The sequence below is a fragment of the Equus quagga genome, chromosome 8 (assembly GCF_021613505.1).
Source record: "Equus quagga isolate Etosha38 chromosome 8, UCLA_HA_Equagga_1.0, whole genome shotgun sequence".
Lineage (NCBI taxonomy): Eukaryota > Metazoa > Chordata > Mammalia > Perissodactyla > Equidae > Equus > Equus quagga.
The window spans coordinates 1,647,178-1,914,280 of record NC_060274.1 but is presented as its reverse complement, the minus strand read 5'-3'; the positions used below and the strand labels follow the sequence as shown (position 1 = coordinate 1,914,280).

Genomic DNA, 267,103 nt, shown 5'->3' with positions numbered 1-267,103 from the left:
GTGGAGGTGAGCAGGTGGTGGTGACCACGTGGAGTTGAGCAGGTGGAGGTGAGCAGATGGAGGTGTCCAGGTGGAGGTGAGCAGGTGGTGAGTGCATTTAGGGGCAGGGTGGGGGCGGAGAGCAGTGCAAGTTGCCTCTGTGCAGTGGACGGTGGGCTCACTTACACTGGGGATGTGAGTGAGTGTGGTCCCACCGTGCGTGTATGCCCACCTCATGCCCTGCGGGCCTGCCTCAGCCTTGAATTTTGAGCTGGGCTGGTTGCAGCTGCCTGTTCTCCCAAAATGGGGTCTCTGGGGATCAAACTTTGAGATGGTAGAAAACGCACGATCCACCCAACTTTCCTTTTCAGTCCTGGTCATAAAACATATTACTGCATTTCCTGATCTTCTCAGAAAACGGCTTTCCCCTTTCCCGAGACTGAAGGCTGTGATTCACGATCTTTGGGTCAAAAAGAGAAAGGAGAAGAGATGCCAGAGGAGCCCGGGGTGTCAGCAGAGACGACCGACGGAGGACGGTGGTGGAGGGCACAGGGGGCGCGGCCGGCCCCACTGGGGGTGGCCAGGTTAATCATCCACCTGGGACGAGAGCCATGATTTCCCGGGGCATGATTTCTGCGTCTCTCTATTTTAGATACTACTCCTGATTCTACCTGAAAGTTCTCTTTTAGATCCAGAAACTATGAAACACTGCACGATTCACTGAGAAGTAGTGAACCGTAATTACGGAATGAATCAGATGCAATTTAATAAAGATTTAACTCAAATATTCATAAGGGAAACTAAAAATATGCTGGTAGCTGTAGTGCGGTTCTGAGATTTTGCCAGGAGGGCGAACAGAGAAATCTCCCTGTGGCCTCGCTGTGCTCCATGTCAGCCTGACCTGCACGTCTGTGTCTCCTGGGGCCAGAAGCGCAGGGAGGGACCACAGGCATCCCTCTGACCCTCTGCGCTGTTCCTGCTCAGATCTGGAAGCGTGTGCGCACGGGGTCGGTGAGCTCTCCAGATGTCGTTTGTGGAGTTCAGGCCAAGAGGAGGCTGTGATAGCTCAGACGGCATTTCTCCATCTTCAGTTATTTTGGTCTGTGTATGTGTTTCTCTGTACGAAATCTCTGTTTCAAATGCCTTCGGATACGCGTGTGCAGGGAGATTAGGTTTTATGATATTCCTGGATTTGGACAGAAAGAGGGCATCTTCCCAGATATTCGAGCCTTAAAACAGCCTCTCTTCTTCTTTAGAGTCAAATAGTTGATCATGTTGTCAGTAATGATTTGGAAATCTCTGGATGTGAAGGGCAATTCATATAAAAACTGAGGCACAAGCACAGACTGTCTGGGTAAGGAGAGGGCAGCCTGGCCGTCGTTACCCAGCGTCCCCCCAGGGGATGGAAATTGAGCTTGACAGTCCTGTTCTGGTTTCAGCCTCCCCAAATGTCGACAAAAAGCCTTGTTAAAAAGTTCATGGCCAGGGCACAAATTCTGGACCATGTAGGGTGCACCACGATGGGAGCATCTCCAGGGCTAGATCTGAGCCAGGGCCTGGACAGTGTGGCACACGGTGGTCGGATAGCAACCTGAGCTTTCTGTATCTCAGCTCATCATGGTCACCTGTCTGCTCAGAGGGGAGCATGGCCTTCTTAGTGAGCTTGGACCACCATAATAGAATCCCATAGACGTGGCGGCTTAAACAACATGTTTGTTCTCTCCCGGTTCTGAGGCTGGAAGTCCAAGATCAAGGGGCCTGTGGGGTTGGTTGCTGGTGAGTTCTCTCTTCCTGGCTTGCAGATGGCTGCCTTCTCGCTGTGTCCTCACGTGGCCTTTCCTGGGTGTGTGCTGGGAGAGAGAGGGCATGTGCCAGCTCTGGTGTCTCTTCCTCTTCTTAGAGGGACACCAGTCCTATAGGACCGGGGCCCCACCATCATGACCTCATTTGATGTTATTCGCCTGCGTAAGGTCCCATCTCCAAACACAGTGCGGGTCAGGGCTTCATGGCGTGAATTTTAGGAGACACGATTCAGTCCCTAACAAGGGCTTTAGGCTGAAATGATGTCCTCATTTGTGCCAGATGGGAAAGCAAGTGGCCAAGTGAAGCCACATGGAAATGAGGCTGGGCAGCTCAGTGGACAGTGTGGGGAACGACCACCCACGAGCAGAAGACATGCTGTGAGGGGGGCCTCTCCCCAGGTGGACATCTCCCAGGGCTCCCCTCTCCTCCCCTGGGTCCTCCCCTCTCCTCCTTCCTGACTGGCCCTGGTCAGGGTGCAGAGTAAGCATCGGGAACTCTAGAGAACTCGGAAATGGAAAGTCACTGTTAGGAGATCTTACTCTCCGAATAACTTTAGTCACCCTTACATGCGACTGACAGTTTGCCTAAGTCTACACTTCTGGGTTGGAAATTCTTTTCCAGGGGCTGTTTGAAGCCATTTTCCTTTCCTTACTGTGGACATGGCTGTGGCTCCTCTTTCTAATCCAAAGGCCTTTAAACTTCAAGGTGGCGGGCCTCCGTGGGAGTGACCTGGGCAGAACCTTGAGGGCCCTTGCAACTGGGTGAATTTGATTCTGGGACATTCTCTTGACAATGGTGAGCTTTTCTGCTGCATGCTGGGTTTTCGTTAGTTCCTGGGCGACCCCAGGTGCCAGGGTCTTCAGGTCTCTCCCCTAGGCTGGCCAGGGTCTGGGGAAGGGCTCCCTGCCAAACTGGGAGAGAGACAAGGCCTCTGCCTGAAGCTGACAGTGTCACCTAATCTCTGGTCCTCAGCATGTCCCCCCCACCCCCTTGTGGCTGGGGTCCCAGCCCAGGGACCCCCTGGTTTAGCATCTGCATAGAATTCAATGCCACTGAGGGGGAAGAGCCATGCCCCAGGGTGACGAGCGTGGGGTCTACACACTGACAGCCCCACACAGCCTCTGACCTCGCTTCTCAGCCTAGCCTCTCCTCCACCCCTCTCCAGAGGTGCCTGAAGCCTTCTTCTTCATTTTTTTTTTTTTTGTGAGGAAGATTCGCCCTGAGCTAACATCCTTGTGAATCCTCTTTTTTTTTTTTTTTTGCTTGAGGAAGATTAGCCCTGAGCTAACATTTGTGCCAGTCTTCCTCGACTTTGTATGTGGAATGCTGCCGCAGCATGGCTGATGAGTGGAGTGGGTTCGTGCCCAGGATCCGAACCCGTGAAACCCAGGCCCCTGAAGCAGAGCATGCAGAACTTTAACCACTCAGCCGCAGGGCCAGCCCCTAGGGAGAGGACCCCATTTTTTGACCTTTTAAGGCTTCTGTGGCGTAAATCAGACGGACTCTCAAATATTTCCCCTAGCTCGCTTCCTGCCTCCATCCACCTTTTGGAAATTTGTTGCTGCTGTTTCTCTTTCTTGCGGATAAATCTTCTTCCTCGTGGATAAACACCTTTAAAAAGTCTCTTTGCTTTCACGACTTTTTGAGAGAGGAAATTCAGATTTAGGCTTAATCCACAATCTGTGCCTTCTAGTTTCTTTGGATATTTTTATGCTTATTTCCTGGGTTCCAACACCAACGATCCAGTTATTGGTACAACGTAACAGTTTATTGAGCATCTTAACAGGAGATAACATATTATCCGGTGAAAGCTGTGGGCTTCTGTAAAACTGCTGGCTCCTTCCTGAAGGAGGAGCAGCTCCTGAGCCCCTGGTTTCCTGGGCACGTGGCTCGGTTTCTCGCATTTTGGGGGCGCCCATCGTGTGTGCACAGGTGTGGTGGGGCTGCAGGGGAGAGAAGAGCAGGTCTCTGCCTGAGGGAAATTATTGCTCTCTTAGGAAAATGGACCCGACATGCAAAAAAGGACGGGAGCCAAGTTCTGTTAGGGCACATTCGTAAGGGCAGGATGGCGAGCGAGGCGGCGAGATCTCAAGACGACTTAGTTATCAGGCTGTGAAGACCTGAGCCAGCTGCAGGAGGGGAGATGAACTCGGCTCCCTCAGGAGGAGGAGAGAGGTGCTCCCAGTGGGAGGACCAGGTTTGGGGCTTGGGCGCATTCTCCTTTCCTTTTTTATTTTTAATTGTGGTAAAAAACACAGAACATAAAATTTACCAACTCGACCCTTTCTAGGTGTCCAGTTCAGCGGTGGTAACATATTCACTTTGTTGAGCAAGATTTTCCTTTTCTAAACACAAGAGGTCTGTAGGGAGCTGTTGCTATGGCAGCTTGTTTGTGAGGTTCTTAACCACGGTCCTGGAGTGAGAAGCCCCCCATGTGGGTCCCGGCCCCCAACTGGGGGGAATTGGCTGTGTAGGACAACCACGCCAGACGCCCTTCTCAGCTGTCTCCTCGTCCAGGGGTCCAACTACCCTCTTCTCTTTCAGAGATGCTGAGAGATGTAGTTATGTCCCAGAGGGACAAGCACCTGCACTGGAAACCATCAGTCATCGGACGCGTGCCGGGGACTCTGGTCCGAGACGCTGTGGTTCTTTACGTGGGTAACACTCCCCCTGGTCTCCCCACTTCCTCCCTCGCTGTCTGTTCTCTGTGTGCTTGTTCGGGAGGAGAACAAGGCATGGATACCTTCTGTCCAGCCTGCAGAAACCTTCTGCGATGCTTCAGGTGGTCCACGTGCCTGTCCTCTGTTCCCGGTGTGGACAGAGGATGCTGTGCTCAGAGAAAGGCCTGGCTGACTGGACAGTAGAAACAAGACCCTCGGGCCCGCTGGTTCAGCTCTCACTTCTGCATCATGAGGCGTCTCCCCCGTGTAAGATCCAGCAGGCTTTGACACTCGAGGAACGTTGTCACTGTTTTGGGGAGAGAAATGACAGGTCTGTAGCCCTTTGGCGGATATAAAAAAAACCCGTGTCCACAAATAAACTCAGCCAGTCGCCGGACTAGCTCAGACGTTCCTCAGAACCATGTGAAATCTGAATAACTTGGCTCGACCACTTTGAAATCACGTTGGAGAGCAAAGAAGAGTGTTTTTTAAAAATACTCTCTCCCATGACTTGAAAATAAAACACAATTTTGTTCAGTCCTAAACATTCACACAAAAATCGCCTCTTTGGGGTCGGGGGGAAAAAAACCAAGACTAAATAGTTTCAGCCAAAAAGTTTTCAGAACGTTCTGAGTCACTGAGTGTAGGATTATAATGAGAGTCTGTGAGTAAACTTCACCAAAGTGGCGTATTCTGTTCGTTGTGTTCTGTATGTGGGGAGTCACACACACACACAGGGAACGAAGACACTGAGCACCCGCTGTGCACAGTCGTATTTATCTTGGCTGGTTGTGCATTATGCTCCCGGCTCTGCCAGTTCACGTCTGTTGTTGAAGACCCAGCTCGACGTTCAGATTCTCCAAAAGCCTTCCCGGGTTAATCGACCTCACCCAATCCATCCACACCCCACGCATCCTAAGTCATCAGTCGGTTTTTTGTTCTCTGTCATTTTGCAGCCGCCGACGTATTGTGGTGTAAATATTTTCTCGTGTGTCCGCGGGAGTTGAACTGAAATCGCTCTCTGGCTTGTCTTTGTGTCTTTCCCACAGAGCCAACAACATTGCTCTCCTGCAGTCAGTACAGGAGGTGCCAGATTAACCAACAGACGCGGCGAAATGGAGATCCGGGGGACTCCACGGCCGCAGAAGCAGCCCAGGTGTACCACCCCCAGGCCTCCGGCTGCACAGACGTGCTGCATGGTGCTTGCCAGACCAGGAAGGGAGAGGGCGCCAATGGCCCCCTGGCTGTTTGGGAACAAGGAGCAGTGTGACAATGTCTGCAGCCAAAGAGGGAAAATGCAACCTTTCCAGAGCATTCCCCAGTGAGCCAAGTGGACCATGTGTTGGAACCGAGGTTGCTTCTCCTGGGGAGGGCAGAGATGACCTGGTTGGGTTGAGAGCCAGTGGGTCACGCCGAGTGACCCCCAGAGAGGGGTCCTGGGGGGAGGGTGATAGTCCCCAAGGGAAGGCCAGGAAACCCTGGGACTGGCCATCCGCCCTTCTGTATGTGGGGTTTTGAAAGCCTAATAGTCAACTACAGTCAGAAACGGGAGGTCTAGCTCCTGCTCCTGCCAGACTGTGCTCCTCGTCTTTTCCTGGGAGTCATGGTGCGTCAACACACGTGGCTCAGACTTGCCATCTCCTCGGGTTCTGTGATTGGTAGCCTGCAAGCTTTGCTACAAGGAGACGCTGCCAGGGAGCAACGGACGAGAGGGTGGTGACCCCAGAGCCAGACACAGCCTCTCTAAGGGAAAGGTTCTGACTCTGAGGGAACGGTGTGCTCATCAGGGAAGGAAGAACGTAGCGAGCACCTGCTCTGTGCAGGGACCACCTTTCATTCTCACAAGGACGCTTCAGGTGGGTGCAGTATCCTTATTTTATCCAGGGGGAAACTGAGCCTCAGTGGGCCTGGTATCATAACTGGGTCACAAGCAAGCATCACGCCTGGAGGAAACGTTGCTGGGCTTCAAAGTGCTGCACCAAGCTGCCTGAGAGACCAGGCTCGCCCCTCACGGAGGCTTCCCCACTCACCCCAGCTCTGCCTTCATTCTCAGGCTTTGAGATCTGCTCTCCCCGGTGTCCCTGAATGGAAAGATGGAGTCTCTGTGAAGATGTGGTTCAGACGCACACGCTGCTGTCCTCCGCCAGTCAGCAGTCTCGGAACAGCAACTCCGCGGACATCGTCCTGCCTCTCCCCTCCTGGCTCCCCGCCTCTCCTCCCTGTGCTGACGGAGAGTCCAACCCAGACGTCCTCGCTCGCATTTGGACCAGTGCCTGGCCCCCCAGCTGTTTTTGGCAGACCCCCAGACATCTATGCATCACACGTTCAGAAACCCTGGCTTGGAGTTCCATTACGAGCTCCTGGCGAAGAAGAAATCCATCTTTATGATAAAAATACAAATGGTCTTTTGGCACATGAACTCTTCATTAGATATTTATCAGATATTTTAACAGTTGGCTTGAAGCAATGCCTGATTCACCTCGAAGCTTCTTTATAGCCAGATGAAGGAAAGACTGTCAGAGGTAGAGTCTGAGACGACTTGGCCCAATTTCTCATGTTGCAGGCGAGTAGCCCCCTTCGAATCACAGACATGCCCATGCACGGCTCACTCCACGATCTCCAGTCGGCTTCTGACATGCAAGGACCTCTGCACGCTGCTGTGGAGACACAGCGATCCTTGGGCCTGGCCAAGTGTGTCAAGAAGGAAACTTGGCTGGAAGGAATGAGGGGCAGCGTTTTCTCTGAGTGTGGGGAGCTGTCTAGCTAATGGGGGGAAATGAAATGTCATCATGCCAAATAACTCAACAAAAATGAAAACTAAGTGCTGATGTGAATGGAACATATTAAAATGCAGTGCTATCATTTGAGTAGATTTCTCCGTTTCTTCTTTTTCTTTCTTTTCACACACACACAGACGCACACATATTTCTGTCTATCTTTAGAGAAAGAGAGATGTGACTTCAATGCTGAGGATTAATTCAACATTTATTTTTAAAAAGGACAACGAAAACAGGGGGACTGGTTGTTGCCAAGATGCAAAGCAAATTTTCTTTGAGGCCAATCTTGGAATTTCAGGCAGCTGGGGGCATCATGGCCCTTGTCTTCCCAGGGTGCAGGAACAGAGGGTAGTGTCAGAGCATTCTAGAATCCTAGTGCACATGTGGAGGCGGCTGCGGTGTAGACAGCAGGCCCAGCATGGCAGAGGGCCAGTGCTCTGTGACTCCAGCCTCCTGAGTTCAGCTGTGTGGACATGGAGAGCTCCCAGTGTACAGCTTGCTCTCATGAATTCTGTCTTTCTCCTCCTAAATTCCCATCAATTTCACAAAGCAAACTTTCTTTAAGACATGTGAAAAGCTGTACACGTCCCAGGTGGGTCAAAGAAGTGGTAAAATTGGTGTAAGACGAGCCAAGAATGTTCACTTGTTGATGAAAGGCGAAATTACGCACCTGGCACCCGCCCGCGCGGCTGCGCCGGTGAAGAGATGGTTTTCTCTGGCCTTTTCCTAAATGCATTTGCTCTGCTGGGCTGAAACAGAAATGCTATTCACATCTGGCTGAGCAGACCTTAATTCCACTTTCCTTGGATTCGCTTACTCTGAGCTGGGCTGAAGGCGATGGAGTCTCCAGAGCCCACGCTCCGACTCTGACGAGATTGCTAATATTTCAGAAGAGAGTAAACATCTCCTGAAGTCTTCTGTTGTCTCCAGCCAAGAAATGCACTTGAGCCGCCTGAAGGGGATGCAGGAGAGAAAGGGAAGGAAGCCGAGACTGAAGGCCAGCCGCACGGAATCGGCTGCAGGAAGCACAAAGGCCTCGCCACCGAAAGCTGGGTTCGCAGGGAAGGTGCCATGCATTTTCAAAGGCATCTCCCTCTCCTGGGCCACGGAGAGCTCTGCTGTGGCCGAGTTAGATGCTGATGGTTCCATGGGGCTTGGAACCGGGTGAAAACTCTCTCTCCTTTCTGTCTAACCCGGCTCATGAAATTCCTGGAAACTGAACCCTCAGCTCCCGCAAGCTTGCACAGTTCTTTTGGCATCTGAACCACCAAATGTGCTCCTCTTCGAGGTGGACGCAACAGAAAATTCTCAACAGGGCCCCTACAGGCATTGGCAAGTAAATTCCACGCGGTGGGTGGCATTCTAACATAGATGCAAAATGGAGGTTTTAAGACAAAAGAGTGGAGTGAGACTGATAAAAATCAGTGTGGTTTTGTTCTATCTTCTCCCCTTCACAACGAATGCCCCGTGGGGAAGACACGTGGATGGAAGCCGTGCAGAGCGGCAGACCCGGGACAACGGACAAGGTAGACCTCCTCTCCTTGTCATCAGGCCGGGACTCTGATTTTGCAAGAAATGGGGCTGTCTTAGTCTGTTCAGGTGGCTAAAATGAAAATATCACAGACTGGCGACTTCCGCAACAGACACTTACGTCTCACAGTTCAGGAGGTTGGAGTGTGAGATCAAGCTGCCTACAGATTTGGTGTCTGGTGGGTATCCACTTCCTACTTCATAGACGCCATCTTTCCCTGTGTCCTCACATGGTGGAATCAGGGAGGGAGCTTTCTGGCGTCCCTGTTATAAGGGCACTGATCTCCTTCATGGGGGCACCACCCTCATGACCTACTCACCTCTCAGAATCCCACCTCCTAATACCATCACATTGGGGGTTAAGATTTAACATATTGATTTTGGGGGACACAGACCTTCAGTCTGTAACAAAGGCCAGAGTGATAGTCACAGCAGCACACATTTCTCACGTGGTCTTTGGGGAATTGAATCCTTGGAATGACGTAGTGTGCTTGATTTCATAATTTAAACCACCAATGACCTAAAGTGGAAGTCCCATCACCTCCCTCCCAGCCTCCAGCCCACATCATGAGTCAGAGGGATCCTTCCTGTCCTGTGGCCAGAGTGACTGAAAGCCCATAAATAAGGACATGAAATCAACAATGCAAAGAGGCTTATGCATCCCACGTTCATGGCAGCATTATTCACAATAGCCAAGACGTGGAAGCAACCCAAGTGCCCATCAATGGATGAATGGATGAAGAAGATGTGGTATATATACACAATGGAATACTAGTTAGCCACAAAAAAGACAAAATCGACCCATTCACGACAACATGGGTGGACCTTGGGGGTATTATGCTAAGCGAAACAAGCCAGACAGAAAAAGACAAACACTGCATGATTTCGCTCGTCATATGCGGAAGATAAACAAACACATGGGTAAAGAGAATAGTTCAGTGGTTACCAGAGGGGAAGTATGTTAGGGAGTGGGAGAAAGGGGTACAGGGGCACATATGTATGGTGTAGGATAAAAACTAGACTATTGGTGGTGAGCACAATGCATCTATACAGAAAGTGATCTATAATAATGTACACCTGAAATTACACAATGTTATAAACCGACATAACCTCAATAAAATAACTAAAAATAAAAAAAGAAAGCCCAGAAAACCCCGAGGCAATAGGGTTTCCAAATATGGAATGGGCAGAAGATGAGGCTTGGTTACTGCGTGGATGGGGGGGGGGGGGGGCCTGCATCTTTAAGGTCCTAAAGGTACAGGGCTGGGTGGGAGGAGAAGTGACAAGTAGATAATTCTGAGGCTCCAGTGGGATGGGCGTGAAGCCAGGACCCCAGGCCCCGCCTCGCTGTGCGGCTCAGGTGTGAGTTCAGTTCACAGAGGGCCCATACCCAGTCTGCCTGCCTTTCTTCCCCGACACCCTGGCTCTGCATGACTTCATGACAACCACATGGACACGTCTGTAAAGAACCTGCTGAGGCCTCGTGGGAAGCACGTGCATTCTGCTTTGAGAGGATGGGTCTGGCATCACCCTGGAGCTCTGGCACCTTGTGGGGATCTCATCAGGCCACCTGGGAGGTAGATTCCTGAAGATCCCATTCTGGAAGGGGCACAGTGGCTCCTGCATTATTGGGCAGATGCCCCATTAGGTGTGTGTGACTTTATCACAATAGTCACTCTATTTGTGGACAACCAGTCCACCTGTTGTCCTCCGCCTGCACTGTCCTTCCTCACTTTGCCCACCTGGAAACTCCTGCTTAACCATAAGCATCAGCACCAAAGTCACCTCATGTCACCGTTCACCCTGACACCTGTAGGGGTTCAGGGCCTTCTTGTCTGCACTGCACAGAAATTTAGAGGGTCGTCTACTATAGCATACAAACTGGAAGTTTTCCATCCTGGGACTCCTAATGCTTGGAGGTTGAGACTTTGCATCTTTGCGTAGTGATGCATTTCTACTTTATTAATCCATCCTACAATGATTTTGAGTGTCCACGGCATGCTGTCCCAGGTGCCAGGGCCATTGGTGACCCACACAGGCCGAAATGCCTGCTGGCATGGAGCTGGCATCGCTGTGTGTCTCCCTCCTACTCATGGTGACTCTGGGATCTGTGATGCCAGCAGCTGTGACCCCAGCTTCCCAGAGCATGATCTGCACTGAAGTCCCTTCGGGAGTGTTCGTCCCGGATGAAGATGCCTCGCTCAGCCCAGATCTGCTGAATCAGAGCCGTCTCCGTGCATAGCTCCAGAAGGTTGGAATTTTAGCCAGCCAGCCAGATGGCCCTCACACAGATTAGAAGGTAAGAGGCACTAGTTTAAGGACTCAGAGAAAGAAGGACGACTATCAACGGAAACACATATTTTTACAAAAATACCTTCTCCCAGTAGTGGCAATGGAATAGTGATCGTATCTGAGAACTGTGAGGGCCTCCAGGAAAAGTAGACAACAGTGCGAACAGAGAGGGAGAAATGCCCCATGGGAAGGAATGCTATGAACGAAGTTGAGTCAACAAGTCTTTAGTCCACAGGAAACACTTGAGCAGAGAGATCGCTGATTCCTACTTCACAGTTTGATGTAAAGTTAATTTATTTTTGAATAAATCACAGACACACGTAGTTTAACTATTAAAGAACCCCAAAAGGGAGAGAGTGGAAGTCAGTCTTTCCTCCCAGTTAACTCCTGCACTGATGTCATATAGTTAGTGGTGCCGCGAGGGCTCCCCGACACGGGGAGCACTGGAAAGCATTTGGTTTGGCTTCAGCAGAGGAAGGTGTTGCCTAATTCAGAGAAAGAAGCACCAGGTGGAGGGCATGACGTCACCAGTGGTCCAGAGAGAGAAGTTGCATAGACAATCTGGGGCACAGCAAGTTAGCTAGAGCGGCTGAGCATGGGGTGTTGGTGTGGGGTGCCAGTAGCTGACCCTAAAGAGAAATAAGCCAGGGAAAACACGGAGGAGGAAGTGAGTTTGTGGCCTCATGGGGCCTGTCGAGCATCCAGGAGAAGAAGTCTGGTGTTGAGTTGAGTTTGTGGCTCTTGAGCATCAAAGGCATCAGCAGGAGAGAGAACGAAGGACATTTCAAAACGGTTAGGAGACAGGAATTCCAGATCTGACCCAGGGCCCTGCGGAGTCCACGTGAGGAAGTAGGGGGAGGAGAATTGGACACTGTCTTCATCTTTATCCATTCTCACAGTCCGCTGACGGCTCCCGGTGATTTTAATCGGCATTTCCCTGGTGGCAGATGACGACGGGTGTCTTTCCATGGGCTTACTTGTGTTGGTCCATCCTCTTTGCTGAAATGTCTGCTCATGGCTTTTGCCCATTTCTTAATTGGATTTTTTTTTTTACTGTTGAGTTTCGAGAGTTCCATGCTCGTCCTGGTTACAAGTTTTTTCCTTCGTCAGATTTGTGATTTCTAAGCATTTTGGGGGGATCAAATAAATTTTATTACACTCCAGGATGAACTGCCACCAGTGCAACATCCTCTTCACTATACACTTCAAAAAAATTTACATATTAAACAAAATTTCAGTGGATGAATGGAAATTAGTGATTAAAAGTCTTCACGAATCTCATCATACAATACGTGGCTATCTAAAATTGCCCATCATGTGGCGTTTGGATATAAAAAGCCTCATGCTGGTTGTTAAAAGGCCCTCAGACAACCATTTAGTTGGGGTCTATCTGAGAGGTGTTCAGACGATGCAAAAACCTGGAGGGAAATTTAAATGATAAGGCAGTATTAGATTATGAGCATATACGAACAGTTGAATGCATGATAAAAATGACCATGTATGTAACCAATACCCAGATGAAGAAATACAGCACCCCAGCACCCAGAGAGCCACCTCCCGTCCTCCACCTTCCTCTCCCTGGGAGCGGACGTTATTCTCATGTCTCTGGTTAACATTGCCTTGTTTTCCCCTAAATGTGTCCTTCTACAATGCATTATTCCTTATACTTATATTAATCCTTATACGACAGCCTTCATTTCTATACACTTAAAACAATGCTGTTAGTTTTAGATTTAGCTTTAGCTTTACTGAGCTTTGCTATGATGGCCAGACTTACGTAGGAGTTACAAAATAACACAGGAGTGACCGGAAGCCGGAGCTAGAATTAACAGTGAATTAGTTGAAACTTCGGTTCTGTCTTTCTCATCTGATCAAGGCTTCATTGAGTGTGCTCGAGCACCGACGGTGAAGCCAGCTTGATGAAGGCCTTTCATTCTCCGTCCTCCCACTCTCGAAGCCATTAAGGAGCAGGAAACATCAAAAGGAGGAAAAAGGAGAGGATGCAGATGATTCAGGAAGTGAGCTGTCCTCTCTGACTTAGATCGACTGTATTTTCTTATCTGCTTTGTCTTTTCTTTGAAGGCAGCATCTCCCTTACAGCAAGGACCTAATATGGTGCCAAAAATATAGTGGTCGTCTCCTAGTGTTTGTTTATGATGCTGTTGATAAAACTCTACCTCCGGAGAGCTCTCCCTACAGGACCACTTTCATTATGCTCCAGCTCTAAAATTTTACTGCTGGTGTGACTCCCATCTCAAGAACATATAACTACGGGGTGGTCAATTTTACGGGTCACCTTGGCCAGGCCATGGTGCCAAGCTGTTTGGTCAAACACCAGTCTACAGGTTGCTGGGAAGCTGTTTCTAGATGCGATTGACATTTAAATCAGTTGACTCTGGGTAAAGCAGATGACCCTCCATAATGTGGGTGGACCTCACCCAAGCAGTTGAAGATGCTAAGAGAAAAGACTGAGGTCCCCCAAGGAGGAGGAATTCTGCCTCTGGACAGCCTTCAGACTCGTGACTGCAGCATCTTCTCTTCCTGGGTCTCCAACCTGCTGACCCGCCCTGTGGATTTCAGAGGCACCATCACCCACAGTCATGTGAGCCAGCTCCTTAAAATCAATCTCGCTCTCTCTCTCTTCATACACACACATGCACACAAACACATACATATAGCATGTACAGCTTCTGTTTTCCTGGAGAACGCTACTAATACAGTGACTGTCTATGGCTTGCCATAAAGATCAGAATTCTTTTCTGAAGTCTGAGGCTCACCATGGGTGCATCTGACCATACACATGTAACCCTATTGACTATCAACCTTGTGTACACACTTCTATTCTGGTCATGCGTGTCTTCCGTTCCATGAGCTGTTATCCTGCTGACGGCGTACATCTATCCTCCTTTATGCATCTAAATCCTACGCTTCCCTCAAGAGTTAGCTCAAGTCGCACGTCCCTATGATTATACCTAACTTAATCCACAATGACATCCACCTTCCACTCCTCCATCTGTGATTCAATAAACGCTCCCATAGAAACCTCTTGTGTGCCCCATGCCCAGTGCTGGGGGCACAGAGACACAGTGTCTGTCACAGCATCTCACAGCGCAGGAGGGAGCTCTCTGTGACAGGGGTGACAGAGCAGTGGGTGGAGGAGCGAATACCATGTGCTGCTCTGGAGGACCACACTCGGTCTGTGCCCATCGACGCACAGGATCGGCACGAGGCTCCAGATCAGAGAGCCAAATTCTTGAAAATCCAGCTGGGTCTCAAGTTTGATGACTGCACGCATGGCTCAAAAAGAAACAAACAGTGTGGTCTTCAAACTGGGAGGCCAAAGACCCTTTTCCCAGAGACCTGGACGCATGGGGAGTTGAGTCCAGGCCAATGGAGAAAGTGCAGACCCACAAGAACTGACTCCCTGAGTTGGGATGAGGACAAGAAATTGAGGACAAACCCTGGAGGGAAATCTAAATTCTAGACATGTGCCAAACGGCCATCCAGGTTTTGTTGGTGATTTATCTCAGCCATCAATCATTTGCACTGCAGCTCTGACGCTGCATGAAAATTGTGCGTTGCAGACAACCGTGCGCTGAGCCACAGGGAGCAGGCACGGGACGCAGTGCCGGGACACCGCTGGTTCATGGCCAACACCTTGCAGAGCAGTAACGGTCGCTTCACAAGATTCAAACTTCTTGGGGTGCAGACGGCGCCTTGTTCTCTGGTCCTCACCCTCAAGGACTGGGGGTGCGCTACATTTTCAGACAGGAGCAGATGCATTAAAAAACGTGCAGTCCCTGAGGATGTGAGGAGCAACATAGCAGGTCATGGAAAGGGAGAGGACAGTGCTGACATTCCGGCTGAGCTGGCCTTTCTGCAAGGGAAGGCATTTCAGGCAGAGAAGGGGGAGAGATGCGAAGGATGAAAGTGCGAAATCTTGAGGAGTGCACAGGCCCCTTCGGCTTCCCAAAGACACGAGGAAGCCTGGGTTAAGCGCAGAACCCAGGTCCTCTGTGCCAGCCCACTCAGCACAGGTCACTGTCATGGGTGACCAGGAGCCTCAGGAGTCCTGTCCTTCTCTCCTGCAGAGACCGACGGCTCGCGGTGTTCACTCCTCACCGTGTCTCCACCAATCTCTCTTTTTCCCCCAGGTGCTTTTCCTTGTGCCCCTGACTCTGTGAGACATGACTTAAAATTCTTTTTTTTTCCTGAAAATTGTGGCCAGCAAGATCGAGCCCTCTCTCACGTTTTCTTTTCTTTCTCCTTTGCAGTTGGCATCTCTGACGGGGGAGCCCATGGCGTGGGGACAGTCCCCGGTCAGGGACAGAGGGACAGCCACCCTGGGATCAAGCCCAGAATGCTGACCACGTGGCTTTCTCAGGTGACTGAGTTGAAAGCAATTTGGTGGATGTGTGTGTGCGTGTGTATGTATGTGTTTCTGTGCATGTGTCCAGACGTGTGTCTACGTGTCTGTGTACCCATGTGTGTGTGCGTGTGTACCTACTGTCTCTGGTTTCCACTGCTGAGGAGACAGGCCAGCCTGACTCTCGCTTCGGGCATAAAATCTCCCCTTTTCCTGACGGGGTTTGAAGAGCTACGTCTGTTCCCCTGCTCTGCGGCTTCTGATGGTGGGCCTGGATTTCAGACTGTTTTCCTGCATTTCTCTGAGCACTTAGAGGCCCTTTCAATCCCGGAATATGTTTCCACATCTGCAAAATGTTCGGGAGCTCTTTCTTCCTTGGTTGCCACCATGGCAGGCAGCCTCCAGGATAATCCCCCACAACAGCCATGTCTCGATATCAGGCCTGCAGGCCCGTCCCCTGCAGTGGGGCTGGCCCTCCAGACGGGCTCTTGGTGGATGGAATGCCGTGGAAGGGATGGGACTTTGTGTTTGCGATCAGGTGACAGAGACAATGCTCCATCTTCAGGGATCTTCCTTCTCTCCTCCTGGGGAGCCGGCCGGTCGTGGGGCAGCCCCGTGGGAGCAGGCAGGGTGGGAACTGGGAGCCACACGGCCGCTGAGGCGCCTCCTGGTGACCGTGTAAGTGCCTTCAACACGATGCTCCTGGGGTTTCGGACTTTGAGGAGGCTGCAGGTGAAATGTTATTAAAAGGTGGAGAAAGGGGGGCCTCGCTAATGGGTGGCAGAGAGTTTAGCGGCACTGTGGCTGCCGTTACGTGGAAATAGAAAAGAGACGAATCGCCCAGAAGACTGGGTGCCCCGTGGGCAGACTGACAGGCTGAAGGTGCCTGCTGTGCTAACTGTCTGGGTCTTTATTCTCTCTGGTTCTTGGAGGGGGTGTTCGGTACCAAGGGGTGGGGATGGGAGCACACAGCCATGCTCCCCCTCTGGCTTATGTGTTTGACATCTATTTCCATTTCTTTAAAAGCCTTTGAGGGATCCTCTGAGCAGCCCCATCCCAGGATCCATGTTCTGGAGGAATCTGCAGAAAGCCTAGTCATGCCTCCCACCCCCACCCCATTCCTTCTCTGTACCAGTCACAGCGTTGACCCCGAGGGCCTCCTCCCCCCTTTTCACCCCAGACCTCCCCCTAAATAGGTTGGGAGGGGCGGGGGGCAGCTGCAGAGAGAACAGGAAGGACGTTCCTCTCTGTTACTGTTATAAAGTAAGCCTGGTGAGGACCACATTCTTGTTCCCATCTGTGTTAGTGACATAATTTATATCTGTGAATATGTTAGCAAGCAAGACAGACTCAGATGTATCAGTTATTGTTGACATTTAAACACCAGCACACCCGCTGTGAACGCCTTAAAGGGACTTACAGGACAGAAGAGTGAGGGCAGTCAAGGGAGGCGGCCCCCGGGTTGGCTTGCCCACGAAGACACTCCCATTACAGTCTAGGGCTTACTCTTGAGGGTGTAGGCGGCTGGAGGATGAGGGTCCTGATTCTGCCGCCTTCTCTGCCCTGGTTTGAGGGTTGGGGAAACAAGAGCATCTCCTCAGCTTTTTGCCTCAGAGTTCCTGCTTTTCCCCAAATCTTGATGGGGGCGGGTGTGGCAGGAAGTCTCCTTCCCAGAGACTGACCCTTCCTTGAAAGGTGACGGAGTCTGCAGACGGTCCCTCCCAGGACGTGACGACAGGCATGCTCCCCATCGCAGCCACACCCAGCAGAGGATGAAGAAAGGTTTGACCTCCTGCCTGGTTCACCTCTTGAACCTGGAGATGGAGGGACCAGGGTTCATCTAAGGACAAGATAAGGAGCCTGGGTGCACCCTCGGCCTGTCACTGATGAGTATGAAAGTCCCAGGGGGTTCCTGCTCTTGCTGCTGTTTCTTTGCACAACCCCCTCAAGACCAGGCAGGAATTGTGCCCCCAGGGCGGTCAGATCCCTCCCTCAAGGCCAGGAACGACCAGAGCGGGAGAAGGTGCTCTTCTCAGACTTGCTTCCTCTTCCCCTTCCCAACAGTCTCACCCAGGGGTCCGAGGTTGGAGCAGCCACATTCCCAGTGGGAGCAGGGCGGTGGGTGGGCAGGAAGTGGCCCTGTCCTCTCTCAGTAAAACCTTCTCTGGACCTCTCTCGGGTCCTCTCATTATCCCAGGTTCTCGCTCCCGTCTTCCGGTTCTGTGAATTTTTGCTTGGTTTTCAGGGAGATTTCTTCACCTTTATCTTCCATCCATTGCACTGCATTTTCCATTTCGCCTATGTTAAGAGGTTATTATCATTTATTTTTCCTATTTGAAATTGTGTTAAGAAAATACTCCCAAAGTGTCTGGCTTTGTTTCTTGGATGCATAGATTCTGCTATGACTCTGAGGGCAGGAGTGGGAACACCTCCTGTCCCCAAGGCCCCCACACTGGTGTCCCCTCCAGGGCTTGTCCCTTTGGTTGATTTTGGGCTCAGCTCCTCCCAGGAGAGGGGAGAATTTCCTGCACTACCCAGTGGTTCCTTGTCCACTCAGATTGAGGAGCAGACGCTAGTAGTACTTTGGTGGTGATGCGTGTGTGGGTGAAGCCTGCCAGTTCTGGTTCTGGCTGGAGAGGGACCGGCTCCCCCTTTTCCCCTGGGAAACCCTGGGCTCAGTGTCTTCACGTCTTCCCTTTGTGCCATTGGCTTTCCTGGAGAACTTCTTCCAGGTCTCCTCCCTGGAGGGTACACGGCTGACTTCATCTTTCAGGGAGCCTAGTGGGGGAGAAGCAGAAGTTCCCTGACATTTATTACGAGAACCTGCACTCCAGCCCCACGTGCACGACCAGAGCCCCCGCCTCCAGAGTCTCAGGCGTCCAGGAGTCCAGAGCCTCTGCTTTGGCCTCTCGGAGGAATAAGCTTCACTCCTCTGCTCTCGTGGGAGATGGACGGGGTTGTCTTTGGGCCTGCTTTCCTTCATCCCTGTTTCCAATACTGATTTCTCAGCCTTCTGAAGGTTCCATGGTACAAGTCAGGTTTTGCCTTGCATTTCCTCCTTTTTACGTCGTTTTCCACCAGTCTGTCTGCTTTCCAGCTTCTGGGGTTTTCTTGCACATTGTCTTCTGTTCTGTTCTCTTTTTCCTTGTAGATTTATGGCTTTAAGAGCTCCACTACCCCAGCTTTGGGGGCATTTTTGCAGACAGCAAGGAAGAATGCCTTTGTCCCAACTGAGGTCATTAGTTGGAGGATGCGAGAGTTGTTAGGATTCTTTTTCTGTTTCTTTTTTTTCCTTTTTGTTCCAGCGGGTATGTATTTCTCTCATTTTGAACAAAAATAATAAGCCAAAACAGAAAACAAGCCCAACATTAGCTATCGCCATTGTTCCAACAGCACAGAGCAGACATATAGGATTTTGTATATGAACATAGGCTCGTTCCCCACATTTTAGCATCTCCAAGGGGATGGATGGAACACCACTTGTAGACAGTACTGTGTTATGAGGTAATTGGAAGTGATTTTTCCTTTGATAGTGGTAGATAAAATAATGGCATGCTTCCTATTGATAGCATTTTCTATATCCAATATTTTATAGTCATAAAACAACCTGATAAACTCTTAAAATGACAAAATAACGCTAAGAATAAATAAAAAGCTGAAAATTGCCTGTGATGATCTCGATCACCAATAGAAAATAAGAAACACAGATCAAATTCGAGAATATTCTTTTCTGGCTAAATAGTTTCAACTACACTTTCTTGCTGACCAGCGTTCCAAATTACGTTCTGTCGGGGGCTCTGAGCACTTACAAACTCCGCTCTCATTAAACATTATGCTGATCTTTAATAAATTGCAAAGTTAGTGTTTTGTCTCATTCAAGCAGATTTCTTTGGTCTCCTTGAACCAAGCTGCCTCCTTCTAGATGACAGAAGCAGTCCAAATAGTCACAAAGTCATTCTGTCCTAGCAGATCAAGTTACGTTTCCACGGAAATTCTTTTTTGGCTAAAATATACAGCTCTCTGTATGTCCTGTGGAATGGAATGATGCATATTTTGCTAAGTTGAACATATATAATGATACAATTATATATAAGGATATAGTGATATAATGATTAGAATTGATTTTCTTGTTCAAAACAGTACATGAAAATGACCAAGCATCTAAAAGAATGAATAATTACTCAGGATATGGAAGAAAGAGGCTCCTTTTGCTTGAACAAGCAAGGGACTCACTGAGGACCGTGAGGCCAGAGAGCAGGGCAGGTGCTGTGTCATTTCCCACCTGCTCCTGTCCCTGGCCCCCAGGGCTCAGATGTGCCGATGCACTGGCAGAATTCCATGTGTCTCTGCTGTCCATTATTTAGTTACTTTACAGGTACTATAGAAAAAATCTGGTTTCCTTAGGCAAGCATCCAGACATACAGAACTATGAATTAAATGGTCCAAAATCATGTAACTAGATCTCAACCTTATGGTACTGTTTTCTAGGACAGACAGAATCAAGGAATTTACCCAGGATTGGGGCAGAAGTAGTATCAAGCCCAAGAAGACCATGACTTCCTGCCCTGAAGTCAGAGAGACTCTTGGGTAGGAAGATGGAGCAAAGCCTGTTGGATGATGAGGACAAAATTCTGCTACCCAACAATAGACTCTTCCCAAAAGACGTGAAAGCCAATTGGTGGTGTAAGGCCAGGGGGCAAACACTATTTACATCATGGTTTCCATTACTGTGGAGTTTGTCTGAACTATGCAAGGATGCATTTTAATATTGAGCTCAGAGCCAGGGGAGAGGAGAGAGTTTGATGGAAAGCCAGCCCAGAGTGGGCTGGGCTAGAGAAGGGGGAGGGCTTGCTGAGGTGGTTGAAAGTTTTCTTTACTGGGGTATCTCCTTACCCTGCTTTCTGTCTGGATAACTAGCATCTGTGTGGTCCACGAGCTTCAGAGAATTCCTGGCAAGCAGCATTTCTGTTACCATTCTAAACATTTTTTTCCCCTCCCCCAAAGGCAGATCTTGTATGAAGAAAGGAGAAAGGGACTTCTAGACTGTGGTTAATGAGGAGGGAGAATCCAAAGGTAGTTTAGGTCATCCGAGATAGGAATAGTTTGGCTGCTATACATTTATTTAGCTCTGAGTTTCTCCAAGCACGCACCTCCCATCATTAGTCTTGGTAGTGATGGGCTTTTAAAATTATTATTATATTTAGCTCTGTAACTGATACAGTCTGTAAGTTTCATATACTAATCAACATAGTTTCGTGAATAGAAAGGCAACAACAGCTTCGGAGTATTACAGAAACAAATGGATTTCAGTAAACCTGTGCTGGTCTCCCGACCATAGTGGCATGTGTTGACCTGATATAAGATTGGTTAGATTGAGTATCTCTGGCACCAGAAATACATCCTTTCAGGATAGCGCAGGTGTCTCCCGTCAATGTTAGAGGAAAGGTTCTTGCTGCAAAAGTAGCAATTTTGTATTTGGCTGTGTGAAATGGAACTTTCTTTGGAAACTAAACCTTAATTTGGAAAACACTGTAGCATGATTGAAGTGTCACGAATAAATCAAAAACAACTCCAAAATACTTCTTTTACTTGTTTGCTGGTAGATCTTAAACAAGATGAAACAGTGTGAATCAGTGATAATGTGTCTGTGCTCGTGCCCTCACAGATGCAGACTGTTGTGGAGGAAAGATGTGGACCCTGGGATGAAACCTGAGTTAAGATTCTGCTCCCACCACTTACTGGTTGTGTAGATCTGGGCAGGTTCTGTAATCTCCTTGGGCCTTATTATCATCATCTGTAAAACAACTACTTTGCAGCGTTTCTACGAGAGTTCATTAGATAACGTGTATGAAACACCCAGCACATTCCAGTTTATTAAAAACTTCCAGAAAGCACCTAAAAGTGTTGTCATAAAGCATCTTGAGAAGGAAGAAGAAACTTGTCTACACAGTTTCAGTGAGAACAAAGACAAATTCAAATGATCTGTTACTTAAATGTCTAAAAAGATGGAAGAGAGCTACTGTGTTAGGCTAAGGGATAAATACATATTTCCACCTGGTCTGCTCTTTAACATGACATCCTTGTTGACCTCGTCTTGTGGTCACAGTGAAGGGCCAGCTCACCCGCAGCGTCTAATTTTGTCAGACCACGGTCACTCCATCTCTCTGTGACTCTTCTTTGGCACGTGGGTTTCCAGAGCTGGGGGCTCGGGCTAAAAGCCCAGGACTGACGTGAGGGTCATGTATCCTTTACGCTTGGACCGAAGGGAACAAATTACAAGGAAGATACAGATGACCCAATGAATAGGAAAAGGAGAAGATGGAGACTCCAGAAACTACAGGAAACTGACAATTCTCTCATCCAGAGTGAAGTCTGGAGTAATTCCATGAGTTGAGAGAAGTGTGACTACCAGACAGGAGAGGACAATTATCCAGAACTGACCTAAGGGGACTAAGGGGACTATGAAGATTCTTCTTGCCAGGGTCAAGCAGAAACTAGGAGAAAATATTCATAAAATAAGTGATTGCCAGGTGACTGGTGAAGCGGGGTAATGTCCAGGGTATACACAGTTGTCAGCTCTTGGTCACTGGGATCGAGCCGACACTCAGGACAATGACTCTGAGGATGGAAGACACTGAATCAGCAATGAGACATTTGGTTCAAGGTCTCATGCTTTGCATGCTAAGGTGTCAAAGTAGGCTGACAAAATGTTTTCTGGCCAAACATGAATTAGCCAGAACTAATAATTAAATTATATCGGGTCTACAACAATAATAAAATCCTTTTGCAGTTTTAGCATAGTGAAATAAATGAAAATGTGAGCCAGAAAGCCTGATAAAGCATTTTGCTAACGGCCTAACAGGCAAAGTGGGTTTAGAAATGGCTAGTGTAATGGGTTATTAGTTTCTCCGGCTCCTCGTTATTGTAACTTTCACCAGTGAGAGAAATTTAAATTCTGGGCCCACAATCCGTATTTTAGAATGGGACTTTATCACTCGCTAATTAAAAAAAAAAATCCACATTTCTAAGAGAAGGGAACTTCTTCTATGAGCCTGTCTTGTCCTACAGGAACTGTTTGGAAAATATTGAGCCAGTTATTTCCTGTCTTAATTTTGCACTAAATGAATTTACTTATATGACCTTCCTAACAGAGCACTTATCTGTTATTCACAGCAGTAATAATTTTTTTTGGAGACTTACGAATGACAGACAGATGTAACTATATCCTAGTGTTTTTCATAAATGCACTGTTTTTCTCTATAAAACCAGAAACTGATTATGTCTCCAAACCCCACTTCTAGTATCTCTAAGAAATTAAAGTTTGATGTTCGGGACCTGTGGCCTCTTCTAGTGATGAAAGTGCTTTTGAAGGATCCCATCCTGCCTCATCTCACTTTGTCAGAGTCTGAGACAAATACATTGCATTTATCTTTCTGGAGTTGACATGCGTATGATACGTTGAGATTCTTGAATACAAGCCTATGAGGGCCAAGAAGTTTCCCTCACAATATGGCTTCTCTATACAACCTCCAAAGGAGCAAAGTGGAACTGCCAGTATTGCAGGTTTTGGCATCTGGAGTCTGGTCCTCGTTTTGCTGTTGATCAGATCCGGTAAAGACATTTGACTTTGCTTTTTTCCTCATCTGTAAAATGGGAATCATTAAGTCTACTCCTTTTTGGCCATCCTTGAAGCTGATGAGGGTGAGCAATGAACACGTTCGATCTTTTAAGTTCTACAGCAAAGTGCACAAGATCAAATGAATTTATCAGCTATGGGCTTACAATCCTTTCAATAAAGTAGGAAGTAGAACCAAAATTTTTAGTAGCGAATTCTTTTTAAAGGATTTATGTCAGCTTTGAACGTAAATTTTCTTCTTTGGATGATGGTAGAATAAGCAGTATGCAGTGTTTACTTTTTTATTTTTACCTTAATTTTTATGAGCATTTCCTAATAGCATTCCTTATTTACTTAATCATTTGCAGCTGCTCTGCTCACTTGTGTCTTGGGACCCAAGAACAGTCCCCAAAGAGTTTTATTATAATTTCCTTCTGAGCCCTCAAGCCAGGAGGAATGTGTTTAAGTACTTAACAGATTCCCTGGGCTCCGGAATTTGAAGGAGCATTCTTAGAGTGGCCGTCTTTCCGGAAGACACACTTCCTTCCACGGCCCTAAGTCCATCCTTTTGCTGAGAATATGGGAAGACTTCTCCCTCCGCTGTGTGGGACCCACTGGTTAGAACAGCATAGCCTCTGACTCAGCAGTCAGTCCCGGGAATTTGGTGATACAGGGGCCCCCCCGCCCAACTCATAACCAAAGTTTCAGATTAAACATGGCATTAAAAATCAAATTTGGGTTTTCTACCTTTAGGTCTTTTTCCCAGTGCCCCTGACAAGTCAACTGAGGCATTGTTCTTGAAAATCTTCCCTCCTTTAGCTCTCTGTGTGAGCCAGAATTGTTTTTTTTTTTTCCCCTGTAAAGTTGTAAGCCAAGGGTAAACTATTTCAGCGATGTTGTCTGCAATGAACACTATCCAGCGTCTGGGTGTGCGGAATTCTCTTGGTTTCCAACCAGTGTCCACGGAGGCGTCTGCAGCTTCTGCAGCCCCTGGGCTCGCGGCATAAACACCTGAAAGGCTTTCACCGAACCCCTGGAAAGCAGCCTCATCCGCCACGTTTGCCGCGGATCATGGCTAAATGGAAGTCAGAACCCGGATCTCTGGGTCCAAAACACTCCCCGGAGGGGGTTGACCTTCAGAAAGATGCCAAAGGCTCGCGGCCCTCTGCGAAGTTTCTGGACGGTGTTGTGTTGAGAGCCGCCCTTGCCGGAGAGCCAGCTAATCAATCAGCAAGTTAAAGGCGGCCTTCTGGGCTGGACCAGGTGGCATTAGAGTCTAGGAGAACCAAGGCAGGGCAGGGGAGGCGGTGGTGGTGGAGGGGGAGCTGGGGGCTGAACTGGGCTTCGCGTTGACCCTCGTGGGTGAACCAGACTCGCGGGGCTGATGGTGCGTGGATTGACTCGGCGCCCTGGGACTGGAGGAGGGCGCAGCGCATCTTGTGGTTGCGCCAGGGAGCTCTCCCAGGTCGCGCGCGCGTGTCTGTGTGTGCACGCGTGTGCGCGCGCGCGCAGGGAAGGAGGCATGCACACTGCGCCCACAGGCAAGGCACAGCCCTCGTGGCCCCCTCTCCACCTCTCGCTCCCGCAGACCCGCGCCCGGGGCGGCCTCTGGGCCCGAGAGCGGGCAACCATGCCGAGCAGGGCGCGGCGGCGGGCGCGGGAGGTGGGGCTGGGGGAGGAGAGGGGAGGGAGGGAGGAGGGAAGGAGGAGGATCCGGGAAGTTCTGCAGTTATTTGACAGGAGCCGGGGAAGCGGCAAAGGACGCGAGGACCGCTCGGTGCCAGGAGGGCAGCTGGTCGAGTCCGGGCCGCCTGGAGCGGTGGGGAGAGGACCGCGAGACGCCGCTCCGCCCGCGCGCTCTGCCGCGCTCGCCCACCCGGCTCCCCCGCCGCCTTGCCAGCGCGCAGGGCGCGGCCGCTGCTCAGAGCGTCGTCCGCGCCCTCCGGGGCCGAGAGCCCCCGTCGTCCCCGTGCGCGTCACCATGCTGCTCCCTCAGCTCTGCTGGCTGCCGCTGCTCGCGGGGCTGCTCCCGCCCGCGCGCGCGCAGAAGTTCTCGGCGCTCACGGTGAGTCCCGCGCGCGGGGACCTGGCGAGCTCGCCTGCCGCCTCCTGCAGCCGGCCCGGCTCGTGTCCCCGCGCTCCCCTCCGGCCGAGGCGCCCAGGCGCGGGGAGCAGGTGACCCTCGGAGGGTGGCGCCTCCTCTCAGCTGCCCACCTGCGGGGCCTGGGCAGGTGGGGCCCTGGCCGGTCTGTGGCCTGAGCGCGGAGGCTGGACGGCCACTGGCTGCAGGGGATTCCCAGCGTCCTACTGCCGCGGGTCGGGGGGTGAGTGGGAGTTACGGGTGCGCTCAGTGTGTCCTGCGCTCCCCCACTCACAGGTGGGCAGGGCCCCGCGCGGAAACAAGGTCTGGGAAAGCCGGCGCCGCCCCGCGGACTGTCCGAGGGCGGATCCACCCAAGACTCGGTCGCCAGCTCGCCGCTGACCCACCGCCTGGAGCGCGTTTGTCCGCTGGCGTCTTGGCTCTCGGCGTGTGCGCCTCGCGGACCGGTGACCGCTAGCTGGGTGAAGGGGCTGCAAGTGATGGGCCCGGCTCCTGGACCCCACAAGGTTCGCCTGACTCTCCCGGAGATTCTCCCTAAGAGAATTTAGAAGGAGCAGATGACATTAAAAATAAAGATGATTTGTCACTAGTCTGGGAAGGCAGAAATCGGAGGGGCGAGGCGGGGTCCACGTCCTGCGGTACCTTTGCCCCTCCGTTTCCTCCCCCAGGGCGGGGTGCTGCGCGCAGGCCGGCGCTCCTGGCCGCGCGTGGATCACTGCGGTGACCGCCATGTGTTTTTCTTTCTTAGCCGCGACTTCTACCCGATGGCCTTGGCCGCCCCGCGCGCGGTGCCAAGCGCGGAGCCGTGCCCACGGGGCTGAGCCAAGCCACCGCGGCTGGCCCAGGCCGGGCGCGCCTGCAGCCCCCAGCTCGGGCAGACCGCGTGGGCTCGCGGGGTTTGCAAACCCATAATTAATGCAATCTGCAGAAACGAAAACATTCCACTTAAATGTGTTTTTGAACAAGTGTTTGAGAAAACACGAAGGTAGAGGGAACACCTCTGGTGGGCAGACGCTTTTAAGTGGCGGGGGACTCGTCCTGAAGGCGTTTATTGTATCGAAAATACCGACGATTGAAACGAGCTGTGGTCCGGTTCTGCTTTTCAGCAAATTTGAAGCAGTCCTGTGAGCCTTATTTTCTTTTTAAAAAGCAGTATGACAGGGGAAGGAGTTAGTGAGTTCATTGTTCATACCTAAAATTCTTCTGGAGCCGTCCTCGGGTCCCTGCCTTGTGTCTCACCAGTGACTTGTAGATTAGAAACTGCTCGCTGGAAGCTGGAATAGGGTTTTCACATGCCAGGCTTTTCCTATAGAGCTTTTACCTCCCCAGAGGGGACGTCAAATCATATTTACTGTGTGTGTTTACGTGTCTGTACATCTACGCATACATATGTGCACAGGCACACACACACACACACACACACACACAAAAAGAAATCCCCCTCTTAGTGCTTTAAAGGCCCTAGAGAAACAGACCGATTCTGGAAATGAGACCCTAGTGTTTTCTTCCAGGGCTTAGCAGCAGGTTAACTACAGTTGCACAGATTTTTGGAAAGTGCAAAAAGTAGACTGTTACCTGCCTGCTGTCCCTGGGGAGCCTCGGGCTGCGGAAAAGCAGAAGCAAGGTGCTTAGTTCCTGGAACAATTTCGGTAGAGCTTCTTCCCTCTCTCCCCACCACTCCTCTTACTTATCCATTTGCTTTAACCTCCCCGTCTTTTGCCTTCCTGAGATTGCCCCAAGGATTTCATGGGGTTCGGGGTGCCAGCCCCGTGTGGACTTCCTGTGCCGAAGGGGACTGTGCATACGATGTGAGTCGAGCCCCTTTGACTGCACGTCCCCAGAAAACTTTGTGCCTTCAAACCACATTTGCAAATAAAATGCTGGGTTGCTTTTGCATCTGGGAGAAAAGTTGAAAGGCATAAAATGTTTTGGCGTCCTCCTTGCCATCCCACACCCGAGTCTAGGAAACCGAGACGTCGGGTTGATGGGTCATGAGGGAATGTTAGCTGTGCTAGATCTTTCTGTGGTGCTAACCTCTTTTCAGATCACTCTTTAGTATTTGAGGATCTCTTTTGTTTCCAGAGGAATGGCTTTCTCTCTACAAGATTTACATCTGATCTTGAATAAGTTGGAGAGGCAGCTTGAGTCCATGGGAGCTGTTGGGGAGAGGTGGGGGGGACAGCTAGGTGTGTTCTGGATGTGTGACCCTAGGCAAATTACTTCACTCTCCTAATCTTCAGTGTCTTTATCTGTAAAGTGGGGATAAAATAGTAGTATCTTTTTAGCATGTTGTGAGAATGAAAGATAAGGCTTTTAAATATACCCAGTACACATTACTTCTCCAATTAACATTGTTTTTGATGGCACCCCATGCCATTGGCCCCTATGAGATAGTTTTGAAGGCCATAATTATCAACTCATGTTGCTGCGTGATTCGGATGTGCGTGGGTTTTTGCCCATCACAGATTCCTGGAGCACACCTTGCTGTGTGTATGAGCTTAGTAAGGCGTGTAAGACTAGACCGGCAAATGAAAACAACGCAATTCTGATTCTCTGCCTCCTTCTCTTCCATCCATTTCTAGAAAGAGGAAGACCTCACGGCCTCTTTGGGGTTTAGAAGTTTATCACTGGACTTGATCACCTCTGCTACGCTGTGTTCAAGACTAAGAGAATCTGCTTTGCTGGAAAAGTTTCTTTTCTTTTTTTTCCATTGAGGTCATTCTTTAGACATGGCACCATAAGGCCCTTTGTGTTTTTTCTCAGCACTCTCTGATGGCTTTGGATAATCTCCCAGTCGTTGATCAGACCACAGTGTTATTTCTAATCAACAGATGTTGTTAAGTGTGTCTAATCTACCCTAATCTGAATCCACATCTATTTATTCCCTGAAGAAGTGGGTACATTCTAAGGCCAGACCATATCTGTTTCTCATGTGAAGCGTTCACTTTTTCCCTTTTTATTGCCAATGGCTGAGACTAGGGCATAATTTCTGGTATAAATTGTTTCGATTACATATAATTATATTCTTCAAACAGTGAACAGACATGATCACAATTCCTATCCTTTGTCCTAGGTGCCATTCTATGGGTTTTCATAGACCAGCCAGTAAACCCATACCGGGGTGCTTCCTTTAGGAGCACTGAGGAACGCTATTATCCATGCCTGCTCCCGAGAAGCATTTGAGATGGGACCAGTTGATTCCATTTGGAGCTGACTAAGTGGCATATTGCCCATACTCAGAACATAGAAGTTAGGTTACCTCCCTTCTCATACTGTTTCTCGTTGCCGATGGGTGATGCTCCCCCGAGTTCATATCCAGGACTTCGTCGTGAGCTCTTACTGAATGTTTCTGTGTCCCAGGCACTCTCTTAAGGGCACTTGTATGTGATTTTTCACTTAGCCCTCACAACAAACTAACCAGAAAGGTTCTGTTGTAGCCACGTTCAAGAGATGAGTAACCGCTGGACACTCAGCTGGTGTAGATGCGTCCAAAATTCAACCTGAAATTGTCTTCCTTTGGGGGAGTTCCCTGAACTATTTTCCAAGTCACCTTTGGGGACTTTATAATCCCACAGTGCCTTTCGCCTCTTAGACTGGGTGACCTTCAGTGCCTTTTTCCTGGGGTTCGGCACATGGTGGGTGCTCAGGACCTACTGATCTGGGGGACTGTGTAATGAGAGAGTTGAAATGGCTGTTTTCCACCCTACATGTATTTATTTGCTTTGAAAGGGAAGGAAGGAGATGGAAAAACATGACTTGCTCACATATAAATTTTAAAATGTTTCGTTATTAGCAAGTCCACGAGGGGATCTAATATTAATGTTGCTGAAACAGCAAAACCAAAGATGCTCCTCCACTTCCGGGGCAGTTATCATATGTCATGTATCCATCACCCTGTTCTGATGCTGTTTCGCTCAATGTTGAATATTATAGGGAGTGATTATGGTTTTCTTCTTCTCCCGTTGCAAATGCTCTGAGCACTTTTGATGCCCTGGGAAGGCTGCATTTCATTCATCAGCAGAACACGGACCACGGAGGTAGTTAAGGAGAGGGAAACTAAGCACAATCAAAATTTTCCAGCCTAGAAACCCATTTACATGGCGACGAAAAACCCAAACATCTGGAGGTCTCGCTTTAATTTTGATTTGAAATCAAGACGATAAATAAAACTATAAGCAACATCAGGCCCTAGCAAGATTGTGCAGTAAACGGGCATTGATGTAACATAGGTTGCAATGGCCCAGAACAGAACAGATTTCTAAGCAATCCTATATCAAAATAAACCTTCAGGACAATCTAGGATTTTAGGACGAGGACTGTTATTAAGATTGGCAGTGGGATGGAGGTCAAGGGTAATATTTATGTGTTTTTGAGTTAGAAGATACACTGTTCCACTCACACACTTAGAATGATGGATTTCCAGTAGGATTTTGAAATTAGAGAAGAAAATTTAAGAAATATTTTCTGAGCTCATTTGTAGAAGAGTAGAATTGTCACTTTCATGTTTCCCCAATTGATGGGACAAGATTCCACCGTTAATAATTGTACATCTTTAGAATTTGAATTACACTTAATATATTGAATATTTAACTGAAGCGCATAAGGAGAAAAGATTTCAGAAAATGAGATCCTAAAATTTCGTATGGGCTAAGAAGAAACTATTCTAAAAGTGAAAATAACAGACATTCTTACGGTTTTATAGGCTGAAAAATCAAAGAGCAAAGATCTGTAATATGACACAAATAGGTAGAAGCAAGTAAAATGTTCACATTTATATTGTCACGATTAAAAAAAGGAAATTATAAATGGAAACTTGTATACTGCATATCTGGCCAAATTTAATTTGGATTTTCAGCATGGAGGCAGTCTCAGAGTGAGTACAAAAACCATAATTATATTCAAATTTTTATTGTGTATGACATAATGTGGCGTATTAACCAATTAAGCTGGCATTTAAGAGAAGGTGAAGAAATGTAAATATAGTAAATGAACTCCTTCTTCCTTCAATATAGATCTTCCTTCTTTTTCCTTTCTTCTTCTCCTTGGTCATCATTTTTCTGTGTCTTGCCCAAATTCCAGTTAATCCTCTTTGCTTCTCTTGTCTCCAATGCACTGACCATTAATGCTACTATTTCTATTTTAGTGTTAGCTGAAATGCCATAAGAGGTTGTTGAGTTTCTCCTCCTCATCTTCTTTTCTCTAAAAGCATTTGTCAGTTCCCCTCTGTGGAGCTCTGTCCTGGTGGCCAGCTGGCTGTGGTGGGTGGGCTACAATAGTCATCTATCCCCAGCATCATGTTACTGACCCCATCCATTAGCAAGCCTCATGCCTATGGCAGATTTTTTTCTGGGTAAGCCAATTCTTAACATTTGAGGTTGCTGGCAAAGCGTCTTCCAATAATAATGAAGTTTCAGAAAGCATGAAGAGTTTTAGGTAAACACAATAATCTGTGGTACCTTTGATCACTGGTTCAGAATACTTCAGTATGGCATAATCTATTAGGCTCATTTCATTTGGATGTTTCTCAAATTTGTTGGATTTTAGTCATTTCTTAAAGAACAAATTAATCAGTTTGTTGGCAAAAAAAATACTGTGGCGAATAAGTTGACCTTACCCGAGTTGGGTTGTTTTGTTTATTTATCTTCTATACTCTTCAGTAATCAAGGCACTAGAAACAGATGAATCCATCCGACCTATTAGAGAAGTGCAATCACAGACGATTGGTTTCCTTTTGGGGATGAGGAAAATCTGGCTGACTTCCCGTGGCTTTGCCTGCCCTGCTCAGGTCCATCCCATACCAGCCCACAACGGACCAAAGAAGGTGGTAGGCATTTCTCTAGACCATGCCAAGACATTCCTGTATTGTGAATAAGGAGATGATGTTGAGGCGAGGTCGTGAAGGATGAAAACAGCCCCTGGAAGGGACTCTTTGGGACTCTGCCCCATGAATACCGCGTTGAGATGACCTTGGGAACCCCTGACGGTGGTGACCTGGGAGTGGGGCCCTTCTCTTCTCTCTCAACGGCTCTCAGGAGCAGCAGAAGAGAAGTCACCGTGCCACCCTGTGGAGCTAGGAGACTTCCACTGGCTCTTCTTGTGTAACTGAGACAGTGAGCGCTTCTGATGAGCGGTGGACGTATTTCTCCCTCCGAATGAGCTACATTTTTATGTTTTAATGAAAAGTTGACTAAGAAATGTTTTTATAGCGCTCTGAAGAGTGATGGAAAAGTACATTCCTGAGTGGGTAGACCCGATGATTTTAATTTCTCAGGGACCTTTGCAGTTGTAGGCTGGTAGGCTTTGTAATTACCTTAATTGCCTCTGTGGTTTGGCAGACACGTTTCGCCGAATCTTTTCCAATTTCATTATAACTCTGACTGCCTTAGGTGTTGTCGATCTAAAGTGTCATTCAAAATCTAACCCCCATGTTCAAGTTTTTACATATAATTACCTTTTTTCCCCTTTCTTTGCTCACCTCTAGCCACTTTTTTGGCCCATCTTCAGAAGAGCTGAACATAGACTTGCCTTTTCTTCATTGTATCTTGTTAATGTTTCCTGATTGCTAACATAACTAATTTATGCACAGATGAATCTCACTTCACATGGAGTTCATCCCCATACTTGCCCTTTTCTTACTCTACCATATATTTTTTTATAACATTGAGAAAAATATACAAATCAGAAGAAATATCACAGAACACTCTGCATAACTTTGACAGTTGTAAAGGTCACTATTGTATTTTTCCTTCCATAAGAAATCAAATTCAAGTAAAAAGACTCCCAAGATATGTAGGTAAGAGCCAATCACTTTTAAATACAAATTAGAAATTACAAAATAAAAAATAAATTCCATGTCTGCTGCTCATTTTTAAAACAATTCATCAGATTTGAATGAAAGTGTTAGAGCAGAATTTAGTGCATTGTTTGTTTTCAGTCGTATATTAATTCATTCCTCCTCGGACTTGGATCTGTGTAATGAAGGCATTTTTTAAAAAACCAGTACATTTAAATGTAATTTTTAAAAATCCCCTTTGAAAAAAATTTAGTGTTCTGCCATATTGCGGTGACGAGTTGGGTCAAGACTGTCAAATGACTGGAATTTTGAAAGTTCTTGGCCAATTTTGGGGATGAAGGGTCCAGGCAGGGTGTCGCTCCCTGGGTGGAAAAAGCCCTCACTCGCACCCTTTCTGTGAAGTGCCGTGGACTTCAACACAGTGTAAAGTGTGCGTCAAGCTTTCCCATCACACTTTCATCTCAGAAAGCAGCCACGTTACACATGCCTGTTTTAAGAGGCACTGTTATGTTCTTCACAGTGGAATGGCCGAGTCAAAGAACTGACAAACTGGCAAGTGCCGTCTCCAGCACTGGCCAGGACTCAACTCTCCAGGCAAATCCCCTACTTCCCACTAGAGACGGGAGAGTTGCAGTCAACACACTGTTGTAGCTTCTTTCATTCAAGGTGTTTGTCTATAAGGAGAAAGAGGAGAAAAGAAGAGAGGAGCAGGAGAGGGCGAGAGGGAGGCCCCGTCTCCCGTGGAGCCAAATGGGATGCTGTGACATCATAGCTCTGGCCAAGGAAGGCCAAGGCCAGGGAATCCTCTGTCTTTGGAAAACCCATGCACAGAGTTTCAAATGTTAAAGAGAGAGAGAGAATATGAACATTCTGGTGACTGCTCTAATGCCATTCCTTGTGGAATAAAATTTGTCACATGGAAGATTCATCTTGGACCCTCTGTAAGAAGTTGTTGCATAGGAAGGCGGGCAAGACTCTAGTTTGAATGCAGGTGGAGAAATCACGCAATCTTCAGAAAGTCATCTGTGGATGAATCAGCAAGAACTAACATTGTGTTTTCTGTAGGCCCTTTATTTAGATATTTAAGGATTACTAGCTCTTCTGAAGGCCTGACCCCCTTCTCAATGCGTCCATATCTTCCCGTCCCTGAGCCCTTTTTTCTCAAGCCTCAGAGAAAGGTTCTCTCTTCCAGTGTTTGGAGGGCTCTGTGAAGATTAAATGAGTTCCCCACACCAGGCGTCTACACAGCCTTGCTCCCAGGCCCTCTCATCGTCCCATCTAAGGGATCATCACAAGCCCCAAGGCTCCACTTCCCTTTCTGAACTTTCCACTCTCCCTGTTGAGACCTGGTTGATAAATAGACTTTGATGAACGTGGCCCCAATACCAGTCGCAGTATCTGGAAGGCAGTTGGTCATTCAGCCGCAGAGCATCACCTCCCCAGATGGCTCAGGTGCGTGGTTGGCTCCCATTGCTAAGTACTTTCTAAATGTGAGATTCTGTAAAGCCAGTCTCTCTTGGTAGTTGGCTTTTTGAGGTTTTTGAATCCATAAGTGGTACTTTATAGATGCTCCTGTTAACACTAAGTTTGCGTCCTGATCCCGTTATCCCAGGTTGGCACTGTCCCCTCTGGTGTATGCAGGTTTGTTAACCCTTGGTCTGTCTTCCTGTAAAAGGCACCTGGTGCTTTCAAGACACCTGAGGGATATGCTAGGCCTCAGTCCCAGGAGGTGAGACACAGACCCATTTCCATCTCTGCTTGTAGTCACTGCCCCAGGGAAAAAGCCCCAGCTGATATGTCTACCCCCCTCCTTCCACCATCCCCCCCGGGATCAGCGACCTAAAAATCATCAATAAAACACTAAATTGGACTCTGAAGTACAGGTTACTGTACATCTCACTCTAAAAAGCTTCCGCTAATCCAGTAATTGACCCTTTGTCCATAAGGTCGTGAATCCTCATCACTTCTGTTCTGCAGCCTGTTCCAGCACCTTGTGCACAGGCCCTCTCCTGGAATCACGGACCCGTTCCTCCAAGTAACAGGATGATGGCATCTGGTCCCTGGGATTAAGACTCCTGTGTGATATGATGAATTGTCTTACATCCTCTGGAAGCAGAGAGAGCCAGCCTGCTGTGTTCCTCCAGCAGTGTCTCGTCTGTCCTCGTACCCCTGCCAGGCAGCTCTCTGTTCTTCTTGGCTGTCTCTCTGTTTGAGTTCTGTAAGCACCTCAGGGTAAGGAAAGTGAGTAACAGCTCTGACCTGAACGCACACGTTCGCTGAGTTCTTGCTTCCCCGGATCCTGAGATACGTGCTCCTGTTGATTGGTTCTTCATTCTTAAAAGATTTGTCTTTTGGAGGGAGTTGCCAGAGATAGATCTTTCTTTTCATTTGGAGATATAATCCAGGTGGAGTCATGAATCCCTTTTTGTGCTCTCTTGGCGTCTCTCCTACCTTTTACACCCAGCCCGAAACACAGGTGCGGTGGCCCAGCGGCTGTGTGGACGAGCGCGTCGCCTGCGCAGCTGGAGGTTCCCTGTGTGACCACAGGAGGGAGCCCAAGAGCAGCCTGGCTCTGTCTTTCGAGGATGGGGGTTCAGAGGTGGGGTTCAGGGCTAAGACCACCAGCAGAGCTTCTGCCAGTTTGACAACAGAAGGAGCTCCCCCTGGAAGGGGGGTCTCCCCTGAGCATGAGCTCGGGCACCCCATTCAACTTCCCAGTTTGAAAGATCTGACTCATGAGGCACAGAGGCTAACTTAGGGAATTCACAAACAAGGACATTTTTATTTGATATTTCTAGCAACCTTATTTGGAATATGCAAATCTGGTGTATGCATGTTGAATCCACTGCTATCGCTCAAATACTGGATAACAGAGCTATGTTACCGAAGGAGCGTTTTGGTTTTAAATAACCAAAGTCAGGGGAGGAATTTGAGTGGGGTCGTCCTCTGCAGGGCTCCGGGGCTGCTAATCAGGATGCTCTTTTCTTTCTGCTGCGGGATCTGTGCACTTAGTGAGTCCAGGTCATGTAAAGCAGAGACTTAACTTATTTTATCTGCTAGGTTAATGTGATTTTTCAGCGTCCTCCAGGGAAGGAAGCCCTCAACATGTCAAATTTAGGATGGGTTTTAACCTGAAAGGACAGTAACAGCAGCAAATCAGAATTCTGTGCCAAGGCTTTCAAAGTCTCTTCTCCGAGCGAGACTTTCCCTATAAAGTCTGCAGACACGCTGTGCGAGAGAAGACTCCGGCGGTGACTTGCCAGCTCCCGTCTCTCTTGAGCACGTTTTTTCCTGGCCTCTCCTGGGCAGAGGCTCTGAAGCCGTTTAAGGTTCTTTGCATCCAAAACTCTGAAGGAAACTCTGTCCAGGTTTACAGCCCCAGGCCTGTCCCTTCTCTCCTTCCCACCCCTGTTTTCTTTCTGAGTTCTTTTTCACGTGACAAATGAGAGCGAGCATCTGCTGGCCACAGCGGCAGGTCATCCCACACACTGTTTCTACAGGTCAGGGGAGGAGGCTGCGCTCACAGCCTGGAGGTTTCCCTTTTCGGGCCACGACTTCTCAGAGCCTGGCGCCTGTCTCCAGGCTCGGCCAAGCCCGTGCCGTTGGCCCTGCGTTGATGTGGCGACAGGGCAGCCTGGCAGATTGATGCTCCATCAGAGGGGCTTCCTCGGGGGTTCCAGGGGTCCTAGACAGAGGCACAGGCAGCCAGAGGCCCCAGCATCTCCTCTCTGTCCGCCTGACGTCGGTGCCCCAGGCCTGGGCATGCCCTGGATGCTCCCGTGCGGGGCAGCCTGTGTCCTGTGAACACAGGGTGAGTCAGTTTTGAATCCAGTGTCTCCTCTGCTGTGGGCACATGTCACGTGTCCTCCCATGTGAGGAAATCTGGGCGGGAGACAGAGGGCAGGGACACCTGGGGGTGTGCTAGCAAGTGCATGGGGTTCCCCACGGGGAGAGGGCGCCCCCGGGCCCGGCACTGCCCTTGCAGCCCTCCCTTCTCAGAGGTGCTGTTGCGCCAGCGCTCATCCTGAGGTCTCCTCACTGTCTTCTTGCTTTACCCCTGATTTAAGAAAAATGAGAGAAGGACTTCCTTGGCCAAGTAAACAGAGAGGGCTAGAGATAACCTCTGTCTCTCTCTGTCTGTCTGTCTCTGTCGCTCTCTCTCTCTGTCTCTCCCTATCTCTGTATTTCTCTATCTCTATCTCTATCTTTCTGTCTCTGTCTCCTCTGTCTCTGTTTCTCTGTCTCTCCCTCTGTCTCTGTCTCTCTATCTCTGTCTCTCTGTCTCTGCCTCTCTTTCTATCTCTGTCTCTGTCTTTCTGTTTCCTCTGTCTCTGTCTCTCTATCCTTCTCTCTATCTCTCTATCTCTGTCTCTGTGTCTCTTTCTATCTCTGTCTCTGCCTCTGTCTCTGTCTCTATCTCTCTCTATCTCCATCTTTCTGTCTCTATCTTGACTCTCTCAGTCTCTGTCTGTGTCTCTCTATCTCTGTCTTTCTCTCTGTCTCTGTCTCTCTATCCCTGTCTCTCTGTCTCTCTATCTCTGTCTCTGTGTCTCTATATTTCTATCTCTGTCTCTCTCTGTTTCTGTCTCTCTATCTCTGTCTCTCTCTGTCTCTATGTCTGTCTCTCTGTCTCTGTCTCTCCCTCTGGCCCTCAGGCTTCCTGCAGTCTGTCCTGTGTACACGTGGTCACCCCCAGCACTGACAAGGCCTGGAAACCGAGTTTTCTCCCTGCTGGGCTGATCCTCCTCAGGCGGAACGGTGATGGGGAAATTGCGCATCTGTGACAAAGTTCACCATTCAACTCTTTCACACTTTAAAGAAGACTCTAGTAATACCAGACTCAAAACCAGCTGCGCTGCCACTGTCCGGGGCTGGGTGAAGGAGCAGAGCGTGCCCTTTGCTGGCTTTCGGACTAGGATAGGAGTTTTCTTTAAGATGTGAAAGAATGAAATGGCGACCTTTGGTGAACAGCCTGGCCGTTTCCTCAGCAGGATCAGCAGAAAAGTCTCTGTGTGTGGGTCGGGACCCTCAGGGCCCTTAGCCGGGGCAGCTCCGGGACATACTTCTCGATGCTGATGGTGATGACAGCGTCTTCTGGACGCGGGGCTTTCTTCTTTGGTGATCGTGGCATGGGGTCTTCAGAGCAGAAGTGTCCTTTACTCTTGAATTCTCTCTGTGGTGCTGGAGTTTCTTGAGGCTCTCCAGATCGAGGCCACATGGGAGAAGACTCGCTCCATTTTGGGGAGGGTGCTTTGGGATTTTTGGATGAGAGGGATTGTTAACAGGGAGAAAAGGTGAGATTTCCCAGGAGCAGAATCCGTGGGTTTCTTCGGGTGAGGAGCGAAGATGACGTCAACTGAGAGTGGCAGGGCTGCAGGGAGCCGCACCTGTGGGGAGGGGCGGGGTGAGGCGGAGGAGAGGTCGGAGGGCATCAGGACGTCAAGTTAAGGAGGGCAGTCTTTATAAGCGAGACCAGAGCTTAGGGAAAGGAAAATAAAATGAAGGTAATGGGAATTTTAAGAAGAATTGACCGGGAGCAGGTAGATACACGTAAAAGTGAAATGGCTCTTTTTCTGCCTCATGCTCGATTGTTTTCCTCCCGGCAAACGGTACCAAACTGGGAAGAGCAGGGCCCAGACTGATGTCCTCCGTCCCCCACTGAGACCTTCCGATGCTCACTCAGACACACTCTCACTTTCTCTCCTCGCCTCTGGACTCGCACGTGCGCGATGAGGGTGTCAGGTGGAGAATATGTTCAAACACTTTGAACGAAAACGCAGTGCGCCTTCAGGTTGACGTGGTGATGCCCTCCTTTACAAAACATAAATTCAAACACACTTCAAAGCCACCACAGCTCCCAGCGAGGCCGCCACCTCCACAGCCCTGCCTCTTGCAGGAGTCCACTCCTCGGTGAGCCCCGGGGGCCTGGGTGACTGTGACGGTGGCAGTTACAAATGGCGCTCGTGCAGGACTCACTAAGCTGCAATTACCGGATGCCTGTGTTTTGCCTCTGGGGTGCCTCGTAATTATAAAGTGACCTGGAGACATCATTTGTACATGTGCAGGCTGCCAGATTCTAATCATATAGATGCGGTTGTAATAATCCTCGCAGAGCACCAGCGGTGGCCCCATGCCATGTGTCCAAGCCGCCTCTGTGAGCAAGGCTGGGACGGCTGCTTTGCCCCCGGCTCCTGTGCACGTGGGCCAGGCCGCTCTCCGGGCGCCACAACTCCCACGGCCTTTATCCCCAGACAGTGCTGGAAATTGGTGTGGCCGAGGTGGGCAGGACACGAGGCCCAGCAGAGGGAAGGCCCCGGTTTTTCTGAAAGTTTTGTTGTCTCCCTCTTTCCTTCCCTTTCCCACTAGTGTAAGGGGAACATCCTTGTTCTTCTTTAGGTTTAGTTGTTATGTGGCTGACTCACCTGTTCGCTGTCTTTCTGTGGTGCCATTCACGGCATGATGGTGTGTGGCCGGTCCTTTTTGCCTGCGGCAAAAGTGGACACTGTAGGCCCCATCAGGAGACAGACTCTGCTGTGGAATTTAGCACAAGGCAGGCCTCTTGGACTCATTCCAAAAAGACTGCAGGGACCTGGTGGTGACGTGATCCTGCAGGTGGGGCCCCAAGATAATGCTGTTGGGGGTGCCAGCGCAGGGGCATGCCTCACTGTGGCCCCTACGGGGCTAGTGTCAGAGGCAGTGAGCCATCGGGGGCAGGAGGACTGAGCTGGCCTCCCCTGGAGGAGACGGGCTCACGGTGCCCGCCTGGGGGATCGGATGCAGCAAGTCCTGGGTCCAGGGCTCTGAGGCCACAGTTCTGATCCTCGTTCCTGGGTTTACCGCTCCCGGTGGGCCAGCTGCAGAGTCTCCGCCTTCTGTGCTGCAGAATGAAAGCATGCCTTCTTCCATCACCATTCCCTGTGGTCCCCATTTGTCCTTTTCAACACCAGTTCCCCATAGAGTCCACTTCTTGGGGGAAATGAAGGTCCCCTGGGCTGGACCAGCCCCTCCGCGGCCCACTTCCTTAATAACACAGCAATAATAGCTAATGTCACGCTGACTGTGTTCAGCGCCCTGTTCCAAAGGATTTCCCCGTGTTAACTCCTCTGTTCTTCACTACCCCTCCGTGCAGTGGGCGCCATGATTGTTCCCATTTTTCAGACGAGGAAATTAGGACACAGATGGATTAAGTGAAGTGCCCAGGGTCCCCCAGCTGGTAGTCATGGGCCTCGTAAGCTCCTGACACGATGGGTTGGATGGAAGATACAGACAACCCAGGTCTGTAAATGAGAAGCTCAGAGCCAGACCGGAGCCTCACTGACCACGAAGTGTTCTGTAGACTCATTCTGGTCCAGGGCGCAGAGTCCGCTGGACTCGTGGACGAGGAATCTGGGTCACGGACAGGAAACACAGCAGAGGACAACCTGGACATCTGCAAGGAAAATTCGCCAAACAGATACTTCGGAGATGAGCTCTTCCCGTTAGTCATGCCTAGGACAACCCGAGGGAGAGTTAAGGAAACGCGATATTGGTGCCAAGTGCAGGCAGAAGGAACGCGTCTTGGGTCTGGAGCTGGCGCCTCCCGGAGGGGGTGTTGATGGTTTCTGGGAGCCCAGGGGTTGTCGGGGTGGGAACAGCCCTAAGTCAGCGTGGGAAGGTTGGCTGGACTTTTCTCCTGGGCTCTGGTTCCCTCATCTGAATTTCACATCTCTTTCAAGCCTTAGGTGTCTGTCTTACATTATCTCGATTGAGCCATGCTTCTCTCACTGCAATTTTGAGCTCTTTAGAGATCCTTCAAAGATAGCTTTCAATTTATCATAAATAAGATAAAATTCACTTTGGTTGACTGATACTCCAAAAAATTTTCTCGAGTGCACTTCACTTGCCTCAAACTCATATGGCTACAGCACAATAAGCACACCTAGGACACACCTCTAAATGACCACAGGGCTCCTCGGATGTAATAAACCCCAAAACTCGAGGCCTCCAAGCAGTTATTCAGGGAGAAATGCTAGGATAGCCTTCTTAGAAGATTAAAAGAAATTCTAGAAGCAATGTAACAACATAATACACGTTTGGGAAAATAACAATGCCAATCCATAATGGTACCACCTAACACATCTTCTCTCATTTGGGATATCTTCTTTAAGACTTTCTCATGGGATTTTTTTTCTTTCTTTTTTTTTTGGTGAGGAAGATTGGCCCTGAGTGAAGATCTGTGCCCATCTTCCTCTATTTTGTATGTGGGACCCTGCCACAGCATGGCTTGATGAGTGGTACTTAGGTTCACTCCTGGGATCAGAACCCATGAACCCTGGGCTGCCGAACTGGAGCCAGCAAACTTAACCACTATGCCACCAGGCTGGCCCCTCTCATGTGATTTTTTAAAGACATTGTTATGATGAGATTTTTTTGGTCCCTTTTACTTGGTAACATTTAGAGTTAGGACAGATGCAAGGAGAAAGTAAGTCTATCTTCATTCCTTTTCACCTCACACACCTGAGAGTCAGAAGTGGATTTTACAGGTCTGTCCATCAGTCCCTTCATTCTTGCATGAGAAACCTGAGCCCTGGGCAGCCTGGGGCAGCCAGGTGTGCAGCCCAGGTGTTTGGACTCAGCTCCCCCAGCCTTCTGCCCCACTCCTTTGCTGGCTCGAGGTTGAAAGAAACATTTAATGCCTGATGTTAACAAGAGTGATTTCAGCGTCTAAACCTTGGTGGTCTTACCTTCGTTAGGATGAAGAACTTATTTTGGTGGCAATGTATTAAGACAACAGCATCACTTTCTAAAATTAAAGATGCAAAATAACGTGCCCGCCACGGTGGATGTTCTCAGGTTTGTGTGCTTGTTAAATGGTCGTGAGTAATAGCCTGTGCACTGGGTGGGCAGGAGGACCACTGGACGAGACCCTGGACCTCGGCTCCAAACTCTGGAAGTCCTGGTGTGTGTCTGTAAGATGCAGGCCTTACGTGGTGTTTCGGCTGAAAGGATGGGGAAAATTTAACCGCCTTATCCAATTTAACCAACACCCAATGGTGTTGCGTGCACTATGAATTTAAAGAGAATCCTTTGTGAAACCTTGTTGGGCGATTTTTAGAGAATCCCTAAAATGTGACACAGAGGATCTTTTTAGGTGTCCGCCCTTTCACTCGAAGCTGACCGACTAATGTTTAATCTAGTGGCTTCTCGTTTGAGTGGGGTGTTGACTTTTCTCATGCTTTCTTGTAATATTTAGTAGGAACCGGACATTGAGTTTTGGTGCAGCTGGAAGCATTTCGGATGTTAACTTTCTTTGCTCTAGGAGCACATTTTATAAGGGAGGATCTTGCTCCTTGATGCACATGGAGACATAGAGTTCTCATAAGTGAATTCGGTAAATCTGCGACCAACAGACACGGCAGATGGGAAATGAGGCCGAGGAGCTGGACTCCGTTGCTCCCGACGACACTGTCTCTCCGTGTGTGGGTACTTGGTGCTCACGTCAGAGTAGTTTTTTTCGGGGTGCTCTGGCTCAAAGCCTTTGCTTTGAGGTTTTTGGGATTCCCCTGAGCTCTCTGCATGCCGTGACAGTGAGAGAGCAAAATCCAGAGGCACCCTTGGGAGAAGTGCTAAGTGGATGCTCACCTAGTAAGAGAAGCTGATGGTCCCACAGCTTCTAAGAGTCAAACGACCTTTATAAAGGTTGGAAATTTCTTATAATCCTCTAAAGTGTCATCTAATAGGAAGGTCCCCACATGTATCTGAAGACCCTCTGGATCAAAATGGTTCAATTCCTCTGGGAAAGCGGATGTGGGCTCTCGGGGACAGCCTGCTCCTCTGTCCTTGTGTCATCAGAGAAGTCCCCGCCCCTCCTCCATCCCATCCACGTCTCAGGATCTCCATCCTTAAAATAAACACTGACCCAAACGTGAGAAACAGAAAATATTAAAGTGCAAGATGAGAATTGTCTGCATAGTATTAAATAACATACCCTTTTTTCTTATATTTCCCTGAAGGATCATCTCATTTTGGTAAATGGAATCATTAATTGCGAAGAAATCAGAGCTAGAGGAAATGCACAGGGAAACCATTTCAGTGCCCAGTAGGTGTCTGTCGGCCACATTGGGTTCCAACATCCACGAGGGTTGTTCCCTAATAACAGGAAGGGAAAGGCAATTATTCTGAGTGGTTTGAGAGGTTAGTGAAATCCAAGAGTTGTGATTTTTCCGTTTCCTGCATGTGGACAGTGGAAGGAGTTGGACATCAGAGTGTGAAGCAATGAGCCAGCTGGGGCAGGTAAACGTCCCCAGAAGGGGGGAAATTGGGTGAAAACGTGAGGTGCCGTGGGAGCGAAGAGGGCAGATCAAGCAGCTTCTGGATGATATCCTGGGCTTACGGAAAACACCAACTGAAAAATACCTTTCCTGGTGTCTCCCAGATGGTCTCAGGTCCTGGCAGGTGCAGGCAGGGCCCGGGGCTGGGATGGTGTCAGCAGAGCGTGGTGAAGGAGGTCTCCCCTGAGCGAGGCAGGGGGACAGACTGGGATGGCTCCTGAACGATGTCACCCTTCATCCCCGGGATTTATAATCTGCTGCCACGTTGATCGCAGCTCTGGGGCTGGCCCTATAGTCACTCTTCTCCTAATGACCACCTGATCATACTGTCCTACGTCCAGACTCCGCCGGACGGGCAGCTTATGCAGAGCCCTTCCTGGGGTATTGTTTTCATTGACAAGCCCCCCAAGATGGACCAAAACACTTGGGGATTATTAGCCAGTGATTGGCCCAGACAGAATCAGTTTCATGAATAGTCAATAAATCTCCCGTTGTTGTCTTAACACCCCCTCTGCATCCGAGGTTCAGAAATGACTATTATGGTGTTCCCACCAGCCGCAAATAGACCAACCTGAAGGGGTCACGTGCCACAGACTTTTAAACTTTATTATTGACCTTGTAAGCAGTACTATTCTGCAGGTGTCCAGATTCCACTTTATTCTGTCGTCATAAAAACCTATCTCTGGGACAATATTGTATTATAGAAAGTCATTTGGGAGAGGAATAAAAAGCCTGAAAGCACCAGCGAGAAAAATTCCAAATGAGGGCCTGGAAACCTGAGAGGGTTTCACAAGCCCAAGAGAAAATAGACTCTGGAGCATCCGCAGGACACCGTGGGTGCCCGACTGTCGTCACAGCAGGTGATGTACCAGCATCTGAAGGGCTGGGGCTCCACAGGTCCCAGGTAATCCTGCCCCAAAGGATGGGCGGCTTATTCCTGGGAGCGATGCCCCCAGAACCAGACTGGATTTGTCAGAGCTCGCCCACCTCCATCGTGGAGAGGGAACCCGACCAGCCTTTGCAGTTCCTGCTGCTTCATTTAATCTGAGAAAAATAAGGTTTTTGCCAAAGCTTCAACACACTCATTTTTTTTTTTTTAAATTAAATTTCCCTCTTGGTTTATTTACTCTTCACTCAGCAAAAAATAGTCATTGAACCTGCAGCTCTCGCCTTGTAGCTGTTACTTCAAATTCTTTTAGTTGCAGATGGACGGTCAGCTTCTGTTCTTACCTGCTGGACGGTGAGAGAGCAAACCTGGGGACGCTTTCATCTCCCCCCAAAGCTTCCGGGCTCAATGTGAAGGGGTGTTCTCCAGTTGTCAGGATTTAGATGCAACGTAGGGTTCCCCAGGTCCCACACTGATGGGTCCGCCGCTGAAGAAAGGTTTGTGGAAAGTTCTACTCCAAGGCAGTCCGGGCTGCGAGGGACAAATTATGTGGCTTTGTGATTTTTGAAAACCATGTTCTTTTTTCGCCATGAGCTCCTTTGCTCAAATGACACATTTTGCGAAAACCCCACATGAACCCAGATGAAATCGAGGAGCTAGAGAAAGCGGGGTGTTGGCCTCAAAGCCTGGGCCTGGGCCAAGTTTGGGTCCTGCTGAGCTGGGAGCAGGGAAAGGTTAAAAAGGCAGCGTGGGCAGCGTCCGGAGGGAAGGGCAATGGGGGCCAGTGGTCAGCTCCCTGCCTGCTGGGCCGGCACACGAGGGAGGAATTCCATCCTTTTCTCTCCCCTTCTCTCAGTTGTAGTCAGTTTCCAAAAGCCTCAAGAAGAAAGCATATTTTGCATAGTATTTGTGCACACGCTTTGTCTGGGCTCTCGGCACTGGTCCCAGAGGATGAATTCTCCAAAACCCCCAGCTGGGCCCAGGGCGCACCTGCGATGTGTTTATTTGCACCTCAGCCAAGGCCGGGTGTGGGAAGGAAGTGGGTGGGGCGGGAGGCCAGAAGACAGAGTCATCCTGCTCACTCGGCCTCCCCAAGGGTGCTTCGCAGGCTGAGGGATGAGGAGCAGAGCCGCGAGGCTGTGAATCCTTGGCCACTCTTCTGATGTCTCTTTTAGGCGGGGGTGGCTCTGGCTGGCTTTGTCACAGCTGCCCTGGGCACTGCCCATGACCGCTGGGTCGCACCCAGCTCTCAGGACAGCGTCTCTGTGGTCCGGCAGCTCCCGCTGTGCTTCAGCAGCAATGCATTCGGAAGCCACGATGCTCCTACAGTCCCCACTGCAGTGTGGATGCAATCAACAATCCGTGCAGTCAAGCAAAATACAAATTATATCTTGTCCATGTGAATTTTGCTGTATGTGACATACATCTCAATAAAGCTGTGAAAAATTATATTTTTCCTTTCAGATATCTTACTGGGTATATGCAGGCTCTTTTCCTATTGATCAAGGATTATTTCCTTTGATATTCCTGGCATGAATTTTTCTTATTTAGACTTTTATTTATTTATTTATTTATTGGTGAGGAAGATTGGCCCTGAGCTAACATCTGTTGCCCATCTTCCTCTTTCTGCTTGAGGAAGATTGTTGCTGAGCTAACATCTGTGCCAATCTTCCTCTATTTTGTAAGTAGTATGCCGCCTTGGCATGGCTTGATGAGCAGTGTGTAGGTCCTTGCCTGGGATCTGAACCCACAAACCCCAGGCCGCCGAAGCAGAGTACACAAACTTAACCACTAAGCCACCAGGCCAGCCCTAGACTTTTCTTAAATTCAATGTAATACCTATTATGTGAAAAGATTTATCATATACGTAATGAATGAAACTATAGCAAAAAACTGGCCTCATCTGTATTTCTGAGGAAGTACCAGTTATTAGGATTTTTTGTTTCAGCAATGGATGCATTTCATTAATAATTATCCCTTAAACGCAGCTCCAGGGGGCTTTTGTGTTTGTGCTGTCTGCCATTCTCGGCTCAGTGAAGGAGCTCTCCTTGGATCAGCATCAACGACAGTGAACAAAGGGAGAAGCTTGAGACAAAATGCCCGGGATATTCACCACGTTAACATCTGGGCCGACAAATGAGACCTCGAGAGTTCTCGTGTCCCACGGTGGTGGGGCAGGCGAGGGGCGTGTGAGGTCAGGATTTGGCCAATGCTGCTGCTGTCATTCTCGGAGCACCGCTCTAAAGCATCGCTAGGCTTAACAAGACAGTGATTTTCAAAGCCCTCCTTTTAAAATGTGTAGATGCTCGAGGACAAAAACCTCGAACCACCCCCCACCTTCTTCCCCGCCGCAGGGATGGGCCCCGTGTCAAAGTTATTCTGGGTGTTGATGTTGATGATGAAGGGTTGTAAGGCCAGAGCCTGTCTCTGCATCACCAGTGAGTGCTTCTGAAGTGCTGTACGGAGGTTTTAACAGGTCAGGAGATTCTAGCGATAATTCTGCTGTTTCCTGGTCTCGAAAGGAATAACTGTACCAATTAGGCCACATAAATGAGGATTTTGAATAGGCTGCATAAGGCAGGTCTGGGTGCCCTTCACTGATGGGTCTAATAGTTTCTCTCATGGCAGTCTTATTAGCTTGGGTTCCTTCTGGACCAGCCCAGATGGGGACAGGACAGGATAGAATTGTCTTCTGTTGTGGACCAGGATCCAATGTGGGCAAGGCAGTATTGTGTCCTGTTGTGGACCAGGATCCGACGGGGACAGGAGAGTGCTGTGTTCCGTTGGCAGGCCCGAGCTCCCAGGCCTCCATAAGGCAAACCCCCTTCTCCAGTTGTGGGCTGGTCCTCTGCGGCCTTGGGCAGACCCTCTTCTGAAGGTCGGAGTGTGTCTCCCGCGTTTTTGCCTCTGCTCTCTGCAGGAAGACCAGAGCCTCACGTAGTACCTCTGAAATTTCTTGTTCTCTTGGCAGTTCCTAACCGAGCAGTGCGTTCCAGAGTGAGGAAAATTTTGCAAAACTGACGGGCTGGGCTGTGCTCGGGGTAAGGGAGTGTTTTTTTCAAACAGATCCGGGCTCACTCCTTCTTATCAACATGAAGATTCAGCTGGTGGAGGGTATATAAAGGCAGTAGAATTCAACGGGCCAGGGTTTGAAAACAGAAGCAGTTTTCTACAGCTTTCTGTTTGTAAATGATGTCCTGAAACCAACAAACTTTAGCCATTCCTAGCATCATGCAAATTCGGGCCAGCACCTAAAGCCAAATCACGTGTCTTTGCGGTCAATATAAGCAGAGCGTTTGGCTCCCTACCAGACTAGCTGGTCAGCGTAGATGACATTTGGAAAGACAAAGACCCTTCACCACATGGTGCGTGTTCCCAAGGTTCCCCGCGTGCGGCCTCATTAGAAATGTTTTCTCCTCTCTTCTAGAGGATTGAATGGAAATTTCCAGTTTACTCAATGAAATTGTGCGTATCTTTTTCCTTGTCTTTGGGCTGGAGGACTAAATTAGAAACAATAATTTTCTCTCAGCTTGATCTGCTCACAGAAAATACATACGAAATTTTAAATGTATTCATTTTCTCAAAATTGGCCTTCGTCAGTGACCGTGTGTATGATTTAGTGCAGAATTTCTCGTAGCGTGAGTCAGGGCCAACATCCCTCAAAACCACCCACCGTGCTGGATGAAGATGCAGGTTGGCATCCACCCTGGGCCCCTGAATCAAGATGTGTAGGATGAAGCCCAAACATGCTCTTTCTAAAGTGGAATCTCCTGGCGACCCTCAGGCACATCCCAGTCTGAGAATCACCCACCTAATATTAGTCTTTCTATGGAAAGTCTTTTAGAAATATGGCTGCCAGCCTTTCTTTTGTATGACATCTTTTCTTCTCCGTGAAAGAGACTGGCCAGTTAAGGTATTTTGCCATCTACGTATAACCTACTGTTTGAAAAAGCAATTTTTAGACTTGGCCACCTGTGGCATTATGTTCTGCTGTGTTGAACAAGGATAACCCGATTTTTGAAAAAATATTTCTATTCCAGGGTCCCGTAAGTGTTTCTCCGACATTTTATGTCTTAATAAAGTCATGTTGGATGTGTCTGTGGTCACAAATCCCAAGGGACTGAACATGAGCCAGAAGTTTGGACTATTTCCATTGCCATTTGAGCAACTAACTTTTACCAAAACCTAGAAAAGGAGAAATATGAAATGGGAGATGCTGAGAGATCATTATGTATACATTTTGCTCTATTTAATTTCATGATAAGACTGTGATTTCCACCTGTACACATCCTTTTTAAAGTGCTCCTTTAAAAACTTTGAAGATAGTGATGTTGCCTGTAGGGTGGGTGGCGATTCCCACCTTGAATTCCGGGTGCCGGCGGCTGACTCGAACCCGGTCTCATGTGCATTTCCATGAAACTTTCCACATTGCTATGATGTTACAACACCGTGGCCTCCGGGCATCTTGATGTGTCTGGAACAGGATGATAAGACCTTTTGCCAAATTAGATTTCAGATTTCATCTCTCATGAAAATAGATGGAAATGCAGACGTGTTTCCCCTCAAGGCATAAATTAGGCCACACTGCAGAAAGAGGTCGGTTTCTTAGGAACAAAATAGTTTTTCCTTTGGCATTTCATTTTTCATTAAACACCATCTGCATTCCAGTGATTTCCAAGTTGATCTGTCCAACCAAACTCCAGATGCTCAGACAACTGCCTTCTTGATAGCTCCACAGCCAAGACCGCCATGCACAGCTGCACGGGCTGCACACTGCACAACTCCAGGGAGCATCTTTCATAGACACGATGAAGCACAGTAACCAGCCCAGGGTAATGACTCGAAGTGGCAGTTATTGCTGCTATTGTTTCATTTAGAAAACAGGGGGCAAGTGACAGAGTTGTCAACTCAACATCAACTCTGCCTCTGAGGCATTGGATATTTTCCAGCGTTGGACATGGAAGTGCGTAAAGAGATCGCGTCCGTTAGACTACGGTTTCATAGTTATTGGGCTGCATTACTGGTTCATGTACCTTTACCTGATCCTCTGCTGCTAACTACATAGAAAACTAGCTTCTGGTCTTGGGGCTAAAGACTCAGATACATTTTTAAAGAAAAAAAAGAAAAAGCAAAGAATGTAGGACAGATTTTACTGCAGTTTCAGATCTGTTTACTTTCTGTTGCGTTGACGCTCGTGATTCAGACTTGGAACCTTGTTTTGTCTTTAGCTGTCCTAAACTGTGGAGGTGGCAGCTGGAAATATGTGAAGGAGGCTTGTCTACGTTTTAGATTTTTGGGAGTCAACGCAGACGGGTGGGAACAGCAATGATGGAAACGCGTCTTTGACCCACAATTTCCATTACATGTGATTATCACTCATTAGAAGAGAAAGTGACATTGAAATTTACTCGAGGGGGCATAGACCCTGTTTTCTACGTTTCATTGGATGCTTACTTTTTGCTATTGTTTGTAGTAACTAATGCTTTTTTCTTGCTTTGTTATTGATACATGTCCATTTGGGTGATGGGCATATAGTTATGTATTTTCAGTAGGTTTGAAGTATTTTATATTAAAAAAGAAATGTATAAAAAATGATTTTTAAACAGAAAAGCAGCGCAGGTCCACTGTCGAAATTTGAACAGAGACGAATATGATGAAAGCCTTAATGTTCTGTTATGTCACCACCCAGAGAGTGAACACCGACAAAATCTTGCAGCCCTGACAGGTTGCAATCTTTCATCTCAGGTGTGTCTGTGCACATGTGTGTGTGCTGGATATGTGTATATACGTGTGTACACATCGTGTCTGTAAAGTTGGAATCATATTCTATGCTTGCATCTTTAAATATATTTTTGGCTTGCAAATATACAACAAATATTTTTTACACCTTTTATAGACTTTTTAATGGATCGGTACATTTCTAATGCACAGATTTACTGTAATTTATTTAGCCAAATCCCTATTGTTGGATATTTCATTTCTTTCAGATTTCTTTTCCTAGTAAAAATAACACTGCAGGGGCGGGCCCAGTGATGCAGTGGTTAAGTTCACATGCTCCGCTTCGGCGGCCCTGGCTTCACCAGTTCAGATCCCGGGCATGGACTTACCCACTGGATGTCCAAGCCACACTGTGGCAGGCGTCCCACATATAAAGTAGAGGAAGATGGGCACAGATGTTAGCTCAGGGCCAGTCTTCCTCAGCAAAAAAGAGGAGGATTGGTGGCAGATGGTAGTTCAGGGCTAATCTTCCTCAAAAAAACAAAAAGAAAGAAAAAAAATAATACTGCAGGGAGCGACACTGTGCATAAATATTTGTGTGCTATTTTGATTTTTTCCTTCCCCTGTATTTTGGGTGTGGCGTTGTTGGGCATCAACATTTGAAAGGCTTCTAATACGCATTATCGAATTAGTCGGGGTTCCTGCATTTATGAAACATTTGGAACCGTTGGAGCCGCTTGGAGCAAGTCACTCCCTAAGTCTCAGAATCAGCAGATTTACTTTTCTTGGTTTTTGATCTAAGAAGCCGTGTTCATTATAGACTTGTGTGTGCAATAATACCGATGACTCCAAACCTTTAACTGAAGTTGAACTAAATTAGGATTTTTTTGAGTCTTAATTAAGGTTGGTTAGCTTAAAAACTCGAGCGTATACAGTTTCGTTTTCATGTGGTTCTGCACTTTTCAAATCCTGGTGTCAACTAGAAGCAGAGGGGCCCAGACCCCGAAGAACGGTCTTTCCTGTGGACACTCCAGCCCACGCTCGAAGACAAATTGAGGATTGCTCAGATGGACCTCCAAACCTCGAGCGGGTGTGAGGTCACCAACCACAGCCGGCGCCCGCCTTCGCTGGCCTCGCCTCCTACCTCTCAGACTCAGAGTCTCTGTTCTTCACCTTTTCAATTTGCGGAGTAGGAAAATGTATGCTTTGGGCTTGTCGTACGGTACTTAGTCATTAAACATGTGTTTGGATGGACTTCCAACCATTTCTTTCTCTCCCCTGGAAAGTTTGACCAGTTGGTATTTTTATAACTTCTTTTTCCCACTAAGGGAATTGACAAGTACAGTTGGAAGCTCTGCACATACACTGAGTCCTGTCTCTTTCATTGGTGGACATCAAGCCATAAAAGGAAAAAGAGATGATGGAGTAAGAAACATGCATGATGAATAGTTTCTTCTTCTTCTTTTTTTTTGGTGAGGAAGATTGGCCCTGAGCTAACATTTGTTACCAATCTTCCACTTTTTGCTTGAGGAAGATTCTCACTGAGCTAACATGTAGACCAGTCTTCCTCTATTTTGTATGTGGGACGCCACCACAGCATGGCTTGACGAGCGGTGTGTAGTTCCACACCCAGGATCCGAACCTGTGAACCCCGGGCCGCCGAAACGGATTATGCAAACTTAGCCACTGCACCACTGGGCCACCCCAAGAATGGTTTTCTTATTGACTGGGAGCCCTCGCTGTTTGCTGTTGGCAGAGCAGCTTGGTGGCAGAGTGTGTGTGTGAGGGGAGGTGGAGGAAAGCATTTTTGATGTGATGTTCGAAAGCGCTATCCCCGAAAATGCTTGCTGTTTTGGGATCTACTAGAGATGAAAATCAAAATACAGAACAGAACTACTTTACAATACTTCAGCGTTGCAGATTCTGCAAAGTGTTGTCACATTCCACAACCCTCTTGGTTCCTCCTACGGCCCAGTGAGGGTGGGATTATGTCCCAGCTTCTCCGTGAGAGAGCTGGTCGTAGGCATCTCCTCCCTACTCCACTAGTCTCCTTTTCTGCCCCAGAGGAATCACTGAGCATGTGGGATATTCATTAGCCTTTGTTATAAGGATCCAATGCATGCCATGCTTTCAATGGCCTCTAGTGCCTGTGAAGCAAAGTGGGGCCATGTCACCTGTGTGCCTTCGACACCTGCTGTGCACCCATTCCCAGACGTTGGGATTGATGTCACAGAGGCGTCAGCCATGGTTCCTGGCCTTGGAGACCTTCAGTCCAGTTGGGAGCCAAGACAGAGGGACAAGAGAACAGTTCAAAATCTCTCTTTGTCCTGATGTGGTTCGGAAGATGAGGGCGGTAGGAATTCAGATAAAAGAGAGAGAGTTGTAGTGGGGTGGTGAACGGTGGTATAGGGGAGCCCGAGTTTTGGGTGAGTTTTCAAAGCAGTGCGGACTGTTTCCCATAGAGGAGGTCAGCAGTGGGCAGAGGGGCATTACGAGACGGGTGGGAAAGTGATTTTAAAGTAAGTGTTTGTAAAGAATGGACTGAAGATGAGATACTGGAATGGAGTGTCCTTATGCCTGGCATGGTGGTGGGTAAGGTTGACAAGAAAGGGGGGGTCCTATGGGCCCGAGGGTTTTCATTCAGCGGTTTCTCAACACTCCAGCTGTCCTAGAGCTTTGAGTTTTGTCTACAGGAGAAAGAGTGGTCATGTGGACTGTGCCTAACCTCTGTCGTCTAAACTCGGAAAAAGGACTCAGAGCATCTAATGATGTCCAGTGTCCGGTCTTGGACAGCCCTGGCCTTGGAGAATGATTCCACCGTTGATGAACAATCTAAGATCCAATAGTTGATTTATATTTGTGAGTCCAGGCAAGACCATTATGCACACTGATCAGGTATAAACATATTAACCTGAATTTATAAACCACATTTCTAAGGCATCTCTGTTCCCTAGCGGAAAGAGAATCAAGATTTGAAAAATGCTAGTGGTTTCCGTGTATTAGCAATAAAATTCAAAAGTCTCTACGACTCTTCAACAAATTTAAAAGTACTCTGCTTAATAGATTTATTTGGTAATATTCTGAGCAATTCAAAGCACCTGGCAACTGAACCACAGAACACAGAGGGAATTGGGGCAAGAGCTATAAATCTCCTCCTTTGCTTCTCCTTGAGAGCTCACGCAAGTGGTGTTATAACAACTGACCATCTCTACTGCTTTTTTATTTTGGTGATGAAGATTGGCCCTGAGCTAATATCTATTGCCAATCTTCCTCCTTTTGCTTGAGGAAGACTGGCCCTGAGCTAACATCTGTGTCAGTCTTCCTCTGTTTCGTATGTGGAACACCACCATAGCACGGCTGACGAGTGGTGTGTAGGTCTGCACCCAGGATCCCAACCCGTGAAACCCCAGGCCACTGAATCGGAGCTGGCGAACTTAACGGCTACGCCACTGGGTGGGCCCCCCCATCTCTACATCTTAGTGTGGGCACCACTTGTCTTGGTGGCCTGGTCCAGCACAGTTTCTGACAGGCAGAAGACACTCACTTCATGTTGACTGAGTGGACACGAGAGAGTGAATGGGTGGCACTGAAAAAAACCTACTGGCAGAACAGGGACATAAAATACCAGCTGTCTCCGTTCTCGAAGCAGCACTTCACCCATCAAACAAGATTTATAGATTTGACACCCACATCACGTTCCTGTTCATGTTCCACATCGCTTCATGGGCACCTTGCCGTCCACCAGCCTCTGTGCAATTGGGCAAGAGAGAGGAAAAAAAAGACAAATTAAGGAAAAGAACTTCATACATTTTTTTCTCTGTTACTTCTTCACAAAGTTTAGCAATAAGCAATGTAGCTGAGATTAGCAGTTTGATTCGGTGTATTTTTAGGTCTAAAAGAGCTATTCTTTATCACATTAATCTCAGATTGCTCCTCTGGCTTCCTCTCCTGAAGCCGGTGTTGGTTGCCAGCACATCCAACCCACCGTGATTCACTGATGAATCAGTGACAGCGTTTTGGAGGCTGATATAGGAAAAGCTATCTGACTCCCTGTTGAGTTGGTTCAGATCCTATTGCGGTTCCACAAAAAAAAAAAAATAGTCCCGGTTCCCACTCTCTGCCATCCAAAGCCGCATCTTGTAACTTTTCATTACGGAGGAAAAGGCCAGGGTGAGACCTCATCCTTCTCAGAGTTGCCTTTCTTAGAAGAGAGTCACAAACAAAAGCATTAATTACACAACCCCGCAGGGTGCAGCAGCGGGCACGGGGCATGTCCCAGAGTCGGCTCCACGCATTTCGGTCCTTGATAAACGGGCTACAGCGACGTCTAGACCAGGGGGGTGCAGATAGTGCAAGGTGGGGTTCTGTGTTTTTGTTTTTCTAACTAAGTCATTCATTCATTCATTTTTGGTGAATGACTTATATATCGCATATGAGTGGCTGGCAGGCAGGCAGTTGGGGACGGAGGCTGAGAAGGTAGGAGGATTGTGTTAAGGATTGGAGCAGCCTCCTTCGACACAGGACTCTCTGTGCCAGCTCGCGTCTGCCCTCTCCTGCACTAACCAAGTTTGCACTTGCTTGTCAGGGGTTAGGTGGTGGCATAGTCACCCCTAAGAAGAGGCTCCCAAGCCCTGGTCTTCTTCCCTCCAGCTCGGCGGTTCACGGTGTTTCGGCCGCACAGAGCACACTTCTGCCCTTTGCCTCTGATTTTTCTTTTCCTCCTGATGGAGCCGGCAGAGCGCACCTGTTCTCTGAGTCACTGTCTCCATCAGGGCTGTCTCTGAGCACAGACAGGGGGTAAGCGGAGTTTATCCTCCGTGGTATCCGCCGCCCAGGTCCCCTCTCTTCCCAGCGCCTCTCGCACCTCCGTGTGGGACAAAAGTGCCATTCAAGTGAGCTCGTAGCAGAATCACGTGACCCGTCATTGGCTTGTAAACCCAATCAGTCAACCCAATCGCTTCTCATCAGGCCCACGGCGAAAGTTGTCTTTCCTTTAGGATAGGCAAAAATGCGGGGAAGTATTTGGAAAGTTTGTATAGAGCACATTTTTGCGTTTATTGAGCTTTCTCATGCACCTGGCAGTATAATAAACAGAAACAATAAATAAATAGAGTGAATTTAAAAACCGTCGTTTGATCAAAGAATATGTCTGCACATGGCACACATTCTGTATCTAGGTGTGGTTCTCTTTCCCCTTTTGAGTATTTTTTGGGGTAATTTTAATTCATCCTTTATATGTAAAGCAGTAACATTTTACAATCATTTTGATTGGAGAATTTTTTAACATGATGACATCAGTGTGGCTTTTTTGTTATTTCACTGCTCTGTTATTGTCAGGCAGCCTATCTGTATCAGTGTCCTAGGGCTGTCATAACAAGTTACCGTGAACTATGTGGCTTAGACAACAGAAACTCATCGTCTCACAGTCTGGAGGCCAGAAGTCCGAGATCAAGGGGTGGCCAGGGTCGCTTCCTTCTGGGGCTGTGGGGAGAATCTGTTCCAGGCCTCTCCTCCAGCTTCTGCTGGCTTACTGGCATCTTTGATGTTTCTTGGCTTGCAGATACATCACCCGATCTTTCATCTTTTCGTGGCGTTCTCCCTGCGTGCCTGTCTGTACCCAAATTTCCCCTTTTTATAAGGCCACCAGTCTTACTGGATTAGAGGCTCACCTCCCTTCAGCGTGACTCAATGGAGCTTCACTCAGTACATCTGTAAAGGCCTTATTTCCAAAAAAGGTCGCATTCTGAGGCGATGGGAGTCAGGACTTCTCGTATGAATTTTGGGGGGCTACGATTCAAGCTGTAACACCAGCGTCTGGATTTAGGGCAACCTGAATTGAATATAACATAATCTTAAATTGATTCCATCTGCAAAGACCCTATTTCCAAACAAGGTCACAGTCGCAGGTACCAGGGTTAGGACTGAACATATTTTGGGGGGTTGGGGGCACAGTTCAACCCACAACAATATCTATAAAACGTGGTTGGTCCATTTCCTTCCGACAGCCTTCAGACGCTCAGCCTTGCATTTGTGAGGCCCGGCGTGAGTCCGTGTGTGGAAGACAGTGGGACAGCCTTAGTTTCTGAACGTTCTTGTAGGAGGAAGAGATCAGGATCCAGGTTCTCAGCCAGATCGTCCCCTCCTCTAGTAAAACTGTGTTTTAGAGTAAGATGTATCGGGGGAAACAGGGAGCTTCCCTGAAGGCTGTAATACCTTGTGTGGTATTAAGAGCTATTATGAATCCTGTTCAGGAGGTGGGCCCCAGGGCGGAGAATGAGCCCTTCACAAGGCTGACGCCACCTAGAGAGTATCAGCCCACTCCAGTCGCACATGCCTACCTCCCACTAACGTTCATGGCGGGAACTCTGGGGCGAGTGGTTCCCTGAAAGAGATTTCAGATTTTAAACCTTGGTGGGACCTGTGAAATCGCTCGATGCAAGCCCCGCATTTTATAAATGATGAGATCTGCCCCAAATTGAGAGCAAACCATCATGGAATGATTCAGGCAGTGGCCCGGGAGCGCTCTGGGCCTGCAGGGGTCAACACGGTGCCACCCCATAGAGCTTGTCCTGGCTCAGCTGGAGAAGCACGAGATGCTACTTGGCATGTACTCACCCTTCAGTGCCATTTGCCGGGGCCATGTGGCCGCAGGTCGGGGCTGAGGCTGCATCCGGGATTTGGCCTCCCTGCTCACACTTAGTGGCTCGGACGTGGAGGTGAGCCTTGTGCATCTGCTCGAGCACATTCGTGTGTCACTTACACAGGGCAGGGGGCATGCCTTCCCTAGTAAAGGATGACCCTGTATAACTCTGGGCAGGTCATCCCTCACAACGGGAAATATTTCTGGATCACCTTGCATACTTTGCAGTAGGTCAACCCAATTTATTGCAAATATTTCTCATCCCAGGCCATCCCTATCATCTATCTGAGTGAGGCAGTGTTCCCAGTCAGAGTCAGTGGAAGCTGGATGAATCTGAACTCTGAACAGGCCAGGGACAGACAAGGCAGAACACAAAACTGACTTTGTTTTATTAAAATCACAAGTTCATTTGTGCACGTGAAATTATGGATGCTCAGATAGTGTGAAGAAGTTAGTTTCCAAAACATTCGATGAGTGGGATGAGAGTCAAGGGGAAGAATCAGGAAGGGTGTTTCCAAGACCGTAGGGCAGTCTGAGGAGGTCTGGTGGCTGGAAGGGGAAAGCTCTCTTGCTCTGAATCGTGCGATGCTATTGACCATGGCACGCATCTTTTAAATAAGTATTTGGGGTCAATTAGCCCCCAAGTCCTCATGGATGACTTCCCACCAGAGTCAGGCAGAGCTTCAAGTGTATCTCTAGAAATCAAAACTATTATTACTAATAACAATAACGTATTTAATGAAAACTTAAACCAAAACATGAATTCCATACTCGAGTTAAAATATTTGCACACGTGAGCTGTGAGCGTGTTTTAATCTCATGGGACACAGATGGAGAAAAGCTGTTTCAGTTTATTTACTTGTGATTTTATCATTATTTTTAAAGAGATCCTGACTCATTGGCCATATTACAAACACTAAAACTAAGTGGGAACCTTGACTACAGAAAGTTATAAACTTATTGGAGAGTGAACTGTGTTGTTGATGTCTTCGTTCTTCAGTCTTTTCTGGAATAACTCTAGATATTGCTAACTACATTGAAAAACTAATTTTAACCTTTCTTAGAGCCAGCCACAATTCTACCCCAGTTCTTCTCTTTCTTTGATGAACCTGATATTCTCACTTTAGAAGCGAATCTTCTAATTTACTGAATTCCTTTTAATTAAGTAATGTCTTCGAATTTTAATTAATTCTGATATCAAATTCACTCTTGGAATTACCAATTAATTTATTTAAACCGAATAATGTTTCTCTGATTTTTCACACATGCATGAGAAATTACAGGTTGTATTTGAAGGGGAAATTTCTCAGGGAGGCAAAAATATGGCTCCCCCTGTCTACACTGAAAAACACAATTGTATTTAAAATGAAAATTTCAACTTGCCACTCATATAAGAATACTCTTGGCCTTGAACCCACCTCTTAAAGGTAAAAAGGTACACACACACATGCAAAAGTATGAAGTTTATCTTTAATTCACAAGAATTTCATCTTTCTCTACCTCTGTGTCCCTTTCAATTCACCTCATATTTTTGAGGAAAGAAACATCCCAGAAGCATGAAGAGAAACCTGCCAGCCCCGTGTCAGGCCTGCCAGCATGAACGGTCAGTTTCTCACAGCTATGGGCCAATCAAACCAGATTAATCTGAGCCTGGAAAGCTCACTCTTGTAGGTGTGTGGAAGTCAATGACACGGGCCAGTGGCTGGAAATGCAAGTGTGAGCATCAGTTACAGATCTCATGGTTACAACCCCAAGATTAAATGAACATTATTACAGAGCAAGGTGGGTTTGGCTAAATAGATTCTCTCTTGGTTATGAGATGACAGTGGCCCTGGGATCAGTGGTGTTTTGAGAGACAGCTTTGTTTGTGGGACAAAACGTGGACAGTGACGAGGGGCAGATGAATGTTCTGGCTCCTTCCTCCCACCACAAAATCATGTTTTCACTTTGAGGAAGGCATTGTGTTTCTCTGGGCATCAATATTGCCACCTGCAGAGTGAGGAAAGGTTTCTTGAGGTCCCCGTGCCATAGGCTGCTAAGGATTAAATGAGGTCAGAGAGCAGGAAATTGTGTTTCCACATCATCTCATGACATTTTCTTGCATCCTCCATAAACTGTTGTGAAGGTCCTTTCAAGGGAAGAGTTCACAAATTTGAATAACAACGAAACTGTGGGAATGTTTAGATGTGCTCAGAAATGATCTCTTCGAAGGACAACTGACTTGAGCATTGATCTTTATTAGTATAGTTTTGTTAAAAAACCCAATTCCCATTCTTTTATCATCTTCTCTTGTACAAGATATTGTGTAGCTTTGCACAATGATGGGGGAAAATGTTTGATGAATGATGCACAGACTTTAAAGTAAGTGACGCGTTTCTAGAACCAAAGGAAAACTCCAGTTCAGAACATGATGTTCAAACTATAAAGGCAGAGATGTCTTTAGAATGGACGCCATTGTGATGAGATTTGGCCCTATATTAGCACAATTTAACATTATATTAATTTGATATGTTAATATCAAATTTTTAGGCATATTAAATCCTGGTTAGTTAAAAATTAGCTTTAGATGAGCAAGTTGACAATGTGGATATAATTTTTTCCAAAAAGCGCACAAGTTCTGGTTTTCTTTTCCCAGTTAAATGACAGCTAAGAAAACTGATTTCAACTTACTCTATTTCATCAGACATGTTCTCTAGCTTTTAACTTTGTTGTTGTTGCTATTTTCGTTGCGTCTTGCCATTTAGTATTTCTTGACGTGAACTCCTAAAGGAGTTGCCCTTCAAAAAACATAATTTGATTCTAGGCAGTAGCCACTTTCTGTGAGTTTCGCATGTTAACAATCATGGATTTGGTAACTTTAGAATATTATGAGTGTGGAGTCATTCTGATGCCATTGGAACAATCCTCAATTAGAGTTTTCACTCTGTTTCCATTATAAACCTCATTGTTTTCTTGGTTTGACATTATGCCAGGCATATTGGTCTAAATCTTGGCAAGTTTGTTAAATAGTTATACCAGATGTTATTAAGAGTAGTTTTTCCTCTTCAACATTCTGAGTGAATTTGCTCTTTATGAAATGGCAAAGTACCAGGTCTGGAACCAGGTAGCTGGACCCATGGGAGCCCGCACCCTAATCATCTAATCTAATCTAATCTGACTTTCACTCTAATTAGGAGATTTTAGGGATCCAAAATGCTGATCCTCTTAGCAAATACATAAAAATAGTGGCTGTGTCTCCTCTCTTCTTCCCTCTCCTGTTTTTCTGGATTTAACACTTAGACAGCATTTCTTTGGATTTTCACTGAAGTGCTTTTCTAGGGTCAAACAACCCATCAAAATCCTTTTGGATAAATGAACACACACTTGGAATATTTCCTTGACACATCATCTCTGTCAAGAAGATGGGAAAAGCTTTATAAGTACATTGGAGATCAGCAATGTCTCTGACTTATCCTGCTTAGAATTTAACTGATTTTGGGGGCTAGGAAGCCTAAGACTTGGAGAAGATAGAAATTGAGAATTTTAGTCTTCCTTATATTGGTGTTATAATATTGGTGTTATATTGGGAGCAGCCCAAACCCAAGAGCAAGGCTCTGAGGGAGGCAGCAAACTTCAGAGAGGAGGGGTGACCCACCCTTTCCACCCAAGGCTCTGTGTTCCCCAGGAATTGAAGAAGAGATATCAGCTCAGCCAGAATCGGGGGATTGGTTCCAGGCTCCCCACATTCGAGTGCTCATGAGCCAGGGTGTGTTTAAGGATATGCAGAACCCAAGCCTGGAATATGAACTCGCCTTCAGGCAAGGATTTCTGTGTCTCTGAATGAACTGTGGAATTAAGGATGCCACATGTCCAGGGAAAGACTCTCGCTGCCCCTTTAATGGGCTCTCCTTCCTGCAGGTGTGCCTCCCGGACTGGAGGCTGTGCACTGAGACCGTGCCTGCAGGTGGCCCCTGGGAAAGTGATGATGGCAAGTTTGACTTCTTTTATGACTCTTTCTCTTTCTCTGACACTGACTGGTGTTAGCCCAGGACGACCATGCTCTGCTGCTCCCAGTCAACACTGTTGGGGATTACTTCCTGAGCTTTGACATTTTCTTCTGAAAAAACCTGAATTTTTGGTTGCATCTCTTTGTAATATTTAATGTCTCTCTAACGTACGTGTGATGCTTGGAGTACCTCTGAAAAATAAAGCATACCTTTACGACGTCTGTGGTTCACAAAGACCCGAGAAGCGTTCTGTGGAAACTGCCGTTTGGGAGAGCCGTGTGGACTTCTCCACAGAGCGCTGTATCTCGTCCTCCTCATCCTCTCTGCTCCCTCTGAGGTTACAACGTGCTCCCATTGGTTACAACGTGGAACCCGCATTGCCACAATTACAAAACCTTCCCTTGCCAACGTCCCTTTCATGGCACTGTGTTCAGTGTTGCTCCATCCCCAACTTGGGTTTGCTTTGGCGATGCTCCAGCCTCTCCCAGGATCATTTCCTCTCCTCTCCCCAGTGGATCCTGTGTCTGTCTTCCCTCACCCCCAACACGCTTCTCCTGCTACCTACGATCGACTTCTAAAACACTCTTGAAGTCACTCACGTCCTTTTTATTCCCTTTGCAAAAAGCTTCCCATTTCCCTTCCTCTTGTAACTAAAGTTTTTCTCTTTTCTCTGTAATTAAAGGTGTGAATTTCAAGATAAGCTTTTCCAAAAATGACTCTTTTCTCAGCATTGTGTATTTGTTTCCTTAGTAATGTATATAGCCACAGAATTGGTTTTTACTTGTCTTTCTGCAACTGTTCATTTAAAAATTGGGCTTTGGGGAGCTAGTTTAGGAAATTAATGACCCTTAATCATTGCTGCTAGATAGCAGTGTCTAAAAGAATTGCCTGCGATGACAGAAATGCTCTATCGTCTGTCCTGCCCAATACAGTGGGCTCCAGACACAGGTGTCCACTGAGAACTTAAAAGGCAGCTAGTGCCACGGAGTAACTGAATTTTACATTCTATTTCATTTTAATTCATTTCCACATAAGTGGCTGCACATGGCTAATGGTTTCTGCGCTGGGCTGTGCAGATCTCGAGGACGATGCGCTCCATGTTCCAAGGTTTTGGTTGAGTTGCAGACAGGGCAGGTCACGTGCTCCCTGACCCCAGCCTTCAAGTTCTACCCGCGAAATTCCTTTTTGTTTGTATGAAACATGCAGATTAGAGCAGAGAGCTGGTTCTTCCCGCGTTCACGCCGGGGAGAGGGCGTTGCAGACGCCCAGCTGAGAGGCGTCAGGTGATGGACGACAGAAGCCTCTAGCAGCTAGTGAGTGTGGGGCCTGCAGAGCCGTTTCCACCTATCTCTGAGAATGTGCTTATGCGTTTCAATACTGACGATAATTTTGAGTAGTGATGTGACAGCATCAGAGTATCAGATGTTCCATTTCAAAGCTCCGTGAAGAGAATTCTCTCTGAAGGGTCCCGTGCCTCGGCTATCTCGTAACATAAACAAAGACTGTTAAAAAATGTGGAGAATCTGTCTTAATGTGTACACCAAGGTGAGAAGGGCAATGTGCCATTTTCCACTTCGGAGGGTGCCAGACAGGAGCCAGCCCTGAATCTGCATCAAGCAAGAAGATGGAAATCTGCGAAAGAGCTGGCGAAGCACAACCGAAGGGGCGCTTTGCGACCAATCCCTCCAGCCCCTCTTCCGTGCGTCTTTCCAAGGCTGCTGTTCTAACATTGGTCCTGTGTGGGGTGGACATCAGAGCCCTTGGAGAAGGTGTCCTGGAGAAAGAAGACCCAGCCCTGGCAACTTTGGGTCAAGTGCTGTGCCATGCTTGATGGAGTAAAGAGTAGGTACCCGCGTCCACAGTCCTTGATTTGGTTCTAGTTGCTTCACAAATTAGCTGGGTGACTTCCTCTGGGATCCACCATTTCTTCCTTGGTCTAATGAAGACCTGGGCTTGGGGTCCCCTGGGAACCTCAACCTCTTCATTGGTGCCCCTGTGAGCTTCTCCCACCCAAGCTCCAGGCCCTGACAGCATTCCATCTAAAAGGGGCAGCCTCTGCACTTGTCCCCAGGGTGTGTGCGCAAAAAATATTTGGCTCTTATGATTACAGGGAAAAGGATTCAGACTTCCTTTGATGGGTTTCTTTCACTTTAGGGGTGGGGGCTGTGGGGGGGTGTGGTAGAGATGAATATGGGGGAGATCAGTCTTCTCTATGTCCCTCTTTTCCTCCTGGGAACCCTCTCAGCTTGTCCCAGCTGTTGAGCATACAGATCCCTCAGTGGTGGGGTGAAGAGGCTTCTCATCAACTCCAGAGACAAGAGGGTGATCACATAGTCATTCCATTGTCTGGTTCATTCACACGGCAAATCCTTGCTCAGAACCTGCTTCTGCCTGGACTGGTTGGGAAAGCCTTGCACCAAGGAGACCACTCTCCATCGGGATTCTCATGACCTCATTGGCACCTAAACATCCTTACCTTTAAAATCTTCATGGGGAACACATTTTGTTCCCAAAAGGGCAAGATCATGAAAACAGGAAGAAATGTGAGGATGAGATTTGAATAAGGGATGGAGGTGACATTTCGGATGCCATGAGGGTCTCGCTGGAGTCTGGATGTAGACACGGAACTGGACTCTGTCTGGTCTCTCCTTGGAGATCAGAGGCCCTGACTCTTGTGTGATGTTGCCATTCGCCAACACTTTTAAGGAATAAACATGGATATGAGCATTTGTGACACTTCTCGGCTACTCCCCGTTCTTCCCCAGGGAGCATGTTTCCTTCATCTGCCTCAATGGCAGATGAGGCGATCTTACGGGGACCTCGTGGGCATGTTGCTTCCAGCAGGCCTTGTCTTTCTCATTCTTACTTTTAATCCTTTCCTTATGCCTTCAGTGCAAATGACTTCACCGTGCAGCACACGGTCTCCACTGAGGTTTGCCTGAGACACAAGCTCCCTGATATCTTGGCTTTTGGATGCGATTCCGTCACTCTGAAGGTTACGCTAATATTCTCTAACATGTGTTTTAGTGTAATTTGCTCTAAATGCTTTTAAATGAGCAGGAGACTTAAAAAGGGAACTCTGGCTCAGTGCCTTTGGAAATGTCGCTTCGTCAACAAATGCATCTAATGCCCCAAGGGAAGGAAAGACAAGAAGGAAAGTGGCAGCACGCTGTCGTCGTTTAGCTGTCCCAGAAAATCTGAGGCGCTTAGGGAATTTATGAATTGTATATCGTAATAAAAACAGAGCCATGTTCTAAATACAAAGGATGGGCCATCGGGGTGTGGGGCACCACCATTGGCCACATAGATCCACCAGCTTTTCTCCCGTCTCTCTCCCTGTCGTCCGGTCAAGTGTCAGCAATGCCCACTGTTCTTACCTCTTAGAGCAGTAGTGCATGAAGGTCAGGGGTCCCAAGTGCTCACATAGCCTGTTCATTATCCATGGAGTTCCTGGGCTCCACCACACGTCTATGAATCAGAGTCTCTGGGTGGAGACAGAGATCTGCTTGGTGAACCAGCAGCCCAGCTGACAATGGCGCGCGCCAAAGTTGCACCGCTGTGGTGCCCATGTGCAGAGCAGGCAGTTTAGACAATGGAGTCTGACACGTGCTGAATACTTACTTTCGAGGTTGATTTTCCCTTTTATTTTGAGATACTTCTCATTTAACCTATTTCGTGCTCTCCAGGTAGAATGTTTATTTTGGGTATTACTAAAGGGCAGAGTTTGTCTACTATCTTTTGTGTGTTTCAGCCTAGTAGTGAATCAAATACATGTGAAATAAGACAGTGCCGCAAACAGCGCAGCGATGAGAGACAGCTAAACCTTCAGGTTAGAAGGCAGGTGTGCTGGTTCCGGGACAGTTACAGCAGAGAATGCCAAGTGTGTCCTGCCTCCTTGAATTTTAGTGTCTGTCTGTGGCCTCGCCTCTCCGTTATTGGTATTCCTACATCAGTTTTCTCAAACACCTTCTCTTTCTATTGCCACACGCCCTCGTAATTCTGCAGAGAGTCCCGCATGGTTACATTAATATAACTCTTCAGACAGTAAACATTTATTGGGCACTGACTGTAGACAGACACTGTGCTGGGATGCGGAGACCACATAGATGAACACACGTCATCGCTACCCCATAAGAGTTATGGTCCAGTGGGCTCTAAAGCGACTGGCCGAGTGTCTGCTATAAGGTTCTTCTATATCCCAAACTTGTATTGTTTCACAAGGCTGTAGCCTGAGAGAATCACGTAAATTGTTAAATATTCATTTGACTTGTTCCTTGAGTCTCATTGGGATCCTGGATAGGAAATTGGCACTTAATTGTAGCTAAACTAATAAAGATGGTGCCAGCCCAAGACACAGTAAACACTCTATAAACACTTGTTAGTGATCAGAAGCACGGTGAGACCCTCAGATAGAGTGGGTGTGACTTATAAGAGGAGACCCCACTGCAAGGCACTATTTTATGGGGTGTTTGTAGAATGCACCTTGTGCAGACGAGTTACCTCTGATCCATAAGAATAATGACCCAATGTTGACTAAGGTGATCTTTTGTTGCCAAAGATAATTCTTGCATTAGGGTCACACCATCCATGTGATGTTTTGTTAAGAAGAATTTTAGAACAACCAAGTTCTTACTGAATCTCAAATAAACATAACGCTGGAACAATCAATCACCCAAGACATTTCTTGACTTATCTCCAAGATGTATGAACAAGAAGCAAAAATGTCTGTATTCATCATTGAAATTAATATTTATGTGGAGGATGGGAAGGAAAATAAACAGAAAAGACATGTTTTGAGAAAGGAGAAGGGATTTGCAGGGCAGGAGGCACAGCACAAAGCATGGCCACCCCTGGCTGTGGGGCCGGGAACCTAAACCTCCCACACAGAATGTGACGTTGACAATGGAACTAAGAGAGTTCTGGGAAAAGTTGGGTCAGGGGATCAAAGGCCAGACAGGAGTCCATGAAAATACTTACAAAATGTCTTATGTCCACCCAAATGCAATAGTGGAAGCAGCACAGAAAATAAAGAGAAAATTGCTGATGGCCTGTGTGTCTCCTGCTTTCATCTCGGTGGGTCTGAACTGTGGTTTCCCTGTCCTTCCTGCCCGCAAGAAGCATCTGGAGCCTCATCTGAGCATCTCAGCGAGGCTGTTGGGACTGTGTTTCTCTTGGTTGCATCTCAGACCTGAGAGCTCTGTCTTGGTTCCCAACACAAAGTGGACATTTCTCTTGGTGCTTGGTGCTCAGTGATGTTGCTCCGGCCCGTGGGTCACCCTGTCCCACATCTGTCGCCCCAGCTGTCGGGTCCTCCTGCTGCCTCTTCTTGACCTGAGGATCATGTCTTTTGGTCCTAGATGAGTTGGTGCTCATGTGTGATCCTGGGTGACATGACGTCTGGTAAAATGCCTGGCACAGAGTGGTCGCTCAGTACTTACTTAGTGAGTCCCGTTCAAGCTGGATCTGACTTTTGACCGAACTGAAAATGATGAGAGTTTGTCCTCAATTAGAACAAATGAAAAGGAGGCAAAGCCAGTTAAAATACTGATGCTGGGTGTTTTTAAAACGTGCACAAATTGGCTTATATTACTTCCAGCAAATGAATGAATGAATGAATCAATGAATGAGTGAGTAAATGAATAAAGTGGTAATCTCTCTGGGAGAAAGTTGCAGCGAGTTGTACTTCTCTTTCATGTTTAAGCTGTGGTGTCCACGCTCTAAAACACAATTTCCACACTTGCGTCCTGGAGATAGGTTCTCTGTTTGACTAAAAAAGCAGAGAACTCGTTGCTGAAATCTGAGAAAGCTCAAGCTTTAAAATGAAGAAATTACTCTTTAGAACAGGCTGCCGTTTGTAGCCATTCTCTCCCCATCCCTCAGCCACTCTCAAAATTATTTACTTCTCGAACCCCACCAGATCTGCCCGCATCGCCGATGCCCTCACTGCTCTGTTCCACCTCTCCCCTCAGTGTGGATCCAGCACACACTCTTGGAGCCAGAGTCACTTTCAAGTTCTTAGGTTCTTGCTCTTGCAAATCTTCTAGCTGCAGAATTATGTATTTCAGAGGTCTTTTTCTTAATATTACCCATACCATATATTATTTCATTTCATAACAGTAAAAAAGAGTCTTAATTCAAGATGATGATGGGAAAATCCATCTATGTTAACATTCAAAGAGTATTTTAACCTGTTCTTAAACGTTTGGACTTTGTTCCAACTTTCTCTCTGGCTGAAACCCATGCATTTACTAAGTAAAACATGGATCATGTTTCTGATCCACGTGCCTTTGACTTAGGGACTTTCCAGAGCAGGAGCCACTTGGTGCCCAAACAGCTGTGTGTGTGTGTGCCTCTCTCTTTGCACCTGTGCAAACAGCACCGCTCTGTGAAAATAAAAGAAACGGGAGTCCTTGTAACGCTGAGATTGTGTGTGTGTGTGTGTGTTTTTAAGAGTTTCGCTCAAGGTCCAATTGATTTCTTTCTAAATTTGGCAAAGTGCCTTTTATAAACTTAACTGGTTTGGAGACGCTCTTCTTTTAAGAAACCGTGAATTCTTTGGGACTATTTTATTTTCCTTAATGGGCTTTGCTTGTTAAAGAATAAAGCTCAGTTGAAAGCCCGTTTTCCTCTCTGCACTTTCTCCGTTGGAATCTAATTGCTTTTAAAAGTGGGGAGGGGGAGAGACATGTAGAAACTGGGTGTTCTCTTATTTCTGACAAAGAATAGTTCCATTGTTAGTTCTACACTATTAAATTATCAAGAATTATGGTTAAATTCCAAATGCCAGAGTGCTAGGCTTTTTTATTTAATTATTATTAAAAGATGTAGAGGCTGTCTCTTTCCATTTAGAAAAAATGGTAATTACAATGCCTTATCCTAAGTCATCTGCATTTCCTCACTTAGGAGTTCAGGAAATGCAAATAGGCCACCTCTCAAACACGAAAATCAGCAGGATTTAGGTTATTCCACCTTTTCATCTAAAACAGAAGATGGGGTGGGCTCCTGTGTGAGACCTGGGCCCTGTGACTGGTCCTGAGCCAGTTATATGCTCCGATTTGTTCCTTGTTCTTGCTTTCCCTCCCTCTCCCTCCCTCTCTCTCCCTCTCTCCTCTCCTCCCATTCTCTCTCTCTCTCAGTCTCCTTCTCTGTCTCCCTCTCTCTGTCTCCCTTTCTCTCTCCCTCTCTCTCTCCCTCCCTCTCTCTCCTTCTCTCTCTCTTCCACTCTCTCTCCCTCTCTCTCTCCCTCTTTCTTTCTCCTTCTCTCTCTCTCTCCCTCTCTCTCCACCTCTCTCTCCTCCCTCTCTCTCTCCTTCTTTCTCCCTCCCTCTTTCTCTCCCTCTCTCTCTCTGTCTTTCTCTCTCTCTAGCGTATGGGCAATGCTGCACTGTTCGGGGCCAGCTGTGTGTTATGAGAACAAGTCCATCAAAACTCTCAAGTGCTTTGAGGGGAGGAGTGAGGCAATGGATTTCACTGATGGATGGACTTCCCAAGGTACACCATGCTGAGGGGCCTCATCTCCTGACAGCTGCATGCCCCCAGGGGTGCACCCCTCAGCTTGGCTTGAAAGTTAAAATGCAGCATTTCGGGTGACGTGAAAAAAACAGCCTTGAAACTCCTTACTGACATAATTCAATCGAATGCATTTATGTGCTCGTGCTATCCATTTTCAAGTAAAAGAGCAGATTTTTGCAACCCCTCCTGAAAAGACAATGATCTGGTTTCACTTGCCTCTGGGCTAAAATAAGCACGGATCATTTGAGAAGTGACTTTACTCTCAGGAGAAATTAGAGCATGCTGTTTGAATTTGAACTAATTTGAAAAGCTAGTGTCTCCTGTGTCCTGGAGGCCCCCCAGGATGCAGGCGTCACCTCCTGGTGCTCGCCACCTGTCTCCTCTTGGCTGAAGCCTTCATCCAGAAATCTGGGAAATGACCCCTGTGGACAGTTTTTCCAGGTTCCAAAGAATGCACTAAGAGGTTGTTACCCACACCTTCCTGGCTGCCGTGCTCTCGGCCCTTCCCGCCCAGGACCCCTGGATCGATGGCTGTGAGGACCCCCTGGCCTCCTTGTGAGGGACGTGGTCCCTGGGCAGTCCCTCCTGTCAGGGGTCTTTCTTCCCTCCACAGCTTCATCTCAGCGTCAGCTTTGGCTGATCTTTAAACACTGCCAGTGAGGATCCTCAGAGTTGCAAAGGGAACATTCTGGTATCTTCTCAAGGGACGATGCATCCTCAGTTTAAATTCCTTTTCTTCTCTTGCTGATGAGGGAACGAGTTGATGAAGCTCTTTTGCTTTTGCTAAACTTTTGCTAAACCCCATTCTTACTTTTCTGTCGGCTCAGACTGGAATAGAGGATGGGACATTTTGAGCAGAGCTCTCTCTATAAATATTACTGGTGTAAACAACGCCAAATAAACCTGTTCAAATATACACGGTACCCACAGGATCCAAACACGACTGTTGAGTATTTAATGACTACCGCAGGTCTGAGTTTTCTATTTTTTTCCTTTCTTTCTTTCCTTTAATGAATGGCTAATGCTCCATAAATCAGAGAAAACACCTTTGTGGGTAGGGGATGGTCCAGCCACCAAAGGCCGTGACGATTCCCCTTGTCCTGTGGGACCAAGCCTTCCCTCCTTCTGAGATTGGCCTTCATGTCCCCTGTTCCATCTGGCACGACAGAGGACTAGACAGAACTGAGACTGGACCGTGTGGATGGGAGTGGAAAGCCGTGCAGTGGGCAGGGAGGGCTATCAGTCATCAAGGAGGGCAGGTGTGGGAGCAGACTGGCCGGATCTGAGATCTCACTGAGAGATGCCCTTAGCTCTGCAGCTGTGTGTCCAGGAGGTTAGAGGGAGCCAAGACGAGGATAGGAAACCGGGAGCGGTCCACGGGGATTGGACTGCCCAGGAGGCCCCTGGGGCAATCTTAATGGGCTCCTTTGGGTAGTTTCCACGCTTGCACCATGCTGCAGTCCTGGGGAGGGCAGGCCTGACTTCAGTGTCCCCTCCGTGCTGCGGTGTCACCTGCCAAGCATGGAGTGCTATTCTGCATGACATAGGAATAAGCAACTTCCTCCGGAGCATGGGCGTTTATTCAGAAAATGGTTATCTAGTTCAAACGGGTAAACACGAACTGCTCGAAGGGCATAGATTTAATTAGGAGAGACAACCTCTCAATTCTGGGCAGACAGCAGACTCCCGCCACTTGTACCTTCCAAAATGATGGCAAAACATGCACATGAATTTGCTAATTAAAAGAACAACGTCACCATTCAGTCTGTGAAAGGTAAAACAGAATACACACTCATCCCGTTGCAGACTGAAACGGTCCCACACACCATTTAGGACAATCTTCAGAGATTCAGCCGCCAAACACTGACTTAGAGAATTGTCGGTCACCGAGGTTTTTGAAACAGACGATGGCTTAGAATTTTCAGAGATTTCCGCGATGTTTCTGGCAGCGGTTCCATTCCTCGACGTGAGATGGCCTTAGATGCCTTCTGTTTTCTGCCGCTCTGCACAGCCTTTCTTTAAATTTGGCTTCTCTTTTTTTATTCCCTCAAGTTTTTGAGAGTCGACCAAGATAAAGACAAAGATTGCAGCCTAGACTGCGGGGGATCTCCTCAGAAACCCGTCTGCGCTTCTGACGGAAGAACCTTCCTGTCTCGCTGTGAATTTCAACGCGCCAAATGCAAAGACCCTCAGTTAGAAATTGCGTATCGAGGAAATTGCAAAGGTGAGTGGCTCCATTTGATCATGCGTTCGAAGATGGGTGGGTCAATCCTTAAAATGCAAGTACGTGTATTTTATTTCCTTCTTTGCTAAATTTTTACTGGTAAGAACTCAAGGGTTTTATGTTTGTGAGTTTTTTTTCAGAGCGCGTAAGGAAGAAGAGTCATTTCTATGAAACTCAAGAGCAGAGTCATTTTAAAAACTTGTTTATTGCTGTCTTTTCTTAGAGTGTTTTATGCCATCACGACACAAATTTATACAAGAGTTTCGCAGAATGTTTACAAAGCTTCTAAAATTCTTCTTACTGGAGTGTATTATTGCTTCTTTCCACTCTTTCTCCTCTTAGCAAAGAGGATGTGTCAACAGCACCTGTGCCGGATTCAGTGATTTTTTTCTGTGTTGATTTTACACTTGTAATTTTCAGTTTTCCTGAATTTAGAGTTAACTAGTGTGCTTAGAGCAAAACTTTGGAGTGCTTCCCGCGTTAATGAAGGGTTTGACTCAGCAAAATACGCTGATGTTTCAAACACAAATAAAGTCGTGTTCAGAAAGAGATTTACCTTCTTTTTCTTATTATCTAGGCAAAAAAGACCACACAGACTAAAAATGCCTTTGCAACGATGTTCTGTGTTGTCTAGCTGTTTGCTCCGACAATCCTCTTAAACGTAGCAGGACTCTGACGACCACAGGGGTTTTTTGTCTCAGCCCCGTGGTGGCTGGGCTTTGGATAATTTGCTTTCTTCCTTTCATGATGCAATATGTCCTAGGTGACCAGATCTGAGTCCCTTCTCCACGTGACAGACAGAATTTCACCTTGTACCGTAGGCCTGGGTGTTGCTCCTGCTGACGTCTCAGGAAAGCTCTATGTCCTCAGCTCTAGGGCTCTGGCAGCGGATCGGCATGGTACTCCCTCTGAGGCCTCTGTCTGTGCTCATGACAACAAGTGCCTTCTGCATGCATGTGTTTGCTACAGCATCCACAGGCACGGGGTCTGGGAGCCTGACCTCCTCTTAGTGTGTTCCTGTGCTGTTGCCAGTAACCATGGTTACACGTCACTGAGGATTTTTTCTACCATCTTGGTTTGTTCAAAGTCAGAGTATTTTAGGACTCTTAGCATTTAAAGCTCAAAGGAAGGCGAGGGCATGAGCCAAAGTGGGTGGTGGGCTCTCCAGCCAGAGAACCTGGGACAGTTACTCTCTTTGAGGGTACAGCGGTGGAGGCACCGGAAAGCTAAGCCCCATTCTTATCTGTGGTCAGATGCTGCTTCTCAAATGTCAATGGCACTGAGGGTGTCATTCCTCCTCTTACGTTGAGAGAGTCACGAGGATCCTAGAGCAGAAGCCCAGCAGAGGAAAAGGTGAGGGCGTAGCAGGAGGGAATGGGAGAGAAGAATGTCCAGCAGATTATGGAGAGCTGGAACGTTCAATTTTGGAGTTTGTACTTACCTGATAAGAAATGGAAAGCCATAGATAGTTGAGGCAGAAAAAGGGTGGATGTAAGTTGATTTGTGCCCAGAATGGGTGTCCTGCTTCACCACGCCACCTACCTCCTTCATATCTCCTTGGTGCCTTTGACCAGGTGCGCCCAGGCCCCCAGGTGACCAGTGCCGTCTCAAGTCAGCCTCGGTGTACTCAAGCCCCAGCCCACTCCAGAAGGGATGCCCTAAGTGAAGGAATCAGCTATTGGCAAATGGAAAAGTAATTTTAATTCAATTTCAATGTGCTATTGAGTTTACAAGGAAAAAAAATTCAACAAAGTATTTGATTCGTACTTTAAATAAAGATACTGAAGTGAGTGTATCATACCTGAATCCCAAAACTGAGGCTTAAAGATGCTCAAGTGAGCTTCCCAGGCCAGGTGGGGCTGAGTGACTCAACATGTGGTCCCAGGACCGGCTGTATCAGCATCAGCTTAGAGGGACCAGTTCTTGGGACCCACCCTAGACCTCAAAATCAGTCTCAGAGAATGGGGCTTAGAATATGCATTTCACCAGCTCTCCAGGTCCCCCTGACCTGAGGGAGCTCTCATCCAATGGAAGAGCTGGTCTGTGACGGGAGCGATGCCCACTGATCATCCTCGAGCAGACATGAGTACTTGGGAACTAAATCTATAGAAAGAGTTCTCTTCTTCCTCTGGCCCAAACAGAAAATAATGGTATCTTGGAAGACGCATTAAAAGTAAGAAACTACAGTTTTTCTTGGACAAAACCAATGTGCTTCACAAATTAAATTTTACTTTAGTAGGGAAAATAGTCTAAAAAATGTTAAAAAACAGAAACGAACTATCTTTCTGTAGAAAATTTCCATAGAAGTAAAGATGAAGATAATTCAAGTTAGCTGCATTTGGAATTAATTCATTGAATTAAACACACTTACATGAACTATCTACAATGAAAAACATATTGAAACTTTGCATTTAGAAGCAGCAAGCTGGATTATTTGGCTAACTAAAGAATATTTGCTCTGGCTTTCTTTGGGTTGATGGGGGAAGACAGAACATACCTTTAAAACAGACTTTAGTAAGCAAAAAATTATTTTTTCTCCCTAAATATCCATTGCCATCCATAGAAAATGGCAGAAAATAATTTATCAAATCTCATCTACCCGAAGTTCCATACTTCTAGATCATTATTTAGTCCTTGTAGCTGTTTTCTCAGTGGTCTTTTAGGTTTTAGTAAACAGTATGCTATTTGTAATTTCCTTGGAGAAAACTTGAATGAAAAATCTCAGATTCATTTAATGGGAATACAAACACACATACACACACAATCTTAGTTTGTTCCAGTGGACAATTGATATTCCTTGAGTTAGCTTCATTTTAGATGATTCTAAAATTATATGATTGATTAGCATCCACCTAATCTTTTTCAGTAGATTCTCCTATGTTACTTGGTATTAATAGATTTAGTAAATTAACACTTTCCTCTTGTTGGATGACTCTTTGAAGAGGCACCTGAAGGAGAATGAATGGCTTCTGTTCTCCATCAGATGAGCTCTCAGGCCTTCCCTCTGCATGGGCTTCAACCCCAGCGCACAAGCACTCAGGGACCTATCGGAGCCTTTATTTCACGAGAGCATCATATAGCCTGGGAACCAGCTTCCTCGCTGCTCTAAAAAGGCCCGTGGGAGAATTTCCAGAGGGCTTGAGATGCTGGCACCATGTAGCTCTCCTCAGGCGGTCCTTTCATGTGGATCCTGGGTCCTACAGAGGCGGGACAGGTTGCACTGCACAAGGCCAGTGGGCAGAGGGGGTCTCCCTGGCTCATCCGATGCCCGGCGGCACCCCCATCACAGAGGCCACAAGCTGCAGAACTTTCCGGACCTAATATACTGCGGATTCAACAAAGACGGGGTCAGCCCAGGTATTTGGAGATCAAATACTCACTTAAGAAGCAATTTTCAAACCCAAGGATGTGTGCCCACCAGGAACCGTGTGCCCTGCTCCACAGTTTGCTTGTCAACCACAGACAACTCTACTCTCCGAGTTCTCGCACCGTTTACCAGGAAGGACAGGGTGTCTGGACAGTTGTCTGGGGATGGACACGACTTGCAGTGTGCTTTGGCACGGAAACGGTGCGGTCCCGGGTTGTGGAGAAGTGGCATCAAAGAGGAGCATCCGTGGGAGGGATCCTCTTCCCCTCCATTCTGTGTCTGGCGAGTGTCCGGAAGACATCAATTTGAGACAGGATGTGGCTTTCTGCCTTGACTGTAGTTACACCTCAGTTCTCTGTGCTGAGAAGCGAGAAAGCCATTTGAGAATAAACTCAAATGTCAGGTGATCTGCTCTTTAGAGAAGCTTCTAGAAGCAATGGCCTGTGCTGATGTGGCTTGTGAAAACAAGTGCTGTGGAAGTGGTGGCTAAGGTTGAGTTCTACCTTCCTTTTTCTGGCCGTGATCCTTTAGATAACCCCGATCCAGTGTTCTGTTGGAGGGCCGTGAAGAAGCCATCAGATTAAGTCTCTGTGCTAGCCATGCCCTGGATGGGCCTCTCTGGCCGATTGACAGCACTCACTGAGACCAAAGGCCCGGTCCAGGCCCATCTCTCTGGGGGGAAACCCAATGCTGGAGGCCTCTGTGTCCTACAGCTGCTGAAGGTCCTCTCCTGAGCCTTTACTTTGGGGCTCCGCCATGCTCACCTGCAGGCCAGCGTTGCATCGCTTTTGGACAGCAAGGATAAATTTGAATTAAACATGGATGTCCTATTTTTTTGCTAATATCCTTGTCGGCTTATTTGTTTTTGGATCCCGCCTAATTTTTCTGGATAATTCCCTTGGTGGGGATGCTCGCTCACTTCACTGAACAAATTTCATACCGTAAATCTGTGACACAAAATATGTGATAAGAGAGAAGTAGGTCAAGATAAAACTTAACCTCTCAAAAGCAAGTTTAATTTAAATCAAAAGGACTAAAGTAAAATGAATGCACAGATACCTGTGGGCTTCAAAATCGTTTATTTGGTGCTTCAGCTGCCAAGGGGAGTAAATATTAAAGTTACTTATATTTGCTGCCATACACCGTATTTCAACATAACCGGGCATCGTGCACCTCTGCTATGCCCGATTTGGGGTGCAAGGGTGGGAGTCTGAAGCCTCTGCTGTCAGCCCTCATTTTGCTGGTAATTTGAGTCTCTTTCACCATGGGGACTGCCCTGAAAAGGGGTTTCCAGTCTTTAATTCCAGTCGGAATTATCCTAGAGAAGCAGACTGTTGCCTGAATCCTGGCTCGTGGGGGGAATAGGACCTCATCTCAGGGATGGCCTCCTTCACACAGGCTGGTTTACTTTGCCAGTTGCTGACCAACCCTGTCCCTTGATGTCTAGCATGGAACGCGCCCCCAGCCTGCCCAGGGCACCAACTGCGGCAGAAATGGTTCACGGTGAACAGCAGGGGGTCATAGTGAGCCCTGGTACTGAGGGGTCCCAGAGACAGGTGCCTGGATGCCCCCAGGCAAATCGTGCTGCTCCGTTCCTCTGTTCTCTGAGAGCACAAATATTGCAAATTCTACAACGCACCCAAGTTGAGAGCTTTCTTCCGTGATTGTGGGAGAGGGAGCTGGAAGGGACCCTGACATCACTTCAAGTAAGAGCAATAACCATCCAGATTTTTCCCCAAATTATCCCTGGTGTTGAGATTGGCTGGTGTATCGCAGCATCAACTTGGAAAATGCCAAGCTGCATATTTTGAGGGCATTTCGCGTAGCTGATGGGTGACAGCTCCATAGGCCTGTCTCTGTTGGACATACTCGTTTGGAAACAACAATTAAAATATTTTAGTCCTTATTTAATTAAGTTGGATGAAAATGTTTTACGCGTTTCATATTATGAGTTCACCCTTGACCTTGAATAGAGTTGCAGTGGTAGATTCTTCTCATAGTTTCTTAGAAATTTGTGGACTTTGTGTTTTCAGAACTCAGCAAACACATCAATATTTTTCTTTTGATCTGAGACCATTGGCGCTGTCTTTCTTTTCAACAAAATTTCTGGCATTGAATAAAAAAGGCAAAAAAAAAAAAAAATCAAATGCCAAGAGACCTTGGAACTATTTTGAGATTTCTGGAAACAAAATTATAACGATGTCTGACAAAAGCAAATTCCTTGGAGATTTCCGAGACCCAGAGCTTTATAATGGACCAATTTGTAAGGAAAGGAACATTGCTACAAAGCGCTTCCTGACATGCGTCGCATCCTTGCTTGTGGTCAGCGTCCCATGGTCATTGTCGCCATCGTGACTGCAGAGTGACTGCCTGAGCCATGCTCAGGAGCTCTCTGTGAGTCAGAGCAGCATCCAGCAGATGTTAAGACGTGATACGCAGGAACTAGCAATATTGCTGTGGAAGCAGATTGCGTCGCCACAACATGGATAAATGAATTATTATTACTGTTATTGTTATGAAGAGTTTCTAGAGCCTTTATTCTTTCCCTGTGAGAACGAGCAGAGCGATACACGTGGAGCAGTTATTGGTAGAGACACCTTATGTTTACTTACGGGGCCTTCCGTCCGAGTCCGGGCTGCCACAACAAAGCATTCGCCTCCCCACTGCCCTGAGAAAGCCCGTTTCCCCAGGACCCCGTGGTGGCTGCGTGTGGAGTTGTCTGCAGCTCTGCAGAGCCCTGGTGACCGGCTACGTCTTGATGGTGGCAGTGCAGTCATTGGGGATCACTCCTTCCCAAATGTCCTCTAGTTGCCGAGTACCCACCAGGGGACCCTCCACCCTGAGGAACAGCGATGTCACAGCGATGTCAGGGGAGATGAAGGACCAGGTGCAGCCCTCAGCGGCAGCGCCCCCCTCCTGGGACCCTGTGATCCAAGGACCGCCTGTGGGGGTGCGTCTGGGTGATGCTGGGCTCGGTATGCACTCTGTCAGATCCACAGGAAGAAGCCCCTATGCACATGCATTTCTGAAAATTCAGTGGAACCCACAGACGGCATCAACAGGCCTTGTGTCCTGTCTGGCACAGTAGCTCCATCTCAGTATCTTCTGTGTATTTCTATTTTAATTTTATTAAAAAATGTGATATAAAACCCAGCAATCCTAACCGTCGTGCGACCTCGTGGCAGCTTTTTGTGCTCGTTGATGACAATCATGATGCCTCTCTCCTTCCCTCTGGGGCCTGAAGAAGGGGCACAGGCTGCGTGGTTCCCCACGCAGGCGCTCAGAACAGAAGCACGCCAGAGCCCCAGCACGGCCTGATGAGGGTCAGGCAGGGAGAGGCCCAGGGTCTGTGCTTGACAAGCTTCCGGGTGAGTGATGCCCGCTCAAGTTCGACAATGTCAGAACCAGTGCAAGGAGCGCCAGACCAGTCCGGGAGGCACCTGCCAGTTTCTCGAACCCACCAGACTGGGGGCCACACATCTGTGCCCGTCTTCTCATCTCTAAAATAGAGTAGTGGGATCAGATGAACACTGAGAATTCTTTCTATTTGAAGATTTTTCTGATCATAAAAATATGCTCCTAACAAGCCTTGGCTTATGCTTGAGGAGCCAAGAAACAGGCTGGAAGCTCCATCGCTTGTCATTTTCCTTAAGCTCCCCATGATGTTGCCTTTGAGAAAAGCTGAACAATCAAGGTGTTCCAGTGCAGCTTTACCTGGAGGCACGGCGAACCCACAAAAGTGGCACCTAGCACTAGAGTGTAGTTCTGGGACTATAAATCGGTTGTTAGCCTGTTATCATTTTCTTCAATGAAACAGGTATTTCCATGAAAGAAGTCTATGCAGGCTGTGGTATGTGTGTGTGTGTGTCATGTGTATATCTCTGAGTATGTGCTTACATATGTGTATGTAGGCATGCATGTGTGTCTCTGTGTGTGCATGCATGTATGTCTCTGTATGCATGTGCGTGCAAGCTTATATGTGTGCACACAGTCATGGATGTGTGTGTGCACGTGTGTGGTTGCATGTGTGTGTGTGTGCATGCATGTATGTGTGTGTGTGTGTGTCTCTCTCTCTCTTTTCTGTCGAGTCTTTTAGGCCAGGTCTTTGCTCTGCTCCAGGCCCTGTCTAAGTTAGACTTCTTTCTTCCCGCAGACACGTTATCTGCAATAACCGTTAAGCATGGTGGTGTCCTAAGACTTTTTAACCATATCTGCGTGTGTCCCCTGCATAAACCCTAACCACATCATGTTTACCTTGACTCTTTTATGGTGTTCTAATAGGTCTGATGTTTAGAAATGTCCTTCTTTATAGATGAAAGTAGACACAATGAGAGGCTCTCCGGTTCAAGCCATGATCAGAAACACGAGAGAACATTTTTGGAATGTTATGTGAAACAAAACATCTTTTCTCTGTTTGTTTTAGCAAGGCCCATAGTCTCAAAGCATTAGTTCATCCGGAGAGCTGGGGAGAACGACAGCACAGCCTCAGTCTCTGCCCCAGAAGGTGATAGTCAAACTTCATAACCAAGGATTGGTGACCACTCACACAGTGACCTATTCTGATGTATTGACAATAGTGGTTCTCAGTTATCAGAGAGACGGTTATGACCAGGCATTTCCTAGATAAATGTTGTAAAAGCTGTCTGAATACTTGAATATATTCTTGCAATAGTTTACAGTTGATCTTATTTTTTTCCTTTAATTGGGTAACCCCAATTCTGTATTCCGGTTTTTCCTATTATAATTTGTTTCTGACTTTATGCATTTAAAATGATAATACTTATTTAAAATGAAAACCCAGGTCCTTTTCTCTTCTAGCTCTAAAATGTTATAGCCAAGGGACGCTTTTGATAGACTTGCCATACGGCTGCCTTAGCTGGCCGGCTGCAGATCGGGAGATGGGGTGCCTCACTTGGGGTCCTGCTGGTCTTTTATCACAGTGCACCCATCTATATTAAGAAGGGAAAGAATATCCTATTTATGCCAAAGAGCATTGCAGCATAGAATTCTTAATTTTTCTTAGAGTCTTCAAAATTATGGGTGGGTAAAATATTACAAGTTTTTGATGCCAATAAATATAAAAATAAAAGGCATGCCACTCACAGGGCTACCGTGTCTGTGGCCACTCCCACAGGAGAGCATACTTCCATGGCCTGGTTGCGTTCCCTCGTCCAGCTCAGACTGTTCTAACGCCAGGCCACATGCTGGACCACGAGAATACGCTAGTGGAAACTGTCTGGACCCCAGAGAGTTGACACCACCATGCTCAAAATCACAACCACTTAACTGCCGTTCCAGATGCAGAGCCAGTGGGTCTGTCAACCAGAAAAATACCCAGTCTAACCTTTCATTCTACGTTATATAAATGTGACTCTAAAGTGATTCCATATTCCCAAGAGTTTCTGCCTCAAGAAGAAGCCGTTGGGTGGCATAGAGTGACCATCCCTTGTGTAAGCTAATGCATCTCGGAAGACGGACAAAGGAAGAGTTAAATGAAAACTGGATTCACTTGTTTCTAGTTAGCATGTCCATTTCATCCTGTGGTGTGTTGGACAGGAGTCCCCAGCAGAAGAATTCTCCAGGCTTATGGACTGTCAAGTGGAGGATCAGCTGTCCACATCACCATTTCGTGACCTTGTTCTGATCAAGCTTTCTCAGCTCCTTTCCACTGCTGCTCTCCGAAATTTCTGCATAAAATGTTCAGAAAGCTGTCTCTTCCAATTATTGCTCAAGCCTGTTTTAAGTGATTTTAGCAAAGTAGGAAATTATTGGCTTCCTGTTTAAATGAAAACCATCATTAGTAATAATTACTACAGGGCCAGCCCTGGTGGCCTAGTGGTTAAGTTCAGCTCGATCTGCTTTGGTGGCTTGGGTTCGATTCCAGGGTGTGGACCTACACCACTCGCTGGTACCCGTGCTGTCCCGGCGGCCCACATACAAAAAGAGGAAGATTGGCAATAGATGTTAGCTCAGGGTGAAACTTCCTCAGCAAAAAAAAAAAGGAAAAGAAATAACCACTATAAAATGTTGTTTATTTCAAGTTTATAGCAAGCATTGCCTTTTGATAGTTTCTGTGACTAGTGTATCTTTTTGATGTGTAAACAATTTTATGATCCCATTGGAAAAAGAATCTATTTTACTTTGCCATTGAAAGAAAACACTTAACAACTAGGTAAATAAATTGGTGCGTAAATTACTTACAAAACTCATTATTATTAACCAACAGCTTATCAAAATTTTCTATTAAAAATCTGTTGTTAGCAAGGCCTTGCTAAGTGCAATGAAGAAATTCTTTATTTACAAAGTCCCTGCTGTTTCAGATATGAACAAAAAGTTTCTAAAAATATATAACCAAATTTCCATCAGAGTTTTTCTTTTGTCTAGTAAAAAGTGATTAAAGTCTTTTATTAGAAGATTAAATTAACAATTTGATTTTATTACAAGATTATTCTTATAATTTTCAGTTAAGATGGATTTTCCTATGATGTAAAAATTGACCATAGTTTAAAAGTTTCTGCAAGCCAAAAAGTTCTGAGATAACACCTCATATCCCCTGGGATGGCTATAACAATTACAAATGAAAAAGACAGAAAATAAATATTGGTGGGGATGGCAATAAATGGAAGCCTTGTCCACTTTTGGCAGGACTGTAAAGTGGTTCAGCTTGGAAAGCTGTGGAAAACAGTTTGGTGGTTTCTCTATAAGTCAAGCACAGAATTATCACATGACCCAGAAATTCTACTCCGAGGTGTATATCCAAAAGACTTTGGAAGCAGACGCTCAAACAAAAACTTGTACATGAGTGCCCATAGCAGCGTTATTCACAACAGCCAGAAGGTAGAAACAACCCAGATGTCCACCAACAGAAGGAAGGATAAACGCACTGTGGTCCATCCATACAGTGGAACGTGATTCAGCCATCACAAGGAGTGAAACACCAACACACGCTACAACATGGATGAACCTTGAAAACATGCTGGTTGAAAGAATCCAGTCACAAAAAACCACATATTTTATGATTCCACTTATATGAAATGTCCAAAATAGGCCAATCCTTGAGGACAAAGCGCAGATCAGTGGTTGCCGGGTTTGGAGGAGGGGGGAAATGGGTGTGGCATCTCACTGGGCACGAGGGTACCTTTTGGAGTAAAGAGAATGTTTTGGAATGAGATAGAAGTGGTGGTTACACAACATTGTGGACGTACTGAATGCCACTGAATTATACACTTTACAAGGCAAAATGGTGGTTTTTCTGTTTTGTCTAGTTGTACCACAATGAAAAACATTATTGCCCTCATGTTTTGAGGATTTAATTTTCAAACAGTTAAAATTAAACTGTCCAGAATAAAGTCTCAACAAAACCACTGAATTAAGGACCTGCTTAATTTTTAATGGAACCACAAGAAGTGTCAAGCGTAAAAATACAACGAGGGTAGAAATTTATCCCCTGTAAATACAGCTTCCCGGGGAGAGTGTTGAACCTCTCTCTTCTGTTGTTTCAGAAGTGATGGAAAAGTTGGAAATTTGGGAATAACATAATTTTGAGGCTGTGCTTACTATTTTGATTTCTATAAAGAGGGGCATGCAACTTCGCCGCAGTGTGTGTTCATTAACCGTGTAACGGTTCGACGTGACGTTAAGGACACAGGCAGGGTTTCAGCTGTACAAGATGCATCCATTCTAGCGCTCTGCTGTGTGACACAGCACATATAGTCAACAATAGAGTATTGTGCATGCAAAAATGTGCTAAGATGGTAGATCTCATGTTAAGAAGTGTTCTTACCACAATAAAATAAAGAAAGAAATAAAGACCACCCAAGAGAGATGCTACTAATTTTGGGAGCAATTCCCCAATGTTTCTGCGTATTTCAATAGATTTGACTTAGTCGGCTCCTGTTCAGGTGCTCCTCGATAGTGGAGACCTGGTACCTGATTGGGAATATCTGGATTTAGGAGTAACAAGCAGGTGGTATGAGGTGAACAGCACTTTTATTTAAGGTGCTTACAGGCTTATTTCTGAAGCATGGTTGACACAAGCCCTGCCATTTCAGACTGCAGAGTCTTAACTGTTTCCTAGGACTAAATAGTCAGCAACACGCCAGATATAAATTTGAAATTTAATGTTCTATTGAACTCAAGAGCGGCAAATTTGAGAACCATCTGCCCAGTGGCAAATTCGAAGTCTTTCAAAGGTCTCCAAGCCAGGAAAGAAGCCCATGAGTTGTCTGGAAAAGGTATGCTTTTTTGGCATGTTCTACGACCGTTCAAATACTAGAAATAATTTGTAGCCCCATGTGTACCCTAGCAGAGACCTCGCAAGCTGGAACCCAGGTCGCTTTTCCTTTTAGACAGTCAAATCACAGGTTAGACTTAAAAAAAACGAGGACAGAAGTCCGGCAAAGCAGTGATTTCTCCTCCGCTAAAACACAGATTGCATTAAAACCACATGTGGCTGAGCGCTGGCTGGCCAGGCCAACACGTAGATCAAGACGTGCGGCACGGAGCCTGGATCAGAGAGTTTCCTCCAATGCACAGGTCCTACACAGGATCCAGTCTACCGCCCATGGCTGCACAGAAGTCCCAGTTCGGATTTCCAGTGGCAGAGTCCGCATTCAGCACCACGACACCACCAGAGCTATCGCCAGTGGCCCAGTGTCCTGGAGCGGGTGCCCAGATGGCATTTTGTCCCAGCCAGCAGCTTTCACTACCAGGCAATCAAAAAGTCACCATCTAACGACGCTGGGCAGTGGACACGTTTGAAGGAGTATCTCTCAGAGTTCAGAGAGCGTTTAAGATCTAGACAACTTGTTATTTCAATCTGGAAACACTTAAGAAAAATGGGGAAAGCCATTTTTTTCAAGTTTTAAAATTCCAACGACCTACATCGGAGGATGGGCCAAAGAAATGAAATACGTCCTTGCGGTGGTGTCCTAGGGCGTGAGGCCCGGGGTGGCAGACTTTCTGGCATTCTTCTCGAATGGTGGTTGCCAGACTCCTTAGAGTGTGTTCGGTGAGGCTGGGGTCACGAAAAGATAGGCCCTTGTTAATGGTCGTCTCATACATTTCACTCCTTTTCCTGGAAGTCTGAAACGAGCATCAGGTATGCACATCCTTTCTGGTTCCCCAATCTCATGGTCCAGCGGGATTGCACAGCGAGAGGATGAGAAAGGTTAGCCACACCTCCAGGGGCGCGTTGCATCCTTGCAGGTCATCGCTGTGCTCCTGGTACACGCGCATCTTGATGACTGGGTTTAGTTCTGCATCAATTAATTCCTGCCATCCAGAGGGAGATGAGATATGCCTGAGTGTTTTTAGACTTTATACTTTTTTACTAGTCTATTGAGTCTCACAGGATATCTTCCTCAGGAACAGGAGGGACATCATGCCTTATATGGAATTATCCTGCTGTACTAATTTTAACATGAATATTTGAAAATTTGGGACAGAATGGGAGGAGGGCTAAGGATATTTGATCCTTTTTATCTGATTTATTGTCAGACTCTCTATTTGAAGTTGGAAGACGCAGGAGTTTAGTATCACTCTGAGATCATAGGGAATAAAGATACAAAGAAAAGAGGGTGCCATGGTCTTCAGATTGGACAGGTCCCCGGGGCCCCCAGCGGTGGGCCAGAATGTCACATGCCCTCTGAGGTGCCCCAGTGCTCCCTCCCTCTGGGCCACAGTGTTTGGTCTGATTTTAACCGTGGCTTCTAGACCCAGCCCCCACTTGGCATGTGGACTGGACCCGGTGTGCTCAGATGGACGTCCTTGGACCAGAAGACAGTCTGTCTGTACTGGCTGGATTACAGCTGGTGTGTCTTCATTTCCATGAAGTCTGTGTGTTTCACCAGGATAAGCCCAGTAACCCTTTCTGAGCCTGAGCTTCCCTGCTCGTTAAGTGTAGAGAAGATCCTCCCTCTGCTTACCACACAAGCATTTCCTGGGGTTGGGATGCAATGGGAAGCCCGAGGTCTGGCCTTCTGCCAGAGGAGCCCCTCCAGCCTCTTCAGCCTCTGTGCTCCTTGTGACTCATGCATTTGCATCTTCCCATTGCATAACTGGTACCTCTGCCCTGTTCTTTCCTGCAGACGTGTCCAGGTGTGTGGCCGAGAGGAAGTACACCCAGGAGCAGGCCCGGAAGGAGTTCCAGCAAGTGTTCATTCCGGAATGCAAGGATGACGGCACCTACAGTCAGGTTACAAACTCAGTCTGGGAGCCTCTGCACCCGGGCGATCGGGGGAGGCGCCAACGAGGATGGCAAAGCTCGATCCAGGAGGAGACAAAAGGGGTGTTCATGGGAAAATCATTCTTTACATTTTAGAAGTTGATTCCGAGCAAAGCTCAGGTTCATAAATAGGGGTGTAAGTGAATTTATTCACTCCTTCCTTGGGGCAGGTATTTATGTCATTGCTATGCTGTTCACCTTTGTTACCGTGTGGGTTGGCATGGGACAGCTTCCTCAGTGAGATGAATTGGACCGTGCTAACCTGGCTCATTGCTGAGAATCTAATTTGAGTTTAATTTTGATTATAGTGGAGCACACACTGAAAGTCATAGAGCGTTAGCGCCAGCAGGGAGCTCCCGGGGTTCAGACATGAGATGCTGAGACACCTCAAGTTTCTGACTTTCCTTTGACCAACAACGTCAAATAAATAACCCAATTCTCTATCTTGAGTGTGTCAATATTATTACGGTCAATACAATTATCCCTCATTAAGGAAAAAGTTTCCTGAAATACAATGCTAACTATCATAGCTTTTCATAGAAAAACAAAACAAGATCTGCTATAAACCATCCAACAATAATGTGAATTTTCTGTATTTTTACAACAATCATTTGACCTGTGAAAGACTGAGGAAAGAGAGAGAAATGCAGAGAGGTTGGAGCTACAGGAAACGTCCACTCTGACTAGTTGGTGTGGAGGGAGCTGGTGGCAGGATAGACACTGGGGTGACCCAGGGGGTGAGATGGAAAGAGCGTCTCACCAGCAGCCAGATGCCAACCTGTTTGCCTCGATTCTGCCTGGACCAACTGGGAGACACTGAACAAGTCTCTCGACTCCTTGGGGCCTCAGTTTCCCCATTTGTAAGATGAGGGCTTGGGCTCCATCTCCAAGGTAGCAAAGACTAGACGCTCAACGGTTAAGGTGCCAGCCCACACTAGCATTCAGTAAGAGTGCCTCGGGTGGCTTTTATCGCTAAACTCTCGTGTTCCAGGTTATCACACTTTCTTTCACTGAGTGTTCAGGGTAGCGACTTAGGAAGCACTGGGCATCTTAAGACCTTTGCTGGAAACGATGCTGTGGAAGGCAGAGTGGACTTTGTCAACAGCGAGGCGCTGCACCTGGTGACCCCTGTCTGTCGTTTCCTCAGGTCCAGTGTCACAGCTACACGGGATACTGTTGGTGTGTGACGCCCAACGGGAGGCCCATCAGTGGCACAGCCGTGGCCCACAAGACACCCCGGTGTCCCGGTAGGTCTGACCTAATTTATGGCGTGGACCTTCCTGACTTTAGTTGGCTGTTTTTCTGATCTTCTCACCTATGTTTGCTCATAACTCAAAAGAAATTCAGTTTAGGTCGCATTGTGAGGAATGGTGACAATGGGTTTGTGTCACTGGACCAAGACTGAAATGTTCTGAAACCTTTGTTTTTTAAGACAGCTTAGCTAGGTCTGAACCATGGCAGGCTATGGCGATTCTTAATTTTCAGAAATCACCACAAGGACTGTAGTCAGTAGTAGAAATGACTGAATGTTTTCTTTGGCCAAAAAAAGCGAAAATTTCTGGTTTTGTTTGTGTATGTTTGCAAAGAAAAAGTGGGTCATTCTTCATGGTTCCATGTCCAGATGGTGTGTTAGTGTTATTTTATTACTCATAAGAGGACTTGATGTATGGAAGGTAGTAATATTGGCAGGAGAATAATCTATAAAATAGTCTCTTTTCCATTAATATTTTACCAAAAATGTTATAAATGATTCAGATCATTTTTATTTGAAAATGGTCTGCCATGTATGCTTAATTAATTGGTTGGGGAGCCCTCTCAGACCATCGATGAAGAAATATGATGATCGTACATCAAAATTCCCAGGTTAGATTTGCTAAAACAGGCAAAACATAAGCACAACAATAATTAAGCATTAAAAGCATCTTCCTGATCTTTTTTGTAAAATACTGAAACATTGGCACTTAGAGTTTACTTTCAGACTTATTCCTATTTAGGGGGCAGTCATTTTGTAATTAGAAACTCTGTTCATGATTCAGACATTTGTACCAGGAGCCAAGGCACAAGTCAGAACTTGTAACTGTTGGCGAATGATGCCATCCGTAATTAACAGTAACATGAAACCTAATATTTCAAGGGACTGGTCATCAGTTAAAAGCCAATGGGTGTGCATAACGTGGAATTAAAATACATTTATGTTTAAAAACTATTTGGTCATCCAGGACCTAAAAATGGCTGAAAAATATTTTTAGTGAGCCATCATTTTCACCTAATAATTCTTTCACAAGCTCATGAAAGAAAATGAAATGAAAGAAAAAATTAATATATTAAGTTGACCTGTGCGTGGGTCCCTCTCTCTGAAGGCTACTTTGACGGACTGACTTCACTTCTTCTGCATGTTAGCATTTTGAGTCAGGCTTTATTTTACAAAGGAGAAAACGGGGGCATATCTGTTTCCCGATTTTAGTGACAGTGTTTGAAAAATTAACTATTGCCCAAAAGAACTTTCTTAGAAAACCATGAGCGAAATTGGCTGTATTTCTTACAGTCTCCAAATAATGCTTCGCTTGTGGAATCAAACCTCTGTGCTGTTCACTCACATTATTTTTCCAACCAGGCAGCAGTAACGTTTTACTGTATAGAAATACGCCATTTTGTTCACTGCACATGTGGATTTTTGGTCCAAGTGATGGCTTATGGAAGAAAGAGTATTCTGTCCTTTTGCTGTAAAGTCTGGTGCTGATTGTGTGGACAATGCCAGCGAGAAGGAGGGAAAATGTTTCAGATTAATTGTTGCAGTGTAGATGGAGCAGGCTCTCCTCCAAGACCGTGCTCTCTGTAAATGTGGGTTCATTTTCATTTTGTGGCGTGGTTTTGTGGCTGTGACCTCGATGTTGACTTGGCCAGTGTCATCTCACACCTGTTGGTACCACTAATATAGCCCGTAACCCCCATGGAGTTATGGGAAGATTCTGTTCATCCCCAGCTGTGTTTGGGCTTTTTATTCTGCAAAAAATGTGGGTGTGGGAGAGCAGACGCCTGTGCTAAGAACACTTTTGGAAACTTCGTAGAATTGTGGTGAATTGTTGAGAGGATTTTGAAATTTAAGAAAGCGTTTGGGAGGGTCGACTTCACATGCTCACACATGCATGAAGAGTTTCTGATAAACTGCAGTGGAATGCAATTTTTTCCCAGATGTAAACACAACCTCACAAATAATGCAGAGAAGCAGAACAGTAAGGCATCACTTTGCATGAGACTGAGATTGATAACATGGGTTACGATTGGCCCCACTTTTCATCTGCAAATACTCAGGGAGCACAGTCTCCACATGCATCCTCTTACAGATGATGGCTGCTATGCGTTATCCGCTATCTGTAATTTCCGTCCAATTTATTAAAATTGGGTGAACTCCAGTGTTCAACCATTATCTTTTGCCCTGGAGTTCACACCAAGCTTACCTTAAAAGTACACACTACAAAAACTTCAAAATCAGAAAAAGATTTAAAAGGTAGCCACAAACCCTAGCTGTCACTTATGTGTGTGTGTGTTTATTATGGATACATGCAAACGCAACGTGAAGCAGGCCACATGGGGAGGGAAACAGACATCTGTGTATCGGCCCGATTTCCATGGAGTGGAGAAGCCCTGCCTTTGAATCCTTCCACCTTCTCACTTTTCCCAGAAAGACTTTCAAAAGAGGAGGCTTCCTTTATTTTACGATTATGTATTTTTTAGCTGTTAATACAAAACACCCAAATTCCCATTAATCAATAAGAAAAATAAGATATGACACAATCTAGCAGAAAAATCTTGAGCAGGCAGCATTTTATAAATGAGAAAATCCTAACGACCAGAGAACATAGGAGAAGTTGCATAGATTCCTTAGTACCAGGACAATGCAAATTAACACCACAATGAGCTTCCCCCTTCACCCACCGGATTTGCAGCAGTGGAAAAGCCTGATCTGTGATGTGCTGGTGAGGACTTGAAACAGACTCATTAGGCTGCTGGTGCCAGCGTGAACCGGTGCCACCTTGAACCGGTGCCACCTTGTGCAAAATCGCCTTCCTCTTTGCATAGAGGTAACGGACCCAGCTCTTCCACTGCCGGAATGGACTCTGGAGAAAGGCACTCGCTTTTGTAGCAGGAGACGTGTGCAGGACTGTTCATAGCAGCATTCATAGTAACAACTGAATCCTGGAGAGGAATCGATGGCTATGGTATCTGCCTGGGTAGAGCGTGCGGTTTACTTGGTTCATACTATAGAATACTAAACAGCAAGGAAAATGCAAAAGCTGCCACCCTCAGTGACATATGGCTCCAACATGGTTCTGAGAGAAAGGACTCAAGCAGAGAGTGCGCTAGTCCATTTAAAATTCAAGGATAGACAAAACTCAACCCTCGCACTTGGAGAAGCATCCTTAGGTGGTAAGTCACAGGACAAACGAGGAAGGGAGGAAGGGAGGATCCTGCAATCAGGACAGTGGGTACCTGGAGGGAGGGAGAATTTTGTGACTGGAAAGGAAAATGGGCGTGGGGTCTCCTTCCCTGACCTGGAAGCTGTTTCCTGGGTCTCTGTTTGATCATTTATGGTGCTGTGCATTCGTGTTTATGCTCTTGGCGGAAGTGACACACTGACTTGACTCTCCTACGGTTACGCTTTATCTGACATCCTTCCCTGAGGATTCGGATAGAGGGAAGGGGCTGATATGTGGGGGCTGGCAGAGGGGAGATGAGTGAAGGGGGCAAGCCTTGGCTGTAAGGGAGGGACGGGGTGGAAGAGACGTAAGTGCGGATTTGAGGAAGACCCACATTAAAGTTTACCATCAGCTGTGCTCTGGAGGAGTGGCGAGAGCAGGCCTGGTGGCCATGTGTAAGAGCGGATGACGGTGGCCCGCCGTATGTCAGGTGTCACAGCAGCCTGGGTTGGAGGTGGTATTACCTTCTATTTTACAGGGAAGAACTCGACCCACTGCTTCTGTGCTTGTAAGTGACAGAGCCAGGATTTAAATTTATAGCTTCGTCTCCATTGTCCACATTTTCCGCCAAATATCATAATGGAAATATGTGGGCCTTGAATTCCATATTTACAAGAATTAACGAGTTAGAATATGTGTAACTCCTGGCCCTGAGATCCACAACCACGTGACCGCGTGGCAGTTTTGTCCGGACCCTAGCAAGGTGCTCAGAGGGCGAGAAGCTATGAGCTGCTCCCCACCAGCTGCCTAACTCCTTGTGAATCTGAAGATCGCCATCTACTTTAAGAAGCTCTGATCATATCCACGTGCTTCCTTGACAACTGCCAGTTGGGACCTGAGGACTAACTAGCACAGATTTCCACAATGAGCGGATGATCTGCCCTGTCTTTCCTTTCAGCCATGGCGACTCATGACTCCAAGAGTGGAGCCCAAGCTGGAAGCAGAGAGAACACTGAGGAAGGGAAAGTTTGGGGGTGTCAAATCTGGCCCCCGTCAGCCTCTGCTCATCCCCGGCCTCTAGTGTTTGAATTATTTAAATGTGGCGAGACCCCTAAGAACGTAGTTCAGCCCTCTGTTTTGGTAAATGATGGAACGCGAGCCCAGTTCATCCAGTACTCATGGAGAACGTCCACGGAAGTGAGCAAGGACGGCGGAGAGATTTCCCCCTTCTGGGGGAGAGGGAATGTGTTGATGGCAAGCAGGATATTGCCTTGACAGGGCTTTAGGACCAAAAGCTGCCTTTGAGCTATATCTGGATGCTCTTCATGCCTTGCCCTGCCCCAGAGCTGAATTTTCTTGCTCATGACCTGGAGATTCAGACCCTCCCAGCCCTGTTGATTTGGACCCCTTAGATCTGCACACGGTTTTCCGCTCCGGGTCTTCTCTTGCAGCAGAGATGCTCAAGGAAGATAAAGGATGTGACCGGCAGCCCACCGAGCATCTCTGCGCCGTTCACGCTGGTGAGGGGCAGGTCCACCTGTCTCTGTCCCCACACAGCTGATCTCCATTTATTCTGCAGGAATTTTTCTCTTTTTCTTCTTCTTCTTCTTTTTTTTTTTTTTTTAAGATTTAAAGACTAACATTGCTGGGGGCTCCAGTAGAGCTTGGAAACAAAGGTCATTTTCTTCCCCAGGGAGGGTTTTTGCCGCCAGCCTCTTCTCTGTTGTGTGGAAATAGCTTCAGGGGGGTTAATCTCATCTCGCTCTGTAACCGTGCACCCTCGCCAAGAGCTGATTCCTGGCATGAGTACAAAGCAGCTTCAGACATTGGAAGCTGAACCTACAGGCAAGAATTCTGAATATTACAATATCCAAAGAGTCTTCGTATGCAGCTCACTTTGAGGTATGTGTTTGAAGTAAGCTACAGACGTCGAGTTACAGAAAGAGGAGGAGAAACGTCCCCCAGCCTCGGCCACTGATGCCGGCCGGAGATTCTGCCCACGCCCACCCAGCCCTTGAAACCAAGGTCAGTCACAGGGTGATGTTTCATGGGGAAGGAATAGAAATCTCCTTGGTCAACATGACCTAGCCGTGTCACATGTTTCAGGGGTCCTTTCTCACGGTGTAGGAAGCAAAGTCATCTCTTTGTCCTTGTTTATTTCCTGGCAATTTTTATGACACCAAGTATTATCTATTCTTTGATTTTAACTTTTAAAGGCTGTGTATTCCCTGTGACAGGAGAGAGTAAGTCCTTGGCTGTTTCCAGGAGTTTATTCTGCTCATAGGCCTTCTGATTGCTTACCTGAGCAACTTCTAAATCTGGATTTTGGGAGGCCCAGATATAAATGACAGAGGATCTTGGATTAGATTGAACAAACTTTCAACATATTATTTACATTAATTTAACTATGATCCTTACATTCTCCTACTCTGCCCAAAGTTTTGACTTCTACTTGAAGTGGCGGAACTTCGTTTTTCTATGACTATCCTAATAATTTCTGGAAAATTTCACTTTCTGAAGAGGAGCTAAGTGATATTTTCATTTTTCACTAATGAATTTCCCTGGTACTAAGTTAAGGTCCCTGTGTGGCTGAGAAACTTGAAAGAAACATCCAGAACAATTGAATTCCCAAATACTGAACTCAACAACACAGCCGTGGTTGGCTTCTGAGGTCTCTGAAGTATTTCTTTATAAAAATTATTAAAATCCAAGTTCAAAGTTGCTTTGCTTGAATGGGAAAGGTTACCGAGCAGAGGGAACTCATTCTTGCTCTCCCTTCAAGTAGCTTTTTCTTTAGGCTTACCAATTCTCTTTCTGAAAAATGATAGTTATTAAAATAAAATATTGCAGTAGGTATCAGCAAGGAAAGATAAAAACTGAAACTTTAACAAGGAGTAGAGGGTGCACTGAAAACCGAGCCCACACTTGAGATGGTGCGAAACCGGTGACGGATGCTAACTTGGGCTCCAAGCTTCAGTGTAGACTTCACTAACAAAGTGAATTTTTCAGAGAAAAATATAAATTGTATTACCCTATAACACAGACTTTTGTGACAACTTTTGAAGTATTGAGGAAATTCATTTTCCATCCATCATGAGATAACATACTAATTTGATACAGCCAATGCAGGATATGTAAAGTTTCCAATGAAAGTTCCAGATTCTGGAAATTTCTGAAGGTATTGAAGGATACTGAAAATTTTTTTAAAAAATGGAGTCAAATATTCAAGGAAAAGACCTCAGGGTGTGGTTATGATGCTAAAAAAGTCTTCATAGCCTGTTTGACAGTCAGTCTGAGGCCCTCTGAGTGATCCCATTCTGACCAGCACAAGCCAGGAATCAGAATCTCTTATGTGGACTCAGAGGGGCCTTGACCCTTGGCTGGACGATGGCACTGGGCAACTTCTAGCCCCATCCAGCCAGCTTTCTTTCTGTTTTTCTTTTCCTTTTTAATTCAGACTTGTTTTTGAATTATTCAACGAACCAATGGGCAATATTTTGGTGTTATCATTCTTCCCTTCAGGAAAAAATTACTTTTCCAGTATCTGCTTCTTACGTTTTTATTACTATCATCTCTATTGTACTTTACTGTACATTTAATTTGGTGACTAATTTGTCATAAAATTTTAAAGTCATGACTTTAAAAGAGAACTCTATACATTATACTTTTTCATACCTAGGCCACAGATGGTTTTTCTCTCACATTTTCTAATATTTAGTAGTACTATAAAAGAAGTTAAGTGGTCTTTTAGAAGTAAATGGCCTCAGTTTATATAACCCCATTTAAAGAATAATGGGTGTGTTCTTCCAGAGACATTCTATGCACATAAAAACAAGTAGACATATCTTCTTTCATTTTTTTTTAAACAAATAGTACTTCTTTTTACAGCACCCTTTTTTTATGTGAAACTATAATAGTCAAAGATTGAGAAGATTTATGATACTATCAAAAAGTCAAATGACTCTTTTGCAAGAAAGATACAGCTGCATTTTTTATCTTCTCCTGCCATGGAAGGACGTAAAATTTAGACATTAAAGTAGAAAACGGAAGTGTCGAAAACAACAACAGTAAAGTGGATGCTAATGGAAGGTTAATTCAGGGATAATCTCTCAATTTTTGTAAAAGAAAGTTTGTGATTTACAGATTCCTTCCTTTATCATTTTAGAGAAGGAAATTCTTAGATTTGGGACAATCAGCCTGCTCAACTCAGCAATTAATAAATTCAGAACATTCCTTTTATCTGATGCTCGTCTTGCCAGGAATCCCAACTATTTGAAGCCAGAATCACTAGATAAGAAGAAAGGCCCACAGTAAACCCAAAGCGACAGCCCCTCTCTCCTTCCATCGGAACAGATTTAGCTCCACGAGCTCACAGAGCTCACTGGGGGGAAACAAGTCGATTTTCTTTGGTTTCTCCATCCACAGAAAAATAAAATAGCAAAACAGGAGACAGTGCGGTGTCCGAGAGGTGATGATGGCAAGAGGGAGCCTGTAGCAGCTGGACAGGGAGACTAGACTTGGACTCGTTAATATGTAACGACAAAAAAAAGTGATATATATTAATAATAATAATAACCCCGGAGAGCCCAGGGCCAAGACATCTTGTTCAGATCCCTGGTTCCAAATTTCAGTCTGCAAAGGGACTTGGTAACACAGATTCCTGGCCACCCCCGCCCGGGAATTTCTGATTTAATGGGTCTGCAGCAAGGCCAGAGGCCTCATTTTGGACAAGTTTCCAGGTGATGCTGATGCTCCTGGGAGGGGCTGCTCCGAGGACCTCTGGATGTGGTGGAGCCTCCCTCCCCTCAGTGACTCCTGTGTCCATTGCTGGCTGGCTGCCCTCGCCTGTGTGAGCGCCACATCGCGTCTGACTCTCCTGGGGTGAGGGACACAGTGCTTGGCCTGGTCTCTCCTCCACGTGACTGGAATGTCCTGCTGGGGTCACATCTTGGTCACACTGCCTCGACCCTGCCTGACAGGAATAAGAGTATTTGGTCCGAGTCCCTCGGGCATCTGATGGAGGGAGCTGTGCTTTGGGGACATGCCTGGCTGGTGAAAAATCAGGGTGCGGTTGCAGGGGCTCCATGTGGCCCACAGCCTAAGCTCACCGTGGGGGCACCCAGGTCTCAGCAGGTCTCAGCCCTGAGGCCCTCCTGGGACTGGGCGGATGGGCAGTCTTGAGGGGGCCTGCCCTGAGAGCCCCGGCCATTGGCTCTGCAGGCACATGGGCATTTCCACCTCGCCCCAGCCTACAGCTACCCACCGTCCACTGACCAGCATGGCTATAGCTGAGTGGGCTCATCCAGCACAGAGCGACCACTGCTGGTCTCCTGGGCCATCCGGCTCAGAGTTGTCCAGAGGGACAGGGGTGCTGGGCACCGACTCCAGCTGATCCTGCTTTCGCTGCCCAGTAGGTAAGACTGTCTCACTACCTGCCCAGCTCTGCCCACCTTCCCTGGAGATTGTCCCTAGGAGGAGCGTGGCCAGCCTCAGAGGATGGCTCAGGGAGGGACCTGGTCAAAGCCAGGTCAACCAGTCTTCCCCCAGTTTTGGGGGAACAGGACTGCAGAGTACAGGCTCTTTTTGTGTCTGGCTGTGTTGGAGTTTGCTCCTCTCTGCGAAAGCCAGTGAAACCCTGGGGCAGCAGGCTCAGAGAGGTCCAGCAGGACGTGCCCCTGTTCACGAATGGCTCCCTCACCTTCCTCGGCTGGTGGGTGTTGGGGTTCAGCTCATGCCAACGAGGCAGCTGATGTCTACCAAGCCCTGGTCTCTTCCTTAGATGACAACTGCATTTAAGGAGCACAGGTCACACCTTAAGAAAATAGGCTGCCTGTTCTCATAAAAAATGTTCTATTCTTTGCTGTGCTCATCGTAAGAAGGCAAAGGGGCTGGTCAACTCCTTGCAGGCACTCCGGTGGCCAGCGTCCCCCGGGCTGCTCCAGGGACACAGGGGGCTGCGCCTGGACCTCCAGGGAGAACCCTCTGGGGCCGCCTGGGTGCAGTTTGAACGTGCAGAAGATGCTCTGGCCACTTGAGCTTCTCAGAGAAACTGAATGTGGTTCTGAGTCAGCCTCACGGGGAAGGACCTCACGGTCTCTCCAGGAGATTCCACAGCCTCCCGACCTTCTGCCAATGTGGCAGGGAGGCCCAGAGGGGGCTTCATCCTGGGCCCTCAGGGGAGGGGAGGCATTGTTGCAGCGTAGACACCAAGGTCCCTCCACATAGTGTGGGCTGCCAGCTGCTCCAAGGGGCCCACCTTGTGCAAAACCTAGTTAGATTGGCTGACTGCCTGTCCCCAGAGCCTGGAGCGTTTAGAGCCATGTCATGTCCCAGGCGGCACAAGGACCCCTGCAAGGAAGCTTCTTGAGATGCGTCACTTCCTCCAGGTAGGAAACATTCATTGTCTGTGAAGTTTGTCCTTCCAACCACTCATAGGGTCTGGAAGTCTATAGGAAGTGTCTCTATTTCCTGTTTTCATGGCGACTGAGGCATGAGGTTAGACGTGCAGAGGGCTTCCTTTTTCCTTCTCTGATTGTTTTAAAGCCAGTATTCCCCAAAATCTGTGGTCATTCAAGTCACAGTGGATAGAAACCATCACTTACCTAGTGTGAGGTGTCACTTCTTTCTGTTATGCCTGATATATAATGTCACGTATTGTATACATGAAGGATATTCACTAAAGCTGTCCCACACCATCTGCTGATCCCTAGCAGGCGTCCTGGTGGAGTTGGTTTAGAGTCAGATCACCGGGTGCCAGAAAGCACTTCCTGGCTTGTTTGAATGAAGACTAAGACTGATCCAACCCAGGTGCTGATCTTAGAAGGAACACATGTCATTCCCAGCTTTGGGTCCAGCTGGGGAGGGGCCGGGGCAGCGCACCGTTGTGGGGGGCTACACTGGCGGCGTTTTGCAGACAGACCGAAGGACGTGTGGATGGTCCATGTTACGCTCTGGACTGTCCGCTTTCTCAACTACTTTGACACAAACGTTAACTGTGTTGGGTTTCCCAACAACCCTGGGAGGGGAACTGGGTAGGCATAATGACATATTGATTTATTAAAATCGAACCCAAGTGCTCCCATTGCGCACATTGGTTCAACTGTATGGTGACCCCAGGACTCTTCCTAGGGCTGGCCTTGAAAGAAGAGTGACATGAGGTTGGCTGGTTTTCAAGAACTCTGACTCCAGCATCGCCTGCCATCCTGGGGGAGCAGGGGGTGGAGGGGGCTCGGCTCCTGGCCCTCTCACCCCCACGGCACCATTTCACGCATGGCCCATCTCCACCTCTGTTCTCCTTTACTGGGCCTGTTCCCAGCTAGGAGTGGATAGAGGGTCTGAAATCAAATAGTGCCACCTGGAACCTGTCAGCGTGTCATTAACCTTCACAGGCCACACTCAGGAGTTTGGACTGTCATCTAGGGCCTGCCACACGTGGACAGCAGACAAAGCTCTGCAGAGGCCAAGATGATCAGAAGGTCTCTGCCTGGAGAGGCATATCCTCATAAACAGAGGATGTGCATAGAATGACAGATGGGGAGTTTGCAGAGGACACTTCTGGGCCTAGGAGGAGGGACCCCAGCATCCTCTGTGCCCATGGACGTGCCCTGCTCCATTGCGCCATAGGCCTGTGCTCTGCCGTCCACTCTGCCATCCTTTCTGTCTAGGACCTCTTCAGCCCTCCACCTTCCTCAGAGGGGCCCGCCCTGATCTCCCAGACTGAGTGAACTCCCCTGAGGGCTAAAAGCACAGACAGGGATCCTGGCTGTGCCACTTACCAACAAGGTGACCTGGGGCCAGACAGGTATCTCTTTTGGTCTCAGTTTCCCCATGTGTCAAATGGGCATAATGGTGGTGCTTCCTTCATCAGGTCGTTGTTGGCATCACGTGACTCAATGTGTGTGAAGTCCTTGGAACAATGACCAACACACAGTGAGAACTGTCTAGATTAGCTATGCGCATAATTGTAATATAATTATTGAATAATTTCTATTTAATGCCTATCTCCCCAAACTAGACTAAGTTTTTGGTTGCCATATCCCTTGCACTGTTCTTCTATAGCACATGATGAACATGTTGAATGAAGGAAGGAATCAGTGAATGAAAGTGGTCATGGAGAAAGGCTGAGGTCCTGCAGGCCCGCAGGAGCCCTGCTGGTGGCGGCACACTTGAACCACTGGCTCTGAGTGGAGACAGCATTGCTCTTTGTTGAGAGCAGGCCCTGTCACAGCTTTTATGCATAAAATATAGAAACATGAAGAGAGAGGCTGCACACGGTGTATGTATAACATGCAGATAGCTGAGCGTCCTGAAGTATTTTGAGTGAACATTGATTGTGTGTCCCTCACACGTTGGTTTCTCTTCAACTTCATTCAACCAGCTTCATTCAGCTCTGGGAGGCACGTGTTCTCTGCACGGCCCATTTACAGATGGGGAACTGAGGTTTGGACAGGTGAGGGGCACCTGGGTCACAGAGCTGGTAGGCAGTGAACTTGTTCTATTGCCCACGTTCTGCCTTCCTCCTACAACACCACCCCTTCTGGTGTTCCTGGTCATTCAGGTCACCTGCATACTGTCCTGACTAGTAGGAGGGCAGAAGCAGCCATGGAGCTCCTGAGAGAAGCCCAGTAATTTTTACCCTGGAGGAAGGGCCTAGAAGGGATAAGGAAAACGATATTTAAGTGCAAAGCTTCATGGGATCTCCGCTGTCAGAGAGCCCAGTGTCATCTAGCTTGCTCGAAACTGCAGCCAACAGAAGTGCTTGTCCAGAAAACACGGGAAGAATGCACCCCTCTCTATTTCTGTTCCCCTTTTCTTTCTTTCTTTCTCTCTCTCTCTATCTTTTTTTTTTTTTCCTCTGTAGCAAAGCCACGCGACATTGTAAACCTGCCCCTGGACGTGAGGTTCCCAGAAAGGGATAAATCACTGTGGCTTGTTTGGCTGTGTTCTGAAGGAGTCATCAATCCTGCGTGCTGGACAAGTGCTCGCCCGCAGAGAGCTGACCTCATTAAACCTCTCACTCCTCCTCCAGCCGTGCACATCACAGATCTTCCTGTCCTTCCTTGTTTTTAAAGGGCACTTAGGACTTGTGAAAGAATCTTGTCTTAGACCACCAACTCTTTAAGCAAAACACTGTGTCCTCCACTGGGGCTGTTTTGGCAGCAAGTTGGTATTGCTGAGCGAAGCTGGATTTGAACCAAGGCCTTAGAGCTACAAGGCTCAGTAGTTCATTATTCCTCCATTAAACCTTAGACATTCTCCTCACATTGTGTTTCTGTGGTTTCCTCCACCAGAAACACATACGCTAATTGCTAAAAAAGCCACCCTTTTAAGATAGCATTGAAGTGGGATGAGATCTCACAAATGGAGGGAATTCAAATGTGTCCTTTGAAACACGGATCTGTGGAGCAGCGATCAGCAGAGTCTTCCTGTGGACAGTGATTAGATCCTGCAGGTACAGCCGATGAGCCCAGGGTTTGCAAAGCTGTTTACTGTCTTCCAGACCCCCTATTTCTGGACCCCCTTTCTGCACCTACATCTTAGAATCTTGCCTGTTCCAAAATCTTGGGAGTTCTTCAACAAAGCCATATCTCCAGAAAAAAACAATAACGGTTGTTTGTTGTTGTTGTTCTGGATTCGTGGATTCTAGTTTGCATAGTTGCTTTGCCATGTGGACAGTGATGTTCACCTGTTTCCTGCATCCTTGAGGACAGGATGCTACAAGGAGCGCTGGGGCAGGGAGGTTGGGGGAGTCTTTTTGTCCAGGCAATTAGAAGATGAAATAAGTGCCCTTTAGAATCTCCTCCAAATTCTGTGTGGTAGCGTACAGTCAAATGTCCCTTAATGATGGGGATATGTTCTGAGAAGAGCATCAATAGGCAATGTCATCATTGTGTGAGCATCATAGGGTGCATTTACACAAACCTAGATGGTACAGCCTATGACACACTTAGGCTAGACGGTACTAATCTTATGGGACCGTTGTCGTGTATGAGGTTCATCGTTGCCCGAAACGTCCTTATGTGGCACATGACTGTATTTGAATCATGGAGTAGATCATCGAGGGACATTTGGTCCTGTCTTAAAATTATTTCTTGTATATTAACACAAGATGGAATTATTTTCTTATGGCTTATTTAAGTAAATACTGATTGAATTTAGGGGGGCTGATGAGCAAGCCCTGATATTGGTTGTGTTGATGCAAATAATCCAGAACTAATCTATAAATGAAAATTGGAGTGAGTTTATTCTGAGTCAGATCTGAGGACTAGCTTAGCCCAGTGCCTTCCTTCCTTAAGGAAGGAAGGGCACCAAAGAAGTGGGGTGTACAGACTGCTTATACACCCTCAAAGAGGTTGTTTTATGTGATTGAAATGTCCCTTTTACAATAGTCACGAGATTGCTCTGTTAGCACAGCCATTGATGGACACAGCAGGGTGGCAGGTCTGTTGTCTGGAGCTGGGTGGTCACAGATGAGTGCAGCAGTCAATTCCTAGCCTAGAGAGAGATGCTTATCCTTAAGGAAATGCTAAGATGGGGGAAGTTGCACCTTTATCTTAAGGGCATTTGTTTTTCCCACAGCAAATGCTTAAAGCACATATATAATGCATGCTCAATGGCCATGCCAGACTCTTTTGGAAAAACAAAGTCAGGCCAAATTAGGTTTGCACAAAATGGCTCCCTCATGTACTCCAGTATATCCTGTTGCTTGCCATTTCTATTTGTCCGTTGATTCAGAGAAAGAAGGAAAGCCTGAGGGCGGAGGTGGATAATTTCTAAATGTTGTCTTCGGATCTCAACCTCAAATCGAATTGGGTATCAGTAGCTCGTATTCTTCAGTCCTTAGCTTACAAAATATTATCTTAATTCAGGGGAAGAGCTCTCTCGTGGGGGGCATCTAATTATTATTTAGGATATTTACATTGTTAAAAAACAAAATACACAACTGAGTAAATCGAGGATCTAATGGGCTTTATGAAAGGATTCATGAATCTGGCAGCACCCCACCTAGCAGACAGGAGGGTGGTCTGAGGAGCTGTACAAAATGGAAGCTTTTCAAAAGCAGAAGTGGGGGGGTGGGGGGAAGGAAATTATTAGCAAAAGAAAAGAAAGAATTACTTCAGCCTGGACATGGGGGAAGGAAATGGCAGGGGTTTCATCAGGCAGATTTTCTCAGTAGACTATTCAGGAAATTGCAGATTGACTGTTAAAAAGGTCACATTCCTGGGATGGGTTGAAACTGTAATTAAATCTTAGTTTGCTGTCGTGGGGGCAAGGACTCCATTTTGGGCCTGTTACTTCTTTTTAAACGACATTTAGCTCAGAATATTAAAACCTACATAGCTATATTCAGAAATACTTCCGAAATACTATCATTTCCAGTCAAAAGTAGAAAACCATTTTTTGACTCATGGCAGGAACACATGATTAAAATAAACTAATGACTAAGAAACGTAAGCTCTTTAAGAAATCCAGACTCAAAAAGAGATGATACAAGAGGGAGAAACAAGAAAAGTAGGATTCGGAACATTTTATGAGAGGCCACACAATGAGGCCCATTTCATATCCCAGGGAATTCTTACCAGCAGTAAAATCCTGTGTTTTGACGCCTGGAAATGATGTAACATTTCACCGATGGTAACGCAACAGCTGGGAATGACCAACAGCTGCTTTAGGGAGCGCCTAAAATGGACAAATAGATGAATGGGGAGAATCGTGGTCCTTCTCATCCACAGAAAGAAGTAAACTTCCAAAAGCACGTTATTCAGTGATTTTGTAGACACACAGCCGGGAGGAATGGGTGTGTCTCCTCCCGTGCTGGAAGCAGTGTGGAAATATTTGGAGCAGAGACCACGGAACAGTCCTATGAGAAACCCACTCCGCTTTCCTGGGGTCGGCACTGCTGGATACAGCTCCAGTGTGTTTGTATTTTGTTCCTTTAGGTGAATCCGCTGACTTGAATTTGGGTAAGTGTCTGGGAACCTGTCACCTGAATGTGATTTACATCAGTATCTCCAGAGAATGAGTGGTACCCACAAGGCTATATCATCTTCTCTGTCCTTCAGCATCCTTTCCTCCAATAAGTCGTTACCTCCTGCAGCACTGTTATGTTTCTAAGAGACAGATAAACATTCTCAAAACATCTCAAGTTTATTCGTTAGTATAAATGTTGGTCTATGTTTCAATGTCATATTCAAAATCGAAACAACAATGGATGTCAAGTTCTATGTCATGAGCTGTATTTGCTAACAAGTATTACCTCGCATGTGACTTTGGTAATTCTAAGTGAATCCTGAGTGGAAATATTCTAAACTGAATCGGCAGATAAATTCTAAATTACTTCTGAACAGAACTTTTTTGTCTTCCTTTGAGTAGGTGTAATAATGATGAGGAAAATGTTGGTACCTCTAGCAGTTTCAATCTAATGGGGAAGAAAGAACCATACCTCATATTTGTAACACAGATATTTCCTGTGCTCCTTTACAAAAAGGTGGTTCCTCAATTTTCTTTTCTATAAATTGGTATCAAGCTGACCCTAGGGTTTTTAATTATGTTTAGTTGCACAACTTTTTATAATTTTAAAAAACATTGGCTTTTTCAATTCTAATTCACTCTACTGCCCCAACATGGGATATATATTAAGAAGGTTAATATGACATTTTTCTGATGAAGAAACTGCAATATATTGTACAGTAAAGGGTCTTATGTACGTGTTCAATTAATTAGTACCGAGAAGTAAGACTAGGCTTACCTTTCGTAGTCTAGAGCTTGTGACTTCAGACGACAGTATCACACCAGGGCACTAGATAGCTTATATAATTTAACTAGAAAATGACAAAGCACTGTGAATTAATCAAAACAGAGTAAAATATTTCTGTAACAATTATTGATAACCCTTTGGAATGAACAAGGAATAATTTCTTTCCTTATTTTCCCCTTTTAGGTTCTATAAATGAGAAATTACCCCAACGTGAAGGCACAGGAAAAACAGGTAACTATCTTAAAATGAATTTTTGTGATGATCTGTTAAAGCTAATCCAATGGGTGCCTTAAAATAACTTCTCAAGTTATAATTTAAACGTATACTAGAGATGATAATGAGAGCTGGGGTGATTTGTTAATTATTTATTCATTCAACAAATGTTTATTCAACCCTTAAGATTGGTGGTTCTGGGCGTGCCATCTGCCCACCTGTGTCCCCATAAGGGCATCTCAGACTTGGCTTGTGCTGGGACCACCTGTAGATCTTGTTAGGTTCCACCCACCTGTGGAGGGGACTTCAGCTTTACGTGTAATCCCAAAGCATAGCAATCGTTGAGGACCACTAATAAAGATGTCTCAACTCTTCCCCATAAGAAAGAGCAACGTCTTTTCCCACCTATGACAGTCAATTCCCCGGGGTTGGTACTAACAAGAACCAGATAGAACAGTTAAACATTTCCTTTGGAACCACTTCGTGGCATCCGGGCTCTTCTCATCTCTCGGCTCTGCCATGAGTCTCATTCTGTCCCTGAGCCCCTTCCTCAGCGATCACCCTTTTGACCTCATTACACGTTTTCTATTTTTATCCTATATCAACCTTTAAAGTCAGAAGTCATTTCCAAAATGAAATCAAACAAATGTTTTAGTACCAAAATCTTAGGCATTTTTTTTTTTTGAGTATAGGAGCCAGTAATAAAGAAAAATGGTAAAAAAAAACAAATAGAACTGAGTTTTATTCAACCTAATTCTATTAAGTATGTACTGAAACCACGATGGGCCCTGCCCCAGCCTTGGAAAGATGGTAGAGTCTTCTTGTTTTAAGATAAAGACCTGGGATAGGCATGAGCCAGCAGACGAGGCTCTGTCAACTGTGTAGAGAGCACTCAGTGGGGGTTTACAGGAGGTAGGAGTCAACCAAGTGGCTTCGTGGAAGAGGAAGTATTTGACTGGGCCAAAGATTGAGTGCTAAGGTTGGGACAGCTCTAATGTTGAACAGAAAGCCTCATAGTTGAGGAAAATGGCCCATTTTCTAAGTAGAAGAAAATGACAGGCAGGTATAGTCAGCATACTGACTGGAGAGAGGGTTTATCTTTGGAGGGGAATGAGCTAAAATTGCACAGAATGTTAGAAAAAGCTGCTTGGATTTGAGTCTATAAGACATTGGGGTGAGCATAGCAACACTTTTTAGAGAAGAGGAAGTGACAATATTCATGATTAGAGAAATCGATCAGATGCTGAAGGGGAGGAGGAGATGGAAGGAAATACTATTTCAGAGGGAGCGCCCTCATCCTGCTCATTGCGATGTCTGTTGAATCCACTGTAAAAATTAAAGAAAAAAAGTCCCCAGGAATCAGCCTGCAGGCACAGAAAGGAATGCAAGGCAAACATATTCCTTCTGCTGAAGCCCCTTGATCCACGTGCACGTAGCGGAGGAAATACCTGAACTTAAGCAACAAAGCTGGCTTATGGGTGAAAACGAGACATTTAACAAACTCTAGTAGAGGGAAAATGAAAAGCGCGCAGCTCTCCACGGCGGCGTGTCTTTTTCTCAGGGCTGAGTTCAGTAGGTGCCGCTGGGTTTGTTATTTGGGGACAGAACTATTCAAGGGACCAGGGCATGGGCAGTGGCGTGAGGAGCGTCACGCTGATGGAGGACAGATGGCCAGAAACAGAAAACAGAAGAGGCAGTGGTGCTGAAAGGAGGGGTAGGAGGGAGGGCGGGATGGGGGCCCACGATCATCATCATCCTCTCAATGATGCCCCTCGCTTGCCTGCCACCTTGGTTAAGCAGCTGAGTTCTCAGTCTGGCACGGACCCAGTTATTTGGGAACAGGCTGGTGGCCCCAAAGTGGTGACCTGCTGAGACCTCAGCAAAAATGCGCAGCACTAACAATGCATTTCATTGTTGTCATTCCAAAAGACTTTTAAATATGCTCTTTAGAGACTTTTTCTCAGTTTGTTCTTTTAAGAGTTTCAAATATGTTGAATATGTTCCCCGTTTGATTTAGTTTCTTGGAAGAAGTTGACAAACTATGCAATAGCGAAATACTGTCAGTTTGTGGTTACTATCCATATTAGACTTGGACATCTCCAATAAATGATGTTACATTTTGTCAATGTTTTGACAAATAGCGAACTTTTTTCAAGAGATTGTTCCAAGTTAAAGACTTTTTTAAAACTTCTTTTTGGTTTTCCCCTGAAAAGAGCTTACGAGAAACCTCATTTTTATTCTTCAGACAGCTGGGAAAGTATGAATCACAGATGACTAGATAAACCTGCGGCTGTCCTTTATCTCCAACATGGTTTATTGTATTTTGGCCCTGAAATTATTATATAACAAAATCGCATGAGTGAGCTTGAGTGAAAAAAAACTAGGCTGGTTCTTGGGAGCGCCCACAAAGCACCTTGTAATCGCATCCCGGTTGGGGCCCCACTTGTCTGGAGCAGGACGTTTAGAAACTCAGTCACTATGTTGTCCTGCTGTGTCTCAGAACTCTTTAAAAACTTATATTTTACCGGGGAACCCAAAGTGTGTTTTTCAACCAAATAAAGATAACTCATTTGGGATGTATGTCTGCAATGAAATGATGCAGAGTCTTTTCAGAATCCACACTCTCTTTTCCTCCAGTCTCTGACAATTTCACTTCTGTCCCCTCCACCCCATCCCTGCCCTGCTCCCCTTTCCCCCCACCAACCTCAGTCTCTCAGATGTGTCATTCTACTGCACAAGTGCACAGAGAGGGTCTGAAGGTGTGTAGAGATGCACAGAGCAGCAGTTCACTGCAGGATTCTTTCCGCTCAGGAAAGCAGGGCCCTGTCAAGTATAGCTGCTTTTCCCTCACCCCACACCCACCCCTGCTCATCTCTCTCTTCCTCTGTCAACTCGCTGACTCTTATGCCCTGAGTCTCCATTCCTTCTGCTACATTTCTTTGCTCATGTTATTTCTATCTCTCCCTCCTCCCTCCTGTGTATTCCTATGGGCTCTGAAGCTTTAGACCCACACCTGACACTGCCTTCAGGGAACGTTGTTCTGAGCCTTGAGTAGCATTTTAAAGCAGCAGCTCACTAGAACATCCCCGTGTTGTTTTAGGCAAGCCCCTGCCTCAGTGTCCACTGTTACATGGGTCCTGGGTTGTGGTTTGGATTGATCGGTGGGGGCTGTTTGCAAATCCTTAGCATCCATCCTGTATGCACACTTACTTAACTTACTCTCATAATTGTAGTCTCCTTGCAAATCTTTTCCGTTCTGAATTCAGATGATGCCTCAGCTCCCGCGTTGGAGACTCAGCCTCAAGGAGATGAAGAAGGTGAGCCCGGGGCAAAATAGGGTCTTACGGGGGGGGGGGGGGGGGGGAGTAGAGCGAGGGTGGTCACGGACCTGGGAAGTGGAATGAAGTCATCTTGTTAGAACTGCACCCAAAATGGACGGGATTTGGCCACTTCCAACTTTGGCGGGGCACCCACTACCTTTCCCCATGGCTTTGAAGCAAGGATTTTCAATGTGGCCATGGTGCTTCCATACGGCACAATGCAAAGGCCTTTCTTTTAAGTCAAAATCTATGAGTTGAAATTTTATGATTGGCTAATAGAAAATATATATTTCAAAAGGGTGCCATAGAGTATGCCGTTTCCGCTGTTCACTTTCACATCTTTCGCATCATGTGTTCACCACAATGTGCTGCACCAGCTGAGCTTTGTAAAGTACCACGTGTGAAAGATGTTTCTCGGGTCGGCTTCAGGGTGGTTCTCAGGCCCAGAGCGTGACCGATCCACACTGTAAAAAAAATCTTATTAGACAAGATTACTGAAAAAGAGTCTTATTCCTGGTGTTTTAGGCAAAAGTTCTATTTTACATCTTGCACGTTGTGCTGAATCTTTCAGCTGAGTGAAAACCCTGTAGATTGCATGAATCTCTCTCTTTACCACATAAGGACATGTTTCTGTATATTCATCTTTTTGCTAAAATCCTTTTCTTTCAAGTGGTGCCTGTCTGGATTCATATAGCTTTTATTTACACTTATGGATGAAGACAGAAAGTAAAAGATTATGCTAAAAACTTTTATAAATGTATATTATTATTTCCATATGTCTCATGCACATAATCATTTTAACTGTTTCTTTAAAAATGTGAGATATGTATTTATTTATTAACTTTTTTTTGGCTACCTGCTGACATCTTTAATAGAGACACTGTGTTTTTATGATGAATTAAAAACAATTATGATTTTATTTTGCTTTATTAGATATTGCCTCACGTTACCCTACGCTTTGGACTGAACAAGTTAAAAGTCGACAGAACAAAACTAATAAGAATTCAGGTAAAAATGGGCCCAATGTCACTTTGTAAGGAGCTATTTAATAGATCTAGAAAGTGGCTTGTTTTCTTGAAGTTAAGTGTATAGTCCATCTTTTTCCTTGCTTACCAATGAGTCGTGCAAATAATTCTTATGACTTGACCACCAAAATATTGTTCGAATTTTAGTGTTTTTGTTAATTTTTTTTAAGTTCTTTAAAAGGTTTCTCTGTATATGCCAAGCAAACTATAGTTTTAGGCTAAAAAATGGAAATATTTGGAAACGAGTATTTGCTTTTGACCTACTTTCAGAGATGTCAAAACACACGGCTAATTTAGTTCAAAATCCTCGAAACTGTGTGGATTGCGTTTGCTACAAAAGAGCCTTTGACAGACCTTTACCCTCTAAAATGGACTGTTTTAACATTTTGTGGACAGGTAATGGGTCCCTTCATCTCTGGTTAGTGCCTTTCACAGGTTCCATGAAAACTGATTCTGTAATTTTCATTCACTCTGTCGGTTGATGGCGAGTGTGCTTCCTCCGGCCTTTTCAAATGAAGTTTTTCATAAACTCTTGTTGGAAGAAAGCAGTCATTCTAGGTTTAAAGTATTCAGCTGCTGAGGGAGCACAGGCTCAGTAAAAACATGAATTTTCTGTGATGGACCTCGAGTGAAAAAATTGCCAACATTCACAAAGGCAGCCTCAGCATTCGAGCTTTGTTCCCTGTGGTTACGTGTTTCCCTTCAAAGTGCATTTTTAATATTAGTTTGCGCATAAACATCAAAGTTTATCAATGCTCTGGCTGCTAAGAATGGTTTGGTTCTCTTTCCAACCACCTATGCCCCTTACATACACACCTCACAAAGGAGCCTTGATGGAAAGTGCCTTAGTCTTGGTATTTTGCTGGCTACTGGAAGCCCCGCCACAGGCTCTATATGGTGGAAATGTTCACTGATTTACAACTGCAAAGGCACCAGGAAGAATGAGCCATGAAGGTGCAACAGGAGGGTGCAATGGAAGAGGCCAGATACATTCTTCCTGCCTGGTTTCTTCCCCGTGATGGTCCTTGCTCACCACCTCCAACTCCAGTATCTTTACTGCTCGGCTTCATCTTGTGACTGCCGAGAACGCCTTGGCTGCCCCTCCTGTTGGGCTGAGATAAGAAAAAGAAAAATTCCTATGACTATCAGATACATGTGTACAAATGGCAGGGAAATTTAAAACATATTTATAGAATTTGCAAAATCTTTTTCTCAGAAATTATTGTTGTGGATGTTTTCCTATTGCATAAAAATAGTAACCTGAAGGCTTCTCTTGTGAACTTTAGAAACTGAGTTAGTTTTGTTCAGTCTTGTCACTGTGTTTCCAAAAGTCATTTGATTTGTTCTGTACCAGGTAGATTAGGGCATGGGAAATTAATTAAAACTTTTATGTTTCAGATTTACTGGTGCATCTTGAAAGCTTCTTGTGGGAGAAGCAATGTGGCAGTACCTAAACTAAATTTAAGAAACTAATATAAAATTATTGTAAACAATGTCACTGGAAATGTGCATCTTTTCAAAAGCAATTTTAATGGTCAGTAGGCAACTATTTCAGGTTTTGAGGGTAAGTTCCATATAAGCTCATGGAACAAGCACATTTTTGTGTTTCACCCATCACTTGCTGTTACCAGGTTTTCAGGTCTTTAAATGACCTGTCAATTATAATTAACCAATAACGACAGTGCAGGCTTTCACTATTTAGTGGGACTGAAAATAATGTTTCAGGAAATTCCGGTTTACATAAGTTACCCTACACTATAATTTGATTTAAATCAGCCTAAATGGATAAAACATAAAAAGATGACATTCAGTTGATTTATAGACATGGGACGTGAAATTACCGGATTATGTTTGTGTTTAATATCAGTTGTCCAGACGCCTGTCCTTTCTGAGGGTCTGAAGAAAGTGAGGCCTCACTGGTATTTTAAGATATTAAAAATACTATTTAATTTATTAAGTCTAACAACAAAATGGCAAAATGCATGGGTTTACGTCATGACTACTGTTGTCACTGAGATTTCAAAATCTTCAAGAGATAGTTGTGTTTAATCCTTATTTAACTTTTATTTTTAAAAGATGCTTTTACTAATAATCTTTTTTTGGTAGAAGTAGACACATTTATTGAACAAAACATAAATAATTTGTGACATTTTTTATTGTGTATTTTAAATTTTTACCTTGTTTTTCAGTGCATCTTCGTGTTCTTTTACAGAAGAGGCCAAACTGAGACTGCTTTGCTTTTTTTCCCTGATGTTTACTTATATCAGTTAAAAGTAGTATTTTTTACCAATGAGTTTGTGTTAAAATAATATATTATTACTTTTGTTATCAAATACATGGCATATGTTGGCCAAGCATAATGAGTGCATCTCATGTGGATGTGGTCAAATATGCTTTGGAGCATATAGCAATAGTAGTTTTTTTAGAAGGAAACATTCTTTCACAAGAAAATAAAGTACTCCTTGTCTATGAGAATTTACACCTTGTAGGCACTCAAAAATGTTTACTTATTAAGTTAATAAAAAGTTTTATTATTACATGTTCCATTGGCACTCTGATGGCATCACTGCTTCTTCTTTTCCTAAAACAAACTAAATGAAACAAAAAATAAACAAATAGATAGCTAGAAAAGACGGTTAACTAAGTACCATTGCAGTTTGACTACTAGACTTTTATTAATTGAAATTCAATGTAAATATAAATGAAATATTTTCCTATTGTTTCACTGAGCAAGAAGAGCATCACTTCCATTACATAGGTCTATATATATTAAATAAATGAGTGAATCTGAAATTGCATTTTACTTAAGAATGTATTACTCAATGTTTCCTATCAATATATAATTGTGTCAATTTATTTCTTGACTTTTTAAAGACATCTTATTATATTCAATTTTATTATTCTACTCATAGAAGATATAAAAATTGGTTACAAAATTTTACCAGATGAGAAGTTTTGTAACATATTGTCTTTTAATCATATAAAATTCATTCATATATCTGTTTATTAAACCAATACTTTTTCCCTGTGGTACATTAAATGCTTCTTAGATTTTTGTCTGATTTCCTTTAAAATCAATCTAGAGTATTAACGAAGAGACTGCGATGTGATGTTTTTTTGTTAGTTGAATAAGCTATTAACACCATCACAAAATCACAAGGGCTGATCACGAATTACAGATATCAGTGTGTTTAGGATTCCGCAGCCCTTGAATAAAACGAATTTCTATAGAGTGAAAGCATAAAATGGTACCACTTTAAAACAAATTGAGAGGATCTCACCTGTAGGTCAAGGAGATACTGAGGCTTGTGTCACAGTGTCTTCATGGCACTGTTTGCAGTCACTCACCTTGCTAATGTGACTTATGGAGAGGGGAGCCCAGAAAGAATGAGGAGAAGTATAATTAATGTAAGGCTAACTTTGCAAAATTTTGGTAGAAAGATTATTCTGTGGGATACATTACTTGAAAAATCATCCTTAAGCTGATTGTGTTCATATTTATGTCTGCGTGATTTTTCTTTCAGGCTTTATTATTTTTTACTTAACAAGAATGAGAAACAGATTATTGTCCAACTATTTTCAAGTGCCATAATCTTTACAAAAACTAAGAACCAGATTATAGCCATCGTATTAATTTTTCCTCTGAATATACTGATCTGTTAAATTCATGCCTAAAAAACTTGTCTTAATTTCTATCCGTTAATTAGTGTTTTGGGGGATCTTATTCTGGGTCTGTTATCATACCTGACACTGAACAAAATGTGGAAGGAGTGAAGGATAGGTGTCTGAACTAAGAAACTTCTGTGAAAATATTTTTGTACTAGGAAACAAAAAGTCACTATTGTTTGAAATATGGGGCACTAATTAGGACCAAAAAAGGAGTTTGGGGAAGAGAGGGTGAAACAAGGATAGATTTAAATGGATGTAAATCATGCAATTTTAGAGCTAGAATGGATCCTAAAGATAATTTAGCCCAGCCTCATCATTTTCCAGATTAAAAGAAAAAGCAAACAAAATCCTGAAGCTTAGAGAAGTTGAGAGGCTTCTTCATTGTCACAGGGCCATGTAGTGACTCAGTGCTATTTCTGATTTCTCAAAGTTATCGGTTAGGTTTCATGCAGAAGCCCAGGTTTCAGAATTGCCTTGCATAACCAATAGGATTAATGGGAAGTCACAGAGTCCACCTTACCCAACCCATTTAATTTAACAATTGAAGAAACAAGTGTCAAGAGAGGCAACAAGACTCGCTCAAGGAAGCGCAGGTGTCTACGTATTTAAAAACGTTCTGTTCCTTAAGAAGAAGGCAAGTTGCAAAGGCATAAACCTCCAACGGAGACCATTCCCAGTTATCCGAGAGCCTCACTCATGGGATAAACTCTCATAAAGTTGAAAGGACTTCTCATTACGTGCTTTACACCTGGACTGGAGTCCAAAGGATCGATTCTTCTGGGCAGTTATTTCTAGTTATTGCATTTCTAGTGTGCGTGTTCCTCATCAAAGCTTAACTTTGGACATCACTCTCCTACTTTCTCTAATAGCACCTCCAGGCCTAGACGTTTTCCTCTGGGAACACACAGGGCTTCCAGCTGCCCTCCCTAATCCCTACCACTTACTCCTTCTCAACTCATCCTTCTTGCCCTCTGTGCCACTCATGCGCCCTGTGCTCCATCCGAGGATGACCCTCGCCTTCAAAATCCTCCATACCTTGCGACATCAGTGCCGCGTCACAACTCTTCTGTCATGTCCAGCCACGGGTCTGGGTTCCTTATAACGTTTAATAACAAATTTGGTCTCTTTTTTTTGTTTGTAGAACGTATTCATAAGCTTTCCCTTTCGTCCTCCGAACAACCTGTCATGAAATGGTATTCCGGCTGAGGTTAGAGGGCATCCCACCGGCCTCCTGCCCGCGGCTTCTGTAGGAGCGTATGTAGATGCAGTGATGGCCCCTTGAATATATACACGGTTTGTGGGGAGATGAGGTATTTTGCCACGTGACTCTTTTAACCTAGAAATACCGTCTTCCTTGCTTCAGCATCAGTGTTATTTACCTCAGACCTCCTTCTGAAAATATTTTTACCAAAGTAAATAAAATTTTAACACTGGGAAGAAAGAGATTGCCATCAAAACCTTTTCTTTATTAACAAAGAAAATGATTGCAATTAATTTAGCAGTTAATAAACATTATCTCCCCTCCCCCCCACCCTTCAGTGTCATATTTGGCCTCACAACATCTGAGCATCCACTTTGACACCAAATGGAATTCTTTCTCCCTCTAAGGGGCTCTCCTGGTGAGAGTGATGCATCCGCATCGGAAGCTTAGGGAGAGGGGACAGACTTCTGAACACCTCCCGCTTTTTCCTTCCTTATTGTGGAATAGCAGTGATGATACTAAGAAGTGTTAACGTTTCTTGTGCGTACTCTGTGCTAAGTACCTTCCGGGCCTCATCCCACTGCCTTACTGAGCCCTCCTAACAAACCGGTGAGGTGGGTGCAGCTCCTGGTTGTGCTCCCCAGAGGAGGCGGATGAAGGTTATCATGACTTACAGATGACACAGGAAGCCATCTCTGAAAAACGAGACTGAAATGCCATCTGATTGCCCGAGTCATGCCCCAGCTATGGTGCTGCCGAATGGCACTGCCTCCTCCGCCCCCGGAGGTGCTCCACTGGAGAGATCTGTATCACTGTGCTTACTTATCGGGGTCAAGCAGCTGCGGCCCCTGTTAAAGTGTAGACGGCGTACAGGAAGCCATCCGTGGCCATTAAGCCTTTAGTTCAAACCCTCTGTTAAACCGAGGGAGAGGGCAGAGTAAGCTGGGTGGGGACAGACGGGGATGTTTCCCGCCGTGGCCTGCTCACGGATCTCAGAGACAGTCCCACACAGAGAAATAGACCCTCCTGAGTCACCATGTCTTCCACTGGTCCGCCCCTCATGTCTCCTTTCTCATTTCCTCCTAGAGAATTCCTCCTGATCCGTGTCCTCAGTTTGTTCCCAGCGCAAACCTTGCATGTCTTACCTACATTCTCATTCACGTCCTCCTCCTGGGATGGCATACTTTGCTTTGTAAATATTCTCAACTCCTGGTCGTCACTGAGTCTCCTTGGACCCAGTTCTTCATGTACAAATGGCCTCCCCTCTCTGCCCCCTTTCTGCCCACCCTGGCCCACCTGATGTCTCCCGCCCTGGGCATCACTCTCCGAATCATTCGTTCCATACTCTCCAGGCTGTGCTTTGGTTTTTAGAGATACATGTATCTCCTGATGTTTTTTCTGCCTACTTGGAGTGAGGTCTTATTGACGACAAAGATTACATCCTGTATGGCCACAGAGCTAACCCCATGTCTTCACAATCATTTATTATTATCCCGTGACACCAACAGTGTCAGCCACCAGAAACACAAGACACAATTGGACAGCTCTCGTCTTCGCAGACAAGCGATGGTGGACGTGGCCAATGTGCAGAAGAGCCCTGAGAATATTTTCTATGGGATAATTCATTGATTAAAGGAAGGAAAATGCCCAGAACAAAGGCACTGGCCAGTGGCCAGAGGCCAGGGGCTGTGAACATGCTTGAGGCCATTTGTGGGTGTTGGGGGCCCATGGTCCAGGGGGCAGGGGAGGGATGGGGTGGCCTCTGGGTGACTTGTGGTTGGGTGGGACTTGAAAGTGAATGTTCCTGAACTGGACATGAGGGTGGGTATAACTGTGGGGAGTGTGCAGCACCCCCAGAAGGGACTGCTCAGAGGTGACAGGCAGCCTTCAATTTAAAACCAAGAAGGGGGCCATCCCTTTATCTTGGTTGCACTGGGCCCTTGACTCGGCTCTGGCGACCCTCAAGTCAGGGCTGCTCACTCACAGCAGGAACGTGTGGAGACGACACTCTAAGTCTTCCCTCCTGGGCCTGACCGGCTCCTGTGGGAGGCAGAGGCCATCCGCATGAAAACCGGGGGCCTGGAGCCAGAGTTACTGCAGGAAGCAGGAACGCGGTGAGCAGGAGACGCAGAACCGAGACACAAAAGAGGCTGAAGCCATCGTGAGTCAGCAGAATAGTATGTGTTTCTGGGGTGTCAGGGGGGACCCAGAGATGCTGGGGCATCGTCACCCCAAAGAGGGCTCCTGGAGGTGAGACAGGAGGAAAGGCAGCTCCTCTCTTCTTCAGCTCTTCTTGGTCGAGGCCCAAGAGCTTCCTGCCTTTGGAAGGAGGGCAGGGTCTGGGGGAGACTGGGGAACTCCCCGGGCCTGGGGTTGCAGCCTGCGTTCACCTTGCCTCGGGGAGGGAGGAAGTCAGCTCCCGGCTGCCAGTCATGGAAACCTCTCTCTCAGGATCAGACTAAGGAGCTGAACCTGGACCGCAGGCGGTCCCCGGAGCAGGGCATGGTAGCTGGGGGTTGAAAGGCAGTTGTGAGTCTTGGCCTGATGGCAAGGTGAGTTCAAGGTGACTCGGTGCTGCTCTGCTGTCCTTCAACGGAACTAGCACTGTGTGCCCGGATGAGTCGTGTCGCCGGAGGAATGCCTTGTCATGTGGGGGAAGGTAATGCTACTTCTCTTCCAAATTCCATCTTTTTGGGGCCCCCAGGGAGATCCTGAAGCGAGTCCACATGGGCCTGGGCTCTCTCACGCTTCTGCTGCTGTTGGCCTCCTGGCACAGTGGGCAGGTGCTCCCTCGGGCACTGGCTCTGTGGGGCGTGTTTGAAAGGACCTTTACTGGTCAATCAGCGGGAAATAGAGCAAAGGCAGAACCTGGAGAAGAACAGATGGATTTGGAGGAGTTGATCATCTGCACAGTGGCGAGGAGACAGGCTCCGCCCTCCCAGAACCGCCCCTCTCCTGGGTCCAGCTGTTGCGCCCTCTCTGCTCTGTCCACAAAGCCTCTGTCCTTCAGAACTCGGATGCTTCCTGCATTAGTGATTTTTCTTTTTCTGTCTCCGTGGGACCTCTAATTGCTGACCAAAGAGGACAAGAGACCAAGTGGCTAATGGGAGAGAAAAAAATTACGTGTTGGGAGCTGTTAAACACATGAGCGAAACTCAGCCTCTGTTCTGTGTCCACCACGGTCATCAGCCCAGTGTTTCCAAAGTGGGGGACCATCGGGTCATCTGGTCCAGTGTTTCCAACTGGGGACCATCGGGTCATCTGGCCCAGTTTCCAAAGCTTGGGACCATCGGGTCATCTGGTCCAGTGTTTCCAAAGCTGGGGATCATCGGGTCATCTGGTCCAGTGTTTCCAAAGCTGGGGACCGTCGGGTCATCTGGTCCAGTGTTTCCAAAGCTGGGGACCATCGGGTCATCTGGTCCAGTGTTTCCAAAGCTGGGGATCATCGGGTCATCTGTTCCAGTGTTTCCAACTGGGGACCATCGGGTCATCTGGTCCAGTGTTTCCAAAGCTGGGGACCATCGGGTCATCTGGTCAAGTGTTTCCAAAGCTTGGGATCATCGGGTCATCTGGTCCAGTGTTTCCAACTGGGGATCATCGGGTCATCTGGTCCAGTGTTTCCAACTGGGGACCATCGGGTCATCTGGTCAAGTGTTTCCAAAGCTGGCGACCATCGGGTCATCTGGCCCAGTGTTTCCAACTGGGGACCATTGGGTCATCTGGCCCAGTGTTTCCAAGTGGGGACCATGGAGTCATCTGGTCCAGTGTTTCCAAAGCTGGGGACCATCAGGAGGATCAGGGAGCATGTAGGCCTGATATCTCAGACTCTCTGGCAATGACTGACCATGACACTTCCGTCATGGGCTCCCGAGGAGGTGAGGTCCCCAGGAAGTTGAGTCATGTGCTGAGGCCCAACTGGCTCCTGCAAATCCCGTCTTCTCCGTGGAAGCCCTGAACCCCTCTCCTGGAGCCCGTGCCCCAGCACTCTGCTCTGCCATGGACTGGGGGACCCATCTGCGGAGTTAACCCAGATCTGCAGAGGTCTCACCACACCGTGGGGATATACAGGCACTTCATGGCTTCTGTGAGGTTGGAACACAGAGGGATCTGCAGCTCCGGACAGAATTCCTGCAGACCTGGGCCAAACTGGGTTCAGATCCCCAGACACTCCACCAGCCACCCCCGTGGCCCTGGGGCCTGTGACTGGACCACATACAGAGCCCAAGCTGACACCCTCAAATCCCCAAATGCCCTGTATGGGGCTGGGAGGGTAGGGTGGAGAATGAGCACGTTCGTGCGGTGTCACCTGTTCAGACAGGATGGGGATCCTGGGCAGCCTACTTCTTCTGCTTGCTCTTCATGAGCCATGTTATCATTCCATCCACATAGCCCCATAAGACCAGTGTGGTGGTTGATTCCAGTGCCCATTGGGCTGTGGAGCCCTGTCATTTGGTCAAACAGTAGATGGTTCTAGTGTGAAGGGGTTTTGCAGATAAGATTCACGTTTATAAGTTGACTCTGAGTCCACAGCGCTGCCTCGTGGACTCATCCTAGCAGGACTAGGGGGACCCGAGATGTCAAGTGGGAGTGTCCACATGGAAGTAGGGAGTGGACTCTGCACTGTGGGTAACTGGGGATCTCTGCTGCCTGTTTACGTGGAGCCCCCACTTTCGAGTTAAGTCCTTCACCCTGATATGTGGACACTGAAGTGTCCTAGAGTGTGCGATGCTGTTCCAGAGGGGCTGTAGAGGGTCTCAGGTCTGCCGTGGGTGGCTCCCACTTGTCATCTCCTGGTAGTAAGCATGCAGTGTGTGGTCCAGCATCTGGGGTGTCCCCCTGCCCTGCTCAGGGGGATGCTGAAGCCTTGTGACTTCCCTCTTTGTCAAGGCCAGTATGTTGGCATCTCTGCCTGCCACCCGGTAAATACAAGTTTTAATGGTCTAGAGTGGTCTGTGGTGTTTCCCCGTTGGAGATACCATGTTGATGACAATTGCTGTGGTGTTAGGAACACCGTCAATGTTACTGGCTTTGAAAATCTGCTGGTTTGGGATGGCTGAGGTTTCCTCTCCCCCTACACGCACGCACCTGTGTTTTCACCCTCTCAGGCTCACGGTGCCTTTGACACTGGGCTGTCACAGCCCTGGCTGGCTACGAGCGGGGCACCGACAAAGGGCCTCATCCAGCTCTGGGGGTCCGTCTGCATGGCCCCTGGCATGGGCAGCTGCCTTTGGGGTGCCAGCAGCCTCTTGACATGGTCAGAGGTACAACGTCGCAGACAGAGCCGAGTCTGGGGCATTTGGCATTTGTTTCATTATTTATTTCGAATCCGAAGTTGGCGATGGAGCATGTCTGTTTTTTCTTTCTGCCTCTGGCTCTTGCAAAAGCCGAGTGTTGGGCCAAGGAGATGACCCTTTGGAGACCTTGGAGGAGAGTGCTGGGTGCCTGGGCCTTCCTGTGACCGCAGACCGAGGACACGTGCAGGCCGCCTGCCCTGGCCCTGAGCAGCCTCTGGTCTTAGTAGCCTTATCATTTCTTGTCTTTGTAAGTTTTGCATTTGATTTGGAAAAAACATAGAGGCCCCAGTTTTGCCTTTTTTGAAATCCTCCTCCCACTTGGGAGAAAATATTTGTTCCTCCCTGACCATTAACATCAGCTCTGTTTTTTATCCAGGAGATGGCCTTTATGCTTAAGATGTTCCATGGTTTTATGGGACCCCATCGGTGGAAACATCTTTCTATTTTCTTCAGGGTTCATAATTTTTGTTTTATTGCACATATTAAAATCAGTGCCAAAAGATAATTATCTTTTGATTCTGCTTTAAATCATGGTAAATTGCGTTCCCTAGGGAAAAATAAAACCATTTATATTTTCTTTCTTTATTTCTAAGTTTTAAAATATTATGTCCCTCATTTTCCTTTTTCTTCCATTTTTCAAGCATACGATTGCAAAAACTTCAAGATGCCAACTAGATTCTGAAGTTATAAAGTTTTGGTTATTTGGAGAGGGTAAAGTATTAAATCAAATAGCTTTTTTAAGGTGTGAACTCTAAAAGTGTATTATTTAAAAATGTTAATGAATCTATCTAAAAATGTGCATAACCGAATTGATCCAATTTTCCTAATTGTGAAATAGGGTTTTAATTTCAGTCATATTTAATTCTTAGATCTCAGTACCCAAACGTAGTTAAATGATCAAGGTGCAACATTTCGACATAAGTATTGAAAATTATCAATGAAAGCAAGCAAATTTTATCCAAGCTGGTTGAAAATGCACACCAGTTGTATGTACATATGGCCTTGGTGCTCTCACCATGTAATAGGGTGTTTGACCTTATTCTCTCAATATACATGAGATTTAATTCCCCACTGAATTAATGAGGTCTGATACTAAATGATGTCTTTCGTAGAAGCGTGGCTACAGTAGAAAAACCTAGTGTGCATCAGCAAAGTGCTCTGTGTTTTAATGCATAATATAATCGAATGCTTCTTGTCTCATAGTTTAAGTATGTGTTTCAAAATCCCTAAGTGGCTGAGCTGGGGGTTTAGCCCAGACCTGTGCTTCCAAATTTCCTACGGCTGCTTTGCGGGTCAGGCAGAGACATCCAATTACAAAGTCAGTGGTCTCGCCATGCAATGACTTTGGTCCCATTCTCTCCAAGGCGTCTCTGTTGTTGACAGTGGCCTAGGAGGCTTGGCTGTCAAATGCACCTGTTGTGAGCTCTTGATCTGGTGCTAGCATTTCTCGCCTCGCCAGGCCTGTGCTCTGGGGAGAGGGATGGCTTCAGAAGTGATGTGATGAGAAATAACACTGGGCAGAACATTTTTCAAGCATGTGGAAGGGCTGCAGGTCTGAGAACCAGGAACGCAGCAGTGTTTCCTCTCTGGACTCCGAAACAGAGCCGTGCCCTCCTCCTCATTTACGTGGGAAGAAACGCACCTGACTGGGGAGGTGACAGGAGAGAGACGGATGCATCTTGTGCCCAGAAGGGGCTTTAGGCTATCAAGCCCATACACCGCGAGTGGGAACTCAGTGAGCTGAGCTGTTTTAAGTATGACCATCCCTTCTTCCGAGTGGCTGTGAATCTAGTTGAAGCCTTTTTTCTCAGGGGAATTATGATTGCTGCCACTTAGCAACTCCCCTGGCAAGTTTGGAGGGTGGAAGGGCGCTGGGGCTGATTTGGGTCCCACACAGGTCGCTGTGTGATCCTGATCAAGTCATTTTACTTCTCTGAGCTTCACTATCTCATCTTTAAAATGGTGGTGATGAGAATGATCTTGCAGGAATCAGATCATGTCTGTGAAAGCCCAGGTCAGCCAGTTGGGTCTGTCCATGTCCAGTCAACAAACAGGAATGGAACTAAGTTCCAGGTGTTCACATCAGAGATCCGTCCTGGACTTTGCGAATAGCAAGAGAACATTCTTGAGAATTTCGTATGCGTGTATGTGTGTGCGTGTGTCCATGTGCATGTTCATTATAAAAGTTACTAATTACCCGTTTGGGAGAATTCAAGCGCTAGCAATTGTAATGATAGGATAAATAACCCAAATGCATACAGGAAAGATTTGCCTGTCTTAGTGAATTCGTGGGGTTGTCTTGAATACTGAGTCGATTTGAAGCATGAACTGAAGGAATTGGCTTTTCAGAGCTAGGAAGAGAACCTTAGGAGAATGGCTATCACTACGATTCTGTTTCTGCGGCCTTCCCATCACATTGAAGACTAAATCAGAATTGATACGGCTCATAAACAATGGGAGGTCTTTTGGGAATGACTCTCACAGTTGAACTAGAGTTAGAATTCCTGCCTTCCCCAGTAAGGTGAGCACAAGGAGCCTTCTGCCAGTGGCTACCTCATCTCAATGTGTCGTGTCTTGTCTTGTAAAAATGGCCACTCTCCCACTAGCTGTGGGCAATTAACAATTTATGTTAGGTGAGTAGTAAAGAATTTTACCAGCCCCGAAATATTTTTACCAGCCCATCTTCCTTCCAAATGGGACAAAGTTCATAAAACTGATGAAATAGACACCCTCATAAGTGGCTGATTGATGCCTGACTCTTGGCTAAGCATGATGCATTAACAGTTACAATGAACTGAATGACCATGCAGCGAGTTAGAAAAATGTTAATCCATTTGCTAAGGAATTTGATTTATGCCCTGGAAATGATGCGGTAGGTGTATTTGTGCAAGTGTCTATATACAACCAAACATGTATGAGCTGATTATTTTTATCTAAAAAAAAACCTTTGTGTTCTTACCAGATGCAACGTTTTTCCTCACCGCTGTTTATCTTTGTGTTTCTCTTCCTTCTCCTAAATCTGCCTGTGTCCTACATTTGTGTCTCAGATGAATTCTGGTACGGAAGTGTTTCTCTGTGTTTCTGTCTGAAAATTGCATTAGTGTCTAAAGCCAGAATCATCAGGTTATTGTGTTTCAGATGAAAAAGCAGACCAAGAAGTCATGTTAAAAGATCCTATTTGGTTTTATGTTTAATAAACTATCTGCATCAAAGTACAGAATATTTAAGTAACATTAAGCTTCTGTGTACTCACAAATAGACTTGAAGATAATATTTTCTTGGACTACTTAGATAAGTGGAGAAGTAAAGAATTATTATTTTGTACCTATTGCCTTGCCCCAGACAATATGGTCTTACCGTAGCTCTAAAAAGGGGCCTGATTTTCATGCAATACTCATTTTAGGCCTAGGAGGAAACATTATTGTCCCTTTTTACATATGAAAAAAAAGCAAAAATTCACCTAAGCAGCAAATCCAGAGGGTTGGCTTTAATGCTTCAGTTTACTTTCTGAAATCATTAGGGCATCGGTTTCTAAATTACACACCAGGGTTTATCAGGCAGGGTAGGTACAGCTACACGTGTTGAAAGAAATGCGCCCGACATTCAGTGTCTCAACCAGTCAGAAGTTTACTGTTTTGCTCAGGTGACCATCCCTGTTCTCTGTGTGGTCATGTAGGGAACCCTGTACTCTGTGTCCCTGGCTCTCTGTCCCCCAGGCATCCTTTCCGTGGATGTTGGTTTCAGGAGGAGAAAGAACATAGGGAGGGGTGAACCCTCTCTCCTGCAAGCCCCTGGCTGGAACTGGACTGGCCACCTTCTCCCACTTCCACTGGAGACCTGAGTCCCATGGCCACATGACAGATGGGAAGCTGGGGTCGGGTCTCAGGGGCCCCCACTGTGATTCTCTCACCTGGCTTTGCATGAATGGCTGGAGATCCGCAGCATCGGGGGCTGACTGAGCCTGGATATAGTCTTTAGGGAAAGAGCAAAGAAGATTATAACTTAGCCACGTGGATTAGGTCTTGTGTTTAAGTCCTGGTGGTCAGTTGTTTGTTTTTCATTTTGCAAAGTTCATAGGCTTATACACACGCATGCATTTAGACACACATGTATATGTGTATATATGTATGAGGGTGTCTTCATTATATATGTATGTATATATTTTCTTTTTCTTTTTTTTTGGAGGAAGATTAGCCCTTGGCTAACATCTGCCACCAGTTCTCCTCTTTTTTTGCTGAGGAAGACTGGCCCTGAGCTAACATCTCTGCCCATCCTCCTCTACTTTATATGTGGGACGCCTGCCACAGCTTGGCTTGACAAATAGTGTGTAGGTCCACACCAGGGATCCGAACCGGTGAACCCCGGATGGCAGAAGCAGAACGTGTCAACTTAACTGCTGCACTACTGGGCTGGTCCCTAATTTTTCTTTTTGCTTAAAATTGTTGTGTGCTTGCATCCCATCTCCCCAACCCAGTGCACACTCCTTAAAAAGTCAGAATGTGCCTTTATTCATTGGTTTCTATGCATTCCACAGGCACTGGCAGGTGCCTATTAAAACACTGCAGATAGCTTGCCTCACCTCACCTATAATCCATATTAAATTCATCTGTTCCTTGTTCTGCCCTGGATTGGAATATTGGAATCTCTGCTGTGGGTTCTCTGAAGCTGCATTTTAAGCAGCCTATTCAGTGATTTTTTTTTTTTTACATTAAATTTCAGTACCAGTCAAACATGTGGTAACTATTATCCGCAAGGTTTTGGACGTATTTTAATTTTTTCTTATACATTTGCATAAAAACAAAACACTAAATGTCTTCAGGGCGATTGACTATTAGGTTAAGGCCACCAAAATATGAGCCGTCCTTAAGGTCACCCTTTCCTTCACATCCTACATCCAGTCTTTCACGCCTTCCCGTGAGTTCTACATTCGGATGTGTCCGGACGCAGCCACTCTCAACCACGTGCACAGAAACCACTCTTGTTGAATCTCTAGGAGCGTTCCTCTAGGTGGATCGCCACACCGGATTCCGAAGGTGTCCGTGCCTCCCCACGTGTTTCTACTTCAGTCCTTTCTCCATTCTACAGCTTTCTCAAAATTGATCCTTTAGAAACACGAGCCAGTCCTCTGTTCAGAACTCTCTGGTGGCGTCCCATGTCACTTCCTAAAGCTCAAGTCCTTTCCATGACCTATGGTGGCCTCAAGGTCTGGCCACCCCTCTTGCTTCCTCTTAGCTCGTCTTCTCCTGCCCTCCTGGTGCCTTGGCATCCACCCATGCTCCATGCTCTGTTTTCTTTAAGCTGCTCTACACCATAAATTCACCCATTTGAAGGGTACAATTCAGAAGTTTTTACTGTGGTCACAGAGTTCTGCAACTGTCACAGCAATCTAATTTTGGAACATTTTCATCAGTCCACAAAACCTTGTATCTGTTAACGATCATTCACTATTGACCATCGCCGAGCTCTAAGTACCTACCAATCTAATTCTGTCTCATTTACTCATTCTGTGCATTTCATATGGGTGGAATCATGCAACATGCGGTCTTCTGTGACTGCTTCTTCCACTCAGCGTGTTTACAAGCATTGTCCACGTTGTACTGTGCATCAGTACTCCATTCCTCTTTATGCCCGAATAATATTCCACCATATGGATATACCACGTTTTCCATATTCATTCATCATCGACGGACACATGGATTGTTTCCACTTGTTGGCTGTATGAATGATGGTGCTCTGAACATTTGTGTTCAAGTTTTTGTGTGGACATATATTTTCTCTTCTCTTGGGTACATACCCAGGAGTAGAATGGCTGGGTTACATGGTAACTGTGTGTTTAACGTCTCTAGGAACTGCTAAAGTGGATGTGCCAATTCCATCCACATCAGCAGTGCATGAGGGTGCTAATTTCTCCACATCCTCTCCAACACTTGTTATTTTTCATTTTTTTGATTACAGCCATCCTATTAGGTGTGAAGTGGTGTCTCGTGGTGGTTTTGATTTGCATTGCCTTAACGATTAGTGACGTTGACCGTCTTTTCATGTGTTGAGGGGCCATTTGTTTCTCTTCCTTGGAGAAATCTGCATTTTTAAGATGTGGTTATTTTTGATCTTAATATTGAGGTTTAGGCTTCTTTATGCATTCTAGATGCAAATCCTTTATCAGATATATGTTTTGTGACTATTTCATCCCATTCTGTGAGTCATCTTTTCACTTTCTTGATGGTGTCCTTTGAATCACAGAGGTTTTTCATTTTGACGAAGTCCAGCTTACCTATTTTTCTTCTGTTGCTTGTGCTTTTGGTTCTGTATCTGAGACACAGTTTCCCAAACAAGGTTGCCCTTTGTCAGCCAGAGATTCTAGAGATATTTCTATTGAAAAGTTCCTTTACAGCAGGAATGATTTTCTAGTCAATAAAGAGAGGTCATACTCATGAAAGCCATTTGGGTAATTTCTCATCTACCTTTGATGTAAGTTTCTATTTTGTTTGTTTCTTTTTTTTTTTTTTTCTGTGAAGATGATTGGCCCTGAGCTAAGCTCTGTGCCCATCTTCCTCTACTTTATATGTGGGACACCTGCCACAGCATGCCTTAATAAGCAGCGTGTAGGTCCGTGCCCAGCAAACCCTGGACAGCCGAAGGGAGCATGTGAACTTAACTGCTGTGCCGCTAGGCTGGCCCCAGAGTGCTGAAATATTTTATCTAAAGCCATTGCTTCGGTTTTTGAAATAAGAATGCGTTACAACCAAACTGCTTATGAGGTGCCATTATGGGTTGAAGCAGATGTTAAAAAATTACTTAACAGATTTTTCTTTGCTTCATGGCTTGTCTCTGTGTTTAAAAACTAATGCCTTCTATTTGCTCTTTGTGCCTTTTTACAATTTGTAAAGCCACACTGGCCATCTAGTAGATGCTTAATAAAATCCTGAATGATTTTGAGTGTCTTTGTAACATTTTTATATATAACGTAAAGGGAAGATTTAGAGTTTTGAGCAAATAAAATGACAGAGAGGAACCAGAATGATTTAAAGGTCTTGATTAAGCAAAAGACCAGTTGTTTGGGAGGAAAAGAATGGCCACACTCAAAGACTAAGTTGGAGGAGAGAGTGTGTTAGAATTTGATATCTTCTTTTCAGATGTGAAATAATATTTTATTTTCTTTATTCCTTGTATATTTAGTATACTTCATTTTTTAAAGCAGTTTTAGATTTACAGAAAACTTGTGCAGAAAGCACAGAGAATTCCCACATACCCCTCACCACCGCCACCCCTGTCAGTTTCTCCTGTAATTAACATCTGGCATTAATGTGGTATGTTTGTCCTACTCGATGGACTGATACTGATACATTATTGCTAACTAATGTCCATAATTTACATTAGAGTTCATTCTTTGTGTTGTACATTCTATGGGTTTTGACAAATGCATGATTTTCTGTATCTACCATTATAGCATATTGTAGAATATTTTCTCTGCCCTAAAATCTTCTGGGCTCTGCCTCGTCATCCCTTCTTCCCTTCGACCCCTGGCAACCAAGATCTTTCTACTTCACAGTTTTGCCTTATCTAGAATGTCATATAGTTGGAATCATACAGTATGTAGCCTTCAAACTGGCTCCTTTCACTTAGTGAAATGCATTTAAGCTTCCTGCATGTCTTTTCATGACTTAGTAGCTCATTTTTTTTTTTAGCACTGAATAATATTCCTTTATCTGGATGGACCACCATTTATTTATTCATTCACCTACTGATGGACATCTTGGTTGTTTCCAATTTTTGACGATTATCAATAAAGATAGAAATATTTGTGTGCAGGTTTCTGTGTGAGCATAAGTTTTCAACTCCTTTGGTTAAAGACCAATGAACATGATTGTGGTTGGTATGGCAAGACTGTGTTTAGCTTTGTAAGAAACTGTCAAACTGTTTTCCAAAGTGGCTGTGCCATTTGGCATTCCCACCAGCACTGAGTGAGAGTTTCTGTTGCTCCATATCCTCACCAGCATTTGGTGCTGTGAGGTTTTTGGCTTTTAGCCATTCTACTAATAGGTGTGTAGTGGTATCTCATTATTGCTTTACTTTGCAATCCCTTATAACACATTATATTGAGTATCTTTTTTTTGAGGAAGATTAGCCCTGAGCTAACATCCACTGCCAATCCTCCTCTTTTTGCTGAGGAAGACTGGCCCTGAGCTAACCTCCATGCCCATCTTCCTCTACTTTATATGTGGGACGCCTGCCACAACGTGGCTTGCTAAACAGTGCGTAGGTCTGCACCCGGGATCCAAACCAGCAAACTCCGGGCCACCAAAGTGGAACATGTGAACTTAACCACTAAGCCACCAGGCCGGGTACTTTTGTATCTTTTTAATAAGCTTATTTGACATTTGTATATCTTCTTTGGGGAAGTGTCTGTTCAGATCTTTTGCCCTTTGTTTTCACTGGGTTGTTTTCTTGTTCCTGAGTTTTAAGTGTTCTTTGTACACTTTGGCCATAAGTCTTTTATCCGATATGTGTTTTGTAAATATTTTCTCCCTGTCTGTGTCTTGTCTTTTCATTCTCTGAACAGCGCCTTTCACGGAATAGACATTTTCAGTTTTGATGAAGTCCAATTGATCAATTATTTCTTTCTTGGATCATGCCTTTGGTCTTGTATCTAAAAAGTCGTCACCAAACCAAAGTCATCTAGATTTTCTCGTATGCATTTAACATTTAGGTCTAGGATCCATTTTGAGTTAACTTTTGTGAAGGGTGTAACGTCTGGATTTATTGTTTTGGATGTAGTTGTCCAAGATCGTGTGTTGAAAACATTTTTATTCCATTGACTTGCCTTTGCTCCTTTGTCCAACACCCGTTAACTATACTTCTGTGGGTCCATTTCTAGGCTCTGAAATAATGTTAAGACTTAAAAATGTTCAGAAATTGGCTTTGACATGAGGCGATGACTGGGCACAGAATTAATGGCGACTAGAAATAAGGTGCGGGGTGAGGAGACCTGCCGACTTGGAATGTCCAGGCTCAGAGCTCGGGTTTGCTCCAGGTGCATCTCAGCATTCTGCTTACATCCCTTGGGCAAGTCGTCCCGGTGGTGGCCAAGCGTGTAAGGACAGGAGGCAGAGTTGACCTCTGACTGCCAAGCCCGGGTTCCGGCCTCCCTGACTTCTGTGGAGGTCCCTGTCCCGTTGTCCTCTCGCTCCAGACAGCCCAGGATGCTCTCACTTCAGAAATGACAGCAAGGCGCTGGGCATAATGGATGTGTGAAGGCGCGAGCGGCCGAAGCAAGGACGAAACGTTGCCTTATTAGGTGAATTCGCACCAGACTTGCTGTTTCTTGCGGCGCTGGTGATCTGTAAAAGCTAAATATTTACAATCTGTTCTATTTGAACACTTCTGCCAAAGTGTGTCTGGAGGTTTCCTCCCCCTGTCAGGAGGGGCTGCAGGTCAGCATCAGCTCTCAGGTCCAGCGGGATGGAGCTGTGGTGGGACCCTTGCGGGGCTGGCAGGTGGGTGGGGGCCCAGGCTGGCCTTTCTGGAGGGTCTGCACTGCTCGCTCACAGGGTGGACTGTCACAGGGATGGGCTCGCCATGGAGCTGCTGGTTCTCACGGCTGCACATTTAAAAACAGTCATTCTGAGACTGAAAAATTACAGTAGATACCAGGTTATGAAATGAGCATGAAATATGCGTGCTTGATATGTCTTTAATCATAACCTTCCCCTCCTCAGTTTTTTCCTTGTAAGCCTTGTCCAGCGTATCCATGAACAATCCTGCTGGGAGACATAAATCCGTGTGTATCAGTGCAGTGTGGTGCACGCAGAGCCTCCTCCAAGCAGGACGCGGGATTCCACCGACAGCCAGAAAGAGGAGCATCTGGATGCAGGAAAACGCCCCCTCCGATTCTCCCACGAGGAGGATGGAGAACCCCATCGGAAGGGCGGGTGTCTTCGTGAAGGAAGGCAGAGCCAAGCCCAGGGTCTGGCCGGACGGAGGAAAGCAAAACACAGCAGAATCCTTTGAACCAGCTGTAAACATCCGAAAAGTAAACTCCGCCGACCAGCGTGAACCCATCGCAGCAGCGGAAGGAGGCCATCCAGGCCGTTGGGACTGGCTCATTCGGGACACGGCTTGGCCGGCTGCACTGTCCCTCTGTAATCTTCCAGAGGTTTACTGACCCCTCTAATTAAGAGGGCTCTCCCTGTGGTCACGCCCTCTGCGAGGTCATGGCTCTTGTCTCAGGGTCACCCTGGAGCACTCGGATCTTGCTGGCTTCAGGGCTCCCACACCGCCCGGTGCAGAGCCAGTGGACCGACGTCTGTGGCAGCTGGTCCTCAGGTGCAGAGCCTGTGTGTGTGACGTCAGCAGTGGCCCCTGGAGCCTGGTGCTGTGTCCCTGGCGTGGGTCTCTCTCTGTGTGGGCCGATGGGGCAATGAGTCCAAACTCAGGCTGTGGTGAGGACTGGGCTGGGTGTATGGCCCAGGCCTGCACATCACAGGCATTACATAGCTTTGCTGTTTTTAGGAAAGTCTGCTATGTGCAAAATTAGAACAAAGGAGTATATAGTGCAAGGTTCTAACCCTCAAATAATTGAAGTTTATGGTCTAAATCAGTAGTTCTCAAACTTTTGAGTGCAAGGATTCCTTTATGGTCTTAAAACTCATTGAGGACCCGAAGGGCTTTTCTTAACATGGCTAAAGTTTTCAATATTTATGATGAATATTAAAACTGAGAGCACCTAGCATTGCTCATCAAGCCACGCTGTGCGGGAGTCCCACATACAAAATAGAGGAAGATTGGCACAGATGTTAGCTCAGCGACAATCTTCCTCAAGCAAAAAGAGGAAGAGTGGCAACAGATGTTAGCTCAGGGCCAATCTTCCTCACCAAAAAAAAAAAAAAAAGAGAGAGAGACAAACTGAGAAATCTTTAATACCCCAGGACACATGATGTCAGGCATCACCACAAGTCACTTGTGGGAGTGAAAAGGCACAGAGCATATGACTATTTTATAGAAATGGTTCTGGCCGCATGGATCTCCTGAGGGGCCTCAGGGGCCCAGGATCCGGGGGCCACATTTGGAGAACCACTGGCCTGAGGTAGGGACGAGACATGCACATGCCACAAGCAAAGGGAGAAGCCCTTCTCTGCACAGTCACCTTGGATGGCTGAGAAATAAACAGTTGGACTCAGCGCCATGGAAGTTCGAAGATGACGCGAATCCCTCACCAGTGGCAGGAATTAGGAAGCGTTCACGGAGGACGTGGGACAGAAGCAAAATGAAGGGCTTTTGCACGCGGGCCTCACCCACCCGAGACCCATCTTTGGCTCAAACATAGACAACAACTTTCATCCCTCATTAGAACACTTGGCTCGTCAGCCCTAAACATCCACAGTCACATTATTTAGAGTTTTCTCCAAAAGCAAGTATGGGAACATACTTTGCATATGGAGCATGAAGGACCTTTCCTGAAGGTTTTCCTGGAAGAAAGAACCGCTGGAAGACAAAGTCAAACCACTGTGTCTTTGGGGACCCTCCTGGTTGTGAAGTGGCCATTTGCCCATTGAAATCCGCCCACGTTTCAAAAAGAGAAATCTTAGAGCCGACGTTCAGTCAGGACACCTTATAACATCTAAAAACCTCTCTGCTTCCCATCTCTTTAAGAGTTTCCTGCCACTTAAACTTCACAACATTTGGGGTTTATCCCTCTTGCCCCAATTATAGGTAATGGTTCTGGTTTCAATCGTGATGGTTATTTTGGAGAATATCAGAATTTATCACCACGGCCAGTCTAAGGCGAAAATACTATAAGGATGTGTCCGGGCTTTCCTAGGATCCTCCCTGGTTGCTGGTAGGTGAAAGGTATCTTTATCCTACAACTGGACCCGTCCCGCTGTCCAGCCGTTCCCAGCAGCCTTTCACTGAATTCCGTCTCATTTTCACACACGTTATTGTGGCAAGATTCATTTACTCTCAGATCTGGTTTGGATCCGAGGCTCACTTTAGCAATGGGCCATTGATGGAAGGCTGTGAAGACCGTGGATGCAATGACACAGCAATGCATCGGATAAGGAACTGGTCGTGGCCGCGTCCTGTGAGCTGGGCCCAGGACTGGAGGTCGGCTCCCCAGAGACCATGGGTGGTCACAGCTGATCCCCACTGAATCAGTCTGTTTCAACGGTGGGCTTCTGAGAAAATGGAAGTAGCATCGACTCTCTCATTTGAAGACTTGGCTTGTGTCCTGCGTCTGCCATCACTTGTTGCATGACCTTGGGAAAGTCACTTAACTTTCCCACCCGGCGTCCACAGGAATGAAACGTGAGTGATTATTTGCATGGGCCTCTGGGACTAAGTGAGGGAAATAGGGATGTGGTGGCCGGTAGCTGTGTACCACCTCTGAGAGAGCCTGGGAGAATCTCTGTGTGCCTCATATCTGTATCTGTAAAATGGGGTGATAATGGGAACTTTTGAGCTGAGGATCTGTGAGTATCTACGAGCTCATGAGGACAATAGTACCTGGAACATACTACCCCTTCAGTAGTTGTCGGCAATTATAACTGAATGAGATCACGAATGAGAAGTGTTTAGATGCTGAAAAATGCTATAGAAATGTAGTTTTCTTTGCTTTAAATTCTGTAGAATTAGGAGACCCACGTAGATGATCGCTGGGTCCTTTCCGCTACACTTTTTTCTAGTCTGTCCTTCTCTGAATAATCCCTGGCAGATACAGCCCCAGCATCCCCTTCATGCCCTTTCCTGCAGAGGAGACAAGCTTGGCTCAGGGCTAAACTCGCAGAGCTGCTTCCAGAAGCCCAGGGACAAAAGGGCCCCACAGTGGTGTTTTCCAAGAAGAGAGAATTCTGCCCCAGGATTGAGTTACGTCTCACAACACCAAGTGGCTTAACCCCAAAGAGCTGCTTTCTAATATCATGTCATGCCTTTCTTTCAGCTAAAGCCCCCATTATAATGAACTGGATGTGGGTAGTGGTGCTTTAGGGCCTGTTTTTCAAGGGTTTGGGGTGTCGTTTCTTCCTGGTTATGAAGGTTAAAGATCTTTAAGTAGAGATCCTCTCATCCTAAACAAAAATGCGCTTCTGCAGGATTGCCATCTCTGACGCACACCTTCTCTACTGACTGGTGATCTGGTTCTTATATCACTTATCCTGTACCGTGGGAGAAAGGGGTGAATGAGCCCTGGGCACCCCTGGTGTGACAGGATTTGTGTGTGTCTTGCTTTATAACTCTCACAGTGATGAAACAGGTGGGGGCTGTTTTGCTCATCTTGCAGAAGGGGCCAGAGTTGGAAGGGTCAACCCAAGAAGACATGGTGAGTGAGAATTGGAAACTGGTTTGCATTATTTCCAGGCCATGACGTGTCCGGTACTCTGGGTTGACCAGTGTGGCATAGGGAAGTGGTTCCCAAACATCTGTCATTTGTGTCAAAATACTGCTTTTGTTTTTTCTTTTTCTCATCTCATTTTTTTTAAAACCCACTCTTCTTTCCTTTATCCACATGCAAGAAAAAAACTGTTTTGGAGAAACTTGGCCGCCTCTGCCTATTGGCTTGAGCAGACACAATATATTTTAAAATAGGATGCTAGTATCAGTTTCATTTGTCATTAGCTGTGTTAGATAAAACCACTGGTCTTAACGTGGGACTTTTCTGGAAAATGGAAAATATTCGGATTCTTTTTGTAAGGCATCCAAATACAAAATCAGACTTTTCTTAATTTCCTTGTAATAGAATCAGCCTCCTAATTCTACAGAATTGAGTGGGGAAAAAAGTAACATTTCTATGCATATTTTCAGCACGCGGTACCTTTGCACCTCACTAACCACTAAAGGTTCTTCGCACGGAGAAAAGAGAGGATGCAGTCACTGTCCTCCAGGGAACAGGCGAGGGGTGCTGTCCTCAACGTTGATGAAGGTTTCTGGAGGGTCCATAGGCAGCTGCCAGGGGGTCTCTGTTGGGTGGAGTTTCTGGTGAGACTTGCTGAGGCCGATGCAGTGATGGCAGAGGGCTGGGGTAGCCCTGTTGGGGCTCTCAGTGCCCAAGGCCCTGGGGTTTGGGGAAGCGACTGCAGATGGGAGAGAGGGCGGAGATCTTGGAAGCACTCTGGAGAATTAGGGTCAATGTGGAGGCAAAGGAAAGAGTGGAATAGAGGATAACTTAGAATCAGGTTTTTGAGAGGGATGTTTGTGCAGTTGTCATGGATGGAAAAATTTGAAAAGATTAACTCTGAACTTGGGTGATCCCTTTGCAGATATTGGGGATGATACAGAAGGGAAGATACCGAGAGAAGTTAGGATGGGAAGGGATTGGGGATCATCCACCCTCAAGGGGCTCCGAGATCCTCTGGAGAGCGTTCGTCTCTGTTGTGGCTTAAGGCGCCATGTTCTCCTTCTCTATCAGGGGCCTGAGACTCATGTTTCAGATTGGAAATGACTTCTAGGTCTCTCTGCGGCTAGTTAAGTCTGGGTCTGTTGCTATGTGGAATAAATATGGGAAGAAATAAATCACAGTGGACACCCGTGGTCCCTATTTTCTTTCCAAAGAAACTGGTTCTATGAATTGCATCCAAATCGTTATTTTTGGGAAATACGAGTTTGCCTGTGAGCTCCCCATATCACGTATTCACCATTTTGTGAGTGTTCCTCAAGGGGCTGGCGCTCAGTGTTCAACGGCAGCAGGAGGCAGGGACACCGTGGTGAAGACGTGGCTTTATTTGCCCCCGGTGTGAGTGTGAATTCCCACTCAGTTGTTCCTAGCTCTTGAGTGAGATAGACAACTTTTTGGAGCCTCACTGGGAAAACACACAAGGGTGCCATGTACACCTCGTTCTGTAGTTACCAGGATTGAAGGAGAGTTTGCAGAAAGCTGAGTTCCAGGCCTGTAAGGCCCGTAAATATTAGAGCAATACTCCTGGATTAAAAAGCTCATCTTAGAAATCTTCCTTTGGAATTACATTATACAGCCCATCGTAAATATGTCCCACTTCTGGCCAAAGCCTTAGTATTGGGAATCCTGGTTTGGTCTTTTCCCAAAAGTGGACATGTGGATAATCATATTCCACTAAAACTACAAATTTCAAGGTCTCTCCCTCCCCCATCTGCCACTTCTAGAAAATTAAATTCTAAGAGGGCACTACTTTTTATTTTATTTTATTTTTGCCTTCTTTGATGATCTAAGTGTTCTTTAATTAAAAAACAAACCACAAAAAAATCCCATGACTGATGAAGACAACATGAGTAGAAGTTAAGTAATCAGTTCTAAGGAAAAAATGAAAACCCATATGTTGAAATCTGGGACAGATGAAAATATATGTTTGGTTTCATCGTTATCTGGGAACTTGTTAGAAATGCAAATTATTGCCAAGACTTTGGGGCCAAGATGGCTCAGGTCAAATCCTATCTCTGGCCCTTATTACCTAATGGCCTAGACTGGGAAAATGATTCACCTGCTCTGATCCAATCCTTGCATTTGTAAATTTATGACAAGGATTTCACCTCACAGAATCCATGTGCAATTAAATTAACACATGAGAAGCATGTAGTCGTATATATCCACTAAATGTTATCAATTATCCAACTCCAGCCTCTTAGTGTGCATGAAACACATACACTTTTTATAAGTGGGATCCTACTGGACGAATGTTTATTATTTTATCCCTGAAGTATTTTTATGTGTGATGCCCTTTTTAAATCTCAAAATACCTCAGAGACCTCCCTTATATGTAGCAATTAAACTTTTAGTGTCCACCAGATAAGACAATATATAATCTCAAAAAGTAATTATGTATCCAGTATGAAAGAAAATAGTTTACACTTTATGAATCCCAATAGCGTTTATATACATTTTAAAGCAAGGAGAACAGAGGTTCGAGGCTCGTGTCTTTGACTCGGTTTACTGACAAGGTTAACATACACATGCACTCGAGTGCCTCCAGAGGTCAATCTGGGGATCTCCCGACCCACTGAAGAACATGATCTACGTCTTTAACTCATTTCTCATGCATCTGCTGATCTTGGCTGGGCTTGGCTGGGAGGCTCTAAGTTGGCTGTGGGTCTGGGGCTGCTCCATTTGTCTCTCATCCTCCTCGCATGAGTGAGAAACTGGAGACTGTTCTTGTAGCAAAAGCAGAGGTGCAGGAAAGCAGGTCCAAAGCCACATGCATCTGTGGAGCCCCAGCTTGCCTCATGCCAGCAGATGTCCCATGAGCCATGTAGGTCATAGCTTTGAGCCCAAAGTCACAGAAGAAGGAAGGCACCCTACAATGTAGGGAGAGCTGCAAAAACCATGGTGATGCGGAGAGAGGAAAGGTTGGGCCAACAATGTCATCTATTCATTTCTGGAAATAAGTATGTAATTATCCTGAACGGGAGAATCCGAAGGGGGCGCAGGGTGCTGCTGGGCCCTGCAGAGTGCGAGCATCGGTTCAGGAAATAATGCACTTCCGAGCCTTCCAGGTTGCGGTTGCAGAGGTAATTGGGACTTGGCAGGGGCCATCGAAGGTAAACAAACTCCAGTCCACGCACGTCAGAGCGGAGCAACAGGCCTGCGAAAATCTGGGCGTCAGGCCAGCCAATAGTCACAAGATTCCTGGCCAGCAGAGGAAATTTAAGCAGGATGCTGAGATTTACACCCAGGAAGCTGGGAGGAGAGCGAGGGAGACAGATGGACTCACGGCATAGTTTGTCTAACAGATTCACCTGGACGTGGAAACTGCTTCCGCGTTAGAGGTTCTTCGGGAGCGGATTTGCTCTGACGTTAATCGGAGACCTTTGGACACAGGACCTAAGAGGATTCGACACATTCTGGTTGTCTTAGTGATAATTCCTGATGAAAACCGTCTTTAGCCAATCAAGTCAGGACTTGATTGCCATCAACGCCTTGATGGCAGGCTCGAGGGCGTTATTCGGAACGAAGCAGATCTTTTATGTGTCTAGAAGCAAACTGGGCTTGTAGATACGTGCTGGTCCTTACAGCAAGTTTCTTGGTGAGAATTCTTTGTTTAGCAGAGTATGTAGATGATGGAACACCAAGTCCTGTTGGGAAAAAAAAGAAAGAAAAGACTAACCCTTCGTGAAGCACTGTCTCCTGGGAGTGGACCACGGACTTGCATATATATTTTTGTCTATCATTAAATTTGAGGTATGATCCATCGCAAGGCAAAACAAAAAAGAAGGAAAATGTTGCCAATTAAGACGTGGCCAATGTTTTCTCATCTCTTAGAATTCCTATTTTATTCATACTAAAAATCCTTTCTAAGACTCATTTGCATATCAGTTGTGTATTGGGCATCTTATCTACAGTGAGACGAGCGTTGATAGTGGGTATGCCCTGTAACTCACATTCCATCAAGACAGAGGATGTCTCCACCCCTTGAGCAAGTTCCCACAGGCCCTTTCCCAGTCAACGCCTTCTCAAAGGCAACTCCTTTTTCAATTTCCATCACTCTATTGCTTTTACCAGGGCTAGAGTTTCATATAAATGGAATAAACCACTCTATACCCCTTTCTGTACTTTTTGCTCATTATAATGGTTTTGAGATTCATCCTTGTTGGCTGTATGTATAACTCATTTATTCTCTGTAATTATATGCATAATTGTGTGTTTATGCATATACCACAATTCGTGCATTTTCCAGTTAATGGACATTTTAGTTGCTTCCATGTTGGGCTGTTATAGATACTGTACTCTCTGAACTAGTCCTTCTGTGGACACACTCTTTAATTACTCTTGGGGAAATATCTAAGAGAATTCCAGAGCCAGCCCTGGTGGCCTAGGGGTTAAAGTTTGGCTTTCTCACTGCTTTGGCAGCCTGGGTTCGTTTCCCGGTCACGGAACCACACCACGCATCTGTCAGTTGCCATGCTGTGGTGGTGGCTCACATAGAAAAACTAGAAGTACTTACAACTCAGATATACAACCATGCACTGGGGCTTTGGGGAGAAAAAAAGGAAACAAAGGAGAAGTTTGGCAATAGATGTTAGCTCAGGGCGAATCTTTTCCTGCAAAAAAAAAGATAGAGAAGATTTCTAGACGGGTCCTACCATTTTATGCTCCTGTGTGGAATGCATAAGGGCCCTAGCTGTTGCACAACCTTGCCAGCATTTGGCGTTGCTGGTGTTTTTAACTGGGACCACTCCAACAGGCAGGCTCCTTGTGGTTTTAACTTACATTTTCCTGATGACTAATGATGCCAAGCAGTTTTCTCAAGTGCTTATCGTTCAATCATACATCTTTCATTTTGAAGTGTCTGTTTAAATCTTCACTCAATTTAAATTGGATTATTTTTCTTTTTTGTTGATATGTAGGAAGTACTTATAGAAACTGAATCTTTGTCAGATAAGTGTAGGAGGGGCATTTTCTCCTGTCTGTGGTTTGCCTTTTCACTTTCTTCATGGTGTCTTTTGGTGAGTATGAGTTTTAAAATTTAGTAGAGTTCAGTTTACCGAATTTTTCTTTTGTGGTTGGTGTCTTCTGTGTCTGCCCTAAAAAATCTTTGTGTAAACCAAAGTCACAAAGATCGTCTCCCATATTTTCTTCAGAGGTTTCATATTTTTAGTTTTTATGTTTAGATCTCTAATTCATCTCAAATAAACGTGTGTGGTGTGAGTTAGGCTTTATTTCTTTATTAGCCTATAGACACCCCATCATCCTAGAATCACTGAAAAGACTTTCTCTTCTTATCAAATCGCTCTGGTGCCTTGTTAAATATCAATTGAAGACAAATTTTTGTATCTATTTATGAACTCTTTATTTTTTCCCATTAATCTGTTTAACTATGCTTACTCCAATAACATATAATCTAGATAAGTAGCTTTATAATAACTTTTCAAACAAGGTAATATTAGTCCTCCAACCTTGTTCTTTTGGAAGGTTGCTTTGGATGTTTTAGGTCTTGCCTTTCCACATGCATTTTAGAACCAAAATCTCAATTTTTAAAAAAGAGCTTTATTAAGATTTTGTAGCAATTTTGTTGAACCCACAGATCAATCTGAGGAGAATTAACATTATAACATGACTGAGTCTTCTAATCCATTAAGGTGGTGTATCTCTCTCCATTTATATAGATTTCCTTTAATTTTTCTCAACAATGCTTTTTAGTTTTCAGTCTTGCACATTTTTTCATGAATTTGTTCTTAAGTGTTTTGTGTTTTGATGTTATTGCAAATGCCATTTAAAAATGTTTATCTAGGGGTTGGCCTGGTTGGCGTAGTGATTAAGTTCACACACTCTGTTTCAGTGGCCTGGGGTTTGCAGGTTCAGACCCTGGGTGCAGACCTATGCACCTCGCATTGAGCCATGCTGTGGCAGTGTCCCACATACGAAATAGAGGAAGATTGGCACAGATGTGAGCTCAGGGACCATCTTCCTCACACACTTACACACAAAAAATGTTTATCTCCCAGTTGTTCATTGCTCGTACGTAGAAATACAGGTGATTTTTGTGTATTGACTTTCTATCTTGAGACCTTGCTATATTCACTTATTAATTTTAGCTGTGTTTTCCTTCGTAGATGCTTTAGATTCTTTTTACATACACAACCCTAGCATGTGTGATTTAAGACAGTTTTACATTTTTCTTTCCAATCTTTATGCCATTCATTTTCTTATCTTTTTTCATCGCTTAAGATCTGCAGTACAGTGATAAATACAAGTGGTGAGATTATTTCCAGTCTGAGAGAGGAGGTATTTAGTCTTTTATCGTTGAGTATGATGTTAGCTATAGGTTTTTTAAAATATGATTTTTAGAAGATGAAGAAGGTTTTCTTCTAATCCCAGTTTTCTGAGAGCTTTGCCATTTAGTTCATGAAGCGGTTCACCTTAATAAAAATGAACCTAAATTTTCTTTGCCTCAAAACTGATAGTTTTACTGTAACTGAAAACATTTGCATTTAGGTTACTATATTATTACAGTGTCTAAAAGAATTACTGAGTATTATTTCTAGTATTTTAAATAGCCCCTTCAATTTTGCAAGACATTTTATCCTTCTTTCTAAATACTGGCGTATGTTATTCTGTTAGCCTCTCCTGATCATCTCGTGAGCCAGTTAGACAGCTGTGACTTCATTTGACAAGTGCTTCCCATCGTGTACGTGACTCTTCTGAAGCTCTGGGCCTGGTCCAGCTGAACTAATCAGGCTCAGAGGGTGGGGAAGGCATAGACACAGCTGCTTGGAACTAGAAAAGCTGAACTAGAGCCAGCTATGGAAGAAGGCACATGCAGCCATTGTAATTATGTTAAAGAGTTAACATCCTTCCCTAAGGGCTCAAGTACCAGCAGGGGCATCAGTTAATCTGTGGCAGGAGCAGAAACATCCAGATGGCTGTAAAGTCAGTGGCTTGGGCCAGAATGGATTTAATACCCTGAACGGAAGGCCATTCTTTTGAAATAACTTTGAAATGTTGAGATTTGGCGGCATGATACATTTATTTATATATAGTGTTGAAAAGTTGAGAAGATACATCTATTACCAGACATTAAAAATGCAGAACTTGTAGCCAAGATCTGATGATCCATTTCAATTCTTGTCAACTACTTGGGGCTTTTAAAGATATTTTTACCTGGTGGGCCAGGTGATTAGGACCATGGAACAAGAGCATGAATCCACGACTTATAGAAAAATGTAGTATTTCCGCGTTCTGATGCTGATTATGTGATGTTTGAAAAAAATCTACAGGTATGATATCGAATGTATCTGAAGTTTTCTTTTGAGTTATGACTCTCGTCTGTCTTTATAGGAACTTTTGCTCTTTATGGCTCTGTGCCTAATATGTCATGTAAAACTTCCACTTGGTATTAGTATAGTATAGGTATTGGTATAGAAGTGTGTCACCTGTATAGGGTATTCACTGAGTCACACAGTGAGCCTGGGAGGCGGGGATGAGGACCGAATCTGTGAGCTTAGATTTTTGCTGAAGTTCATCAGACCAGTAATTCAGTGACTGAGAGAACCAGGCAGAGCCTCACTCCTGGTCCTGGACTTGAACTTCCCCTGTGACATGACACCAGCTCAGAAAAGCCGTCCCGTCTCTGAGAACTGCACGGGGGGCTCTCCCATTCCCTTCCTCATTCTGCAGGTACAGGAACCTCATTTGTTCCAAAGGCTTGCTTTTCTTCTTGCACCTCAAAGTATATTCAAGCCTGTTTTATTAGAAAAAAATCTTTATCCAACCCAGTCATCAATTCTAAATAACATCTCCACTTTTCTTTTTCCCATGGCGTGTCTCTCCAGTGGGGACTCTCTCTGGGCGTCTCCTCTTGGATAGATTCAGAGGCTTCTTTTGACACATCTTGCGCTCCTTGGGCCTTCGATGCCGCCATATTGAAATTCCTTCTATTCACTTTTTTCTTTTTCAGTTCTCCTTCCTTCAAACAATAGCTCCTCAGCATTTAGTATGAGAGAAACTCACATCTTTAAAGCCCTTCTGGATAGGAAAGAAAAGTGAAATATTTTTGTCTCCTATATTAAAATGGACATTGCACTTTGAATTTTGTAAGCATTAATTATTTCATTTTCTTGCCGAATTAAATCCAGAATCCCAAACTTTATTTTTCTCCATTGATGGTCATTCTTTTGGAGTGGATTCAAACCTAACTTTTAGTAGTGCCATTATTTCAGAATGTCAGCTCTCTTCCCCTCTGTGACCCTGACGGATCCAGCCCATCACAGCCCTTTCCGCCTCCATGTCCTGCTTTTGGGTCCTCAGCAGTCTTGATGTCAACTTTGCCACATTCCTTTCAATAGTCTCTCCTTCCTCCTCTGCTTCCTTATTTTCACCACCATCGCTCTCCGTTTTTATTTCACTAAAAATTCCCCGGTTCCCGTCCCTTTGCTAATGCCCGATGAGGTCTCATTGACATCTTTCTAAAATGTCATTGAGACTTGTCCTCTTGGGTTCCTTCTGAAGCTACGTTCACACGTGTCTCAATGATTAGAAGCTTCTGGTATGGTAGTGAAATATGACTTCTTGTGTTGTTTTGTCCCCCGTTTATCTCCTTTCATAGGTGTGATGTACGTCCTTTATAGAACCAGGGACATTTATTCCAGAGAGAACCACACACGAGGGATTTCTTCCCTTTGCTCACCTCGTGGCCTGGAGCAGAAACGGGTGGTCACTTGTTTCGGGAGCTGGGCTGTCTTACTTAGGAGGGTGTCTTTCAAATGTGTAACTCCTGCTCTGTTGAGCCTCTGTTCCCAAAGTCCATCGTGAGTTTGTCTAAAGAAGATCTTCTTCCTTCATTTTGGCCCTTACTAAAAGAAAACAGAATTGCATCATTTCTCCAATGAGCTTGAATTCTCCGCATGGAGCCAGCTTCATCAAATAAAATTGCCATAGTTAAGAATTCGAATCAGCCAAGATGTTTATACAAACAAACAGGAAATTTCTTCCGACTTGGCTAGAATATCTTCTAATTTTATGACATTCCTGGCAAATTTTAAGAGATTGTTGACTTAATCAATCCTATTTTGCTTATAATGAGCCCTCAAATATGACTTAAAATCCTCAAAAGGGACATTTCAAGTAGTTTCCAGAACCATTTCTGTAGATACAGTATGTCCTTGGATAGAGCATGAAAAGTATTTTGTGCCCAGATAATCACACCATAAATTCTGTTCACTCATGAAATTTCTGAAAAAGGGCCAAGTGAGCATTGAAGAGAGCGATGCGTTTTGCAGGACTGCCTGCTGGAAGAGCAGCCCTCAACATCAGCTGATCCTCCCAGCATGTAATTCCATTTAGTAATGCGCTGACTGCTTTGAGGGTTTCTCCAGAGTGACAGCCCGTTGCCTCTGAAAACACTTAGCACAGCGCCTGTCTTCTCTCGTTCCTTCCAACGATTTGAAGTCACTTATTGGGCCATTCAGAAAGAACTATGAATCACTGTCATTTTTATTTCCTGCCAGTTTCCAAGGTATGGCTGGAGGGAAAGCATCTTTAAGATATCCATCGAGGGGCCCGTCCCCTGGAGTAGTGGTTAAGTTCGCGCACTCCATTTCAGCGGCCCAGGTTCACAGGTTCGGATCCTGGGCGTGGACCTACACTACTTGTCAGCCATGCTGTGCGGTGACCCACATCCAAAGTGGAGGAAGATTGGCAATAGATCTGAGCTCAGGGCTGACCTTCCTCAACAACAAGAGCAACAAAAGATATCTGTTGAATGCAAGGGTTTTATTTATGAATCTGCCTACGTGCTGAGCAAAATCTAGAGTATACAAAACAGTGCAGAACTTACAGGAAGCAATCAAAATGAAATTTTAAAGGAATTGGGTGAGGATGTTATAAGAAAGGCCGTGGCTGTTGATTACTTTTGTGTGTTAGAGGTGAACTGTGCATTTAGAAATCACCCACATGGATGATCTTGCCAGCAACTAGAACAGTGCCTCACTCAGAGAAGATCTGCAACCAATATCTGTTGGGTACACCAATCAATAGATTATTAATTACCATTGCTGAAAACCAAGTGCCCAGTCTTAAGGTTGCACCGTTTTAGAATCAGAACTTTACTACTTAAGGTTCTTAATTTACGGATCCCCCAAAATCTGATTCTGTGTAATTAAAGCAACAGGGAGTAACTGGAAATGCATGGAGGCCTCGCAGAGCAGAGGGCAGCTCAGACAGCTCAGGGTCCTGGCGTGGGCTCCTGTGGTCCAGACACTCACAGAGAACCCAACGCCAGTCTCCTCAGGGTTCACATCCAGGGAGAGAGAAAGCATCGGGAGATAATGGCTGGGTGCACTGCCTGCTTCTCTGCAGCCTGAGCAGAGAGTGCAGAGGCGGTTTCCATAACAGGAGCCAGAGCACCTGCTGTTAGGAACGGGAATGTGGGTGGTGTGCCCAACAGCCAATATCTTCCTTCCTCTCTCATTCGTGGAAACGATTTAGCACCTATTGTGAGACTTGAATGATCCATGGACTCTGAGATCATCCTACAAAATGTCGACCTGGAAAGACAGAACGATTTAGCTTCACTCTTCCTCATCCATTGTTCCAGCAGGCTGAGGTCAGCCCAGGAGCCCACGGTAGGGAAGTCGTTGTTAGTCCTTTCTGAGTAGGAATATGGGAGAATCGAAAAGGTAACACTCGTTTCTATGCTTTCCCAGTACATAGGCAGAAGTTATATGCTTAAAAAACTCAAACAGCAGCATTTGGCAATATAGTCAGTAGATGGACTAATCAAAAAATTTCACATATGATGGCCCTCATATTGTAAATGGAGTTATTACAGAAGCTGGAATATCGGTGATTTCCTAACTGTTAGTGTCATGCCTACTATTTACTATCTCAAGAAATTTATTGAGTGCCTATTATATCCTAGGAATTTTTTTAGCACTGGAAAAATAATGAAAATGATATCTAACATTCAGGAAACATGGTCTATATGCTCCCTTCTGCATATATAACTTTCAGTTCTTCTGACATCACCTGAGTCAGGCACTGTCAGCCCCAAGTGCCACACTGCCTGCCTCCAGCTATGGCAGCGTTGACACAGAAGCACACTATTTCTCAGCTTTGTGGTGTTTTCCATCTGCTTGATGTCACGTTTATGGTCCTAAAATCACTATAGTCTCTAGTTAATCAGTTACAAAGCAGGCCTTTCCCTTCCTCACCTGTCTGGTTGCAACCAGAATCCTCACTCTACCCACAAGTTTCTTACACGTTGAGCTTAATTGTGACCTGGATGCCAAGTGAGGGGAGAGCTCTCTGTGCAGGAGCCACTGGCCAGGTCCCAGGCGTAGACCCAGAGGGCAGCCTGGTGAGGCTCTCGTGCCCGGGTGAGTCTCTAACTCTGGAGGGGCTTGGTTCTCACTGGGCCCCCCACGCAAAGACAGATTCCACAGGCACTAAACCGACAGCAGCTCAGCCATGAGGTTTGTGCCTGAATTAATTGATTGTCAGCACACCTCGTTTTGTGCCACCTAAGTGTTGTTGAAAGTTGGATGAACATTTAATTAAAAGGAAAATAGACGGAAGAGCAAACCTTTTCTTTATTGACACGAATCACACTTTTAACGAACTCTTGTCTTCATTTCTTTTTGATTTTTCAGCTCAGTTTGGAGTTTCTTTTAAATTTGTGTATTTTTGGTAGTTAACCATCAGTTGTGTTCTGTGGCTCATTGGCAAAGGAACCTGCAGGGTGTGTGTGCACACAACAGTGCAGGCTCCTGTATGCAACCAGATATAGTCACCAACAGAAGATAACTTATGTAATCTGTATATTAAATATATGTTATACTATACCTATTGTTTATAGAGAGAGAGGTAGAGAGAGGATTTTGGTGTGAGCGATCTTCCTCTAAAAATCAGGTTCTGTAAATTTGCATTTTTTTACTCTGGAACTTTCGCAGGTGGTCCACAGCTATCTATCCCTTTATGTACAAGGATGAACGGATTTGCTAAATTTGTTGGTGAGATTTCTTAGTGGAAGGTAGGGCTGATCTAAGTGGAAGCATAGTTCCTTCTTTCGTATTGATCACTATCGATCATATAGTTCTCTTCCATGGTGAGGAGTCCAGTCCACGATAACCTTTATCTAAAGGATCTTGGGCATTTGGAGTATATGTTATCATAAGTGTGTATTTCAAAGTTCTCTCCTTGGTTAGGGTGACAATTTGGGAAAGTATCCCCATGTCCCGCTGTGATTTTATATTGAGAACGGGCTTCTTTCGGTCTGAATAGAATGGCATTCTACTGGAGCATTCCTTCTTCTGCCACAAATAAGTCAGTGATGTCCTTTTATTCCTAAAATGCCTGCTGATATGTCCCCCCGGGTGTGTCCAGTTAAGAGAGGGTGTGTGTGTGTCTGTCTAAATACACACGCATTCTAAGGCATTGCCAGTATAACTATTTGGAGCAGATGAATACAAGTTGGGTCCTGTCTGAACATAAAGGAGAAACTGAGTTTGTTAACATAAAAAGAGATAAGCCTTGATACATTGCAATGTCTGGTACTGGAATTTGTTAAGCGACTATTTTATTTTTACGTACACGAGTTTCAGACCTTATGTAGCACAAGGCCTGGCACACAGAACTAAAGAGAACACCTATTCTTCTTCACTGATTTCCAGTAATCTAGCCTCTTTCAGAAATACTGCAGCTGAGATTTCAGCCGAGCGGGGTTGATCGCATGTCAGACCCTGAGAAGCTTTTCTGCTGAGACTCAGCCTGAGTCAGACCTTGGGGAGGTTAAGGCTGGGAGCGTGGATGCTCTTCCACGTCCGCTCCTGGAGGGTGCGCACGATGATGGACAGCATGCTGGGAAAGAGGCAGGAGAGCCGACAGGGCTTATTAGACCAGGTGTCTGTCCGGGCACCTGGCTGCCGCATGACGGGGAATCCACAGGGCATCAGATCTACTTGTGGACCGTGTGTCCACAAGGACCGCACGCTCTCACCGTTGACAGAGAAGTGGCAGCAGGAACCTTGGACCCACTGAGAAAAAGACATCCATGCTCCTGATCCCTTCTTCTCTCCTTTTGCCGTTTTGCCAGCTCCTGCCCCTTTCTCTTCCCGGGCCTCTGCGCCTTTTCCCTCACCGCTCTCCGCGGGCTCCGTGGTGACGAGTTATGGGCTGTGTGCTCACCAATGTCTCCTTCTCACTCCAGTGTCCTCGTGTGATCAGGAGCAGCAGTCGGCCCTGGAAGAGGCCAGGCAGCCCAAGAATGACAACGTGGTGATCCCCGAGTGCGCCCACGGCGGGCTCTACAAGCCGGTGCAGTGTCACCCCTCCACGGGCTACTGCTGGTGCGTCCTCGTGGACACCGGACGCCCCATCCCGGGCACGTCCACCAGGTAAAGCCGTTCTCGGGGGGCGGGAAACTGGGCAAAGCAAAGCCCCCGGTTTCCACCAGCGTGGTGGGACCGCGCAGACCCAGCCCCACTCTCTGTGCAGGGTTGTTGCAGAGATGAATATCTTTGGTCACCAGAAAGTAGAGGAAATGGATTCTCTGATGGTGACCAGTTGCTGACTGTGGGATCCACAGCATGAGAGCCGTGAAGACTGGCATTTTGAGGCCATATTTGCCCCTATCATTCTTCATGCAGGCGGGATTGTGGAAGATGGCTCTGGCACCCGGGGCCATGGCTCACACTCAGAGCGTGCCAAGTATCGGCTGCAGCTTCCTTTTGTTCCTGGGGTTGGCCGAGCAGCCACACATTCCACAGCTGAAAGAACGGATTGCCCTAAATGGCTTTGTATAATATAAAAATATTTGTGTCCTGAAATGACCACTTAAAGGAAAAGACAATGTGCTAAAGGCAAGAGGAGCAGAAGTTCCTCCAGGGTCTGAGATACAGCACAGCTTACTCATGTCTGGTGTGAGTTTGAGCAAAGCAAATCATTTCACAAAAGCACCTGCAGAATCCATGCTGTTTGTTCATGGAAACGGTGTAAACGGGAGGGAAGATGTTTTGGCAGCTCTCTGTTATATGAATTGACCTTTGATTTTTCATAGATTTATATAAAAATAGCTTACAAGTAGATGAAAATATCTCTCAAGTGTTTAGCCACTGATTTCATCTCCAGCATCTGGCCTTGAGCATTTTGACCTTTCCTCAATGATTTCCTCCGGTTTTTCAAGTGTGACTGTGAGTGTGGCATTCAGAGGAGGAGATATGGCAATGTGGCTCCCAGAAGCTGGAAGGACAGGAACCAGCTCCTAAGTGCTTCATCAAGATAGAGTCCAAACATACTTGGTCCACCGTGGGGGGTCATTCAATGGAACCAGTCTCCTTGGGAGCCCTTCTCTTGGAAATCACAAGAACACAATGGGATTAAAGCTGGTCCTTCATGGCCACACATCCCCTGCTGTGGCCACACTGCACAGGTGTGTGCCTTCTGCACCGTGTTCATGGGTGCAGCCAACACAGAGCAGTCACCAGCCTCCCAGCCCCCCAGCTCCCAGCGAGGGTATCTGAGCAACTGAGGTTTGGCTTCTGCGGGGCTGTTACTCGAGAGCACTTCAAACAAGTGTGCTCTGCACGGCTTGCAAAGAACGTAAATCTTTTCAGGGTTTTGGTATGAGAAATTGTTTTTGCTTCCTGTGCCCATATGCGTAGGGAGTACTGTTTTCCAAGAAACCTTTCTTGGGAAGTCATATTTGTGTATATGTAAAACTTTGGCTTGTTTAGTGTGTATTTAAATGGGGGTGCTTGTTCCCCAGCCCACTGCCCTGCGGCCCCTCAGCCTGGCCACATGGGGCCCAAGTGTCGCTGGCAGACGTTTTCTTAGAACCGGCCAACAAAAATCTTTAAGCTGTCAAAACCAGAACTCCTCAAGCGGGCTCTGAAATGATGAACTCAGCATTTATAACGTTCTCCCTAAAGAACCTGTGGACATTTTTATATTATGATCGGATAAGAAACATCATAAACTCAGTCCCCTCCCTCCGTCCTGATCTCTTTCTGCCCAGATTTCATTGGGGTCTTCTGCCAGGGGAAAAACATCAAGTTCTCATCTTCCTTATTTTTGCCTACGAGAGGGAGTAACTCCCTTTTGTTTGAATTTCGAGAAACAGCATTAAATTGAACCCCAAAGGGGAAGGCCCTTTGGACTCCTGCTATATTTTTATCTCATTCATTCATTTATTCCTTCATCCACAAATGCTGATTGGCAGTGACCTGCAGACACCCTTTTAGGGACTGAGGACTTGGCGTTGAATAAGCAGAGAAGGTCTCCTGTCTCGGGAGCTTCATGCTCTGTTTGGGGACGTCAGAGAGTGAGCCTGCTCAACGGGGGACCGCTTGCCACTGTGGGAACAGGAAGTCCTCACCCTCAGCCAGCCTCAAAATTCACAACTCCCCAGGCTCAAGGGAGAAGAGAAGCTCAGCTTATTTTAGCAGTTCCGGGACATAATTTTAATAAGCCACTTTGGTTCTCTCTGCTCTGCCATCTTCGACTTGGCGGCACGTTCTGTGGCTCGTTCCTGTCATGGTTTCTAGAAGTATCATCTGCAGCCATGACAACATGTCTTGTGCCTCTTTGGGACACCAGGGAAAGCCTTACCCACTGACCCTCGGCCCTCAGTGGACCTCCCCTCACTCCAGTTGACCAGAAGGTCACCCCTTGATCAGGCCTCTGTTGGCAGGAGAAGGGCCATGGCTAACCCCATCACTGGCAGGAAAAAAGGAATTGGTTTAAGCTGATCTCTGTGGAGGCATGGATTTGGGGGGACTCCATCAAAGTCATTAACATTGGGGGATATCTGATGAGCTAGGGCCAGCTTCACCAGCCCGCATTTACCACTGGTTCCGCTGTGAATGAGCAGCAATGTTATAGAAAGCCTTCTGCATTGCTATGTAAATACCCTCTGTTGCATAAATGCTATTTGCTCTCTGATGTTCTGAATAAGCAGTTCCAGGGAGAGACTTCATGGTTTTGACATAGATCTGGGTAGACAGTTCAAGGTTTTTTTTTTTTTCCTCAATCATCCTGTATATTTGCATTTTCTGGTGGGGAAAAATAATTTAAAAATCCAACAACAGTAAGAATCCATAAATATAAAATGCATTGTCATTATAAGCTAGCTCTCCCCTCTTCCTGTCACCGTGTGAGATCATCAGAAAGCACAAATTTTGTCATAGACTTGTGCCAAGGACAACAAACACGCACACCGTTTTGCACACTCGAGGCAGAGAGCGTCTCCCTTCCAACACAGAAGCTCTAGTTGGGATGATCATCCAGGTAGAAATATGAGGTGGACCTCCTGGTTCACCTGCCTTTTTTGTGCCAAAATTGACATCTTGGCCACAGTGTCTAGCTCCCCTGTGGCCCGGAGCCCAGCACCTGTGTGAGCCACGCCATGTGTGGCAGAACAGGAGCTGGGAGGAGAGTGGCAAGTTCCAACCTGGCCACTCATTAGTAGTGGGGAGCTGGAATGGGCTGTCGGATTAAGCGTGGATCAGGCTGACTGCCAGCTACCACATTAGTGCCCAGAACGGAGAGATTTCTCTTTCACTTTCTTGACGGCTGATGAAGAAGGCTCATCCGTCTGCCATCAGACTGCAGGCTGTTCTCACCCCGAATTAGGGCAGCACCCCCGTTCTCTGGCTGCAGAGCCCTCACTGGCCATGTGCACATGGTCACATGAGCACGAAATCGCGTTTCTCCTTGGCAGACAGCCTGGTATCTGATGGGCAACCGGACAGTCAAGAGACGTTCATTTTTTTCTTATACAAATAAGTTAAAATAAACACTATTGAAAAGGATGGCTGTGGATATCAACACTGAATGCATTATTTTTTATTAGAGACTTCAAAGGCACTAACTTTATTTCTTGAAGTTGCCATTCCTGAAAGTTACAGGCATCCCACAGTATTCTCTAAAAGGAGAACACTGCCATTTCAATGTACACTTTTATACCAGCATCGATGCTAGGATTTCAGCCCAAATTTGGAACCAAACCAGAATGACCATCCAGAGTGGCTAGCTTCCAGGTTGCTTCAAAGCTAAAAGATTCAGAATGGGGGATTAGAGACAACACGATGTTTATCACCCATGTGAAGGATAGAAGCGTTGACTCTTGAGTGTTTTGGGGGCTCCACACAGAGTTGCTGTTACTAGTTTAACTTTCTAACACTACAGCACAGCCCATGGCTGTCCTGAGATATGCTCTCTGACATTCTCAGAAACAGGCTGCCCCTAAGAACGGAGGGGCGCTTTGATTTCTACTGGAAATTCCATCATTCGGTTCTACCTAATGGATCAGGAGCTGGGATGTTGGCTTGTCTCTCTACAGCTCACATTTCGGGGGTCATTGGCTGTGAAGGATGTCAGTTCCAACCTCGGTATCAATTCCAACCTGTTCTAACTTTACGCACACTGACCTACAGGCTGAATTGAAGACTTTCAACTGTGAGAGTATGCCCAAGTTCTGCAAATTTAACACACACAGGAAAAAATGAGAGCTCAGAAATCCCTTAGTCAGCTGGCTTTGCTTACACATCTTTTGTGAATTTTTGTCTCCCATCTGCCCGTTGCAGTCACAGGTGGGGGAGGACATAGCCTGGTTGGGTAATGGGTCCCTTCGCCCTGTGTTCACATTCTTGTGACCACAGTTTCTCTGCTATCTGTACCGAACCCCACGATATTTCAAAAGAATATGAGTTAACGGCTTTTGTTTAAAACATGATAGCTTAAGTGTTTGTCGGAGTGTGTCAGACACTCTTCAATTTCAAAAACAGCATTTCAGAGAGACATATTAAGTTTGTGGGAGTGGGGTGTTAGGTTTTCTGGTATCAAAGAGGCTATTCAGGGCATGAGGGGCTGGAGGAGCCGTGGTTGCCTGGCTCGGTTACAGCCGGGCTGGACCCGTCCCTCAGGACTGGCTCCTGGCTCCCCGGGCGCCAGTGGGAGAACACTAAAAACTATCCCTTCGGGAAGAAATCTCATTTTCTTTTGTTTTCTCTGGTGGGAAAATAAGAAGTAATGAAAAATAAGATCTGAAATGGTCCCTATGAAATAAATATGATCTCGCATCCCTTTAGAGAGTAAAACAAGGAAACTAGGGTAGAAAGAAAGGAGGATGACTCAGCACATCTCTGTTCACTTCCTAAGAATCAACAGGCCTCTGGATCCAGAACGTTCCACCTGCAGCCCCCTCCCAGCTGGCTCCGATTTGTCATTCACATTTTCCAAGAATCTTTCCTGACCCCTCAGATTTAGCGTGAGGGGCTCTGGAGGCAGGTTCTGTTTACTTGTCAGTCTCCCACTAGACCAGGGTGGTGGGTCTGTGGTGCAGGACTCCGCTGTGTCTCTGACACCTGGTGTCTGGACCAAAGGAACATTTACAAAGAGCTGTTGAAGGAATGTCCCACTGAGGACACTTACAGACTGTCCACCTGGGCCTGGATCTGAAACCCGTCAGGGAGAGAAATCTAGAATTCTCATCAATTCGAAGATCACGGACGTGCCTGCTCTCATAAGGGCGAAGTAACCAGCAGCCTCCGCGGTCACCTGCCTGCTCGGAGGTCGGGACCCCACCCCAATCAGGACTTTTCTGCAGTTTTCTGTTGACTCTATGTGGGGCCAGAAAGGAACATTTTCTTTCTTTTTAACACAAAGACAAACTTTTGTAGCTTCATGAATTATTGAGAATAGTTAGGCTGAGCAATATAGAAATCGAAAATTCTGGGGTTCTTTCTGAGACTTTGCCTTCTCTCCTGCGGGATCCATCGCGTGCCCATGTCCATCGCTCTCACTTACACGTGGGTTGCTTTTGAATTTCTCCTCCCCTCCCCCTTCTTCACTCTGAACCGTATCAAGATCCTGTAACAGATGGAGGTGGGGGAGTGTTGGCCTTTGGCAGCCACTTTTCAAGGTTCGTTTGAGAAAATGCGTTGAGATGCAGAGTCTTGTGCAGTTTGCTTCTTCCCATTGACTGTGAAAAATAAGCTTCTTACGTTAAATTGTCACAGAGGTCACAAAAGGCCATAAGCCCCGAGTGCTGTAATGTGAGCACCAGATGCCATGGTGTGTAGGTATGTGCGGCGGGCTGAGCAAGTGCACCGTTGCGTGAGCGTGCGAGAAAACTGAAGAAAAGACCCATTTCGAAGTCTCAAACCAGCTGTTTTCTCTTTCCTTCCCCTCCTTGTAGGTATGAACAGCCGAAATGTGATAACACAGCCAGGGCCCACCCAACCAAAACGAGGGATTTGTACAAAGGCCGCCAGCTCCAAGGTGAGTAGGACAGAAGGCTATGGTTGGAAGGCGTCTACCACCACTTTAGGACTTCCTGAAGATTTAGGATTGGAAAGGATTTCTCCAGCCCTGTTCCCAGCGGGCTAGGGCAGTGTCCTTAGAGTGGCCGACTAGCAAAGGCTTTTGACTCCCCTTCCAGGGGCCTGAGTTCCACAGACTGGCAGGACCCCACAGGTGGCACACACAGAGGGGACCTGTGCAGGTTGGTTTCACTTGTGACCCACAAAGTTGGACGAGCCAAGCCTAAGACTCAACATTTCAGAGAAGAAAACAATGTCTTCTGAAATGAGAATATACCGTGGTAGAACTTCTAAACCGAAAGGATCCCTTATTTCTTTTCCCTAGAGGAAAGCAGTACTTCCAATGTCATTTTCTGACGTTCCTTTTGCATTGAATCAACAGGTCGAGAAGCTGAAGTTGGGGTTTTGATAAAACATGAGTTCAATCTTTGTATCAAGTGAGTTTAATTGCAAAGAAATATTTGAAGTTAAACAGAGGCAGGGAGTTTAATATTATAATTGTTAAAAATATAGAGAGACGTTTCATGGATGTCCTCAAATTTGGTGTCATCAAAAAGCTGATAAGTGTTTATGCTACACCAAAAATGATTACTTCTACAGTTAAACCTAAGGCTTTTTATGGAACCACCATGCTTCCATGAATTTGTGTGAGATTCAAAATGGCTCCATAAAGTGAGGACGATGAATGCGCAGACTCAGGCAGGCCAGGGTTCAGTAGCTCGGTTCATCTTATGAGATCAAGGAGTTTAAAGACAGAACTCTGACATTATGTGGTGAATTTGATGGCATCAGGAAGATGCTTCAAAGCTAGTTGTTATTTTGTTTCATTTTGATTCGTTTCTTCCTTTAAATGTCTCCAGATTCTGTATGTTTAATCAAAGCCTCAGAGACCATGAAAATCATTCTATAATGTTGTTAGTTTACAGCACATGTTTGATCTTGGTCTTTGACAAAGTCTGGACAAATTCCTGTTTAGAAAAATTTTGTGATTATTGCATTGTTTGTGCTATTTTGATAAAGAGGGTTTCAAATTCTGAAATGTAAAGATGTTTTACTGTTTATAAACAAAGGTAGAGAAGACCAGAATATCCACAGTATGTAAATTCTTCATGCATAAATTTCCATACCTATCCAACAACGTTGGAACAAAAGTACAGAGGAAGCCGAGATGGCAGAACATAGTCTAGGGGAAGCAAAACATACCTTTCTACCGGTCCTACGTGAAACAGCTCCATCCATTGCCTTTTGCTTGTTCTGAGAGATTCATCTGAGGTCTCTAGCTATTTCCCAGCTCCATGTCTACCCAGAATCTTCCTTTTGAAGCAGATTCAAGGAATCCATCAGCGGCATTATTTTAATCACATTATGTTTCTCTATGTGAGTGGTCAACGTGCTTTATGTTTCATGAGTCAGGCTTCTTTCTGCATCTTGGGGGAAAGAGGCAGAGAGAGATAAAGAAAAAGATGGAGAGAGAGAGACAAAGAAAAAGATGGAGAGAGGGAGACAGAGAGAGTTGGAGATAAAGAGGAAGATGGAGAGAGACATAGAAAGAGACAGAGATAGAGAGGGAGACAGACAGAAAGACAGAAGGAGAGAGAGATACATCATGAAGGCACAAATACAAACACCTGTGCAAATTCTTAGTTAAGCACCTTTTGTATACATGATGTTTCATTCTTAAAAGGAGCTCAATGAGTAGCTGGATTGCTTGCTCCCTGATGTCTTCTAATTAGAAGGGCATTCGCCTTCTCCATTATCTGGTGTAATCTCTTGTAAACCTTGTCAAGTTTTAACATTGGTGGATAATATTTTTCCTAGCAGAAGCTAATGAATTTAGCATGTGCCTGGTGCATGGAAAGCCCTCAATACACGTTTGCTGTGCTTAGCTGGTGTTAGTCTCATCACTTTAATGGTAGCCAGTCTATTCTTTGTCTCTAAGGGTCCAAGACTCTTAAGTTTTTTTTGATAATACAAAATTCGTGAATGTCCCAGTTATTTGCTCCGCATTGGTAAAAGGCACCACGACAAAAGGCAACTCCCCCTCTCTCCTCTTGGGGAAGGTGCACTTGGCACAAAGCTCTTTCCGTGGTGGAATCCAATACATTAAACATTAGACCAGGATTCTTGATTTAAAGACTGGAGTGGTCATTTATCTAGTGGGAACAGCTGATTGTCGACATGAAGAAATGTGAAATGACGTCATTGGTGGCTTGTGAGGGTGTCAGATATGTCACTCAGAGAGAAAGTATGCCAGCACTTGAAGCTCAGAGAATTTCGGGGAGAGCATTGAGAAAAGGTGGACATCAGAGCTATGAAAACCACATCCACTCCGGGGAGATGAGAGGAGGAGAACAGTCACAAGGCTGTCACAACACAGATGCCATTTCCTCACCCACACCTTAAATGAAAACCAGAGACCTCAGGCACGCAAGCCATTCCATGCAAACTGTGTAAAGGTCAGCTTATTCTGAAATTGTAGATGTTTGGCAGGGCACTGTTTGTGACCACTTAATCATTTTGATTTTTTGGAGATAATTATCCTTATTAGGGAAAAACAACTAGGTCTTAAAATAACTCCAAGATAGAGGCTGTTCTTGGTAGAGAGGAGAAAATTTATTTCCAAAATAATACAGCAACAAGTTGGGGAGGCAATTGCTTCAAGTCACATATAGGCTAATACATTTTCTTCTTAAAATGTACTGCTTTCATCTTAAGTCGCTTTTCTAAGTTTCATCCAGTAAGGGTCTTTTATTTTCTAAGTCAAGCTGGTAATAGTCTCACAAATAATTCACTTGTTTAGAGGGTTTGTTGACTGCCACATACTTACTCACATCCTATGTAAGACAGTTAGCAGATTTTCGCCTCACACTGATGAACAGTACATGAAACTTTACTCTTTGAAGGCCCGTATTTTACCAGATGGAGAGAAAGATCAACATCTGGCCTAATGAGTCACTTACGGAGAACTGGGTAGTTCCTTTGCCTCTTGAAGTTTCTTTTATTCTGTACATTTCCTTGTCGGACTGTCATATCATCTTGAGAGAAGTAAAAAACTAGTGTGGCAGAAGTTTTAAACAAAGACTTTCAACCGCGTCTCTCTCCTTCTATAAATTTGTCTCCCTTAATTTTGTCCTGGCATCTCTTAACTAAGGTGGTCTTTTAAAGTAATACGTCTACCTGGTACTCTCCAGCAGCCCATCCCTCCTTCATGCCCCTGCATCCTCTGGTCTGCGCTGAAGGACTGCTTACAGCTGCCTGGTGGTTCTCTGTGGCCAGTCTTGCTCATCTCCCTCGTCTCTTTGAACTGCTCCTCCTTCACCCTCCCAGCCCTCTCCACGCACCCTCAGGACTTGCCTTCCTGGGGATGATCTCGCTGGCTCCTGTCCGTGGGACCCATGCCCACCCTTCATGTCCAAGTTGTCCTCTACGCCCCGCTTGGTCTTCCTCTGAGGCGAGGCTGAGCCTTCCTGGATCCCCATCAGCGAGCACGGCACAGAGCGCACAGCAACGCACACAGCGTTGAAAAGGATTTGTGAGTAAGGACACTCGGCTGGGTTTCTTGTCCTCCTCTGTGCCTTTCAGATTGTCCTGGAATTTGGATGTCTGGAGTGATGTTGGTAGGGATAGACTTATCAAGTGGTATTGCTGATTTTAAGGGCACATAGCCTGAGTCTTAAATAAGTGAGATTTCTGCTGTGGGGAGAGGATCACCTAACAAGTAGACAGAGTTCATCCTTCCTATCAGACCTCACATGCTTTCTGCTGCATGAAAGAAGGAAGAGACAGCAAAGCTTCTGCTCCTCTCTTCTTGGTGGTGCCAGCAGCATCGCTGTGCGGACTCACAGACGGTGACATGGTACCTAGAAGGGCATGGCATGCCTACTTTAGAGAGGAGATGTGGGCAAAGAAAAAGCAAATTGAGATATGCCTGCATGGCACACGGAGGGTACGGGCTGGCGGGGGATCTCGTTAACCCCCGGCGTGGAGAAACCAGCTCTGGAGGGGGCTGACGAGGGAGAATTTTATTATGAGTGGAGTCAAAGTACGTTACATTCATGGCTCAGCCTTTATGACTTCCTGTACCTTGTGCTATCAGATGATTTGTGCGTTTTATACTTGAATGCAACTTTTTGTCTTATTCTTGTTCTCCGATGCCATTTTGACTGAATCAGCAGTTATACTCAGGCTTTCCCTCTCCACTGGCCTTCTGCTTCATTTTAATCTATGCTAATGGGGTGGTGACTTGTTTGAGTGGTCACTTATTAATGATGGTGCAATGCAATCAAACATCTGTAGGCATTCCGCGTGAAAAAACCCAAAGAGAGGAGACTCAGAGCAACAGTTCTGCGAACAGTGAGTCCACAGGAGAAACCTTATTCCCCACTCCTCTCCTTTCTTTCCTCCGTCGGTTTGGGTGAAAATTCTGATGTCTTTCTGTGGCCTCGCCGTGTGGCTGTTGCAGCACTGACAGCAGCGTGAGGATGGCGAGTGGCTGAGGGATAAGCATCTTAGCTTCTCTGGTAAACCTGGGAATAGCCTCCTAAGTTTACTGCCTCATCTTGCCAACCAGAGCCATCAACTGACCCCCCAGACCCCCTCAATTCTGGCACCAGGTCTGTGGAGTGACATTTATTTTTGTTAAAGATCCCCTGTCCGCAGCGACCCTGGGGCTCCATGAGCCTCACGGCAGTCAGGACCCCTCCCTGGAAACCCCTCTGAGAGAGTGTGAAGTCACAACACAGAGCCTCATAAAGTCTAAGCCACAAAAATCTCTTTTCTTAGGGCCCCCGGAGATTGCAGGTATAACAGAATCTAGAATCTTTGGTTCAGTTGTAAACCCTAAAGGCACTCTTTGAATTTTTCAAGGAACATTTTAGCACCATTCTAAATTCTTTCAAAATTGATTATGGTTTTCCGAGGCAGCATAAAATGATCTTTACCTTGCCTTAAGCATAGCTTAAGACATTTCCCAAAAGGTAATTAGACCCTGAACCCAAGCACCTGTGCCAAGTGTTGCATGACACTTAAAGATTCTACTATTTATCTTTTCTCCAAAGCAGACTCCACAGCCTCTGAGGGTCTTTCAAGGACAATATGAGATGTCAATAGTTCACCCATTAAAAATGTCAACTTCTAGGGCCAGCCCTGGTGGCCTAATGGTTAAGTTTGGTGTGCTCCGCTTCAGTGGCCCTGGTTCGATTCCCAGGTGTGGAGCTACAGGACTTATCTGTCGGTGGCCATGCTGTGGCAGTGGCTCACATACAAAATAGAGGAAGATTGGCAACAGATGTTACCTCAGGGCAAGTCTTCCTCAGCCAAAAAAAAGGTCAGCTTCTATGATTTCTGCATCAGATCAAATTCTTAATTCACAGACATGAGTTTGCTAAATTTCTGCTGAGCCAGGAACAGAGTCTTATGTTTTAGACATGACATGTCATCCTCTGCTCCTGAGGACTCTGCTGGCTCGGGGACACTGCACGTGCTCTGTGTCACAGGGGCCTCACCTTTCCAGGCTGCCTGCTGTCAGCCTACCCTCAGAGGGGCTTCCTGGTACCTGTGTCCTGTAAGGTTGGGCCTGGACAAAGCCATTTGGGGATGGGACAGGTGTGCCGTGCGTGAGAGAGGATTTTAAAAACACAGTGTTTTGCTTGTAAGAGCTGTGTGATGACATTATAGCTGAAGGACATTGCTTGTTAACTCAAAGTTGGGGTCTGGATTTTTGGATGTGGAGGGGCCCTTTGTGAATAGCAATGGTTGAGAGAGAGAGCTGAGCTACATTATTTTCTTTTTTTGACCAGGGAGCTTGATGATTGAATATGAAATTAAGTTTTTAGATGAATACGATGACTACCCCTTTAGAAGAAAGTTGCATTTTGTAGAAAGCATGCCAAAGAAATGGACCATTAAATTCAGTTTTATTGAGGAAAGGATGCCATATATAAAAACTCGGTTAAAACCACATGTGTAATTTCCATCTTCATAAGAGAGGAACCCCAGGGCGAGGGGAGCCGAGGCCTCTGGAGTGGAGAGGTTGGGAGGACGTGATATTCAAGAAACAGTGTCTGCAGGGACATCCTGAGATGCTGGTTCCATCGCACAGATGTGTGACAGGGAACTGCTCACAAGAAACTGGAAAAAGCCTGAGCAGACACAAGGGGATGTGTTAAATGAACCCTTTATTTAGTACTTACTTGTTTCTTAAAAAACAAATTTGCTGGGATGCTAAGATGTTGCAGAAGGCACGTAAAAAGCAAGATCTAAGAAATAATGATTGTCCTACACTTGGCAGAAGCCTTGGTGAGATTTTTACTGGAATATTTGGTTCAGTTGGTATTTTTTATCCATTTTTAAGAGGATGAGGAGAAATTGGACAGGGCTTGGGGGAAAACTGTGGGAATCACTCACTCGCAATAAAATAAGAACAAATAAAGACAAGTATGCAAATCAAAGCCTTTTTTAATATGCAAAGGAAAGAATAACAAAGGTCAAATGAAAAAATTAAAGTTACTCACAAGAAAGTGTTGGGCTCTATTTCCATATATTAATATTTTGACAACTGAATGAAAAGAATGAACGTTAAGGCGATTTCTTGACTGATGTGGCTGAATATAGAGAAAAGCTTTCTTATGAGTCAGCATGTATCTACAAAGGGACTGAGAGACCTGAATTCATGAAAATCTTCAGTATTAGATAGAAATGTAGTTTGGAAGAGGAAGGAAAGTGGAGTGACCGTTTCTTTCATATCCTTTCAAATGAGCATTTATTTATGATTCTAGCTGATTAGAAGCCATTTCCCCTCTTGTCCCCATCCCCGCCAACTACATGCACAAGTCCTCTTTGCTTTCAGCTTGGAATTCTCTCTCGTCCTGCCAGCTGAACTCTGCTCCCTCAGTCGAGTTTCCAAATAGACCGTAGGCGTGTTCTATCCCATCCACGCCCACGGCAGAAGCATCTCGAAAACACAGCTGTCATGTGTTGCTCCTGCTCATGATGGTCCCTTGCTGCCAGATTAGGTCAAAGCTGTGTGTTCTAGTGGACAAGGACCATTGCAGCCAGCCCCACTCTTTCCCTCTTCTTGCCACCATGAAACCCCTATCCCAGCCTTATCAAATGATCTGTTCCAAAAAGGAGGTGCGTGGGCCCAAAAGTCTGTGAGTGGCATAGTGAGGGAACATTTTTCACTCCATCACGCAAGGCTGAAGGTGTTCACTTGGCAGCCACCCTCTCAAGGATCGCCAGGTGAACGGAGTCCACCCAGAGATACAGTAATCTGAGACTTGGGTACAATTAATCCAGTCATTTATTTCTTATCCCAGAAAATGGACAGGTTTCACCACTCTGGTTGGTTCTAATGTAAATACTCATGAAAGTATTTTCTTGGCAGTGGGCTGGGCAGTCACACAGGGCCCTGAGCTCAGAAGGGCCCTGCACATGGTTTAAGGGTCTGCTATCACCATCATGAGCTTCTTCCTAATTTTTGAATGAGAGGCCCCACATTTTCAGCTTTGCACTGGGTCTTACAAATGAGCTGGTCGTGATTAGCAGTAATGAATTCTTGCACTTCCTCTGGCATCTGATGGTGAAGAATCCAGTATGGTGACTTTAGAGACAAACAGGAATGGTCTACAGGGAAGCAGAAGTGGGGTTGTGAATGACGGATCAAGGGCTGGGAAAGACCTCAAGAAAAGGGTGAGAGGAGATGTGGAAGTGGAAAATACATGATGTATTTAAGGGACATTGACTAGACAGCCCAACTCGATCAGGATTATGCTGTCATTTACTTTGGGAAATGGAGGGCCCTCACCGCAGTGGGCCCACAAGGATTGTGCGTGACGAAGATAACAGTGGAAGGACACTGAGTGTGCACATTTGCACAACTACACAAGGCGTGAACTAGGATTAGTGAAATAAAATTGTGTTGACAAATAGTTAAAAAAAGATAGCTTAGCTTTTTTTTTTGTTTTTAAAATTCACAGGTTCTCATTTGAATTTTTATTTCCTGATGTGGTAGTATGACAAATATCTTAATCTCAAAATACTCTCAGATTTTCTGAAATAGCAGAGAACCAAGTGTTAGGTGAATATGTTACCTGACATAAAATGATGTACAAGAAAGCTTAGAGAGCGGGGTTCGTGGCAAACACGACCGACTCCAGCATTGCATTCCCTGGAGTTATTCTAGAAGAAAGCTGACTTGCATTGGTTTTGTTGTTCCCTTTAAAGCCAGATTTTTTCAATCTGAAGGGCTAATTTAAAAAATTTCTCTACAATAACAGAGAGTGATATTAATTAGGTTAGCCTAGTAAAATCTAGGACAGTCTGGCCTCTGTTACTTTGAAAGTGAAGATTACGCAGAAGAGAGACGGACTGAAGTTTAAATCTATATTAATCACGAAGAAACAATAGTGTAATAATAGTGTGAGCAATAGTTCAGAGACAGCGTAAGGAACTTGGGAGGACACACTGTTCTCAAACACCATTAGATATGTTAAAGTTGTTGTTAAACCATGGCTATTCCATGACAGGTAATTCCTATCTCTTTATGAAAGCAGTTTGTCTCACATAAAATAAAAATAACTTTAAAAGCCTCCCAAGTAGGGCATAAACTTGAAAATAACGAGTTTGCTTTTCACTGGCCTACAACTCACTTTTATTCCTTTAGGCTGTCTCATTGCTAATCTGAACTTGTTGTGATACTCCCATAACAAATTAAAGTGCTCCTATGATACAAGACTCATTTATAGAAGTTATTTTAGTCCGTGACAAAGGTGTAGTAATCTTCCAGAGCCAGGAGTCTAAAGGTCCCTGTGTCTCAGGGCCAGTCCCGCCTGGAGTCAAGGTCTTCCTCAGTTGTGCGTCCACTGTGGAACTCAGCAGCTGCCATCATTGGAAAGTTCTTTATGTCATAGCTGCAGCTGTAATGTGCATTTTCTACGTCTTTGGGCCTTCCCTCGTAAATACCAACCATGGGTGCTGTTTTCCCACAATCTTTTCTTAAGGGCACTCTAGAATCCCTGTCATCGGTCTTGCTTCTCAGAAAGGCTGTGAGCTCCGAGAATGGGGGTTAGAGTGGTCAGTCTTCCAATCCCCAGGGCCGGTCAGGCCTGAAACAGAGCGTAGTTCTTGCTTGCGGTCTTTGCTTGGGTCTCGCCTCTGCACCAATGCAGAACTCAGACACCGTTAACTGTCTTTAGCTGTCTTTCTTCCCGTCGTTTACTGCGTCATTTTTATTGTTCTCACTTGTCCTCTTGATTCTTCTGTTTTTAAACCCAGAACCCAAAATGCACCACACTGACCTGTTTTATCTTCCTGTTGTAGTTAAAGAGTTCCTTTCTTTTTTCATTTTGTGAGCAGATATTTGTTGCGTGTCCTTTGTGCAGACGGCCTGATGCTGGATGCTTGGGGGTCTGTGGCTCCTACTCTCTGGGGGTGAAGATTGCTATTTTATGACTCCAGGATTGATGCTCTTAAACAAGAAAGCCACATTGTAAGCAATTAGAAAAATTAGAGAAATGGAGACTAGGGCATAATAAAAATTTTCCTTTATATCTGAAAATGTCATGGTATCATTCTTAAAAGCTCTTTTCCAGATTTTGTGCTAGTGTCAGGAATATTTCACCCATGCCCCAGATAGTGCTACTTGAGTCAGGACTCTCTTGGCAGCGTGTAGTAACGCCAAAACTGGGCAGTGCCGGAGTGGGAGTGAGAAATCCCTTCTCCAGCAGAAATTCCAAAGGGGATTGAGACAGGCAACATCCAATTATCCAAGTTGGATATTGGCCAGAGCACTGGGGTTATTACTTTTAGAGCAGAGGCAGGACTAATGAAAATGGTACAGCTGATAGCAGAAATTGAGTTATATTCTTCCTGATAACTTAATTCTTTAAGCATTTAATTGGACACACCAAGACCACAGAGCTCAAACACATAAGCTGTGTGTCAGGCTCCACGGACACTCCCAGATGACCAGTGGTGGTAGGAAACTTTTCAAAACTTGGTTTGTAATGAATAACAGCCGGCCACGGAAACTTCTAGAAGGTTTTCCCTGACAGGATGATTTAATTCTTTTTGTAGGTCTCTTCTGACTTGTCAAATCAAGAACAATTTTTCAGAAAAATCAATGGTTTCTCCCTCGGACAGCAAAAGATAAATTGACTGCTGTCTCGCTGTTAATTAACTTACAGAAATTCCTGAGATAAATTGTTCAAGAGTGATTTTCAGCAGACTACTTCTAGGGTTTCGAGTTCTCATCCCGTTTATCCATTTTTTCTCTGTGCCTCTGTTTGTTAAATTCATTGATGTTGGTAAATCATACAATGCCCTTATTTCCAGAGGAGAATGTGAGGCAGATCGCTCTGTTCAAAGTCAGACATTTCAGAATCTGCCTGATTGATGCAGAATGGTATTATCATCAGAGATTTCTTAAATTCAGCAAGCCTTAGATTTCTGATTTTTTAAACTGTCCTGAGAAACATGCATCGTCTGTCATGAAATAGCAATTTTGGGAGCACCCTTTGATATGCTGTAAAAAGTGTAGTCGAAGTCAATGTTTTATTTAACACTTTATACTGTTAAATAATAACCCATTCACTACTTTACACAGGGGTAAAATCATTTATTTAAATGCAACAGAATAGGAATTTTGTCTTTGTAATTTCTCTAATGGAGAAATATTTTTGAAGCAAAGAAAGGGACAAAATCAGTAACAGAAAGACAAAGAGATGCCTGTGCATACCCAATTCCTTGTAACCCTCCCCTTTTCTCTGGCCACATGTCATTTGTTGACCTCACTCTTTATAGTTGAGTGAACCAACTCTTCTTGCACATTCTATTTTCCCAGAATGCACCAGCCCTAGAGTCTGCTTCTGCATGATTTCTGATTGACCACTTAACATCTGACTCAACAGAGATGGGGAGGTTGCCCCGTCTCAAGGGAGCCACCAAGCAGTAGAGCTATGGCTGCTATCCTTGTCTTCTCATCATTAATAAAGAGGCTTTTCTACTGTGACATAGTTTCTTCCGTCAGCACCTCTGCAGAAAGTCTCTTTCTCAAATGAGAAACTGAGAGACAAAATGCTTCACCGAGGAAGCAGATTTGCTTTTGTACCCTGGTGCATGTAGTCCATAGGAAAGAAAAGTCGAGGCTGTAAAAGGCCATTACTCTAAGCTTGTGACACTGCTCCCTTCAGATCTGAGGACAGGACAAGCTGGAGAAAGCAGGATCTACTCAGCTTGTGCAGACAATTGAGCTTCCTGGCAGCCAGCCTTCACAAATGCTACAAAGAGCGATCTTTTTTGGAATCCTCTCTCTATAGAGAAGGTTTTAATTTTCATAGCTCATCTATCTGGACAATGACTCAGGTCCATTTTTACATAAATGCATATGGATGAAATGATGCCTTTAATTATCTCCCGGCTCTACCATCCAGGCCATTTCTATAGAAATTCTTTAAATATATGAAGCCAAAGAAGCTAGTAGAGATTCCTGAAGCCAGCTGAGGTCACTGTGCAATTCTGTCAAAGGAGAAAAACAGGCTGGAGGTTTGGCAGGATTCAAACCATGCCCTGTTAAGGAATGTGGACCGTACTCTGCAGGAGTTTTGTCTGGCCAGTGGATAATTAATTTTATATTTAAAAAAATCACTGATGGGGTTATGGGTAATGAGTCAGAGATGCCCAAGACAAAACAGAAGAGTACCAGCTATCCCAACAGCATTCCTATCCGCGAATATTTATGGAGAACTTAGAACGTATCAGTCTAGAAACTTTACATTTACTAATCCACTTAATCTTCACAACAACCCAATGAGGAAGTGTTATTCTATCTGGGTTTATGGATGAGTATGTTGACATGAAATATACCAAGTCTATGTAAGTGAAGTGTCACCACGTGGTATAGTAAGCTATCTGCATCACATTGAATCAGAGTTACACATGAATGCATACATATTTCCGTATATCTTGCTAGAAGAAAATCCTTTATAGTGTGGCACTCATTATGAGGTGGGCTATACTGTGATTTATTGCTAAAAGAACCAGAAGAAAATTGTTATCAAGTTGTTGTCCCACGGCATGGAACACACACACACCATCACAAACACCATCCACGTCCAAGATGAATGAGGCTCAATTCACCAAAATTAAGACAAACAAGTTGAATCTTTCTCCACTTCTCTGTGTTCCTTAAATACTGTGAAGCGGTGCCCTCACTTTTCCTCCCAGGGGTTCCTGCTTAGGGTTTGCTCCTAGAGGCAGCAGACCCTTGGGGGTACCAGGCCATGGAAGGATGCCAAGAGTTCTGGGTGAACCGGCTCCAGCGTTTGGAATGGAGTGCAAGATGAGTACACATTTGGAAGGATGAAACTGGAAACTGATACTCCAGGAGGCCTGACTTCCCTTATGCCATTTGGATGTCCAACCTAACAGAGAAAGTAACTCAGGATTATGGAACAGAAGAGCTGGACGCCAGCCCCGGGAGCAGCCAGTCCAACTCTGCCCTGAGTGGGTGCGGACTCTGATCAGATCGGGGCAGGTCGACTGGCTTGCATAAGACCACACAGCCAGTGTGGGGCACATCCTGGACTAACAGTCAGTCCTATGCTCATCCCAGTGTTCTTGGGCTTCCAATTGCTTTTTCTCTTGGCGTTGTTTTTTGGTGGTTTCATATTCCACACTCTTTCTTCTTTACTTATTAAAAGTAAATAGCCTGAGCTCACATCTAGGTAGCAAATAGCTAGCCATGAGTTTTCCATTAGGTTTTGTGCATGATCTCCTGGAAAGTTTAATTTTTCTTTTGACTCTGCGAGGATGTCTACACAGCAAAAGCAGGTCAAGAAGGCTGAGTCCTCCATGACCTCTGGGGTCCAGGCAAATGAATAAGACTTGAGCATATCCACACCCCAAAGCCACTCCTGCTGCCTCTCCGAGCGCAGAGCATCAGCTGCAGTCCTGCTCCGTCAGGAAAGCCAGCTGTGGGCCCCGAGAAAACAAACAAATGGGCTCTGCGTTTTCTCACCGCTAGAGGCAGGGAGCCCTCAGGGAGGAAGTGCAATCTGTGTTTACGCTTGTAATAGTCTGTCACACACCTTCTTGGAAGCTGGCGTGAAGACATTGATCTGGCTCTCATTTTCTGCAGTAATTGTTAAGATAAGCGCTGCCTTACTAAGAAAACCCCAAATCAACAATCTGTGATTGTGGTAATTGGAGAAATCGCTCAGCCACCCCCGGAGGACAAGGTAGGAGTGTATGAAACGTCATGACAAGTCTCGATGCTTTAAAGAGGCGAATTCCTTACACTAGTCGGAAAAAAAAAAAAAATCTAAATTCTAGAGGAGACAATTCGGCTTAATAGCATAGACTATCCTGGCCTGTTGTCAGTTCAGTCCAGGCTGTCTTACTCCTTGACAACTCCACAGTACGTGGCTCACGCCCCTCTTCTACTTGGGCTCACTGGCTTGTGCCAGACTCGCCATTTCCGCCTCGGGTGTGGACGTGAAGCCACTGCGGCTTGGGGTGCGAGGAAAGGAGTCAGGAAAATCTGAATTCTTATGCTAGCCTCAGCGTTTTTCCTCTTTAGAAATAATTGGCCATGTGTGCAAGATTTCTGCAGGCAGAGCTCAGATTACTTGAGGCAGACCAGAGAAGTCTGGGGTACAGCTGCATTTTTATATAAGTTCTATTAAAGAATTAGAATAGACACAGTTAATGGGAGAACTGAGCCATAACATTTCCACAAACATGCCTGTGGCCGCTTGGGTTTCGTCTTTGCTGGCTGCAGCATTCTGCTACGATCTACATCATTTGGGGCCATAAAAGGCAATGGTCGCTACTCTCTAATTTTCGCCCAAAAAGAAGGGCTATAGGTCAATCATTCTAAAAGTAAAAGTTATCATTTACTGGCGTATAGTTAGTAAACTTGCATGGCAACTTCTCTCATTCTGTTACCTAAGCATGTGTTTCACAACTTATTTATCTTGGAGGGTCCTCCAGGAAGCCCCACCATGCAGAATCAGGGGTCTTTACCAGGATTTCAGGTAGTGGCTGAAGGAGATCCGTTGGGCCACAGCTGCTTAGAAACTCTTTTACGCTGGAACTGTGGTTACAGAAACACACAACCTTGATTGCTTAGTTCTCTGTGTCCTTGAGTGGACCCCAAACTGCTTCTCGAGGAGACCCTTGGCCTGTCACCTCTGAGAAAGGGACATTCTTGTATCGGGTGTGTGTTATGGTTAGGCTTCTTAATTGATATGATTCTCAAGGCATGTGGCTCCTCATTTAACCAATTTAACAGAAGAGTAGCTCTCCAGGCCCCCAATGTCTTGGAAGAACTCAATATTTATCAAAATCTGAGAAAAACATAGAAAATGTACATGAAAGAAATATATGCTATTCTTCAGCTTCTTGCATGTTAACTTTGGGATACCAATATGTTTACTTTGTCTAAATGATATAGACTTAGTATATTTTATGCAGACCACCCATCTCTCCTCCTGTAAGACTGATTTTACTGATTTCAGAGATATGCCATAGGCCTATAGTTGTATCTTATAAAAAGAGCCTTTTTCAAAGTTGTGAGTACAATATAGGTGAGTATACGGTCAGCCTCACTGCATAGCTCATGCATTAGAAAGATTTGTCTCCTGTTTCAGTATCAAGAAGTGGCATTTTATCTTCTTGTTGCCCGAGTCATGCTGTATTTTTCCTTTCATCAGCTTCCCCTCTTCATGTTGCCTACTGAGGACAAATGTGTGGCTCCATCTGCACCAAGTGTGCGTTTTGCGTATTAACCTAACTCTTACTTTCTACTCATCTTCCTTACCATTATTTTTCTCTATGATTTCCTTCTCATTTATTTTAAATTTAATTTTATGATGATGTATTGCATGTACTTTGGCAAACGGTTCAACATCTTCCAGGAGTCAAGTACGTAAATACATGCATGCATGAATACTAAAACTGCAAAGCACCGTCCATCTATGGGGTCCTGTAAAGAGCTGCACCATTCATCTGCTGACTTTCTCGCATTCTGAAAGAGTACAGATGTAAAGAGGATGGACGGAGATTACTGGGAAGTTATTAGAAGGCCAGTTTTCACCCAGAGGTAGTTGGTTGTATTACAATTTGTGGGTAGAATACTGAGAAGGAAAAAAACGTGTTTCTTAATGACAAAACACCTGAGAAGCACAGAATCCAGAGATTCTGATAGTCGTTCCATGTGATCAAATTCAAACAAAACATTAGATTTAGATTTTTCCCACTGAGTTGATTGATTGCCTTGACGTTCTGAAGGTTGGACAACTTTTAGCTCTTAACAGCCTGTGGATCTAGTTGGCGCAGAGGGTAGCAATGGGGCATACCGCAGGCTTCACTGTGCATGAGATGTGGTTGTAATTAGCCCACCACCTGGGGGGGTATGTTGCAGGAGGTGAACATGCTAGTGGCCTGTTGAAGCCATGTCCCCATTATATGGAGGAAACAAATGATCTATAAAAGTTCTTGGAAACAAAACAATAAAATCCAGTGACCCTCTGGGGAAAAAAAGTTAGCCATTCTGTGGCTACCTCCCAAAGTATTATATTGTATAAAATATTTCTGCCTTAAATTAATATAACCTGCAAAAATAGAAATAAACGTTGAAGCATTGAGTGAAAGCATTTCATTCCAAATTGAAACTGGATTTCTGTTTCTCTCCGTCGGTAACAGCTTGTGACCGTCTGTTGAAAAGAGTCTATGGGACAGGTCCGTGGAAAATCTGTAGGAGATAATAAACACAGTTTCAGTATTAAGAAATAAGTTGGTTGTGTAATTTAGAGAAATCGTCTAAGACTGAAAATGTGAAACTAGCAGTGTGTATCCAATATAAATTACACTTTCCTTCTACCGTATTCTTTTTCATAAATCCTCACTTCCTCGGTCTGGTTTGTTTATTTAGTAGGGTTTCCAGAGGGTTCATTCCAGACCACGAAGCTACAAGAAGAGTGCTAGATGGGATTACGCTGACTGGTCTTATCTGTGCTTCTTAAATGCTTTTGACAATCTCTGGTTCGGTTCATAGGCACTGCTGTTCCATGTGGCATTTCCCATTGGAGGAGGAGATTTATGCAGAGAGTTCACTTCCGTAGAGGCCCGTTTTTGGTGAAGTGCATGCTCTCCTGATCTTATGCTGAGATGTGGGTGGGAAGCAGGCCCATCACGGAGGCGAAAGTCAGCGAGGGCCCAGGACATATCTGTGCAAGGATTTCCACCTACAGCCCTGGCTGGAGGGTGGGGGTGGAGGCCTGACAGTTTCTTTACATCTCTTCTTCCAGGGTAAACATGCTCTTTCAGCCCTGCTTGTTGCCCCAGCTTTGGAGGGAATGTCCTCAATTCCAGAACACTGGGCCCCCGGTTTTGCAATTCCCTGGTGCTCTGTGCATACAGTATTTGATCTCATTCACACTCTAAGAACATGCACAGTAGGGATGAAACCCCGAGATGAAGTCCTGCCTTCGCCCTTGGTTGCTCTAAGATGTTCCCACTGCTTCGCCTTGAATCTTCCTGTACGAAAACCAAGACGGGAAAGGATACCGAGAGACATCCATGGAGGATCACTTCCTTCTGCATGGTCCATTGGTCTCTCAGTGTCTCTGCTCATCCCTTGGCTTTGGGATTCTGTGCATCGTGTCATCAGCGTTCCTGCTGATCTGGGATGTGTGGGCTACTGGAGCTCTGGTTTCTGAGAATTTAATTAAATCGGTATTTTGTTATCTGGGAAGTTTTAATCCAGACGGGATTACCATACACAATTCATTGGGCCAGAGTTTCCACAAAAAGGAATCCCTGTAGCTACACATCAGCTTTCATGTTTAACAACACTCTCGGTGCTGTAGCCCTGGGGAAACTTAGAGTCGTGAAGGAGGTGAAATCGATTATTCAGACCTTTTATTAAACAGACACACTGCTAAGTGGGCAGCCGAACGTGTGAACAGATTAATAGGCAGAGCAGTGGGAGGATAAATTAGGTCCAGGAGCTATGCTTTAATGTGTTTAAGGTTGTAGGGTGTTTAATGTAACGTGTTTCAGCGTTCCATGGTTTGATCACCATTTCACAGGTGGACAGAGTAATTGTTTGAGGGCCCTGCTGAAGTGTAGGCGTCCCCAGCGTTCATGAAGCTGACTTCGCGGATCCCCTCAGCTCATGTTCCCTTTCAAAGCTCAGTCATTTGCTTGGAACATGCAGGTGGCTTGGCAGAAGCTGACTTTTGGGAAACTCGGTTGTGCTGTGAGAACAGATGACTTCTGTGCTTGTTCTGCAGTGAACCCTCATTTCTCAGTATTCTTTGGGTTGGATAGCTGAATAAACAACCTGATGGTCACGGTGTCTCCTTCCTCTCTCGCTCAGGGTGCTGTTCCCTTCAGAAAGCCCTCCTGGTCAAAGATTTGTAAGGTAGAAAGAATCCAAACATATGCGGCTTGGTCTGATTCCCTAAACTTAACAGACATCTGTCCAGGCCAAAGCAACCTGTAAAAGCATGGAGATGACAGATGCGACACATTTGGCACTGAGCTTGGTTCCAGTAAGTGTAAGGTTGTTGGCGTCAGGAATTTTGAGAAGACGGTTCATGTCAGCTGAACTGGGCAATGAGAGTTCCTGGAGAAAATAGCTTTAAGCTAATTTATTAAGAAAGATAAACATAAGAGTAGGCAGAGAATATGTGATGTTCCAGGTGGGGTAAACAGCTTGGGTGGCAAAGCAGAGGTAAGAACTAAGGATTCATAATTAATAGACCTAAGAGTGTGTGTTTGGGAAGAGCTTCTATTCAAGGAAGACAGAAATTGATGTGGTTTCTTTGTTTTTGTCTTCATATTTCTTCATATTGTTATGATTTGTCTAAGAGGATAGGATTTCCAGATACAGACATTGATTGTGGATCCAAGTGAGAAGCTATATGCAATCTTTTCTTCAAGGATTCTGCCCTTTACTTGAAATCCTATGGAAACTCAGTCCCTGAACCAGGCTCTTAACTGTTGACTGGTTGGGTGACAGTGACAGACCAGGAGGAGCATAGGGCTGCTCTTAGTTTAACTGGTTACCAACATAGAGTCTAGATTATAAGTGCAGTTTTGAGAGATCAGTGCCCACCATAACAGCCACGAATGAACATCACCCCCTCATTCTGCATGTCCAGACTTGATCCTCTGTAAATATGAAATAGAATAATAACTCCAGAATCTTAAAACCATCTTCATCTGAATTTTTTAAATGACAGGACGCTTTTTGGCACCTAGTTGATTAGTGGTTGGTGGATTGGTTAAAAATTAATGACAACTCAGAAAGAGAAGAAGTAACATCCCATATTAATGTTCCATACCAATAGCCAGTGCTTTCTTAATTAGATGAATTTCCAAAATTTAGCTATACATGTTTATTAGAACAGATTTTTCACAGCGTAATTGTGCCAGACATCAAAGACTTTTCTATCCTTGACAATTTATTTGTGAGACATTGTTTTTAAAAAGTACAAAAGCAAAAACTAAGTATAGAAATGATCACTCGTTCTGTGTCCTTTTCCTTTTTCCTCACTGAATCAAGATGCTCTTCCGTGCTCATAGTGGATAAGACTGTCTAGGCATTTGTCTTTTACTGAATATTTTAAAATCAGTGATTGTCAGTTTGTATAAAACACCGTGCAGCTGTACTTGCACAGTCTAAGTGCAGGACTCCAGCTTTCTTTGTCATATCTCATCTGGTTGGTGTTGGCTCAGTGTCCAGGCACCATGATAATTTTGAATCATGATTTTTAAAATTTCTGCCATCTAGCCTGTTAGAATCTATCCTCATTTTTGTGCTATTTCCAATTTTGATATACAGAGCGTTAGTGTCTTTCTTCATGCATGTAAAAGTTTTTTGAAAATGAGAAAGCTAAGACAGGATCTTGTGGTTCTTCCTCGCAGAGTTCACTAGAGGTTGACACTGGTCCATTGTCTTAACACTTTATCCCTAAAGCCTTTGAACCAGATTCAAGTCCACTGACTTCTATCACCAGGGAGGGGTCATGTTATCTTCCTTGGAAATGAGACAAGGCGGCCCCAGGTGAAGCCTGGAGAGTTAAGTCCATTCCCTTTCACCTTCTCCTTGGAACGGAGGCTGCACCGAACCATGAGGAGTTCATCCTCTCTCTTTTATTCTGAAAGCGCTGGTGAGAAACTGGACCAGTCCGCTTCCCGCTTCTCTTTGGAGAACGTAAGTTAAAACACTTTAATTTCTGTCCTTTGGATAGTTTTATTTGCGTTCCTGCTCTCCTGCGGAGAAGAAGTGGCGTGTGAGAGAGGCAACGAAGGCCGAGGTGCCACAGCCTGTTCTCAGGAGGGTGACTCCACCGTGCGGGCCTTTGCTTGAATTTTTGTGAGAAGACAGTGCCGTGGTTACAGCCACAAGCTTCGCAGTCTGGTTGGGGGGTTTTGCACCGTCACTGTCATTCAAGTGATGTGTCATTTAACTTTACCTTCTGAGACTCAGTTTCCTCCTCAGTAAAAAGGAATGATGCAAACTCCCCATATGATGGGTTCGGGTGAGATGAGCTCAGACTGTGTCTGTGGATTTGCTCAGCACAGGGCTCAATGCAGGTACCGATTGCACGTTAGGTGTCAGTTCTTAGTAAAGTTGGCAGGGTGACAGCTTTCTTTATGGGAATGTTCTGCTCAGGGAGTCAATAGACTCAAGAGTGGGTAGGAGCTCTCGGAATCTGGTTACTTCCTGCCCAACTCAAGGCTCGAGTGGATATCTCGAATAGTTAGCCCTCACCAAAAAGAATCATTGTTTTAGAGCCATTCAGAATACATCATTCTAGAAGGGAGGCCTGAGGCTGAAGTGGGGGTTAAAGCTTCTGGACAGTGCAGCTGGTTTTCCAAGGGTTAGGCCATGAGACCAGAAACTGGCAGACATCGGAGTCCCCTAATGATCTTGGAAAGTTTCCTCCAGGGGAAGTTGTGGCATTTCAACACCACTCAGCATCACGGAAACAGGCCATCCTGGACCTTGTTGTCTGTGGCCTCTGCCTGAGTTCCAGGCGCAGCGGAGAAGTTCAAGTGCTGTGGGCTTCATTTCTGATTTCCCTCGTGTCCTTAAAAACATGTGTGGCTTCTAGTCAGTTTCCAATCATTATTTCAACATGACTCCACTGTGGTTTATAAAGTAGGCTGTGTTATATTTGACTCAAGGGATCTATCACTTTGTGCTTTTTGGATGCTCACTTGAAAAGTTGACTTAGCTCCTTCCGACTCCTTGGTGACAACTTTGTGAGGTCCCTTTATTTCACTCTTTAGGTCTGTTCTCCTCAGGTGCAAGGGTGGTGGTCAAAAATCTACCAAGAATTTCACTACTCTGGCTGTGGTCCATGCTCTTGGTGATGACTAATTAAAAAGGTACCATGAAGAGTGTTCAGATGACATGTCGTCTCACTGGGGAGACCGTGCATGCACTAAGCATGGTGCTCATGCAAAATCCTATAAGGAGCAGAGCAGATATTTGCATGCATGTCACGATAGAGAATTCACAGGGAAAAGAGAAAATCTCAGTTCCTGCCATTCCGCTGGGGTCATGCTTTCTGTGGTTCTTTGCCCTCGGTGTGTCTAACCCCCTTTTCCCACAGCATTTTGATTTTATAGCCCTTTATTTTCATCAGTGTTTTGTGTTGAAAAAATATATGTTATATTTGGAGGCAGTTATCTTGTAAGTTCCTCTAAAGGTGGTTTTGAAGGCACAAATCTTGTACGTAGAAGGTGGACCAGTTTAGCAAAGAGCCTTGCTGGTGAGATACGTAGATGGCTTTCATTTCAAATCATTCCAAGAGGTGTATAAAAATAAATATAAATATCTAGCTACTAATTTAATTTATATCTTTCTAATCTGAGAGCAGCTTTATAAAAAATGGAAATTTGGCAATGAAACGGTGGGAATGAAAAGCCCATTGTGTGGGGCTGGTGAGGACCCGCAGACAGTGTTCAACAATAACGTCTGTACTCTCAAGGCTGCGCGTCTACTGCTAAACTTGTCAACATGATCTGTAATCCTGTGGCTCCAATGCAGTTACACCAAATTCCAGAGCTGTTTATCAGCTCTCTGCAGTTAAGGGTGAGTTTCGCGGTGCCCAACATGGGTAGGTAACACCAACCAGATCATGACAACCCAGCAGCTATAAGAGTGAGATAGAATAATTCTTATTACCCCAGAGCCTGCTTCTTAAAAACAAGTTTTTCCGTCAAGATACATAATATGTCAAGAGGTTGAAACTAGCCTTTCCCTGAATGTTTGCCTTCTTCTTCCTGATAAGATGTGTTAGCCGTGTATTCCATGATTGAAGTCAGTTATGTGACTAGTCAATCACACATTTGATAGTGATGTTTTGGATAAGCTTCTGTATTTAAGGATCTCCCAGAAAATAGTTCAAGAATTAGGAAGCACTGTGGGTGTTTCAAGCAGAAAGGGGTTCAACACAGGGGATTATATGCTCACAAAATCAATGGAAGCACCCAAGGGGCAGATGTCAAGGGTGGCTGCTAAACCATCGCCATTAAGGTGCATCTCTGTCACTTGTTTCTGAGTCGGGAAACCCTGATCCTGCTGTTGCCACCGCCTAACACAACAGAGAAGGACCCTGAGTCTGGGCATGGCGACAGTCCTCAAGAATATGTACCCCATGCCCTCACTTGCTCACCAGCAGGACAGCCTCCACCTCCCTTACGTCTTCCAAATCTTCCCCCTTCCTCAACTTGAATTCACTTAATTCATACCTCCTGCATGCCAAGGAGACTAGGAAATGTGGATTTTTACTTTTCTGATCTTTCCAGCTAGAAGAAGTTGGAAGGGAGCATCTAGCAGGTAGTAATTTCTGAGCTTATGTGTTGAGGATGGAGACAAGAGGTGTTAACCATATCTGACAAAGAAAGAGAGAAGTGTGAATGAAAACATCAAGTGTGGAATTGGGCAAGGTCCATTAAAAAATCCAGGTGACTCTTTCAAGTAAGGGGAGTCATGAGTTTCTTGGTGGTGAGGTGTGACATGAGTGTGTCTGGAGGAGAAGGTTGTCCCAGTGTCTGCAGTCAGTTTCCTGGGCCTGGAAATGGGTTGCAGAATTAATGAGACTGTTGAAATCCTGAATTCTTGTCACCTTGTCATGGTGCCAGCAACTGGGAAGTTAACTCAATTAGTGGAATTAAACCCCTTGCGTCTTACACAATAACAACACAATACTCTTGAGAAATGAATGGTGTGCATTTTTATAGCACTTCATGCTTTTTAGAGGAGACAAAATAGCACAAAGTTGAGCTGTGGAACATTCGACAGACATTTTACTATTGGAAATTGCTTCTTCCAAACAAAAAATTGGGCAAAGCCAGCCCTTTGCGCCTCTCACAGGCTTGGAAGCGTTCTCCCCCTCCACTCTCTTTTTGTGGCCTGGACACTGCAGTGGCTACCCTTGCGGCTGTGTTTCTGAGGGCATGCTTCGTTGGACTCTGAGTGGAGCCCGACAGTGTCCTTCCCAGCCTGGAAAGAGTTCTTCCGACTCCGCCAGTTTCCGGCCTGCCAGACCGCTGGATGCCCTTCAGTTGACTGGCCATGTGGATCCTTATGGGGCCACAGACTTTAGTGCCAAGAGAAACCATGCTACCTCTGGATGACATTATTAAGTGTTTTATGACAAAAACACAAAGTATAAACACAGACCTCTTTTGACCTTGGTGTTCACTGCTAAGAATCTGCTTTATGACATCTTATGAAACCCAGCAAACCCCATTTTGTTAGGACCATGACTTTAAAAATTGCATGTCATTGAGTTAGACACTAAGTCAATATTCTTGATGCTTCTTGTGGTAGGGGTATTAAAGTAGCTTTATTTCCTGTTATTAGGTCTGCTTTCTTTGTGGTTGTTGTTGGAAGCTTGGAAGAAGGGTGGGAATTCTAGCTGTGGAGACTCATGGGCAAGACGGAGCAGTGAGGGAGAGTGACACTGAGGGAGAGTCCTGGAGTGATGCTTTCAGAGAAGAATGCGCATCAGATACAACGCCATCACCAGAGCAGTGAAGCAGAGATTGACTGTAGAGCTGCTGAGCTGGTGATGAACATGGCGAATTTCCATCAGGAGAGGCAACTTAGAATGAGTGAGGTGGGGAGGCTGGCCCATTCCCCACTCCTTGCAGAAATGACACTAGGAAGAGGGCATATGATTGGGTGGGGGAATGAGGCTGGTACGTGTGTAGGATTTGACATATTTCAGGTGTATGACATAAGAATGCCGTTGAGGTCTGAAGTGTTTGCATTTTAATCATACTATTTGTGACCCAAACAAAGAATTCAAAATTTAGGCAAAGAGTTGAAGTGATGTGAGGAAGAAGCACATTCTTTTTTTTTGGAAAAAGAGAAAAGGATTCTTGTATGCTTTTCTTCGTATACACGACATTGTGTAAGACCTGGCTTCATTTACAAATATGGATGAAAAACATTTAACAAAACCGCTCATAGGAGTCTAAGGGCTTGGTTTCATTACCCAAGAAATGTCTCCGAGAGTTGACGTTTTCAGTATAGAGTATTCTTTGTTAGACTCAGCCCTAAGTTCTCGTCTCATTCATCAAATTGTCAGCAGAGTCCACCATTTTTGGCTCTGGATGGCGTTTCTAGATGTAGAGGAAAAAAATTAAAACATGTTACATAACTCAGTTCCAAAATGGAGGCAGACCCTCTGTCTGTGTAAACCCTAACCTTTTGGGAGTTGCCCCGGTTCTGCCAAGTACTTGACTGCTTCATTTGGTAGGGAAGAGAAGGAAAATTCACCGAGGCAGATACTTCTTATCGTATTTACCTATCAAAGTTTACATCAAGCTTTGCATTGAAAACTGATTAAAATTGGGAATTGTTCTTCAGATGCTGACTTCCCAGCAAATATCCGGAATGAGTCTGATTGCCGGTCTGTCAAGTAGTTAAGTGGCACAGCGGCCTGGGAAAGCATTTTCTTGAAGGTGGGGTCCCTTCTACCTTTGTCCCTTGTATCAGTTTCAAAATTTCCCCAAAACCCCATAAGAGGCAGAGATTGCAGAGGTGGCCCAGCTCCCTGTTCTCTTGGGATCCTGGTGTGACCCCTGGGAACGGAAGGGGGACAGCCACAGCCTTAGTCACAGGGGCCTCAGGTGAAGGGCATCAGCAACACAAGTGTTTGCTTTGTCTCCCTCATTGCCTCACTGTTGCTTTTGGCATTGCTTTGTTTTCCTTTTTGGGTCCCCAAAGAGGTTAATATTGTGTGTATTTGAGTAACTAAAACCCCAGATGACTCTGACTTGTTTTTTGGTGAGATTTGCTGATGGGTCATTGGTCATCCTTGGCCACGTCCTCTCCTTACTTTATCCAGTTGGTCACAGGCCCATCAGTGGAGTTTTGTTACTGCTGTGGTTGTGTGGTTACAACTCTCAGAAAGATCTCCACCCCATTTCATTTGTTGGTGATGGGGTGACCAGACAAGCGAGCTGAAGAGAAGCAAGGAGAAGAGTGGAGAGTCAAGATAGGGCAGGGTGGTGCCTCTGTGGTGCTGATGGTATGGCGCTGCCATCCCAGAGCTCTCTCCTGGCACCGGTGCCATGGGCAAGAGGTAACGGCAATTACTCACGGGCTGATTAGCAGTTCAGACGGTGACAGAAGTCATGTTTCACCAAATGTTATGGGATGCTCGGCAAACACTTGCACAGCCTTAATATTTTAAGAGTTTAGTAAAATGTAACCTCACTTCAAATCAAATCAAGGTCATTGGTGCTGTAAAATATAATTTACAAGCACGTCTTAGAGTGGACGCGTATTTTTATGACAGTGATGAATGAATTTTTACAGGCTTGTGGTTTTAAAATGTACAGGGCAGTCTATCTTGTTATTCAGGCTTGTGTTCTTTCTTAAATTCCTCATAAAGGATGTGAAAGAAGCAATCTAGCAGAGCAAATTATCGAAAGTAAAAATAAATGAAATAGGAGTTTGGAAAGAAAGGTTTCTCCCTCTGAATGGAGAGCGTTCCTTAAATTATGTCTGTTACAAAGAAAGCAGCCAGCTTGAGCGTGCACACCTGGACATCGTCCACTTCTTTCTGGACTGTTTATTGGGTGTCTATTTTGGTACCATGGCCGAGCTTAGGCAACCTGCTCATTCTTTCCTTCCAGCCCTGGACCAGGAGGGCGCTGGGCTGCTAGATGGGGGGGGGGGGGGCAGCTGTTTCTTTGGAGTGCACCCAGGCGACTTGTGGAACAAAGGACAACTTCTTCCTCATCCCTGGGCCACCCTTTACCTGGCCAGGTCTCTGCCCAGTCATGTAGCCCCAGAAGCAATTCCTCCCATTGGATGTCAAGATAGATTCCGCTAGACGGAGCTCAGACTCAGGGTCTCCACGTTGCAAGGGTGCCGTGAGGAACGTAAGTGTCGAGCCCACTGGCTATGTTGTTATATCATTAGGTTTGCAGCAGTAATGGGAGTGTTGTTATTCCTGTATCCATGGACCTAAAAACTTGTCATTAGCAACTGCATTTATAGTGACAAGCACTGGCTTAGCTCCTATCTGAAGTAGCCATATCTCAAGAAATATTTCAGAAATATTCTCAGAAATGCAGGCCTGCACTACTCAGTCCATAGGTGGAGGGCTGCGCAGGGGGTAAAATAAAAAGCACAGACATAAAAACAGGGTACGATGCTTATGTGTGCAATACAGTTCACCATTTTCCTTTTGAGTTTTATATGAACAGGCACGATTCTTGGGCACAAATAACCAAAATTTTCAAAGTGACTTTCAAATGCCGTGAGCACGTGCATGTGGTCGAAATTCCTTCTTCTTGGGGTTTGACTCCATGTTGATTCTTAACTTCTCCTTCTCAGTTGCCTTATCTTTGAATAAAGAAGACACGCTCTCTCTCTTCCCTTTCATAGTTTCCTCATTCTGTTTTAATGAATCAGAGTGGAGGGAGACACTTGTACAAATTTCCGTCACATATTATGCTAAGGGGAAGTTGGCTTCCTGAGCTGCTGTAACTATTCAAATGTTTTGAGAATAAATAGTTCATGGTAACTCCTTTTTGTTAGTCTTAAAAACGTTCTCCTTGAAAATCTTGCTGTCAATTGGGAACTTTCAAAAAAACTTTGCTCAGGAGAAAATCCAAGCAGACATAGTTGTCTTGTTCTGCTGAGTGACACTGAGAGGGAGAAAGAAGTCCCTTGAATCAGGGGAGCGTGGAAAGGACAATAGAAATGATCCTAATACTTGGCAAAAAATATTTATTGGACAAAACGCCTCATTCAAACATGGATGTGTGTCCTCAAACGTTTAGTGTTCCACAGCTGCCAGTGTGACGGTCCCCTGAACTTAGGAGACCTGTAGAAATTCTACACATCCTACAAAATCAACATCCATCTTACTTGGATCACCGTAAACTCTCCATTCTTGTCACCAATACTTCTTTTCTAAGATCCTTGAGGGTGAAAATGGGGCTTCTTACTGAAAATATGGTTAATAAATAGTTATGAAATGAATGTTTGAATGATGTATTATTGTCCTTGAGAAATGTAGGAAGACTCAGGGAAAAGAAACATTTGTCTGTAAGACAAATATTCACAGTTAACCTGTCAGTTATTGTAAATTCCTAGGGCACGTCGTGGACTCAGATGGTCCAACCAAAAGAGAATGAAAATCAAAAGCAAAGAATTTCTGGAATGTCACAGCCATCGTTCACATCCCAGCCTGTAGTTTAATAGGGTAGAAGCAGGAAGACCCAGCAGATTCTCTCCAGGTCCTGGCTTTCTCAGACCACATCTTCATGGGAATAACTTCCAGAGTCCCTTTAGGCGTTGACTTTTAATCAAACGCTGGTGTTCATCAATGTATTATTGGCGGTTAACTATTCCAAGCACACTTTCAAGCCTGTGAATCTCTTTGTTGGGAGTAGTGAATAAAAATGTTGAAAATGTAGAAATATGAAAGTAAACGTGTAAAATATGTAAATATAGAGAAGAGAGAACAATGAGAGTACGTAAGAGTAGCTGTTATCTTCTAACTTAAGATTGGAAAGTTTTGTGCATTTTCCTTAGAGCCTTTATTCGAGAATGGATGGTTACCCGTCGTCTCCCACATGGACTTTTTGAATTATGGACAGGGTGAGCCTCAGAAGGTCTCCACAATGATGTGCATCTCTCTGCGGGGGTGGGGAGTGGGGAGGTGGCCTCCTGATTCTGAGGAGCCTTTATCTTGAAGAGGACACTCAAACTCAATTCCTAGTTGGAGCATGATTTATAAAGATATACTTTATTTGCCTTTTATAAGCTGCAGATATTTATGGATCGTAAAATAAACGTACCCAAAGAAACTTCTCTAAATATCTATTTAATTATTTTTTATGTCTAAACTGCACAGAGAGTTAAAACCTAAGGGAAAAGGGGAGTGTTAGATTTCGCGATGGACATAGAATGCTTTGAGGAGGAAATGGAGGGCTCGGGACCCACCAGCTGTTAGTTCCTTCTGTGGCTGGAGGAATCCATGGTGTGAGCTACTCTGTGAGAGTGGATCTGGGGACTGAATTGAAGCTCACGTTCTGCTAAGAGCATTCTCTGTGTGCTTGTTGTGTTCAAGAGGCCCAGCTTAACCCAGATGTAAGCACCTTCCCAGAGCACTGTGCCCTCCCTCTAAATCCATGATTTCTCCTGAACCTGTTTCTCACTGGTTCCGCATCGCCACATCCAGAGCAGCGACCAGAATCTGGCAGATGCTCAGTAAACATTTATCTTTGGGTACACTACGGCGCCCTCCTCCCCTACCTGGGTTACAGTTCTTGAGCTCAGTCCTGTCTTCGATTTTCCACTTAATCCCTGTGTGACTTGGACCTCTATTTATCTTCCTTCTTCCCCCCTTCTCTCTTGTCTTCTGTCTTCTCTCTCTTCCTCCCTCCCTCCCTTCTTCCTTCTTTCCTCCCTCCCATCAGTTCTTCCTTTCTTTCTCTCCTTTTATAGCATTGATGTGATGATCAATTTTGCCAGATCACCCTGAAGTGGAAGCATGGGGGTGCTATGAAGGTGTGTGTTAGTGAAGTGCGTACAACACTGGGTCCCCTGATCCCCTCTGTGTAAGCCCCGGGACACCTAGTGGGGTGCTGTGGATCCAGCATCCCTGGGACTTGCTTTTTGAACAAAGTTTAAGGAAAGTCTGTTCTTGGGAAACGACATATAAGCTCAATTTTTAATAAATGAGAATTTGGGACTTCGAAAGAGTAGATTATTTTGGCTGGATGTGGAAAATGTGAGATTACAGTCCTTTTTAGCTGGTGGCAATGGCAGTGTCCTGATTTAGTGTAGACTTTCAAATTCGGCAAAGGTCAATAAGCCAAAAGGGCAAAATATGTGACCCCACATTCGTGGGGTTTGGTTTAAGAATGTCTCTGCTCTGTGCGTTTTTCTCTCTGTGTCTCAAGATGCCCTTTATTCTGACAGTAGTATTATTTGGCTGCTCTAGATATTTTCTTCTTTTCTCTGCTAGATTGTTGTGTTTTAAACTGTAAGAGCGAGTATTGAAGCAATTTTATTTCTCATTTCTGTACGTGATCAGCTAAATGAATGGGTTATTATTTGAATAAACGACTCCATCAGGTCACTTACATTTGAAATCAATAACTATGATCCTCTATTCGTGTTTTGCTGCCCAGAATCCCCGGTCCTCACCTGTTGGGCATTGCTCAGACCACATTTGTGTATCGATGTTGGCTAACATGAGTCCAGAAATGAGGATTATCATCATACAGTGCCTTCTCATGATAACAGTACGAGGGAACTGCCATCACTGAACTTCTCTTTCTGGGTATTGGATTCCCAATTGGTGTCAATACTGAGGACACCAGGTGACAGGGAGGAAGCAGAAGTTAGTTATGAATGGAGATGAGTTGTGTGATGTGGTTGGAATAGCAGCCTGAAAGTGTATCCTTTTGTAGTTGACAGAAAAAGGAAAAGAAGAAACTAGATAAGTAAACTTGCTGAAATCAGTCATTTCTATACAACAAGCTTCTGTTGTTTAAAATAAGGACATTTCCTAGAAAGTGCAGAACGTGTTGATTTGAAAGGGTGACAAGTTAATCTTGTAAGGTGCCCCAGTATAAACTAGGTTGCCGAGCGCCCTGGTGCACGGGGACGTCCCGAGGCTGCGTCTCTGGAACCAGCTCAGCCTCTTCGTTGCGTGGAGAAGCAGCCGTGACCGAAAATGGGAAGGGCTTTGGGGAGCAGGGCACGCTTAGTGTGGGTCAAAACCAGGGTTAGAACCCAAGTGTTTTCACAGAAATCTACTAGGATGTCAAGTATTTTACTTGGATGCTGAAGATAAATGGGATCTGGCGAGCATCTTCAAGCTAAGCTGGAAGCTTTATTTTGCAACGGATTTGTAAACAAATTGGTGTAGTCATTCTTCGTCCAGCTTTGAAAAGGACAGTCTGGCTCCCTCTCTTCCTACAAATCTTCCTTTAATTGGCTGTTGGTTCTCTATGGACGGCAGAAGGAGCCTCACCCTGGCCCTGCCTTCCTCCTGTGGGGCCGTCCCCTCATGGTGGGTGGGTATCTTCCCTGACCTAGGACGTCTGAGCTCCATTCTGTGTCCAACTGGAGAGCAGACTTGTGGGTGGAACCGTCCCCAAATAAACAGTGACTTTGTTACATCGCGGAACCCGCAGGCTGTGGTTGTAACAACACAAGATTTATGGAAGCTGTTGAGCCGCTCAGTGCAGGATGCTGTGCAGGACGAACGGGAGGCAAGCTGCTGCCACCAGCCAGGGCTCTGCAGCTTCCGCAGCTCGTGGGGTGTCCCTGTCAGCACGTGGCTGCCCCGTCCCGAGGATGAAGGACTCGCTGCACTCAAACCCAGGACCCAGGACGGCTCTGGTGCCCAGGAGGCGGGGTCTGGAGCACAGCCCCTGGGAAAGACAGAGCCTTCTGCCATCATCAGCACCCCAAAGCGGTCCCCACGGGATGGGGTGACTGGGGGAGGGGCTGATTGTTCTTTGTGCTTCCTGGTGCGACAAACCCTGGCTGTTTGGGTGGGTTCCCTTGTACCTCAAGGCATGCTGTTCCTCTTGTACATTTGCAAGACCTGATCCATTTCACGGTGACGAGATTTTGATTTCACGGTACTTCTGTCATTTCTCATGTAATGAAAATTCGCTTCTTAATAATGAGTTCTTTATTTTCCTTTCTTCTGATTTCTTCTCATCTCAAGTTTTTATTTGAATTCTTTCCTCAGAAATAGCTTTGAGGTACAATCACCTGTCGTGCAGGGGCAAACATTAAACCAGGATGAATATGGCAAGGGGTCTCCTCTTCCCATTAGGAGGGCGCTCAAAACTGTTCATGGAATAATGCGACACCAGCTAAGAAAGAGAGAAGGAAACAGGGTCCAGGTTCCTTTCTTGGTCTTCATTTCCAACACCTCCAACCTTAAGTCTGCTCCTGCCCCCAACCCTTGATGCACAGGGACTGTTTTCCCAGAATGTTCATCATGATTATGCCACCACACTCCCTGTTTATTCTCCCAACTTATTTGGAAATGACACAGGCTATTCCCATCTCATTAGTAGTTATCTGTGAAACTCCAACAGACGTACTTCTCCAAGTCGGAAGTCAATCAGTGTCTCTGTCGTCCTGTCGAGGGGTGCAAGGATACCTGGATGTGCACACTCCAGCCGCTGGATTGTTCACAACTGGATCCCAACACCTTCTCCTGTGACTCAGCGAACACTTGTTGAGCCAGTGCAACGCTATGACCCGAAGTTCCCAACGGCAAGTGGACTTGGTGTGTGTAATCATGGTTATTCAAACCCCAGTTTACGTGTCCATAAAGCGTGGGACGGAGATTGCCTTGAGGCCGGGCTTGGAGAAGGGGCGTCTGTGTCTTTCTGAGCCCAAATCATTTTTTCCTTTCCTTTACTCAAAATCAAGTTTAATCTTTGCAAGTAAAAATGAAAGTTATTAGTATCTTTTTAATCTGAAGTGCCACTCAACTGTGAAATAAAATCCTTAGCGGAAAGATCTGTGCATTCCAGTCTATAATTCATACCGCAACAAACAAATACTTCGGCAGGATTGATTTCATATTGCTTCTTCTAGGAGTAAACTTACGTTAATTTCGTTTTCTTTTTGCATTAAAGACTTCTAAAGCTTTTATATGCCGTTAGTCTTGCGTTTCATGAGGAATATATATTATTTTCTAATTAAGTATATTGTGTTGCTTTACCTCATTTGGGGGGATGGGCCTGGCTATATCCCCATTGAAGTCATACTAACCACACAAAATATAAGTATCATTCTTTCTTCGAGCTGCTCGGTATTAAGAATTATTTAACAGGCTAAGCCTTTTCCCAGATGCTCATGTTTTTCTTCATCTACAGCACGTTCTTCTATGAGTGTCTCTGTGGAACAGCAGGTCCCTGGGCATTGGGACCAGGGGTGTGCATACCCTTGGGACATACCTGCCCGTTGGCGCCTGTCAGCGGCTGGAGATGTTCTCCTGGAGTCAGCCGGCCAAGCAGGGCTTCCCTGGACGTGGAATCTAGAGCCATTTTCTGACTTACCTGTTGTTTTTCTGTCCTCTTAGCATTGCCTTGATGAAAGCCGCCAGAGCCAGAGTGTGGGCAGGGCTGCAGGGGTCCCCCAGATGTCACCCATCGATGATCCAAGACACCTGCAGCCTCCCATCTTCTCTTTCTTCCCAGGGGAACAGTTAACGAGATAATTATTTTTTCTTGAAAAGTAACGTTCTCCCAATGGTTGTGTTTTTGTTTTCCTTATGGATTATAATCTACTTTTTCAGTTGTATTCAAAGGAGAATAACAGCTCTTTCGCTGTCAGCTTCCTCTCTCCCGCCCCCGTAAGGATTCACATCTGTTTTCTGATTTGTGTGTTTAATGAAGTGGAAACCGGCGTAAATGGATCCCTGCTATAGGCAACAAACATGTACTTGAATAATAATAATAAAAAACTCAAGTATCAAAAAGAAATTTATGAAAACCAGAGAGTCTTTAACTGTGTAGACATGTTGGACTGTGAATGACGTGGCTGCCGTAACACAGGACCGCCGTATAGTCCACGCCGAATATTCTTACTGCTTCTCCAGGTCAGAGAAGACATGCCTGGTGCTGCATCGCCTCACCTCGTTATCCCGAAACGCGGTGGGAAGAGTGTTTCGGGCATGGAGGGCCAAGAGGAGTTAGGGAATGCTGGGTGGGTGTGAGTAAGAGGGGAAAGATGGAGCTGGTAACTAAATGATGTCTTGTGGGTAAAATATATTGTAGAATGTTAAGCTTCATATAAACTCAGTTACTCGTGACCCTGTGCATCCTCTGGACTCCAGCTTACCTGGCTGGGACTCCAGCCCGTCATTCTCCAGCACTGGGACTTCGCGATGTTTCAAGTGCCTCATATGTAGGATATGACAGTTATCTACCTACCTAGAATTTCTGCTTTGAAGATCAAGGAGATAAGAAAGCCCGTGAATCTCTCAGTCTCCTGTAATAATTCAATAGGTCTTAGATACTGCAATTTACAGTAACCATGGTTTACAATCAATATATATAGTAATGTGCCTGCGAGGGTTCCAGTGAGTTCATTAATATCAAGGTACCCCAACTGACTAATTTTCAAATATGAAAACAATTCTTTCCATTACAGAGAAAAATCTGTTATATGCTGTGAGTTCTGTGAAATATGAAAAAATGCACATACTTCTTTTTTTTCAGGTTGTCCTGGTGCCAAAAAGAATGAGTTTCTAACGAGCATTCTGGACGCGCTGTCTACCGACATGGTCCACGCTGTTTCTGATCCCTCTTCCTCGGGGAGGTATGTTGCATTTGACTAAAGAGCAAGGAGCTGGAAGAAGCTCCAGTAATTCAAGGAGCTCTGAAAAGCTAGAAGTCAAAGTCTAGTCGCTAGATGTTCGAGACCTGGTCAGCTCATCTGGACACTCCAGGGCTTACGCGAAAGGAGTCCTCCCCCAAAACATGACGTGGCTCCTGCGCTTAGGGTCCATTTGATTAGCAGATTTTCCCTGTCACTCGATTAAACCACTGCAGAGGTTTTCACAATGGGAAGGGCCCCAGAACATGGGATTTCGTGTGATTCCATCAGGCAGTGATGAGGAGGGTGGGAGGGAGGAGGGGAACACAAAGGGAAGCCCTAGTTCAGATGGCTTTATGCTTTGGAATTGCTTTTAGATCTATTGACTGGATTTTAAATACTTTGAATTAAAATATTCGATTTCAAATTTTCAACATACAATTTACTTCTTGTAAAATACGCACAGCATAACATTTACCATCTACTTTCAAGGGTCAATTCAGTGGCATTAATGAAACTGACGCTGTTGAGAATACGATATCTGAAACCCTGGAAACATTCTCTGAGTGTGTGGTGGGCACACCACGCTTCTGGGTCTGAGGCTTTGAGATTTCACGGCTTCCTCAGAGATTTCTGTACATTCCTGAAGCTCTTCTCTGTCTTTGCAGCTAAGTGCCAGCATCATGAGGGTAGCTCCCAGTGTTTAATGGAGATGACATTTCAGGCATTGGATCCCCCTGAGAATTAGCAATAATTTATCTCTTTATTTTAAAGGGCTTTCTCTCATGGAGAAACTGTCTTTATTTCCTTAGAACATTGACTTTCCTCCTCTGCTGCCCCCGAACCCTTGAGCACCTCATCTCTTCTAGATGCCCTAAAGCTTTATGATCTCCTTAGCTAGAGGGCTCTCCTCTCTTTGTCTCTTTACTCAAGAATAAGATTAGCAAAGACAAAAAAGGAAACAAAAAATGACAATGCCAATGGAAAATTACTATCAGGTAGTAAATTAAACTTGATAAAGCAAAAAACTCAATTTTAAATTGACATCTTATATTCTTGGAAAGATTGCTTTTATCTGAAAAATCAAAATTGAAAGCAGTCGAGGATTACTATGTGAGAAGCTCCTCTGAAAGTTTGAAAAAAATTCAGTAGCATCAGAGCTCCCTAATTCCTGTCAACTTCCGGTATCTCACGCATTCTCTTCACACTCATAGAACATAGGCTCATCCTCACCAGGGCATGTAGAGACCAACAACCAACGAAGGGAGGATGAGCAAATACTTGAACACGCTGTCCTTCATCTTTCTCTTAGTGAGAAGGCAAAATTTTAACCGCTGGGACAGTTTCAAAGATCTGACTCACATCCAGGCTTTCTAGAAGAGGTTTTATTTATTTTTATCTTAAAATATCAAACTTTTTTTTTAATCCAAGGGCAAATGTCTAGTTACCACTCTAAGGTACATTTCTATTTGCCTCTTTCAGTAGACCTATGGCATAAATGACATGCCAATGAATCACATTTAAAGGAGCAGAGAACCTCGAGATCCCAGTGTTTTGTAGGTGGGCATGGATGTCTGAGCTGACCTATGAAACCCACAGAGCATAGAATTTGGAACAAGGAAGCTTTTGTCCCCAAGGACTTGGCCAATGCCAAGTGCATAATTGGCATGCACAAATTCACTTGTCAATTGCAATTTTGAAGCCAACTTGAAAAACTTTTCCTAAATCCCTTCTTCTAAATTATTTTAGAAAATTGCTATATTGAATGGCAAATCCATGCAGGCTTAGGCATCAGGACCGTCAAGAACGTTGGCATTGAGGGAGCCACTTTGTAGAGGGACAAGGGCAGCAGAGAGGCAGCTGGGTGGCTGGGTGTTCCTCATGACCTTGTATGTCCTTCCAGGCTTTCAGAACCTGACCCCAGCCACACACTGGAGGAGAGAGTGGTCCACTGGTACTTCAAACTGCTTGATAAAAACTCCAGCGGGGATATCGGCAAAAAGGAGATCAAGCCCTTCAAGAGATTCCTTCGGAAAAAATCCAAACCCAAAAAGTGCGTGAAGAAGTTTGTGGAGTACTGTGACGTGAATAACGACAAATCCATCTCTGTGCAGGAGCTGATGGGGTGCCTGGGCGTGACAAAAGAGGAAGGTAAAGCAAACACCAGGAAGCGTCATAGTAAGAGCCTTTTCTGTTCTTTCACACTGAGCGGTGTGTCAGTCTTGACGCCTGTTTGATTGACTTCTTGAAGTGTAGATGGTCCTTGTGGTCTGAGGGTGAAGGAAAAAAGCAGTGCGCCATTTAATTGTCGGTCATCTGTCCCCAGAAATAATAATAGACGGTCAGTAACCCAGTGAGAAGGAAATCAGTAAAAGGGGAGATGCTGAGTGTTGTCTGAAGACAAGTCTATTGTTCAACCGTGGTGGCTGAATTTCCAAACATGTTCTGCCTTCCGAGGTTGGAAGTGCAAATCTGGGAACCGTTGGGAATATCTTGATAACCCTGCATGTGGACTCCAACCAAATACTCATGCCAGTTTATAGGCAATTGAATAACTCCTGTTATCCAAACCAGTGATTTCGATGGTTGAGAAACTGTTTTAGCTGTTTTGCCAGTTGAGTACATTTTTTATGTGGGCCTAGCCTAACTAACCAACTGTTACAGAAAGAGAAAATCCTCTGATAGCTATATCCCAACTGTTTTCAGCAGGCAACATGCATGGACAAGCCCGCCTGTGGGCCGCAGGTGGATGCTGGAAAAGCCACTTCACTTGGTGGGGGTCTTGGCTTCCTCGATTGTACAATGCGAGTGCTGGAGAGGTTTGCACAGGAATCTCATTGCCCTGTTGTTTTATGATTCTATTTTTCTATTATCAACTTCGGGAACACATTAGAAAAAGAAGACAAGTTTGAGAGTAGAGTCTAGAGCACGAGGATATTGTGTTCTTGATGACCCTCCTCAACTGTGAGACATGGAACGCCATCGGCAGCCCTGATTGTGGGTTTCTGGAAGGTGACTGCACTCTATCTTATGTGTTTCTGTGTCCCAGGACTTGTCTTAGAGTCATTCAACATTGTTCAACTGAACTGGGTGCCAGGCTAGGCTGTGTCATGGTGAAACATTTCTTGCTAATTTCTCTGTGAGAAGTTAATCCTGGAAAAATTAAGCTTTGTTTTGAAGACGTTTGTATAGAGTCTGCGAAGCTAACTGCACTTCTTTTGTCCTGAAAATGTCTGGACTGGAGAGCCATGTCAAAATATGGGGCTGCCCCACTTTGCTCACTGTGTAGGGTGATAAGGACACCTCACTGGCTGGGGCAACTCTTCACCTTTGTCCTGCATGTGGGTGTGTCCTTTCTGCTCTTTGTTGGGGGCCAGACTTCGAGATCCGACATTGTGGGAGACATTCTATGCGGTGATGTGGGTGTGCTGCAGGGTGTCTGTAGGAAGATAGGGAGGAGCTACCCTTCCATGAGAGGAAGAGGACAGAAAATAACCGGCCAGTCCAGACCACACACGGACACATGCCGATTCTGACTCCATGCTGTGGAATAGTAACACGACCCAGCTACACAGCCCCAAATGGCTGGGGACCTTCCTTTAACCATCCGGCCTTGACGTTCCATGGCTCCTCTTATTTTCACAGCCATGCAGGTGGTGGGTTTGGCAGGACAGACACAGTCATCGCTTTCACTTATAGACGAGGACACCCAAGTATGCTGTGGGGTTTCCAATGTCCTACAGCTGGGTCCTGGGGATTCCTTCTGAGTCTTCCCCGACAACAACTGAAGCAGCAAGGACTAGACCATTAGGAATTGTCACTGCCCAGACTGTGCTTTCTCTCGGGCTCCTTAATCCATACCAGACTGCCTCTGCAACCGTCTTGGTGGGCAGTAGGATGAAAAACTAAAAATGCCCCTTCCAGGCAACTGCCCCAGGCTCCCACCTCTCCAATCTTCCTTTGTTCAAGGTGCCTGCTCAGGGTCAGTTTCTGGCATCTCCCTTCTGCTGCCATCTGATGCTACCTGTCACTCCTTGGTCCTGGAGAGCTGTCCTCATCTTGTCCCTCGCTTTTCTTTGACTCTGGTCCCCCTAGGGTCCCAGGAAACTAGTGACCCATTGCAATTTTAGGCAGAAGGCCCGGCACTTGGAGCAACTCTCTGGCCTTCAGGGATCAGCATGGAGCGAGTGGAGAGCAGGTGGCCACCAGCCCCCGGCAGCTGGAGGGACAGACGGCTGTGGCTCTCTCCACCCTGTGGCTCTGACAATTCCACGGGGAGGGAGATGGACATCCACCCCTTAATTTGTTTCAGCTGTTGCCTGATTGGCACGGTGTCACCCTGCTGCACCAGCTGCTCAGAGGCTGTGGGTGGCCTTTCTTCCGTTATGGAAACCATCCTCCGAGTTTCTAAAAAAATGCAGTTCTTGTGGTTATAATGAGCAAATTAATTGCAGGCGCAATGCAGCGTAGCATCTGTTCATTTTAAGCTTTTAATTGTCATCCCTTTCTGGACGGCGCAGGCTGGTCTGTTGTTTGCAAGGACTCCTCCTCTTGCCAGTTGTCCGGTGGCCTGAGAAGCACCTGAGCCCCTGAGGAGCCCCAGCCTCATGCTTGAGGGTCATACAGTGGGATGCCCCTCGCTAGCGGCACATTCCTGTCTGCAAATTTCTTAAATTCAAGCAAAGTAAATGTAGATGCTTTGCACGGGGACAAGGCCCAGCACTTGGTGGGTTTTCGTAGAGAGCAATTGGCCCCAGAGCTGCCATGAGTGTGGGGACCTTTGAAATAGAGCTGGGATTCCCTCAGATAGTGTCAAGATGGATTCTGCTGCAGTCCAGAAATTATCCTGCTAAGGACAGCACCACCTGACCCAACTAGGGTTTCCTCCAGAAAAGCGCATGTTCTCCCATCGTTCTCCATGGCACGGTCCATGGTGTACACCATCATCTCCAGATGCATTAGTCATGGAGTTTCTGTGAGTTTGTCTGAACATCAGGACTTGGCGCACTTTGGTACAAGGTAATCCATGCGAATCCCTGCAGGGAACTTAATGCATCAGGAATTGTGCTCTCTCGTTGGCTTGTGAAGATGTTCTGAGCTTCAGCACAATGTACAGATCAGCAAAAGACAGACATAAACATATCACTCACAGTCCATTACAGGAATTCTGATTCGGTGGGGAATGGAGTCCTTGGTCATGTTCTGGACTTACCTTGTTTTTAGGGTGATATTAATCTTTCATTCATGCAACAAAAATGTTGAGTATCTACTGTGAATTAAGGGATGGAGATAGGAGCCAAGTCTCTGAGGTTTCACGGTTTTTAGGGAAGAAAGGAAAGTACTATAATGCAATGTAGGAAAGGAATGGTGGTTTGTGCAAATTGCTGTTTGTGTATTGAGGAGAAGGACCAAGCTCTGAGGGGTCCAGGAAGCATGTCCGCAGGTGTGATATCTGAGTACAGGTTCGGCAGCCAACAGGGAGGAAGAGAAACACTCCAGATATTGTGACAAGTATTGAAGACACTGTGGTGCCTCAGTCCTCTTGGGCATCTCAACATGAAAGTTTCAACAGCACTGGGTCAGAGGCAGCGGCCTGAGCTTTAACTGCATGACATCCCAGAGGACAGTGTCATTTGGAGGAGCCCATATAACCACAAGAAAGAGCTTCTTCTCAAGGATCCCATAAGTAGCTCCACTGAGGTTGCCTTGTGTGGAAAGAACAAAAAAGGAAGTTGTCTTCCTGGAAATGCTGATGATTCTTGTTCTGCTCTGGGGAGGGGCCACCATAGATTTCAAAAAGTTTTTCCATCACCTTGAGGCACCAGGAGCTGAAATGAAGCCAGCACCTCCAGGGTCACATTCCTGGCCACCTACCCTTGGTGTTAACTGGAAATAATCTCAAAATCCCACCACTCTGTAAACACCAGCATTGGCTCTCTGAGTTGGTTCAAGTGGCTTAGTTGATTATATGTCTTATTGTTTTAAAACACAATACATTAATAGAAATGTGAAGTATACTAAGGACAACAGACCTGGAGGCAACTGGCGTTGAGAAGATTGTTCATTACGCACAGTTCTCAAGAGGAGGGGTCTCAGCATCCCAGGCAGGGCCACACGGAGAAGCACCAGGGTTGGTCAGGAGGTAGAGGAAGCTGGGGAAACATGAGCAATAGCCTCTGTTGTGGTTTCCAGGGAAGGAAACAGCTAGGCAGGGTCATCAGGATTAGGACTGGCTAATTTGAATAACTTCAGCAGGCTGTGGGGTGGAGGGACTGCCCCTAGTTGTCTGGGACCTGGCCCTGGGCTGATTAGGGCGGGTGAACAGTGGTCCAGAGTGTGAGAGCCCCACAGAGGAGGTGGTTGGACTGTGGGCTCTGCATTGGTTGGTTTGTATTTAAAAAACACATTCCTGGGTGAGTTTTTACTATCTCCAGGGTTGGGCTAAATCTGGGAGAGACAGTCTCTCCAAGACCAACAAAGCCCCAGATGTCAAAGCATCAAATACAGAAAATAAAAACATACTTGATGTATCTACTCTCAAGAGAACTGGCCCATTGAGTGGACTCAGACAGAATAATACAGGCTCTTTCTTGGACAAGTTGAATTCCTCAGACAATTATGCTGGAGGCCTTTTGGCAATCTCCCGTACACAAATGTCGTGAAAAACAGAGCCTGATGTGTCTCAGTTATATTGTCTTATTTGCAACCAAGAGATAACATATGATTCCCCACCCCACAAAAAAAGCTAAAATTTGGTAAAAGAAGCAATTTGCTCAAAAATGAGCAGTGGGGATTTAGATCCATGATTACTTGATTTTGCAACCCTTTCATTTTCCTTGCAGAAGTTTCCTAAGTTTTTTCTTACTATTTTTTAAAATTTTATTATCGCTTATTTTTTCCTACCCCATGTAGCTTGAAATAGTGAGAAGTCAGAAAAACCTTCCTATTCAGGAGGGGTTAGTTGGGACATTCTAAATATCCAATCCATTACTCTTTTTTTTTTTTCTGCTTTATCTCCCCAAACCCCCCCGTACACAGTTGTATATCCTAGTTGCATGTCCTTCCAGTTGTGGGATGTGGGACGCCACCTCAACGTGGCCTGACGAGCGGCACCATGTCCGTGCCCAGGATCCGAACCCTGGGCCGCTGCAGCGGAGCGCGCAAACTTAACCACTCGGCCACGGAGGCTGCCCCCCATTACTCTTTTTTTTCTTTAGTTTTGCTCACTTTTCACCAATATATTATTTTATTCTAAAAAATATGAGAACTCAAAGAACATAAATAACATATAACCCTTTATTCTTAGACATAATAAGACCTTTAGATCCGCATCTTTCCAAAAATATTTCTATGCATATATACACACTTTCACATATACACACTTTCACATATATACACACTTTCACATATACGTGCTGCAACTTTTCCCTACAAAGTGGGATCAGAACATGTATACTTTCTAAACTACTCACACTTATTTTAAGCAATTACACAGATTTTGCATTTAAATGATTGCAACTAACACATTTTATTGGAAAGCTTGTTTGGCTCTAAATTTTCACTATTCCCCAAAACACAGGAAAGAAGTAATTATCTGAAAATGATTGAGAAATGATAAAGCCAAGAAAGGAAATATTTCTGAAGAATTCGGGAAAAAATTCGTAAGAGATTACATCATGCCCTCAGGATTCTCCAAAATGACCATTACACAGAAACTCAGCAATTAGGAAACATGCATTTTTGACCAAATCATCTTTTTCAACCAAATTGCCATGCTAGCTATGTTTCTTTCAGTCCTGTCGCCTCACAGTCAGAACGTTGTTTGCGGGTCACCTGGAAGCAATCAGTGTCACTTGATAGCCATGATGTAAATCCTTCCCACGATTCCTGACCTAACGTTATGTTAGGTGATTGTTAAATACAGTCCTTTTCTCTCTTTTACACTTCACAGGAAAGTATTTTATTGGTGTGGCGTTGCTTCATATTTATTTCCATAATGTACATTATGCTCCATTAAAATTAATTAACACGATAATTTTCCTGTGCTTATGCTTACGTATTTTAAATAGTGTTTTCCCTACTGTAGCTTGAATGGAATATTCCATCAGATGACATTAATGAAATTCATATTCTTTGCATCTATACAGCAAGGTTTTTCTTTTCTTACACTTAAGAATATTAATTTTTTCTTACAGTAACTTACCTTTAATCTGTGGCTACCTCTAATTAACAGGAAGATCAACACTTACCATATAAGAAACAAAAAAAAAACACCCACCTGGCAATAGTTGAATGGCTAAATTGGTTTAGAATAGATTCAAAGTATTGCTCTGATATTCTTTAAATTCGAACCAATGACCCAAAAGCCTACTTTTTCTCTAACGTAGTCATTTCAGGCAAAGCAGAGTGGAGAATGGCAGCAATTATCTCAACACTTAGACCATTAAAACCTACAATTGAAAAAAACAGTTGATTTAGCTACCTTTTATTTAGTATTTTTGAAATTTACTGAACACATTCGCGCTTCGACTTTTCAAGCTGTCTTTCTGTTTGCTTTTATAGAGCGAGAGAAGATAGAGTTTGGAAACAGAATAATTTGACTCTTTACTCAGAATTTGTGTTAGCGAGTAGGTAGAAATCAACCATTAGTCGAGACATTTGGGATGAAGAATGCTGCCCTCCATCTATGGATTTGTTCAAAAGCTATTATCGAGTGCTCCCTGTTCTAAACAGTGGCAAATGACAGTAAATAAAACAGAAAAATTCACGCCCTTTTAGAGCTTACTTTTGATGTGGAAGCAATAAATAAGATAAATAAAAAATCGTAGTTTACTGGGTGATGGGTTCTAAGGAAGTGTAGGGGTGAGGGAGAGGAGGTCTGGAATTTTAGATGGAGGGGTGGGGCAGGAGAGGCATCTTCTCGAGGTGAGGAAGTCGAGACTCGAAGGAGGCACAGGAGGGAGCCAAGGAGATGCTGAGTGGGGAGCAGCCTGCCAAGGGGACAGTAGGACACTGAGGGAGGTACCCAGTGATGCCCGGGAGTGGCGAGATGTCAGGATGTCTGGGAGGAGGGAGCAGGTTGGGAAAGGCGAGGAAGTCAGAGTGCACGCAGCCCTGAGGTTGTCAAGGAGAGTTCGCTCCGAACAAGAGGCTCAAGGTTTGAGCAGGAATGAAGTGTTCTGACTCATCTGAAAAGGACACGCACGTGGTTGCTGAGCTGATGTACATTACGGATGGGAAGTGCTGAAGCAAGGAGCGTGGTGAGAGATAACTGCAGGGTCCATGCGAGAAAGGATGAAGGTGGGGGCCAGGGTGGAGCAGTGGTGGGAAGTGTTTGGACTCTGGATAGATTTTGAAGGTAAAGCCAAAGGATTGCTGGCAGATCAGATGGGGGATGTAGGAGAATCCAGGAGTGATGGGTGACGCCGGTCTTTTGCCCGGGGCAGCTCAAGCGTTGTGAAGACTGGAGAGGAAGTGGCTTTGAGGGGAAGATAAGGAGTCCAGTTTGGCTCTGTGTCCTCTGACTTGCCTCCTAAAAACCAAATGGGGATAATGCAATTGCATCTTGGAATCTAGATTGAGGAAAGAGGTCCAAACTGGAGGTTCTGGAGACACATACCGCGGGGGTAGTCAGGAAATCGATATTATTTAAAACCGCGAGGCTAGCTGGGACCACCAGTGAGGGGTTGTGGATGGGAAGGACAGAGGCCTGAATCCGCTGAGGATGGTGGTTTTCACCGGGCAAGGAGGTAAGGAAGACCTAGCTGGGAAGACCCAGGGGAGGCTGCTGGAAGGCAAGAGGAAAACCAGGAGTATGGAAGGTCATCCTAGAAGCCAGTGAGCAAGGGAGGAGTGACCGCTGTCAGGTGCAGAGGGATGCCCCTGGGATGCAGGAAAGAGCAGGCAGTGGGGACCCTATAGGAGCAGTTTCCATGGAGGGTGGGGAGGAAGCACCACGTGGGAGGAGGGAAGCAGGGATGCTGGTGGCAATGTCTGAGCATCCCACCCTGCCCTCCACCATATGCCATGTGCCGAAGCCACAGGACCAACAGCACATCTCGCATCTCTCTTGAGATTCACCTCTTCCTGAGCATTTGGGAAAAACTATTTGGAAGCAAACACGTTAATTTCTCATGATTTAAATATAAAGAATTTCAAAGAACCGGCCAACACTATTCCAAGACTCCCAGCGACGTGAAGCCACTGTCTCCCAGGGAGAGTTTGAGAAACACGGGGAAGAAAGGGCCCCACGGTTAACGGACATCCCTCTGGTATTTTGGTAAAACAAATCAGCCTTCTAAAGTCGGCTAGAGCATTTGTGTTGTTAGGGAATGTTTCCATCGTGACTTTATAATCTGCTACTCGTAATCGATGCCTGATACCTGTGTGTTTTCTCACGTAAACAAGTTTCTAAGGTGATGACACTTTCCTGAGATGCTATTTGTCCCTTCCTGAAAAAATTACATTGAGCCTGTCACTAAAGGAAGACTATTTGGTTTTTAATAATCTCTCTCTCTCTCTTTTTTTTCCTGTTAGCCCCCAGAGGCAATCCTGAAAGCACTTCCAATAGACAGGTGAGTATGTCTCTGGTTTAGTGTTCCGAATTTGCTGGTTTAATCGCAGGCAATAGACATGCGGGGTTCTGTAGATTTGGAAAATAAAGTACCATCCAGGAAAAGAAGTGAATCAGGAGAGAATGTATCGTGTTTGCACCCCTGGGAGGCCGGAAAGAGCCTTGCAAGATTCTATCAGAAATCACCCATCGGTTTGCTGAATCCTCAACTGAAAGATTTTGCTTTGCTTTTTGTGTGTGTGTGTGTGCTATTTATTTTATTATTTTTAGAAAAATTTCCCAGTCCCCTTGTTTTGTGGAAATGGTTGTTTTAAGCAATTCTCTGGGATTTGGTATTTTTTCCTTACCTCTTGTGGAGGAGATAGCAGAGAAAGGAGACCCTCTTGGCCTCCAAGTGAATATGCTCTTTTCATCTAAGGATCCCAATAGACAAATGTTCGGCTCCAAAAGAAGTTCCCAGTTTCCTGCTGGGTGTTTATAGACGATTTCTGTGTTTCTGAGTCTGTATCTCCACACGTGTAGTTAGAGGAGACCATTGTGGTAACTCTCTCCATCATCCCAGGCCACAACCTATCCAAAGACTATTTTCCAGAAGATAAACGTGAGCAGGTTAATCTCTCCCTCCCTCAAAGCCGGGGCAAAATCCTCCTGGTTTTTTTTTTTTTTTTTTGGTGAGGAAGATTCGCCCTGAGCTAACATCTGTGCCAATCTTGCTTTACTCATTGTACGTGAGATGTTTCCACAGTGTGGCTGATGAGCAGAGTAGGTCCATGCTGGGGATCCGAACCCTCAAATCTGGGCTGCTGAAGCAGAGCACGCGGTACTTTAACTACTGGGCTGGTCCTCAAACCCTCCTTTCTTCAATTTATTATTTACTTTGGCTTCACCTGTTAGATGTCAGGTCGACATTTCCTGAGGGCAGCCCCTGTATTTGTTGTGGGTTTTCAGTGGAGACCTCCAACGCACACCTTGGATGTAATTTAAAACTGTTTCATTAGGAAAGATGTGCGATACGGTCTTCTTTGTTTAGCAAATGTTTATGGTTTTAACTTCTTAAATCCCACCGCAAATCACTTGCACTTTAGAGCAGGGCTGGTCTGAAAGCAATTACCCTCGCTGAGCGCCAGAGGGTTGTTTTCATTAGACGGGATGATGATTGGCGCACGTGTACTGCACTCAATCTTAAATAAACTCAGTTCAAAACAGGAGCCTCACTCTTCAGCTTTTTCCCGGAAAAAGAAACTAAATCAGTTTCTCCGGCTCTCTTGACGGTGTCTGAATGGAGAAACTGGCGTCCATGCCGTGATTTCAGTGGCTGTCACTGCAAACTATGGTCCTGGAGGAGGTCCTAATGTGTACGCCAGCTGGGGCTTGCACGTGATGCAATAATGGAAGACCATAAATATTTCTTTGAAGAATAAAATAGTACCAAGCATCAAAATCTTTCACTATGTGAATAACCACAGATGAGAAATATTAAACGAAGGGAAGATAGGATGCACAAAACTCACATTTAATAAAAAAGGGAACTGCCTTGGGAGTAGCCCGGTGGTGCAGTGGTTAAGTTTGCACATTCTGCTTTGGTGGCTGGGGGTTCCCGGGTTCACATCCCAGGTGCGGACGTGGCACTGCTTGGCAAGCCGTGCTGTGGCAGGTGTCCCACATATAAAGTAGAGGAAGATGGGCATGGATGTTAGCTCAGGGCCAGTCTTCCTTAGCAAAAAAAGAGGAGGATTGGCAGCAGATGTTAGCTAAAGGCTATTTTTCCTCAAAAAGAAAAAAGTGAGCCATCTTCCTTGGTCTCTTCTCCACTTTCCATCGCAATTCAGAAGAGATCAGAGCCGCACTATCAAGCTGGTGTTGATGTAGTTACAACGTTAGTCCCATCGTCTCCTCCAACAGTTCTCACTAGCTTTAGTAACCGGTGAAATAGATTGATGGCTTATCTTTCTCCATAACTTATTAAAACCAAACTTCTGATTAGCTCAGTGCAGGAGACACATTTTTCTCTCTTCTCACCACCTGCTCATATATTTATCGGGGGAATAAAAGTCAACCCAGAAACTCCCTAAATGTTAAAATTTGATTATTTAAAATAGTGAAACAGAAGCAGGAAGCAACTTACACTGGTCAGAACTGGTGCACTTGGAAAAATAAATCTAGAAGATTGCATATTGCTTTTCATGTTCACTCTAAATTATTTTTAAGTGGCTGCAGGGTGCAAAATTCCAGTGTTTTAGTAAACTAACTTTTCAGGTTGCATTTCTTCTTAGAGAGGTAAAGAGTCATTGGAAAGGATGAAAAGAAAAATTTAAAAATAACAAGTATGGCTTTATCAACTTTGAAGCATAAATGAGATCACGAGAACTATTTTTGTATAATAAATCTAAAGTGATAGGAGATTCTGCAGAACATTTAATGTATTTCATCTACTCACAATATATGACGTGACTGCGAGTTTTCTCAACCAATACATTTTTCCCGATATTTTAGGTTATTTGGAGGGAGGAAAGTACTAGAAGTTAAGAATGTTTTCATTGCTTTTGATTTATTCTCACACCCCAGATGATCACCCTAACGCTAGTTCTTTTCACATCTCTTTTAAAATATTGCTTTTCTTCTTCTTGTTACCAGATAGGCTGGTTTCATTCCTAGATGGCGAGCCTTAGTCTTCAGACATGCGAGATGCCAACTTCGCAATATAATATCTCTTTTTTCTTGTCTTTTTTTTTCAGCCAAGGAAGCAAGGATAAGTGGCTCCTGCATCGGAGGCGGTTCCTAGACACGTGGGAGACTCCCTCCCCAAAAAAGCAATTAAAAAACAAAACCAAAAACACATAGTATTTGCACTTTGTACTTTAAATGTAAATTCACTTTGTAGAAACGAGATATTTAAACAGACTGCTTTAATCTGTGAAAATGGAAGGGCTGGCTTCAGAAAATTAATCACATACAATGTATGTGTCTTCTTTTGACCTTCAAAATCTGTCCTTGGTGGAGATGTATCTTGAATGGATTTAAGCTTCATTTCCTCATCCTACACGTGTTAACATAGAAACCTTAACCCGGGGCACTTTGGTTCCAATCCTCTGCTTTTTTTCCCTGACCATGCAGTTACCTCTTGTCACACCAAGTCTGCTTCCTTTGGAATCTACTGTACTTGCAGTGTTGCTGAATTTGTGTGGGAAGCTTTCTGAGCCCATAGACGTTAGTAATCTACAGCTGTCTGCATCACGCAGTTAACCAGTGCATGGATTTGTTTGTTTCTTGGATTTTCTGTTAGTTTGTTTTGCTTTCCAGAGATCTCGCTCACGCATTGAGTTACGCAACCACTAAAGCCATCCTTACAGCTAGTGCCTTGGTAGAAAAGACTATTTTTCAAACTATCTTTGATGTGCCTGCTTTCCCGTTTCAAGCTTCTGTTTGAACTTTTCCTTGAGCTCACATTAATCGTGCAGGAAGATGCTAGAGAATTGTACCTGCTGTCCTGAGGCAGCGTCAAGGGGCTCGTTGTTCAGAAAAGTAAATTTAATCATGGCCTGGCCAAGCCAGCTAGACACACTTGTCTGCTCTGTTTTTCCTCTTACACCTGGCCGTTACCTGTCCTGCTGTGGTCCACCTGGGGCCCACTGGAAGGTAAAATTATTACCTGAACAAATTAGGAACAGTCTCCCTAAAAAAGCCACGGCTGGGATAAGCTGTGGCCCGCATGTTGGTGTCTGCAGTCAGGGAGAGTGGCTCCAGCTCCCGTGTTTTCTCTTCACTCTTTTCCGAATGCCTCCAGGCACAGGACTTGCCAATGGGAAATTCATCTGAGTGGTACTTGTGAGAGAAGGTCAGGAACTGAATGCCCACGCTGTGAGCCACAGAACCGGCTCGATGTGCAACCAGCTGGCACTCTCAGAGCTGGACCCAGACACCAGCGAGAGCCCACTGGCTCTGCCGAGCCATTTGGAGGACGGTCCCAGAGCTGTGTGTGGCGACTTATGATGCTATCTCAGCTCCGACTTTTGGTTGGAAAAAGAAATCTTCATGGCCCCAAATCCCCAGCACGTGTCATGTAAAATGATCTCTGTGAAAAGGCATGAAGACATTTTACGAGGCTTCTTACTTATTTAAACTGTGCGAAAGTAAACACCGAATCTTGGGAGCCGCGGAACAAGCTCAAGGGTGTGTCACCATTGTTTAAAACACAGTTATGATGCTGAACTTATTGGATAATCTTTTATATTTCTGAACTTTGAATTTAATCATTTTTCTTAGATTAAAATAAAATATGCTATCAAAACCGTGCTTAGTGGTTTCTTTCCAGCGAAGTACAGAGTTTTATAAGTGCTTACTTTTAAGGGTGTCTACCATCAGAGAGGCAAGGCAATAACGTTCTGGGTCAGAATGAATTTGAGTCCTGACTCTGCCCCCTTTTGCCTCTGTGACTTTGGACAAGTTGCTTACCTTTTAGTGCTTCCGATTCCTGCTCTGGAAAACATGGATGATGGTGGTATGCAGATCTAGGGTGAAGATTATACGAGTTAATATACGTCAAGTGCTTAGGGCCTGGCACAAAGGGCTTAGTATTTTCCCTTATTACACGAAACAGTCATTCACTGACTAATTAATAACTGTGAATACTTCTCATGGTACCAGATGCTATGGCAGACTATAGAGGAAACAAAAGAGGTTCTTGTTTTGATTAAAGCTAATTCTATCCACTAAGTCACACAACTAGAAACCGTAGGTATGCCACTTCTCTTTTCCTCGGCCCCAATCTCCATACCCAGCCTCCTGTCCTTGGTTAGGCCCTCATTATATTTTGCTAGGACCATTGCAATAGCTTCTTAATCGGTCAGGCTTCCTCCGGGATCTTCTACTGTCTCCTCGTAAATCCCCTCCTGCACAATTTTTTCTTTACTCAGAAAGCAGTGATCTTTGTAAAACTCGATCTTGGCATTCAATTGTGCAGTAAAGATGCTACTGGAAATGGCGTTAGGAGAAAGGCAGCTGTCCGGAAACACTCCCATAGAGAGTGAGGCTTGGACTGGGTTCTGGAGCAGGTAGGAGAGGACAAGGTGTCAAGGAGGCTGAAAGAGCTGGAACAAAGGCAGGGGAGCAGGAGGGGCAGGGCGGAGGCGGCGAGGCAGGGAGCCAATGTGCCTGGGCTGCAGCACAGGTGTTTCTTATTGAAAGTATTAAGATTTGAAATCTAAAGGAGAAATTTGTTTCCCTTATGTACCTGGTGCAGCTGTTTTTAGTGATAGATGCCTCCCTCCCCGAACTCTCCTCCTCCCCCCTCATATTTAAAAAGGCTCTCCTTCATCCTTGTCAAAAATCTCCAAGTTGGAGATCGTTTAAAAGTATACTGACCAACTCATAAATCATGCCTGTGAACGTCACACCTGGAATTTTTTTTAAGTTAGCAAGGTGAAAAGTGTCAGCTTTTTTGGAATCAAGGTACAGAAATGACTGACATAATCATAACCTGCCAAGGAGACAAAAAAGTCATGAAAACAATAAAGCTACTCCAGAAAGAAAGTAAGAATGTAGTCAGGGGCATGTGATGATGATGAGAGAAATGGTGGTGAAGATGACGATGATGATGGTGATGATGATGATGATGGCAATGGTGATGGGGATGATGGGGATGATGGGGATGATGGTGGTAGGGATGTTGATGATAGCAATGGTGATGGTGATGATGATGACGCTGATGGTTGTAGTGATGATGGTGATGATGCTAATGGTGGTGATGAGGACGGTGGTGGTGATAATGATGATGGTGATGATGGTTTTCTCCCTAATCACACCACACTACTATAGACAAAAATTTGAAAAGCATTTTTGACTAATTAGATGTTTAGCCATTTTTAGGATTTCTTCATTCTAAAAAGTTGTTTTAGCCATCTTTTACTGCAATGCTCTGAACAAGCTACCCCAAGACTTCATGGCTTAAAATAACCCTTGTCATTTCTCGTTCATGCTCTTTGCGTCAGCTGGGGTTGGCCAGTCTTGTCTACCCCCTTAGCATGTAATCCTCCCGTGAAAGAGGCACTCAAAAACTTCTCTTCGACTGGATGGATGAAAACGATCCCATTATCCTATGATAATTTTAAAGAATAAATAGGTTTTATTGCAAGAGAATGTCCTCCACTTCCTCTCTTTCTCTCTAGATTTACTTACAGTTATTTTTGCCTTTCCCGCATATATTTGCTTGGAAACTGTGTCTATTAAATGAAATATGGAGAGATAAATTATATCCTGTCATTAATTGCCATTGTCAAGACATGTGCCAGAGAAAGGAAAGGCATAGTAACAGAAGAGAGTTGGGAACTTGAGCGGGGAAGCTTTGCGGAGAGCTGCCACGCTTGTAGCACAGCAAGAAGTTGAGGATGACTTCTTGCTGGGAGTCGCAGCTCCTCACCCGCAGATGGTTCTTGCATTGTCTCAGATTCAACATGTGGTGACATTATTGTGATATCCGGAACAGTTCTCCACGTTTGTCAGTCCTTTTGAGTATCCTCTCCCCCAAATTTTGAACAATTTCACCTTCCCCCCCAACTAAAACCAATCATTTCTAGAACTTGCTGTTTTCATTTTTTGTTTTTATCTCAATTGTTTGCAACATGGGGCTGAGTTGTATTTCACTATGGATGCATCAGCAATCTGTTGAGAATGCCTTCACCTGTACATTTTTTTTTTTTTTTGAGGAAGATTAGCCCTAAGCTAACATCTGCTGCCAATCCTCCTCTTTTTGCTGAGGAAGACTGGCCCTGAGCTAACATCCGTGCCTGTCTTCCTCTGCTTTATATGTGGGACGTATGCCACAGCATGGCTTGCCAAGCAGGGGGTAGGTCCGAGCCTGGGATCTGCACTGGTGAATTCTGGGCCACCGAAGTGGAACACGAGAACTTAACCACTGCACCACTGGGCTGGTCCCCCTTCACTTAGAAGTTTTGATATGAATACATCTATTCATTATTTCTTTCTTTAAGTTTGAGAATGCGGATTCTCAAACTTAAAGGATATACTCAAATAAAGGGTATACTTGTAGATACCATAGAATTTTTAATAAACACCAATTATGTTATTAAATTAGATCATGATGGCCACCATTCCCAAAATCTCGGATTCACCAAGAATTGTCTGTATTTCACAGTTCACATCAAATAAAGACCTCCTTCATGCCTACACTAATATATTTCCCCCCTCAATATGTTTATTTTCATTGTCTTCAGTTATATCCTAGTTAATAAAACTCTTTTCTTTTGATGTTTCTACTTTTCATATTCTTGCTGTTACATAGAAATGCCATTTAATAAATTTGCAGCAGGCATGCTATTTCTCATGGTTTTTAGTCTTTCATGCCTGAAAAAAAGTAGAACTTATCTTTTTGTTAAATGCTAAACACACACACGTTTTCCAGAGCTTGCTTCTTTGGAGAATGAGGCATGGAGGCTGTGTTCCATCTTGCTGATGAAATGCACATTGACTATTAAAAGTAAAATCATTCATGGAAATAAAACCTGGAAGGGAAGACCTTTTAACAATCCCAGCTGGTTACCTTTAGGGTGCTGAAAAGCCCCATACGTTAATATCCCCTGGCAGGGAGCCCAAAGTGTCCTTATTTGATTATGCATTGGACGCATTTTCAATCAAGTGAGGCATGTCCCATTTGGAGGTTTTTGATTCTGAGACCGACTCACATGTGCTGATGCAAGGTGGACCCCTGGGCACCTCTCCTGGTTACGCTTCCAAGGGCTTGCTGCCAGTGTTCCGGTGAGTGTACAAAGGATGTTGGGTATACTCCTGCCCTGTCTTTCTCTTTTGCAGTCATAAAATTTTCTTCTTTGACACACTTCAAGTAGAGTGATACGGCGCATACTAGGAATCCATTCATGTTTGTTGAATGCTGATGAATGAACGATACAATTTTCAAAAAGAAGCTAGGAGATGTTGTGCTGTATCCTTCCTGTGGGCTGATGGCTGACTTGGGATGAGGGAGTGTTCAACCCTGAGATGTGCTCAATTAGTTTGTGACCTTGGGCAGGTTAGCTGGGTTTTCTGAATTTCTGTTTCCTCCCTGGAAAATGAGAACCTTAATGTCTGTCTCATAGGATTACAGATAACCAAGTTCCAGTGGAAGGGTTAGTATTGTCCTTGCTTCTTAACGCCTCTACCATCCCACTACTCCATCCTCCTTGTAGGAAAACCCCTGAGGATCGCACTATCTAGTTCTAGCTCTGTCTTCCTCAATGGGATGCCAACATCTTCCTGGTCACTTCCTCCCTTTTCTGGACCGTTTTTGCACGTGGCTCACAGTTTCCCTCTCCACTGAATGCCTGTGTCCTTCCTGGCTATTTCTGCTGTGAAATTTTTCTACTCAACCTTAGGCATCCTCTCCCTAAGACACACGGAGACTTTGCCATCCCCACAGACAGCTCACATCCAAAATCCTAAATCCATGCGTCCCACTTTCACAGCTTCCACTCCTTCCAAGTGGAAGAAAGCTTGGAAATGATCCTTCAATCCCACAAAACTATCCTACTCATGACCCATCCAGCTCCATCCTATGTGACTGTCACTTGCCACCTTGACCTCTCTCCCTACTTGGGGTAGAGTCTATGTGGTTTGTTGTTAGAATTGCCCCTTTGTGGACGTCCTCGATTCTTTTATAGCATTCTCTGTGACTTTTGTCAGGCAAAGTGCCAACCCTGAGTGAACCCAGATATCTTTCTCCTCTACCCTCACACCCAAGCAGTGGAGTATTGCTGGAGAAAAATTACAAAGTCATGCCAGTTGACGTCATTGTCTGATGATACTGGATTGTTTTGTCTTCACTCCAGCTCTCTTTTTCTCCAGGATGATCTCACACCTTTATCTGGGCCCACCATCCCTTCCCTCCACCTTTCTTTCCTCTTTTCAGATTCCCAGCACCCATCTTCTTCTTTCTAGGCTGCAGGTGGGGTCCCCTCCTCATCTCTGTCACACAGATCTCTGGGAGCACATCGTTCCCCTCCATTCTCCCAGTTCAGTGGAGAGGGTGCACCTTTGCCTCTTCCTTAGTAGGGATGCCCTTTCACACACTCTAAATCCCTTCCCTCCCTCTCACCTGGCACTGTTGGCGTTCCATGGTTCCTTCCTCCTCCGATGGCGGTGTCCTCCTCTCGTTCCTGGTACCTGACTAGTCTGTTCTGAGGTCTCAACTGAAAATAAAGCCTTTCTTGACCCCTTATCCTCCTCCTTTTCAGGCCATAAGGCTCTAAAACCCTCAGAGCCTGGTCCTGAGAAAGTCCTCATAAACAGAAATCCCGGCTCAGATGCAGGATGTGGTCAATCAGGTTGCACAAGCTGAGAATGAGAGCAGGACAAGGAGGATAGCAGGCTGTGTGGCCGGGGGGTCCTTTCTGGCCTGCGACCTGGCTCACTGATCCCAGCCGGTGGGATTGTTTCTGGGTCCTTCCAGCATCTCCCTCCAGACCCAGTGGATTTCCCTTTTCTATCTCCCTGGCCTCCACGTGGGAAGCAGAATGGAACCACCTTCTCAGGTGTCCCTTCACTTATGGTGCTCAGTGCAATGTGAGATTAGCCCTGGCTGGTGGCTCTGAGTTTTATTTCTACCAACTGTGAGCAGAGTCCAGACCTCCTCAGGCCTGAGCCCAAGAAAGAAGCCTCACGCACTATGTCAGTAAGTCCCGTGGCTTCCAATTCCAAAACCAGGTATCTTTAATTATACAAATACTGCCATCATGACTGAGCCATTACAGTCCAGCCCATCATGCCAACTCTGGGCCATGACTTCCTTATGCCCTCCCATGTGCCCTCCTGCCATTTGCCATCCATCTCCTGTGGAGCCACTATGCATTGTTGAAATCCATCAGGTCTTACTTAAGTGTCACCTCCTCAAGGAGGTGCTGTTTTCTAGCCACTTGGGTCATCTCTGCCTGTATCATGGGTCAGTCAAGGAGGGGAGAGATTCTTCCTCTGTTGCTGACGAGAGTTCCCAGCTCCAGAGTCAGAGGCTGGCATGTTGTAGGCACTCAGTGAGCATTTTTTGGTTGTATGGATGCTTGTGTGCTTGGTTGGGTAGTTGGATGGGTGAGCACAGTGCCTAGTGTAACCTACACGTTCACTAAATGGGAGTTACAGTAAGAAAAGTCATTACTATGACAGAATCTTATTTTCTTGTCCACTTGGTTCCCTCACCCTGGAACAAACAACTCTTTTCCCTTACACAGAAAACTCATGTCTCCCATACATACCGATAGAATCTCGCTCTTAATTTCTGCAGCTCACATGTGGCAGTCTGACTATTTAACTCCCCTTGTCATCATTTAATTATTCCCATTCTCCATTCTGTCTAGTTCCTTTTCATGTATCATTATATTATCATAAAGGAAATGGACAAATAAAAACTAAACAGAAAACACAGACCCTGTTCTTTACTGTTTTTATTCACAACACTCTGACACCAAGTGCATGGGTTTTCCCCTCAAACCAACAAATTCTCCAGCTCTCTGGAGACCAATAGGGTGTCCTACAGTTCAGTTCAGTCCTGATACCACTTAGAGTTAGCGGAGACCCCACAGGGTAAGGGTTTAGTCCCACAAGGCTTCCCCCACCCCCACCTTCAGACACCAATCGCAAGTCCCAGGTTGTCACCTGTACTTCTGATGGGCTATAAATCAGGGGACCCCATGCCTCCCTCCTCAGCTTCCGCAATGCACTAGGATGGCTCAGAGTACTCAGGAAAGTACTTTACCTAGAACCACTTGTTTATTATAGAGCATACAACTCAGCAACAGCCGGATGGAAGAGATGCCCCGGGCAGGTATGGGCGAGGGACACATGGAGCAGGTCCCCTTCCCAGCACCTAGATGTGTTCACCAAGCTGGAAGCTCTCCAAATCCCATAGTTCAGGGGTTTTTATGGAGGCTTCATCACATAGGCATGACTCATTATTATCTCAGTCTCCAGCTTGTCTATTCCCCCACAACAAGGCCAGGAACGGGCTGAAAGTCTCTAGCTTCTAATCAAAGTTTGCTTTTTCTGGCCACCAACCCCCATCTTGAAGCTATTTGGGAACCTGACAAGAGTCACCTTATTTGAACAAAAGAGGCTGCAATCATTCACGAAATTCCAAGGGTTTCAGGAGCTCTGTGCCAGGAACCAGGGATGGAGACCGAATATATAACTCTTATTACATCACAGTATCACATCTATACCCTTGAAACTATTATAAGGGTCCCAATGGAGACCCTTCTCTGACTCTTGGCCTCCATTTCCATTATACTCAGGAACACAAAATGCACTAAGTATTCCAGATGATTTTGAGATACGTTTTCTGTGGGATGGTTCACACTGACCGAACACAGAAGACTGAGGGCAGGACCTAGCGATGCCCAGTGCTGGACCTCCTGGGGCAGCTGCTGTGGTCACACACATGGCACAAAACACTTGCTTTCTAATTCTTGAGGTCCTGGACCAGCCGTATGGAAAATTAAGAAGGAAAAATAAATATGAACGTTTCCTGCAAGGAGCTTGTAAACTGGAGCTTGACAGGTGACTGCATCCTCATGTAATACCACGCTGATTGTTTGAAAATGGTTGTATACGCATCATGTTTTTTAAGTTTTCTTAAGAAATCAAACATCTCAATTAAGACAGTAAAATAACAAGATACGAATACATCTCAGTGTTTCACTTTTTGTGCATACTCAAATCCAAAGATGTGCTGACTCCTCTTGCTTCTGTGAAAATCCCTAAGTGCATATTGTCAGACAGAAGAATAAGAGAATCATAACACAGTTACAGCTGAAGAACTAAGACTCTTCAAATAGTGGTTGCAATGTACGATGAGTTCCAAAAATTAGAATTTGCAAGGGCTCATGCTAGAAAGGACTGTTCGCTCTGCTCTGATAATGTCATCATGTACAGACCTGAGAGACCTCCAGGAAAGTCATCTTTCTGTCTTTATCTGACTTCACATGTTCACAACGTGCACACGGTTATCCCTCCTAGGCATAGGTACTTAAACCAGAGATAGTTTGTCCCCTTGTTCTGCTCTTGCCTTCCAACTACAGCACATCAGTGCGAGTGTCATGATTACGGACGTGGAAGTACCACCATCTGTTCCAGCCTTGGTTCTATATTATTTGCTCAGATTTCCATGACAATTCATTGCAGACTGGGGGCTTGAACAGCAGCACTGTTTTCTCACACCTCAGGAGGCTGAAAGTTCAAGATCAGGTCGTCCGCATGGTCGGCTTCTAGTCAAAGCTTTCTTCCTGGTTTGCAGATGATCATCTTCGCGCTGCGTCCTCACCTGGCAGAGGAGAGGGAGCGTCAGTCTCTTCCTCTTTTTGTAAGGGAACTAATGCCATCATGAGGGCCCCATGCTCACTACCTCATCTAAACCTAATTACCTCCCAGGAGCTCCATCTCCAAACACCATCCCATTGGGCGTTAGAGCTTCAACATAGGAATTTTGAGGGAACATGATTCAGTCCACAGCACGTGGTCTATATGGACCATTTGGATGCAAGCTCATCAAGAAGGGAGAAATTATAAGCAAACTTGGGAGGGGCAAGTGAGACCCTTGGTTAAAATATTGTAGAAAAAGCAGATACAAACTGATGGAGGCAGGTGAACGGTGTTTGCACAGAGTAATCACATGCACAGTAAGAATAGAGGGGGATATTGGAGAGGGGAATGGACAAGTAAGGAGGGTTGAACATGAACAAGGTGAAGCTGAGTGTATGAACACAACTAGTTGCCTGGAATTAAACACCGTTAACAACCTTTTCATACATTCCCGAAATTCAAGGCTTCCTTCTCCTTACACACCTTGACTCTTGGTTACCCTCCGTAGGGACACACCATTTGTATTAAAGACCAGGTCCTAGTTCCCAGGAGATGCACATGCAGGCTAGGTAACATTTCATAAAACATTAAAGGAGAACCCAACATATATTTCCAAATTAACAGCAGATTTCAACAGAATGAGGAAATCTGAACCACAACAGAGATGAATTTCTCTTTGTAAGTTTTATATGTTAAGGCTTTAAGCAAAACCTAATTCCATAATATTGTTTTTTATTTCATTCCCTATAACAATAGGCCCTTTGAAGTCCTGGCTGATAGAGTAAGTTTTATTTATTTATTTAGCAGACACATGGATGGGGAAGGAAATAGCAAAGTGTTCACTTTAACTTTTATTTATTTTTTGATGGTTGCCAGAAGTTTTTGATCTATAACTATTTCTTAAAATAAAAGCAGGAGTTTCTGTATAACTCATTTTTATCAAAGAGATACCATTAGAGGTTTTTTTCTTTTTTGAGGAAGATTAGCTCTGAGCTAACATCTGCCACCAATCCTCCTCTTCTTTTGCTGAGGAAGGCTGGCCCTGAACTAACGTCTGTGCCCATTTTCCTCTACTTTATATGTGGAATGGCTACCACAGCATGGCTTGCCAAGCGGTGCCATGTCCACACCTGGGATCCAAACCAGCGAACCCTGGGCCACCGAAGCGGGATGTGTGAACTTAACCGCTGCGCCACTGGGCTGGCCCCATTAGAGGTTTTTTTCACAGGAGCCTTATTGGAGTTGAATGACCACATTATTATCACCCTACGATGATAGAAAGTCTTCACGCCAAGACTCTTGGTGACTCCATGAGCGAGATATTATCTGTGTTAATAATCTTTCCCTGGGGCTGGCCAGATTGCGTAGCTGTTAAGTTCGTGTACTCCAATTCAGCCACTTGGGGTTTGCCAGTTCAGATCCTGGGTGCGGACCTACACAAGGCTCGTTATACTGTGCTGAGGCGGCGTTCCCACATAGGAAAACTAGAAGGACTCTGCAATTAGAATATGCAGCTATGTACTGGGCTTTGGGGAGAAAAATAAATGAGGAAGATTGGCAACAGATGTTAGCTCAGGGCCAATCTTACTCACCAAAAAACATACCTTTAAAGAAAAAACCTTTCCCTAATCAAGTTTTCTCTGCTTTCTTACAAAGCCAACACCAAAACTAGGATGTCTCTAGCTCCCAAGATGCCATCCCCTTCTGGGATCCTTTTGCCCTAAGAGGCTAGGCTTCAGTTTCTGCCTCGGTAAACTGGGCCTGGATCAGCACTGTCCTGGGAGGTTAAACAGGATGTGATATAGACAGAATTTGGTAAAATGGCTGGCACCCAGTAACTACTCAGTTATAAATAGCTCTTCTTATTTATACCCACTGCCTGCTCACTGTTTTTCAGAGACTCTCAGATCATTCATTATTCAAATGCTCACAATCAAGTTGCAGTGCAAGGCAGTGGGATGTTAGTTAAGGAGATCAGTGTGTATGGGGAGGTGGCATTCATAACCTCACATGCCTGGGTGAAAAGGCAGAACTTGAATTCCAATCCTGTCTGTCTGACAAAAAGCCCATGATGGGTTAGTTTCCTGCCAGCTGCCTCTGGAATACTGAACATATTAAGAAATTGCTTCTGGGGCCGGCCCTGTGGCTGAATGGTTAAGCTCTCGTGCTCCACTTTGGCGGCCCAGGGTTTAGTGGGTTCGGATCCTGCGCCCGGCCCTAACACCGCACATGAGGCCATGCTGAGGCAGCATCCCACACAGAAGAACTAGAAGGACCTACAGCTAGAATATACAACTATATATCGGGGGACTTTGGGGAGAAGAGGAAGGAAAAAAAGAAGAAGAACATTGGCAACAGATGTTAGCTCAGGCGCCAATCTTTAAAAGAAAAGAAAGAGCTCCTGCCTCTTGGGAGGTTGAACACAGGCTGTGGAGACATGCAGGGTGTAGCTCGCTTACTGGGGCTCAGCTGCTGCAAGGGAGCTAACCCTACACTTCCTGCAAGACCGTTCAGAGGAGACTGGTTCCATGGGTGCCTCTTCTAAGGCCCACTGAGGCTCTAGGCTCACTGGCCCTGCACCGGAGGGGACTTGACCCACAAGGGTGGACAACGGCCTCCCAGGAGCAACATCTGCCTCCCCTGCATGCTAATGACACATGGTCCCATGAAAATCTTAGATTCCCAGATAAGAGATAAACCAAGGAAAGAAAGGAGGGAACGAGGGGGAGGAGGCAGCTGGAATGGAGAGGAAGAAAGGAGAGGAAGGGGCCGAGAAGAATGGAAGGGATGGAGAAGTCTTTGAAGTAATTCAGAATTGAGAAAAGAGAGGAAAGCCCTTGGAAAATAGGCAAGTTATTGCCAATGAATTTTCTCTCCTCTCTTGTCCTCTAGTGTACTGACTTCCCACAAACACAGAACTCGCTCTTTCCGTGAACATCTTGGGATCCCGTTTGTTAGAACAGCCCTTTAGCGTGACATCTCTCTGAGGACTTCTGGCCTTCCTGGCAAGTGCGCCATGCTGCCTTCTTTCGTCACCTTGCTTGAACCTGGCTCCGTGTTTTCCTCCCCATCTCACTCACTCTGAGAGCCCCAAAGCAGAGCCCTGCCATCTTCTGTTTCTCTTTTCCTTCTGCTAATGGTGTGCATTGTTCCGTCTCATCCAGTGACGCTGCATAGAGGATTGGGCATCTCACCAGTTTTCCAAATGCTCCTTGTCCTGCGAGCTGAGCCAGGCCAGCAAAGGGACGGTGGTGGACGCCCCATGCCATGGAGCTGCCCTGCCCGCCTCTCACGCAGCATGTGCTCAGAGTCCCCGCTGTTCTCAGCAAACCGTCGGAAACTCTACTGATCAATCCATTCGTGCTTGACTGAAGTCCACGTGTTATTACTATAATAGAAACAGTTTAAAATTAGAGAGATTTTTGTGTTCTAATTAGAAAACTATTCTGAAAGAAAGGATTTTTATTGTTTCAACAACTAACTTTGTCCTGCTGTTTTGCTCGATTTCCTTCACACAGTATCTGAATCCCGTTTATCGTCTCTGCTGTTTCTAGTCTCTCATGGGTGTCTGGACAATTATGAGTTATTCATATTTTCTATAAAATGCAAAAGAGTTTCCTAATAAGACTCCTGTTATATCACTATATTTGTTATTTTGTGTTTTTCTTAAATTGAGAAACACTGCAGGTCCTGCCTCGTTTCATCTCCCCGAAGTATTTGGATAACTGAGGCGTAGCTACACGGGGAGAATTTTGGATAGAGAAGTGAAGATTGATCATACATCTCCCAATTGAGGATCGCCAGTTTCCGAGGAGACAATAAGAGTTGTGTTTCCTCCTCCCCATCAGTCCATGAGGCGTGAATCCCTGTGTATGCGTTATCTCCGAGTCTGCTCTACTGGGCTTTACGGCTGGGAACACTACCCACTCTGCCTCTCCCTGGCCACTCAGCCTTAGAGTGCAATTCAAGCCCCATCTTTGATAAGGCTCTCAGTGTAGCCAGGATCAACGTGGCCCCATGGCATCTAGCGTGGACGATGTCCACCATTGCTGAATTGGACTGAGTGACTCCGTCTGTTCCTGGTAAAATGGGAAGGTTGTCAAGAGGACCATCTCATTATGGATTTCCAACAATCTGTTCCATCTCTCCCCTCTGGAGACAGTAATCAGACTCAGGCTTTATAATTCTTATTGTACGAAGAGACTTCCCTCAGTTTAATCCCATTGTGACTCAATAAGGTCTCTGACTAACATCAACCAATTGAATGCAAGACTCAAGGCAAGAGTAAGTCATCCAAGGCACACACACTCTTGTGGGTTATATCAAAAGCTACCCAGTATTACGGGATCACAAGAGAAAATGGTTAAAAGACAATGAGTTCCATATTTCTCTGCCCTGGAATTTTCTAAAACTTGCAAATATGGAACGAGTGCTTAATGACAGCTGTGATTGTTTTAAATGTGACTGTGCTTTTGGTTAGATCAATCATACATGCAAAATGTGAAGCATACGGCTTCAATTATCACATGGGTATTTTTCTTAGGTCTATTTTCCTGTTTAAATGCTCTTCTAAAACACTTCACGTCCTGCTGAAGAGCCAGAGGTGAAATAGTAAAAATGGCCTCACCATTGCCTGGATGTTTGATCGAAACACTTAAGTGGAAGGCATAGACAAGTATTGTAAAATGGTTGGAGTCAGGGATGTAAGCTTGGCTGACGGCAAACACAACTGAGCTAAAGCATCCAGTTTTCATCTGCAGACTCTACACACTTGGGAATATGGAATTCCCATCAGATGGCCAGAATCAAGGTTACAGTTAGTTTCTGTTAAATAGATGAAAGGAATTAGTGAAAGAAAGGATCTATTAGGTGATTTTATCTATTCTCCTGTTGTTCCGATATTTGCCCATAAAGAACGTCTTGCATCCATCGTATACTTAAGCCAGAGTTAGGGTAAATGTGGTTCAGCGTTATGTGTAGCTATGTATAGTTAAATTATATATTCATCAGAAATATGTGTTCTGTGTTGAAGACATAGAGTAACTTTCGAAGGTCTTCATGAATGTGGAAGGAGACAAATACCTGTTATCCATAAGCTGTGAGAGCCATCAGCCCCATCGGTTATGGTCAAGCTGAGCCAGCTGATCTGGCTGGTGAGGTGGGGGTCTGTTTCCTGCCCCCTCCCAGGCTGTAAGCAAGGTGAAAGAGGAGAATGGTCTTCTAGACCAGCCACTCCTTCAAGAGTAGGAAGCAACTGCTCCGCTCACCAGAACCTCTGATCATTTGACCTCCATTTGTAAGAAGAGACATGCATTGTCAGGAAAAATCCATGTCTGGCCCTAAATTTCTGATTCTACCCACATCCTGCTGTTTGGGACTTGTCCATATTTTCTATGTTTTTGTGTTATGTTATTCCATGTTTCAAACAAAGGAATTTCTGTTGACACAATACAGGGCTGTGGGCTCCTAGGGGTCAGTGATGCAGCTACTTTCGATGCCTGCCCATGTTCCACATCCCCTTGGCCCACCACTGGGTCATCCAAGCTGGGCTGGGTCCCCATGAACACTCATAGCTCCCCACACAAGAGCGGGACCTCCCTGCTTTTCTGGCCCAGGGCAGCCTCCAGTTTCATGGGAATGTCCCAGCTCACAGAGGCAGGATTTGAGGCTCCCATGGTAATCTTGAGCCATGAAGGGCAAAAGTGGGAGCATAAATGCCCAGCTTCCTCAACTCTAGGCAGGGTCATTTTGAAGAATATTTTACAAGATTCCCCAGAGGGTCCTCAGAGTTAATACACTCTTTGGGCTTTTTTCCTTTCCCTTCACATTTCCTGCACTGTCACATGGTTACTGGGATCACTCCTCAAGTAGATTACCTGCTCCCATGTCCTGTTTCACCCTCTGCTTTAGGGAATGCAAACGAAGGCAGCAGGCTCTTTGTACACTCATTCAGTCAACAAATTTATGTCAAGCATCTGCTGTGTACCAGGCACTGAGGTGGGTGCTCAGAAGTGGGCATAAAAGATGAACAAGAAGGTTATGATCTTTTTTCTCATAAAGTTTACGATTGAATAAGTGATACGAGCATTAAATATTTGTGTATGTGCGCAAGTATATATAAAAATTATTGTAAGCATTATGAAGGGAAGTACAGGATGCGAGGACACCTGAGGCTGTGCTAAATAGGGGCACTGATAGTCTAGGACGAATTTCCTGATTGCTAGGAGAGAAGCTTGGAAGTCGAATGCCTCCAGGCAACTGTAACCGCGGTGGGCTAGCGCCTTCTCCAGGTGGCAAACTGTAGCAGTCATCCCGTTAGTAGAGATTTCAATCTGTTTCTTACTCATTGTATTAGTCATGGTTTTTCAGAGAAACAGACCAATAGGATGTGTGTGGTGCACGTGTGTGTATAGCCAGACACCCAGGGAAGAGCTGATAGTCTGAAGGCCGTCTGCTGGCAGAATTCCTTCCTCTTTATGGAACCTCAATCTTTTCTCTTAAGGTCTTCAACTGATTGGATGAAGCCCACACACATTATGGAAGGTCATCTACTTTGTCAAAGTCTACCGATTTAAATGTTTAACCTCATCTAGAAACACCTTCACATTGACCTCTAGACTCACGTTTGACCAAAGGTTGGGTACCACGCCCTAGCCTAGTCAATGTATAAAACTAACCACACACTCGTTTATTAATTAATCAGACATTGAGCATTGACTATGTAGAGGACTCATAAGGAAACAGAAAAATTGGCATTGCCAAAAAACACCTTGATTTTTATATTTATCTCATTTGGCTTCTCCTGGCTGAAGGCATCTGCCATTTGGATGTCTCCATTACTGATGCTGGAACCACGGAATTGTAGAGCCAGAGAAGACAGCGAATTTGTGTAGATCCAGCATTCCGCTTGTCCAGTGAAGAAACTGAGGCCCAGAAATGACATGTGGCACACCCACTTTGTGTGACTCACAACCCGTAGCTCCCTCATGGAGACCCAGGTGTCCAGGGTCTGAAGACGAGGATCGTTTCTAGGCATTCTAATTTTCACAATTATTTTAGACTTCTGTGTGGAATTCTTCCCCTAGGAGCCTGCCATAATGGAACTCTGGCAGGATTTTGTCATAGTTGCTACACCCTGAGGACGACACAGATGCCATTTTGCGATGCATCAGCCGTGCCCTCGGTGGGCTTGGGCACATGACCTTTGTTGCTGTGTTCAAACTGGCAATCTGCACACCACTCAGACCATACGTCGCCGAAGGAATCCACATGGTGCACTATCAACCAGGGTGGCACCTGTGACATCCTCCACCTTGAGTTTTGGAGTTGATGGCTCTCAGCTGATGCTTGATACCCTCACAGCTCGGGGATGATTCTCTGAGCTGAGTCTCGGCTGATTGTTTTCATCCTCTTTTGGCTCAGTGAGCTCATTGCTCACAGGGGAGGCGGGAAGGGAACGGTCTCCTGATGGTTCAGGAGCAAAATAAGAAGGAAATTCGCTCTGCAAGGAAACAAATCTGCACTCTCTTTTTTTCCTTTTCTTCTTCCAATCTTCCTTTAAGGCTGTCATAGAGAGAAATGACTTTTGACACAGAAGTACTTCCACCATTTCGCATAATCACACACACTTTCACTGAGCGCATCATATCAACGTGTTGGGAATAGCACTTTAAGGATTTCTTTCCAGCTGAAAATAGAAAGTTAAGACAAAAAGGAAAGATTTAACAACTCTAAAATGCTCCATCAATCACAAGTATCTCTGAGACTCACATAGGAGCTCCGCAGTTGGAAACGTACAGACTTGCGTCTGTCACGTTTAGATGATTGTTTTAGTCACGAGCGTTATGTGTCATTCCAAAAGATGACTCTGCAGCCCAGGTCGGCCCACCCATCGCATCCAGCATATGACAGCTTATTAAGGGCTCATTTGAGAGGTAACACAGCAGTTCCTCATAAAGTGAGGACTGCTTAGGATTTTTTCAATTTTGACTTTGGTGCATCTGCAGAGACTCTTTGAAAGCATTGAAGGCCCCCCAGAGTTTACAGCTTCGCGGGGTGTCTTGCAGGAGTTGAAATAAACCCTTACAACTACTTTAAAACACTAGCTACTCAATACAACTAGCAATAAGTCTCCTGTTCCATGAAGAGAAAGTGCGCTGGCTCTTCTGAGAAAGCCTCTACTGGTCTCTCCCACTCCAGGTGTGAATCTGGCTTTGCTCATATTAGAAGAGTTTTAATTGTCATTCGGAAATTAAACTGTACCCGAAATGTCAAATTTTAGTGCTGCATGAAATTCCATATTACTTCTCAGAGAACCTGGCTGGACTTTGATAATATCTGGATTGAAACTTCTGGTCGATCTCTCCCACCCATCATCTTGTGTGTTCTCCTCGCAGGTCCCCAGGTTGCTGTCCAGAAGCAAGTGTAGAGCTTGTCCCATGTGGAGTTGGCACTCACGACTCTGCTAGGACAGGGACATCCAATCCTTCTTGTCCTTGGGGTCCAGGGATGTCTCCGGGGGAAGCACCTGCTGCTGTAGATCTCCAGGCGGAGTAGCAGTTGGCTCAGCAACGGTGGCGGGCAGGGGCTGTCTTGTCGTCTAGAGCTACACTGTCTAATATGGCAGCTGCTAAGACCCCAGGCCACTTTCTTCTTGGGGAGGACTTAACACAGTACCTCTGAACCAGCAAATTTTCAAAAAACAATGAACGTAAAATGAATAAATGGGTGAGTGAATGATTCAACTACAGACATGGCGCCACGTGCTTTTGTCTCTAACTCAGGGCACATTCCGGACCTGCCATCTACCTGAGATGGACTCATACCTCCAGTCCAATGGGATGACTGGTGGGCAGGTGGGTGGGGACACGAAGGTGGGAGTTGTGCGTGCAGATGCCCCAAATGACACATAACTTTGCGTTTGCAGATCTTGGGTCGATTCCTTCCTTTTTCCAATACTCTTACCAAATTCAATCCTGAAGCTGTCTAGATAAATACTATGATTTGCATTTTCAAACGAGGAGACCCAAGGCTTATACATTTGACTTATTTGTTCCAGGTTACAGAGTTAGAAATTGGGATATCTAGGACTCAAATCCAAGTCTGCTTTCTAGAGATCTACCCCTCTGGGTGTCCAGTATAATACAGACACAGAATCCTGGGATGCTGGCTCTCAACTTAGATATCGCCATCTTTGTAGATGCTTCTGGAACTCCTTGGCTATTTTACTGCCCATGTAGAAATATGTATGCCTATGGACAGAGTTTGCGGTGGGGAGAAACACCCGAGGGCTAACGGGGCTAACGGGATCCCTGTGTGAGGATCAGAGAAATAAACCCAGCAGATTCTTTATTTGAAATAAAAATTTCTTTTCTGCAAAAGAGATAAAGATGAAGGGAGAAAACACCTCTCTCTATGCAAGCCACCTGGATATCCATTATTTATTCCACTAATTTTCTGCTTGCAAGCCTGGTTATCCCTAAGGAATTCTGGTTTAACTGAAAAGGAGGCCTTTCAAATTTTTCCAGTACTGAGTTTGCTTCCCTTCTTTGCCTTTGGGAAGAAAATAGTAACATGCCCTCCTTGGTGAGGAGAGAGAGAAGCCCCCTCGGTCTTCATAATATGTCATCTGCCTTTGTTTATATCAACCTGTCACTTCTGGAAAAACTGTCTCTCCTTCAAACACGATGAGAAGAACATTTGGAAGCACGATAATCCCAGAGAGACAGTCAAAACACCAGTCTAGGCCCCTCCGTGTCCAGGCTTCTGTGTGGGCCCCTCCTGTCACTGTTCCCGGGGGAGAGATGGGACTGAGGTGACGGCCTCCAGCTTGGCCTTCATTTCTTCTCGCTCAAACTCTGTTGCAAAGTCGTGACACAACGCTACGACACAGACCCTTCCTCCAGGAAAAACTCCCGTGAGGAAAAATGGAATTCGATGACTTAATCCTCGGCCATTTGTAGAGAACAGCATTTGCTCATGTATCAAAGTCATTTTGAACCTCGTGAGTTCAGAGTTGAAATATGTAGGATTTGGAGCTAATTGTTTTTCCAAACATCGGGTCCTGACTTTGGGAAAACAGTTAAAAGTTCAAAAAATTCCCGACATCAGATTAACTATTACAAAGCCATGTTTAGATAAGTTTCAGTAAGAATAAAGGAATTAGAAACATATGAGTCATAATTTCCTTGAAAATCCACTTGCATTGAAAGATTAAGGGGCAGGAGATAGTGATTAACCAAATGTGTACAAGGGCTTATTAAATGCAAAATATTCAAAACAGAATGAAGTCTTTTAGGGAGAAAAATAGTCACTACATTTACTCACCCCCACTTAGGCCATGCAAAGAAAGCAGTGTTTCCAGAGTTCTTAAAAATTATTCATGGCTTAACGTTACTTCACTCGTCCAAAATGAATCACCAAAATTTGATTTGTGGACACCTAAGTGATACCCTTCCTTGTACGACTTTCCATATTTCCAGTTAGAAAAGTTATTGTAAGATTCTCAGAGGCAGACATGAGCTGCTGAGACCTAAAGAAGGAAAAATAATACGGCAGGCTCTTTTATCATTTCCTGACAAATTAACGGGGTGAATTTATATTTAATAAGTGTATATGGGGGACTTTGTCTTCTGTCAAAGGCACACATTTTTTTCTCCATCAATGGAAGCCACATATCAAACTGCTTCATAGCTTCCAAGACCTATCTAGTATATTAGGATGCAAATGAGTAAGTTAGAAAATCAGTGCAATTAGAACATAAATTTAAAAGAAATAAAATAGAAGCTTGGATGACGTTGGTGAACGAAAAGAGTGCAGGAAGAACTTGGACTGGTGAGGCTAAGGTGCGGTCTTTCCAGCAACTCAGGCAGAGAGAGACTTGACACAAGATTCCTCATCCCATAAGAGAATGGACCTCCACGGCAAATGGTTGCTGGTATGAGGACAGGTAGGCTCACCCAGAGCTGAGGTCTGGAAGAGGAAGGTTCAGCTCTGGCTGTGTAATTGGGTACCATGAATTCCCTCTCCAGCAGAGGGACAGGACCAAGATGCGTCGTGCATTACTGTGAGAAGTAAACTGGATGATTGATGGAACATATCTCCGTTTTCCTAACATATTGAGATGAACATCTGGCTCATTCACTTCCCATGATCCTCCTTTTCCAAAATATGGAGCAAAGGTCACAAATTTCCTGTAATCTCCTTTATACTGGCATCTCACAAATCTTGATAACTCGTATTTCCATGACCACTCAGTTATAAATAGTCTGTAATTCACTGTGCAATTTCTTCTCTAACCAATGATGAACTCAGGGCACGTTTTTAGTTTCCAAACACTTGATATTGCTATGCTCATATTCATTTCTAATACAATTTCGCTGCGGCCAGCAAATGTGGTCTGTGTGGTCCAACAGCTTAGGAATTTGTCAAGACTTCCTTTATGTCCAGGTTGTCTTCTTATTCCTTTTGGCATTAACGTTACATTGCAATTTAATTGTTTTACTTTTTATTTTGAAATAATTTTTAATTTACAGGAAAGTTGAAAGCATAGGACTAGAACTCCCATATACCCTTCAGCTTGATTTGTCAATGTTTAGGTTAACTTTTTCTGTGTCTGCCTTGTCTGTCTCGCTGTCTCTCATACTCCTTTCTAATCCCCCTCACACACTTTATTGTTCTTTCTGAGCCACTTGGGTGAAGGTTGCAGACGTGATGTTCTATCACCCCTAAATAGTTAGTATATATTTCTAAAATAAGGCCACTCCCCGATCTAGTCATAGTACACCTGTGAAACTGGCACCAACCAGAACCCTCATCTAAGCCATGGGCCCCACTCAAATCCTACAGGTGTTTCCCCATGGTGTTCCCCATAGCAAAACCCAAAACCCCAAACCCAAACCCAACCAGAAAAGCAACAAGGCCTCTTCTCTCTTCCCCTCTCTTTTCTGTCCGGTTATTCCCATGTCTCTGGTTTCCTTCTATCTGGAAAAATGTCTTTCCTTTTCTTTTAGGACCTTGAAATGCCGTTTGGGTAGCCAGCCCCATGGTGGAGTGGTTGGGGTCCTGCGCTCCACTTTGGCAGCCCAGGGTTTCACCGGTTTGGATCCCAGGTACAGACTTGGCACCGTTCATTCAAGCCATGCTGAGGTGGCGTCCCACACAGCACAGCTAGAGGGGCCTGCAACTAGAATATACAACTATGTACTGGGGGGCTTTGGGGAGAAGAAGAAGAAGAAGAAGAAGAAAAGATTGGCAACAGATGTTAGCTCAGGGCCAATCTTTATTAAAACAAAGAAAAAAAGAAAGAAATGCCGTTCGTTGAGTCTGCTTTCTCTGCACATCGGGGCCAACAGCCTGCTCTCTGCAGTCCCACTGGCTCTGAAGGGTGCAGGCCAGGTCCAACGGGCAGACTTCTCAGTTTGGCTTTGTGTGATATAGATTTCAGTTAGGCATTGCTGGCGGGAGCCCTGCAGAAATCGTGCTGCATCCTCAGTGCATCACACCAGGAAGCTCGTGGTACCCAGGTCACATGCTGGTGCCATTAGCTGTATCACTTGGTAAAGATGGTGCCTTCCACAGCTCTCCACCACAGAATTCATTTGCAAGTGGTTGGGACCTTTTAAGAATCTTGTTTCTTGCTCTGCTTTCATCCACTAATTCTTGTGTCCCTGATTACTCCTGAGTGATCATCGTTACCGGGATGCGTCCTCAAGTGTCTGTCTTCTAAACGCACCATGCTACTTGGCAAGAATGTGTAGTCTCCATCTCCATGCTGGCATTGGCTCTCCAACCCAGGTTCCATCATCTCACCAAGCTGTTAACTGTGCTGCTTAGATCTGCTGTATTCTCACCTTCTTACTGCTGCTCCTTAATTTGCAATCTGTGTTTCTCTGAAACTGCTATGAAAGACCTCGCCTGTTGTCACCTCTCTACTTTGTCACCTGTCCGTCTTGCTTTTGTACATTTAGAGGATGTGCTGTCAAGTGGGATGTGTTTATACTTGTTCTTTCTTGGTTATTCTCTTCTTAATGAGTAAACGTCCCTCTGTGTTAGTTTCCCAAGGCTGCTGTAACACAGGACCACAAACTGGGTGGCATAAAGTGACAGGAATTTATTGTCTCACAGTTCTGGAGGCCAGACGTGGAAACTGAAGTGTGGGCAGGGCTGCTCCCCTCCCAAGGCTCTGAGGAGGATCTGCTCTGGGCCTCTCTCCCGACTTCTGGGGGCTTCAGCGATGTCCTGCCTTCACATGGAGTTCTCCCTGTGTCTTCACAGTGTCATCCCTCTTTGTTTGTCTGTGTTCAATGTCCCCTTTTTATAAGCACAACAGTCATATTAGATTAGGGCCCACCCCACTCACTTCTGCAAAAACCAGATTTCCAAATAATAAAATATTTGCAAATAATAATAATAATAATAAAAACCTTTCCACATTATGACATTCTGGGGGTTAGGATTTCAATGTATCTTTTTTGAGGGGACCCAGTTCAACCCATAACACCCTCTTTAGTGACAGTTTTGGCCTCATATTTTACTTTATCTAATATTATTATTGCTGTATCAGAGTTTTTATAAAGTTTTTTCCTCTTAGCTTCAAATTACTTTCTATTTCTTTATCTTAATAATGTCCCTCATAAGTAGCATAAACGTGGATTTTTTAAATCAATTTTATAAAAATTTAATTCAATTTTTCAATTAAAATTTTTTTCTGTGTTCTGTAAGATAAGGCAACACCACTTATATTTCTTGTGACTGCTGATGCAATTGGGATAATTTTATTTTGCATTTTATGCTTATTTTTCTTTCTTAATTTTCTTCCTTCTTCTGGCTTGTGATGGAATGGAAGAGTTTCATTTCTCTAGACTCTCCTTATCCCTCTGTTGGTTTACATGTTCATAGACAGTGTCCACGTCTTATTAAGGGTTACCTAAACATTTTTGGTATAATATTTAATTTTATACTATCTAACAAGTCTTGAGTTATTCACTCTCTCTGTTCTCTGCTCAGAAAAGGATATTAGCATGGTCGAACCATCCTCTAGAATGCCTCTCCCCATCATCCTTGTTCATGATGCCTAGAATTTAAGCTCCACTTCTAAAAATAAAACACAAAATTCAATTGGTCAAGAGGTTTTACCAATCATTTTGCTCAGAATTGCTTTCTCCTGCTATCTCACTCACTCCTTCGGGTTAAGGTTTCGTCTTGCTGAAGTCTGTGCCTTTATAATTCTTTCATCCATGGTTTACAAGAAGTAAATTCAAGTTTTCCCTATCTGAAAATGCCTTCATTTTACCTGCTTTACTGGAAGATATTTCAGGTTGGTATAGAGCTCTAGGGTAGGAGTCATCTTTCCTGAGTACTTTGAATATATTACTCCACCACCTTCTGGCAAATATTTATCTCTCCAGATGAGTAATCAACAACCAGACACTAATGCATGCTCCTTGTCTCACGACTTCTGTGTGTTTTAATTCTCTCCACACTCCTAGGTGTGTGTCCTGCTTTCAGGCTGCTCAGCCACGGCTGCTCTCTCTGGAACCCCATCAGATCTCTTTGAGGATCTTAACTATACATATTCTAAAATCCTTCCTAAATCATTCTTTTTTTAATTTCTATAAACTTCTGAGTGAATTTGACAATGTACTGAGTCTAAGCGGACCTCCATGCTGTTACCGTGGATGTGTGCTTTGAGATTAGGCTGCATCTCATCTCTACCCCGTTCATTATCCTTCCTTGCTGCACTCCTAGCCCACCTGTCACTCGGCACCGTGGCCCACAGTCTCGTACGGACAGTTGCGGGACCACCGTCCCCACGGCTGCTGCAGAGTCAGTCTCCACACTCCTAGGTGTGTGTCCTGCTTTCAGGCTGCTCAGCCACGGCTGCTCTCTCTGGAACCCCAAGCACACAGCTCTGACCCTCTGCAGTTCCCTACATAATTGCAGCTTTCCCCAGCCTTCAGGGGCCACAGCCCCTCCTGAGCCCCTGTTTCAGATTGCCGCCTTGCTGGATCCCCGTCTCCTGGAAGATTCTGGTCCCACAGTCCAGAGCAGAAAGGCCTTGGCCGGTCCCTGGGATGTGAACCTTGGTTGGGAGTGAGGCTATGTCTTTGAGCATCCTTTTATGTGTTACCTAAAGTTGCTGTGTATTGGAAGCACGTCTGGTAGGTTCCCTGAAAGTCACAACTACAAAAAACAGAAGCCCATCTAACGTTGCTGTCTCCTGGGTGCACAGCAGGCACCTCCCTTCCACAGGATGCAATTTGTCAGTTCACCTGAGGTAAGACGCACATGTCTTTTTTTTAATTGAAAATTATTTGGAGCACAAAAGTTGACTTGATGGAAGGAAAGGGAAATTTTCTTTCTTTTTTTTTTTTCACATTTTTGAAAGAATGAACATCTTTTCACCCAAAGAAAGAAACTGCTATTATATATATGTTTATTACACATATAGGATGTAGTTTTAAAGTAACATTACTCTTTTTGTCCTCTGGCTTTAGAAATTATTTTAACTCTTCCATGAAGTGAGGAAAATAGGAGAAAATGTCAACCATCTGCACCAATAAATAGTAACTACCACTACCACATATTTTCATTAACTGAAAAAAAAAAGCTGTTGGCGGTGGTACAAGGCAGGAGCGTGTGGTTGGCTTCTGGACAGGGAGAGAACATTTGCTGTTGGCGCTTCATGAGTTGCCGTTGGTTACAATAAAAGATATTTCTTTTCTCACTGTTAAAAAAATTTACTTCAAAAGAAGCATTCAATAGACATATTAACATTTATTAACCCACTTATTAGTCTTTTGCTCACGTATCTCAGAAGATCTTCTCATGCATTTTCTTTTCTTTATTTTGCTTTTTCTTCATTCTTTAAGACTTCTGTGCTCTGTGTAAATTCACAGGATTACAGGCCAGCCTTGTAAAACACTTTGACATAATGAAAAAGGGGGGAGGGGGGCCATTGATGGATTGGGTACTAATGAAAGAGTGTTAGTTGAATGGGCTTAGCAGGCTCCCCAAGTTTTTGTCTTCACACTGAATGTTCAAACTGTCAGAGAGAGGCGTAAACCCCCAAGGGCTTCTCTTTCTGGGGTTTTGTCTGTGTCGGATGGATGTGGCTAACACACTTTGTGAGAACCAGGACTGAGACGTGCCTGAGTCCACATACCGGACCCGCACGGCAGGTAAACTTACCGGTGGAGGACAAGGACCTTCTCAACTGCCCCCATTGTCCTAGGACTGCCCTCCAGCAGGTGTAATCCCTGAGCCCAGGGCTCTAAGCTGAAGCAGCTGGGCTCAGAAGAGAAGGTCCTGCTTCCGGGATCCTGTTTCTTGGAGGCCAGGTGCCCGTGGAATGTGCCCTCAGGTGCAGAATTCTTATCTTCCAGAGCAACCGGCCCTGGCATTTCATGGTTCCATTTTCTGGTCCTGCATTCCCTCAGCTTCTGTTTCCTTCTCTGAATCCCCTCCTCCACGTCACCCCGCCCCCCCAATAGTCATATAAGGGTGGAGGATAAAGAAATAGAGTTTAAAGCTGGACAGTAAAAGGGAACTAAAGACCAGCTAATAATGGTACTTTTCGGAAGATTTTGCATAGAATTTAAAAGGAATTTCATGAGAGGGATATTAGGATCTACTGCAGAGACTCTATTTATTAATAGGAAGTTTGATAAATAATAACAACTTTTTAATAAAATTCCTTATTGTTGACAAAATGTTTTCATTCTGGGGGCTTGCAAAATATTATTATTTTTTAAATATATTTTTCTTCTCTACATGTCTTCACTCAAGCTCTGTCGTTACCCCAAAGCCCACGTACAGAAGATGCTGCAGAGGAAAATGTAATAAGGGGCCGATGATCTAGTCTCGTTTCTGCCACTAATTAGCTTATCTTGAATGAGTCACTGTATTGATCGGGCTTCACTCTGAAAAATAGAATAAAATAACTTCTCATGCGTGTGTTTACTACTCGAAAAGCTGTGGTCACAGCATCACTAATTGGGTGAGGAGAGTATTTAAGCTCAACAGTGTCTTCTGTTTCAGGCAAAATGCTCACTGTGGTTTTTCTAGAGGGCGGTCAGTAAGGTTTTGAAAGGAGAAAGAGTCTTGGGAGCTTGAAGAAGAGCTGGACAAGATTTTTGGTTAAATTAAAAGCTATACGTAAACAAATGAATAACCAATCACTTTAACTGAAAGACAAGTAATAATAATGGGTGACTCAGTCAGAAAATGAACAAAACGGACACAGAAACTTCAGCAGACAAAGCTTGCAGACTCTGCAGACCCAGCCTGACGGGAGCCGCCCGGAACTCAGGGGAGACAGTGACACACGGGCCTGCCTCGGGGGCGACGCCAGGCCTGGGCGGGGAAGCAGTGAGGGGCCCTTGTCCTGGGATGGAGACCTGGCCCCCACCAGGTCTTCCCAGGAATTCAGGGGGATGATGGCCCTCTGGTTTCCCTCAACTGAGCCTCTTGCTGTCGGACAAATTCTCTCAGCTTTTGTTTCCTTCTGGGGCACAGATGCCTTTCTGTAAGGTGTCAGAAGAGGCAAAATTCAGAGCACACAGCAACGTTGTGTTGGAAACGCCCGAGCGGGGCGGCCTTGTTTCCGAGAGGTGCTCAGCGGCTCTGACGCTCCTTTCTACTCACGGCGTTTGAAATTCTATAGGGAAGTTTCCATCCCGTTCAAGAAATGCTTGGTGTTTTATCTGCTTTTCCCTTACTTGTTGGATTTTAATATTTTTAAATAGCAGAAATACAATATGCTTGTTTTAAGTTAAAGAATAGAAGGTCCACGAAGAAGCTAAGCATCTCTGGCCACCACCGTCCTTCCCTCCATCCCCCCATCTCTGTTGACTAGGAAATATGCACCAGTTCTTTCCTTTTTCACGTGGCGCCAGGTATGTGCATTACCTGCTGTCTCCCTAATTCAAAAATATAGACACAGCCCCTCTGAAGATGAGCTGCGTCCCTTGTCATGATGGAAAATTTCTGTATTGTGACTATGACCAGGTTGATGTGAATCTGTACCTGTGATAAAATGCTACAAAACTATATGCAAATACATACAAAAAAAGAGAATACCTGCAAAAACTGGGCAAATCCAGGTAAGATCTGCAGTCTGGCTAATGCACTGTGCCAAGGTGACGGTCCTGGTCTTTCTAGCGTGCTTTGGTTATTTGAGATGTTACCATGAGTGGGAGGGGTGAAGGGCACGTGGGAGCCCTCTCTGCTCTGTGTGGGTCTTCTTGCGAGTCTCTAATTACTTCAAAATTTAAACATTATAAAGAGTAGCTGCATGATATTTCTTAATACGATGTGTCACAACTTATTTGATCTTTCAATTATGGAAAGACGTTTCCCCTTCACATCAGTCTACCCACTTGGATTTGCTCTTCCACCACTGCCTGTCCATGTCCTTTGTCTGTCATTCTAGGAGAGGTTGGCCTTCTTCTTATCTCATTGTAGGAGCTCTAAGAACCGCAGGGGAATTACCTCTGTCTGCCATGCCTGTTTTCCCGCAGAAGGTCATTTCCAATTTTATCTGAGTATGGTTTCTTTGTCAAATAAATATTTTTTTTTGGCAAGAAAGATTCTTTAGAATATAATTTGCTTCTTCAGAAGAAACTTGTCTGTCTTGAAAGAGTCAGCTTACCTTGTTGATCCAGGTGAATATTCATCAGATAAATGAGAGCGAGGGAACTCAGAGATATGAAGTGATTTTCTTGGTGAATTCTTCAAGTTATAATTTTTGGATAAAAACTTTAATGAGCGTTTTATTTTTAAGGTTGGCCCTAAGCTAACATCCGTTGCCAATCTTTTTTTCTTCTTCGTCTTCTCCCCAAAGCCCTCCAGTACATAGCTGTATATCCTAGCTGTAGGTCCTTCTAGTTGTGCAATGTGGGACGCCGCCTCAACATGGCCTGATGAGCGATGCCATAGCTGAGTCCAGGGTCCGAACCAGAGAAACCCGGGGCCACTGAAGCAGAGTGAGCGCACTTAACCACTCGGCCGTGGGGCCAGCCCCAATGACTTTATTTTTTTTTTGTTTTTTGTTTTTTTTTTGGAGGAAGATTAGCCCTCAGCTAACTACTGCCAATCCTCCTCTTTTTGCTGAGGAAGCCTGGCTCTGAGCTAACATCCGTGCCCATCTTCCTCTAGTTTATACGTGGGACGCCTACCACAGCATGGCTGCCAAGCAGTGCCGTGTCCGCACCCGGGATCCGAACCAGCGAACCCCGGGCCGCCAAGAAGCGGAACGTGCGAACTTAACCTCTGTGCCACCGGGCCGGCCCCCCAATGACTTTATTTTTAATGCCATTGTCCAGGTGGAAATCTGAGATCCATCACTTGCCATTTGTACAATTCTGAGCAAGTTATTTAACCTTTTAAGCCGATGTTTCAAGGTCGGTAAAGTGGGCATCACCACAATGCAGTAGTCACAGTGTTATTGTGATGAAAAAGATGAGAAATATGGCTGCTCCTGAAACAATGTCTATTAATAGTTACCCGATTACTAAGAATGTCTTTCCCCTTTATGAAATAAGCCTGGCACTTTCTGCTTTTGGATCCCCAGTCCTAATTTGCCAACACCGATCAGGCTTATTGATCCATTATGTTACTAATGGCATCATGATCCTCTCGAGGGAACACAGTTAAGTGATCGCGCCTGCCAAGGAACCTCCTACTGGAGGTTCCAGAGGAACGGGCAGTTCCCTTCGATCAGAAACGGTTCCTGTGCCAACGCAGGGAGCCAACAGCTGCACAGAGTTCACACTCCAGAGTCAGTGCCATGTCCGTCGCGGGCCTCTTGTTTGGGAGAAGTCATCACACTTCTCAAGCCTGCCTTCAGCATTTGAGGGATAAACCACCTCTGATGACTTAACTGGGTCTTCAGGCTCCCTGCTCCTGTAAGGAATTGGAGCCCCGACCAGATGGAGACGTGGGGCCAGGACGCCGGGGAGACGCCTCAGATGCTCTGCTGCGGATGGGGCTGCAGGCCTTCAGGGGAGGGGCTGGTCCCGAGCAGACTCCCCTGCGCTTGCCCACAGGTAACCAAGCGGGATTTCTCTAGAGCTCCAGCACCCTCCCCACTCACTAAGAGGAGGAGCCAGCGGAGGATGAATCACCCTCAACCCGTGCATTCGCTCAGCAGACTGATGAGAAGAAAAGCAAAGCAAGTCTCATAAAGAAGGCGATGTTCCTTTTCTATTCAAAGAAAGTATTCACAAAGGCAGTTATTTCATACAAATGCCAAAGGGCACAAGATATTCGATTGATGGCCAGTTCATTCTAAGTACTGACCACCTCTTTACTTTTTATTTTTTTGGTGAGGAAGATTGGCTCTGAGCTAAGATCTGTTGCCAATCTCTCTCTCTTTGCTTGAAGAAGATGGTCCTTGAGCTAACATCTGTGCCAATCTTCCTTTATTTTGTATGTGGGATGCCACTATAGCGTGGCTTAATGAGCGGTGCGCAGGTACGCACCCAGGATCCGAACCTGCGAGCCTTGGGCTGTCAAAGCGAAGCATGCAAACTTAACCACTACGCCACCGGACTGGCCCCATCTCTTTACTTTTAACACTGGAAAGTAATTCCTATGCTCTCAATAGTGGTGATTTTCCATGCTATCGGTTTGTATACACTAGATGAATACAGGTTTAGTGTTTCCGTGGGGGTTAGCAACTTGGGGAACGGATCGCTTAATTAGCCCTTCTAGATTTCCTAAGAATTTGCATGCACTTGACTTTCACTCAGCATTTATTTCTCTGCCTCTGGAGGCTCTGGGGTGCCAACACTCTCCAGGGCACGTGCTGGTGGGACTCCGGGTGGCATGAGCTGCTCTGAGCACAGGGCTTTCTTAGACATCCATCGGGAGCCGAGCTTGCATGAATGCATCTTTTTGTACCGCTCTTGGCTTCCAGAGTTCCTGAGAACATGGCCTCTCATTGTGCTCCTTAGTTTTCAAGGAGAGGGGTTTTATTTGGAGCTGGGACGAGAACACTGCTGGTTCTTAGCCTCTCCAAATGAGAACCACATGCTGGGGCTCAGAGCACCTGGAGAACAGCACTGGCTGTTTCTTGCTGCCTCCATTGGCTGCTTGCCCTGACAGCTCTCCCCAGGGACTCGGAAGAAAGTGAAAAGTCTGAGTGGCAGCCGCTGAGGCAGGAAGACAATATCAGGAGCTGGTGGAAGAGATTGCTGGGGGGGAGGGGGGTGTGCTCAGCAAGCATCATATTTTGCTTATTCTTTTTCATTGTTACTTTCAAAAACTTTCAAGAATATTTTTTAAATGCATACAAAATGAGAAATGAAAATTCCATTCATTTTAGTTTTTAATGGGAACTATAATTCCAAACCCACCCCCACCCCCCCGACTAAAGGAAAACCAAATAATTCATAAAAAGGTGACTGGAAAAAGTTGCCACTCCATAATGTTTAATCCATATATATTTAGTTCAGAAAATTTATGAAGATGGAAGTTACAAATGTGTTGAGGAAAGGAAAATTGGAAATAGACCGGGAGGGGTAACGTGATACCTCGGAGCTGGGGCACCAAAACGGCTATCGGGGGTCTGGGGGCTGGGAACGAGGCCCTTAAGTCCACATGCAGGAGACTCAGCCCAAGTTGCAGTGAAACGCTGCGTTGGCATCTGTGTGGATGAGCAGAAGCAAGTGTGTGCACTGAGCGCCGTCTGCCCCTCTGACCCTAGTCCTACAGTCATAGAGACTTCCCATGAGCACAGCGGCCGGTCCACGAGACTTCACCGCTCCCTTCATATGACTGGCGGCTCTTCCACCCAGACTCTGCTGCCTTCACTGGCTGGGTGGAATGTCAGTCGTTGCTGTTGTCCACCAAGCCCCTTCCTCTTGGGAGCAGGGCTGCCAGAGTTGCAGGCGGGGCCAGACTCAGTGGCATGAGTCTGGATCATGCCTCCTCTCCCAGTGCTGCATGACCCCTGTTAGAGCATTTGCTGTCCCTGGGCTTCATCTCCTCATCTTCTCTCCCTCTCACCAGCCCCTCCAGTATGATGCTGAGTCAGGACCGGAGATAAAGGATGCGATGCAGCCTGCTTGCCTCCTTCCTAGTGGGCTGCAGTGGCATCGCCAGTGGTGGGCAGGGGTCAGCCAACATTGGTCCTGGGGAGCAGGTTGCAGGACGTGAACACGTACACTGTGGTGGAGGCAGCAGAAGTGACAGACCCTCTGCCTTAAGGGGGATGGATGCCCCCGCTGTGCTTACGTCTAGTGACGGTGTCAACAGCCTGGACACCAACCAAGCTGAGGGACGCTGACATGGAAACACCTGACTGCCCCATCTGAACTGGTTTTAAACACTGAAACGTCTCGACATTTATTGTATCAGAGCTCAGAAACATCTACTTGCCAGAAGACTAAACTTTCCGGCTGGCGGGCGGTGACCCTGACCCGGAACGGTCCCCTGGGCACACACCCTGGATGGAGATTGTCTCTCTTCTCTATACTGAACTGTGTTATAGTTTTCACTGATTTAAAGGACATGGAGATGATTCTGAGCTTAGATCTTTCACTTCTCCATGTTTAAGGCTGGCTGAGGACCAACCTAGCAAATCCAGATCTCCTAAAATTTTGCTGAGACTGATCTGAACGATCTCCTGGTGATGGCCTGAGGCTGGACTAGCCTCACCTGCTTTTCCCATGTTCTGAATGATTCCATCGACCGCCTATCGGGCAGGCCTTCCTTACTGTTCTTCCAAGGCTCAGCTTATAACCTGTCCGGTCAGAACCCGGAAGTGAGGTCGATGCTGAGTGGGATGACAAGGGCTCGCCTCCTGGACTCCAGCCCCAGCCCACCTGCAGTCACTGTGCAAACTGCTTAATCTCCCTTGGCTCAGTTTTGCCATTAAAATGGAGATAAAAATGCCTGCCTAATAGGGTGGTCGGGTCATTTACCTGAAATTATGTTCAAAGTGTTTAGTGTGCAGCAGGTGCTTAATTTAGGTTGTTCTCCATCCACTTCCTGCTCCCCTTCCCCGAACAACCACAACAGTAGCAACAAAGACAGTGGCCCAAGCAACCCACAAACCTCACAGAGGCATATTGGGTCCCCCCTGTCCTGGGGTCATCATCCCGGATGCTCCTGGGGCATCCTTTCCGATCGGGACTGCATGAGCAGATGACCCAGGTGGAAGGACCCAGTGTCCACATTTTAACTCTCCAACATTAAAAGGGAGAGATGGTCTCTCAGAGTGAGACCGTGTCCTGGCTGATGTCTCCATCCACTTTTGTACATTTGTTGGAGAGCGCATGTGGCCCTCTTCATGTGTACTGTTCACAAATTTCTCTCCCTGAGACACAAATTCCCTGGGGCAGGGCCTTATCTTTTTCAAAAGTATATTCCCAGTGACTAGGCAAGTTACTGATAAATTTGTGTGTTACCGGTGAGGCTAGTCCAGCCTCAGGCCATCACCAGGAGATCGTTCAGATCAGTCTCAGCAAAATTTTAGGAGATCTGGATTTGCTAGGTTGGTCCTCAGCCAGCCTTAAACATGGAGAAGTGAAAGATCTAAGCTCAGAATCATCTCCATGTCCTTTAAATCAGTGAAAACTATAACACAGTTCAGTATAGAGAAGAGAGACAATCTCCATCCAGGGTGTGTGCCCAGGGGACCGTTCCGGGTCAGGGTCACCGCCCGCCAGCCAGAAAGACTGTACAGGTAAACCTTCGCCCATGGGTGTCTCCCTCTCAGAGCCACGTGGTTCTCCCAATGGCATCTCACCCACAACCAGCTTGGCCAGGAAAACGGGCTTGATCCAGCTCAGATCCACACTCTCACTTGGTGTGCTTTAAATTTACAGCTCAGTTATGATTTGTATTTCAACTCCTGTGTGGGTGAATGAAAATGTGTGCCTCATGTTTTGGTTCAGAAAACCACATTTGTTTTTCTCTGTGTGTGCATCCTATATATACATGTACTTAGAAGGAGGACAAGAATACTTTTGTTTCCCCAGAGTGGTGTGTGTTTATGGGTGTATTATTATTTTTTCCATTCTTACCATGAGTACACTCCCTGCAAAGGATGTTGGAGCAAGAGGAGCATAGACACAGAAGTGTGTTAAGTGCAGATTTGGGAAGGTAAATAGGAGGACTAGTCACAAGGATGGAGCCAGGAGCCCGTCTCCCCCAGTGGAGAACAAAGGAAGGAAGGAAGCATGCAAAGGCAGGTGGCATCCAGCACTGTCAAGTGCAACAGTCTGGGATCTTGGGGCATCACGTACAATCTGGTTAGAAAAGGCACAGTCTTCAGTGTTGGACTAGAAAGCTGCCCAAGGTGAAGAATTACACAGGAACGCTGAGTCACTCAACTTCTCAAAGAAGAAAGAGCGCCAACACCTGGAGGTGAAGCAACTCTCCCTTGGCCAACAAGCGGAGGGCAGCGGGTGGCTGGCAGGTCATCTGCTCTGCATCCACGTATCTTCCTGGTTGGAGATGACAAGGCCTACAGATGCTCATGGGGCCCTTCTGCCCACATGTTAGGAGCAGACAGGTCCTGCTATCCATCAATACTAGTCAACTGGGATGTATTTAGTCATGAGATGATTTGGAAATACATCATTTCTTCACAAAGGCAAAGGGAATCATTTAGGAAATGGAAGTCACTCATTGGTCTGATTTCAACTATTGATCTTGGTAGAACCTGAAATCTAGACCTTCTAAACTGTCTTTCAAGGTTTTATACATCCTTTCTCTATTTTTACACTAACAACATATTTTCTTAGATTTTCTATGCTCCATGAATAGATAGGTTTCTAAGCTCCCAAATCAAAGTAGGTTTCGTTTTATTTTGGAATATTAACATTACTTTTCTTGTTTTCATTATTTCTCTGGCAATCAAAAATTAGTCCCTTTCCTTTAAATTCCTAAGGTGGAAGTTCTCCCTGAGCTAACATCTGTTGCCAATCTTCCTCTTTTTTTTGCTTGAGGAAGATTAGCCCTGAGCTAACATCTGTGCCAATCGTCCTCTACTTTGTATGTGGTTCACTGCCACAACATGGCTGACAAGTGGTGTAGGTCCACTCTCGAGATCCAAACTCATAAACCTGGGCCGCTGAAGTGGAGTATGTTGAATTTAACCACTAGACCATGAGGCCAGCCCGCAAAGATGGAAGTTCCCTGAGCTAACATCCGCCACCAATCTTCCTCTTTTTGATGAGGAAGATTGGCCCCGAGCTAACGTCTGTCCCCATCTTCCTCTACTTTATATGTGGGATGCCACCACAGCATGGCTTAACAAGCAGTGTGTAGGGCCACGCCCAGAATCCAAACTGGTGAATTCCTAGCCGCTGAAGCAGAGCGCACAAACTTAACTGCCACGCCTCTGGGCCAGCTCCCTAAAGATGGAAGTTTTTGAGCTCAGCAGACCCATTTGCCTCAACTTTCAATTCTTGTTCTAAATTCATTTCTGAAGCATAGTTATTTCTTGATCTTGGTGTACATTTCCTTACAGTACGCATAGCTGACTTACATTATCAGATGATGAGAAATCAAAAGACAGAGTTATACTTCTGAAAATAAGATGCTTTACTTACTGGTAAAATACTTTGTTTTATAGATTTTCATCTTTTTCTTGGACACAATTTCATTTAATACGTTTCAAAGTGTTGAGGAGATTTTTGAAAGGATATTTTTAGGAATTGATAAACCTCAACAACGAAACTGGTTTACATAACCCATGAATTCTGTTACTTGATGTAATTATCCTGCCACAATTACTCATTGAGGGCATCTTATCATCCAGTGAGTAAAGAAGACAAACCCCGTGACCTCGGAGGACACACAAACGTGAGCTTTGATCCCTCTGGCGTCATGTGGGAACCTGCATTCTGAATGCCGCCCGAATGAGTCCATCCCGACACAGGAAGCACAATTATTGTGCTGCAATTAGTCCAATGAAAACACGGTCCCTGGCCAGAGAGGTTCCTGCGCCAAGCCTTGTCTGCACCGCAGGTCAAGTTGCTTCCACCTTGCACGACTTGTGCCAACTTTTACAATCTATTTTAAGAAGCAGTAAAGCTGTAATTTTTTTAACAGTCTGGTGGATTAATTACTTGGACTACAGGGCTCACTCTGCCTATGGCGAAGATGCAGCAACTCCCAAACTTGGTGACGGCAGAGCCCTCATTACGATCTCCATCAAGAGACATATTCTCCTGGTGAGGCTTTTGCCGCTGGTGTTCTGTCCTCATCTGCTCTGGAGAATGAATGTCTAGAGATGAAGGTGGAGGGCACATCTTTGAAAGTCAAAGCATTTATTTCTTGAGAGTTATCATGGTTCTTTACCAGACTCGGTAAAGGTGCTCACTAGAATTGGCTACTATTGTTAAATAGACGCCAAACAAACAAGCTTGATTCTTCGACTTGTAAAAATATTTGTAGTTCCCCAAGTTTTGAAGCATCAAGAGATAGCAGTGATAGTAAAGACACTGCCAGCAAACAAGAGTATTTAAAAATATCCAGGAAGACCATCTGACCTGAATATGTGTGAGTGTGTGCACACAAGTGTATCTGTGATAAAGGAAAGTGGATGTGGCATTGAAACCTAAATGTGCATGACCCCAACACCATATGGCTCTGCAATCTTTTATTCGATCTTCAAAGGGATTTGTCTTTCTTAAAAATATTTTGTGTGGGGCCAGCCCAGTGGTGCAGTGGTTAAGCTTGCACGTTCTGCTTCAGTGGCCTGGGGTTTGCCAGTTCGGATCCCAGGTGCGGACATGGCACCGCTTGTCTAGCCATACTGTGGCAGGCATCCCATATAAAATAGAGGAAGATAGGTACAGATGTTAGCTCAGGGCCAGTCTTCCTCAGCAAAAAGAGGAGGATTGGCAGTGGATGTTAGTTCAGGGCTAATCTTCCTCAAAAAAAAAAAAAAAATTGTGGGGCTGGCCCAGTGGCGTAGTGGTTAAGTTTGCATGTTCAACTTCAGTGGCCTAGGGTTCGAGGATTCAGTCCTGGGCATGGACCTGCACCACTCATCAAGCTATGCTGTGGCATTGACCCACATGCAAAATAGAGGAAGAGTGGCATAGATGCTAGCTCAGGGCCAATCTTCCTCACCAAAAAAAAAGAAATTTATCTTGCTTAAACTATTCATCATCTACCCATTGTAAACATTACTCAGCATGTACCATCACTAACCAATTGAGAGAATTCTACATGAAATTTATTTAAAAAAAAGAAAATTTAAAAATTTAAACTCATCTCGTTTTCTGGACTCAAAGGGGTTTTGACGAAGAGGGTACGTGGAAAGTTAGTTCTCATGCTGGCTAGTTCCTTCTTCTTTTTAGGTTTGCATGCTCTGCTCTCACATATAAATACGGCTTATAGTCCATCTGAGATCACCAGGCCAAGCCGAGGTCTGGCCTGTCTTGGGGAACGCGTCTTTGTCACTGCAGCCTGTGAGCACCGAGCGTGCAGACCTGGAGCCGGCTGTCTGGTCTGTGGTGGTTGACGACTGATGCTGGCATCTGCCTCCGCTCATTTGTAACGTGGGGTACAGATTACAGGACGCTGCTCTGGTGTTTACAGAGCAGGAGCGACCTCAGTTATTGCGTTTAATTCCTCATCCTTTCAGCACTGATTACAAGGGACCGCAGCCGAACATTCACAGGGACCTGACATCTTCCCAGGCCTTCGCATACGTCCTGGCGTGATTGCTCTTTGCCGTGAAAAAAGTGCCTTTTGGTGTGAATGTGATTTTTCTCACCGAAGAGGAGGCCTCAGGGATGGCCTGAGATTTATTTACTTTTTTTCTTCCTGAGAGTAGAAATCAGAAGGAACGGACATAGGCACTGCAAGAGGCAGAGGCCTCCACAGATTGCGGACGAGGAAGCGATGGAGCATGGGGCAGCCCCAGGAAGCGGGCAAGGGGCCCCGTGAAGCAGATAATGGCACTGGCCCGTCAATCTCGGAGAAAAAGAGAAAAAAGGCAAAAAAAAAAAAATTCAATTGAAGTTAATAGAATAAGAGGCAAAGAGTAAGAAAGAAAAGCAAGTGGCACTGCAGGGAGAAGAAAGTCAGGGGGGAAGTTAAGCAATTATTTTTAAGACGGCTACCTGCAAAAGAAGTGAGAGCACATGGGAATAACCAACAGATAACAGGGCCAGCCCTGTGGCCGAGTGGTTAAGCTCCCACGCTCTGCTTCAATGGCACAGGGTTTCGCTGGTTTGGATCCTGGACGCGGCCGTGGCACCACTCATCAGGCCACACTGAGGCGACCTCCCACATAGCACAATCAGAAGGAACTACAACTAGAATCTACAGCTATGTACTGGGGGGCTCTGGGGAGAAGAAGAAGAAGAAGAAAAGAATAAGATTGATGTTAGCTCAGGTGCCAATCTTTAAAAAAAAACAAAAACAAACAGATAGGAAAATTTGCCTGTTCCATGCAGCAATAAAAAAAAGTCAGCATTGTCTTTAAAAACCATCAAGTGTACTGCGCTTAATTGGCAGTGAAGAGCTATGCAAAATCCTCCTGTATAAACTCTCAATGGCTGCTAGAACACTGGACACCAACCACAACTCAGTGACATTTGCCAATGAGAACGACAGTCCTGCATGTGTGACGGTTGGTTGGGTGGCTCCACTGGCCTTGGCTGGGCGTGCTCACATGCCTGGGGGTGTCTGGCTGTGGGAGGATGGAGGGTGTTCCCCAGGAGGATGAGTAGAGCAATCGGGCTCTGCTCCACGTATCTCTCATCCTCTAGCAGGAGAACATGCACCCATTCTCATCACACTAGAAGAAGAAGAGAGTCTCTGTGAGCAAGCGCATTTCCAATCTCTGCTGTGTCACATCCGCTGATGCGGCGTTGACCAGAGAGAGGCACAGGTGGAACCCGGTGCCAGAACGGTGGTGGGGCATCTTCCCTTTAAGTGGAAGGACACTGCAAAGTACATGGTGAAGGGAAAGGATGGCAGGAAAGGGAAAGAAGCAGACATCCCTGCAGTCTCCCACACTCAGTCCCATGGAGAGTGAGTGCTGGAAAAGTAGCAACAAATTGGGGTCACTTAGTGCTCTTTTCTCAACAACAAAAATGGGCATTTTGATATAAGGTAAAATAATTTTGGTCGAGATAATTTTTTTTATTTCTCAAATAGTTTGGTAGTAAAGTCTAAGGCATTAATCTTAAGACTTCCAATTGTTACTGCCCTAGTGGGCTTATCTGCTCGCCACGAGACATGCCAGTAGTCAGGAGGCAAGGTGGCAGGAGAGAAAGGTCTTTATTACAGCTTGCTAGCAAGGGGGGAGATGGCCGACTCATGTCCAAAAGAACCATTTCCCAGAACAAAGACTAGAGACCAATTATATATGGGGCTGGTCTCCAGGCAGGGGAGGTGGCTGGGCTCTGGGTGGGACAGACATCTGGTCCCAGTTCCTGAAAGTCCTTTGTTTTACTGGATATTCATCAGAGAGCGGAGCAGCTGCCCTATGCCCTGATCTTTCAGTTGTCATTGAGGATGGCTATCAGCATAGGCTCTCTGCCTGGGGGTCATCCCATTCCTAAGGAACTCAGAAGAACAAAAGTTATCGTCTTAAAGTGGCTGGGAGGGGCCACAAAACCTACAGAGCATTTCTGGGCTAGTGAGTCAGAGGTCATTGACAGTTGCAATATGGTTTCTTTTCTACAATATGGCTTCCCTTATGTCAACCTTGTGTTGAGCTGGTATCTAAATCAAGAGCCCAACCAATAACCCACAAGTTACAGGATGCTTCTGGTACCACAAGCCCCACGTGGACAAGGGGAATTTCTACATTGGCAGAAAGCTAAATTACAACCAGTTTCTTAAGCTGGTTATGATGTGTGACTGCCGGCGGTGGGGCTGGTAAACGTTTAACAATTGGTCTTCCCTCACACACACAGAAAGAAGAAAAGAAAAAGGAAAACCCCTTGCTTTTAGCATTTACCAATTCCTGTGGTATACATATGCCCACTGTGGTCCATATCAAACGCCAACACGAAGTCAACTGACTCACAAAATTCCTGAAAATTTAACAAGTGGGTCCTGCAAGCTGGTTCAGTCTTGGGGATAAAATGTAGTCTCAGAGTCTTCTACACTCTCATCAGTTTTAAGAAACAATCACTGGCATGTTTTCAGTTAAGGGGCATCCTTGGCCTCTGTTTTCATTTTCTCACGTGATTCTCTGCTCAGATGTGAGCAGGAATTAGGAGCAGTTGGGAGCATGCATGGTAAGCATGCATCAGGGGTGTGAGTTAAGGGTGTACATTGACAGTGTGAATTGGGTGTATGAATTGGGGTTGTGAATTAAGAGTATGAATTGGGGGTGTGCATTGGGAGTGTGAGATGGAGATGTACATTGGGAGTGTGAATTGTGGGTGTGAGTCAGGGGTGTGCAATGGGAGTGTGAGTTGGTGTATATTGAGAGTGTGAATTGGGAGTATGAATTGGGGGTGTGAGTTGGGGGTGTGAATTAAGAGTACGAATTGGGGGTGCGCTTTGGGGGTGTGCATTGGGAGTGTGAGATGGAGGTGTACATTGAGAGTGTGAATTGGGGGTGTGAGTCGGGGGTGTGCATTGAGAGTGTGAGTTGTGAGTGGGAGTTGGTGCATATGGAGAGTGTGAACTGGGTGTATAAATTGGGTGTGTGAGTTGGGGTGTGCATGGGAGTGTGAGTTGGGAACGTGCATTCGGAGTGTGAATTGGGGATTTGTGTTGGGGTATGAGTTGGGAACATGCGTTGGGAGCGTGAATTAGGGGTGTGTGTGGCTGGTACCCTCTCATGGGGACTGCATGGCGTCTTCTTGGCCTCACGGAATGGGGGTGCCTTAGGAGGACTTGTCTGGCTGCCTCTGATGAGATCTCGGGGGACCCTGCATTCGGTGGCATTCAGCTGCTGTTCTTGGTGAGCTGCTGAGCCCAGTGGGGAAGGAAAGCGGCCTGCATGTCTTTTCGGGAGAGCAGAGTTAAGAAGCCTCTGTGTTGGTGCACTGCTATTTTTAAATTTCAGTGCAAGAGACCACAAACACTGCTTTGTAGCCGGTCATACAATGGCCTGCTTGAGCACAGCAGTGACATTTAGGAGGAAGGAAAACTGAGTTTAAGTGCTCCCTCAGTCAGTTGCTTTTTTGCCAAAGACCCTTAAGGAAGCCCCCAAGAGCTCCGCGATGGGTTTCTCCTTTAGGGTACCCCTCCTCCCAAACGACATGACAATGACATACCTCCCACGTGTGCAGCTCTCCGATGCTTAACGATGACTTTCTGTCTAACTTGTCTCATGCACGCTTCGCAGCCCCACGGCAGATCATGCACCATTTTATGGTTAGAGGGAGAGATGGCCTGGGGACCTCGCGTGGCCGCTGGAGGGTAGGGCCAGGCAGACGTCCACCTGAGAACACCCCCTGACCAACTTTTGCCTGCCCCACATCCTTGCGGGCTCTGCCAGGCAGACGTGGGGACTTGGACACAGAATAAAGAGAAGCACACTTCTTTGGTTGTGTGTATTCTGGAGGGAAAAGTGCAGCCAGTACTAATACTTAATAATCTGGATTTACAGGACTCAGTCAACCGGCCTTTTGGATTTGTTAGTAAATATTTGTCAAAACTGCCTGACTACAACCCAACAGACTTTGACCTCTTGTCTCCACACTCAACTCCATTTCAGAACCTCTACAAATAACCATTATCTGGGGTAATAAAAAAGAAAAAAAGCAAGGATGACAGGTTCATTATTGCTGCAGAAATCACCGAAGACAGCTGTGGAGGGAAAGACACAGACATGGCATTGGACAGCAAGCGGGGGCCCCTGAGGGAGGCCCGGGGACTGGTACGAGATGCCTGTGTGCTCCTCTAAACACACCTCAAGAATGCATGTGGTTGTCTGTATTTTGCAGATGAGAAAACTATAAGAAACGTAAATTTATATCGTGGCGCCAGGCAGGTACATAATCCTGCTTGTATTCAACGGCAAGCACCCCGACCTCAAAGCCACATCTGGATTCAGAGCCTCCCAATCCCCATGGAGGACCTCTTTATACCCTTCCTCCCTATGAACTTTAACATTTTATGGAGAATCAGGCTGCTCCTATGTTACGGTAAATGACGCAAAACGCCACCTGCCTTCACTTTCTTTTTTTTTTAAGATTGGCACCTGAGCTAACATCTGTTGCCAATCTTCTTTCTTTTTTCTTCTCCCCAAAGCCCCCCAGTACATAGTTGTATATTCTACTTGTAGGTTTTTCTGGCTGTGTTATGTGGGACGCCGCCTCATCATGGCTTGATGAGTGGTGCCATGTCTGTGTCCAGGATCTGAACCTGCGAAACCCTGGGCTGCTGGCCAAAGCAGAGTGTGCACACTTTAACAGTTGGCCACGGGGCCAGCCCCTGCCTTCACTTTCATAGTTGCTGCTAAGAAAGGGACTATTTTATACCAACCATGATTAGTTTTTCAAAGGTGCAGATTAACCAACAAAGAACAGCATCATCGAAGGGTCCTGGGGGATTTTCATAGCCAACTAATGACACGTCCCACCAGCAGGGAGCATAATGCTGTGGGTGAGAACTCCAGTTTAGAGAGGACTGGCTTGGGGTTGACTGGTAACTGTGGGCCCTTGGGCCAGTTACTCATCATTTTGACTTTGATTTCACCATCCATAAAACGTAAATAACAATTCTTCTTTGACGAGTCCCATGAGCGCTGAGCCAGGAGCAGTGTAGGAGTTGGCAGATGAAGACCATTGTTGGCATTTTTTGGATTCTTGTTATGGGGAAGACTCTCCGACTTGATGAACAGGCAATATTCTGGCAGCTCTTGGATATTTTGACTTTCATAAAATACTGTCTCTGCCTTTGATTATTGCGTGGCAGAAGGTTTTTTCATCCAACTTGTCCAGAACCTCGGTCAAGACTAATTCTAGCGGTAACCTACAAGTTACGAGTGAAAACATCATCTTGTTGTTTTGTAAAGTTTCAGTTGCTTTAGAGGAAAGTGATCAAGGCCAGTCTCGAGATCTCATGATCTTATGACTAAGCAGGACGCCGCCTCAGGGACACAGAGTGGCGTGTCCAGCAATGAGAAATGTAGCAAACTTTGTTGGTCTTATTCCTCCCAAAATAAGCTTCCAGGACCACTGAACGACCTGTACCTTCCTTTCATCCTGACCAATTTGTTGAGGATGAAGAACCCCAGGTACGACAGTTGGGAAAAGTTCCCCTGACCCATTCTTGAAGCTTCAGTGAGGCAAAGAGGGTTGCTTCACGAGCAAATAACAGGTCCAGGGAAACACCTTCTCCCAATCCTGGCTCAGAGCTGGCTTGTTACAAACGTGCAGTGTCTGGAAGCATCTCTCCAGGCCAGGACTAGTGCCTCTGGTCCTGGGCTCAGCCCACCACCATCCCGTGAATGTCAGGATCACCTGATGGCCCTTGATGGGAACTGCTCAGATAGCCCTTGAGTCTTGCTGCATATTCCTTCAAGATGGTCCTTCTCCTTTGCCAAATCTGTCCTCGCATCCTGGGACCTTTGAGCCAAAGTCTGGAATAACTCTACAGGCACAGCGAAAGTGAGTGTGTCTAAAGTGATTTATGGGTCTTTTTGAACTTACGTTCCTGTGTTCTGCTGCTTGCTGTGGGCAAGAATTTTCTGACGAATTAGGAACAGCGTTTATATTAGAAGCTGCTGTTTTACTTTCTGAGACATGAAGTGGTAATTTCATTAAGGGTTTTTATTAGATCTCAGTAACTTTCAAATTGGCTTCAGTTGCATTTGCACGTGGAATTTTACAAATCAAGTGGGAATTCTGTATTTGTCATTAAAAAATATCCAAACTTGCAGGTTTGAGATGGATGATATAGTTTATATATGTATGTAGATACCATCCCAAAGGTGTGTGTTAGTTTCCTTTTGAAGAACCAGTGACCCATAGTCACCATGCCAACTGTGGTTTTGACAGTCTCTGGAGTCTGTCCAATGTCTTCAGACAGGTGACATGGAACAGGTGTGAGATTTCTTCTGGAATGCATGCATTCCTTAGACTGTCACGGACTCACAAAATTGTTAGCGCCTTCTACTAAAACCCCCTCCACCTTGAATTCCAGGAAGCGGAATGCAGATTTTAACCCTTTCACACCTTCCCTGGCAATGATTTTTAGAAAGAAAATACGCTCAGCCTCTGGAGTAGAAGCCAGATTTCCTCACTGACCTGTGTGACTGAGCACAAATGCCTACAGGTGGCTGTCGTTTCACTTTCTCTCTGGATGGAATCCCATCTTCGTCCCCAGAAGATGACTTAGCTAAAAGTAAAGTGGACGGTGCAAGAAGGTATTCAAACACCGTCCTTCGTTGCCCGAAAAATTGTTTCTTCTAAGCTCACCCTTCATCACAAAATACAATGGGAGGTGCTCAAAGGAACCAAGTCACAAAATCGTGAGGCTGGTTTCAGAGGCCCTGCTTGTTTCCGGGACAAATTTCTTTTCTTTTGTTTATTTTGTTATTATTATTATTATTATTATTTGGAGAAAGATTAGCCCTGAGCTAACATCTACTGCCAATCTTCCTCTTTTTGGTGAGGGACACTGGCCCTGAGCTAACATCCATGCCCATCTTCCTCTACTTTATATGCGGGACGCATACCACAGCATGGCTTGCCAAGAGGTGCCATGTCCATCCCCGGGATCTAAACCCACAAACCCCGGGCCTCCGAAGTGGAACGTGTGTGCTTAACCACTGTGCCACTGGGCCGGCCCACAAATTTTTTTTCTTGATGAAGGATACTGAATATTAACTACAGTACATTCATTGTTTATCTCCTGGTAATGAATTTGGGGAGCGTGCTTTTCTGTGCTGTTTAAAATGATTACAATGGCATGATAATTTTAACAAAACCAAGGAAGTAATTTATATAAAAATATTGTATGCTCTGAGCTTTTCTGGAGATTTCCTCTTAGTTATTCAACCCTGTGACTCAGTAACTAAATGCTGGAATGGTCTCGGGTGATCAGGAGGAAACGGTGGGAATGGGACATTTTTGCGCTTAGGTATCGAATGCAAGAATACAATAGCGATTTGGCCAAAGAAAACTCACCAGCAAATCTATTCCTCCAATGAAAACAGCTCATTTATTACAAAGAGCCTGCTTCATAGGCTGATATGAAGATTAAATAGTTAAGAAATAAAATTAAAAATTAAATAATTAATATTAAAAATTGAATAAAGATTAAAAAGTTCATAAAACCCAGAAGAGTGCCTGGCATGGTTCAAATGTGTTAATCAATGCCAGTTATTATGGTTGTAGTTATTAAAATATTGACATAAAAATTAGAAAAGACATTCAATATGCTCTTTAATTTTTAATCTTCCGATGTCTAAAATATTAACATATTCCCAGTTATAAATTTAGGGAGAACATTTACTACACCCATCATAATATCAGTTACTTAAATCAAACTCTAATTTCACTTATGAGGGCTTTTTTGTTTATTCATTACATGCCTCTCTGGAATTATCTTTATGATTTGATATTTCTGTTATGAGAAAGAAGTCACGGCCATCAGTGCTGGGCAGTCAAAAGAACTCTAAAAATGGTATTTATGATAAACACTGCCCATCGAGGCAAGACTGTTACATTATTTTTGGACCAGAAAATTGGCAACAGCAGCACTTGGCAATCATGAAGTGACATCACTGTGTGTCTCACTCTTTGCATTTTCTTTTGTGACATTTATTAGACAGTGAGCATGTGCTCAATATCATTATTTTGAAAGTCTAGCCTTTTTATTTTGTGTCATAAATAAATATAATCGCTATTTCAACAAAACAAAACACAATCAGTTCAAAATCAGAAGGTAAATAAAGGCTCCATGGGGAACAGATGAAATGTTGTGATAATGTCAAGTTTGGAAAGAAAGAAAGATTACAGCTGACAGGAGAGATGAGGGGATGGGGCAAATGAGTCACTGTGATTACTAAGCCCATGGCTACAATCTTAGCAGGACACATGGAGAAGTCAGGATAAGGGGAAGGAGGTGCTGTGGTCCCAATATTAGCATCCCTCCAAAATTCACATATTGAATCCTAACCCCCAATGTGATAGTGTTAGGAGATGGGACTCTGGGAGGTGATTAGGTCATGAGGGTGGAGCCCCATGAATGGCTTCAGTGCCTCCTTGGAGACCCCAGAGAGCTCCCTTGTCCCTTCCACCATGTGAGGACACAGCTAGCAGAGGGTGTCTACGAACCAGGAAGTGGACTCTCATGAGACGCTGAATCTGCCTGTGCCTTTGGTCTTGGGCTTCCCCCTTCTAGAACTGCAAGAAATAAATGGCTGTTGTTTATAAGCACCCCGGTCTACGATGTTCTGCTGTAGCAGCCCAGACTGGCTAAGATAGGAGGTACAGGGAAGGGCTCGGGGAGGTGAGTGGCAAACTATTGGAACTGTATGTTTTTATGAAAAACAGGGACGTGGAGACATTTAAGAAGGGGCCTCATGACATAGTGGAAAGATCCCGGGCTGGGAACCGTCTGGGGCTGCTCTGTGAGCACTGGCTCTGTGTGACCCACAACACGTGACGGTTTTCACGTCTGTAGACACAGATCTGTCCTCTCGCAGTGTTGTTGGAATGATAGAAGGCGCCCCCCTTGTCTGATCCATGGTACGTGCTCAACAAGTGGCAGCCGTCGTCGTTCCAAAAGGACTTGTCAGCATTACTGAATGTCACACAGGTGCTCAAGGGATGACTGAGAAAACGTGATGGAGTATTTTTGAATTGGAAGTAGACCATTGAGGACCTTAAGAGAAGAGTATTGCCAGGTGCTGATGGTGAAGCCACGTCTTGGAATGCCCTGCTTTCTCCCCTCCATTTCGGGCATTGCCAATCCATCAATAGGCACGTTGACTTCTTAGAGGATAAACCATCGCAGCAGCTGACCTTCCTTGCACACTCCCCCCTAGCCGCCTCATTGCCTTGCAGAGCATCACCCACAACCCCCCCGTTTGACTTCCAGGAGGAGCTTTTTCTCTTGTGTGTGCCTTCTTGGGGTCTTTCCCGAGTTGTTGCTTCCTTGTCCCCCTGACGTGAACCAGCTCTGCCGATTGCCCTCTGCTCCAGCCATGGGAGCGTAGCTCAAGTTATATTTTGTGTTTGGTTTGACAATAATGCCCCGATTAACTGTGTGTTGAAGTCCCAGTTACCAGCACACGCTATAGGTTTGTGGTACCCGTGTCTTCCCCAAAAGCAGAGAGATACACAGCCTATCACCCCATCTGCTAAAGAGAACAACACATAGTAGGACTTCTTGTTTAGTCAATTTCAAATAACTTTTCCTCCTTAGTCTCCCTCCTTACTTTCCTCCCATTATGCTCCCTCCTTCCTTCATTTTATCCTTTCTCAGTTGAGATTGGAGCTCCAGTGAGCACAGAATGGGAAAACAGGATGGACCAGCAAGGAAGGGTCATTCGGGAGCTCCAGGAAATGGAACATTAGTGGGGCACAGAGAAGTTCGTTTTTGAGTTTGGGGAGAGAGATGGAAGCTGAGAGACTGATACTCACTGGGACCAGCTTGACTTTGAATCTTGTCGGAATGCGAGATCTTTGGGAACTCTTCCCAGGGCTTCACATAGGGCAAGGGTGGGAGGAGCCTGAAAGAGAGGCACTGATGGAGCATCTGGACTAGTATCCAAACAGGAGATGAGCAGAGCTTTTCCTTCCATAAGTAGGCCACATCCTTGCCTGGGGTAACGAGAAAGAGATTGTCCTGATCTTGACAACGTGAGAACATCCACTCCCTTACTAACTCAGGCAGCCTGCGTCTGAGTCCACCTTTTCTCACTCCTGGACAACAGACTTAAAAGATGTGCCATGATTTCAAGGTGTTAACAGGCTCCCATGGACGATCCTTAGTCACTGTTTTTATAACAACCCGTGAGCTGCGTGTTGGAAGGCTGCGTGCACAGAAAATCCGTCTGGCTGAAGTGTTTGGAGACCAGCTTTTGATCCAAGTTCCATCTCCTCACAGAAATGAATAAACTAAGATTTAGGAATCAAAGGTGACCTTTCGCACGAAGCTATTGCACTTGGAAAGTACCCACCCAAATATCATGAAAGCAATGTTGGGGGTTTGTGTCTCCCATTCTCTGTTGCGGCCGGTGGGGCAGGCGTTCCTCCGCTTCCAAAGGAGCTGGGCTGGCAGAGCGTGCCGTCTCCAAGGGGACGCCCCTGTGGCCTGGTGGGGGACGCTGGCTGGGTCTGCAAATCCTCCTGCTGGGTTTTCATACTTCCCGGAATATTTATTAAGCCATAATTTTCTGTAGTCTCAAAATGCAGTCTATGACCGTGTGGCGGGCCCGGGGATGGTCCCCTTTCTAGACAGGGCATTGCAAGCGGCAGCAATGTCAGCCTAGGGTCGGGGGAAGCGGCCGGATGACCCCCACATGCTAGCTGGTGTGGTCTCCGAACGGTTCAGTTGGTTTCCCTCCGGTTTAGCTTTTGTCTTAATTTGCACGGTTTTGACTGAAGTCATATGGCAATATTGAAGCCTAGAACAAAATCAGCGGATTTCATCTGACATTATTGCATATAGGTTCATGAGGTTTTTGTGGTTTCTTCATCAAACATGTAGTTAAATGTTACAAAATGAAACCATAAAAACCTTGTCTAGGAAAAATTCATGTCTCTCCAGAGGCGCCAACTGTGTCTTAAAGTTAGAGTGCTGGGGAGAGCTGGAAAAGGTTAGGCTAAAATTGAGTAAACTTGCTCAGATGAGACATTAAATCTAGCAATTAAATTGTTTTTAATAATTTTAAATTTTGGAATAAAAACAAACTTTAAAAAGAGGGCAGTGTCCCGAATATTCCTGACACTCTAAAGGTCAGATGTTGAATTAAAGCTTTGACCAGTCTCCAGGGGATCCTTTGACATTAAAAAATAAACCGACCCTCTCCTCAAAGACGGCAAGGCGGGGACAGTGGGGTCTGCGGCCCTGCCCCACCCCCTCAGCTCCGCCACACCGGCCATCCTGCCCGCAGTGCAGATTCTTTTATTTTTAAAGGTTTTACTTCTGTAATGAAAGCTTTATACTCCTTATTCATAATAAAAATATCAAGTGCCTCTTAGTTCTAGGCACCATATGTCCTCAGGGCTCCTCTTTTGTAAGTGAATAGGCAGCAAGAGGAAATGCTTCTGCTCCACAGGAAGCTACAATGAGAAGGTGAGGGTTCCGCCGGGGTGCTGCCTTCCCGTGCTGAACTGAATAATTCAGTGCCCTGCGTGGGCCACACCTGCTCTGTGCTGCGCAGCTAGAGCTCTTCTGTCCCTTCCAGCAGCTTAAATGCTGGTAATAATGGAAAGTCAATCAACAAACCAACACAAAATATCTCAGATGCTGGTACGTACCACAGGGAGAGGATGGAGGGCATGACCAGGGTGGGGGGAGCAGGGTGCTATTTTGTACAAGCAGCCAGGGGGACCTCCTTGAGACCTTCTGACATCTGAGTTTCCTGCAGCTTGTGGGAGAGACATGCTCCAGGCACAGGGACAGCATGTGCAAGGGCCCTGAGGCAAGAGCATACATGGCGTGATCTGGAAGCAGTGAGCAGATCGTGTGGCTGACAAGGAACGAAGGAAGTAGGGGAGCTCCAAGGTCCCAAAAGAGGCAACACGGAGAGGAAGTTGGCTGTCTCTCTGAGCGCGCTGGACCATTAGAAGGTCTTAAGAAAAGTGAGAGGTTTTCAAGGATCCTCCCGACTGCAGGAGGGCGAGGGTTTCTCGAGGATCGTCCCGGCTGTGGGAGGAGACCAGGCCAAGGGAGCTGCCAGCATCAGAAAGGAGGCTCTGTTCCAGGAGGGGAGCAGGGCTTAGAGAGCCACGAGAAACGATGGCTTCTGGGCAGACTGTGAAGTGAAAGTCATGGGAAGTTCTGACTTTAGCACCTGGAAGAGTCGCCGTTTTCTGAGGGGAGGAAATGGTCCCTGCCAGGACGTCAGTCAGAGGTCCTCAGGAAGAGCTGCAGGAGGTCCGGCCACCGGCCCATCTGCTTGTTTTCCCGGAATGGCTCAGGCCTAGGATGCCCCAGGTGAGGAGAAGGATCTGAGGGAGGAACGGGGGCTCCTGGGGGGCGGGCGACACAGGCGTGGACAGGGGTGCGTGTGGGAGTGTGGGTGGAGGCCTGATGGTCTTATCTTCTCCCAGAAAAGCGATCTTGAAAACACCAAATTCTGGGTAAATAGGTTCTGAGATTTCAGAATAGATAAAGATGTACTACCCTTCCAATATTTGCAAATAACCAGAGCTACGATGAGGAATATGGAACAAAAAGGAGGAGGATTAAAATACATTCTAACCAAGTGTGGGCTCCTCCTCTGCAGGCAGCCTCAGCAGGGGGTCCCCAGAACAGCTGGGGACAGTGAGCTGCAGAGAGTCGGTGACCAGATCACAGTCAAGCCAGGTCTAGCTGATCTGAACGCCTGGACTCCTGCTTCCACTCATTTGTCTTTTCAGTTAGCAAATTGGTAGGAAACGCTGATCTCCTGTGGGACACTAACATGAATGCAGGTGGAGAAATTAGATCTTGGGAGAAACTAGCCTCAAAAACGAGCTGTCAAACCCTGCACGTCAGTTACCTTCTGGTGGTTTGAATGCTTCTTGAAGACTTTCCAACACGCAGTTCTGTTAAAGAAGATAAGTCCTCCTTAGTTGGCTTACATTCAGTTGGTGCCGAGCACGAGCATCTGGTACCCACAAGGCCCATTCAGGGAGGCCCGGAGAGGGTCAGGAGGCGAGACCCACAGACCTGTACATCTTTAAGGAGCTTAAAGATGAGTAGGAGCTTAAAGTAGAGGAGAGAGACACACACAAACAGGGCCAGTCCATAACAGGAAGGGGAGAAATTCAGAGGTGGAAGGCAGCACAGGGTCAAAGATCCTTAGAGGATAACCTGTCTTTTGAAGCAGAAACAGAAGAGTGCCCCGTGCACCTCAGGCTGCAGTGGCCGGAGGAAAATGGTCCAGGCTGAGGTCTGTCCATTCTGAGAGCAGGAAAGAGCCCAGTGTGGGCAGCCACGGTGCTTCCTTATGCATTCCTAGTCTCTCTTTGCAGTTGACTTTCCTAAGCTCATTTTGTTAAAAAGTACACCTTTCTGTTTCAAAGACCATCTGAAGCTTTACATTTTCTATCTGCACCTTTTCTTCGGAAGGAAACGTTCGTTTCTTCCCTCTGGGTTTGTTCTCGATGACTAAACTCTCAGTCACCATCCTCATCTGAGGACGCCTGCCAGGCGTGTCCGTTCTGCACTGAGCTCTCTTGTTGTGTTGCACAGATCCGAGCAACACTCATAGGTGACCCTTAGTCGATTAAGGGACAGAATGAATATTTGTGGTGAGCAAAATGGTAAATACTTGATATTGAATATCTAAGAAAGCAAATACAAAATGATCAAATCTTTGAATAAAAAGCAACTGGTGGCATAGTGGTTAAGTTCACGGGCTCCGCTTTGGCGGCCCAGGGTTTGTGGGTTTGGATCCCGGGCGAGGACCTATGCACCACTCATCAAGCCATGCTGTGGCAGCATCCCACATGCAAAATAGAGGAAGTCTGGCAACAGATGTTAGCTCAGGGGCAATCTTCCTCACCAAAAATAAGTAAATAAATGAATAAATAAAACTCACCAGGCCCAGGGTTTTGCAAACATCTTTGCTGTGATATCCTTTCTCCAAACTAAGTTTTCATGAGGAAGCCCAGAAAGTAAGATGCATACCATCCTCTCACTTGCTCTCTGCTCCCCCCAACCCTAAGCAACTCTGGCCATGCAGTGGCCCCAAGGACACCCTGTCAAATCCCCAGGATTCAAGGGAGCACGGTTTTCAACTACCACTCTAGCTTAATGCTCAAGCCAATGCTGGAACTGTCTCTATAAGAACAGCCTTGCCAAGGGACTGTCAGTGTACACAGGATTAGCACTGCGAGGAGCGGTGTGCTTCCTTGGGTATCCTTGTGCTCACAAAACACAACTGGGCAGAAAGGAAAGAGGAGGCCTCCTCCTCCCAGTATGGGCAATGCTCTGCAGGATGGCTGTGACAGTGGTTCAGTTCTCGGTCACAGAATGGGGCAGACCTCACTCTTGTCCCAGGCCAGCTCTTAGCAGCTGCAGAACCTTAGCAAGTTACTTAATTTTTCTAAGCCTCAGTGGTTACTTTATACAGAACTTTGTGGGGCTTAATTAATAAATGATTGGCACGAATCAACACATGTTTGCTATGATGATGATGTTGGTAATAAAGTTGATGAAGATGATGATGATGAAAATGAGAATGATGATGAAGAGGAGGATGAAGATGATGATAATGAGGATGAAGACAACGAGGATGTTGGTGAAGAAGATGAAGATGATGAGGAGAAGGATGAAGATGAGGGTGAGGTGGATGAAGATGACGATGATGAGGATAAGGTTGATGATAAAGATGAAGATGATGTTGATGTTGAAGATGAGGATGATGTGTATAATGAAGATGAGGAGAAGAAGGAGGAGGAAGATGTCAATGCATTTCTTTGGGTTTCCCACACCATGTTCGTCCAGGTCCCAGGTCAGAGTTTGAATTTTTCTTTTTTGTGGAGTGATGAGTTAAGGAGAGCGGATTTCGCCATCATTCCGACATTGATCCACTGACCAGAGCTGTACCTTTTAACCTTTTCTCCAGTCTTCCCACGCCCAAGCAGCCACATGTCTTAACACCTTGAGTTTAAGAGCCCCACAAAGTGCTATAAGGAGCAACTGGGTGCTCTGCAGACAAATGTGTTAGGACCATCGGACCTTTTGGACGTTTTGAACAATTTCTCTAAAAAAGACAACCCAAACTGTTCATTATTCCTTCTTAAAGGGGAAGACATCTTATACCTGCAGAGGTAAAGGGAAGATGAGCTCACAAAAATGGAACAACGTACTTTTCTCTGTTACAAAGAGTTTTTACAGGAAGTAAAGCTTGAGAGGTGAGTAACCTTCAATGGGAAAATGACATAAACCCACAGACATCGATACCTGGAGAAGTAAACAAGGTTACTTGCGGATGGATGCTTTCTTCCCAGATTCTCTGAGAGACTTCAGGCTGTGAGCATACAGGCAAGGTCTGGCTTCTCACTAAAGAGGAAGGTTTATAATGCTTTTTAATGCCTCATGCTCATAAATCATGTAAATTTCAAAACAGAATGAATTGTTTCTCAAAATCAGGATTGAAGAAGTCGATTCTGATTTTTAAAAGTTCTGCCCTAATACAGCCCTTGACCAGTTTTCAGACTGATGCAAATAAAGTTCAGATATACTGACAGAGAGAGCTGAGTTGCTCAGAGCAGGATGGGGGCAGATGTGATCTTCAGACAAAGCAAGGACAGTAAATAAGTAGAGTCGAGTAGAAAATCAAACTTCCACATATTACTCTGACTTCCTAGTTAATGGTTTGATCTTCCTTCTTTCCTTCCTTCTGTTCATCTTTCCTTCCATCCATCCTTCCAAACATATATCCATCCCTCTCTCCATGCATCCTTCCATCCATTCTTCATTTTTTCCTTCCTTCCTCCCTCCCTCCCTCCCTTCCTTCCATCCACTCATCCATACATCCATCCAGTCATTCATCCATCCATCCATCTATCCCCTCATCAACAAGTATCTTCGACCTACTATAGGCCAACACTCCTCCAGGAGCTGGAGACACAGCAGTACAAGCTGCAAAGATCTCTGTCCTCAAGAAGTTGGCATTACAGTGGAAAGAGACAAAAACCAAAACAACACACCAATAAATAAATCATCTCAGAGAAAGTCAAAAGCTATAAGGGGAGTTAAAATGAAAATGGGACTGAGAGTAATGGGTCTGGGAGTGGATATTTCCGAGGGGCCAGGAGGAACCTCTTTGAGGAGGTGACATTTGGGCTGACACCTGAATTCTGGGAGGGAGAGAGCTGTGCGAAGATTTAGGAAAATCATGCCAAGTAGAGGGAGCAGCAGGTGCAAAGGCCATGAAGCGAGAAGAGCTGTAACGTGTGAGAAACAGGAAGGTTGACGTAGTTGGAACGCAGTGAGCAGAGCTTAGAAGGGAACAAAGCTAAGGGGGGAAGGTGCCAGATCACTGAGGGCCACCATGGGCGGGACTGTGGGTCTCATTGTAAGTCAAGCTCCTGGAGAGTTTTAGCCTGGTGATCACAGCATCTATTTATACATTTAAACAAAATTACTTGGGTCTTCTCTGGAGGATGGACCCTCAGGTATGAGAAGAAGCAAAATACAAATTCAGAGGCTGTTGGAGTTGTGCGGGTGAGAGATGGTGTGGTTTGTTCCACGACGCTTTCGTGGAGAAGTAGTCAGTCTCGGGGTATATTTTGGATAAAGAGACAAAACCTGCTGACGAATTTGATGTGAGAGAGGAAGAGGGAGTATATCAAGACAAGGATGACTGTTAGGTTTGTGCTATGAGGGACTGGATGGCTAATAATAAGAATAGTGAACGCTTATGTAGCACTTACTGTATGCCAGACACAGTTCAGAGAGCTTTCAGTGTATTAGTTCAGTTTGATATTCACAATGACTCCATGAAGTCTTATGTTTATTTTACCATCAGGACACGGCTAGACAGAGAAGTACCCACGGGAGCCACACTCATGCCACTGGGAAGGGGCAAAGCTAGGGATCCAGCTCGAGTGTCTACACCCTTCCCCACCACTGGCCTGCCTCTGGAGAAGTTGGGAAAGGCAGATTAGGAGGGGAAGACAGAGTTTAATTTTGGAAACATGATATCCCGGTGGAGATAGCAAGTCAGCAGTAAGTAGAAAATCTGGAAGTTGGGGCACAGTTGGGGCTAGAGATATAACTTCGAGAGCGGTGGGGGTATAGACATGTTTGAAGCCACTTGGCTCACCCAGAGAGAGGGCAGCCCTGGACCACAGATACTGGGAAGGACCAGCTGGGAGAGAAGGAAACCAGGGAGCGCGTGTACCACCCATGACCAGAGGGAAGCTCACGAGGCAGGGCTGTTACCTCAAAGACCCTGTGTCTGAGGAAGGTGGCAGGAGCGGAAGTGGCCAGCGGGCACTTCAGGAAGAGTTGTTTTAATGCTGCGGTGAAGATGCAGATGGAGCCCAGCCGAGGAGGTGGAGGAGGGAAGAGGTAAGGAGAGGAGGCAGAGGCAGCGGGTGTCACACTGTCTCCATAACTTTGTCGTTAGGGGAATAAAGGATGGTGGCAAGGTCATTTTTTTTAAAAAACAAGAGGCTTTTTGTTCTTTTAAAGATAGAGTAAGTTAAGGCATCTTCTATGCTGCTGAGATAATCTACTGGATGGGGGAAATTGATGCTGTGCTGAGACAGACGTGTAAAGGGGTCAGCCCTCAAGAGGGCGACAGGGGTTTCTCCACGTCTAGGGTCCGAATGATGAGGGCTGGAGTGGGACCTGGGCACGGGAGGAGCAGGGCGTTTCCATCTTCGTCAGAGGGAAGGTGGAGTACGTGGGTGAGGATTCGGAAGTCTGGTCCCCTTGATGCACTGTATTGACAGTAAGAGGAAAGGTCATCAGTGGAGAACTAGGGGTGTAGAAGGGCATTTGAGGGGGTTTGAGGAGAAAGGAGAAGAAATTAAATAATCTCCTGAAGGGTCAGGAGAGCAAATGGACTGGAGGCACCGAGCAGGATTGTGGGGAGCGAGGCGTCCAGAGAGGAGAAGCCACACTAGGAGGGAGAAGGCGTGCCATGCGTGCTGTGAGGAGGATGCAGACAGGGTGCACGTCCCCTCGGGGTCCCTGTCCAAGGACGTCATGGACACGACCTTCCCACACGCACACACGGCTGGTTCTCTGGAACCCTCTACAGGATCCAACACTTCCCCGTATTGCTCTGCCTGCTGTGCACACTCGAGAAAAACGCACTCACAACTCATAGCATCCAGGGGCCAGTAGGTCCTAGAGCTACGCTGGCATTAAAATGTTTATCTCTGAAATACACAAAGACAGGGAAACAGATCCATTGACAGGCATTATCGCATGTGCTACATAATGCATCGTTGTCACTTACACCCCCGCAGACTCATTTTGCTCAAGCAACATTTAAAACATAAAAGATAAGTGTTTCAAGATGGCCTCAGAGTCCTTTTTTCTTTTCGCTGATTTTTCTCAACTTGCTTTCCATTACACGGATTCAGAGCCTTCCAATCCCCAGGCACTCACTTAACACGCTTGTTACGAGGGGCCATCAAAGGCTCAAATTGTACTGATTGGTTCCCTATTTTTTTGTGGCTGTCAGAAAATGACCTATATTTATTTTGAAATAATGCTTCCTGCCTTTCTGTTCTATATAAATATAATTTCTATTTACTGTAGAGAATTAAGAAAAACAAGAGAGTAGACAGAAGAAATTTAAATAACTTGTACTTCTGCCACCCAGAGAGAACTACTGTTAACATTTCCATGGATTTTCTTTCAGGCTTTTTATGCATATATTTATGTAACTGAGATTTTTCTGTATATACACTTCTAGGTTCTGGGTTGTTTTTTTTTTTCACTCAATATTGAATTGTGAGCAATATAGTCCAACCTGTGGTTTCTCCATAGTAAAGTGGCCCTTTCCTCTGATTGAACTTGTGAATAATTTCGTATTTTTTTTAACACTGTAAGAAATACTGTGGCAGTCTCATATACTTTTGCCTCAATTGATGGATATTTTCTTGAATCCTAGAGTTTTGTGGAGTCAAAGGGCACAAACGCTAGGTTTTGCACAAAATTTTAGACTCCAGATGACACTGCACACGAATTGCTCCTAAAATTATTAAGAATCAGCTACTTTGCATAATTCTTTAGTTTACTAGGGGTAAAAAGTTGCCAAAAAGTATATGCGTTCTTCTGTGATATTTCTCTTTGTTTTTATTTTGAGTTCAGGGATCTCTGGTAGAGCAGCGTCAGTGGGAGCTGTGTGAAGACACACGACGGCCGGCTGGAAATCGTCGCTGGAAGGCACGGCTGGCAGGGCGTCTGCTGTGGGTTGCATTGTCTCCACAAAGGGATGTTGAGTCCTAATCTCCAGAACGTGGAAATGGAACCTTATTTGGAAATAGGGCCTTTGCAGAGGTAATCTAGTTAAAATGAAGTCACACTGAAGTAGGGTGGCCCTGAATCCACTATGACAGGTGTTCTTATAAACAGGGGAAATATGGACACAGGCAGGTGCGCAGGGAGAAGGCTTGTGAAGACAGAGGCAGATATTGGAGTGAAGCTTCTGCAAACTGAGGAGGACCAAGGACTGTTGGTACCACCAGAGGCTGGAAGAGGCGAGGAAGGAACCTCCAGAGTCTCAGACACCTCGGTGTCGGACTCCCGGCCTCCAGAACTGTAGGAGAACACGCTTCTGTCACTGTGAGACCCCCGGTTTGTGAGAATTTGTTAGCCTGATGCTGCAAAGCTGCTGTCTTTTCCCTGATCCCAATTCCTCTCCAAGGTGGTCCCTCTTGAGTCCAGGAGAGATTTTCTCCTATCTTGATTCACATAGATGACAACAAATAGCCACAGCTCCTGCCCCAGTGTCTTCCTCACAGAATATGTTTCCAAATGTCTGGTTCATGAAACTGTGGTGACTTCAAGAGGACAGGTATGATGTGTGAGGCATGGTTGTTCTCTGAGAAGGAAAAGTCCTTAAGAAGCTTCAGGGAAGAAAATATTCTGCTGTGTTTTCAAAATATTACTCAGGTACCTTCAACCCGCTAGACGTCTTGCTAAGGATGATGCACAAAGACAAAGGCTGCCACACACCTGGAGGGATGTGTCCACAAGCCAAGGGGCACCAAGGATTGCCGGCACCACCAGCAACCAGAAGAGGTAAGGAGGGAGTTCCCCTGGAAACTTCAGAGAGGCCCTACCCACACCTTAATTTTGGACTTTTCGCCTCTTTTCTTTCCTTTAGGGGCCTACAGCAGACCGAGACACCAGCATATCCACCAAGATGCACTGGGCAGGAAAACAGCCTGAGCCAGAGTTCAAGGAGTGACATACACTCATGATGTGCAAAGGAAGAAGTGAGGATGTTCCTCGGCTGGTTACTATGAAAGAAGTATCTATGATTGATTCTGTAATTGCCATAGGGATGCTGCATAGTTTTTTATTCTGATGAAATCTGGTTCTTATTAGTGACAAAGAATGTGAGACAACAAAAGGAGAATCCATAGCACCTAGTGAAACAAACACTAGAACGCGTACACGCAATGTTCTCCTTGGACCTTGTCTGTGAGTTTCTGATTAGATTATTCCCGTGGTGGGAGATGAAGATACTGCCTGGACAGGTACACGTGTTTACCTCGCCATCACTTTTCTCAGTCTTCGTAGATCTCTATTGTGTTGAACAATCTTCGAGCAGAAACTCTGTGTCTCTCTCTGCCCCTCACTTGAAGGACCAGGGGCACTGTCCAGTCTTCCACTCCTATTGAAGGTCATGGCTGGAGGCAGTCAGTCTCGGTTAATTTTATTAACGTTTTGCTGAGAAAGAGGATGGGGTGTATGCCACCTGACGTGATCGTTGAGCTGGTTGTATTTATAGATGAGCAGGTCTACCAGTTTTTGGCTGTGGACGACACGTTCTGGAATTCTCTACCCCCTGCCTGCCAGGGTCTGGTGTTCAACTGTGGTGGGGCGATTGACTGCCCCAAAGGCCCATAAAGGCACATGCTTTGTAGCTGGGTTACATACAATTTAATGAGTGTTAAGATGTCAGCTGTCTACGTACCGTCTGGTTTACCTGTTCACACATTCCGTGGTTACCTGGCAAGGATGGAGTCTTCAGAGAGTGAACCATCCGGCAGGTGAAATTCATGAGGGAAAAGGAAGGAAAGGACTGGAACATGTGCCCCTTGAGACCAAGAGGGCGGGTGTTCCCGGAAAGCAGACGGGAAATCCATCCTTGTCCTTCTTCCACCATCCAGCCATCTTCTCCTGCACCGCAACGCAGGGCTGGTGCACAGTGTCCGCTACCTTGTGGCCATGCCCGACCCTGAGGGTTCCTCCAGGAGACAGGCCTCCACGAGCTCCTTTTATCCCCCTGTGCTGACTTCAACCACCAGGTAAGGGCGAGCTGTGATCCAGCCAGTGTGCAGGGGATCTGCCCCTGCTGGGATGGGTCCTGGGGTGGGCCAGCAGGAGTTCAGAGAAGGAACTTTCCCATAGCTCCCCGTCCTCTTCAATGGTTTCCTCAAGAGAAGGAAACACCTACCCACCCCGATTTATTATGATTGCTATTGGCAGCCTGCCAGGAGGTATGGGCAGGAAGCTTCCCGAGGCTCTTGGGACCCATCCACCTTGACGACCCTCATAGGAAATGACGTGCTTATAGATCTGGGGTTGGGTGAACATCTGTAGTTGTGTGTTTTGTGCATCCTCAGGGCACCCCAGAAAGGCAAGCAGAGGCCATTCCAGGTGAGGCTCCAAAGAAGCCAGTGCCCTGGGCGGGCTGCATCCCCTTTTCATACACCCCCCCCCCACCAGAGTGGGGTGCGTGATGTCTCCCTCCTCTGCCTCCAGTGGGGGCCGAATGGCAGAAACAGATTTCCCGTCTCGGTTGGAGCATGAAATCTCTTCCACCAGGAACAGTCTATGAGTGGGCGACTGCATGTTACAGAGAACAGAACACAGACACTGAGGTTGGATAAACGGGGTTCCGAGCCTGGGTCTACACGCACACAGGAAAACACAGGCAACCCGTAGCAGCCAGAAGCAGGCAGATCCTGTAGCAACACTGACATCAAAATGCTTACTGTTAGAACTTATCCACTGCATCAACGGAAGACATTACCTAAACAGTCGGAGCCTCAGTTCCTCAATCTGTAAGCTGGAACGACACCTGCTCTTGTGGGCTGAATTGTGACCCCCCTCCCCCGTTCATATGTTGGCATCCTAACCCCCAGCACCTCAGAATCTGACTGTATTTGGAGATGAGGTCTCCACAGAGGTGATCAAGGTAGGATGAAGTCAACTTAGGGTGGGCAATCACCCAACATGCCTAGTGTCCTTATAAGAAGGGGACATTTGGACACAGAAGCGGATCCACACAGAGGGAAGATAGCCTGACGACACGGGGAGAAGACAGCCACATACCTGGAGGGATGGATACCCAAGCCAAAGGAAGCCAAGGGTTGCCAGGACCACCAGACACTAGAAGAGGCAAGGAGGAATTTCCCCTGGGACCTTTTTGCTGTGGTGAGCAGCTGTGGGTGCTGGTGCTTGGTGCTCAGTAAGTGACCAGTCCTCTTTGGCCTTCCTTCCCAGATCCCACAGTACTGAGTAAGGACCAAGAGGATGGGGTACAGGAGAACACAATAGATGGCATTTTTAAGATTTGGAAAATCTTTAATTAAAAATTTTTAACAGAAAAAAAATCCTCTAGAACAGGTGAAGATACGCAAGAGGCAAAAGTTTAGTCTATGATAATATTCTCAATGGCAAATTTTCACTGCAGAGAAAGGTTTTGTCTTTATAACTGGTAAAAATAATGTGCTTTAGAGCAGCACCAACACGAAAACACAATATTTAAAAATTCTCCTAGGATGCAGCCCTTCTAAGAAAATTGTAAACCTGAGCTTGAAACACACTGGACTAGAATTGTTCTACTTCAGCTGGGCAAAGATAAGAGGAAATAGATGCAAGCCTGGAGGAAATAGTGAGAGCGAAAATAAAATTGCTCACCAAGGAACCACAGCAGAACTCTGGGGCGTCAAATCCTTGTTGAAGCTGAAAGCTGAAGATGAGAAGAGAAAATAGTGCTGAATTCGCAGGACTCATTCGTCTCAGGATGTGTCACTGGCCTTGCAAGGTAACTTCATTTCTCTTCCAGGTCCCCAGCATCTCCTCACTGTTGCCCAGCTGGCCCCACGAGGGCAAACACTGAGCCCCTTGCCCTCTGGCCCCAGCCAGGCTCAGCCCACAGGGAACACTGAGATCAGAAGGGAAGAGCAAAGTGATCCTGGCTGTGGACCCGCTCTCTCATCCTCATCCCAGGACAGGGTGACTCAGGCTGCCCCTTGTATTGCCCCAGGATCACGGTCCCCTGGGGGGCATGCTCCAGCCTCGGAGCCTTGAACACCTTTGAAAACACTCCTTTCGTTACACACTCCTTGCAAACCCCTTTGGGTGTGCAGTCAAGTTTCTGCATGTCCATGACAGATACGCAAGCTAAAGACACACCTCCTGGCCCCCATCCCTTGTTACATGAAGAAATTATCAGTCTGGCAAAGGAGCAGAGAGCAGCAGATTTGGACCACAGGTCTACACTCTTGTGAGTGGACGGGCCAAAGGATGAGCACCTTTGGGCCACAGGAAGTAGGAATCAAGAGGACGACTGTGCCTCCTCTGCCAGATGCTTGTTTCCACCCAAAGTGTTGCCTCTAGGGAGCCAATCAAAGGTATAGTGAAAATAATCCACGAGACGGACGTGTGCACGTTATGTGATTGTAACATTGAACATCAAGGCTTCATACAAGCTGTAGGTGCTTTCTGCCCTTCCTCTTGCCATGGTCCCTTGGAATAAATTTAATTTAATCTCCAAGATAGATCGAAAAAATGAATGGGTCTAAAAAGTTGGATTGTTCCTTCTATTACAAATTCTGTTTCTTAACCAAATGAGTACGGATATCTAACATCTTTTCCTAAACCCGTCTTTGAGAGATTACACAACACAGACGCAGCTCTGACGACAAGGGAATTTTTCCTGTGAATGATGGAGTTGTCGGCCAGCTGTTTAAATGCCTTTGTACTCTCGGCTGAATGGGATTGTGAAGAGCAAAGATTTCTGAAAGAACACACAGCAGTAGAGGCGACCAGACTCTCCAGCCACGTTCCCCCACTATTTACCAACGTTGCACTTAAATAAACTATGTGATTTCAAATTCTGAAGCTCCTTTTCCTTCCTTCTGCTATTTTCTCACTGTTATTATTGCTATGGTTATCTTTCGGCAGGCTCTGACCGGAAAGGTAGGTTGTTGCCTACATTCTGCCAATCAAAGGGTTTTGTAGAAATAATTTTCTTCCCAAGAACGACATAAAATTGTCTGGAACAACACGTTTCCACACCTCTTGAAGCCTGGAGTTACCTTCCAGAATCATCCAGGCAGCCTTCCCTCTCGAGGCCTCGAGGCCAGCACCTCTGAGGACACAGAAGGGTGGCAAGGATGTGTTTGACAGCACCACCTGGACAAAAACAAATTGTGCCCAATCCCAGAGCCAGTCCATGGACAAAGCTGGCAACATGCAGCCTCTGAGCCCAGCCCATGGGCCCATTCTGGCTGGCTGTGCATATTTTTAAACTGGCAACAGCATCTTCCATGGGATTCTCAGAAGGCGCTTTACAGTGACTGCTGCTCCTGTCCATGGCAGGTCAGCCCACAGTCAGCCCTCACGCCGCTTAGGTCTTGAACCAGTGCATTCACCTGTGAGGATGGTGTTACAGGGGCCCTTCCACGTGTCCTGAGTGGAGTCCAGAGGTCAGGGCTCCAGCTGAGGCAGGTTCTCTGGCCACACCATGCCGACCCCAGGCAGAGGAGAGACAAAAGCAACCCTGTTTGCTTCCAGACACCTTAGGAGGGGATGAGGCACCGCCTGGAGCCCCACGTGACTGGGACTGGCCGGCTGAGCCTGTCAGGCCTGTTGGGGGACCCCACACAGGTGCAGGTTCCTACAAGAGGCCTGTGCCCACCCCAGGTGACTGGTCTGCAGCAAAAGAAGGGAACGATGGTGGACACCCTGCCTGCACGGTTGGGGCCCGGGAGGCGCCCCAGCCCCCATCAGGCACGGGCAGACTCCTTGGAGCGGGTCCTTGGGGCACGCACAGCGCAGGACAGTGTTCCTGTTGCCTGATTAAAGGAATTTTCTTTTGTGATTTAAACCACACTGCATAAACCCCAAATTGTCCTTGTACCAGCCACACATGCAGCCGCTCTCAGAATGCTGGGGGCCACTAGGCCGGGGTCAGACCACCCGGGACTTTAGCAGCTTCTGTGCCTCCGCGGGGAGCACAGGTTCCTGCGTGTGGGGTGGGAGGGTCTCAGGGAGTCCTGGGAACAGTTACCAGCAAAGCTCCCCTCCCTGCTCTTTTCCATAATTGCCCTTTCTCAACCCAATATGATTTAAGTGGAAAAAAGCAAACACATTCATTTCGGTCGGCTCTTTTTTCTCCCTCCCCCTGAATATTTCTCCTTTTGTTTATAGTCCATAAGGGCTGACCTCGGATTGTGACTCCCGAGGTGAGGTCCAGAGCACCTGGTGTCCCGGCCTGAGGCTAGGTGGGAGCAGGAGGGCAAAGGGGCCTGCAGGAGGGCACTAGCTCAGAAAGGAAAAGAGGCGAGAGCAAAAGTGGGCCTAATGTGAAAGCCAGATTTCTGTGCATCCCCCTGGAAAACTACACTGCAGGTGTCTGTCATCTACACAAAATTGTCCTATTGAATAGGATCATTCGAACTAGTTAAAAAATAAACATCAGAAAGAGACTCCAGTGCCTGGTCTCTCACCTGGAGTGGACAGACCCTTCCTTCCTCCTGGAGTGAGACCCTGTCCCGAAGTGAGGCTCAAGGTGACCTCACAAAGGTCCTGAAGGCTTGTTCCTAGGAGATGCTCATTTCCAAATCCCAAAGAGAAATGACAGCCGGAGGTTAGAATTGTCTTTCTATCTCAGTATTTGCTCAAAGAAGACTAACTTTCCCAGGAAATAAAATATTGAATAGTTATAGGATGTACAGAGAAACTATGTTTTCTCTTCTAACACAATAATAGTTGTGTAAGATGGGCCCTGGAAATGGGCTCCAGGACCCCACAATCCCACACCAACAGGCCGCCAGGCCCTAGATGGGTTCAGAATGTTTAACGTGCTCAGAAGGCTCCAGAGAGAGGCTGATGCTGGAGTTGAGTCCAATAGGATGTGTTTGCATTGAATAGAAGAGGTGGGGGGAGGTCTGTGGGCACGTGTGCAGGAAGGAGGTGGCTGAGGCGGTTAGGGCATTGAACGGAGCGTGGATCTCACCTGCTGAGCCACGATGGGGAGGGTGCTGGGTGTCAGGAGCGTTTCCTGTGGTCCTGGCTCAGGATGGAGGGGACTGAGGGAGCGACGTGGTCCAGGCGAGTCCAGACGAGAGGAGATTGAGGATGGACTGGGGCAGTATTCCGGCAATGAACTTGACGCCGTTGGGCAAGAAGAAGTGTTTATGGAATTACACAAATTTGAATACATTAGTGCATTGATGTTTATATCAATTTACAAAAGTGAGAATAATTCTAGTTCCTATAATTTTCTTTGTCCTTTCCCTCTCTGTCTCTGTCTCTTCTCTGTCTCTCTCTCTCTCTCTGTCAGCGGTAAAGTGGGATATTCTCTTTCTTCCAGGAGCCTTGTAGAGAACAGGCTTGTTGCTGTGTGATGAAGTGGAGAAGGAGCGGTTCCTGTCATCCTATATTTTCAGAAAGGGTAAGGCCGTGTTGGGCCTGAGCACCAGCTGACCCCTCTCTCCCGGCACCCGGTTATTTATACCTCAGGACTGCCTACCCACGAAAGCTGTAATTATGAATGACACTTAGAATTTATGGTCACCTGTGGTCACTGCAATGTTTGCTCTTTGTCTGTGTTGGGAGACCTCCTGAGCCCAGCATCTGTGTGTCGGCTTCATGAGATACAGGGCTCCTGACAGAAGAACCTGCCTCTAGATGCTGGTCACAGCTCTGCGAGGGTCCTCAAGGGCGCCCACCCTGTGGCAGAACCCTGAGAGGCCAGTTAGAAGCACACAGCTCTCTCTCTCCTGCATCAGAATCTCTGAGTAGCCTCAACAACTTGCATTTTAACAAACTCCAGAGACTTTTAGGTACCTTATATTTTGAGAATCTCTGCCTAAAACATTAGGAGCTACGTTTTCTTTTCTTTTTTATTTTTGAGGAAGATTAACCCTGAGCTAACGTCCACTGCCAATCCTCCTCTTTGCTGAGGAAGACTGGCCCTGAGCTAACACCCGTGCCCATCTTCCTCTGCTTTATATGTGGGACGCCTACCACAGCATGGCTTGTCACGCGGTGCCATGTCTGTACCCAGAATCTTAACCAGCTAACCCTGGGCCACCGAAGCGGAATGTGCACACATAATTCCTGGGCCACCAGGCTGGCTCCAGGAGCAACTTTTGAATTCTAATCTTAACTTGTTGACTCATGTCATTCCTTTAGGAATGCAATTTCTGGGACACTGGGTCTTGATTCTGTCATTTGGAACAAAACAGAAAATCATCAGAAAGGTCGACTGAAAAGGCGGAAAAAAGGTGGTACGTTAATACACACACAAAGCCAGTTAAGTGGCTAGAAACTCAACAGGAAGCGAGCCGCCTACCAGGGCGTATGCATGAGCATAACCTGTCACTCTTAGATGGACTCCAAGTAAAATACTGTAGAAAACTCTGAAATAATCTCTGGAATTGGTCATATCTAAAGAGAAAAACTTTACTCAAGAGAAAAATTTACTCAGGAGAAAAATTATCTCAAAAGTTATGAAAAGGAAGACACAGAAAACAAAGTCTCTGTTCCCCAAAGAAGTTAAAGGCCATCCTCACAGACACACGATGCCTCGTGTGCCACCACTTCACACCAAGAAATGAGAACAGAACGTGACAGGAGGCGGGGCAGAGTAAGATGAGCCTCTCTGTTGGGACAGAATGCATTTTTCTTCAGAAAACATGCAGACACTCCCACAAAAGCCACAGCAGAGGATGTTCTTGGAAGATGGAAACCCCACGCGTCTTCACGGTCCCTAAGGAGTTTCCCATCTGGAAGGGGAGGGCACAGCCATGCACAGTGGGCACCACCTGGCAGTGGCCTCCTGGGGGTGAGTCAGCTATTCCAACCAAGCACTGGTGTGGCCGTGCTTGCAGGTGTGGGAGGAAAGCACCCCACCATTTCCCCACCTGGAGCTCCAGCTGGAGGAGTGTTTCTGGCACACTCAATTTCCAGGAAGAAGTGCTGCTCACCACTTCCCCTTGGTGACCCATCCTCCTGGGACACCTGCTGAGCGCTTCAGAGCCAGGCTCCCTGCTCACAGGCCCACAGGGCAGGCTCATCTTTGTCTCCATATGGGTCTAGGGCCACCTGAGCCCAATGTGGGCGCTGGTCCAGCCTCCACCCAACCAGAGGGACCAACTCAACTCTCAACTGTATCTTTGCTGTGGAAACAAGGACTCATCTATCATGTCGGAGGGTTTTAGGTGTTTAATGAAGATTGTGAACTCCCTGCATCTATTTTTCACAAATCTCTTGAGATGAGAGAGAGAAGAGATCTTGTGGTTACTACTGTATCGACTGAAAGAAGAGGCAGGGACGTTAACACTTTGCCCACCCATCACTGTCAGACCTAGAAACCAGACATCCTTAACTCAGCCCACTGCTGAGCCGCCAACACGATGTCCTAATAAACTCCAGGGAAATAGGAGTGCTTAAAAGATAAATCTGCATTTTACAACTTGAAATAGACATTAAACAACGAGAAACACTTGTTTAGACTTTAGTCTCAACACGAAGAGGAGAACAACTCGCTAATAGTCAAGTGCACATGTGTGCTGGAGTCCTGAGGTGTGAACTGAGAAATCCTCACTTGCGTTTACCCGACTGGGCCGGACAGGGGGAGGGGTGTTACAATGCTGACACTTTGACCCTATCAAAGATGTATTCCTCATGAGAAAGAAGCAAAACTCTACTAGTTCAGTAAATGTTTCTAGTTAGTTGTTCAAAAAAATCCCTCAGTTGAACATCATACGACGCGTTCCAAATAGTGATGTTATAAGAAGAATTTCTTTTTACCATCTTGAATAATCCTAGATGGAAGATATTTTATTCAATCAAGTGAGAAAAAACCCACCCATTATTTTTGGTGCACATTTAAAATTTAAAAAAAAAAATGACTCTATGTACAGCAAACTACCCAGAACTCCGGTATTTCTAATTATTAAACCATCACAAGGACAACTTTGGTACAGAACGTCAAATGATGCCCTGTGGGTGAGCGCAGAGGAAAACACACAATGGTTTTATTCCCCTCTGGCTGCTATCTTCTATATGATGTTTACATCTTGGATTTGTTTCCTTGGGCCGTGTAACAAAATACCATAAAACAGCAGAAGTTCGTTCTCTCCCAGTGCAGGAGGCCAGAGGTCTGGAATCAAGGTGTCACAGGGCCGTGCTCCCTGGGAAAGAGCCCTCCCACCTCTTTGAGCTTCTGGTGGCACCAGGCTTTCCTTGGCTTGTGGACGTATCATTCCAGTGTGCCTGCATCTTCACATGGCTTCTCCTCTGTGTCCTAATCTTGTAAGGACACTTGTGCTGTTGGATTAGGGTCCCTATGACCTCATCTCTAACTTGATCAAATCTGCCAAGTCTCTATTTTCAAATAAGGTCCCATTCACAGCACTTCAACATATATATCTTCTGGGGAGCACAATTCACCCATAACATGTCCCCAAGCTCTCAATAAATTTGTTCCTTCCCCTCAGCCTCTCCCACCAACCCAGGGAGTTAGATTATATGAGAAAAGCAAAGGGCCTCTTGGACCCTGCAGTACTGCAGGCTCTTAAATGGGGCTGGTCCTACAGGTGTAGCACAAACACAAGAGGAACAGTATGGGGAGAATTGTAGTGGCATTCGGAGGAAAGGATCATGTCCACAGACTCCTTTCCTGACCATCACAGAGTTATCAACAACTACAGCCTCACCGTATCTTGCCAGCCCCTCAGAACCAGAGGTAAATTTGGCTCCAACAACCAGTTTCACAGACGGTGACTGCCTGGGGCCCTCCGTCTCCCTCCTGGGTCTCCACAACTTCTCTCCAGCATCCCCCAGGTCATTCTAACCCCAACGCAAAACTCAGGCCTCCTCCTGCTTTGCACCCAATTAATAAATCCTCCTGTCAAAGCTTGGAGGTGTTACGTAAATTGTTTCAAGGCTTGCGAGGTGTCAGGAGACTTGTATCAAGTTCTACACAAATTCCTGCCTTTCCCCAGCTGGCTTCCTTCCTTCTTTCTCTTCTTCGCTCTTCTTCTCTCCCCTGTGTCCTCTCACTTCACACCCCAACCACAAAAGCAATACATTCTCTCCTTCCGCTCATGCAGAGCATTTCCATACGCTCTCAGAAGCCCTGTCAGCCTCACCTTTCCCACCAAAGCCTGTATCCAGCTACGTGTCCACCTGAACACAATTCTCACCCAAGGAGAAATGTTGGAATTCCACTGCCATCTGCTAAAAGATGAAAGATGCAGCATCATATTTTGCACAGGAACGAAAAGACCCCATACATAAAAAAACGATGCAGCTAGTATGTTCTTTAAGATAATATATAGATCTATCTAGCTATCTAATCTAAAGGAGCACATTTCTATTGGAAGGAACAGAGAAATTGCAACATATGGAAGAGAGCAGAGGGTTTTGTGGCTGGGAAGGGGGTGAGGAGGAAAGACAGAGCTCCAGGTAGATAGAAGCTGAGTGAAAACAGTTTGAACGTGTACAGTCCTGAAGCGTTCCTGATGAACCGTTTGTTTATTATTCCGATAGAATCCTATTTGTCTCAACCACAGATATTTTCCAGTTCAACCTACATTCCATACAAGACCAAAAGCCAAACTGACGTGGCTGAATGAAAATGAATAAGTTTGGGGGAAAAAAGTGAAAATTTCGATTTGTTTTTCCATTTTTAAGCCAAAAAGTTGTATAAGTGTATCCTTTGAAAACTCAAAGGCCTTGCAATAGGTGGGAGGTTCCATTTTTGACAAGTTACGGAGATCAAAAGACAAGCTCTCAGTGATGGCAGAAACAACTTTCAGAGCTGGGAGCTCTGAACAACCCAGATGCCTTTCAGTGCCCTTCGGAGACCCCAGCCCCCATGCCATGGGGGACATTGTGAGCTTTACAATTCCCGCAGGTAACGTGCCTGCAATCAGCATTTACCAACTCTGTTCCGAACTTAAGCGACACTTGCATAAATCATTCAAAATTTTCTTTCACTTTGGCCTCCCCATCTTTTCTCAGGGTCTTTGTCAGTTTTTCTATTGATTTAAAAGATGGCAACACCACTCATGCAAAGTCTGAATGGAGCCTGTGAATCATGGCGCCCTGGACTGACTTCATCAGTAGGGGGATGCTGATGGCCCAGGTGCCAGGAAGCAGCACCAGCGATGTGGGGCCAAGTCAGTAGTCTCTCCTGCTGCTGCTGAAATTGTGAAATGGGATTTTGTCACTGTGAAGAAAGACTGTGCAGTTTTTTCAAACATTAAAAGAATAGGGGGGAAAGTCAAGATTGCAAAGTTAATAATATTCTTATTCAAAGATTTACCAGAATTGTCTTCTAGACTCAACTCTAGGTCATTTTAAGGATTTTTTAAAATTTTTTACTGAGGAAGATTTTCCATAAGCTAACATCTGTTGCCAGTCTTCCTCTTTTTTTTTTTTTGTATGTGAGCTGCTGCCACAGCATGTCCACTGAAAGGCAACTGGTGTAGGTCTGCGCCCAGGAACTGTACCCCGGCTGCTGAAGGGGAGCATGTAGGTTGTTGTAAGAATTTTTTAGTGAATCGGTAATCTTGTCAGAAATTGACAAACGGATTTAGTATTTTATTCTTCCAATTAGGAATTTCAGTGGTTACATGGCATTTTTATAAGAGGAGAAGATGGTTCTATTAAGAAAGTAGTAATTACCTTTTGCAGCTAAAAATATTTTTCTGGAAAAATATAATCATTGTTCTAAGCCAATGCAGTACTTTTGAGCCTTTTCTCTAGAGAGTTTTGAAGATTATTCTATATTCCAAGAAAGTAGGGATGGGGTTGCATTTTAAATCTCTGACTCATAGTATAAAATTAGGTACTATAGTCTTCTCTTTTTCGTTTTTCTCATAGAATACAATGGAAATAATATTTATAATATTTGCATTCTGATAACTAAAAGGACAGATTGTCAATTGAAATAGACCTTAGTTCGAAATGGTTTATATCATTAGAATACAAGAGATGGTGAATGATAATGGTTCCTTAAGGTTGAGATTCCACAGAATCAGAATCTTCTAAAAAACTTGAAGACCAAGATACAGTTGAAGACAACATACATTTTTATTTATTTGCCAAGTAAACACTAATCTACTATCATCATTATTTCATCTGAGAAATAAAAATAAAGCCTAAAAAGAGAAAGGATAGATTCTAAGTGTTAATAACAATTTTTGTATTGAATAAATTTAACCTTTTTTTTTGCTTCATTTTGCCACAGACCAATTAAAACGTCATGCACTTGTGGAAATTGGTGAATTTGAATTTGGGGTATTGATTGTAAATCCTGGCCACTGCTGCTTATTAACTGACATGACTGAGAGCATGTTACTGCTCATCTCTGAGTTTGACTTTGCCTCACAAATTTGGTGTGAAAATTAATTGAAGAAACATACATCAACATGGTAGCACATATACAGCATATCTTCAGAAAACATAATTTCCCTTCAGCTTCACTCTTGTTTATCAAGCTGACACATGGGCCATATGTCCTATGGCCTTTATAAGAAATATCTTAGAGGTATTCACAGTCACTATATCATAATATCTCTTGTTCCCACAACAAACCTATGAGATGGGAAAGTTTTCTGAACAATAAAATGCTTCTCCTATGTTAGCAAATCAAATTAGAATTTTATATTTTTGAATGATCTCTTTAATTTTTCTCTTCTATTATAAAATATCATTTTACATTTTGAAAAAAGAAATTTTATTGCTGTTATTATTTTGTTATAATGAATGTTTATAACATTTGCTATAAGGAGATTTCATTTTTACATGATCTGAAAAGATCAATTTTCTCATCTTCCCATGGTTTTGAAGCCTCTTATTCTTTTCTCTGGTTTTTATTCAGCCCTGAATCAAATGATGGGCTTTTTCTCTCAAATTTTCAAGTGGCTGCTTCATAAAAATATAGATACTACTATCTCTAAGTAGCAATTGAATTCATGTTTCATAGATATGTTTTAAATAGGCTGCTTTGAGTGCTTTTAATTAAATCGAATGAACATTTATTTCATTAAGATTTATAGCAATCTCAAGAAGACTCACAGAATGATGATGAGTATAATAATATAAAGAATTATTTAATCATAAATCTAAACAGTCCATTGAAGAGGAAGGATGGCGTCATCTTGCTGACCTCGGAACTGAACATGGCGCTTCGCTTGGGGACTACACTGCCTCTAAGTTTCCTATTTAATTATGCAAACACTTTCCATCTTCTGAGAAGAAGAATGTTTTAAATTCACCTGCAAAAAGTAAAATAAAGCAAAACAGTATTTTTTCTAGAAACTAGATTTATATAACGCAGGTAATTTGTTTTATTCCCCAAGCCCATGAATAATCTAATAAATATCATCAACCCAAGTTTAAAAAAAAGATTTTCTGTAAAATAAGGCCTAAAGCAAAATCCAAGCCAGCAAGTGTGTATCCGTCTGGGGTCCTGTGCTGAGAAGTGAGGTTCAACATAATAGCTGTTGCCTCTCATGAAATGGTAATTATCTAAGCAATAAATTCCAGAAACATTTATTTTGTTTAATATTCTTAGAGTTAAGAAGTTCTTGAAGCATACTATTGTCGATGGTGAGTTTTCTTGGTACAGACTGTCTGCAGCATCATCTGTGCTCGTGGACCCACAGCTGACTCTTCCCTGGGCCTTTTCTGAGCAACATCTGCATGATAACCCTTACACAGTGAAGCGTCAAGTCCGTTGTACAAACCAAGAGTCTGGCTTTGTAAAAGCAGAAAGCAAACTAAGAAAAAGATTGAAAAGTGTTAAGTTAATTAAAGAAGAACCTCAGCCTGTAAGTGCCTCAAGGTTAGGGAATCGAAACCTAAGGACAACCCATCCCAAAGAGCCAAGAAGCTTTGAGCTCCAGCCAACCAGTAATTTCCTGCCTTTGTTTTCTCTTCTTCTCTATAAAAGTCTCTCTTTTACAGATCAACTCTTGGTAAAGGGCTCCCCCCACCACCACTTCCAGTTTGACGCTGCCCGATTCTAATCAATTTTTGTTCCAATGAACTCTTAAAATTTTTAATAAGCCTCGGTTTGTCTTTGAACAAAAGTAGTTACAAACAAACCTGTCAACGTGTTCTACAATGGTTTTAATTTGTCTTCATTAAAATGACTGATTTTGTTGAAGCTATTAATTTTTGTCATCTGGACGTGGCCTATTGGATAAACTTGGTGGACCAAATAAACGGGAAACTTTGTGATGTTCAACAAATAGTGTGGGAGAAGCATAGAATTGGTTTAAGGTATGTGCTGTGAAAATGAAGTCTGTTCTGTCCTTAGTTTTTGTTTTTGGGATTTACTTTACTGTCTGTGCTTTATATTGTCCCAGCTCCACCCTCAAATGTGCCATAACTGCCAGTCCCTGGACCTGTTGGAAACAAACCAACAAACACAAAAGACGATGACAACCCTAATTTCACATCCTATCACAAAGTAGGAAGCTGTTATTATTATCAATTTTTGTATTGAGTTACATTATCAACTTAAGAAAAGATTTTTAAAAACCGTCTCACCTGATCTTCATTTGGCTAAAACTTCCAAACAGAGCTTTGCATTTCTCTTTTCCCTTGTATTTAGAATTGCCATTAAAATCCCTTAAGCAAATCACTATTTAAGAGCTCCCTGTGGTCAATCTGTGAGCAAAGTCAAGAATCAGTCTCTTTTGTAATGCAAGAAACACTCTCTAATCTTATTGTTTTGTAAGCATTCTCAAAATAGCTTCCTTTTAAATGTAAATGAGAGGAGGAGAGGAAATTACCCTTCTTGGCTGGAGAGAGAAGCACCTCACACACACTGAGGACGCCGACTGATGGCTCCAGTGACAAACCTCGAGTCGCTTGATAATGTTGATTTAAAGTCAGTGTGATAATTAAAATGAGAGGAAACTTTGCTCAGAGCAACCCCAGGCCCTGTCTTCTTGGCACTGCACGAGTGAAGCGCTCTTTAACAACGTTGCTTTGTAAACTTTGTGACGCTCGCTTCACCCATCACGTATTTGATAATGTAGTTTATCTATTCATATCGCACATTTGTCTGTGCACATTTCCACCACTGCACATTCCCATGACTTGTTCTCATTTCATTTCTTTAAATCCCATGTGCTGGGCAAAGATGATCTCATGGAATTCTCACAACCACACCGTCAGGCTAGCAGCGTTGATGTTATTACCATCCCACTAATGAGCACACTGAAATTCTGAGGGCAGGCTTTGTGCCCCAGGCCCCTGGTCTCTCCAGGCGGGAAGCATGCAAAATCCACCTCATCAGGTTGCCAGTGCAGGACAGCACACACCAATGCTACTGCACGGAATCCAGCTCATAAGCATCGATGGTTTATCTTTTTCCTTTTATTTTTATACAAGAAGAAGAAATTCACGTTTTGCTTGGTTTTACTTCCTCCTCAGGGTGAAAATACCCTGTGCCTTCCAATGCCAGGAAGAGAAGAAGAGAGATCATCAAGTCTCCTTCTTTCCCCAAAGCATTTTTCCTCCCTCCTTCTCTCTCTTCCTTCCCTTCTTCCCTCCTACCTTCCCTCCTTCCTTCCCTCTTTCCTTCTTTCCATCCTTCCGTCCTTCCTTCCTTCCTTCCTTCCCATGTCCTACCTGGAGTTCATATTCAGTACATAGACGAGAAGTTTAGAATGTGAGGGGAATGTGCTCTGGCGCTGCCCAGGGACTAAGCACCCTGTAGTCTGCCTCTCATTCCAATTACCATAAAAACACCAAAGAAAACCAAAAAGCAACTACCCCAGGACTCTGACAGTGAACCATAGCAGTCATATTACGGAGGGAACTCACAAATTAAGAAGCCCCACTGGATGAGTTTCCTCTTTGACCTCCTAGCTTTGACCTGAAGGCTGCCCTAGTTGCGCACTCATTAGTTA

General features: G+C 45.5%; 1 protein-coding gene across 3 annotated transcripts; it reads left to right on the top strand.

The window, feature by feature from the left end:
• The first annotated feature begins 24,761 nt into the window (after nt 1-24,761).
• On the top strand, nt 24,762-195,109 carry SMOC2 (SPARC related modular calcium binding 2). 3 transcript variants are annotated; one of them, XM_046670363.1, is made up of 13 exons: nt 24,762-25,087; nt 69,021-69,192; nt 82,648-82,754; nt 83,932-84,031; nt 100,143-100,190; nt 103,439-103,489; nt 104,426-104,500; nt 141,282-141,468; nt 147,270-147,352; nt 180,151-180,250; nt 182,151-182,398; nt 190,784-190,821; nt 193,556-195,109. In XM_046670363.1, the coding sequence occupies exons 1-13, from the start codon at nt 25,004-25,006 to the stop codon at nt 193,571-193,573; spliced, it is 1,311 nt and encodes a 436-aa protein (XP_046526319.1). In that variant the 5' UTR covers nt 24,762-25,003; the 3' UTR covers nt 193,574-195,109. The 3 variants fall into 3 exon arrangements, with proteins under 3 accessions (XP_046526319.1, XP_046526318.1, XP_046526317.1); XM_046670362.1 differs by having other exon boundaries at nt 182,151-182,425; XM_046670361.1 differs by having other exon boundaries at nt 103,406-103,489; nt 182,151-182,425.
• The last annotated feature ends 71,994 nt before the right edge of the window (nt 195,110-267,103 follow it).

Bases quoted from the DNA above. Each gene is read 5' to 3' on its own strand.
- SMOC2 (XM_046670361.1), top strand. From the start codon at position 25,004: ATGCTGCTCCCTCAGCTCTGCTGGCTGCCGCTGCTCGCGGGGCTGCTC. The intron at 103,490-104,425 runs GTGAGCCCGGGG...TTGCTTTATTAG, and splicing joins GCCTCAAGGAGATGAAGAAG to ATATTGCCTCACGTTACCCT. The intron at 147,353-180,150 runs GTGAGTAGGACA...CTTTTTTTTCAG, and splicing joins CAAAGGCCGCCAGCTCCAAG to GTTGTCCTGGTGCCAAAAAG.